This window comes from Cyrtonyx montezumae, unplaced genomic scaffold (assembly GCF_038088225.1).
Source record: "Cyrtonyx montezumae isolate F1298 unplaced genomic scaffold, pur_monq_1.0 scaffold_23, whole genome shotgun sequence".
Taxonomy (NCBI): Eukaryota; Metazoa; Chordata; class Aves; order Galliformes; family Odontophoridae; genus Cyrtonyx; species Cyrtonyx montezumae.
Genome location: NW_027071970.1, coordinates 2971315 through 3252399, shown reverse-complemented (window position 1 = coordinate 3252399; position 281085 = coordinate 2971315). Strand labels below are relative to the sequence as shown.

General features: G+C 47.8%; 11 protein-coding genes and 1 long non-coding RNA gene across 27 annotated transcripts; 3 read left to right on the top strand and 9 right to left on the bottom strand.

The window, feature by feature from the left end:
* Nucleotides 1–7273: 7273 nt before the first annotated feature.
* Nucleotides 7274–49344, bottom strand: CCDC60 (coiled-coil domain containing 60). Its single transcript, XM_065738714.1, has 13 exons — nucleotides 49069–49344; nucleotides 30165–30248; nucleotides 28677–28768; nucleotides 19227–19403; nucleotides 18610–18732; nucleotides 17548–17652; nucleotides 15895–15985; nucleotides 14485–14704; nucleotides 13261–13327; nucleotides 12129–12251; nucleotides 11142–11273; nucleotides 8759–8948; nucleotides 7274–7434 (listed from the first exon to the last, which is right to left on the bottom strand). The coding sequence occupies exons 1-13, from the start codon at nucleotides 49342–49344 to the stop codon at nucleotides 7336–7338; spliced, it is 1779 nt and encodes a 592-aa protein (XP_065594786.1). The 3' UTR covers nucleotides 7274–7335.
* A 2881-nt stretch (nucleotides 49345–52225) lies between these two features.
* HSPB8 (heat shock protein family B (small) member 8) lies at nucleotides 52226–55240 on the bottom strand. Its single transcript, XM_065738825.1, has 3 exons — nucleotides 54428–55240; nucleotides 53620–53683; nucleotides 52226–52931 (listed from the first exon to the last, which is right to left on the bottom strand). Exons 1-3 carry the CDS (start codon nucleotides 54795–54797, stop codon nucleotides 52772–52774), a joined length of 594 nt encoding a protein of 197 aa, XP_065594897.1. The 5' UTR covers nucleotides 54798–55240; the 3' UTR covers nucleotides 52226–52771.
* A 5409-nt stretch (nucleotides 55241–60649) lies between these two features.
* Nucleotides 60650–86361, bottom strand: SRRM4 (serine/arginine repetitive matrix 4). 2 transcript variants are annotated; one of them, XM_065738652.1, is made up of 13 exons: nucleotides 86057–86361; nucleotides 77475–77618; nucleotides 75980–76057; nucleotides 75654–75725; nucleotides 74470–74496; nucleotides 73860–73910; nucleotides 71464–71556; nucleotides 70411–70561; nucleotides 63959–64296; nucleotides 63010–63222; nucleotides 62689–62805; nucleotides 61415–61558; nucleotides 60650–60914 (listed from the first exon to the last, which is right to left on the bottom strand). In XM_065738652.1, exons 1-13 carry the CDS (start codon nucleotides 86185–86187, stop codon nucleotides 60650–60652), a joined length of 1824 nt encoding a protein of 607 aa, XP_065594724.1. In that variant the 5' UTR covers nucleotides 86188–86361. The 2 variants fall into 2 exon arrangements, with proteins under 2 accessions (XP_065594724.1, XP_065594725.1); XM_065738653.1 differs by having other exon boundaries at nucleotides 70411–70555.
* Nucleotides 86362–104032: 17671 nt separating this feature from the next.
* LOC136050036 (uncharacterized) lies at nucleotides 104033–110552 on the bottom strand. Its single transcript, XR_010622368.1, has 3 exons — nucleotides 110426–110552; nucleotides 106989–107169; nucleotides 104033–104184 (listed from the first exon to the last, which is right to left on the bottom strand). It is a non-coding gene; the product is annotated as an uncharacterized LOC136050036 (long non-coding RNA).
* A 13356-nt stretch (nucleotides 110553–123908) lies between these two features.
* Nucleotides 123909–145518, bottom strand: SUDS3 (SDS3 homolog, SIN3A corepressor complex component). 2 transcript variants are annotated; one of them, XM_065738885.1, is made up of 12 exons: nucleotides 145293–145516; nucleotides 143690–143759; nucleotides 142576–142631; nucleotides 142123–142194; nucleotides 140110–140129; nucleotides 139379–139535; nucleotides 135222–135317; nucleotides 133246–133307; nucleotides 132321–132342; nucleotides 131500–131605; nucleotides 127884–127968; nucleotides 123909–125298 (listed from the first exon to the last, which is right to left on the bottom strand). In XM_065738885.1, exons 1-12 carry the CDS (start codon nucleotides 145456–145458, stop codon nucleotides 125200–125202), a joined length of 1011 nt encoding a protein of 336 aa, XP_065594957.1. In that variant the 5' UTR covers nucleotides 145459–145516; the 3' UTR covers nucleotides 123909–125199. The 2 variants fall into 2 exon arrangements, with proteins under 2 accessions (XP_065594957.1, XP_065594956.1); XM_065738884.1 differs by lacking the exon at nucleotides 123909–125298 and adding an exon at nucleotides 127542–127719 and having other exon boundaries at nucleotides 145293–145518.
* Nucleotides 145519–148717: 3199 nt separating this feature from the next.
* Nucleotides 148718–215140, top strand: TAOK3 (TAO kinase 3). Of its 11 annotated transcripts, none has more exons than XM_065738860.1 (21): nucleotides 148718–148802; nucleotides 174087–174186; nucleotides 175258–175468; nucleotides 180530–180601; nucleotides 181354–181455; nucleotides 181924–181969; nucleotides 182849–182945; nucleotides 185104–185217; nucleotides 186269–186360; nucleotides 188286–188379; nucleotides 189773–189854; nucleotides 194475–194642; nucleotides 197245–197451; nucleotides 204072–204206; nucleotides 209452–209688; nucleotides 210272–210400; nucleotides 211293–211496; nucleotides 213027–213266; nucleotides 214087–214299; nucleotides 214384–214566; nucleotides 214710–215140. In XM_065738860.1, the coding sequence occupies exons 3-21, from the start codon at nucleotides 175349–175351 to the stop codon at nucleotides 214869–214871; spliced, it is 2697 nt and encodes an 898-aa protein (XP_065594932.1). In that variant the 5' UTR covers nucleotides 148718–148802; nucleotides 174087–174186; nucleotides 175258–175348; the 3' UTR covers nucleotides 214872–215140. The 11 variants fall into 11 exon arrangements, with proteins under 11 accessions (XP_065594932.1, XP_065594931.1, XP_065594940.1 ...); XM_065738859.1 differs by having other exon boundaries at nucleotides 175201–175468; XM_065738865.1 differs by lacking the exon at nucleotides 148718–148802 and adding an exon at nucleotides 156828–157141 and having other exon boundaries at nucleotides 175201–175468.
* Nucleotides 215141–217048: 1908 nt separating this feature from the next.
* On the bottom strand, nucleotides 217049–219157 carry PEBP1 (phosphatidylethanolamine binding protein 1). The gene is made up of 4 exons (XM_065738890.1): nucleotides 218981–219157; nucleotides 218798–218907; nucleotides 217763–217863; nucleotides 217049–217462 (listed from the first exon to the last, which is right to left on the bottom strand). Exons 1-4 carry the CDS (start codon nucleotides 219113–219115, stop codon nucleotides 217245–217247), a joined length of 564 nt encoding a protein of 187 aa, XP_065594962.1. The 5' UTR covers nucleotides 219116–219157; the 3' UTR covers nucleotides 217049–217244.
* Nucleotides 219158–219678: 521 nt separating this feature from the next.
* Nucleotides 219679–225134, top strand: VSIG10 (V-set and immunoglobulin domain containing 10). The gene is made up of 8 exons (XM_065738824.1): nucleotides 219679–219808; nucleotides 220041–220325; nucleotides 222142–222423; nucleotides 223171–223458; nucleotides 223894–224004; nucleotides 224353–224365; nucleotides 224762–224937; nucleotides 225053–225134. Exons 1-8 carry the CDS (start codon nucleotides 219721–219723, stop codon nucleotides 225121–225123), a joined length of 1314 nt encoding a protein of 437 aa, XP_065594896.1. The 5' UTR covers nucleotides 219679–219720; the 3' UTR covers nucleotides 225124–225134.
* A 1988-nt stretch (nucleotides 225135–227122) lies between these two features.
* DDX54 (DEAD-box helicase 54) lies at nucleotides 227123–232003 on the bottom strand. The gene is made up of 20 exons (XM_065738713.1): nucleotides 231959–232003; nucleotides 231570–231696; nucleotides 231422–231492; nucleotides 231164–231349; nucleotides 231027–231076; nucleotides 230894–230935; nucleotides 230685–230780; nucleotides 230481–230602; nucleotides 230204–230265; nucleotides 229912–230043; nucleotides 229568–229778; nucleotides 229297–229431; nucleotides 228907–229128; nucleotides 228760–228833; nucleotides 228400–228591; nucleotides 228174–228319; nucleotides 227983–228096; nucleotides 227729–227833; nucleotides 227486–227589; nucleotides 227123–227396 (listed from the first exon to the last, which is right to left on the bottom strand). The coding sequence occupies exons 1-20, from the start codon at nucleotides 232001–232003 to the stop codon at nucleotides 227185–227187; spliced, it is 2448 nt and encodes an 815-aa protein (XP_065594785.1). The 3' UTR covers nucleotides 227123–227184.
* Nucleotides 232004–232364: 361 nt separating this feature from the next.
* On the bottom strand, nucleotides 232365–238600 carry MAJIN (membrane anchored junction protein). The gene is made up of 10 exons (XM_065738651.1): nucleotides 238500–238600; nucleotides 237211–237253; nucleotides 236880–236955; nucleotides 236277–236402; nucleotides 236035–236066; nucleotides 235108–235217; nucleotides 234699–234753; nucleotides 233766–233838; nucleotides 233215–233350; nucleotides 232365–232431 (listed from the first exon to the last, which is right to left on the bottom strand). The coding sequence occupies exons 1-10, from the start codon at nucleotides 238598–238600 to the stop codon at nucleotides 232389–232391; spliced, it is 795 nt and encodes a 264-aa protein (XP_065594723.1). The 3' UTR covers nucleotides 232365–232388.
* Nucleotides 238601–240749: 2149 nt separating this feature from the next.
* Nucleotides 240750–241869, top strand: LOC136050034 (apelin receptor A-like). The gene has a single exon (XM_065738650.1). The coding sequence runs from the start codon at nucleotides 240753–240755 to the stop codon at nucleotides 241842–241844; it is 1092 nt and encodes a 363-aa protein (XP_065594722.1). The 5' UTR covers nucleotides 240750–240752; the 3' UTR covers nucleotides 241845–241869.
* A 3847-nt stretch (nucleotides 241870–245716) lies between these two features.
* Nucleotides 245717–279584, bottom strand: MORC2 (MORC family CW-type zinc finger 2). 4 transcript variants are annotated; one of them, XM_065738820.1, is made up of 26 exons: nucleotides 279507–279584; nucleotides 274754–274807; nucleotides 272594–272628; nucleotides 272090–272158; nucleotides 267975–268065; nucleotides 267125–267233; nucleotides 266152–266311; nucleotides 265954–266065; nucleotides 264338–264463; nucleotides 260161–260240; nucleotides 257323–257405; nucleotides 256303–256388; nucleotides 253952–254092; nucleotides 253427–253581; nucleotides 253156–253284; nucleotides 251857–251962; nucleotides 250681–250813; nucleotides 250315–250389; nucleotides 249829–250209; nucleotides 249050–249193; nucleotides 248901–248955; nucleotides 248333–248474; nucleotides 247801–247992; nucleotides 247614–247707; nucleotides 246266–246454; nucleotides 245717–246038 (listed from the first exon to the last, which is right to left on the bottom strand). In XM_065738820.1, the coding sequence occupies exons 1-26, from the start codon at nucleotides 279572–279574 to the stop codon at nucleotides 245970–245972; spliced, it is 3078 nt and encodes a 1025-aa protein (XP_065594892.1). In that variant the 5' UTR covers nucleotides 279575–279584; the 3' UTR covers nucleotides 245717–245969. The 4 variants fall into 4 exon arrangements, with proteins under 4 accessions (XP_065594892.1, XP_065594894.1, XP_065594893.1 ...); XM_065738821.1 differs by lacking the exon at nucleotides 245717–246038 and adding an exon at nucleotides 247107–247213 and having other exon boundaries at nucleotides 246371–246454; XM_065738823.1 differs by lacking the exons at nucleotides 245717–246038; nucleotides 246266–246454; nucleotides 247614–247707 and having other exon boundaries at nucleotides 247883–247992; nucleotides 248380–248474.
* Nucleotides 279585–281085: the final 1501 nt, after the last annotated feature.

Genomic DNA, 281085 nt, shown 5'->3' with positions numbered 1-281085 from the left:
GTCACGGTTTTGAAGCTGGTGAGGAAGGAACAGGCTCCAACTGTGCCACATACCATAAGAAAACAAGCTTTATAATACCCACGTTATAAGAATGATGGATAATAATAATTAATAATAATAATAATGCCCACTTTCTAATGATAATGGAGCAAAATGGAGGGACTTTTGGGGCTGAACTGTGTCTGGCTTTCGCTGAGAGCACTTCATTAATTCAATTATATCTTTCGGAAGCAGTAAGAAATGCCGAAGTTACATCTGCTTGCCAATTCACCCATTAGTGTTCAGGCATGGGCTCTTCGGAGCTGTAAAACCTCTGATCCGATCTCAGGGGACTTTAAACACACACCAGACAAGCTCAGAAGATGCAGTTCATATCACACTGCACAGTTACTTTTAGAATCGATTTCAGTAGGGATGGAGAACACAGACTTTCCCTCTGCAAGATGCACGGAGCCACGGGAGATGTTAGATATTCAGGGGCAATTTGTGATAATGTCAGCTCATTAAGAGCTCTGTGAGATGGGCTCAGTCATAAGGCAGTTACTGCAGCTGAATTTAGTGGTCTGAGAGGATGGGTTGAAATGCAAGAAATATATCATGCTAGGATAATACTGCTCACGTTTTAAATGGCACTGAATTGTAGGTAAAATAAAAAATGGAGATATGTTCAAACAATAGTACGGCTCCGTGTACTGCAGCGAGAGAGGGTGGTTAATTTCCAAGAACATGGGGAAGATTCTTACTTCAGAAGGAAGCACTGCTGTGCTGAGATGGCTCAGCAGAAAGCCATGAAATTATTTAAATGCATTAACTGAGTGTTTTAAGGTATAATTCACGGAGGGGAATCATGAAAACAGCTCTCCAATGAGTCAGAGCACCCAACAGACATGCTTGCAGCCTTGCACTTCAGCCCGAGTCCTGAAAAAGAAACATGATTTTCTGTTTGATCACTCTGCACAGAGCAGAGATCTCAGTGATATGAGTCAAGCAACATGCTGGATAATTTGCTTATCATGATGGTCAAAGCCCAATGTCTTCTTCCCTTGATTTTGGAGGGTGCTATAGATTGACAGCAGAATTTGTAAGGCAGTATATGATCTTTCCACTGTGTTTTGTGTCTGTGCATACAAGGCAAAGTCCACATAAAGATTAAAAAATTGCATTTTGACCTCAAAGTTTGTTTGGGACTGATGTGTATCATAGAATGGCTTGGGTTGGAAGGGACCCCAGGGATCACCGAGTTCCAACCCCCTGCCACAGGGAGGGCCCCCAACCTCCAGAGCTGGTACCAGACCAGGCTGCCCAGGGCTCATCCAACCTGGTCCTGAACACCTCCAGGGACGGGGCACCCACAGCCTCTCTGTGTATGTCCAGACCCTCCTCAGTGATTCCCCAAAGCATTAAGGGAGTAGATTCTTTGCAAATCACCATGAACACTTCTCTCGTGCATTTGACATACAAAATCATGCAGAAGGAGCTGGTGAGATGTTGGATGGGCCTGAGAGGCTGGTCAGATAGGCTAGGCTTCCTTAGCTCAGTGTAAGGTGAGGGAAGCATTTCTAGGAAAGGAAAACAACCTTCTGGAACACTGTGGTAGTGTGTCACCAAACTGGCCTTGCATGGGACTGTGTTTGATCAATTCATAGGTCAGCAGACCTGGTGAGGTCCAAAAGCCTCACTTCAGGTCATGCCTTCTGTGCTCACTATGGCAAAGACGAGTACATCACTCATTTCCAACTGCTCTGAACAAAAAGAGACTGAAAGTTTTTAAGGGAGAGCAGAGAAACAGTAACCTGACAGTAGTGCAAATAGTGTCCTTCTAATCAAACAGTTTGGTATTTCTCAATACCATCACATGGCTGCCCATCATTGCCTCTCCAGCTTTTCTGGACAATCAGGCAGAAAGACAATAGGAATGAATAAAGAAGTGCTTCCTATATTTTTTTCCCAAGAGCATACTCTCTGGCTAGACTGTGGGCTTAAGCCATTCTGAAAAGAGCAGACAAGATGTTCCCAGAAGCCTTTCTCCACTCAAAATGCTCAAAAGTTTGAGGGAAGGAGGTCACAGTAACAGTCAGTGGCCACATAGGGCTCCGTGCCGAGTTCTACTTGTCTGAGGAAAAAGTTCTGAGCATCTTCCAACATTTAGCCATGCTATCCTTCCCAAAGGGATTGTAAAACTGCCTACCTTATAACCCCAAAGGAAAACAGAACTATAAACCCAGGAAAATGGAAATTACGTAGTTCATTTTCTATGTCTAAAATTCCCATACTGTATTCATGACACAGTAGTTTAAAATTCTTCATGTAATCTCATGATAATGAAAAACATCCTCTCTTTTCAAGAGAAACGAGCAGACTTGCAGGGATTGAAGCTGCTCATACACAGCAGGGGTGGTACTTCTGACGTGAGGATGAATGCCCTGACTTTCCACTCTTCAAAGGCAGATCACCTGGAGATGGGGCACATGGAAATGGACTGAAGCCTCCTGTAGTCCAAACAGCTCCTTTTAATAACAGCTTGTACAGTAGTGTCCTTCTATAGGGAAAAACAAATCCCCCCTCTCCCTCCTCCTGCTTTTGATTTTCATTTATTTTTTAGAAATAGACTTTTGTTTCTGGTCACAGAATCACAGAATTGTAGGGGTTGGAAGGGATCTGTAGAGATCATCGAGTCCAAGCCCCTGCTAAGCAGCTCCCTAACCCAGGTAGGCATCCAGGCAGGTCTTAAATGTGTCTAGAGCTGGGAGTCGACAGCCAAACAGCCCAACATCATCATGTTCAACATGATGTTCAACATCAGCAGCTCAGGTAATGTTTGTAGAGTGGAGCTTGCAGACAGAATGGTTTGTACAGACATGCTGAAAGCACAAAACTGACTTAAACATGAAGAGAAACGAGAAGAGAGAGATCTGGGAGGCTGCTTCAGGCCCTTTACTGGTGCCTATGATTTAGCAATTCAAAATAAATATTGGGATCAAACACCCTGTTGACATTACGCAAGGGAAATTGTTGCAATAAGCCACACAGACATTCCTGGCTCTGAAGTAAGTTTCTCTACTGACAAATCACAGAAAGCTCAAACCAGTCAGGCAGTTAGAGTGAGATAATGACCAACTAATAATCCTTTATCTCAGAATCTGAAAGTAACCTCTGAAGGGCCCTTGAATTCCAATTGATTTACTGGGAGTCTAGCAGGGATGTTATTAATTTATGAGATTGAATCAGATAGATACAGTTAATTGGTTTTCATACACATTAAATATTCACACAGTTATACTTTTCCTTAGATAGGGAGCTGCTGTATTATTTAACTGAATCCCGTAGTCAAATGTTACAAGAATAATTTTGATGGTGATTTCTCACCACCACAGCAGTAGGTGGGCTTATAAAGAAGACAGAGACAACTCATTTGAAAATTACCTCTTTTCCATGAGAATTTGAAAGTGCCAATATCTGTACATGGCACAAGGTGCTGAATCAAGAGGTAAATCTGCCCTTTACCTTAAATGAATGAGAACATTCAGAAATCAAAGACCAAAATTCTGTTGGCTTTATTCTTGTCCAGCTCACACATATATGCATTACTCTGTACTTCAACCTGTCCCTGAGACTGTTCATATTATTATCATTAGAGTGATGAGAATTCTTTTTGCTGTTGTATTTTTGTGGGTATAACTGAGTCAGCAGTGTCTGTGGGGCTGATGCATTACTCTACCACTGGGACTGGTTTGTGCTGATACCCCAAGAGCTGTCGGGAGAGAAATGCTTTCCTTACTTTAAACATAACTTTGCTATTTTATCCTTGCAGCCTCATGCTCTTATTTTTCATTCTGGACTGTGGCTTTGCAAATATCACAAGTCCCAAGTGAGCTGTTGCTTTGGTAAATTATTAACAGTAAATTTATGTGTGATCAGGGAAATGTCCAGATAAAGAAGTCTGAGACTTTTTCATTCACCGTTATGCTTCTGCAGTACTGTCATCATTTGAAACCAATAAATAACTGTTGAGTGATCAAATCTGCTAGTGCTTAGACATATGTGAAGATCTCTCTATATGCCATGATCTTATCTTCATTCCATTCCATCTCCTGGCTTCTGACCTGCCTTATCTAGTCACATATCAGTATCAAAGGATCTGTTCCTACAGCTCAGACAGCAATCAGCATCTGCTGAGTGCTGTGGGTGACCTGTTTTGTGCCATGAGAAGCCCTTATTTTATCTCACTGTCCCATTTTCCTAGAAATAGTTTATGTTCTTGGATGTTCTTCTCTCTGGGATTGGCAAGACAATCTGTTGTAGTGGTCCCCTTGAAGCACTGAAGTGGCAGGACTTCTCTTACATCGCCTTCAACATCCCAAAGCAGAGCTACAGAGCTCACCTATGTCTGACCTCTTTTAGAGTTTAGATGGGTTCTGAAAGCCCAGAGTTTGAGTGTTTTAGGATTAAATATAGGGGAGATGAACCACACACAGGAATTTTGCATGTAAGTCACCTGTAAAGCATGTTTTGAATCCATTACTATGCTCAATTTTCTTAGCAGAATTTGAGCAAAGCTGCAACTCTAGTATTTATATTGTTGTTTGTAAATTGCAGTGGTGATTTGCTGTCTAATTCTTACTAGCAAATAACAAGAAAATGATGCTTTGAATAAGTTTCTTACATTCTAATGTTTATGAAAGAGTTGTAGTGTTATTTAATAGTGTTTCATCTCAGCCTTTTAAGTAAGGCATTTTGCAGTTAATTTAATTAGTTCTTGTTCACCACAGAGTGAAACTGGAATTGCTTCACAGACTTCTGTGAATCAGTTCTGGCTTCATACAGGAACAAACGAGAGCAAGACTCGGCTGGAAGTGTTGCTCTGGGGCCAGTAGTGTCATTTACAAATAGAGCAGGGTTTGAAGAAAAAGGCTAAATGCACCCATTAGGGACAGTTTGGATCTGAATCCAGATCCAGGCTTGTGTGATAAACTGAATACTAATTGTTCTATTAATTATTAATATACTTAGCACTTTTCCATTGTGTAGCATCACCATAGGGCAATCTCTCCCCACACACATACACACGTTCTCTCCTTTCATTAAGGATTCCCTAGTATTGTAATTAGAACAGCCATCTAACTTGGATTTGGCTGATCAACACCTCTGCAGGTTTACTTCAATGGAACTGCAGTGGCCCAAATCACACTGGTGAACACAGCTCAGAACTCACTGCACTATTACAGCAGGAGAGCATTTAGCAGGGACAGAAGCAATCGAGACACTGCTTCTGTGCCACGAAACCCACTAAGAAAATAACCTGGATGCACATGTGACAGAACATTATCCTCTTACCTCACCTATACATTACACTGTACATTACTCAGAAAAATGAACTTTTGCCATATACCACTAGTCTGGTGATCTCCCCTTCCCCTTCCTTTCTTCAAGTGTGGATTCTTTCCCTCCCAGTGGAATACATTCTTCTGCTCAACTGCAGAATAACTTAGGATCTGTCACGTACTCCTCAGGTCCAACCTTTGGCATGGAAAGAGCCATTTACCTGGAAGAACAAGAAAGTCAGAGCCAGCTGTGTTGGCTTCCTCAAAACATGGAACTTGGTGGCTGGCTCAGTGAGATGAATTAAAGCACTGGTATCCTACTTTGGGAGCTCAAAGAGCTTATCAGACATTACCTAAACACATTTGGTTTGATGATCTCATCTTACACATGGGCAGACACACAGGTTGCATGCTTAGCTGGTACGAAGTGCTGTTTCCAGCAGCACTGCTAATGTACTCCAGCTGAGGCATTGCCATTTCTTGCGTGTGCCATTTCTTGTCTGCATCTTCCATATAATGAAGAAGGGACAAGGTGAAGGTTTCACCTTGTGTAACCACAGCTTAGCTAGGAGAACCCAACTGTTAAAGGAAGGTTTCCTTCTGTTTGCTTGTAATATCAGCTGTCACCACAGGGTGACACGGCAGCACAGACAATGAAACTTGGCTCAGGTGAAAAGATCCCATATGGACAGTAGAGGTAGGGGAACGGGGATACTCAAAGTCCAGGGAGGCTGCAAGGAAGCTACTCAAAGTGAGTGTGTGAAATTGAGGTCTGATCCTTGTTATCTGATAGAAACAGTGCCATCCATTTCACTGAACACTAGATCAGTCCCTGCAGAGTTTGGAGGTAAGTTTGCCATTTAAATGGAGGGAAAGAAAAACATGGACATCAAAGAATATGGCTTCATTAAATGGAAAAAAATCCTATGTTACCACCGCCACATATAGAATGAGAATAGTGGGACCACAAAAATATAATGTAAATCTCTTATTTATTTATTTTTTTCTGTCAAGCATTAAGTCAAAGCAATCTGTGGATTTTGCTTTTTCTTTGAAAAAAAAGAAAAACAAAAAAAATTTACCTTTTGTCAGGAGAATAAGGAAGGGAGCAAAAGAAGGTCATTAATCACTAACATATTACACACCAGTGGTCACAGAACTCACCTGCAAACTGAAATGGCATTGTTTTCACTCATTGTGGCTGAAAGATTAACTGCTGGGTCCTCTGGAAGCTCTGACAGGCAGATAAGCAGCTTATTAAGATTATCAGCTTAGAAGGTCATTGGATCACTAATTCCATCACCTAGCAATCATGAGCCACCATCAAAGAGACGGTTAAGCCCAAATAGATTCACAAAGCTCATGAAATATGACCATCTCTGAGTTCAGAGGTGTCCTACTTTCTCATCCAGGAGAGCAATGGAAAATATACAGTAATTAGTGGAAAGAATATCTTCAGGTGAAAACTTGGGAAATGCATCTAAGGATTGTTGGCTTTTCAGTATTGCCTTTAATAAGGCAAGAAATTAAACCATAATCACAGAATAGCTACAAAATAAACTTAACTGAAGCAAAACATCCAAATTACAGAGAATTAGAGCAAAAAAGAACTGCCTTAAAGCTTACTACCACCCTCTGTTCGGGTCATTATTTTTAATATATTTTTGTAAATGGGAGGTAAAACAAAGAGCAGTCAGAGTCAATGCTACTTAGATATGGTAATATACAACTGCACTGGGAAGATGCTTGCTGTAACGTCGGCATTGTTGGAGAAATGTTTGAAGAAATGACCTGACCTGCAGCCAGGAATTCAGCCTTCATTCTGAATGGCTGGGTGAGATTGAAGTTTGATGGCGAGTCCAAGACATCATACAGGAAGAAATCATTTAGACTTTATTCTCTGCAGCTGACCACAGTTAGCAGAGTCTTCCATGATGCAATTTTCAACAGGCAGTAGTTTTCTGCTCGAAGCCAGACAGTGGTAGCTGGAAAACCATCTCAGCAGGCCATCTGATTAAAAGGGAGAGGACTGTGCATGGAAGGCGTCTACTCTTGCCTGGAACCACTCACTGAAATCCTCTTCTGGCATCTGTACAATACTTTCACGTACAAACTGAAACAGAAAAAGGTTATTTCCTGAGCATTTGATTCTATGTATAAGAGAGAGACATAATATGTCTCTCAATTTGATCACTGTGACAAATGGAATGAATATACTGACTTCTGCAAACAATGTAGTGCAATTTTCATAGCAGCTGGATTTGCTCTAAAATGAATTAAAATCGAAACTCCACAATCTTTCTTGCAATGTATACCTTCAGTCCTTCAAAGTGAGGTCTTTGAGTATCCAGACATACAGCTGTCTTCTACCTACTATTGCACCACATTCGTTAAAGCAACCTGAAGTTAAATAACTTCATCTTGAATCTGTGCAGGCATCAATCAGTTCACATGTTTACATTCAGTGATCCCCTCCTTTGCCCTGAGACACTATAGTTTTGTTTGTCTGTTCCAGCCCACGGAATACCAAGGCCCTCTTTCCTCTCAGGCTATTTTTAAAAGGTGTAAATAGAAGATCACATCTTTTTCTGTATTACTACCGCACCAACAAGCAACAGAAGCATATATTGAGCTTCAAGGCAAGGTTGCCTGTCTGCTTAGTGACTACATAAATTAGGGCACAAGACAAAACGGCTGTTCTTGAAAGACATCAAGAAAACACAATTTGTCTGGTCTCGACACATTGGATGCTTTGCCCTTGTAAAGTGTCACACACTCAATATATGAAAGATGCACAGACACTGTATCCTGCCGCCTTTCCGGGACTGCTGTTGTCTTGCAAATTAGGAGGAGGAATGGCGATGAGAACAGAAAACAGAAGGTGGCATCATTGCCTTTTTTATCTTGGTTAGATTGCACAGCAGCATACATTCTACCCTTCTGTCTTTACTCTTCTGTAAATCGCTTCTAGAACGTGAATGGAGCCCAGCTCACAACCTTGAGAAGCATATTATTTTTTCACAGGTTGCTGAAGCAAAACAAAGGCATGTGCTGAATTCCTGGATGGGTGGCACAATAGTTAACTTGAATAGCTCTGGGATGTAACAACTGGGAATGACAGGCCTCTTCAGAGCACAGGAAGGGAATGTTTCTCGAGTATCCTAACAATTTATGGCAGATGTCGCTTTCACTGTGGCAGGAAATAAATCAATAATGACATAATAGTCAAATGATACTGATCAATAACCCAGAGCTTGTCATAACGGCTTTCTTCTGAAGGGTTCAATATGTCTTGTAAAAGGTGAATAGTACCATCTGCACTTAATGAGACCGTAAACGATTTCATCTGGTAACTTTCCACTGCCTGAACTTCACCTATGTGTGTCTACTTTCCCCACTCTTATCACTCAGAGAATCAAGAACTGGACCCATCTCACCTCCACGGCAGCAGCAATTTCTGGAGAGCACAGCTCCCACACCTGGAGATCAGTCAGAGCCTTAAGAAAGGTTTCCTGATTAATGTGTAAATCAGGAGCCATCCCAAATTTTTCCAGTTTCTTTAGGATTTTCTTGACGTAGTGGTCATTCTTCACAGGCTCTGGCAGTCTGTCCAGCAACTCAGGCAACCTTTAGCAGAAAGAACAGCAGTCAAAGAGAATCCCTGGGAACAAATGGAAAATTCTGATGGGCAGTTCTAGGGCTGCCCAGCAGTTCTGCCACTTCGTGACCTCTATGCCTTCTAAAAAAAGCCATCCTTTGGAGGATGTAATGCTCAGCGTAACACCCAGTGAATAATGCGAAGGAGCTTTATTTTATAGGAGCCGTGCATCGTCTGCCTTTACAGAGCACTAAAATAGATGCTTCACTCTTCATTTAAATTCTGAATGACAAACGTGGTTATGAAATAACAAAAAGCTAACAAATTTTTCATTTTACAACAAACGTCCTCTTAATCTTTAGCCTCTACAGATTTTCCAGTGCAATCAAGCGTCTGATTTGACACACTTTCTGATGCTCTTTACTATCCCTTTTCTCCATGTTAACACCATTCTCCTCTATGTGCTGACATAAATCTCAGCAACATGACAGTGCTTCACACACAGCCTTTATCATTTAATTCGGACTATAGAGACTCAGAAGAAGAATTACACATTACAATAAAAAGAAAACACTCATGAAAAGACTGACATTTTTTTCCTAATGTTCTGTATAAATTCTACAGTGCTGCTTTGACAGTGCTGGAGGTTGATGCACCAAGACTATCAGGATCATGCATGGCTGAGGTGTGCCAGCTGAAGATTTGGCAGCAGGGAGCTCTGCCTTTCCATCGCTTAGGATACATTTTGCTGGACCAGCAGGAGATGGGTGAGGAATTTCTCCCTTAAACCAGTGAAAAGGGAAGTGTGTAGGTTCTCATCTTCAGTAGAGTCACTTCGATGCTCGGTAGCATACTACAGGAATGGCTGTTTAAGCAACTCGTTACTCTCCCTGGTTAGGTTACCCCAGTTAACTGTCACAGACAGGTTTTGCATAACCCGTCCATGCACTAAGTTATTCTCTGAGAAAGGTCAGCACACTCATGTCCCACTGCTTATATTTTATATTATTTCAGTTTTTGGTTGGTTTTTGTTTCACTTTCTGAGAGAGAAAAAACAACTTGACTAATAAAGTGTTATTAAAGCGTTCCCATTGCAATTCAGCTTTCCTGGCAACACAGTGTTTGCAAGAGTATGGGAACAACACAGCCCTATTGTAAATGAAGTAAGTGTTACAGTGAAAGCTGTTTCTCTGTCATGAATTAGTGCTCCCCTAGAGGCTTGGCCAAATGTCTCAGAGATTTCCTTCCTCTTATCCCTGAGTATGAGTGTGAGTACATAACAGTAAAAACTCATCCACTTCAGCTCTGGGTATATTTACATGGCAGATCTTAAATGTGGGCAACAGCTGGAGCATAAGTTTGGCAATTAAAATCAGTTTTGCTATACAGGCCAAGGCTGGGTTTATTAATTAACTCATGAGTGACAAGTTCCTGGGCCACCTGCAAGTTGGGCCTAAGATAAGAAACTGACTTTTTATTATCTCAACATATGAGAGAGAGGAGGCCCACTAGCAAGGAAAGCCAAAGAGGGCAGGCTGAAATAAAATTTCCACGCAGCTTGTTCTCCCTGCAATTCCAGGGCTGAGGGGTTCCCATGGCAGGGAGCATCTGAGAGTTAGCTGAGGTATTCCTGTAGGCTATTTATAGTGTGGATCTGGAAGCTGATCACTGGATACAATTAATATCTACACTGGCAGGGAAATATATATGTATTTTTTAACATGAATGAACAGCTAGAGTGGAAGTTTCCTCACCAGGAAAGTTTCTTCATCAGTTTTAGCACTAGGAATTTTCAGTTCAATAAGATGTTGTGATTTTAACCCATGTACATTTATAAAATGTCTCTCATCTTCAGGGTACAGTGTGTTTTATGTACTTCCTGATGAAGGAAGTCTCCTATGAAGCTGCATGCTGTAGAGCGTCTACAAACGCATGGACTGAGCACTTTCTGTCCCCACTATCACCAGACAGAAATCTTCCTCATCCCTTTCCTTACCACACCCAATTAACTTGTCTCCTGAGCAGGCTGCTCCTAGGAATACCTGTGTTGGTTTTTTTTTGCTACCAGTCTGTGAAGCCTCCATTTTCAGCAACCAATTCAATGCTTTCTAGTGATACTTTGCTTTGAGTAGGAAAAGAATAGAATTAGAGCTTTTTGTCTGAAAGACAACTCGGGGACCATGACCACCTCATCTGAAACGAGAGTCTCTATGGCTCCTTACCATTTAAGTCCATTTTCATTATGTTCTCTTTCAGCTCTCTTATCCAGCTGTCTTATTCTTTCCATGTCCTTTTTAAAATACTTCAGTCGTTTCAAAGCCTGGTATTTTTGACAGCATCGCTGTTCCTGGCTCCTAACAAGAACAAAAACCCACTTAAGAATTAACATGTACTTTGAACGTTACCGTTCTTCTTCACAGTTAAGTGAGAAGATACTAAGGAAGGCAGAAAACAACAAATTTGAAGAATACATTGCACGGTCAGTCTGTGGATGCAATGATCCGTTCCTTATGCAGTCACAGCAGCTGCTCAGGGAAGAAAGCAAGAAGCTCAAGGGCAAAAAAAAAAATTAACTATAAAATGGAATGAAAGAATAGAAAGAAGAAGGAAGAGAAAGAGGAAGAAAGAAAACAGCCATGTAGGGAAAGATTTCAGGTCTGATGTTTACTGAGAAAAAGAATTTGCACAAATATAACCGAGAAACATTCATCTGTGAAAGGAAAGAGTGTGACAGATTTTGGCTGGTTAACATAGTAGAAATGTCGCTGATGAGGGAAAGGGCCTTGAGAAAGGACACTGTGATAAATAGTCCACGTGATGTTGAAGAACAACACAGTCATCTCTGAAATGAAACTACAAGACAGCCATGCAGACCACGTGTGAACTGAATTTGTTACTCTTTCTTCGAGAGAAAAAGTCTATGATGTTCAAAGCAAGTATATCCCATGTATTTATCACAACTACATCCCACAAAAGTCACTCAGAACTAACCCAAACACTGCCATAAATATTTAACCTATAGTATATTTTCATACGTAGATGGTCAAAGTTTTCCAGACCATTCCTTAACCCTTATTTTATTGTCGCTCCATGTAAATTGGTAGATGCATTTTTAAAACTCTTTGAGGTGAAAGTCCTAAATCTTGTCAGCAGCAAGGTGCATATTTCTATACTCTTTTAGAAGTAGACAGCAAACAGTTTCTTCTTACCTCTCAAGGCTCTCCAGAGCATCGTGTAAACAATGAGCTGCTTCTTCACGTATTGCCATGAACTTGTGCCTTGCTTCAGCACACAGATTAGATTTGCTTTTAATGAAATGGCTGATATGGCAGCTGAAATTAAAACAAGAGAAGGGGACTTACCATCCTGTGGTCACTACTTTATGGGAAGCACCTTTATTGTTTACAACGTACAGCAATGTGAATGCCTTTAAATTTGGAGATCTTTTACTCGCGTTAAGATCCAAATTTAATATCACTTACAACCCTTTTTCATCAGATTTATGACAGAATTTGATATATTAAAACTGTAAATGATATTGAGTTTGGATTATTGCCATCCTGCCAGTCACGTCCTTCCAGGAGAGTCCTTTTGCACTGCAGTGAAACACGCTAAGTGTGCTGCAAGGTTTCACTCGCCTGCTCTGTTGTCCTCAAAACAAAATGCTGCCTGACATTTGCATGCCAAACTTCTTCCACACACTGATCTGTGTTTATACCGCTTATAATGTGCATCAAAAACAGATTTGCACCCTCATCCCTGCCTTCTGGGCCTCATATTCCTTAAAGTTATTCCTTCTTGGTCCTTAATGAATGGCATGTTTACTCTGCAATCCTTCTGAGCCACTGACAGTAAATTTTAAGACAAGATGAGGTTTAAAATTGAGTACAGTGTGCTTCTTCCAGACTGTGAGAGACTGCCTATGAAAACTGCAAAAACACTCTTAACTTGGCAGACTTGCTGGAGTTATCCAGGAACAAAGTGTATCTTTTTTTTTTAATATTACCCATATTTTTTATATTCATATTATTCATATTTTCATCCTATTTCTCTTGACCTCAACTCCAAGGGAAAAAAAAAAAGCTTCAGCACAGCCCAATTATACGAATGATTAGTTGTGTCAGTCTTACAGCTGTAGAAACCATCGCAGAACTGAATAATGAGGGAGCACACCTCATGTAAGTCTATTCTGCCACCTGTGCCAAGAGATATCAGTATCATTTGAATACAGCGAACACTGAATTCAGCTTCTCTGAAACAACACCAACAACAAAATCCTAACTCCCTTAAGTGCTGTCCTGGTGAGCTCCTCGTCCTTCAGAAAGCCATTGGATAACACACCTCTGCTGTCCAGTCTTCTTAAGCATGCCTTCTTGTTCATGTGTTGTGTGGATCTGTTTCTGTGGGGCTGTTGAAAAAGAAAGATATCGGTAAAAACATATTAATGCCAGCCACTTGTCTCCCAACTTCTGCTTGCCTATCTGCATGGGATATTTCTTCATCTCATGGCAAAACAAAGCTCTCAGGTGTTACAGCTCTCAGGGTTATTTTCAAATCTAGTCTCACACAGAAACCAGTTTTTCACCCATATCTGTAGATGAATTGGTTGAACTTTAAACATCGAATTCTCTGCTGTTCTAATTCACTTCCTAGCGAGGCCATCCGTCTGTGCTCAGCATCAGGGACAGCTGCAACTGATGTAGAATATGATGTTTAGTGCAAGGCCTTCCCTCATATGTCTACCCAGCTCCTGGCACTCTGAACCTGAAGGTCTTTCAGACTCGGAAAACGTGACCACTCCTTTACAATAAAGAACAATTAGTTGTCTTCTATTCATCTAATTGTATTTGAAGTTGAACATACTCCCAGCAATATCATATAGCAATGATTTCCTAAGTTTAATCATGCACTGTATGTAAACACTTCCCATTGTTTTAAATTGTCATTATTACATTATCTGGAAGATCCTGTAGGTCTTTTCCAACCCTGGTAATGCTATGATTATGTCAGACTCATAATAATAACATAGATAACAATAAAAAAATAGGTAGCAATCCTAAATGCCAATTTACTTTTCTGGTCTCGACGTAGAGGGAGGGAAAAGACTTAAGACTGCCTGGCTGTATAATGAAATGCACTGCAAACTATTCTGTCAGGTCTATCAAGTGCAGGCAATCACTAATGGATGAGTAGGAAGAGCACAGAATAACAAAGCGCTCTATTAAACAGATGTACGTTCAGTGGATCAGTTGATTGTGCCAAAGAAGAGTTTCACTATTTTTACATGCCATTGGACATTACAGATGTGAGTGACAATCTGATTGTAACAACTGATGTATCTGACTATTAATAAAACTCTTATTATTCACATGGGATTATGCCATCTTTAAACCAATTTGCTAATGGTGAGGGCAGTGACAGACATGTATGAAGTTTCATAAAGCTGAAGAAGATGTACACTGATATGCACTTCTGCACTGGCACCTCTAGCAGTGTCTTTGGAGTAAGCACTCCTTAGTAATGTGGAAAGCAAACTCATTTGATATTGGCAGTTAAGTAACTTACAGGGGGAAAACTGTTGTTCTTTAGCTTGTATTGACACACTCATAAGACTGTCCAAAGCTCCACTCAGGTTGACATTGTCTTCAGAGCAAAGTACAAGAGAATTTACACTGCTGGGGGGGGACTGACCACGAGATGACTGACTGCTAAGCTGAGAACTGGTTGGAGCAGTTGTCTTGATTGTCTTCCTAAAAGGGCTCTGTGGTGCTTTCCGCATGTATTTCTGTGGATATAAGAAGGAAAGAACAAAAGCCATTTTCTGCTGCAGATTTTGTTTTCAATTTCTGTAGCATCTCAGACAATAAAGAATCATTTTTTTTCCTGTACTAATTCCTGCAGTAGGTTTTCTGATCTTCTTGTAACCTCACCCATTTTTCTTCACCGATTTCACCAAGGTAGCCATTACATGGGTAGGGCCTGCTTTTTTGGGCATCTCTCTTCCATATTCCACTGTTACAGCATTAATGACAACAGGTTAAGCTGATCTGTAACCAAGTAACACTGCAGCTATGGAGAGTTGGTAGTAAAGCAAGTTTTTCATGTTTATGGATGAGTAAGTCAAAATAGTTTGATAAATGTTTGGGTCTCCTCCTCACAAACAATATCCTTACAAGTAAGTTTCCTGTGTCCAACATGCAGAACTGAAAGCAAACTGAATTCTTCAGGCTTTATCCTCAGAACAATATGCATTACATAAAGCAAGTACCCATGGTTTCCACCAGAAGTTTTGCATCAAATAGAAAAGCTGTGTTCAAATAATTATTAGCATAAATGGAAAATTAATTCAGGGAGGAAGAAAAATAAAAACCTCAGCAGTGTGAATGCTTTACAGCACATCAGGGCTGACATGCACTTTGTTTTCACCTTCTCATGCTCTTTGGGACCGGACTTTAGAGTAAAGTGATAAGACTACATGGAAAAATCAGAAAGCCACCTACTGAGAAACAGCTCTTAGCTCTGTGACTTTCTGGCTTGCCCTCATTGTTTGCTAATGGCAAAAAGATTAGTTGCATAAAAACACAATCGTTATCTTATGGAAGTTTCACAACTTGCTGCTCATTCCCCAGCAGTCCTCCAGGATGCCAATTTGAAATCCCCAGGGTCTTCGGTTCTTAAGAAAAAGGGGAATGAATGCAAACCAGAGGCTACACAAGTTTTAGCAAGATATATAATCGCTCCTCCATCAGTATTATCACTAAGACCAAGGCACAGCTTCAATCTTCTGAGCAGTTACCTACTGCTCTTCATACTACTGAGAATCAAACTGTTATTCTTCAAAAACATAGAAGAGTAATCTGCAGTTCACAAGATCCAGAATACAAAATTAGGTATCAAGGAGTTCAATTAGCCAACAAAAAGAAATATAAATGCCTGAAAAGCTGGATTCATTCCCGAAGAAGGAATTAACAATACCTTCGTGTTTGTAACAAAGAGCTCCCACATGTACATCGCTAACTTTTCCTCTTCAACTTCCTTCACTGATTTTTTAAAACCACCAGGGTCCCTAAGTGAAAACAATGTAATTAGATTCCTATTTTAAGAGTTCTTCTTATTAAGTTCTTTTAAGAATGCAATAAGCAGAGGGCAAATGGTGGCTGATTATAACAAACGTTGCTTATAAGAAAGACAACACAAGCAGTGTAGGCCATGAGTAAGCCTAGCCACAAGGCAGCACAGTGATTCTTGCAAACTGCCACACACATGCTGGACCAGATGACCCTCTCCACCTTCTCTGTGCAAGATTTAATGCATCAGAATGACAGCAGGTTCATACAAGAGTTTGATTTTTCTGTCTTGTTGGCTGAGTGAGGACTTGACTGGTCCAAAAGTTTAAACGTTACATCATGTCAGGAATAGTAAATATGAAAGATGCAACCTTTGCAGCTGTGGTATAACAACAGGTCACTGCTGAGGCTGTCTCATTTCTCATTCAGTCCCCATCTTATCAGTCAAAAGTTTTACAAAGCAGATTAATGTTCTAAGCTTGCTCCCTTCACTACTTTTAAAAATCTTTTTGTATATATAGATGCTACATGATCTAAATGAAAGCATAATTTTTCATGGTTACTGCAAAATGAAGTATATGTTGGCTTATCAGTTCAGATAATGTTGAGGACGAGGAGTGGTGTGTAGAGACTGCAATAGAAAGCAGAAGGAAGAAGAGATAGCACTACGTTTCTGTCTGGAAATAAATGCAGAGCCTTATACGTTAACACTCTGCTGTCAGCCTCTGTCTATTGGCCAGTTCTCATATGTAAAGGGGTGAAAAATTCATCCACAATACACATTGGACCGATTCTCCTCCAGGCTATTTCTATATAATGGTACTCTGTCACTCCTGTTCTATATAGGCACAGTTTGTCTTGACTGAGAATACACAGAGAAAACAGAACAGCTCTGAAGTGCTCTGCCCTGCAAATCAGAGCATAAATTGTTCAATGTTTTAACAAGCATCTGAGAATTATTTAAATAAATGTTGAGTCAACATTGTTGTATTTATTGACTAAAGATGTTGAAAACTTAAATATTTATTTCTAACAGCATAAAAATTCAGAAGCAATGCATCTTCTGTAAGTACTCATCACTCTCATGCATCATTGATAGAATAAAAACAATAGCTAAATATCACTTAATAGCTGGCTTTGTTCTGTAATTAAAACATATCTGGAATTCCTGTTTACTTAGGGGATGTCCCTCTAAGGAAGGCTCCAGGAACACACATGCATGTATTACTACAAGTTTTTAATTTACATAATTATTAACAAAAGAAGAAAGGAAAGAAAACAACTAAATGTCACTGGGTTAGGACAGTATTTTCTGCTAGTTCAGAAATGTGCAATTATAAAGGACCATTCTGTGCCATTGATTTAACTGTACAATACTCTGCTTACTGCAGGGTAAGTCGATGCAAAATTTATTAATGCTGCATAGCACAGAATTATAAAGACTTCACTTAAATAGTTATTACTTGAAATAAGAGGAAAAAAAACAAACAAACAACAACTTATAAATGACATAAGATTCCCAAACTCTCATTCCAAAGACTATCGTGAATTGCACACATACGTTAGATTCCAGCAGGATAATATAGATTGCATTGAACTGCTGGATTCAAGAGTCAAAGCTTCCAAAAGCCAGTGTATGGCACACAGCTGGCGGAAGAGGCATTCACTGCAAAAAGAAAAGACAGATGTGTTATGTTACAGATAAGGAAACAGTCAAACTGGCATTGTGTTGACTGAAATAGAAATATCTGACTGTAAAAGCAGCTTTTGTCGATAAAAAGCAATTCTGCAGCAGAATACTTCCACTGACCCAGAGAATTCTACACACCCCCCAAGGTTTTTTTTTATGTTGAAAGATATTTTTGAACATGAAACTTTTCTGAGGACTTATCTTTGTGATGTGCTCAGCGCTTTCAGACCCATGAGGATTGCAGCATTTATGGAGTCACAATTTGGGTTCTTATGGTGTTTTGGATTCTGTGGCAGCTTCTACAACTCTGCATTTGTGAGTTCAAAATGCCAAACCAAGTTTTTTTTATGAGCTAAGGCTACCCGTAGGGGAATCAACTTTTACTCAGGTAGATAGTGATACGACAACAGGAAATGGTTTTAAGATAATGGGGGAAGGTTTAGAGGTCAGGGGGAAGTTCTTCACACAGAGAGCAGTGAGGTGCTGGCCAGGGAGGCTGTGGGTGCCCCATCCCTGAAGGTGTTCAGGACCAGGTTGGATGAGCTGTGGGCAGCCTGGTCTGGTACCAGCTCTGGAGGTTGGGGGCCCTCCCTGTGGCAGGGGGTTGGAACTCGGTGATCCCTGGGGTCCCTTCCAACCCAAGCCATTCTACAATTCTATGATTAGCATTTTAGCATAATCCACATGCAAGTGGATATAAAGACACTTTTGGTGAGGAAGAGGTTAATGAACTTAACAAAATAATGTACATTCAATATATACTGTGTGCTACTTCTCTCTTTCTTTGGCCTTTTTTTTTCGATTTTTAAGCTAGGAAAATTAAAATTTAACTTTGACAGCCTTTTCTTAAAACACCACATACAAAGATTTATGCAAATAAGTGAGAACGTGCTGAATGAAGACCTGGAGAGCAAACAATGCCTTTAAATATACCTTTGTGCTTCAGAGGGTCTTGGAATCAGGACATTGGCATAAATGGGAGTGAAAGACTGTAAGGTCATTGTTTTTTTCTTCTTCCCTGATTTTTTTGGGTGGCTGCCTTCTGTGGGAGAGAAACTGTCAGAAAGAATAAAGACTGAAGTTAAAAAAGGAGTATGTACAAGTAGGACTATTTAATGATTAAACAGAGAAAACCAAAGAAGGTTGTAACAGGGCTGAACTAGCCAATAAACCCATTCTGCCAGCCACACCACATATTCTGCATGCAGTTCTTTATTACTCTCAGTGTTGTGGTTGCATTTGGGCAACAAAAGCTTGGCAAACACTCACCAGATCTCCTCCTCAGAGATCCAGTTCTAAGCTGCCAACGAAACCTCCCTCAGTTCACCCTAAACTTCTACCTTCCAAACTTCCCCCTTTTTTTATCAGTTCAACAAGGATTTCTGGCCCATTACTGTTAAGCTCATTTGTGCTTACTGAGATTTTTACACATTTTCTCTTCAAGTTCATAGTAATAGGCAGTGATATTCAGGCACAGTGACAGAAATGGAGATTGTTGCTTTTTAAAACCACTGACTTTGGACTACAAAAAGCCCTTTGAATCAACTTACGTGTTCTTTTCTTCATCTGTCTTCTCTGCATCAGACAAATATTTGCATGGCTGGAAGTCCATTCTCCATCTCCTCACCTGAGACTTTGGTGCTTTCAAAGTGTTCTTCCTCTCCAGTGATTCTTGGTGAAGTATATGAAAATAATCTCCACCTTGCTTCACAATATTGATATGATGCCTGTGAAAAATCATCACAATTTATTGAAAAATCATCTCATTTTATAATGCACACTGAAGACATCAACTTATATTTTAAGAAATCTTCCACTCTTTGCGTTCACATTCTTCTGTAACCAAGAGTTCAACACCAGTATTTCCTTTCGCAATATGATAACAAAGGATAACTCCCCAGTATGAACTGGGAGATTGTTCCTTCATCTCTTTCAGCACTATTGGATGTTGAAGCTTAACAACTCAACTCAGCACCATGGTCTTCACTACTTGATTTAAAAACTCCCTGCCTAATTCTAATTTATAGCAGCCGATTGACCACTGAGCCCCTAGCCATCACGTGCTGTAATAGGCCGTGCCCTCAAGCTAACAGTTAGCTGCTAAATTCCACTTGCTGGCTGCAGGCTGCATTCTTAGTCACTGGGAAGCTGCCAGAGAAACCTGTAAGCAAGCTGAGGGCAACAGGCAGGGTATTACTGCAAGAGCAGGAAATAAAGAGGAAATCATAATGCACAGCAACATAAAGAAAGAGAAGAAAAGGTGAGTCAGGGCAGGGAAAGGCTTAAAACATTAATTAATGATGAAAACGTTACCTCTAATGCAGCAGATAATCCAAGCCTGACAAGGGCATGCTGCTCAGGCATAGGATGCAACCCTTTAAATTAGCATGGTGCTGACTTTTAAATTAGATGCCATCAGGCAGCATTGATTCTTTCTCAATCTAGACTTGAAAGATTGGCCTTGTTCCTTTTACTGGAAAGTAACAACCCTCCTCTAACTACCAGAAATACATTAAAGCACCTGAAGATCACAGAGAGTACAAAGTGTCAGCCACTGAACTCACGAGTTCTCAGTTGGAATGGTTTGCTCCCTCCTTGCTTTCCTCAATGAAAAACTATTTGCACAACATAATGGTTTGAGGTCTTGGTTTTGTCAGCATTATTTTTAAGTCCACCAATCATATACAAAGTCAGAACACCTTTCATGTGCAGGTAGATGATAACCCATCTGCTGGATATTTCCATGCTAACTTCAGAAAAAAACAAAATGTGAAAAAAAAATGTCCCCGATAAAAATTACTGTGTGCTTTAAAAAAAGATGGGGATTTCAGAGCTGTGTGTGACATGAGTTTTTTCTTCCATAAAACTTTAGTATTTTGAGTAACAGACATTAAATGGAATGCTAGAAAATGTTCAATAACTTCAAATCCTTGCTTTATGCTCTTCTCCAGTAGTTCTCGCTTACTCTCAGTTCTCTCAGCCATGAAGATATTTGTATGAAAAAGATTTTTTTTCCCTTTATAGTACTTTTTCTACATTACTGCGTACATTAATATAAATATTCCCTCTTAAAGATCAAAACCATTGCTGTAGCTGCACGTTATAGCCATACAAATAACAAACAGTAAGGTTATCGCATGGATCAAAGACAACCAATAAAAACAGATTGTTATAAACCAGAAAGATGATTTTGGTTTCTTTTAACGTTAATAGCCACAACCAGTTGTATTGGAGAAAGATGTGTAAGGGGCAATCAGTACAATGTAGTGTGATTTATAAAAATGTTATGGAGTGTAACTAACAGAGAAGGATTGAATATATGCAAAACCCAACGATGATTCTCATATACCAATGGGAATAGAACAGCTACACACACTTGTGAACAAATGAGAACACTTGTGAATGAACATTCTGAGGCTGTGATTTCCTTGAAGCCTCAGGTATTACAACAGATAGCTCTGCAGTCTGCAAGATGTGAAATTCAATAAACAGAAGCACCGCATACAGAAAAGCTTCAACAAGAAACAAACAAAAATTCCTCTCATAATTCCATGGAATTATTTCATGAATATTTATGAATTACCCTGAAGGTCCACAGGCTCTGGCCAGAAAAACTGCAGAATAATTCCAAGCTTAGAGTATAGGGGCAGTCTTCATACTGTCTTCATAAGAAAACAGTAGATCTCTGGTAGTTCCACATCTTTTTTGTGTTAGGGGCACCAGACATGGATGCGGTACTCCACATGAGGCATCACAAGGGCAGAGCTGAGGGAAGATCTATCTTCTTGCCTTACCATGCGAAGGTATCTACAGAACAATGACATTTTAATACTAAATACTGGAAAACTCATTCCAAGTGTTAGCTTTGTTCAAACATGCAGTGACAGTGTGTCATTTTGTTTCACGATACATGGGATTAGGCTGTCACGTTCAGATAGTAAAATCTAATAAGCAATGAACTACTTGCACTTACAAGAATTCAAACACAAGTATATTTTTGCTCAAGAAGAAAGGAGATTGAGACACAAATGAACAGTCTGGAAAGGCAGAATTGTTGATGGGAATAGCAGTCTTTCCAGTGATTGATGATAGGGATAATGATTCATACATCCGTACACATAAATGGATGTCTTTGGCCATGACTGCTGTCTAATTAATGTGAGCTATCACTCATGTAAAAGAAAATTTTTGCTTCTGGAAATAAAATGCTACGAACTGCCAGCAGTGACAGTGCTAGAAACATGACAATTAGAGTGATTTCTGCCAACCAGGAAAAGGGCACAGAACACTGGTTTCCAAGCAACTGACATTATGAAGTATTAAGTACATTGGAGACTAATATTGGCAGATAAACATTTCACCTTCTCGGTTTCTGCTGCCTCTTTTTTGCTTCTTAACTCTATGTTACCTCTCCTTCCCACTCTCACACACTCCACTGGATCATCCAGTAAACCTTTTGCACTAAGGAATGCCAACTTAGCAGAATCTCCAGATACCAAAGTCTTTTTCATCTCACTGTATTTACAGGATTGGTATAGATTCACAGGTAAGGATAGCAAAGGTCATAACCCAGACTCCAAAACCAACATGTTTCTTGCCTTTCAACATCTTCCTACAATAGGTATCACGTCAATCACAGAAGTTAAATGGCTTTGTAATAAAAAATATCCAAAGACAGCTAGTTACAAAGCCACTCACAGGAAGACAAGTAACAGAAACAGCTCTTACAGTATGTCAGTCCAACTGATGTTGCAGGCATAAAGAGTGCATTAACAGAGCCCAGAGCTTTCTGCATAGAGACTGATTTCTAGAGATCTGCCTTCAGGAAACTTGAAATGTTGTAAAAAAACATCTAGTTTCTAATTTAAAACCAGCCAATGGAATGCTACTAAACTGCCAGCAGTTTGACTTTTAGCTTTATTCAGCTCGCTCTACTAAAACAGATGCAAGGGAACTAATTTTCTTCAAACTACCAACAATGCAATGCATGACAAGGGCTTAACACATCTGTTTTGCAAATAGAGGCTTGAGTAGCTCACAAACATGGCATGGATTCCTTCCCTTTGCTCAAAGCTGACAATTCCTAGATGACACAGATTGAGGATGATCACAACTTGTCATTGTCACACAGGTACCTGTGCTTAGATGACTGTCACTGCACATAAAGTTCTCATTTTTTATGTTGGCAGAGGTAAGGTCCATTTTCTTCCTTTTCTTCCCCTTGATGCTACATATCACATCTCCAAACTGTCTCATTGGCACAGGTGGATGCCCTAGTAAACACCTGTGTTTTGTGATAATAAAAGTGCTTCAATTTCAGCAAAACAGACACCTTTAATGAAGTAAACAATTTTCCCTCTTCAGTTTTCCTTGCCAAAAGAGGATTAGTGTGTTACTGCAAAGCAGTCACATCACTCCCGCGTAGTTCAGTCAGCCTTGTTTGACTAAATCTAGAAAGTCTCAGCTTTTCAAAAAGTAGCTCTGTTTCAAGATAAGTATTTATTTAAATGCATTTAATTTCCTCTAGAACACAGCATGCATCTTTCTCCCAAATTGAAAGACAACTTCAAGTTCACACAGGATCAGAAAAGTCCTCCAAAGACCTCGTTTCTAACCAATGACAAAAGTAATCCTGAGAGAGTGGGCTTCTAACTCAGGAGCTCAGGTAAATGTCTCATGCTGGGTGTGACAAGACCAAGCCCGTGCACACAGCCAAGCATTTAAAGGCTACGTAAATCAAGCGTAACAATGACCTTCACACAGGCTCTTCTACCACTGTGCACCTCAGTGCGTATCCTCAGCCTCGACAAAGAAAAGACCAAGGATGTGTTAATCAGCTCATACAGTGGAGACGAACGTAGGGACAGCAGTCTGGCAGCTTGCCCTGTTTGTAGAGCTCAGCCAAGGACAGACTTTCTCCTCATTTATCTTGGTATCACCTCTCCTGAGTAGCAGTGAATACAAGTAATGATGGCTAAGCACATCACTACTCAGAACTCAGTCGCAATAGAAACAAGAAAATACATTTGGCTCCTCAAAGGAGACTGAGATGTTTCCAGATCACTTTCATAACACATCCTGTTAGGTTCCGTTTCCAGTTTTTGTCACCTTTCATACCTCCTTTTTACACCCAGATAACATTTTCAGCCAGTCACATTTTAAAAAGCAGGCTTCTTTTTAAGCTCTGTTATTCTGTTTTGGGTATTGTTTTTTGCTGGTGGTGATCTTTTGTGATGTTCAATAAAACGAGTCTTCTAAAACCTGCATGGTCTTGCTGGCTGAGCTAGCCCCCAGAAGTGATTTATAGCAACCTGCTTTTATAACATATTAACTACAAACCTCCAGTGCTTTGGTAATCTTTTTTTTTTTGCTGTGTAAGTGCTTCTACATCTTGCTACGATTTATGGCTTGTTATAAAGACTTCTGCTTTCTTGGTTTTCATTCAACACATCCTCATGCAACTGTGGATTACTTAGCATTATTTCTGGATCACACTTACAGATGTCATTGCAACATAGCAATAAAAAAGGTATCTCCCTCAGAGCTGAATGTCATATCAGAGCTGCTGTGCTTCTCGAGTTTGCTTAGTTGTAGTAAGAAGTAGCAATATGAGGTTTCCTTCTGCAGAAATGAAACAATAATTCTTAGCACAAAGCTAAACATATTTGAATGTGCAAGGATAAATATGTTGTCTTCTCCGCCACACTGTATTCCACCCACTGAATTCAACACTGGGAAACACTTAGTCAGTTCAGACAGGGCTATTTTCAGTCCACATGAGAAACCTCCACTGGAAGAAAGATACACTGACTCCCAAAAACTGGAGTTAGAATTAGCTACAGATTTCTCAGTTTTTTTGTTTTTGTTTTTTAATGCTGCACAAATATAAGCCAATTCCTTCCCATAATTTAATGTAAAATGCTACCTGAGAGCTGGCAGGTGCCTCCCCCAAGTGATTTAGTTAAACTCAGCACTGACAAGGCTTCCTGCTCAGAACTAGTGACTGACAGTGGTGAAAGACGACTAGTCTGAACAACCTCTGCATTCTCTTACATACTGACAGTGCGTTACCGAGAGGAAGCATGAGTTTGTAATTGTAAGTTTTATCTTCTCTTTAATAGCATTATAAGGTGGCATATGAAAGCCCTATGAATACATTTTAAGTCTGTGCCACTAATGACTCTTGAAATATCTTGGAGATAATCTTAACATTTTTACTACTGTGCCACATCACTGTGATCATTATTGCTAAAACCCCCTCACAGTTTGTTCCGTTACGCTCGTTACTACAAACAAGCTGCAAGATCACAGACACTACTTGCCATGAATATGTTTCAATTAACATTCAATTAAGACAACTGCTGGCTGTTCCTTTTCAATCATGAGGATAGGCAGCAAAAACCAAATCCACAAAGGTCATTTGCATTCCCTGACTCTCTGTCGTGTGTATTAGCATGCTGCTCTGCTAGCCCAACTGCTTTCACTGAAATGAAAAGTTGCTGTCCTAATGATTTACAACTCCGGTTTTCTTCTCTTTTTGTGCATTTCCATTCTGCTCCACCTCTTCAATAGCCCCTTTTCTACAGCCTGAATTTGTTACTGAGGAGTACTGCCAACATGCTCCTTGGTCCAAGCATCAGCACAGTAATTCTCACTTGAAATTATATTTTCCTGAAATTTCCCATTACATATTTAGTCAGAAAGTCTGCTGATGCCAGTTCTTACTGTTCTGCAAATGTAGTCTAAATAACACTGTACAAAAACTCAAGATGAATGCCTAGCACATTTTAATTGCTAAAAGTCAAGGAATTTCTAATTTTAGACAACAGAATAATTAAAACCAGCAACAGTTAATGTTCACTTTTGATTTCCAGATACTACGTCTGTTGAATGTTGTTCCGCACACTGGGTCATTTGGCTTTGGCATACTTTAGAAAGCATTAGAGAATGTGAACCCACATTTCAAAAATCAATTTTCCCTGTCTTTTCTCAAGCAAATTTCTCCACAGCCATTATAGTTCATAGAATATTTCACTTAAATAATATAAGATGTGTAGGAAACATGACTTCAATGCCACAGTACATAGAACAAATTATGTTAGATATACTGCAGGATCCCCACTGGGATCACAGTGTAATACCACACTGTCCTTACACAAGGTGAAAGGGAAACTTCAGTGAGCACCTGTTGAGAAAACAGAACTCTTTGCTTTCAGTTTTTCGCTGCTCTACTCTGCTAGTAATAAATAGGTAATAAATTATATTAATCTCCCCATGCTGAATCTCTTTTGCTCACAATGGTAATCATGAACGATCTTCCTGTCTTCATCTCAACCACCAAGCCTTCTTTTGTTATTTTCAGCCCCTGTTCTTTACAGGATCAGGAGTATGAGAGCAAAGCAGTGGAGTTTAGCTAGCCACCAATGCAAAACCACCCCACTATGCAGTCAATGTAGAAAGGAAATATAAATCGACTTGTGCACTAACACAAGATTAGGTCCTCTCTTTGTGTTCCACACGCATTTCAGTGGTCATAGAAAACCAGTGGACAAGAATATTTCCAGTCAGGCATTTTAAATTAAACAAAGCCAGTTGTGAATGCAACTGCAAATTAAGTTTATAGGACTAGAAGAACATGGAGGAATTGAAGATGATTTAACAGGTATGCATTTCTTATTTGTCAGCACAAGAAATTCTGCTTGGGGTATTAAAATGGAGCTGGGTTCTTTCCACCTTCTGCATCAGCAGTAAAAAGCATTCTACAAGCCAAACTATATGTTAAAAAGCAATTGCCCAATATGCCTATCCTCTGTGTGTGTGGTACAAGATCAAGAATTAAAAGGCAGTTTATAAGACAACGTACATAAAGGAACATAATTTTGCTTGTCCTTTTGGCTGCACTGGTTCTTGGAGGTGAGAAAGGATAGAAGACTAAAAGTAGGGGATTTAATCACTCATTAAAGATAGCATTAGAATAAAAAATACATTAAGATCAAATCTATTCACATAATTAAATGTCTGCATTAGCATCATTTTGCAGATTACATTACCATTAAATATCCAGCAAAAGGTAAATCTGCATTTATGATTATATCTTTAGTTAGAAGTAGGTTACACAAAACGCTTCACATGTTATAGGAAACAACTACACTCACTCAAAGCGATGAGCTGGATCTCTCAACAAACTTGGAGCTTCTGGTTAATCAGGACAGATTTGGAAAAAATGAAAAATAAAGAAACAGAGCTATCACTGAAGTCTGGAAGAATAACTCAAGCATTCACTTACCTGAGACATCTGAGTTCCATTTGTAATTGGAAAAGGTTAGACTTCACTAAAATGGTTTATTCAACCTTCAATATATGCAACATTTATTATCTTGTTTATGATTTATTACCTTCTCACCACATTTATCAAGTGAAAATGCACTCAAAGTGAATTAACAAAGTAAGTGAAAAACAAAAATAACCAGAGTTAGGTAAGGATAGAAGGGAAGAACGTGAAATTTAACATTATCACGAGTAACTAGTGCAGAATTTAGGAACTGCTCTGATATAAAAATTGGAGATATTTAAAATCACTACATAGTGACAACTAAAGATGTGATTCCTCAACAGTAGTACATACAAAGAAGCTGCTTTGGCCTAGCTTCATCAACTTCTGTAAATCTGCAGTCTCAGTCAAACAATGCAAGAACCGAATTCATCATCCATATATGGTACGATACCACATGTTCTCTTGATTGGAAAATCCACTTACATTTAACATATGAAATTATTCTTTATATAGATGTTTATCTTCTTGTTGCTTGCTTTAATTCAACTATTTTTATCTAGTGAGGTCTCTTCAAAGGCTTCAGGTCTACAAACCTTGTAAACTCTCATGTAATCTGTACCCTGTTGGGGCTGGCAGCAGTGAATCACCAATTTTATTTGCAGCAGGCTGTAACTAAACCTTGCCAGATGTAAATCCTTTTGTACTATTACTGGCTGCTTCAGCTGTAAGTGATTCTTGCTTCTTAATGCTCACATCAAGGAAGCTAGGTAGTTAAAAAAAATATTCAGAAAACCTAGAGTCGTCTTCTGCAAGGCCTAGTATACAGCTTTGCAATTATTCAAGCTAATTCTGAGCAAATACAACGAGCTGTCTCCATAGGCAAATTTAGAGTGTAATCAGAACGTGTGATTGAGACGGAATGGTGTATAAAAGCCTCAGCCTCATTAATGTAAGTAGTGACTGCAGTAATAAAGCTGATATATGGGCATCAACAAGACCCAAGGACATATAAAAGAAGGAGATGGGAGAACGGTAAAGCCTATGACCAACAGACCTCATTGTATTTTTTTTCCCCTTTCTTTCATTTTGAGACTGTAAGAAATGCTCTGTTATGGCAATGGAAGATACCTTCTAGGAAAAGCAAGCACACCCAGACACCTTCTGTGGTCAATCCCCTGAAATTAATAATGGTTCCAGTCCAACCTCAGCTGGTTGCATGGCGTGTAGAAACCTAAATCTGTCTGATTAAAACATCCCAGTTACCATCAGGAATGGGACACAAAAGTTAATTCCCTCCAAGTCATGATTTTCTCCTGTCTCAAGATGGAATATTCTGTATGAGTCTATGCATGTATTTCTGTTACAGTGGTAGATACTCTCGCTATAGTTTTCTATCCTACAGCAGATGTTGTACATCCTCACCTTTCTCACTGATTACCAGATCTTAGCACAATATCATTTCATGTAACAGACTGCAAAGTGGTAACGAGCACCTTTATAATGAACACTAAAACTACACAGTACTGATTGAGCTAGCAGTCATTCCTCATGCAGCACTGACAACACCTTGAGCACACAAAGATTATCAACAAAAAATGACAAACCATCATTTCTAAGCTATTAGTACAGTTGATGACTTTCCTGATAAACCAGCTGCTGCCATCACAGAACCAACCAAGCCTTTAGCCTCAACTGGCCCATTTCTATGTGCTCTGGATTTTCTTACCTCAAGTGAGCTAGTGTTTTACTGAGAGTCTTGAGATCCTTTCCTGTCTCTCTGAGGGAGGTGAGCCTCTTCACTGATTCCGGCAGATCAGACTGAAAGTGATCAAGTTGAAAATTAACATTAAGCTATTAAGAAGAGCTTAGCACAAAGAAGGTACGTGCAGTCTCACAGTTCAGCTTTAATCGCTGTTTTCTGAGATAACCATCATCTGGAACAGCATTATGATGTGACTCTACATGCTCACGTGTAAGTGTGTGGTCATTGGTTTCGGTCATTGGTTGATTTCAGGTTTGACAGAAGTCTTACATGCAGCTAACGTGTGATTGAAACATGCAGCTAAGAACCTGTGAGGTCTGTGAGAGCAAGACTGGAAGAAGAGATTCTTCAATTACCCAGGCTAAGGAAACAACAGCTGAGACTGCTTATGTATCAAATCACCACAAGAGAGAAATCTTCTACGAGTTCCAGTTCAGAAAAATGTTCAGTTCTCAAAACAAGTTCAAGGAAAAAAAAAAGAAAGGGAAAGGCAAAGAAAGTAAAAGAGCAATAGGAAGAGCCTCTTGTATTTGGAGCACAGAGTGTAATGTATCCATTCTTTTTGCACTTCGTTTTATTTATATATATATTTAGGAGTGTACAAACCAGGTTTGTAATTTCACACAAAAGAATTAAAATAATCTACTTAAGGGCATTGTTCAAAGTGCCTGCAACGTTTCTTTCTCTGAACAGCTATGCATACAGATTTATGGGAGGTGAAAGCTTGCATTTGCTGTGGAACGAGCCCCGGATTAAGTACCCTTGGGACTTCCAGAGAACTGCTGCATCAGTTTCATAGAATTACAATCCCATGCTGTGCACATACAGTGTTTTTTGCATGTGTTAGTTAAGGCAATAAAGCATGCAGCTGAGGCAGAGTTCAGTGTGCAAAAAATGCAGGGCTAAGTTGCCATCCAATTGAGAAGAGTAACGCTGGTGGGCACAGACTTGGATGCAACCTAAGGCATCCCTTGGGGCAAGTCTGTGCATCTCATAAGGTGTCCAGAAAAATAAACTCCCAGTAAAGGAAAGTTCTACATCCCTTTTCAGCCTCAGGCTTTCAAGATATAAGCATGTGCAATATTGGCCTACGTAAACCAAAAATCACAACTGTTTACTTAAAAAGGCATATTGAGTGCATTCACTGCTTCTGTTCTAAACTGTTACATCATCTGAGGTTGGTCTTCTAGAGGTGACGAATGGAGTAACACTGCTAAACTGAATTTCCTGAATGCTCTTCTTACCAAATTACAATATAAACTTGTCTCACTCATCAGCAATAGTTTTATGAGATAAAAATCGATGATATGTTAGCAGAAGGGCTTGTTCTTAGGCATAGCAGGCTTTAAACAGCAACCACCTGTATATATTCAAAGCATGATGCTTGCCTCCTGGCTTCTTTAACTCCATGCTGAATCAAAGCTCACCAGAAATGAAACTGCATAGTCTCACCTTCGGACTGACAGAGCACTTATTTGCAGTAACCTCAGCCACTTCTCTCTGTGGTCTTTCCTGCACGCCTTTTTTCTCTGGTTCCTAAAATGAACAAATATGTATAGCCATATGTATAATGCTCATTAGCCATGGAGTAGCAGATCACCATTTTAAAAAATAAGCAGTGCAGGCAACTTTTCCTATGGAGATGCAAACTAAATAAAAAATAACAGCAAGTTTGATGTAGAAACACGTAGAACATCTCCAACTCTGGCACACAGATAGACTCTCATGTGGAGCACCTGCAGAAAAAACTACCGTGCAAAATGCACCCGTGCTTTCTAAATTACTGTGTTTGAATGTTTAAAAAAACCACCCCTCTTCTCATGGAAGGCTATTATCTGCCGTGTCTAACATAAAAAGAAAATCCAATTTCCAAAACAGGAATGAGAAATTACTTACCTGTAATTGCTCTTCCCTGAAGATACATACTGTGATGGATCACTATTCGTGGGTCTGTGCTTTCCCTCACCGTGAAGGCACAGACTCATGAAAAGCCCTGAAGTCAAACAATCACATTTTTAGTTCTCCTTCAACCAGCATTTTATTCAAGTGGAAGGAAGATATGTTTCCTCCTATTGAAACCATATATATACACACACACACATACATATTTATATGTAGATTAATAAAAGACTTTAGATCGCTCAGCAGCCTATGGTACTCAGGCTAAATGGATGTGAAAATAGTAATTCCTTCCTGCAGTAGTTTCAGATCAAAGAGCTCATTTATTGATCCCAAGCAAAGCAAAGCAGGAGGCCCTGGGAAGCTGCGTCCATATAGCAGGAGCAGAGCTGATGTGCAACAAAGACTGAAAGACACAGCACAGCAAACATAGAGCTGCAGCTGAAATGCTTGCTATTTTATATGGCTTTTGTGCAGCAGAGTAAAGCCTTGAAATATTTGGATGCTGTAAAAATTCTTAAGAGCAAATCATTTTGCTTGTTAGAATCTTGATTTCAGAAGGCACAAAATGCTTTCCAAAGCTATGTGACAGTGTAACATTTCAAGAGGACAACCACTGAAAGCATAAGGAGCAGTGTTCTTCACTCACTCGAAACGCACACCATAGTAGAATGACTAAAGGCAGACTGCAAGCAAATAGCAGAATAAAAAATAAGCAGAAATGATGCTAAGAGCAAAGCAGCTGAATGGAATTAAGATTTTCTGCAGTGCGGACAGATGAAGCTATGAAACATCAAAGATGAGTGAGTGAGGGCTCTGCTATTTCAGGTGGCTGGGGAACACTGGAACAAGATGGGTCAGTGGGAGGGACAGAAGGCAAGCCCATACTGCTGGTGAGTATCACTTGCAGAAGGATGGCAGTGTACTTGAGCTGCCTTGGAGTTTGAAAAAAAGCTCACTCACACTGAATGAGAAAGGAATTACTTTACCTTCTAAGCAGGCTCCCATATCTGATCCATAGGAAATGCAGAACTTTTAGTCTGCTTTGTTCCCAACTGTTTTGTTTGTTTTTCCAGAAACAGCAATACGTTGACCACAGCCAGCTACCATTGCTTTTGCAGCTAGTGATACCTTGGCTGATATGATCCAATCAACTAAGGCCTCTCAGGATAACTTACTACCCAAGGGGAGGAAGAGTGGTAGAACGTAGCCCTAAAGTTCCAATTGCTTCTAAGTACCAGTATACCGACCACAATCATAGGCTGTAAAGCATGAGCAGAAAAACTTTCTCAATACAACTTCTTTCAGAGATTTCCAGGTGTGTTGAAAGAATAAACATGTAACCAAAATTCAGCAAAGGTTCACATCGTCCTGTGTCCTTCCTCTGGTCAGCCACCTCGGCCAGTTCAAGAGGAAAGGCAAAAGAAAAGAGCTGCAAACCCACCTCTCCTTGGCACAGTTGCTCAGGGAAGAAGGGGAGGGAGGTATCACATATGTCACCCCCTCCTCTCAGGTACTGATAATGAGATTCAATCAGCCTTGTCACAGGAAACAGAAGGGAATAGCTTATTTTCCTATGACATTATCTTTCATTACAATGCCGTGTGTTGAAAAGGTGCAATCTGAGCTTAAAACATAACAGTCCATAATGATGGAATGGTATAATTCCTTCTTTTTAATTTGCAGCATAGATATATATTAAAAAAAAAAAAAGAAAACAAACAAAAAAAACAGCAACTGAGAAAAAAAGTTGATAAGTCTAATCTGCTAAACGCCACAATATGTTATCATGGCAATCTGAAGAATCTTTGTGCAGAAGCAATAATGGGCTTGGGATTTTTTATTTTTTATTTTTGTAATTATATTTTTCTCTTACTTATAGTGTTTCTGAATTTAAGTGAACTATGAGAAGTCTCCTCACTTGATTTTAAGCCACCGCAATGCCTGTTTCAGTCATCATTTCCTGCTTTCATTATAGCAAAGTATCAGAATGATGTACAACTCCACATGTAAAAAAAAAACCAATTTAAATTAAAAAAAAATCCACATCACCGTACGACAATATATGAAAAATGGTCCAAAGAAAGACTGAGGAAATGCATCCAAAAATTTCTTTCTTCCAAAAACGATTGAGGTCCTTTTTTCTTGAGCTCACACCCTTAAGTCAACTGCAGTTGTAGTGCAGTAGGTGGAGCTCGATGCCGCATGGTTAGAGGCCAGCCCTTCCATTGCTGTCACCGGTGGCTGGAGGAACACCCAAAGCTCTGCTGCTATTCTTACTGACTCGCTTAGTCAGTGCTTTGCGTGCCCTCTCCATCTTTAAAAAGAAAACTGAAGGCTCAAAGTATTTTTAGATGAACAAGTGCTTTTGAATAGCTTGTTTCAATCACAGACGACCGCCTCCAGACACACTAGGTTTTATCCTAACAGTTCCCAGGTACATATACTTTCTTTTCTAAGTAATTACGAAGAGAAAAAGTTGTTCAGCTCTGACACATCACATTCTTTTATTGAACACACTTATCTTTGAAAATGTCATTCCAAGTTTCCAATTTTTTTTCTTCAAATCCTATAGTGGAAATAGCATGCTGTGTATGTCATCTACAGACAGAGCTGTGGTATGCTAAGCTTGATTTTAGGTTGTATATTTTCAACTTCTGTTTTTGGTCAAGCCAGGGAAAGAACCTATTATCTTAGCAATTCCTGAAGCTTTTTTCATTTTGGACAATTCGTTTGGTTCATACGTTATTGTTAAAAACAGAGATCAAAACACCTATGGAAACACATATTGGAAAGCAATAGACAGAGAGAGGACTGCTCTTCTGCAGGTAGCATTCTAAACACTGATTGTTATAGGCAATGTTCCAGTCAAGAACTCGAGGTATTTTAATTCCCCCCCTCCATTTTTTCTTACACTGCTGAGGCTGAACGCTGACCCTTCTTGCCCTTTCACTGAAACGAGGGAACATGGAACAGATATCGGGACCAAAAGAGAATTGTAAATTAAACACAAGGGACTCGTAGGCAAAGGGCTTCACTAACAATATCCTGCAGAAAACTAAGATTGCTTTAAGAGCAATGTCATTTTAGTGCTCCAGCTTAAAACTATACCACAGTGAGATGCAAATACACATCAGCCTCAAAGACAAGATACCTGATTCGTTAAGGTTATGCTTCACCCTATCAATAATGCAAGGCACTTTGCAGATGAGAATCTCTGCAACCAACAGGAACGTTTGCTAAGAGCTCTGCAGCAGCTTGCTTTTCTGGGTCTTGGTCAGAAATGGTCCTGATCTCTATCGGGAGTGATACTCATTTCACTGTCCTACCATCGGTAGTTTTAATGAGGGAGGGAGCTCCAGTTCTGTCAGCTCTCATGGTGTGCTCTAGTGAACACATTACTGTCAATAAAGACATATCAGGAAAATGGAAGGAGGCAGCTGAGAAGTGAGAGAAAGGTTATCTAGTAGTAAAGGCGTAAGAATGAAATTTGGAATAAGTAGACTCAATTTTACATCTGTCAGAAATTTCTTCTGACATCCTAAATAAAACATTTAAGACCTTATCCCAGCTGGCAGGCAGGGCCCCACCACCACTTCTTTTTGACTACAATGGATTTTGGTACACGAATCTCAACTGACGATGCCTCTACTCCACACATCTGAAATGTGGCAAGTAATACAGCTCATTTGTTAACTTTAAGTATTCAGAAAGGATGCATAAAGACAGACTGTTGTTTGCCTAGCAAAACCAGCTCACATAGCTTGGTATTTATCCCATCACCCTGCCTCAGCTTATCATATTTTCCAGGAAAATCCTCTTGCTATTTTCTTTTCTCCAAAGAATAGTCATAGAAACAGAGAACAGCTATGGTTGGGAGGGACTCCAAGGATCATCATATTTACTGAATTCTGAAAGCGTGATAAGTTTTGAAAAATAATTGGATCTAATTAGTCTCAACTGTAATGCTATTTTGTCAGTGAATTTGTTCCACAGTTACTTTTAACATTACACAACCTACCATCTTTTTACTCTCCGTAAAATCTTTTCACTGCAAGATGATCTGAAAAAAAAAAAAAAAAAAAGGTATGACCTAAGCATTTTGCATTGCATCCCTACAAGTCAAGGCAAGCAAACATGCAAAAAAAATTATTTTTTCTATGACATCTCTCCTTATTGCTCATATTTCTGTCACTTACATGGATTCTGGGCAATGTGCCAGTACATTTGTTTTATGCAGCTCTCCCACAGCCTTCCATTCATGCCTTTGGTGGTGGAGGTGGTGGAGTCTCCTTCTCTGGAGACGTTCAAGACCCACCTGGACGCCTACCTGTGCAACCTGGGCTGGGGAGCTGCTTTGGCAGGGGGGTTGGACTCGATGACCTCTAGAGGTCCCTTCCAGCCCCTACAATTCTGTGATTTTGTGAAACATCTCCAAGGTTTTGTCTGTTCTACTGGAAATAAATGTAATCCATTTTTAACTCTAGCACCATAATAGTGCTTCGTAGAGTGCAACATTTCTTACAGAAGTGCTGAAAAGGTCCATTTAGGCAGAAAGTACACTCAAAAAGTGGAAACATCTACAAAACTAATTCTTTTCAGAAGTGTTTGACCTTCTATTAGTCCAACATGGGGTCTCTGATTGGAACACTATGCTAAAAATCATGGAAGTTCATGAACCAAGGCAGGAGTGTGTAATAAAATTAACAGATCGATATCTTTCATGGCACAGAGTCACTATTCAATCAAAAAACAGCAAACAAAAAAAAAAAGAAAAAAAGAAAGAGGAGAAGACACTTTTCTGATTTATTTCATAGTGAAAACAAAGTTAATTTAAGGAGGAGTTGAGGAAAGATGCAGCTGGAGAGCGGAGTTACCAGCCTCAGGAAATTCAGGGAAATGTAATTGAGAACGAATTATCTCTTTAATTACTTTTGACCAAATCAATAAAAGCTGTGGAATAAAAAGCACAATGACTGCCACCTGGTAGAGGACAAAGAACACAAGAAATTGAAGATTACCACAAAACTGAAATACAGATATGTTAATAACAATCTGAGCACTTCTCCCTTACAAGGAAAAAAGAGAGGGTTAGGGATATTAGTTCAATAAATAAGAAGTGCGTGCAAAAATTAAAGACAGTTTCTGGCCAATGTTCTCTGTTCTCAGCTGTGAGGATTGCTAACAATTCATGATGTCAGTTGAATTTCAATTATTCCAGTTACCACTCCAGGGTTAGGAAAAGTAAAAACACCGTTTCCTTCTGAACTTTCATGCTTGCCCCCATGCTTTCTTTTACTTCCTAAACACCAGTGTAGGAATTAGCTGTTATTTAATTTTGCCAAGGCACAGCACTTATTCCTGTAAGTATGTTAATGAAACAGCCAAATCCTACCTCTCCTTTGGCTTCAGTCTAAAAAGACGAGCAGTTATAATCACACTCAGAGGTTGCAAATACAAAGCTAAGCATGGCTGGCTCTGCACATGATGGATGGGGCATTCTTCTGGCTGGGCAGAGATGGGGCTACAGGGGCTCCCCTGGCATCCAGTAGCTGTGAAGGCTCCAAAGCCTATCTGTAATACCTGCATGGTCCCCATGACTACAACAGTTCAGCAGTTTACCACCTGTAAGATATTAATCCTCACAACATTCTTGTCAGCATGTGGTATTATACTCTGTATTTATGAAGGATGAAGGTACAACAAGACAAGTGACTCACGCCTCCAATTTTTGGGCTTTCTGTGTACGTCATTTGTGACCATGGACATCTCTGCAGCCAAAAGCTCACATCTTAACTTGATCTGGAAGTCACAGTGCTGCATGCTGACTGAACCTTACACCATTTCTCTGTCTGGATATTCTCCATTCTCCTCGAGCAGCTTTCAAATTAGCATTCCACCATTCATCGTCTGGATGCTGAACACCAAAGTTAAATGCATTTCTTGTATACTGCACTTTGCCCTCTTCCCTTTTCTCCGTGCTATCTGCAACTTCTCAGGGACTGAAAGACCTTCAGTTTCAAACAGCACATCTAGGCTCTGTAGCAGGGCCACTCTAGTTCAGCACGAGATGAAATTCTGTTGTTTAGCAGAACCTAAATTTAACAGCACCAAGGAAGTAGGATCAAGGCAGTCTCTAGATAAGCACAACTTTTTGTAGGTCATTTCTCTACTCCTTTCTTGTAGGTGCTTGCAGTCAGGAGTCACTTCAACTGGCAATGGCATAGGACTGCAAAATGCTAAACCAGCATGAGAGACTGAGACAAAGCAAACTACCATATGATGACCTCTACACCATCTTGTGTTAAATGAGTAGCTTAAAAGAGTTTGTTTCACAGATGTACAATTGGAACGAATAAAAACAGAGGCCTTAAAATAATAACAATAATAATAATAATAATAATAATAATAATAATAATAATAATAATAATAATAATAATAATAATAATAATAATAATAATAATAATAAAGTTAAAGGCAGCTTGGAAAGAATGAGATAGTTCAGTAATTTTTAAACTGGAAAATGTCATTCTGAGACATTCTATTTCTTCTTCCTCTCCTGCTCAACTTGCACCCTAAAATCATGGTTAGACCAAGTCCTTCATGCAGAGGATAATACACCATTCCACTTTGCTGGTGTAGATCACATGCAGTCACTTGCTCACTGGTCAGAAGAGGTAGGATAGCGCCGAATGATAAATTCAGCAAATGAAATGCATGAAGATGTGGGCCTTTTCTTCTCAAAAGCCCCATTATAACATTTTTTAAAAGAGATGCAGATTCTTAGCCTCATCAAGAAAGACAATATCCTAATGCACAAATGACTGCTAGAGATTCTCTCCTCTAAGACACAGACAGGTTAATCAGAGCCTCTAAGCAGACCAACAAATACAAATCGTGTTTGATGTTACTCTACATGCAGAGAGATATGATTTCAGAATATAACCTTCCATATGGAGTAGCTAGACAATGAGAATGATATAGTACAAATGTTATGGAGCTCATCCATCACTTTTATTTTGAAAGACAAAACATATTTTGAAAAAAAAAACAACCAACCACAAAACTTCTCTATTTATTTTGCACATGGTCTAATCTTTTGGATATTCCAAATCATATTTTGAAAAACTCAGATGATTGAGTTTGTATAATGAGAAGTTTAATGACCTGTAAAATGAACAGAGTGCATCTGCCAGCCCTAAAAAAGTCATCTTCTCACCACATGCACAACGTGATATGGGACTGACAGTTCCAGTCTTATTTTCTCAAACAGCCACTCCTGTTTCTTCCCTAAAACAAATAAGCATTTTTAGATGCAAGCTGGAGACTAAGATTATTAAAACGCTGATATGTTTTCTCAATATTTTTTCCAATATCACTTCAAGTGGAGTAAATCAAGAAGCACGCTATGGTTGCTATATCCATGGACATTCTACGTGGATAAACTGAAAACTACAAACAAAAATACAAACAAATTCTGAACTACTGTTTAAATTTCCCAAAGCATATTTTTGTCAAAGGGTCCGTTTTCTTGCTGGAATAAAGAACCTGACTGAATTATTGTTTGGCAGTAATACAGTCCATAATGCAATAGGGAATGAGCTTGTTGGCCAGCACCAAAGTCATGCATGACAAACATGAGACAGATGAACTACATCAAGAAGAGAATTTTATTGGTTAATTTTTATGCAGGATCAGACAGAGGACCCTTTGGTTCCAACAAAAAGCCCAAAATACCCTCGACAACCTATGTTAAGGTCCCAGTGAACAGTCCTTCCAACCCAAACCATTATATGATTCTATGTGGTAACACACTTAACAGATATCCCCTCTTTTTATCATCTATGTGAAATTTATACTAAAACTTAAGCACGCATACACACCTCATCAGATAAAGTTGACTAGCAGCTTTTCATTGAACTGACTAGGTTATCTGGAAATAAAGTCCTGTGCTCTCACATCTGTGACTTAAGAGAAGAAGGAGAAATTAATATTTAGGAACTATTCTACAGTTCTGGTAAAATAAAATTCAGCCTAAATTGATGCAAATAAGGGAATAAGCCGCAGCTAAACCACAAAAACTTGACTTTCCAGAGGACAGCTATTTTCAGAAGCATTTTGCAGTGGCCATGCCAGCTGCACACACAGACTGCATTACATCTGTGGCCCATTCTCCTCAAGCATTGTCTTTGTTTTGATTTCCTATTTCGTATTCCATTAGTTTCGAGGCTGTATGTCATGCTGTCATCAAATCACTGTTCTCTAAGTGATAGCATCTTCTAGCTGACCTCAGAGCAAAAAAGTGCAAAGATTTTAGTTCATACAATTTGCCAGTACAACCAAGAGATGCTGGAATATCTTGCTCTCGAACCTGTATCCTACGTAGCTAACTCATTCTGACTTACCTATCACTGCCACACACCTATTCAGACCTCAAACATCTCATGGAGGTAACACAAGTTAACACTGCTTTCATGAGAGCAGTTGACAATGAAAATCCTGAAGCAGAAGAAAAAAAAAATACACAGCATTTTACCAGAAGTAGTTTGTTTAAAAAAGAAGGACTGAAAAGCTTCTGATGAGCAAAATGAAACAGAAAGGTGATTGTTTGGAAAAGGATTCCCCCACCCACACCCCCAATCTGTTTTTTAATCCGTTTTCACTAAAAGATGAAGCAAGATTCCTGACAGCAAGAGTGCTTTCTGGATGCCAGACGGTGGAGTTGAATGAATTCAGTGCTCCCAAGCTCTTATAAAACCAATCAAACAAAACAAACAAACAAACAAAAAATCCCATCAAAACAAACAAATGAAAAAATGCAGAAAAAAATAAAAATCAAGCTGAGGTTTGATGGATCCAGATAAGGATCATTAAGATCCAGCCAGGGGTTTAGTTTCTCATTTTTCATGGATTAACAGCATCGTTCATAGTTCAGGCTGCTGCACAGCAACACGAGCTCTATATAAGGCAACAAGAAGCACCCCTAAACAGTTCCAAAAAACACAGCAGTGCCTTTGATGGGAGCTTCAAGTGCGTTTACATTATGGCAATCCACCTATCAGCTCCACCAGCAAACAAGGACAGCATTTGTCAAGGCTGAGCTCGTGGGTGATGTGCCTGAGAGCCCCCCAGCCACAATACAGCTGTCTGCATGGAAAGCTCAGCTCCCTGAACTGTAACGAGCAATTTGTCTCATAGCTTTGATTCGCTGTCAGTTGTGCTGACAGTGACTCTGAGAATTAATTCCTTACATTTCAAGGTAACTTAATAGGAAAAAAAAATTAGACCAGGACGCGGTGGATACCTGTAGGTAACCCATCACCTGTTGGTGGTGTTAACAGGAAGAAAATAAAGGTGTTTTTGTGGCATGACATTTCCAGAATGCCCAACTAAGTAACCCTAAGATATAATATACCAACAAGGAAAAGCAGCATAAAGGACAGGGTGTTTTAACCGCCCACTTCAAGCTAATCCAGTGCCAACTGAACGTATTTAAGCAACTTCCTTAATGGGAAAGGCTTTCTCTGAGCAGCTGAAAAGATCCTTTATTGGAGCAATCTGGTTAAGAAGTTCAGAACTCCAGGGAGATCAAGTTTTGAAGCCACTGCAAGGTATAGAACTAGAATATGTTTATTTTATTACATTAAAAGATATTCTGACAACTTAACACTTCATGCAGTGCACTTATTAAGTATTTCTAGCTTTGGCATAACCAATTTACACTAAACAGAAGATAGCAACTTCAAAAGAAAAAGCATTGAGAAAGGGAATATGCTCTCCTTAAATTCAACTGTACTGTTATGCTGCTGTTCTGCTGCAGATAGGTCACAACTCATCTATTTGTCAGCAAATGGACACTTGGCTGTGGCTTAGCATCATTGTACCCGAGCACTGCATCTGATGGCAGCCACAGTATCATTTGACAGCAAGGCAACGAACCTGCAAACATTATTACACCTCCCAGAGAGGTACTGACCCCAAAAGCCACCAACGAGCAGGCTTCCAGACCTCTGCTCCTCCCTGCTCCCCTCTGTTCAGGCATCTCTCTGGCTGTTGGTTATGAGACTGATGAGGAACAATGCTGCTGGGCTCTCGTGTGATTTTTAGTGAGGAATGCTTTGTGAGTAGGCCCCCCAAGATGATATCCACTACTTGCAGCCTCGGCAGCCTCTCTGACATACACAGTGCAGCCAGCTGGGAGAACTCAGATCAAGGTGACCAGTGGTACCTGGCAGCTGGGATCAGACAACACTGCAAATGCACAGGGTGCCAGCCTAGTTATGGGGAACTCAAGAACCAGGCACGTGAGTTACTCTAACACCGTGGAGCATGACAAGTTTATCTTCCTCTCATCAGCTCTCCAGCAAAAGTGATGTTACTTTCCTTCATATTTGGGCCACAGTTGTTTAATGAATAAATAGAGTTATCTCACAAATAATTCCCCAAACAACATGGCAAACAATTAGCCATGAGGATCACTTATTATCTAATTAAGTTGTAAGTATTCCTCTACCTGAACAGCAAGCTGATAGATTCAAGGGATACAAGCAATTAAAAAGTGACTTTCTGTGGGACATGTGCATATGTGCACACGTAGAGGGTGGGAGAAGTACACAGAAAGGGGAAAATAAACTGAGACTGAGTAGAGTTCATAGACAAAGGGTTCCTGAAACACTGAGAGAGAAATGCAGACACATCACAGGACCGAGTGATGCCATCCTGGAACTCTGTCCTAAGCAGGACCATCAGTACAGGAGTCAAATAATGCTACAAATGAAGAACAGGGGTCATAAATATTGCAGTATATACTTTCAAGATGAAGCACGGCAAACCGAGGACTGCTCTAGTGCATGAGGAACCATATGATTTTATCCTCTCCAAAGTTCCACAGGCGTGAGTTCAAGGCCAGAGACACAACAGGGCACACTCACAGGAGGAGCCAGAGGTTTCTTTGGGCTCCCTAATTGACCACAACCTCACTTTAATTGTGCAACAGAAAACCAACCAAACAAGAAAACCACCACGTACTACAATTCATATGTTTATAATAAAGAAATTGTTATTTGGAGCCTGATGTAATACAGCTAAAATGAGTTAAAAGTCAAAACTACCCTTAAAAGGTAAGCCTAAACACTGCATCCATTACAAAAATTAAATTTGTCACGACCACTTTATGAAGCACCTTTTGGCCCTTAAATCCAATTGTGTAGGTGGGCCTGAAGTCAAACTGCCATCTAATAGTGTTTTACTTGAGAACTTCTGAATCTGTTTTTCTTATCTAGATTAGGAGAGAGGACACACAGACCTTTCAGCAGAAAGTCACTCATTAATTACACCAAAATCTCCATCTTAATACAGGGGGGAGGGGGAACAGCCCCAGGCTATAATCTCCCCCAGACAATACCACAGTCATGTTTTCAACCAAAGTCACTCTATTTTCCAAAGAAGACAATCCAGAGTAGCATTATAGCTGCTACCTCCATTCCCTGTACGCTGCTTTTGAGCTCTTAATGTAAAGTGTGACAGTTATACAGCTACCCAATTAACTTGACTATTGTCCCCTAAAAATACTCTCTATCTTAGCTCTCTTTTTGTGCAAATAGCATAACGTTAATTTAATGGAAAGGTCACATTATACTACAAAGAATGTAGAGACATTCCATTATGTCCTTCCCCCATTGCTGCTGAGCATTCAACACTTCTTCCATAGACATTTCATGAATAATGAGAAGCAACTCCAGCCACAGAAAATGCTGCTTTTCATTACTTGCAGTTTAAGGTACATCATTCTACAGTCTCAAGGAAAGTGAAATATTACCGATCCGATTTTACACAAAAAGGTTTTCAAGCTTTAAAGACAATGCTTTTCCCCTCACAACTGGGCACCTGTATTCACTTCACCTGCACATGGAAACACTCCAATTTAACAACCAGCTTCAACATTTCTGAGCTGAAATAAATAAATTCACCCCAAATTGTTACTCTCTGCATGAAAAAGATAATCCCTCTTCAGCTCTTCCACTTCCATGCAGTGTAGGGTGGAAGTTAGCAAGCTGTCCTATCTAAACTGCAACCTGCTTCAACTGTTGTTTGCTAGTGGAAGTTCACCTTCCCTTCTACTAGCTACAGTATTCTTCACTGCTTTCTATACCCTAAATTCTCATAGTACTGCTATGTTGTACACTGTTGTACTGTAGTGCTATGCTGTACAGGGAGTAGTCTACTGGCAAAGGTTAACTGCTATGATGTCTATTCTGCAAAGCATCATTTGAAGAAGGGGAATATATATAACATATATAATATTGTGCTTGTTTCTAGGAAGGATGGACAACCCAGCTTCGCTACAAACCTAATACTATGTTTTCTACTTCAGTTCAGATTTTATTTACTTTTATTTTTCTTTACAGGGGAATACAAAAATCTCCACAGTGTTGAAGTACCCTTTCCCCTAATTAAATCTCCTGCTTCTTACTTGTGATAGCATGCACAGAACAGTTTGTAAATGCCACATAGAGAAGAGGTTGGCTTTTGCCATCTAAAACATTTCCTTTTCTCAGTATACATCCATTCAGTTCTGGCATAACTCCACTGAACAGGAGTGTCTGGTAAGATCAGCATTAGCATTCCTTTGTGCTATTAAATATTGAGGAACAGAAATCAGAAACAGCCATGAATTACTGTGTTACAGCATCCACTGCAAGCTCTAAACAGAACAAGTTATATCTGTAAACAGTGACAACAATTCATTTCTTATATATCACTCCTAATCAAATCTCTAAACATTTTTGGAAGCAACTTTTTCCCCATTCTCTCCTGGAGTAACCATTTCACAAAGCATTTCCAGCAAGCAAAAGTCACTCTACTAGCCCCTCTGCAGGGGAGCAACCAATTCTTCAAATACAATGAATATTCTATTCCCTTTGTTGCATACCTTACAGACTATTTGTGTTCACTACGTAGGAGAAGCAGACACTGAGCCTTCCAGAAATCTAATGCTTTGAATATTCACTGGAAAGAGTCACCTTTTTAATGCACTTCTCTCCTGCCCCAGGCATGCTGTTGCAGATCAATTCCCAAACCTAGGTGAGCAATGCAATTTGCTATAATGACGATTCAACTGTAATCACAGCAATGTAATGCACTGTGACTGTTCTAGCAGCCTGACATTTGGCAAGTTTACTAAAACCTTAATAACAATGCATTATTACATTTGATATGCTTCCCTTAATTCATTATCGAAGCAGGCTTCAGGAACAGACACTGAACTTTTGAAATTGATTAGACTGTTTTGAATTGAACAGCATGGAGGCTGAGTGGTTAGCTGCTATTTAGCAATCATAAAGCTCTTATTTTTATAGGGCATGACATTTTCATGTAGTTAGGCTTAGGTTAGGAGTATCACCTAATATATCTGGAAGTAAAGCAATTGCTCTTAACCAAATAAGAAAAACCCAATATTAAAGACCAACAACAACAAAACTGACAAGCAACCCGTTAATTCTGTGAGCCTGTGTCCTGATCTCTGGACCCATTTGCATCACCATTTTGGTGATGAAAGATAAAGCAAGAGCTCAGGATCAGAAATTCTTCACGTTTACTATTTTTTTATACGCTATTACTGAGGACCATTCACTTTGTAAGACACCTCCAAACATCCAAGAGAGGTAATGGTTGTCACTCTCACAAGGCTGAGAAGAAAAACATTTCAACAAAACTACTGACAGGAGTGCTTAAATATTATTACCAGTAATAAAGCTGACTACTTCAGCATTTAGGTGCTTGGGTGTAACTTCGTGTTTGTTATCTTCACTCTCATTTTATTCATCTGCAACATTTAAGGACAAAAAAAAAAAAAGAAACCTGGATCACTTAGAAAGCTTGAAACATGAATCTCAGTGCTACAATCTCTTCTGTACCCTTCCTGATTCTTGCTCAATCCCTTCATCCTGTCCAAAACACCAGCCCTTACGCAAACACTGTAACTCCAGAGCTGACAATCATGACACGTTAAGCCTGGTAAAGTACTACAAGCAGAAGGATTAAACAGTAAAAACTTAAATCAAATATGAATTAATCCTTGCAAACAGAATGCATCTCCAAAGCTTCAATTTGATGCTGCAGATGTGCTGTTTTTAATTGTTAGAGATACTCAAGCATCTATCAACACAGACTTTAAGACCACCTCTGGTAAAACGTGGCCCTTTCTCACTCCTTGCAAGCCAGTGAGCTACCACACTATCACAAGTGATATTTAAAGCTGACCATCTCAGACAATGCCTTGGCACTGCTGGAAGAACGGGCTGAGCAGCATCCAACCCAGAGATAACTCAGCCTTATGAGTTATCTACTTCATATTGCAAATACAACAGACAGCGTTGGTATTTTGTGGCTTTTCACTTTTACAGCCAGCTGAATAGTTGGTAGAAATGTTGCCTGTGGTTATTCCGTTCAAGTTCTATATTGTCTGAATAGGAAGTTTCAAGCTGTTTCTGGAGTTTTTTTTTCCTAAAGCTAATTTAAGTCTATCATAATAGAGCTTTTTTGTTATCTGTTCCTTAATAAAATAAAGACTGCGGCCTACCATTTCTTAGAGGCAGGGCTGAGAGCTGGGTCAACCAAACAACCCTATATGGGATATGCAGTTTGGAAGTCACTATGAACATCACCACAAACACATGATCTGGTCTGACCAGTTTCTCATTCCGGCAATACCAGTAAGGCACCACCACTGATGTCTTCCTGCTCATCCCAGAGCAATGAGGAATTACAGCTAACCTTGACATGAGAGAGCAGACAGGGAAAAGGCTCTTTGCATTCTGCCTTGCAACACATGTTTTCAGTCTTCTGGGAAGCAAGGTATTAGATTGGATACCCTGACAGATCTTTAACTGCAGCAATAACAAATAACATCAGTGTAATTTATCTTGAAAGAAATTGCTCCATTTTCTTCTCCAGTTTCCAGCTTAAAACCTTTCATTGCTGATGTTGCTGTCAATCTTGTCTAGTGATCTATTTACCTAAAGCACAGAATTACAGTACAGGATTTTATGACAAGTACAGAGCAGGCTGTGGCAGTAATAATTTTGTGAACTTAGATTGTTTTTAGGACTCTGTCAGAAAGGCCACCTTTCTTCCATGTAAAAAGTCAACAAGCCACTTCAGAGGCTTTACAAATGAATTTGTCATAGCAATTAAGGAAAAGAAGCTATATAAACATTGATAAAAGACACCAATCACCATGCACTGTCACATGAAGGAATAAGAAAAAGACCTTTAACACATTGCTCCGAATGCTTGGAAAGATCAAAAATACTGTCTGGAATGCAACGTTCTTTGACTTGCCATGAATCAGTGCCACCTGCAATGCATGCCTGACCTTTGAGAAAGGGAGAAAAAAAATCTCAGACTAAACAAAGCAACTTCCAATTATTTGTACTGGAAGCTCAAAGGTTGATAAAATGGCTTGGGTTGGAAGGGACCACAAGGATCACCAAGTTCCGACCCCCTGCCACAAGCAGAACCACCAAAGTCCAGAGCTGGTACCAGACAAAGTTGCCCAGGGCCTCATCCAACCTGGTCCTGAACACCTCCATGGATAAGAGTATCCACAGCCTCTCTGGGCAACCTGCTGCAGCATCTCACCACTCTCTCTATGAAGAACTTCCCCAGTATCCGATCTAAACCTTCCCACCTTGAGCTTAATTCCCCCTTGTCCTATCGCTATCTACCCGAGTAAAAAGTTGATTCCCCTCCTGTTTATGATCCTTTTTTAAATACTGGAAGGCTGCAATGAGGTCCCCCTCTCTGATGATGTCCATGGCCCTCCCTGCACCCTCTCCAACAGCTCCACATCTTTCCTTTACTGGGGGCCCCAGACCTGGACACAGTACTCCAGATGGACCCTCACGAGGGCAGAGAAGAGAGGGACAATCATCTCCCTGAGCCTGCTGGTGACTCCTCTTCTGATGGAGCCCAGGATATCATTGACCTTCTGAGCTCCAAGAGCACATTGCTGGCTCATGTTCAGTTTTTCATCCACCAGGACCCCCTGGTCCTTCTCTGCAGGGCTTGGCTCTTTCATGCTATATGGGTACAGACTCCTACTGACACGACACAGAACCAGGAAGACCCATAGGGAGCCAGTCCCACCCGTAGCAAGTAAAGAACTTAGAAACTATTGGGAATCAGCTTGGTGCAGCTCTGGTCAAAATGTATGGCCCATTCAACTTCTAAGGGTACTCCTGGTAAAGGCAGAGAGCTGGCAGCCCATGGTAGAAAGCCTTTACATATGCAACATATCCAAACAGACTGGGACGTCACTCAGGACAAAAGTGAACATAACTGACAAACCTAAAAACTAAGCAGGCCATTCAGCGATGCCTGGATAACATCGAACTGGATGGGTGAAAGCAGACTCCCTTGTTTGTTTGTCTGGGGGACACTTGCTAAGGTTCCCCTCTCCAGTTCTCCTACTGGTTTGGAAACGGGTTCCTTTCATCTCAGAAGGTTGCAGTGGAAGGAAATTATCACTGCACTGAGCCAGCTTTCCTAACTGTTTTTATTGCAAGACAGATGCCCCTTTCACTGTGTGATCACAGGACAGCAGTTTCTGATGCAGCAGTCAGAACATTCAAATATCAGCTCTAAGGCTTCAGCTACCAGATTTACTTAATAAAGACACAAAAAGCATCAGTGGACCTATATAGCTTTTCTAAACACATTTGTTGCTATCAAGTAGCTATAAAAAGGATCCTAAACATGCAATTACCACATATAATATCCTCTGCCCATATCATTTTGTGTAACCATCCCAGCACACTCATTATGAAAATGTTTTTAGCCGTTAAGGACTTTTTCTTTAATCATATCAGTTTACAAAGTGACATTTGCCAGCAGATATTAGCATACTCAAGTCCCTTGAATTCCCAGGGCTTTTATTATCTCCTTGTTGTTTACAAATTTTACTGTTATTCGACACTGCAAATATCAGTCCTACTGAAGAAAATGCTAACTCAGAAGGCAGAGATGAGTACAAATGCATTAATCAAATGCAAGACATTTCTTAGCACTCTCAGACACCTGGAATTAGATGCATGTGGTATTGATTATCTTCTCAAGGTATTCAGAATACTGCGCAGACTGCTAAGGGGGAGGATAGGATTTGGAACAAATAACACATACGAAGCCAAAATACAGGTCATAAAGTGCTTTTAAATCAGGATGTAGGGATGAGCTTTTGTTTTAAAAAGCTTAAATTGGTTTCTGCAGAGCGCACTGGCAACTTACATAATGAAACCGGGAGGGTGAACAGCTCAAAAGTCTGAGCCTTCCTTAACTTGTGGGGGTGGAGCAAAGCAGAGGGCTGCTCAGATTACCAGGCAAAAGTTTTGTTTTTCCAATGCAGTAACCATTACTTCTTAGGAGAGGAAAAATAAAAACAGCAATGGTGAGCCCTGAAAATCTAGTATCTAGTACTTTCAGCCACAGTCTCCATGAAGAGGAATGATGTGATTATATCCCCTCTGATAGCTTCAGCTTCGTGCAGTGCATCTTAATACTAAGCCACAACCATCCATGTAGTGACCTACCTGCAGTTTATTTTCTGTAGCAAGCATATGCTTTTAACATGTTAACATTGCCAAAACCTGAAGTAGCAGAGTTCAAAACCGGCTTCAGAGCAACCCTGGAGGACCAAATCCTGACTTTTTTCCCCCAACAGCATCATTCTCAGGCTTGTCAGAACATATCCACAGTTGAAAGTCTCTAACTTCTGATTTAGTGTTAAAGAGGAAGCAGCTGGTGATGCACGCTGACAAATTCACTCAAACAAATCTCTGGATGAAGGCAGCCAGCAAGATGCTCTTTTAGGCAACACGTGAAAGAAAACAAATGGCACCCACTGTCTATTTGGACAATAATCTAAACCGATTGAAACCTATAAACTTTGAATGCACCACTCAATCAGAGCAGAAAATTCAGGAGTGGGAGGGCTGAGTCTTTCCTGCTCATCCTGGCTACTGAGCACTCTGCTGCAGCTGCCAGAGAGCATCCACCCACACCTACTACCACCACTGCCCACCCCTGCTTTTTAACCCTTCATCCTCATGCTCTCAGAATGCTTCCTGTCCTCCCATTGTCCAGACCCATCTGGTACCTTTTCCCAAGCGTTCTCCCTTAATTACACTCATTACCCCATGGTTTCCTTCTCATTCATAACGTTCTGTTGCCCCAGCCCCATTCCTACTGCTCTCAGTTACAAAAGCCAGTTCCCAAACCACAACACGGGTCAAAGCATTCGCACTAACACTCTGTACCAGCAGCAGGGCAGACTGTAGCTCTCCACAAAAAGGCAGGAACACTGTTTTAAGCAGAAACAATCACTCTCTTCCCTGCAAGAGGGGACTTCAAAGAGATGCCTTTGTTTCTGATATCGAGAGAAGCAGAAAGCCAGATCTACCTGTGCAAGCTGTCCCGACGAGCGCAGGGTGAGCACCTTCAGGTCGGTGCAGAGCTCACCCAGCACTTGGTAGGGCTTTCCTAGGGGGGTGAAGAGTCCCTGCGTGTGCTGCCTTTTCCTCCTGCAGCACAGCTCCCAGAACACTTGCTCTCGTGGAGGCCCGCTGCTCCTGTAAAAATCCCAGCTCCTGGCCAGCACCTTCCCTTCTCTCTCAGCCGGAGCAGGCAGATCTTGCATGAAGTCACTCGGGTTCAGCACTTTGGTGGCTGCTGGCATCACGGTTCTGCTGTCCTCGGGTGTCTCTGGCAGCACAGCAGCCCCGGGCTGTGTGTTGGCTGCCTCAGGTGCCTCAGCTCCGCTGACATCGGGTACACCTGAAGCCAGCATTGCTCCAGCACAGGGGCTGCGCTGCTTGAGCTCATTATGTTATCACACACTTTACTTTCCCAGCCATAACAACAAGCCCCTGCTGCACAAACCTCGAAGCAAACCTCCTTTTCAACTTCCTACACCCAGCAGCAGCAGTTCATGACTAACCCCAGCTCTCCTTCCGTGGCAACAAACACTTCTCTGCCCGGGAACCTAAAACCCACCCTGTCTCCCTGGGAACAGCAGTACACAGAGACCGAGCACCTCCCTTCAAGGGCTGCTCCAAGCACAAACCTCCTTTACCCCCACATGCTGTGTCAGCACGGCCTGCCCTGCCCTCATCCCCTCCCTGGCACAGGTGAGATCTTGGCACAGCTGCCCAGGGACTGGTGGGGTCAGCATCCCCAGAGATGTTCCACAGTGGTGGGGATGTGGCACTGAGGGATGTGGCCAGAGGGCACAGTGAGGGTGGGCTTGGAACCCAAGCAGCATTACCCCCTCCCTTAACCCCCATGCCGCTTTGATGCTCGTTTGAATCTCAAAATTAGAGAGCAGTAGTGGGAGTGAGAGGTCTCCAGAGGCGCATTGGTGATACACAGTCATGAGAAGTGCATTAGATCCATTAAGCACCATTACCAGTGTCTGGAGCTAATCACTGTGACAGTGAAGCTCATTTGTTCCTCCTGTACTGGAGCAGCATCCCTTCCTGGTGCCAGCCAGCAGTACTCTCTGGCCATGTCCTGTATACCTTTTGCTCCTGGGGCCTTTGGCATTAAGTTCCTTGAGAAGCATGGGGAGATCCTCCCAAAATTCCCTTGCAGAGCCCCAGGGTGCCCCCTTTGGAGTAGGGTGTTTGGGTCAGGAAGAGAAACATTCCCAAGCCAACACAGCGGTGGCCCCATTGCTAATGAGGCACAGAAGTCACTTAGCTCTGGCTGCATGTGTTGGAGTGATGGGAAGCAACAAGGTCCTAGAGCCACAGTGCAAATGAAACAGAAAGAAAGAAACAAAGTGGGTGACATCCAGCTCCTCACCTGCTCCCTACCCTTAGTACAAGCACTGAGCTGACCCCACACGGAATGGGAGTGGCCCTAAGTCCAGCATGGGGCTTTGCATGTCCTTTTGCTCAGTGCCTCGCTTCACCTTCACAGTGGAGATGTTTTAGCTTTATTTATTCCATTGTTTCAGTCGCAATTTATTGTTTTCACGAGCTCTTCTGCAGGCTGAGATTTGCTCTGCAGGTAGAGAAGGGGGATGCAGCAGAGAGAAATCATCAAAGCAAGGAAACAGACAGAGGGTCACAGGGTTGGAGGGGGGAGTGTCACAGAGGGTAACTACAGAGGGGTTGCAGGGGCTCATAGGGGCTGAGCTGCCCAGTGCCAGCTTGGGAATGGGGCAGGAGGGAGCTGAGCAATCTGGGAGCACAGACACCTTTGGCTATGGGGAGAAGAAGGGCCTCTGAGGGTGCCTGATGCATTCGGACCGCCCTGGAGCTGCTCTTGTGCTGTTTACCCAGCCCCTCACGCTGCCAGCCAAAATGAATCAATTCAGCTCCTCGTTTCCATTTTTGGAGAATAAACCCTCAGGGACACGCCGGGAGCTTGCTTCCTCCGAGCGGGGCCACGTCCCTGGCGCACGGGAGGCTCCTGGCTCTCCCTGCTCCCCACTCGGGCTCTGTGCTGCGGCAGGTATTAAGCCATCAAGTCTAATACATTACAGCGCCATAAAACAGCAGGGTAATTGCTGTGAGACCATAAAAATGTAATGTAATTGGCGGAGCGGCCATTGCGGAGTTTTGTTATGGCTCCGACGGTTCGACAGCGTTCTCATCCCCTGAGACAAACAGCCCTGGGGAGCAGCCACAATGCTGAAATGCCACCGCGTTTCCAAAGCTGCTGTGTCACCTGCTGAACCACACGGAGCAAGATTTGGTTTTAAAACGTCCCTCTCACCAGCGCTCAGGCAGTGCTTAAAAAAGCACCCCCTGCCCGGCGAAGGGGCCCAACGCACCCCCTGAGTACCAGGAGGTCTTTATTGCTGATTGCTGACGCCATTAGGAAATGATTGCACTTCTCACCATCCTTTGTAAGGGATTATGAAGGGATTCGCCAGAATGCGGAACCATGTAAAGCAGAGGGAATAAAGAAATAAAGCCTCTTTCCCCCAGCTGCAGAGCTGGAGAGAAAGCTGAGGGCGTAGCCCAGATGGGAGGTCACCAGCCACCAATGTCTGGGCACATTTGTTGAGTTTTCAGAGCTGAGCCACATGTCCTTTCTTTCACCCATGCACAAAACCCACCCAGCAGCTCCAAAGAGCAGAATGAGGGCACCCTCTCCCCCCAGGGCTGGAGTCCTACCCAGGTACCGGGGTGCAGCACATCCTCCCAGCAGCAGTGTAAGCAGGGCTGCCGTGCTCAGGGCCAGGATTTACAGCACACGCTGCGGCTGTTGTTGGTAACTGAGCCCTGGGTGAGCCCAAGCACAACATGTGAGCTGTATTTTTAACTCCAAGGTCCTACTGACATGGAAAACTGAGTGTCTGCTCCCCTTGGCATTGTTGCTTCGCTGTGCCCGGGCATTGGGTTGCAGGGATGGGCTGCAGCCAGGAACGGGTGGGGGGAGATGTGAGTGGGGATGGTGAGAGGACAAACACAGCTTCCCTGGCTCAGAGCGCTGTTTAGTGTCCTGAGACAGGAAAAGGGCACAGAGCCCATCTGGAGGAGGGCAAAGAGTGTCCAGAGCATCCCCAGCCCCCCTACCCTCACCTCCCAGCCAAGACCAGCAGAGGCTAAGAACATCGACTTGCCTTTATTCCTCAAGTCTGACAAGTAAAATCACAAGTTCTTTCTGGAAAAAAGAAAACGAAAACAAAAACGAAAACAAAACATGCAGACAGTTTACACTTCTCAGCAGGTCTGGTGGAGGTTTGTCTGTCTGGGACACGGCTGTGCCATTGGCCCCACTGCCAGCTGCGTGTCTGCGGGCTGGCAAGGGGCCGGCGTGGAGATGGAGTTCAAAACAAAACCAAAAACAGAGAATAAGAAGACACAGAACCACGGGATTCCACTTCAATTTAAGAAGAGAAAAGGGCACTTTTTCACTATTGTTACAAACTTCCCATCTGCTCACCGTACAGCATAAAAAGAACCGTAACGAAGACACCAGTTCTGCTGGGTCTGATGGATGCAAAGCCTCTACCAGAGTGTCAGACCACCATGGGGCAGCTGCTCCCAGGGGGCGGGAGAGGCCGTGCCCCGGGGCCACCCCGCTGGGGCCCGGGGAGCAGGGTTGGGGGGGACTGGGATCGGGGGAGCAGAGCAGGGGCACAGGGGCTCTCAGGCACAGGTGGCCTCTGGGCTCTCCACTGGGATCTCGCCACTGCAGGTGCCCTCACCATACTGCTGGTAGGGGGGGATTTGGGGCGCCTCGATGATCAGCAGCCCCTCCGGCGACAAGGAGGCGAAGACAGTGATGGGGTCCACCTCGTAAGGCAGCCTGGAGTGGGGACAGAGAGAGGTGTGGGGTTAGGAGATGGCACAGCCATGCAGCTCACAACCTTCCCGCTGAGACTGCCCTGCAGGAGCCCTGGCCAGGCTCACTGCTCCCACTCGTGTTACTACTGCAGTAGTAACGAATATATAGGGATATTTCAAGTGGCCCCTGGGCTGCCTGGCGCTCTGTTTAATCTCCATGGCAGATGTGTTTGATGGGACGTCACTGCTGCCGGTGCTCGCCCGGCTGCTGCGTCGTGCCCATGCCTTGCCCATAAAAGGAGCCTGGCTGCTGGTTCCCACCCGCTGCGCACGCGGTTTTGCTGGGAGGTTTTGGTGAAGCGAAGCTGCACAGCCACTGCTGCACCACTGTGGTTTGCCCTAGGTGCCAGGCTCACCTTCCCTCCTTGCTGTTTTTGTTGCCGGGGTGAGTCAGCGCGATAGCAATCAGACTGACATCACTCGGATGTGGGTGCACGTGTAGCCGCACACCGGGGACGGGTGTATTTTGGGGCTGGTGATGGGATCAAAATAGGAGCATGGTGTGTTGCACCCCTTCCTGCTTTCATATCTAGGCTGGAGGAGCCCACGGGGCAGGTTTTGGGATGGAAACAGCGGGGCTGTGGCCATCACACGTCATGAGGATGGGGCTGTGCTCATGGGAGGATGCCCCGGGGCAGGGTGATACCTACTGGATTTTCTTGGTGAAGTTCTTGGAGACGATGCCTCCTTCTACCTGCTGCTCCTCGTGTTTGCCTGCGGGAAGGACAAAGGCGAGTCACCACCACACCAGGCTCACGGCTTAACCCAACAAGTAATACAAACAAACCCCAGGAACAATTCCAAAGGAGATGTTTTCCCTTCCCTCTGTGGGTGTCTCCCACGTGGGGAAGAAGACACTAGCCAGTAGAGAACTGAAGCAAGCACCTGGCCTGTAAGGCTGCACTGGTTGGAGGAAGAGGAGGAGGAAGAAGAGCGGCCTTCCCCGCCTGACACCTTCACTTCCCATGGAGCCTGAGCCCTGCTTGCTGCCAAGAGCTAAGGCTTAAGAAGGAGCCATCAGACATGATCAAATCTTTGGATCTTATCCCCATCCCCTGCTGCGCTGTCAGGAGGGTCTCAAGCTCTGAGGCCTCCTGGATCCCCCCAGCCCACAGTGTCCCCCCAAATCTTCCCCTGGAACAAGTGCACTGGCCTGGCACGGCACAGCATGGCACTGGCAGCCCCAGGAGGTGCGGGGCTCTGGCCTGGGCAAAGCACTGCAGTTCTGGGAGGTGCTTCAGGCTGCCTCGCTCTCGGCCCCTTTAAAGGGAATCTCCCTCAGCTCTGTCCTTGCTGGCTATAATTAACCCAGCCAGGCTGGGGCCCCTCTGAGCAGCTCGCAGCGGAGTGCCAGCTGGAACACAAATCCCACAGATTCACCCCAAAGGAGGCTCGACCTTCCCAGTGTGCCACCACAACTCCTCAGCCCCATCCCATTCCCCGCGCCCCAGCCCTCACCTGACACCTCGACGTATCCATCCTTGGTTTTGACCGTCAGCTCCTCGGGCTTGAAGCTGTGCACGTTGACACACACCTTCCAGGGCTCACGGGACGCGGGCACGGGGCTGCGGCTCTCCGGGTACCCCCCAAAACGGGTGCTGTATCCGGGGGCCATGGCGGAGGCGCGGGCACGCAGCGTACCCGGCCAGGTGGGGGTGAGCCGGGGTCGAGCCCAGTCAGGCCAGTCTGCCGTCAGGTCCCCAGGGAAGGGCGAGAGGCCGAAATCATCGTCCAGGAGGCGTGAGGTCAAACCGGGCTCTCGGAATGGGTCGCGGAGGCTCCGCCGGCCGGGATAATGGCAGGAGAAGGGCAGCTGGCTGTCGGCCATGGCTCTGCGCTCCAGCGGCTGTGGGCTCCTCGTGGAGCCTCAAAGGCTGTGGAATACCCTGGGGAGCCTGACCCAGGGCAGGCGCATCCACGCACGGGGGATTGAATGGGAGCCCGGCACCGGGCAGAGCGCGATGGGAGGAAGAGATTCAGCGGAGCTGAGGCATCCGGCGCTTGGAAAGCAAAGTGCGGGGAGGACGGAGATTTGTGGGCTGCAAGAAAACGCTTCCTGCTTGGCTTCAGTCCCAGGGATCGGGCGGAGGAAAATAAAACTTCTTGTCCAGAGAGTGGGGGGGAGGAAAAAAAATAATAAAGCGAATATCCCAAGATTAAAAGCTTATCTCTCTCCTCTCACTCCCAAAATCACTGCGCTGTGTCCCCACCGCTCCCGGGTGAGAGCCGCAATAAATGCCTGAGCTCGGAGCCGAGAAACTTCTGCAACCTTCCACCGCCGGGCGAGCGCTATTTATACGCTCCGGGAGGGGGAGGCTGTGTTTTGCAATTCCTGCCCTGTCAGCCGAGTATTTTGGAGAGGATGAAACAGCCGTGGAGAATCCAGGCTGTGCAGCTGACCTCTTGCGCCGGCCTGAGGATCCCGGCAGGCGCGGGGTTTTCGGCACCTGCCTAAAAATAACCGGGGAGCTCAGGGTGGGCTGCTCACACCCCAATGTCACCCATTAAAAATACCCCCAGGTGGGGCCGGGCCCTGCACTGTACACCCAGAGATGAGTCACTGGGGAAAAGTGGTTGGGATCGTGGGCTGATGCCTGGGGCTGGGCCTGGAGCAACGCTCCAAAACCATTGGGGTGGGAGTGGGACCCCATGTAGCTCACTCTTTGCCCTCCTCCTCCTCCTCCCCCTCATCGCGTGCCTGGCTGTGCCGCAGCAGGGCGAGGCGTAATCACAGCCGCGCGGGGCTAATTAAAGGGCTGCAGGGGATGGGGTGTGGCAGGGTACCTGGCTCTGGTGGCAGTGGGGCTCCTGCGGAGGGGGTCCTGGCACACCGATGAGTGTCACCAATGATGCACCAGATGATGCGCTGCTTCCTCACTCCCTCCCGTCTCTACCTCGCTCTCCTTCTCTCCAGCAGCTGCAATCTTTCTAATGGACTTGCTGGAACAAATTGCAGCAGGAAGGCCATGATGCGCCGTGGGCCACGCTGTGATTTGGCTGCTGGTCACTCAGGGGGTGTTAATCACAGAGGGGCAAAAAGGCACTGCTGGGAAGGGAGCTGCCTTTGTCTGCATGGGGAGCAGCTGTTTTCCATGCTCATCCCTCAGCTCCTTCACTGGTGTGTGTGGAGGGACACAGCCAGGCACCGCAGGGTCTATCTGGGGAGTAGGGTACGCCTGGAGATGCAGGGAGGAGCAGAGAAGCAGCCAGCAGCAGAGGCTGAAGTGTCCTCCTCTATCCTTTGCACTGCCTGGGTGAGTGCTCCCACCAGCTGGAGTGACACCAGCTGTTCCAGGGGTGACACCAGCACATGATTTGGGGCAGCCCCGTGGCCACTTCCATCCCTGCCACATTTCTTCCCAAGATCTCCAGTCCCATGTTTCCCGAATAGCTCCAGGCTATCCTCCCTCCCAGGCCAGGAATCCATCTTGTCGCCATGCTTATCCCCATTAGTCACACGTCCCTCTCCAGGGATCCCAATTTAGCTCCTGTTGTCACTCCAAATCTCCCAGTCACCTCCCACAGCTGCCAGCACCACCACGTCAGCTCTGGGGAGCGCAGAGCCCTCCCATCTGCCAAGTGACCTGGGGACACTGCCCCATGTCTGTCTGTGCCGTGGTCAGACCCTTCCCAGGCCCACATCTCAGCTGCCATCAGGACTTGGTGACTGGTCCCCAGGCATGTCTCCATTCAAGGGGCATTATCTGGAGAGGCAGAGCACCCCCACTTCCCCCCAACTGGGGCGAGCTGAGGATGACCCAAATTGCACAGCAAAGGGCAGCGAAAGCCTGACCCAGCTGGCAGGAATCTGAGCTCACAACAGTTCAGCTTCAGCCCGTGCCCCAAGGACCCTGTCCCCAGCAGCTGATAGTGCAAGCACATGCCCTGCTGCGCCCAGCAGCTGAAACAACCCAAAATATCCCACCGCACCAAGCTGCATCCAAAAGGAACATGAGAAACCAGGCTGCGATGTGAACCAGATATCATCTGAACTTTTATTGGAACCCTTTTCTAAACAGGCTAACAACTCAAATACCCCAGGAAGACTAAAGAATACAGTATGCAATTCCATGGAGAGCCAAGGTAGTTTTACAATGAAGTCAAACGAACAGATGTGCCAGTGTGATTTGGTAAGGAATCGACCAACAGGCAAGAAAACAGGGACAGGTTCCCTGGCAGCTTTTCTCCTGCCTGGGCTTTTGTTCTAAATCTCTCCATTCCCTGGGTGGGGCGCAAGGTGCTGTTCTCTACAACAGCCCAAAATTTGGGCTGCTTTACCATAGAGCTGCTGATCCACAGCAGTGGATGTTCCAGTGCTTCAGAGACCCTCCTGGTCATGCACAGACATCCAAGTAGCAGTGAAAGTCACAGGAGTTGTTCATCTGCTAGCACACAGGTAACTCAACCCCACTGGACACTGAAGGCTTCAGTCTGGCATCTGAACATGCCCCTTTCTCAAATACCCCATGGACCCAACGGTGAGACCCGAACGGCTTTCCTAAGTAACGCTCAATAAATAGGAGAAATAAATATTAAATAAGAGGCTAAGTCCTCTCAGCCTCCTCGATCTATGTACAATGCATAGCAAAATAACATCGATTGGCTGCTGCAAATAGGTTTGGTACAACTTCCGTCGCCCATAACAACAAAAACATTGAGAAAAGTTACACCAACGTAAAGCAGAGCACAGCTGAGTGCTGCGACCCATGACAAAATTGAATGACACAACAGTGCATTGAAATATCCTTCCTCTGAGCTTTTCAGCAAAACTTCTGGGACTGGGCTGGGTTTGCTGGAGCCTGACCTGGTGTGTGAGGTGGGAGAGGAGGAACCCTGGGGGTCCAGGGAGCGAGGAGCATCCCAGTGGGACACTGCGTCCTGTGCTCTGTTGAGGAAAGGCAATCAGGGCGCTCAGGATAGAAACAGCATCGCAGGATGTTGGAAAGAGCCTTTGGGTGAGGAAAGAAAACCCTCTGAGAGGCAGCTGAGACAATCCCCCAAAGCCATTGGCTCTTGGTGAGGCCCTGGGCAGCCCCAGTGCCAATGAGCAGCGATTAGTGTGCACCCAAATGGCCGAGCTGCCCCAGGGTGGAAGCTGCTCCTTGCAAACAACAGCGACCTGAGACACTGGACATGGAGCAGAAACCCCATAAAAGCAACGAGTGAGCAAACACACAACAGAAGAAGCACTGGCAAAAGGCACAGAGACAGAAAAGCTCACAGGCTTCTTGCAAACAGACAGAAAACCCAATGACAGGAAGGGCGATGGTCTGCATTGTACTGAAAACCATTAATAAGTTAAAAAAAATAAAGAGATAAATACCACTGAGAAAACATACGCACATACAAACGCGCACACACACACATCCACACACAGATGCGGTCAGGTCCTGTCCCCGGGCTGGATTTGCAGGCACCTCCCGCGCTCTCACGGCCCAACCTCAGATTTTCCATGGGTGGATCACAGCACAAACAACGCAGGGAAGTCCTTCCTCCCGCCGGGATGCCGCGCTGAGCTGGGCCAGCACTGGGAGCCTCAGTGCAGTGGGGGGTTGGGAGGTGTGTGGGGGGGACGTGGGTACACCCAAACCAGCGCACAGAGCCCCGCTCCTCCCCTTCACCCTCCGAAATAAATAAATAAATAAATAAACAAACCCCGCTGACGCCGACCGCTCCCGTCCGTCCCCGACGTGGAGACTGAAAACGGGACGCGATGGGTACGAAATAAGCGCGTCGATAAATAAGCAAATAAATAAATGAAGAGGTTTTGCTCCGACGCTCGAGAACCTTCAGCTGCCCTCTGACTGTGCAGGCAGATGGGTGCTGGAGCTGCGTGCCACCTCCCATCCCGCAGCTGGCACGTGCTGCTGCCCATGGCACCGTGGTTGCTCTGTCCTACGAAGTGCTCAGCTCCTTGCAGTCATGCTGTTTGTGCTGCTTGCACGAGGCTCTCCTTTGCTTTCCCAGCTGTTGCCCATCTGGCTCGCTGCTGCCTTGCTGCAGGTGCTCGTGTGTATTTGGGGGCATGAAGCGACTGATAGATTGGGGATTTGGCATCCGGTGGCTGAGATCAGGACTTTCATGGAGCACTGCAGAGCAACTGAAGGCCAAACTGGGAGGGACTCTCTAAGGAAGAAGCATGAGGTTCTCAGCCCTTTACAAGAAGGGTGCTCCCCACCAGAGGAGCCAGGGGCTGCTGCAGGGCTGGGGCAGGGGGATGGCAGCAGCACCCGCTGCAGGAACACCTCATCTGTAATCCTCAACCACAGCCCGAGGGGTTTGCAGTGAGAAGGAGACAGGGGAAAAAGGGCCCCTGTTATCAAATTTCCCCTTGCCCCAGCCTCGTAGAAGTGTAACCTACTTCCTGCTGCGTTTTCCAACTGATAACATATTTTTATACTTGATAAGGCAATCATCCAGGTTGTGTTTGACCTTCCTCTGCTCACTGCTTTACCTGCTGCCAGTAGGAGAGGGGATCAGGAGTAACTCCCTGGCTGTGCCTTCACCTTTCCTTCTACCCCTCTCCCCCTCGGGCAGATGCTGGCTCCCCTTAGCCCTTTCCTGTGACACTTAAATGACACACCTCCTTGACTCATTAAGCCCGAACTTGTAAATGATCAGGCAGGATGGAAGGGGAGGGGAATGGAAAAAGGGAGGGAGGGAAGTCTTAGAGCTAAATTAGCGTCTCTAAGCACCCAGGTGTTGTAAGAGAAAGAAAATCCTCAGCACCGTGCTAGGAGAAGCCTTTGTTGCTCTGCAAAACACAGTAATTGCGCAGGCAGCTGGGCTGGCAAGCCTGGCAGGGAGACAAAACCGCAGGGCCGCCCAAGCAGGCAGGCTCTCCCGGCTCCTGGGAAAAAAAAACAGGCAATGGGGGGGGGGCAGGGGTGAGCCATGCAGCCCAGCTCCCACTGTGGCACTGATTCCCCACTCCTATGTGTGCTGTAGCACCAGCGTTCACGCTGCTGGAGGGGAATAAAACAGCCAGGTGAAAGGTGAATGTGTAACACCTTGTTAGGAAAGGGTGGGAGAAAAAGACAGAATAGCCTTTTTTCTCCCCAGAAATTAATGTCAGGAGGGATTTCTAGCCTTCTATTTATAGCAGAGTTGGGTGTATGGCAATAAATAAATACACTCAAGGCAGAGACCTGCTGCAGAGTGGGCAGAAACTCTGGAGGAGAGATCCAATATCACGGACCTGATATTTGCCTTGGGGAGGACAGGTCACGTCCACTCATCACCAAAGTTTCCCAGCAAATGCCTTCCTTAAATATGTCTCTTCCTCCGGAGGCAATTAATTCACTGGCTCCTGCTTTGATAAGAGAAGAGCAAAGGGACAAACTTCTTCCTTTGGAGCAGCTGGCAGCTGCTGGAGAGTGGCAGCAATGGGGAGATGGGGATATCGGGAGGATGGACCCTGTAGGGTCTGGAGAGCCTCTGTAGGGCGCTGGCCCCTCTTTCAGCCCCAGCTCTGGCTGGGGGAGCCGGCACGGACCCACCGTCCCCACAAGGCAGCGAAGGGGCTGTTCCAGGAGCACGAGGGCTCTTACTCCATCTGCAATGAGAAAAGGGGACCCGGTGCTGCTGTCGCATCAGTATCGGGGATGATTGCGATCGATGGCCAAGTAGGTGGGAAGGATGCGGAGAACGCAAGGAATTCGGTGATGCCGGCGGCACTCCCTAGCGACGCAGGCTGTCGGAGCTGCCTCCTGAGTCATAGCTCCTGCTCCGGCTGCGGCTGCTCCTGGGGCCTGAGCTCCTGCTGCGGCTCCTGCCCTCTGCACTGCTGCTGCTCCAGCTGCGGCTGCGGCTCGTCCGGTGGCTGGAGTAGCTCCGGCTCCGGCTCGGGGAGCGGCTGAGGCTGCTGTACCAGGAGGAATAGCTGCTGGCGCTGCTGGATGAGGATGGGCTGGGTCGGTAGTAGGGGATGGGGCGTTTGCGGGCGCTGTGTGGACAGATACGCGGGATTACCAAGTATAGATCTATTGCCAAGATGTTTGAAATACGTTGTTTATTCTGCGCGATGCCTCTCTGATTTGTCTGGTTTTATTTAAAAGGAAGACAGCAGGTAGCTAGCAGGCATTGGGATTCCAGCCAACCACCCCCATGGTCGCCAGACACCAAGTCTGAGGCTCTGGCTGATGTTTTCCCCAAAAGCTTGAGAATTAGAGTCAAATTTGACTGTCTATAGCATGGGAGAGGGTGATGCAATACTGCTGCACCTTGTCCTTGACGGGGGGTGGGGGGTGAGTCCCTGCTCTGATTTATCTGCCTTTTTTCTTCCGTGGTTGTAACCCCGCATCCTCCTTCTGCCACTAGCTGCAGATCCCCAGGCTGGAGGGGAGGCAGAGTTAGGCTCAGGGAAACCACTGTACTCCTGAAGCAGCAGGGAGGCCTGGGGACAGGGGGCAGCCCGGGTGCCCCAGGTGTGATGTGTGTCCGTACCTGGTGATGCGCCGGGCCTCCAGGTGGCTGGGGGAGTCCCTCCTGCGCTTCCTCAGGGGTGAGTAGGAGCGCCGGCGCTGCCGGTCCCGCTGCCGGTGCGACTCCTTCTCACTGGAGCTGTGCTTGTGCTCTCGCTCACGGTCCCTAGGGAAGGGCCAGATCAGAAAATCATCACTGCTGGGCTTTTGCAGGTGCAGAATTTGACAGGGTGGGGTTTGAGCCTGAAGGCAATGAGCCAGATGAGTGCTCAGCATCTTGGTGGCATCGGTCTTGCCCTTCGCTGGACAGTGGGATGCTCACCTGACCTGACAGGTGGACACCTAGAAACTGTGGGCTGCTTGGAGGTTTCAGCAGCATCTCCCAGCAGCCCTGCATTGCACAGCTAAATGTTTTCCCCATCCCTCTGTGGATGCATTTGGTATTTCCACAGCGCTGCTAAAGCTGCTGTTGCTGGCTGTGCTACAAGAGCAGGCGAGCACCGCCCTGCCAGCAGGCCCCACATGTGCAGAGGGCCCCAGGTAGCTCTGCAGGGCTGTGCACTGCTCACCAGAAGGAGTGCTGGGGTTGCTATGGTTCTCTCTTTTGTTAAATCCCTGTGCACGTCAGCACAGGCCCTGCTGTGGAGGGTAGATGACTTCATACACCCCGTTCCCTGCTCAGTGCCATCTGCAAAGCAGTACGTTATACGGGTCAAGGACCTGATCCTTGCGTGCAGGAAGTGTTCTCCAGCACCAGAGCAGGGTCTGTCACAGCTTGCAGAATCAGGCCCTGCGAATATAACATTTTAAGGGTGCCAAATGTTCACAGTGTACTCAGCAGAAGAGATGTTACCAGAAAATACTGCCCAAAGGCATTTGTAGGGCTGAGCTGTGAGATGCGTGTTTTCTACAGGGGGTGGAGCACCTGGGCTGTGTTTCCCATGCGTGGCTGTGTGAGTGCCAGCATGAGGGTACCTGGCACCTTCCCATGCAGCAGGGACACATCTCAGGGCCTGTTCTTCAGCAGAGCTGCAGCTTGGAAGAGCAGAGCACCTTTCCCTGCTGCACTGATTGCGCTGAGGCAATAAACGGGAAGATATTTCTGCTGGACTGTAGGTCAGTGTAACACATGGACATATGCCTTGCTCCATGTTTCCCTGCTCCCTCCAACTCCAGAAGCTGGGGGGGCAGTTTGGAGCTGGCAGAAGGAACCAGAAAGCAGGCTGGAGTACAAGCAAGTGATGGAGGCAATGGAAAAGCATGAGGCAGCAAATACCAATGTAGAGACAGTCATACCTCGTAGGGCTGTAGTGGGAGTAACTGGGGCTCCGACGAGACTTTGAGCTCCTGCTTCCAGGGCTTTTCTTGCAGGATTTGGAGGAATAGCTGGGGGACCGTGAAGAAGACCTGGGGCTAGGGAAGAAACATAAGAGTTAAAGATGCTGGGGGGTAAGGTTATACAAGACTTCCCCTCAGCTAGGCTCACTGTGGGAAGAGATGCTCCATATTTCAAGGGCATCCACACAAACTCTCACTCCCCTCCCTGAGGAGTCTGCCAGCCTGCAAGAGCCAGAGGTTGCCCAGAGTGACAGAGAGAGCCATTTGTGCTGGCCTTACCTCTTCCCTGAAGAGCAGGACCTGCTGCTGGAATACCTGGGGGAGGCCCTGCGGGGTGAGGAGCGGGAGCGGCTGGAGCCTGGGGAGGACCGGCCCGTGCTGCTGCACGACTCGCTGCGGGAGCACGGCCTGATGGGCGAGCTGCGGGCTGGTGATGGGGGGACACTGCGCTTCTTCTCCTCCGAGCAGCTGAGACATGAGGACAGGCATCCTCTGCAAATGTATATTTGGGCGGTTAGCAGCTCTCCCCCATGCCCTGCAGGCTCTGGGGTTGGGGGTGAGGAGCAAGGAAAGCGTGGCAGGGCTCTGCTCCTGGAGCAGAGCGAGCAGGTATGTCCTATTGCCTTTGGGCTGGGCTGTGGGAGCCTCTCCGCTTCCAGAAGAGCCATAGCTGTGAGCTGCAGTCAGCTTCCCAACAGCGAGGACCAGCTGCAATCCCAGCTCCACCCATGTGAAGGCAGAGTTATCCCACTGGACTCACAACATGAGAAGTACATTCAGCCTCAACATGTTACCCTTGAACTGAAAATTCAGGACTTGTTCTTCCTAATACCAGCTCCCCTGGCTCTAACTTCTGGCATTTAAGACCTGGGTTGGATTTACTCCCAAGCATCACTGCCCTGGCACAGCCTTGGATACCAGCTGCCATGCTTCTGCTCCTTCATCCCCACCACCACTTGGCACATCCCCAGGAAAGGGAGGTGGAGATGGAGCTGGCACCTACTCCTTTCTCCAGATGATGACCTGTGGCTGGGTTTTCATCTTCTTCCTCAGGCTCACTATGGGCTTTGCTCACTGTGGGCTTTGGACTCCGGACAGGCAAGGTCTGATTGAGATCTAACTGCCTCCAGACCACAAAAACCTCCCTGCCATCTCACCAGTGCATTGGGCATGCAGGCAGGAGGTACAGAGCAACAAATACCAGAAGCAGCTATTGATAATCACTGACCTTTGGTCTTGTCCCTGGGCATCTGGAGACAGATTCTCCGAAGCAGTTGCCTTGGTCTGGGAAAAGCAACTGGTGAAGGAATTTCCTGAATCAGAGCTGTTATCACCATTGGCCACTTTGGGCTTCCCAGATGAGAAGGCATGGCCAAAGCCATCGTGGGCTACACTTCGTTTCTCCTGGCTGTCCTTTGACCTGGATGAGCTTGTTTGAGTGGAAGGAGGGGAAGAAGTGTCGTTTCCTGAGTCATATTCATGACACTCTCCGTTCTGGCTGTCTAGGTGGCCACGCGGGCTGTCTGTTTTGGTAAAGAGGTCAGCAGAAGACCCTGACTGAGAGATCTGAAAGCAAAAAAGCCATTTGGCATTGTTTGAACGTTTTATTGAGGAGGGTTGCTCTTGGTTTTACTTTGCTTTTATTTTATGTTTTAAATAAACCCAGAAATTTTACCATCATGATGCACTGAAACAAAAGGAAAGGAAAGAAACAAAGTAAGAAAGAAAGAAAGAAAAAGAAGAAAGAGAAGAAAACAAAAGCACATATCCCTGAAAGAAATCCACAGTAAGAAGAAACTTCTTTTCCCCCTGCTATGATAACGGGAAGGTCTAGAGATCATGCAAAGAGTATCAGCATGCGATCCATGTTAAACAAAAGAGTTCAACAAAGTAAACGGGCAACCAAAGAATCAAAGTAACTGGCTAACTAAATAAAAAAGGGGAAACAGAGGAAAAAGCCCTTATTTAACCTAAAATGGGGACGTGAAAAAAAAAAAGAAAAAAGGAAACGGGAATATGTATATATATATTAAAAAACAACAACTGTATAATCCTTGGAAAGAAAACAAAACCAAAACAGATTCTTAAATAAGTGAATTTTTGAATGAATGTCACAAAAGTAAGTAAAGAAAAACCAAACCAAATCAAACGAAGGGTTTCTGTCCAGAGTACAAACTGGCAAATAAACAAGCTTAGCACTTTGAAAATAAAAACTGAAAAGGGAAAAAAAGAAAAGAAAAAAGAAAAAAAAAAAAAGGAGAAGGGGAAAAAAGAAAAAACCCTCTGGAAATAAAAGGTATACAGACACTTCTCTGTGTGCTTTTTTCCCCCTGAAGAAGGTATAGCTAATGCGCTCAAGTGACCTCTAATAAATTCCCTGGTGTCTTGCGGATAGCATCCACTTACCCATCAAGAACTCCTCCTTTAGTAGGTAAGGTGTAAGAAAAAAGGAAGAGCGGGCAACATAAGTCCATCATTAGAGTCTCAAATTACATGAAAAAAACATAAACCCTCTCTTCAATCCACACTGCCAACTGTTCACTTGACTCTGCTATGTAAATGTCACAACTGCTTTTTGTCTGCTCGCTTCTCTCACTTATTATTCCTTATTTTTGTTTCCTTCTGCTTTACATTAGGCTGCCCAGCCAGCTCCTGGGGGCTGATGGCTTGTGCTGGAAAATCGTGGCTTGCGCTCAATGCCCTTGGCTTTCACAGTAGCCCACGGGTACATGGAAGTGGCAAAAGGAACTCGAGCGAAGAAGTCAAAAATAAAGTCAAGGGGAAAACAACATTTCCCCACTTTGGCTGTACTGGAGACCTACGGGAAGGGGATGATCATTCTGGTGGGCTGCTGAAGTTGATGGGTCAGCAAGGACCCTATGGCCATGCTGGTTGCCTTGGTTGGAGCTGTCAGCTGGGACCCTGTGCACCACCAGAGGATTTACATCATCTGAACATCCTATATCTTTAATTTTATCTCTACTGGCATCTACTAGAGCCAGTCCAACACTGGTCAGCGAAGTTACACAAGTGCTAGTACCTGCCCTTGCAATGGGGAGCATTAGAGACAAACATGGCACATCTGCACCCTCTGTGGGCTCCTCCAGGCCCCAGGGCTTGCAGCACAGACGCATGTATATGCTCACAGGCAGTGCTCTTTTCCACTTCTCTGCCAGCTCTTTATTCCAGCCAAAATTTACTCCAGAGATGTCAATGGAGTGTATGAGAGCCAGGGGTCCAACTGTTTTGCACCCAAAGACATGAGGGATGTGGCCTGCTCCATCAGAACCACTGCTCTCTCCCCAAACACCTCCCATAAAATACAAGGCTGTGCTTTCAAACATGGCATCGGGTTTCTTCTAAAGATCATGGCTTGCATAATACCTGAACCTTAACCAAGAGGCTGCCAGCCTTTGGCAACATTTCTTTTACGGGCATAAAAACACCACGTGAAGTACTCCCTGGCTACAGAGGTGGGAGGCTGGGGCTGGGTATGTGCATTTCCCTCACCTCTGCTCCTTCCCAGTCCAAATCAAACAGCCTTTAGCTCTTCCCAGCCAAGAAATCCACTCATTTCTTGTCACTTCTACCCCTGGAACCTAGGATGCTCTTGCTTTGCTTGCACTGAAGTATCAACTGCTGTCAGTTCATCCCAAAATCTACCCAATGATCCCCCAGTGCCACTCTGCAGCTCCACCGCTGTGGTAGCAGCACTCTGGGAAGAGGTAACACGTGGATGGAAGTGGAATACGTCCTTAGGAGGGCTGGAAGGCCTGGCCTGGGGTTTCTGTCCCGTGGTAGGAGGCAGGACAAGCACTGAGGCATTGGGCCGAGGCGAATTCCCCCATGTGATGGCCTTGGCTTTCCTCTGGTTCCACTTTCCTGCCACACAAAATGGGAACCACAATCTGCATGCGAAGACGCTGCAGAGTTCAGCTGAATTCTAATGGCTTTTTATTTTTCTAGGGTGTCTTAAAAGAGTCTGGTCTTTTGTGAATCTAATTGTCTCCGTGTGAACATTTGGCATTTCCCCCCCCCCCCTCCCCCTCTAATAAGTAATTAAATAATCTCAATGAACTGTGCTCCCTCCAGCTTTCAGTGTGAGACATACTGCCACTCTCAAGAGAACCCAAGATATATATTTATTGTTTGGGTGTCTTTTTCGTTTGTTTCAAATCATCATTTAAGCAAGATGAAGGGACGAGCAGAAACGAGGCCCTCATGCTCCAGAATGTAATGCTGAGTGTGTTCCTAGATCAAGAGGCAGTGCAGCCTAATGGCTTACAACAATACAATCACTACTCGTCTTCCAATTAAACTGAACGAGTTCATTTACTGTGCTTCAAACAGCCTCGAGGAGAGACAGGACTATAAATCTTCTCAGCCATAAGGGGACCGAGGCCCATCAATGAGCAGCGTGGCACAGCCTCACTCATCGCCAGAGGGTTTTTTCTTGGGTCTTTTTCTCTGCTTTGAAATGAGTTGCAAAACAAGAGTTAATTTCTTTTTCAGAAGCGCATAATGTCTCCCTCCCTCTGTCTGTCTGCGCATTGTACCGATGAAAGGCACACAAAGCTTGCGGCAGCGACCCCTGCTCCCCGCGAGGCCGGCGGACAGCTGCCACCACAGCACCTGCTGCCTTGTAGGGAGTGGGGCCCAGGGGGCTGCCCTTGGCCAGGGAGATGGGCTCAGCTCTGCTAACCCTCTGCCTGAGCTGACACTGGTGCAAAACTCCTTTCAGCCCACCGGAGTGAGCTCATCCGGCTCAGTCTGGGCTGGTCCGGCACAGCTCTGGGGTAAGGGTTTGCCTCATGTTGCCTCCTTTGGGTACCTGGGGCACTGCTTTGTCCCCCCATGACTGCATGCTCTCCTGCCTCTGCTTGAGCACAGCTGCAAATTTATCAGGCGATAAGCAGGGGTAAGACCAGTCCTCTGGCTGAGAGGAACACCAAAAGAGAGAGGCTTTCATGTCTGGGGAAGGCTTTGCCTTTCAGCTCTTTAAGGGCCCTGTTTGTCATCAGAAACACGGCAGGCGTGCAGCAGTTAAAAGAGCAGCTTTTCCTACAGAAACCTCAACCCAGGCTGGAAAACAAAGGGCAAGAGCAATGCAGTTTGCAGGCGTGCTATCAGCCTCCCCCAGCCCCCCTGCACACACTGTCCCCATCCCTGCACCGTGTTGTCCCACCCATACCTTTCTGCAGGCACACCAGCACAAGCAATGCTGCTGTGAATAACCAGACCCCACTGAGCCTCCCTGAAAATCTGGGTCAAGCCCGTGTTAATTTTGACTCTGTAAATGAGTTGCAGTGAAAGCGAAGGAGCTGGCAGGGAAGGTAGATGCGGTGCGCAGTTATCTTCATCAGGTACAACAAAAGGCAATTAAGCTCACACCCTGCAGGTATTTATATTGCTCTGCTCAACCAGAAGCACAAGGGCATGGATTACATCTGTACCAGTGTGGAATGGTGTCTGCAGCAGGACAGGGGGCTGCTGTTAATGTACAGATCCAGCAGCAGCATATTACCAGTTCCTCTGCATGCTGAGGCACAGCCTTACAGTCCTCTTTCTCAACAGGTGCCTAATGTGACTGCGTGTGATTAAAGGAAAAAAAACAAGTGTGTGAAGCTTGGAAATTCGTTGCTCAAAAGTAGCAGGGAGCTGTGGGGGTGTTTTTGCATGTGTGCATGCTCATGCAAGCACTAACTTGCTCATAAAGGCGAGAGGGGAGGAAGCAGTAAGGTGGATGCATGGACAGGGTGCTCTGTTTTGTGCTTCATCCCTCAAATTGCAGCTAAACCAAGTGGGATGCTGTCATTCCGTTAGAAAAGAAGGGACAGAATGCATGGAGGCAAATTTTACCACGGAATGCTACTATTTTTCAGAAGAAAATAGAGCAAGATCTGGCTTAAAAATAAATAATTGAAGAAAAAAAAAAAGATTTGGAAATGCTGTAGCATTACCTCGAGGAAGTTAGTGTATTGTCTGCCTGGGTCTCTTCTGTGTGTCGGAGCCCACCCCGGACCATCACTTTCCTTTGGAGATATCATGGTGAATCTCCCCAGGTCGGGAGGGTTTGGGGTGGAAGCCCAGGCCAGGGGGGAGGGCAGTAGGTGTGACAGAGGACATAAAGGCATTAGCAGACGAGACTGAAAGTTCCCATTCCAGTTTTCCCTGCTGGTTCTGAGCACATGATATTTAAAGACCTTATTCAGCACTTCGCCAGGGGCTTCAATTTAAACAAGTGCGTAAATGGGTTCTTGAACGATGTCCCAAGAGAGTGTACTTCTTTCTGGGAAGAGAGAGGATGCCAGAGGTCTACGGAGTAAAGGTCTCTTTGTCATTGGTTTCCCTGTGTTATTAACTCACCCCGACCTTGCACAGCTGATGCAGGGTAACACCCTGGGCCAGTGGCAATGAAAGCTTTGCAGTTTGTTGTTCTTTCTTTGCATGTGCGAAGGGTAAGCACAGAGTGCAGGTTCTACTACTCAAGCACTGCCTTGTATGGCTTTACAAGCAATGACTCACTTGTGCACTACACACTCAGTAGGTGTACACGACAGGAGTAAATACGCACGTCTGTGACTCTGGGAGACAGCTTGTGCCTGACTGGATCCATCTATGATCTCAGGGTATTGTGACTGAAATGACAGCTGTGCAGGTGAGCAAAGAAAGTGCCTCCTCTTGCAGTACTATCTCCCCTACCCGAGGTATGGCTGAGCTATGTCCAGTTGAGGGCTGGGTGTAAGAGGAGAAAGTCAGTTCCCCAGTGTGTACTACTTCAGGGCTCGGAGGTTGCCACTGGTAGCATTCCATGTCCACACATGAGCACCAGATTCTGTACAACCTTGAGTCCTTATGTAGCACTGCCCCTCTCCAGAATACCCATCAGATACTGACACTGATCAAAGAGCATCACACCTCTGCTTGGCAGCTACTGGAAACAAGGGGGAAATGTGCCATGGAAAACAAAGATTTTGTATCAGTCGTTATCTAATATTTCTCTCCATTTTTGCTCCCTCTGTTCTAAGGCATGTATTGTATCATCTCTTTCCATGTATATGGAAAAACATCCCAAGGCACTGAGACTGACTTTACCCTCGGCTGCACATGCAGTTCCCATTAGCATCAGTGAGAGCTGCTCACAAGCTCTCGAGTTGGCCCCTGGGCTTGTCAGTCCAGAGCAACAGCGATCTTAGAAGGATCCCAATAGAAAACATCCCCTGCCAATAACCACCAACTCATTAAATGTAAATATTTCTTTCATATATGTCTGATTCCCCTTTTTACCCCTGGAGGACTAAACTTTCGGACATGGAGACTGATGAATTAAGTTCACATTCAGCTGAGCAAAGACTGCATAACAAACACATCTCTGTGAAATATCAGTGCTGAAGGCCACTTTTTTCTTTTCTTTTTTACATTAAGTGTCCTCAATTCATTATTCAGAGGCTAGAGACTCGGCAAATCTTTCCCCACTCCAACACCACTCTTGAAGAGAAAGTGCTGAAGGAAGGAATGTCTTTAAATACATCTGGAGAGCAGCACCATTAATAAATAACACCGTTTTAACCAATTTGTGTCTAACATCGCTATAATTGAGTTATAAAAATTTCATGTCGGACTTCTCGCCCATATTCCTATGGTTACTTCAAGCAAAGAAGCACAGTGCGTAATACTTACGACTTCCTTAGGAGACAGGAAGCTGTGCAGGGGGAGGGTTTGGCTGGCCTGAACCTCTGCAGAGGAGCTTCTCTTTGCTGTGACTTTTGAATGGTGCCGGGAGCGTCTCCGCCGTGCTTTACGCCCTTCCTCCCGAGACCTGGCTCTGTGCCTCCAGGAAACATGGAGAAACAAATCGTTATCCTCAGTATTGCAGCAGTGCCCACCAGCAGCCGCACGCAAGCCTTTGTCTTCTCTGCAGAGTCAGGGCAGAGAGAACGGGAATATTTTGCTTCCCTGCTTTAAAAACATTTTGGTTTGCACCCGGGAGATGTGTGGTGGGGTTTTGGGTCTTAAACCTCAGGTTTCAGCTCCAATTTGTGATTTCATGGTGGCTCACAGCGAATTGTCCTTCCACAAAGCCTTGAATGTCCCTATGGCAAGAAGACACTCTGCTCTTGCATGAACTTCCCACCTATTACTGGTTGTGTTCCACCCTGCACTGATCACCAGGTTCCCGTGAGAAGATTCTCACTCGTTAGAAGGAGTGGAGTGGGAGAGAGGGGGTGGTCTGTTCATACATGGTGTAACAAACTCACGATGTGCACAGTTATGCAATTTGCTATTGCAGTGATGCGGGTCTAGCACCAGCATCCACTCAGCTGGCCTCGGGATGCATCTGTCATCTACAGGAAAGAGTTTTTAATCAGGTCAAAGACAGTGGCTATAGGATGCCATTGGCAAACACATTTCCATTGCTAAGAATGAGCTTGAAGCTTTCCTGGGACATCAGCAGTACAGAGCCCTGGGCTGGGGAAGGCAGACTGGGCTGAAATCAGCTGTCATTGGCTGATCATCAGCCACGGGGATTAGAAGTGACTGCTGGGCTGAGAAGATGCACCCACTGCTTCTTGAGCCCAAACCCTCTGCTTTATGGCACGACCACAACAAGCTCAACACCCAACTGCCAAAGTGGGACGTGGCTCTTCCCAGAGAGGCACACAAGCTGTTGCAGTCACCCCCCTGAGCCACAGGCAGTGCTGCAGGACAGCCAGCCCAGCGAGGTGACATTACCTGCTCCGGCAGCTCGGTGAGTAGGAGTCGGAGCTCTCTGAGCGAGAGTGGCAGCGGCGGTGGCGGTGAGCTTTCCGAGCACGCCCACGAGAGCTTTGGGAAGCAGAGAAGAAACCATGGTTAGGCAGCAGACTGGGGGCTGTGGGAGCCAGCAGCTGGGAGGCCGAAGTCAACGGTACTTGTATCAGAAACAAGATCTGCATTTTAAACCAAAGAACTTGGTGCGTGAAGCACTGCGAAGGACACAAAGGCATGAAAAACTCTCCATCCCTTCACAGCTCCCTGACATCAAGGCATGTCATCTTACTGAGATCTATGCCAGCATTTACAAGCTGTTAGGTTGCCTCTGTGGCCTGCTGGAAGAAGATCTATGAACTAGTGCACAGGAGCGCAGCAGGCAGCACTGATCCTTTCTGCTTTCAAGATCCTAAAGAGCTATGTCACCCACTCCCCCTTCATCCTGCAGCCCACCCTGACAACCCATGCTAAGCCTTATTTGGGCAGCATCGTCTGTCTGGGCAGGCAGCCTGTTGCCAAGCTCAAGCCTTCCCAGGCTCTCCATCATACAGGACAGGGACCAGCAAACTGCACACAGACACAGGTTCATTGTCCTGCTGCTCTTCCCCTTGCTCCATTCAGGTTGTTACTGATGGATTACCAGGTCCTGTTACTGAAGGGCTGGGCTTGTCCTTGCCAAAAGCCCGAATCCTGCACACAGGGAGCAGGGCTATGTGAGTGGCAGGCTCTGAAGCCTTCCGTGCTTATTCCTTCTTGTCATGCCCAGTGCCCACCACAGCAGCTATTTTGGGTCTGGTGTGTAACCATCTGCTCAGGCTGGCATTGCTGTGCCAGCACACAAAGCTGATGATGGGTTAGCTGACGGGAACAATCTGGTTTCACAGCCACACTGTACCAGTCACTGACACCACTAACATACCTTCCTGGACAGCATTTAGCAATTTGGCACCATAAGAAATCAGTGAACCAATTGCTTGAGAACTGCATCTCCTCTAAAACAACAAGGGCAACAACTAGGGCAATTGTTTGAACTCCACTTGGCTGTTTTCTCTGATGCTTTTTATACACTATGACTGTACTTCCAGCATTTCACATTTGGGGAGGTTCCCCCCTTGCGTACAGCTGAAGTCAGCAACACTGACTGTTTCAACTTGCCCCCCCATGCTTTCTCTTCACCTTCTGCATCAGACCCTCCAGTTTTAACCTGTGTTCAGGAAGAACAAGCTGGTCCCATGTGGTTTAGATAACAAGCTGTTCAACCCAAGGATCAGAGAAATCCTCATTCAGGTTGGTTCATGGGATCTCTCTGATCCACACCTGGGAGCAATGGGGAGGCTTGCAGAAACCAGAAGTGACTCAGTTCTGATATCTGAGTTGAAAGATGAGGACTAAGTAGCCCTGGGTGGTTTATCCCCAAAGAGCAATCCCAGAAGCTCTCATTCCCCTTGGTTAGTGCACTTCTGCATCCAATTTTTGCTCTAACCACACTGCTAGGCTGACTCAGATTGGCCAACACTGTTGTGTTTGGAAGATGCCTTTTTCTACAGATAATGAAGAAAGCTCCAGCTTTACCAATGATCTATAAGATTTCTGGTCACACAACAGCTCAGTTTGAGGGAAGAAAATGGTGAGTGCAGAGAGGTGGCCATGGAGGCAGCACAGCACATTCTGCACCTCATGGATTCATACTGTCCCAATGGGCAGCAAGGTGACACTAGCAGTGCTAGGGGTTCTTGTCCTTCTCTCCTCTTCCTAAGAGTAAAGGTTGTGTTGGGAAGAATTACAGGGCAGGTCCCACTAACACCAGACAGCAAATCCGTGTCTGCTAGCTCATCCTCTTCTCTAACAGGGTATGCTGAGTCCCAGCAGAGCTGGCCAGGGGTTTGGTGCCCAGGCTTCAGCCCCAGAGCTCCTTCTGTGCTCTGAAAGCAGGTGAGAAGCCACTAGCTGCAACTCCCAGGAGAAAATTGAGAGGTAAGTGAAAAAATGGAAGTCCTACAGGCTCTCCTCTTGGCCCCAAAGAATCATGTTTTGTACCATGCTCCTGCCTTCCCCGTAAGATAAATATTGTGCTTGTCTTATGCACCACCAGAGCAGATGGGGACCTCTGCTCCAGATTAAAACAGTCTCCATCATCTCTAAACCTTCTTTTCCTCAGCCCCCATTGCTTTCTACTCCCATTTGGATCTTTGGTTTTATCATATATCACGAGTAGTTCCTATGTAACCTCAGAAAGCAGCAAACAAGAGCTAAAGCCCCTCCCAACGAGGGCATGCCATTGTGTTCTGCAGAGCTGGGTCTCACACTGCCTTCATCAGAAGAGCTGGACTGTCTGCTCACAGCTGGCAGGGCAGGGAATATTGAGAATCACTACTTACTGTTTTTTGTGTTTTCTTTCTTCCTTTCTCTTACTTTTGGGACTCGAGGAACTAAATAAGAAATGGCTAATTAATTTGGAGATTTCTGTTATGATTAAAACAAAAAACAAAAACACACAATCACACATCACTGTTAGAGCTACACTGCCCAGAAGCATGCAGTAAGAAAATTAAAGGGATGAATATTTCTGCCTCCACACAGGGGGTCTCAGTTCCTGCTGAGAAACCTGGTTCATGGGCTTAGACACAGTCCCCATGGCATCAGCCAACCTGCTGGCTTCATGCTTTCCCATAGAGGTGGATGCATGCAGTGGGATCAGGAGAGTCCTCTCAGTATGCACTTGGAAAGGCACTGAATTGGAATGTTTCCCCGCTACTGGGGGATGCATGCTGTTTGCAGGTGAAACCATAAGAGAAATGAAGGCTCAAGATGCGGAAAGTATCCAACATGGATGAGGTTTCGAGACCCACAGGGGATGGGGGAATCCAGGGGAATCCAGGAAGAGGCACAGAAGAAAAGTGACTTCAGCCTCCGCACGGTGAACATCAGCCTTGTGAGATCCTGAGGAGACCATTTCTAGGGGATCACCCACACTTGCTCAACTCTTACCTGTGTCTTCTCTTCTTTGAAGATAACCTGCAAGACACAAAGGTGCACGCTGAGTACAGCATCTTTCAGAACTGGAAGCTTGAATTAGAAACTATCTGGTAAGGCCCATCTCTAGGCTGAGCACTGGGAAGGACACGGTGCACCAGCTGGACAGCCCTGGCTCCCCCTCAGCCAGATGGGAATGGGGCAGCTGGTGCTGGTGGGAGTCACTGACACACTGCAAATGACTGTGCGTGTCATTCTCTGTAGAATCAAACACCTCCTCTGTCCCTGGTGGATCGCTTTCCTCTACTACTGCTGCATCACACTGAGTTTGAAGAGGTTGAGGAGAGTCTAGACCCTGATCTTCTGGACAAAAGATTAAGCAGCAGTCAAAGGAGGAATCCTTTCTGCAAAACTCCAGAGCAGGCTCACAGCCAAACCAGCTTCATGTCTTCCCTCCTGGGACATGCCTGGGATGCTGTAGGAGCCACCATGATGGTGACCCTTGGAAAACCTGGCAGCATGGAGGAGGATACTTCCTTCCACTGAGGCCTGGCCCCCGCACGCTGCCTGAAGTCCCATTTGAGCTCCTAGCACAACAGTCTGCAGAAGACATGGCCTGAAGTCCTGCCTAGAAGAGCCATGAGATGGCCTGAGGCAAGGCCAGCTGGGATCTGCAGTTGAGTGGTATCTGGAAATGACATCCATTGGTCACTAATGCTCAGTGCTTGATCACGCTGCCTTTTGGGATGAACTATAAGCTACAGTTCAGCTTGCAGGGGCACAGAGCGCTACAATATGTGTAAAACTGACAAGCATCTGACCCAGGACAAATGTCAGGTGGTGCCATCCATAATATAGCATAAGAATCCCTTCTTGGAAAGGAAATATTTTAAAGGCATTTCTATCTCCTTCTCTCCTCCTCCCTCCCTTCCACCTTTTCTTGTAAGAAACAAGCGCTGCTTTTCGCCCTGTTCTCCACTTTCGGTAGCTTCTTGCTTTCGTTCAATAAATTATAAATACATGAACTTTCCAAGGGAGATGGCATCCACTGTTCTCTGCAAATATTGGTTTAACAGCTGTGAGAAAACAGCGAAATATTTGCAATTCCAAAATTTCATCACTCTCTTGAAATTAAAAACCGCCTTTCAGAACCCAACACGCCTCCACAGCAGGCCGCAACCGTTCCCAAGGAGAAATACCTGTTTCTTTTTCGTTTCTTGGAGCTCTTCTTTTTCTTCTTCTTCACAGGTGAGGGGCTGTAGGAGGGAGACCTGGGGGAGCAGAGAGGCATCAGGACCAGCACAGCCACTCATCCCCAGGTCTGCCCACTAGCACCAGGCCATGGGGCTTGGGCAGACATGGGGCTGAGCTCTATCTGGGCATAAGGGGAAGGCAGGAGGATGGCCAACAGAGTCCCAACCCCACACATTTCTATTTTATACCCATTTTGTTCCTTCAAGCCCCAAAGGCTTCAAGAATACGCTTCCCCATAAGGCATGACCCAGGCCACCATGGCCGCCCTCACCTCCGTCTCTTCTTGCGGCTGGATTTCTTCTTCTTCTTCTTCCCCCGGGCCAGCAGTGGTTCCCTATCACATGAGGGGCTGAGGAAGGGGGTTAAAAAAAAATAATAAAGAGTTTAAGATGAATTAATAAAAGCACCACTGGAACAATTTCACGTGGGGTTGCTCACCTCCGCATGCCACCATCCCTACCTGAGGGGCAACAGATCAGGGCACCTGATTACCCTCTAATTACCCTCACTTGAAATTAAGTGCCTCCTCCATGTGTTAAATGGAGATATAATGAGACAGCCACTGTACATGGCTGCGATGCCAGCTGGTTATTTGAAATGTGCTTGCTGAGGTTAACAACTCCGTGACAGATTTATGGGTTTTGCTGCTTTGTAAATATGTTTTAAATAATTAATTGGCATTTAATTTGCATACAATAATTATTGCAACCAGATGCATTTAACAGTAAGACATAAGACATGGCAAGTGTTAAATAGCAATTGATTAGAAAAATATATATTTATTGAAGTGCTATGGTGATTTAGTTAGATAAGCATCTCTTACACAGTTGTTAAACTTCGAAAAAAAAATCTGTCAATTAATTTCTTTTTAAACTGTGTCATGTTTCAGCAAAAAGCAAACGCTGCAGTTAATTAATCTGGAGCACTGGACTGGAAATATGAAATGCATGGAGGCTGATGACCCTAAGGAAAGGACAGTGAACGATGGAAACTAGAGCACAGGGTCTGTGCCTCTCTTCCCCACTGCTCGTCCCACTGGCTGAAGGAGCCACCACTGGGGCCTCATGGTTGGGCAGCCATCCTCATAGTGATGTGGGATGTAGGCTTCAGCAAGCAGGAGCACATCTTGGCCTCCTCCTCATCTCAGGTCATCATCAGACCATGCCACGTCTGTGCCAGGGCATGGAGAATCTCCAGGCTGTGTGCTCAGCCTCAGGCAGCCTGTGTGGAGCCCTCCTCCTGCTCCCAAGATGAAGCCTTTTGTCTTTGAAGAGGAAGCCTCCTCCCTGAGCTGATCTAACTTTAATTGTTCCTCTGTGATTGTAATCAGATTCTAATTAAAAATACACTTTTGATTATTGTTCCGGTTAGCCTGACATCTGAAGATAGGAAATGTGCTTTCTGTCTCTTTCTTTCCAGCATCTTCAAACAGAAGGGCATTAATCCCAGATCAGCAGCAAAGGCTGAGACCCCAGCTGCCTTGCTTAGCAAGTTTCATTCGTTTTTACCTTCGCAAGTTGTCAGGGGATAACAACAAACCGATAACAAAGCAATATACTAGCTAGGGCAATGCTGCTGCTCTGATCTATGCATGGCACAAGGGAACCACTGAGGGTGATCCACAGATGGGGGGACCCCTACGTGCCCCATAGCACACGGGATGCTGGCAGTTCACATGGTGAACCCATTCTCAGATCTCATAGACCCAGCAGGGATGAGGATGTTTCTTCCACTGAACCCTCACGCTGGGGTTGCCCTGTCCCTACCTGCGTGACTTGTGGTGAGCATGGTCACGTCTTGCCTTCCCTCTTGCCCAGCCATTAGTGGTGGAGGTCTCCTTGGACACACAGCTGCTCAGCTTCTCAGGACGTCGATCCTCGGCAGAGTATGGCAGGCAGCCGAGTGTCCCACTGCATGGCAAGAGGACAGAAAGAGCAATAAGAGAGCTAGAAAAAAAGGGAAACCACCTGAGCAGTGCAGGTGCCTGCAGAACCCCAGAGAGCACGTGTGGGTAGAGCCCTGCAGAGATCTGTTTCAAAGAATGGAAAGCCATAAACCAGAGTCAGTGGGGCACTGAGAACATCTGATTTTTGGTGTTGTGCAGGGTATTATACAAATAAATAAAGGAAGTGTCAGCAAGGCCAAGCCCAGACAGGCATTTGGGCTTTAGAGACCATCACAGCCATCGCATAGGGGCTGCAGGGCTGGGGCCAGGAGTGCTGCACATCTTGGGGTGGTGCCAAGAGGGAGTTTGAAGTGCAGTTCCATGGAGAAGCAGCATGTCAGCCCCAGCTAGTCATGGACAGAGGCTTGCAGCCCCTGGGAACATCTTTCTGCCTGCCCCAGACATAAGAATCACAATGCTGGGGGCTGGAGCCGGTGTGGGAGCATCCGTTGAAGAGAGTTCATTCCTATTTCCACCTGTGCTACTAGAAAAATCCCACCTTTTTCAACAGCCATTTCTTGGAGCACAGTCTGTGAAGAGAATATTTAGGGGTGAACGTTAGGCAAACACAAGTGTTGGGGGTCAGTGGGGTGAAGCTGGAGGAAGTATTTCCAGTCCAGGACATCAAGAGGTGATGCTGGCAGATCCAATGGTCCCTCCAGCTTTAACATCTATTACTCCACTTGTAAAAAATCCCCCAGTATTTTCCCATCATCTATGTTATTTTTTAACCATCCAGGAAGCTACATGGTTAATTGCTTTCCTTGTGTGAGCTAATTAGCACGTGGCGTTTCCCAAACCCCTTTTAAGAACAGCCTTCTGAGGCTCAGTCATTAGGATCCATTAAAAATGTCCCCAAATTAATGACCTGTGCAAAGCTGGAGCAGCTCCAGTGGTGCGGATGGGGGCTCTCCCTGGGCACAGTGGGTGATGTCCCCACTAATGGCATTTCAGGTCCCGGCATGAAAACACATTAGCCTGAAGGCAACCAAGGGCTGCTGTCCTGCAACACACTGGGGACCATTTCTTCTGGGCTTGGAAGTAATTATTGATGAAAATAATTATTCTCCAATCCCATCAAAGGCTGGCTTCAATTCAACCCAATACTCTCCCCCGCTGAAAGCTGAGAGTCACTAACGCTCTAAACGGGCTGGTAATCCCTTTGCGTTAAGCTCCATAGACATTGATTGAATAGATAGACATAAACATACATTTTTTTTGCCATCTTTCATGGGCTGGGCCATGACAGCTGGGAGAGGCATGGAGGACAGGGCAAAGGCACAGGGTGTTCACCGCCTCAGGAGCAAACAGTGGCCACGTCCCCATCACGGTGCTCAGCACCACGGGCACATGCCATGCCATCAGACCACGAGATGCAACGTTGGGTGACATAGCCCCCTCCCCTGTCCTCAGGCTCCCACGTCTCCAAGCCATCTCCTGCCACAAAGCTCTCATCGGGCGGTCTTTCTCCTGCAGCTCCTTATCGCTAGAGGAGTGAGAAGCAGGAAAACTGCCTTCCTGCTGACCTTTGGGTTGGGTGCTGGGTCACAGAATTATGAAACCATTAAGGTTGGAAAAGACTTCCCAAGGCCAACCTGAGCCCACCCCACCATGCCCATAACTGTGTCCCTCACCCACAGTTCTGGGACACCTCCATGTTGGGTGACCCCACCACTCCCTGGGCAGCTGTGCCAGTGCATCCCCGCTCTGTCTGAGCAGAAATTCTTCCTAATATCCAACCTGAACTACCCTGGCCACCACTTGAGGTCATTACGTCTCATCCTAGCTGCCTCTCGTTAGCTCAATGGGTGAGTGATGCCACCAGGAGCCAAGCAAGTGAGACAGAGGGCAGCACAGAAACCAACCCCAGGAGATGGCATCCACCATGGCTGTGCCACACTCCTCCCAAAATGCACCACTCTGGGCAGAGGAGGCTTTTTGCAATGGCAAAATCACCCTTTTCTTTCTCCCTTCCTTTCTGCCTCTTCTCAACTGACTGAAAAAGAAAATGGTTGAACCGCTCCTTTGGCCCAGCAGAGGGAGGGGGGAAAGGAGAAGGTTGTAAAGAGATTTCCACGCCAAAACTCATGCAGATGTGTTTACGTAAATCCCTTTGCAATAGGCACTAAAAATACCTCTTCAAAATTAGGAGGTGGGGGAGGTTGTGAAGTGCTTTCCACAAACGCAGACACAAAACCACCCCACGGCAGGTTCCTTCCCCACCCCGTTCAGACCACTGTTATTAGTGCAGCAGGAGCCCTGCCGTTTGTTACTGAAAATTATAATAGCAAATCACCGCGATATTTTCCCTGATTGCACGGATCCTGAGCCAGTTGGATTTTAATCTTCTCTCCGCTATTTTCTTGTGCATCAGCAGAGGCACCAGCTGCAGAAAAGCGCGTGGCTTTCTTGAAGCAGCTTAGGCACGGAAAAGAAATACAATTCCGTAATAGGCGTTTTTTGTCCAATTTTTGCCCCTGTGGTTCACCCCCCTCCCATAGCCCTGCATTCTGCTGCGAGCCCAAACCCTGTGGCAGCAGCTCCCTTTTTGCTTCTTGGCCTCCAGAAGTGTTTCACAACCTCTCTTATCATACCCTAGGCCAAAAAAGCAGCTTGGCTCCTTGTTTTTCCAGCAGCTGATTTGCTATGCATGGCTGTGTAAGAACAGAGGCACATCCCTGCTGGTGGCAGGGTTGGTGCCAGGTGCTCTGGGGACACTGCACGGTCACAGCCCGAGGATGGGGATGGGATTGGATTGGGGATGCGGGTTGGGGATGGGGAGGAGTCAGGGATAGGGATGGGATGGAAACAAGGATGAGAAAGGAATGAGGATGAGAATGGGATGGGAGTGGGGACGGAGACAGTGATGGGGATGAGGTAAGAATGGGGATGAGGATGGGAATGGGATGGGAATGGTTGAAGGGATGAGAATGGGGAGGGAGTTGGGGATGGGATGAGGATAGGATTGGGAACAGGGATGATAGTGGGCACAGAGATAGGAATGGCTCCATCTCCATCCCAAGCTCCTGCTGGGCACTGCTGCTGGCAGCACTGGAGCAGGTGTCCCCGCCATAGCTTAGAGCTCCAGTCCTCACTAGGTCCTTGCCTTTGGGTGTCCTCCTCCCCAAGAGGTTGCTCTCAAGGAACAGCCCCGTGCCTTTCCTGTTCTCAAATCTCCCTCCCTGGCAAACACCCTGCAGGTTCCCACACCTGGAAAGGCAACAACGATGTCAGCCAGGTCCCATCCCTGCACCAGGATGAGTCGAGCAGGGCAAATGGCAGCAAGATAAATAGTTTATTTGCCAATAACATAGCTCGTTAACTTCTAATCGAATAGCGGATTGCGAGCACACCGTTGTCGGGAGCAATGGGAGATGGCTGTGAGCATGGATCTTAGCAGGGCTCGTTGGGCAGGAGGGGAGCACAGGGAGGTCTGGCAGGAGGTCCTCCATCCAGAGTAGGAATGCTCCCTTTGGTGCTCAGACAAAGCTTCTTCCCACTCTGTTTGCAATAAGGAACTCAGCAACAAATCTCTCCCACCAGAGAGACTCCCAGCCCAGGCAGGGAAGTGGCGAGAGGTTCCCGAGGGGAAGCTCTGGCCTTGGGCTCCCGGCCCTGAGGCTGCAGAGTGTCATTCCCCTGCTCAGCACATCCATCTTTAATTGGGTGTAATAATAATTTTATTGCTTGCTGGGATTTGTCAGGCTGAACTAATATTTGCAAAACGCTTTGCTATCCTCTGCTGAAAGGCAACCTGGAGCGGCAAAGCCCCTGTGCCATTCACGTCGGGATAATCCAGAATTATTCATAAACAAAATCAAGATTATGCAAATATATTCATTAGTTCTCAGCATACCTCCAGGAAAATAGAGGAATTAGTCTTGTTAACAATTGTATATTATGTAAGCGCGTGGCTAAGCACACAGACACGCTTCCCGTCCACCTGGGGCTCATCCCAGGCTCTTGGAGCACTGCAGAAAGAGGTGAATTTGGGCTTGGGGTGGTCCCGATGTGCTGCTGTCCCCTCGCTGTCCCTTGGCACGGTGTGGACACTGCCCATCCACGAGCCCAGGACGTGGCGGGATCAGCAGATCAAGGTGCACTGGAAACACCGCGCTGTTTAATTAATGCCACATGCCTTTCACTCCATAGGTTGTGTGGGTTGTTAATTATTTTTTATAAAGAAAATAATTAGTCCCAATCAAGGCAGAAGCTCTCCAGAATTACAGCTCATTAACTGCTCTCACATTTTTCTGTTCTATAAAAAGTCGCGTGGTGCTGATGAAAATTATAGACCCTTGGAATCAGCATTAAATACAAATTCAGACAGTGTTACCATCCCATTACCATCAACTGCATCGACTTGGCTTCGGTAATTGCAGCTGGAGATGAAGTGCAGGGATTTCTGCTCTGTGCAATCTCTGCAAACAGGCGCTCTGCCCATCAGCGTGCCGGAACCGAGGAGGGGACAGCCACCAAGGAGACTGGGAAAGGCTTTTGTGGGTGGATGATGGGATGCTGGGGTCTGGGGCAAAGGCAGTAGACTGGGACTGTTGGGCTTGTGTTGTGTGACATGGGACACACAAAGAATCATTAAGGTTGGAAAGACCACTGAGGTCAACCAATGCTCATGATCGCTCCAGAGCACATTGCTCAGTGTGACATCTGCCCTTTCCTTGAACACCTCCAGGGACAGTGACCACCATCACTCCCTGGGCAGCCTGTGCCACTGCAACACCAACAGATGCTCCAGGGGGGGGTGCAGGAGTGCTCCGAGCACCTCCAGTTGGGTCATCCCAGGGCTGGATCTATTGAGCGGTGCAGAGGCCTCATTCAAAGCCTGATTGAAAGAAATCAGAGCATGGTAAAGCGAGGTCAGGGCAAATCGATAGCGGAGCGATGGGGAGGGTGAGCAGGGGGCTGGCTCTGCTGCTTCTGTGCCATGAGCAGCAGAGTGAGACCCGTCCTCTGCTCTGCAATGGACAAAACTGAGTGCCAAAATGGGGCTTTGGAGAAGGAATGGGAAGTGGGAACGGAGGCAGTGAGCAGAGTGACCCCAGCGAAGCAGCACTGAGCCCCGTGCCCATGGTCCTGCTGACCAGCCTGGAGCCAGGCCAGCTGCTCATTTCATTAATGGAAAGACATCAATTAAACATGGAGTGTCGAACAGGGTTGTCAGCAGAGCAATTAGCCCCAACCTCAGGCTGGGGACTCAGACTGCTTCAGCCCCAAGATGCCCTGCACAAGCCCTTCTGCCCCAAAAGAGTCCAATTTCAGCATAATCTTGCTCCAAAAGAGACCATTTTCAGCCCAACTCTGCCCCAAAATAGGCCAAATTCAGCACAATCCAGCCCCAAAAGAGACCAATTTCAGCCCGGTCCCATTGTTCCTAGAAAAGGGGCAAGAACAGTGCAGGGTCCCCAGCATATTCCCCAGCACCTTTCACTCTTTTAACAGAATTTGTTCCCACTTCCAGCTTGTGAAGCCCTCCCCGCAGTCCCTGCTGCACTAGCACGGAAGGCACTTGTGAAAAAAAAAGAAAAAAAAATGCTATTTTTACACTGGCAGTGTTTGTCAGCACTTTCAGCTCACCCGTGTAGGGGAGCTGGTGGCACCAGGACCGCATCGCGCCGTGCACCATCACTACTCCTATGCCATCCAGCCCCATTCCTTCTGCCTGCTGAGCACCAATGGGTTACAAACTGGGGTGTCCCTTCGGGGCACCCAACTGCCCCTCAGTTGCTGTATGGTCACACAAAGTGCCATCCCCAGTGCCCAGACCCGGTGCCAACCCCAAGCACAGGTGGGATTTAATGCCCCGCTCCGGGCTTTGCAATGACTGAGAGGTTTCAGTGGCCATGGGAAGAAAAGGTAGGGGAAAAAAGAGGAGAAAAAGGAAGTGCAGTCATGCACGAAATGATTTCATTTCACTGAGGAAGAGGTTGCCTTTGGAAAGTTCATATTTTGGAAAAACATGCATGAAGGTCCGGCTGCAGGGAGGGGGGCAGGGAGGGGGGCAGGGAGGGGGAGAGGAGGACTCAGCTCCAGCCCTGGCCCTATGTATGGGTAAACCCCACCCAGGACTGACATCCCCGAGTCTCACAGCCCCAGATATTTGTTAGTTAGACCTTGAGGGAGGGGTGCAGTGTTAAGAGCTCTCCCCAAACAGGGTCTTGCCATGCCAAGCTGGGCTAAGTCATTTTTTTTGGACATACCTCCCATTACTGAGTCGGAGTCAGGAACGGGGTCGGGGGGATTTGCCCCATGTGGTTTCCTGCAGCCCCTCACCCCAATGAGGTCCTGAAGCCCCACAGCCCCTCACTTTGTCCCAGGTTCATCCTCCACAAGACCCTGTGCCGCTGCACTGTGCCCTGGGATGCAGACAGTGCCTTTGGGGACCAATGAACTTTTACTATTGGGAATTGCTCCAGCATCAAGCCAGAGATGGGGCTGAGGGAAGAGGAACAGGATGAGGAGGAGGAAGGCTCCATGGGTCCTGTGGTCATCCCCGGTTCTGCCCTCACCCCCAGCAGCCCTCGGGCTGCCTAATGAGCGCAGCCGCCGTGCAGCTGGAGCCGGAGGGCAGGGGCTGACAAAGCTGCCCTATTGACGGCGCCCCGAGCACGGGGGCTTTGCTTCTCCCCCCTCCACTTCCCTCCTCCAGGCCCGCTCCCCCCGCTGGGCCGCAGCCATGGGCTCATTAGCGCTGCGGCTCGTTGGGCGCGGGAAGGAGCAGATGGCAGCCAGGCCCCGCCGAGCAGATGCCCGATGGACAAGGGGGGGATTAGTGGAGCCGGGGGCCCTCCGGCAGCACAGCCCGGTGCTGACACGCGGGGGCTGAGTGGGGCAATGGGGATGAAGGAGCCACTGTGATGTGCCGGGCGAGCTGTGGGTTGGGGTGGCAGAGCTGAGCCCCATCCCAGCCCCGAAATCACTGCCGATTGCAAATTGGGCAGTGAAACCACGTGTAGGACAGCACATCCTGGGGGATTAGGGGTTAAAATAAATCCCCGGGCTGGCCCGGGGTGACCCATTTCAGCCATCTGGCAGCAGGGATGTGGCTGGTACCAGGGGTGTCAGGGGGTGACAGTGGGCAGTGGCAGCCCTGGGCCCCCCATGGAAGGAGAAGCAGCATCCCATGGCTGCTCTGTGGGGCTGTGCGTGGGTAATGATGATAATGAACAACCACCCACTGCCTTAAAATAAAGGACTTGGTGAGAAGAAAGTGGAGATGGAAAAGGAGGGAGTTCAGCTCTTCCCTCTGTGCCACAGCGTTCAGTATCCCCTTTGCTCTATGGAGTCAAGGGCAGACCCCCAAGCACAGCCCCTGGCCGGGCACGGGTGGGATTAATGTATTCTTTTGTTCTGGATGAAATGTGGTTCTGTGGAGCTTTAACCCTGCAAACCTCCCAGAGCTCTTGTTGGGAATTAGGATGGAAGAGGCTTTATCTGCAGGGCCGGGGTACCCTGGGGAAGCACTGCACTCTGACCTGGGGCTGTGCATGGACCTGAAAGGCATGAGCCCCACAGACCCCTGCAGAAGGAGGAAAATCCCCTTCTGCAGTGGGAACCCCATGCTGCCCACAGCTTCTGAGCTGGGAGGAAACAGGGACACAGATGGTCACCATAGTGTTGTGCTGGGCTTCCTGCTCCCTGCTGGCACCGAAGGGTTTGCTCTTAGATCAGTTCTGCAGTGAAGCCTTTGGGATCGCAGTCCAGGTGTGGAAATGCTGTAGGAGCCACTGCTGCCCATGGTGCCCCAAGCTGAGCTTCCCCAGTCTCCAAGTCTGACTGATCACTAATGGAGATGTGGAAGCATTCGGTGACCTCCGTGGGGGTCCCCATGGGCTCTTGGATGTTTGGTGCTGGCTGATCCCCCAGCCCTCCCCTGCACTGATCCACGGCCCTTGCCAAACTCTGGTGACATGGAGCAATGGAAAGGAGCTTTGCCCCCTTTGAAAAACAGTGCAAAGATGCTCTTAACTGATATTGTGACAGCCAACAGAATAAAGATGCTCTAAATTTGAGGATGTGTTGTTGTGATGAAGTCGCAAAAATCCCTGCGCACCCCAGCAGAGCTCAGTGGGTACTGGCAGCCCCCTGCTCCCAGTCTGTGGGTCTGACCCTGCTGGCCTGGGCTTTGTCTCCTGAGGAAGGAGGGGGACAGAGAACCAGAGGGACATGTGCTGGGGGCTGAGCCCCCACCCCAAAACCATACTCCAGCCCCTGACCCTATTCCAGGCTCTGAACAGCCAAAGTTTCCCAAGCATCACTTGGGGACGGGCAAACAGAAAGTTCAGATCCCTCAGCCCCAGGCACGAGGGACCCCTGTGTCCCCCAGCCCCTAAGTGAGTCCTTTGCAGAAGGGAGCACCCCCAAGCAGAGGGTTCCCCACGCCCTTACCTGGGCAGCGGTTTGCGGGCGGTGATGCTGGCCACGATGATGCTCTCGGGTCGCGGCGTGGCCACGGCTTTGAAGGTCCCTCGCCAGAACTTCTCGAAGAGCTGCTTCTCGCCCTGCTGCACGCTGGCCATGGCCCCGGCACGGCTCGGCACGGCCGCTCTCCGCGGTGCTGATCGCTACATCCCTCCCGAGCGCGCACGGCTCGGTTCGGTGCCGGCTTGGGTTCAATCCAAGGTTTAATGGGGGATATCCCGGTTCAGTAGGGCTGGAGGGGAGCGTGTGAAGCCGAGCCAGCTCCCGGCTCCCGTTTTGTGTCGGCGAGGCGGGGAATAGGGCCGGGCCCGCTCTTGTCCCCTCCCCGGTGCCGCCTCCCGCAGCTGCTCTGCTGGGAGCATCCCTGGACCAAGAGCATCCTTGGCTGAGAGCACCAGGATGATTCTCGTGGGGCCCATTTTGTCCCCGCAGGGACCGTCCCGGAGCTCCCGGCCCTTGGAGGGGATTTGTCTCTTGCAGCACAAGGGACAGTGACCTCGGATGGATGAGATGCTCCCTGTGTCTCAGAGAGCCACGTGCTGATTTATGTAAGCGACCAGGGAATAATGGAGTCAGGAACAATAGCCAGGAACAATAGAGAAAGAAAACAAAACGACAGAGGACTTGAGCACTTCCTTTTATGATAAATACACAAGCAGCAGGGCCAGCTCCATCCCATTGCTGACAGCTTGGTGCCAAATGCCCAACTGTGCACCAGTGCCTGCCCTGAGGTTTGCAGGACGCAGCCACATCCAAGGTTCCCATGCACCATGCAACGTTTCCACTGTTCCCCTCTTTAACCCCCCAGCCACCCACACCAGCTCAGACTCTGTCCCTGAGGCTGGAGCCTGGAGCTGCTCGAAACACTCCCAGATTTGCTGCTGAACACCAGGGATAATAAATGTTTGCACTATTAAATTAGCAGCACGAGTGGCGTGTGTGCAGGGGGAAGGCAGCGATTGTTACAAGCACAAACCTCTCCTGGCATACCTCATGGAGACATCAGCGAGCTAATTAAACAATTGGCTCTGTTAACAGAGGCTCCCAGGAATACGCTTCCCTGCTATAGAATAACTGCGCTGTAATAAATTGCCTCATAAATAAACAGCCCGAAAAAAGCAACACAAGATGCCCAGAAAAAGCTCTGTGCAATAAGCAGAGGCGACGCCGGGTGCTACCGGCACTACCAGCACAGTCCCAGCACCACACCCTGCAGGGAGCAGTCCCGTGGGGATGCTCCATCCCCTTTTTCTCCCCCCACCCTAAGGGTCCATCCCCCCTCACCCACCCCGGACCCAGAATTTGATCTGGGAGATGAAGGTTTCTTGGGGCATTCGGCTGCTGCCATGGATGAGCACAGGGAGCACAGTGGGACGGATCCACGCCTGCCGAGAGGTACCCAGGGGGAGGAAAGCAGAAAATGTATTTACCCAGGATTACATTTTAATCTCTTCTCCCTCCCAGTGTGAATAAAGCTGGGTTTGTCCTGGAGCTGGACAAATATTTTTCTATAAATGTCGCATTTTTTCCTTGGTTTCGGATTGCTTGCCTTGTGCTTTACACATCGCAGAACCCGGTGGATGCTGAGTGCATGCTGCAGCTGCTGTTCCGTGCCCACTGGTTCTTGTGGTCCCCAAATACCCAATGAAGCAGAGCCCCATGGCCAGGACAGTGGCACTGCACCATCCTCTGACTTCGAGAGCATCTCCATCCATACCTCTGCACCCCCATGGGTGCAGGCTCTTCAGCAGCCTGGTTTTGCACAAAACCTCCCCATATCCATCTCTGTGCAACTCCCAGTCAAGCAGATTTCCTGCAAATTCAGAAAATCAATGATTACCTCTGGAAGTATTCATTAGAACTCAAGAGTCAATAAACAAAGGCTGTGAGTGCCCTCTATTCATTACACTCAGCAGCACCTACCAATTATTCCCTCTGCTAAGCCAGCCCCAGCCAGCGGTGGGGGGATTTGGGCTGCACACTGAGGACACAGAATTCCTTGGGTCCATCCCTCCCATGCTAGCATTCATCTCTCCCTTTGGAAACATCCGTTTCATGGAAAGGTTTTCCCACTGAGAAGCTCCCAAGAACAACCCAGCACCATTCCTTCACTGGGGTCACTTCACTGTGCTCGGTGCTGGGACACCCAAGGATGAGGCTTTGGAGGTGACTTTGGAGGGGAGAGAGGAAAAGGAAAGGAGAAAAAGCCCTTTCTTCCTTGAAGCAGAAGTAGGGAGATGCACTGCCCTACAGATGTGGGGAGGTGGACATTTTGGAAGCTGGCAGCATCCAGCCATTGTCACCAGGTTGACATCACCTACATGGTGACAGGACATTCCCATCCCAACCCATCCTATGCCACCCAGTCCCTCCTTCCATGGGGCTGCCCCATCCCACCCCAACTCAACCCATCCCTCCCTTCCACGTAGACCTCAGCCAAGCTTTGGAGCAGGCTTTTTCCAAGTGTCCATTCTGTACACTTTCATGGCCTTGTGCACTGCGCAGGGGGACAGGCACCCGTCTTGCTTATGTAGCAATTAGACGTGTTCAGATTAATCAGATAATTAAGCAGAAAGGCACTAATTGAATAAACAGGAGAACTGAATGCCAATGTCATGGGGAGAAAGGAGGCTGGGGGACAGCGCTGCCGTGCCAGCTCTCAGAGCTGCGTGGAAAAAGGGGAGGATTTGGGGAGCAGACACTCCCTGCTGAGACACAGTAATGGAACACGGAAATGTTTTACTGCGCTGCGATTTTATATATTTTTGAATGCAGCTGCAGCTCCATTCCATTCCGAGCTAATTTAAGCACCAGTTAAACCAGACTAAATTACAGCCCCGGGAACCGATGTGACAGGGAAGGCGTCCAGGAGCCCCAAATCTGCTGACCTTGCTGTCTCCTTCCAACTGGACTAAGAGCCCCTGGCAAAACGTCACCGTATGTCACTGAGGGACTGCAAGCAACCCTCGGTGCCCTCTGGTCCCCAGCTGAGCAGGGCAGGATCCCGTTGTGCCAGGGAGCAGCAGGACCAGCCCCAGAAACAGGGGGCAAGCAAGACCCAAGGGAAGGGATGTGGAAGGGATGTGCCACCCAACTTGTGGAACCCACAGCCCCTTTAGTTGCTCCTGCAGAGCAAGAGGTCGCCTGAGACAACAAAGCAGCAAAGGTCAGGGGAGCAGAAACTGTCCGCCCTCAGATTTATTTATTTTTTAATACAATAAAGGGAGATTATTGGATACAATTAATTGTTCACACTGTACAGAAGATGAAAGTGTGGGGAGTAAGCAGATGCCAGTCACGATTCGGCGCTCATTAAGGCAAGAGCGGGATTCATCTCGTACACATGATTAACTCCTGGCCGCTGATGATTTACATGGCAGATGATCAAAAGAGAATTAATTACCCCACAAATAGGGCTGCCTCCAGCCCGACCTCAGCAATGCTGCCAACGGTAGAACCCTCGGTCCCCAAAACCATATCCACAGCCACTGCACTGCTCAGACAAACTGCACCACAGCCATTCCCTGCGAGCAGCCACGGAGCAGAAGATCCAGGCACCTCCCTCCACCACCAGGACTGCTCTGCCCACTGGGTTTCTGCATCCAACATGGACATGGCATACTCAAACCTACAGAGCCCAGCCCAGCCCAAGCTAGGACATCTGCTGCTCGGATAATGAACCTGTGCTGATTGTCACCTTCATTTTTAAGATATCAACTCCTGCAGGAGTCACCTTCAGCACCAGGAGGTGGCCCCTCCCAGGGTAGTGGGAGATGAGCTGATTGCCTGCAGCTGATTAGCAATTAGCCCAGCATGCTCTAGCTGTAAATACTGACACCAGGGCTGGGCAGGAGGCACGCTGTGGGGGGAGGGGGTCCCGAGTGCTGATACTGATAAGGAGAGGGCCACGCAGCCCCTGCATGGAGGAGCAGACTCAAAAATATCCAAAATCCCAAGGATTTTGGCTGCCTGCAGCACTCGAGTCCCAGAGAGCACTGCATCCTTCTGTCTGCCCAACGGCATAAGAATTGTGTCTTTAATCCAGGGCTGGGATATTGGCCTGTAAATAACGTAACAGATTTACAGATCGGCCACCACTAGTGCTACGAGCCAGGGGATCCTGAGGGACAGCTCCTGTTCCAGCCCCAAGGGGCACAGAGTCCCCAGGAGGCATGGGGCTGGGATGATGACAGGTTTCCAGCCCCGTGAGTCTGAACTGAGCCCAGCTCACCCAGTGCCATTGCCACCAGGGCCGTGAGGTTGGCACGCACCCGTCACAGGTTTTACATCTCTCTGCCCATGGCTTTTAGAGGCACTCAGCTGCAGATTGTCCCTGTGACACAAGTCCCCATTCCCAGGGGCTTTAAAAGCCTCAGTGTAAAAGAAATTAATAACAAAGTGAATTGTACTTGAGCTCAAGAGCTGTGGCAGTGCGGGTGAGCGAGACGCGCTCCATGGCCCCGCAGTGCTGGCAGTGATGGATGAGGCCACTTCCAGAGCAGAATGAACCAGGGTGGCATGAAACCAAAGTATGCCAAGGGCCAGTGGCCAAGACACTGTATGCAGAAGTCTGATGGCACCATAGCAGTTGGTGGGAGGCCGGGCTCTGCCAGCCCTGCTGCTGCAGACTGGGAGGGATGGGTTCTCCCTTTGCTGTCCCACGAGATTTGAATGGATGTTCAACCCTTGAGTCACTGCTCTCCATTTTCACGCTGCTGCTGGCCCATGGTGTTTGCTTCAAGATGACCAGAACTTGGAGAATCTCAAGCCAAAATCTCTACAACTGCGGTTGGAGGCTACGAGGGGTTCATCCTCAGCCTTTCCCTGGTCAGCAATGCAGAAATCACCAGCTCTCTGCAGAGTGGAGGTATCGGTTGCCCAGGGAGGGCAACTCATTTCACAGCTGGGATCCCCCATCGTCTGACAAGGCCAGAAATCACCTGCTCTGTCTTCGAGCAGCAGTTCAAAGCCTTTACAACACTCTCAAGATTAATTAGCAGCTGAAAAATAATCCAGGATAAGTCATATCAAGGCATAAGGACCATGACACAGCTGAGGAGCCAATGCAGCACAAGGGTCCACGTTCCTGGTTAAATCCAACCCCTTCCAGGAAAACACATCCTCTTCCCATACAAAACAGGAGCTAATTCCCACTGGAGAGACATGGCAAGCAACCCAACCTTAGGCTGAGGCAGAACTCTGAAGGCTCCTGCTCATGTTGGTCCCATTCCTGCAGAGCCCTGCCCCTCACAGGTGCACACAGAGCCCAGAAGACCTCCAACATGCCCCAAAACATTGGGCTCACACTCTGGACTCTCCTCATGGCACTGATATCTCTGCTCCAATGACTGTGGCTGTCCCCCTGCCATTGCTGCAGGACACACAGAGCTCCCCCTGTCCCATAGCTCCCTCTGCATGGAGCCATCACCGCTTTATTTCCAAAACCCCTCTCCCCAGGCACCTCCTCAAAGCATTCACAAGTCAGAAATAAATAATCAGCGACAGCAAACTGGCTGCACCAGAACATTTATTTCATATAATGCACCATTTATTTTCAATTATCCCGGTGCTTTCCCCTCTCCCTCCCCATGCACTTGGCAGGTCGCTGGTGGAAAGTTTGCAGAGTTGCAGACATATGAGATGCACCAGGGAACGGGGAGGGACGGCAGCAGGGTGGGAAGGACGGACAGCTCAGGGACGTGGGAGCTCTTGGGTTGGGTTGTGGTTTCCAAGCTGGTGACAAAACCACCAATCCCACCCCACGTGGCCAAGGGACCTTCACACATCCCCATGCCGTTGGGTGGGGATGGGGCTGTGCTGCTGCACTGCCTTACACCCGTGCTCCCACCAGCTCTGTTATTCCCACCTCTGTCTCAGCCAAAGCCATTTAAAGCTCTCTGCCATTTCATGAAGGATTTTCCAGCAGGGTTCAGAGTCTAACATTTGTATCGAGAAGCCCCAATTTATTGGATTAATGCTGCAGACCAAAACCACGGCTGCTTAACGATTGGAGGATCTCTATTTTAGAGCAACGTAACTAATAAGGCCATTAATACAAACCGGGCTCGCTCCTGACATTTATATCACCGTAAATCTCTCTCAGCACTGGAATTATTTATGCCATCCCAGGCACTCGAGCAGTGCTGTCGTCTTTTATCAGGCTGAAAGATTTAAGCCAAGAGACAACGATGCTAACTGTAATGAAAGGGAGCACGAGCAAAGCGAGGACAGCAAGGCCACGACCTGACCAGAGCGTGCCAGGTGCAAATGCAAACCCTGCCCTTGGGCTTTGGGGGGGCAGCTCCCCATTTCCAACAGCTATAAGGTCAGGGCATCTGCAGCCCCAGTGCTTAAAGTCAAGTCCTTTAGGATGCATCTGTGCCTCAGGTCTGTCCTGAGCAAAGAAAACTTGGAGAGAAAAGCAAATCAATCTGCACAGAGCAAGGCGGCTCAAAAACCCAAAAAGCAGCCCCAAGCAGCACAGGAAACTGTAAACAGGGAGAGGAGAGGGTGTGGGTGGTGGGAGCAGAGAGCAGCCTGCCAGCCCTCTGTGTGCACTAATTATTTCTGGCATTATCTGCACCGCCAGATAAGGTTTTCATTAATAAACTCAAAGAGGAGCAGGGGGTGTGGGGGAGAAGGGAGAAGCAGCAGCAGCTGAGAGCTGCAAATTGGCCACAACCAGCAGCAAAATGCAGTCAGGTGCAGGGAGCAGTGAGGGGCCCGGCAGCAGCAGTGGCAGCACTGGGGACACAGGGGACAGTAATTAGCCACAGCCCTTCCCCTGCTCACCGCTGCTTCTCAGGCTGCCTCCTAATTCTATGCATGTTGGAAAACAAAACAGTAATCTTTCATAAGCAGAGCCTTATTAAGCCCACTATCTGCAGTTATTTAATTGCACGAGATAAAGCCAGGGCAGCCCGGGACGCAGGGTCAGGGAGCTGCATGCAGGCAGGTGTGCACACTCAGGGTGATGGGCTGCAGGGATGCTCGAGCCACGGATTTTAACTTATCTCGTGCAGGTTGTGCAAAAAAAGGGGAGAAAGGGGAACCCCAGATCTTGCTCACAGCACTGGGTGGCAAGGGGCAGGATGAGGCACGGTGGGGCCAGCGTTGTGCATTCGGATGGACTTAGAGGAGGCAGCAGGGTGGATGGATGGGGTCATGAAGCCACAGCAATTAGCAGGAGCAGGTTGGTCCCCTCTTGGCCTCGGTTTCCATGGCAACGGGGTGGTTCAGCACGTTTCTCCATGCACAACCTCACCGCAAAGGTCAGGGCAGCGTGGCAGAGGAAGACGCCTGGTCCTGCTGAAACAGAATATCGTGGCCAATCATTAAAACCTGGACAAAAGAGCATAACCTTCCCAAAAAGCTCAACCCTGACATGGCCTCCACCCCGAACAGCCACCTCAGGGTGCACACACCAGGGTCAGCAGGAGTCCTTTGCTCTATTTCCATTGCTCACACCCAGTGTGAGTGGTATTTCCAGCAGCCTCGCTGCTCCCCTGGGCCCAGGTCACTGCCCTCTCTGAGTGCTGCTGGGAGGACACAGCATCCCAAATGCACAGGTGTACAGCTCTCCTTCGAGCCCTTTGCTCTCCAAGACACAGAGCCCCGCGGTCTCTGGCAAACTGCATCTGTAGGGGGAACAGAGTGAGATTGGGAAGGGGGGGGAGAGGATTGCTGTCTGCTCTGTTGCTCTCCTTAAGCCACAGGCTTTGCAAAAGAAGAGAGAGCTGCACAGAGGCGAAAGGACAGTGTTTCCTGCAGCAGAGCAAGTTGCTTTCCTGGTAAATACTTCATTAGGGGTCAAACTGCTAGCCCAGGGAGTTCTACCTGCAGAGATCCAGAGATTTATCATGTTTGAAAAGGCAGCATCTTATCAGAAAGGATTTCCTTCTGCCTGAAACCAGGAGTGAGTCTGCATTCATGCCCAGCTGTTTAAAACCAGCACAAGCTGATGGATGCCCTCGTGCTGCTCCAAGCAGAGCAAGCTCAGGGACTGGGGAAGACTGGGGCCCTTGTTCTGCTTTTGTTCAGTGAGCAGAAGGTGCAGGGACCACAGGTGCTCTCCCAGCCTTACAGGAGTCTTCCAGCTGCCAAGTGTCATAAGAACTCCCTTTTCCAGATGCTGGTAATGGCAGTGACCTATCCTGCTTGGCCATAATTAGCTACAAAATCACTACAAACCCATGTGACCGAAGAACACTTAAATCCCCCCAAAACGGAGCTGAGCTGCAAGTAAGCAAGCAGAATCCATCCTGGCTAATTATTTGCTCTTAATTGTCAAAAAATAGATGGATTGATGAAAGGAGTCAGTAAGCAGAACGACAGCACGAGTGTACTTGAAGGCAAGCGCTGTAACAGGATCCGAGAGCAAGGCTTGTCATAATCCACGGGCTGTTAATTATCTAAACACTGGTCCCTCGGAGCTGCATGAGTGAGGATTAATTAGTTTTTGAAATAATAGCTAAATTGATACTGTGAAGGAGTTTGGGTTCCAAAATAATGGCTGAAAATTAGCCAGCTTGCTTCTCCACTTCTCTTCGCCACGCTCAGAAGGACATTTGTCTCTGTTGTTTTTCCAGAAAAGGGCCATTAATCACAGCAGCAGATGGCCCTTCCCAGACCTGTCGTGCTGCAGAGAGACAAAAGGAAGGCGGAGGAGAAGGAGGAAGCAATCACCTACAAGTGTTGGGAGAAAGAAATCCTCAGGACCAGCGATGAGCAATAATGGAGAGCATCCCCCAGGAGAGCAGGGTCTGCCCAGAGTAACTCCTGGAGGCAGAGGACGTCTCCTGCAACATGCAGGCGCCTACAGGAAAGGGTCTGACCGTCTCTAAACCAAATTTCCTTCATCCCCAACCCACCCCACCCACATCCCTCAGTGCCACATTCCCACAGCTCTGGAACACCTGCAGGGCAGGGACCCCACCTCTCCCCAGGCACAAGTGTCAGTGCATCACTGCTCTTTTGGAGAAGAAACTTCTCCTCGTGTGCTCTGCCCATCCTCCTGCCAATGGGAGGCACAGAGCCTTTCCTTCCCCTCTGTCCCCCATTGCTCGTTTTTGGGGCAGCCTGGGAAATCAGCTCGGTGTTGCAGCAGGGAGGGAGCAGCCAGCTGAAGGCTGCAGCATTAATCACAGCAGCCTCCCTGCACGGAGCTCGTTGTCTTGAAAGAGTGTCTGCTCCATCAGGTACGCACAGCTAACACGTGTGAAACCCTTCACAGTGTTTATTGATGTACATTGCCTTGGCTTTTACAGCATTATAAATAACAGGGGAGAGACAGGCGTCCGTCCCCTTATCAGCTATGACAGCGCTCTGCACAGAGGTCCTCAGCTCTTGGGCAGAGAGGAGGGGATAAATGTTTGGCTGGGGGAAATCTCCCTCCTCCAGCACCTTCCAGAGCCACAGGGAAAACACAGACCCCCTCTGTGAGTGTGTCCTCTGCAATAGGGATCTCACTGACCCAAAGGAGGGCAGCTGACTGCCAGGACTGCTCTCTCTCTGCACCGCTTCTCTGTAAGATCAAAACTCAGCGGCTTGGTATGCTACACAGGAGGCTTAAGCAGAGCTCAGAGGAAAGATCCTATTAGATAAGAGTGAGCCCAGCAGCCCCGAAGCAGAGGGAAGCTGCTCCATCTCTGGGAGGCTTGGTTTATCAGCACAGGGCTCAGGCACACCGAGAACCCACCGCAGAGTCAGACAGCGAGCAGCAAACATCTCATTAGTTACAGTGGGGCTCCTGCTGCTCTGCCAGCCAGCACAGGGCCTGCTCAGAATGGGGAGCAGAGTTCCCCCTGGAAGAAGATGAAAGACAGCACAGAGGGGGGGAGCACACCTTGCAGCTGCCGGTGCAGCACCGTCCTCCTGCTCCTGGTCTCACTCCACTGCGATGCCTCAGCCAGATTAATCACCACACCACGGGCAAGACAAGTCAAGTGGATGCCGTCTCCTTGGCCATTACTCTGATTTTTCATCCTTCACTTGCCGTGAATAAAGAAATGAGAATGAGAGCAACAGCCCACAGCCCAGCCCAGGCTGCTGTGCACAGTCAGCTGCACAGCATCCATCCTCAGCAGCCACAGCGTGGCAAGGAGCTCTGCTGCTTGCTTTGCCCTTCATCGTCCAGCAAACACTGATTTATTTCCAGGTGCCGAGAAGCAGCGTGGCTTGGGAGCATCCCTTCAGCAAAACAGAGCCTGGTGGTGTCCCCTTCTCCTGCAAAGGACCAGGAGCAATTCCTGCCTTTGGGTGCCTCCACCAGAAACTGAAGTGAGTGTGGCAGCAGTGTTCTCAGCGTGGGCTCTTCCACCCTCCCAGTTCTCCCAGTCCAACCCCAGGTTTTCTGGGCTTCCCAGCACAGTGAGTGCTGTGGGGAGAGCACTTCTCTGGATTCCCCTGTAGCTTTTTTTCCTAGCCCTGGGGAGAAAGGTGACTTTTCATTCCTTTTTAAAAGGTGATTAAATGCTGCATTTGTAAAAACACTTCATTCTGGGAAACAAATTATGTAAAATACACTCAGTGGGATCTAATACGAACTGATACTATCAGCTAGCAACAGGGGCTCTGCTGCCAGGATTTGCTTTCCAGGGGCAATGCTGAGCTGCCTGGACAACCCACTGATCCACTCCAGACCAGGGTCTCGCAGTCTCCTGGTGACCCTGAAGCATGCATGGGAGGAGCCAGCTGCCTGCAGGCACCTACCTGCCAGGCCACGTCTCTGCTGGGCGCCCCTTGGCCAGCAGGGCAGCGAGGGACAGGCCAGCCTGAACAAGGCAGGGCCGCCATGCTTAGGTCTGTTAGTCTGGCTCTCTTGATGCTGCTCATATTTGCCCATCGTGCTTGTTTGTCCTGAGCCCTTTTGTTGCTATTCGCTGAGCTGAGGCACTCCTGGATGCAGAGAAGAGCAGCTGGATGGAGTTTCTTTACCCATCATTGGGTTTCAAGGCAGCTCCAGGGGATGCATGAGCTGCCACCGGCCTCGACCAGTGTGCACCCAGCAAGAGACAAAGCTGACTGGACACAGCTTCCCATGCCCTGCATCACTAACGATAGGAAACGATGCTGCTTCCCTGAGGATAGGCCACTTGTCAGGGCAGGTGGCTGCAGAAGAGAGGAAAGGAGCTCTTACTTTTTCTGGACAGGCTCGAGGATGCTTCAGGGGAAAGCACTGCGGGCAGGCAGCGTGCTGGATTGAGACAGAAACCAGTCTGGAGCCCGTCTCGGGTACATCACTGATGAAAAAGGAAGAAAAGAGAAATCAAGATTTCCTGCCCCCAATTTGCTGACTCAGTAATGACTCAAGGGACTAAATTTAGCTACTGAAGTGCTCAGCAGCAGGGTGAGCGGCTGTTGGCCTCTCCTTAACCTTTTTACAAGACCTTTCAAGCAAACATTTCCCCAGCTCAGAAGGGATTCTGCTCACGCTCCAAGGGGATCGTATGCCACCTTTGAAAGCTAGAAGAAAGCAGGTGTACGTACATAGGTACACACACAGCTCCCCACAAGACCTGGGAGTGGAGCGAAGCACTTGAGAGCATCCTGCTTGTTGAGTCTCCATGGCAACGGGGAGTTTTGAAAAGCAATTAGGTGTGGGTTCATCTGTGCTGCTCAGAAGGATTGCAGTGTGCTGCCTCTCCTCCCTGCAGCTCCTGCACACGGGGCTCCTGTGCCACAGACAGACACGATGGCTCCGGCTGTAGGCATACCCAGAGCAGCTCTGCGAGCCAGGCAGGTGCTGGCACACAGCTCAGCCTGGCCCAGGGAAAGATGCAGCTGTGAGCCAGGCCTGTTTCTCTAGCCAGGACACAACGAGGTGGAGTCGAATGCTTCCCAACTACACACAAGTATAAATTCCTAACAGCAATGATAGCATCTCCTGCACCGCAGCTTGAGTCGCCCGCAAGCTAAGCCGACTCCGTGCTTTAATAAGACCCATTTCTGCAAGGTCAATCATTACATAACCCCACACCAAACCTCCATCAACCATCCTCCCAGAGCACAGAGCTGGTGGGCAGCTCAGCTGCACTGCCTCAGGACCTGAGCACCGGCAGTGGGAGTGACCCAGAGCTCCTGAGCTGCCCACCCTGCAGGAATGGAAGCAGAGCTGTGCCCGTGCACATCACATGGGAATGGCATCAGCCCCATCCAGGTTACAACAACACGCACTCCACTCTCCCAATTCCTATAGCTAAAAGCTTTTTCCATCTCTTCCCCCCCTCTCAGCATGCTAAAATTCAGTTCCTCCTCCTCACTGCTAGAAATTCCTGCGCAGTTTCTCATCACATCTTTTCACTTCCCTTCAAAATTCCTGTGTTTTCAAGGCTCTGTATTGGATAAACTGCTGTTGAGCTGCTGGTTTCCAGCTCCCCAGCCCTCCCCCCCCTTTCCCATTTTCCACTTATTTTTCTGCACTGCCAGCTCACAGTGGCTGTTCTGCCACCAACAGCTTTTTGGCCATTCGATGGACCAATCCTCACTCCTACACCTGAGCGCTTGCCCAGGGCTGACCCAGCCCACCCTGGCTGAGGACGTTTCCCTGTGCATCAAAGAGCTTCCAGGAGATCCAAGAGCTGCAGAAGCACGGGGTGTTTGGTGACCATGCCTTGTTTCAGCATCAATCTCCCCTGTTTACGAATCACATGGGATTTAGCATTTACCCAAAGCACACAGCTTGGGATCGCGTGCATTTGAAGCAGGAACAGATTCCACTTTGCTCTGGCAACCAGGTACACCCCACGCTCATTCTCCAACTGGGACATGCTGCAATTCTCATGTGATGGAAGGAGAGCTGCAGCTGGGAAGGCTGGGACAAGGCACAGCCCTGCTACCCCTGCACGTGGTGATCTCAGGTCCACCTCAGGGAGTGCTGAACTGCAAAGACACAGAGAAAATGGGTACCACCAGGAGCTGGGGGGGAACCAGTGTGTGGGGCTCCCACCATAGCAGCAGTGTGAGTCAGCTGTGACGCAGCCATCCCAGCCACCCCATTGCAGCACAGAGCTGTGAGCAGAAGGAAGGGAACCTTGTGCAGCAAAAGCACACGGGCAGCGGGGTGGGAGCCTCACTCACTGCTTTCTGCCCCACAACTTGCCTGCAGGGCTGCAGAGGCCGAGTTTCTGCGGTTTCTTCCCAGTCTGGCTCGCTTTTAGGGTGAGAGAGGTGGGTGATGTACATCTGCAGAGGGGAGATAAGGTAATTGGGCACCTCGATTGCCTGGGATCACATTAAAGCAAGGCTGGCTGGTGAGATCCTATCGCTGCACAGAAATATCTACAAGTTTATCCTCAGCTGGAACATGAACCAAAACAAATCAGGCGACCAGCAGAGTGGGTTTGGGCTTGCTGGCACAGCAGGGTGGGCAGGGAGGAAGGGAGGCACAGCCTTGGCAGAGCCAGCACAGCTGAGACAGCAACAAGGGAGGATGCTGCCGCAGCGACAGGGAATGAGGGTGTCAATGCAGGAAGGAGGGACACCTTGTGAAGGGCAGGACAAGAATCTGCATCCAGGCTCGCATGCCCAAGGACACTGGGAAGGGTGCACAGCCCAGAGAGCACCTGATAAATGAGCTGGTTTGCACCTGGCTCACGGGAGAGCCTCCAGGAGGGACCTCGTGTGACACCGCGACCCCTGGGCAGTGCTGGCAGATAACCCTGCAGTAGCAATCTGATTGCTAACACAGGCAGCAGAACCCACCCCTAACATCTCCCACCCTGGGCTGACCCCTGGGGACAGGCACAGCTGCTCAGCCCCCACCTCTCTGCTCCGGCTGCGGCAGAGGGAACCAAAGAGCACGTGTGAGCTGGCTGCCAGCCTGCTCCGTGGCAGCGGATGAAAGGCTCCTTTTCTTCTCCACCTGGAGAGCACAGCCAGCCTGGTTCACATGCATCTGCAGGAGCCAAGGATGCTGGGAGCAGGCTCACTCAGTACAGCTGGGCTGTGGCTGATAGTGGGACCTCTGACCGTGCTCCAGTGTTTGCAGGTAACTGCGTGCAGCTCCCCTCCTTGCTCTCCTGCAGAGCTGTTCACCCAAGCTGGCAAGATGGGAGGCAAACATAAAAAGCTTCCTGCTCTCAGGAGGCATGAATCTACCTCTGCTGGCTGTCACGGCCTCAAAAAACAGTGGTTGTTCTTCAAGGAGGAGGGAACTCATGCTGTGCCCAGTAAACCAGTCACAGCAGCTGCACGGAGCCAGGGCTCATCCCTGCCGAAGCCAGGAACAACGTGCATGCAAACAAAGCTCAGGTTTCCAGTTCCTTTAGTTCTGCCTAAGACACATGCCCTGACCTATCTCCAAAACCATCGTGTGAATCTGGTTCCCCCTGGGACAGCACAAGGTAAGCAGGAGCAATGAGAGCCATGCCTGCCAACAAACACCATCCAGGGCAGCAGTGGCTGAGTGGAGAGGATCCAGTCCTGCAGGTTTCTTTCTGCCAGAGCAGAGCTTGCTTTGGCTCCTGCAGCGGGAGCGTTTGGGAAGGAGGCTTTGCAGGCTAAAAAAGCACAGCAGACCAAGTACCAGAGCAGGGAGCAGTCAGCAGCGTCAGCACAAGGACCATCCCAACCACAGCAGGGAGCTCAGAACTGCACACCACCTCAGGAACAGATTGACAGCTGCTAAGAGTTCACTGAGAGCAGCTATATTTGGAGAAATGAGCAACTATGGGGAGACAAGGCATCGGCATAGCAAAGCTACGGCTGCAAGAAAGCTTGTCATCTCCTCTCCACCCTCTAAACATCACACTCAGCTGCTCACAATGCTGGAGGGATCGCAGCCCAGCCCTAGCAGGGCAAGCAAGCCTCCAACACAGTGCAAATACAGATGGTGGAAAACATAATGCATCAAAGCAGCCAGCAAAACGTGCTATCAGCTGGCACTTAGCAGTGATTGCTATCTCTGGTCCCCCACTGGGGATGATGGCCCACACACTGCCAGGGCAGCTCCTAGACATCAAATTCACGTTGGCCAACACACCTTGGGAAGAAGCCTGAGATAGTACGTTGTGCTTCTCAAGATGGGATGATTACCCAGGGCAAGGGCCTCATTTAGAGCAGATCTGCTGTTTCTGGACTCCCCGCCTCCTTGCTCAGAGTTGATTCAGACTCTGTATCCTGCTGCAGTGGGGATGAGGATGCCCCTTCAGTGAAAGAGAGACCGAAAAACCCTCGGATAACACACAGAGAGGATGTTACTGCCTATTACCTGCAGCTGAAGATATTCTACCTGACTTATCCAGGGCAAATAAGGCTTGTCAAGAGCAACACATTCATTGAACTGCTGTATTGGTCAGTCTGCATTGACAGTGTTACGTTGTGAGAGGTAATCAAAATGCTGCTGGAGAACTAAGATGTAACAGCTCCACTCAAGCTGATGGGAAAAGGAGGCCAAGCACTGACAAGACACCCTCATCTACAGCAAGCCAGAGCAGGGACTGACATACAGCTTAAACAACATATTAATTAACACAACGAAGGAATGAAAAAATGTTCAAGGCATGAAGGAAAAAGGCTGTTTCCCTTATAATTCATGAACATCCAGAACGTGATGCTCTCGGCCTTGATATCACCAGATATGTGGCATGGCAAAGGGGGGTGCACCATATGCATCAGGGCATTAGCTGGCCTGCACTGATTTTGACAAATGGGAGAAAGCTGAAATTTGATAAAATCACGGAAGGAAGCACACCAAAGGGCCAGGACTACCCCACCATGGGCCAGGACAGGCTCTCAGCACAGGGCTGAGCAGGACTGTGAGCTGCAGGTATCGCTCAGCCCCAGGCAGCTCTGGGATTCCCTGGACAGATCCCAGGGCAAGCTCCAGTGGCCCAGCTAATGACTTGTATGGGATTACTCTGCAAGTGCTGGCTTGCAATAAATGACAGTGCTTTGTGGAAACCTTTCTGAACCAGCTGTATCGTGCTCATGTCTGCGGGAATAAAAGTGCTTAGCAAGATCAGCATGAACCTGGCACTAGAGGCTGCTTGTGAAAACAAGGCCCTAGCTGGTAGGGGACCTTATGAGGAAGAGGAGGCTCCAGGAAGGAGCAGCACAGGGCCATCATCCCATTTTGAGACTCTCCAGCAGCTCAAAGAAGGGTGTGTGGCTGAGCCACATGTCTCATCTCCCTCTGGTCAACGGGAAAGCAACCTGCAGGAAATTCCTATTTCAGTGAACTCTGAGAAAGAAGATCTCTTGTCCTCCATGCCTGACTGCCTTCCTGTAGCAGTGTTTTCTGGGTTAGCAAATATCACAAACCCCAACCTCTGCAGGCAGATGGCTTTTTGCCTTAGAGCAGCCCGCTAATAGGAAAGCAGTGGGGGACAGATGCTCCTGCCTTCCCACGTTAAGCAAGAGCAGCAGCTCCGAGTGGCACTCACACACATTGGTGCTGAAAGCCACCGAAGGCAGCAGGAGGTGCAGGGTGAGCACCAACATCCAGCCACCATGCTCACAGCCATCTGGAGCCTGCTCAGAAGTGATGCTCCCAGGACCCTCCGTGCCCCTCCAGCAACCCAAGGCCTTCCAAGCACCAGCTGCACCTCATGCCCACTGCTTCTGTGCTTCAGCTAGCAGAATAAATACAGACCAGCAAGCAGCAGCAAACTTCTTCCTCTTGATAGCTGCTGAGGGAAAACACTCTTCATTTCAGCCCCTCTGCGAGTTAAGCTGGCAGCTGTCCTTGCTGGGCAGAAAGGAGCAGCGAGCACTCTTAACAGAGCTGCTGACTGGTGGAGGAAGTGCAGATCTATTTAAAGGAGTCAGTGCCTTTTTCATCTGCCTTCTTCGAAAGGGAAAATAACCCACGTGAATATACCTAACCAGAGCTAGAGCTTTTAACCCCTACAGAGCTCTGTTCACCTCCTTCAGCCAATTGCCCAGCATGACAAGAGCTGTTTCTCTGGAAATAGCAATGCTGGTTCATTGCTGTTTGAAGCCTTTCCTCCCACAGACAGCAAAGCCTCTCTGACCCCAGATATCCCCAAAGGGCAAGCGTGCAGCATGACTGCAGCTCACAGCACTCAGCAGTGCCTGCAGGACCCCTCCTCCTCCCCAAAGAGGAAAGGGCCCCGTCCCCACTTCTCACAGCAGCATGCCAGCTGGTAAATAGCTGCTCAGCCCTAACTTGGTCCCAGGGTAAGCCAAACTTCAAACAGCAGTGTTTCCCTGCAGAAACAGTCCTGGGGTGGGGGTGATGGGAAAACTGCTACAGAAAGAAATGGGGACCAACAGCTCCGGGGAAGCTAAGGGGGTGATGTCCTCCAGTGGAGAGGAAAGCTTGCAGCTGTCCTTGCAGTGAGACGGCATGAATACAAATAGAAGTGCTTTAAAGTTGGGCAGCACTACGGCTGCGTATTTTTGCCCAAGCAGATGAGAAAAGCAGGTTGTCCGAAGACAGAGCAGTGTGACAGTTATTTGGCAGGCCTTCTCCTGTTGTTGTTTCTGTTGTTTTGGGTTTTTTTTTTTTTTTTGAGGTAATTGCTACACCTCTGAAAAACAACTGCCTCATCGTGAGCCACGGTGATTTTTGCCTCCAGAAATCCTTGATGCTCACTGTTCCCACTGAGCTCTGCAGAGAGCCCTTCTTGCTTTGCACAGAGACAAGCTGGGGAGGAACGTGGCACGGCACTGCCCTCTTTGGGTAAAACCACCCGCAGATCTCCACCACATACGGTTCAGGGATCGTGCAGGGATCCTTTCCTTGTGTCCTGCAGGACATGGGCAGCCCTGCAGCCCACTTGCAGCAAGGGTGGCTAGGAGATGCTCTCCTCCTCCAAACCTAATCCCAAACCCGCTGCCATCCAAGTCACTGCTCCCCAGTGGGATGCCTGGTAAATTGCAGAGCTGCCTCCATTTCTCCTCTTCATATAAAGAAAATCACTTAGTAAAGTGTCTGCAAAAATATAGGGTAGGAAGAACATCTTGGAGCAGCGTGGAAACCACGGGCAGAGGATGGAAGGAAGAACAGCAAATGACGTGGCTGCTGCAGATCTCACCTTCACACGACCACGCAGACAAGGATGCATTAACAGTGGTAGGCAAGTGTAAATCCAGCACATCCTTATCTGGAAACACAGGATTTCTTTAGACACCTGTGAAAGAGAAAAATGAGACAGGAAAAGTTCACTGAAAGAATCCCCTCAGGAACTGAAGAAAACACCCAGGGAAGAAGAAATCCACGCAGCTCCCACACACCAGCACATGGAGGATGCACTGCTGCAGCTGCTGTAGAGTCTGGCTCTGCCACACCATTTCCAAACCACCCAGGGAACCAGCAGCAACAACTGGGTTGGTAAGAGCAGCTGCTCAGCAGCATATCCACCATCCTCTCCCAACTGGGAGCTCACGGGTGTGATTCAGGATCTCTTTTGCAGCACTTTGTGTGCGCACGGTGTGAGCGCGTGCATACACATAGGACACAGAACAATGCCTCTGCAATTTCAGTCCAACTTCCAGGCAGATAATAATAGTTCAGCCGTGTTCAGTTCTGGCCCCACTCAGCAGCAGGTCTCGCCAGGCTTTACAAAGGGTGAGCCACGTGGCTTCGAGCTGTGCTCGGATAGAGCCTATTTTGGGGCTCTTTGTTGGCACACAACCCTGCTGTAAGCCATCACCTCTGAGGTTAATTAGACAAAATGCTTCAGCAAGGTCTCTGGAGGAGCAGGATTTCCTTTTCTCCACGCTAAGCCCTTTTACCAGCACTTCAATAGGCAGTGACATCGTGGTGCCCCAACCTCACTACCCATCGCATCGCTGACGATAACAGCAGCTCCATTGCTGGGGATTAGGGGCAAGCAAACAGCACAGAAAGCAATACAGGCAGAACAAGTTTGTTGGCTACAGCAGCAACCCTGGAAGACACAACTGTGCTTGTCCCTGCTGCATTCAACCCAGCACAGCGCTCGCAGCACTGTGAGTTGTGCAGGGGATGGCTGGGAGCTCCAGGAGCACGGCGAGGGAAGGACAGAGCTCTCACTTTAACACAACACGACCAGCCGCTCGCAAAAACAGCTTGGCTTCTCCATCCCTGAACCTTGCAGGTGTTTGTTTAACAGCCTGCATAAATTGAGGCTAATCGCAGCTCCACCAGCTGCCGAGGAGCCCAGCAGCCGGGAGGACACGGCCCCGTTATCTCCGTGCAAGCTGAGCGAGCTGCTCCCGAGGGGACAGCTAATCTGCTCGGCCCTAACGATGCAGCCGGCCTCTCACGCCCGCAGCCTCAGCGGGGGGAAGCGGAGGATGGAGGCTGAATGGGATTAGTGCCGAGATGGAGAGGATGAGGAGGATGAGAAGCTGCTCGCTGCTGCTGCTGCCAGGGACAAATCTCCGCTGCCCCCTTTGCGCTAAGGGCTGGGCTGGAGGCCACAGCTGGTCTCCCTGGGTCTGCTATGTACATAAAGGCATGAATAATAGATCTAACAAGCCAACAAAAGCACTTTATCTAAAGCATGCTTCTGTCAGAAAGCCAGGCTTCTCCAGCACGTGGGATGGTTTCCAGACAGTGCTTTTTCCTAAGAGCACGGGGGGTTTCCTGGCTTTGCTGCATCCTCCCTGACTTCATTCACAGCTTGCAGGGCAGGGGGGTGGCCACTGCAGACCCTCTGAATGCCTTCAGCTCATCTCAGCGACCTGGAAGGATGGGGCAGCATCCCCTGAGCCAGCTCAACGTGCCACCTGCAGCCCCAACAGAACCCACACTCGGAGAGCACAACCATGGGGAAGAGATGGTTGACTTCCCTTCCTGTTAAACAAGGAGCAAGGACACTTCCTTCTATCCTGAAGAAGGGATCGTCTGTATCAGTGAAATCTGCTTCCCCATCCGCCCATATGTCCAGCAGCAGAAAAGCTGGAGCAAGGGACTTGTGCTCCTGTGCAGTCCCCAGCAGCCAGGCAGTGCTCCTGCTGCGGATCAGCCTGCATTCCCCGAGGACCACCAGGGTTAGCATGCTGTGCAGTGGCTGCAGTGACTCCCCAGACCTTGGGCTGTCCCCTCCCTGTTTGCTTTATGGAAATGCATAATAAGATCTTGACACGAGCAAAGGAAATTGCATTCCTTTATCTTGGCAGCGCACAGCCCAGGCTAAGGCAGGAAGGAGAACACAAGCAACATCCAGAATACAATTCTCCTCTCGACAGAGGAGGTCAGCATTGAAAAAGCCAGCAGCTCCTTTGCCCCTCAGCTCTCTGTTTCATTTGCATTTCAATTTCTGGAGCACCGAGCTCAACTGCTGATCATCAGCCCTGCAAAGGCCAGGCGATGCTCTCGGGCTGGATTCCTGTCCCACAGGGCAGCCACAGAGAGAAGTCATTCCTCACAGTCCATGGTCACCACATCACGAGGCACCACCAGACACACCAGGAGGAGCTCCGGCTCAGGGAAGGAAGGCAGGAGCCCTTGGGGACTATTCTGGCACGCTGAGCCCAGGCATAAGCAAGGTCACATTTCTGGTCCAGTACCTGGACCGCAGCAATGCCTCCTCTCTCCCATTCAAGAGGAACCAACGGGCAGACAACGGTCCAAATTCAGTTTTTAGGCTCCCACCCACACAGCTCCCTCCTCAGCTGCCCGTGAGCTCCCAGAAATCATCCTGTATCTCCCTACAGTACATCCTACATCCATACAGTACTCCCTGCAGTCCTACCACCCTGTATCATCAGAGGCCCTTCCAGCAAGGGTAACAAATGGCCCAGCAGCGTGCCAGATGGCAAATAAATCCAGCCTGAACACCCGCCCGCTCCTGGGAGCACTGAACACTGCCTGTGCCTACAGACAGGCACGACAGATCAAGCTCAACTGGATGTGATCGCAAAATCCATTGTTCAGAACAACTGTTGCAGCAGCTCCTCCAGAGCCTGACCAAGGCAAGGATCTCCTCTCCTGTGCACACTCACTCACCCTGAGCCCTGTGCAAGAGGAACAAGAGCAGATCCACTGTGCCCTTTCCAAGCCATCGTTGGGAAGCATAAGGTGCAGCTAAAGCTTTGATAGTGGATGAGAGGCCCTTTGGCCACTGATCAGTCTCCGGTTTCTCTCCCTAAAGAGCCATCTGGGAGCTCCTCCTGAAGATGCAGCTGGTCTGGAAGGCAAGAGACAGTCTGTCAGTACTGCAGGAAACAGGAAAGCAGGCAGGCTGACAGAGAAAAGGGTGCTTTGCCTTCCACAAATGCAGGAAGCTGCTCTCCTCCCCTCGCCACTTCCCAGCCTCAGCAGACATGGGCTGTCAGAAATGAGATAAAATAGGACAGGGGATCGTGGCAGTTGAAATCTCTCCTGTCTTTGTCTGGATACCCTCCAAGAACTCATCCAAGATGCTGACAGCTGAGGATTTCAGTGTGAGCAGGGACAGCTCTGCTGCACAGCCCACCTCACCCTGGAGGAGCTGCTGTCTCAAAGGTAAATGGAATAGCGTGCTTTGGAAGAACTGGACACAGGGCTCAGCATGTGAAAGCTTCAGTACAGCAGCTCTGCAGCTCAGAGCAACAGCTCGTGCCAGAGAAAAAAAAAAGAAATAGCCATGAGCCATCCCACTGCAAAGATGCCATCCCCTCTGCTGGCAGCTCGAAGGACAAGCACGTACTGCCTCATTTTCTCCTGGCCCCATTGATTTTCTGCAGCTCCGTCTCCAGGTGCACACACACAGGCAGTTTGTTCAGCCTTGCAGGGATGCTGGGGCAGGATGAGGATGCCTACAGATCATGCTGGGGGCAGAGACAGCAAAAGGCATCACAGGACAGCTGGGTTAGTACAGAAGAGGGAACAGGCACAGCCAGGCTCACTCCCAAACCCCAGGACAAGGACTGCTTGTGCAAAAGCAAAGGTGGTCAGAGTCAGCTCCCAGGTGAGCTCCTCATGTTCCCACCTCAGAGCCAGCACTGGCAGCCACCTTCATGGGCTCTCAGCTGTACCAAATCCAAGGCTGGAGAGCAAACCGTGGCAATTATCAGCGCTCATTGCTGTGAATGGGAATGTTCTGTAAGCAAATTACATCTTGGAAATTAATACACGTTGCCTCAATTGAGGTTTAGCATCTTAAATTTGCCAAGAAATAAGAACTCTTACAAGTTAACAAAAAGAAAAGGGAGGGATGGCAATGAGGTGGCTGCAGAGCTAGCAGCAGGCACAGCACCCGAGGAGGCTCAGCCTTCCTGTCTCAGGTTGCTCTGCTCCAAAACAGGATTTGTACATCTCAGGGTCAGACTAATTTCTCCTGCCAGCACAGCAGCAGTATTGCAAAATGGCTTTTAAATATCAAACCCACACTTGAGTGCGTCTAAGTCAAAGCACAACACGCATCAGGGATGATAAAAAAAAAGTAAATCAGATAGTGTTAGTGGAGCCCAGGCCTCAGCACATCAGCCAGAGATGACTTTGGCATTCAGCATTTGCAGGGGATGAAGCTCAGCGTTCCTCACCTCCTCATAGCTGCCAGCTCTCCAGACTGCCTTGCTACCCCAGTGAGAAGCAGCTCCAAGCTGATCCCCTGGGATCCTGCAGAGCCTGTGGTGTGCCACTGTGAGAGCTCACCCTGCAGCTGAAGTCCTGCAGCACACTGCAGATCACACGTTCCCAGCAGACTCTTCTGCCACTGCTCTGCCAGCTTTGTCCCAGCTCTAGGCTCTCTCCTGCCAAGCCTGTACTCCATCCAGCCCCCAGACAATCTGTCCCCATGGAGGGAGCAATGTGCTGTCCAGAGCTTTTTCTTGCCTGGAACAAGCATAGACTCATGCCCAATAAGAAACAAGTATGGACACATACTGCTGCACGGTGGTGATATTTCCATCTCTCCCAGGTCACTCTGAGACATGCTGGGTACCCAAGTGACTCCACCTCCCAACCTGTTAGCAGGGGACTGGGAACAAGAGCACCTTCCACACCTCCAGCCTGCTGCAGCTTGCATCCCCAGTCCTCACCCATCACCACACAGCACAGACAGATGGACCTGCACCCCAGCTTGCTGACAGTGGCTCACAGACAGCACTGCTGTGGAGTCCCAGCTCCACACACATCTTGAGGGTTTAATCGATAATCCTCTCTTCCTCTACCCACATCATTAACACATCCAGGTAAGCAGGAAGACACAGCCCCCTGACACAAGCATTGTTTTTTCTCTTCGCTAACTCCTGGGGGGACTGGTGTGTAGAAACCTTTAATGAATTTGACATAACTCCTAGCACAGAACAGCTCTACTATTTGATACAAGGTTTAATTTGATTTCTCACTTGAATAGCTGAGACATCCTCAATACGCTTCCTTCAGCCTCCCCCCAGACAGCTCTGCTGCACACAATCAGCACCAGGAGTCACCTGCATTTCAGCATCCCTCCTCCTCTGCTGCACACTGCTCCTACTGCTAACATCCTCCCCTCCCATCCAGGTGAGCATCTCCATCTCTCAGCTCTTTGGGAAGGGTTTTCCACGTCACTCCTTCAAGCGATGGGAAAAGCGAGGTTTGATCAGTGGCAGCAGTTGGACCTCAGATGATGTGGCATGCAGAGGGCAGCAGGAGAGCAACCACGGGAGGCAGGAATCCTTTCTACCTTCAGCTGCTGCATTCCTCCCGCAGAAGCAGCTTCCTTTCAGCAAGGCCTGCATCATCCACACCACACTTTGAGAACAGCAAAGCCACAGCACTCTGAAAACAGGGAACAAACACAACTGCTATGGAAATATGAGAAATGCTGATGGAAATTTCGTGGAGGTTCATTTATTTTAATGTCTTCAGGTTTTCCTGGTGTCTGTTCATAGGTCAGGCTGCAACTTCAGCCTTCGGACCACAGACCTGCTGACTCAGGTTTGTCACTGGGACAAGAGGACCCACAGCTTTTTCCATGAGCCAGCAAAGCAATGGAGCCCCACACCGTGGCCAGACACAGGTCTCTCCTGAGACCTGAGTGACCCTGTGACCCATGCTTCTGCCCAGCTCAGCCTCCCCTGCGAGCCAGCACAAATAATACTGGCTTGATTGAACCTGCTCACTTCCCAAATCTCTGAAGCACAACAGTCAATTTCAGAATCTTAAAGCAAACCGTTAGGGAGCGAAAGATGTATTTGCAGGCATTAAAGCCACAGACTGAGGAGCAAACAGACACCTTTGATTGAGAAATCAATGCCTGGGTTTTACAGCATTTCACACTAAGCAGCAGCAGAGGAGAGTCCTGCAGACATCTCATCCCTCCAGGGCAAGGCAGGAGAAGCTAGCACAAGTGAGAATCTGATGCTTCCAGAAGTCTTAGCAAAGCCAGAACACCCTCGTGGACCCCGAGTCTATGGGGCAAGGCATGCTTTCAAGAGATTCCTCAGATCAAACTGTTGGGAAAAGAGTCCGTTTCATACCTCTTTCAGAGGGGTGCTCACCCAGGGGTCCTCCTGCCCTGGGTACAGCTCCAACACAGCAGGCTGAGGTCAGCAGGGGCAATCCCCACCCAACACAGCACAGCACCTGTCTGCCGAGCAACCCGAGATGCAAAAGATTGGCCTGGAAAGGAAAAAAGAAGCCCAGGCTCGATTGATCGAGATGCCAGAGGGAAGGAGCAAGGCACGAAGGAAAGATGAGGAACAATCCCTGCACCCAACAGTGGCGTTACGAGCGAGAGAGACATGCTGACAAATTGAAACAGACCACTGGCACCCCTGGTATTTCTAAAAGCTTTCTTCCTCTTGGCTTTCTTCTCCTTTGTACGCTGAAAACCCATCTTCAAAAGCAATCGCAATGCCTCCAGAGGGAAAAATACCCCTGCACAAGGCAGACTTCCCTTTAGGCAATGTGAATCTGCGTTACCTGAGTAAAAAGGCTTTTATCTCAAAACCATCCATTTCCAGAGCACTTGACCCAAAAGGAAGTCTCCTTTATTTCTATAAAAGTCACTTTCTCCCCCAAAGTCTCGTGGTCACAAAAGGGAGCTGATCTGCAGCTTTCTGCTCCCACCACTGCAGAAGGCAGAGAGCAGCCCCCTCCCCAGGAGCTGCTGGGCCCCTGCCAGCCCCCTTCTGCCTGGAGATGGAGGCAGAGGTGAGAGCCTTTTGCCAACGGGAACAGCCACATCCTGCTGTGTCCTTTAGCAAGAGCTAACGCAGCCGTTGCAGTTGTTAACAATCAGCCAGCTTCGCCTCATAAGCTTTAAGTAAAAAGCAAGCTCTTTCCCAGAAGGAAGCCACGGGCAAGGCTGTAGCTACAGCAGCTGGGTGATTTTGAACAGCTCAGCATTGCCACCAGATAGAAATTAGCTTGTGCAGGCAACAGAGGCAGAGCTCGAGGAGACAGGTTCTGCTCGGAGGGCCGGGGCAGTCTGTCACAGCTCCGCATGCTGCACGCTGTGATCTGCACCAGGAGCGTGCGTGGCTGCCGAGATGTCCCCTCATGGCATTCGTGCCTGAAATGGAGGGGAAAAACTGGTACTAGGACCACGGATCAGAAAGGCAACGTTGCACTCAGTCAGATCCTAACCCATCAAGTTGCTGTTTCAGTGCTGACGTTTGCGTCGCTTGGTGGCAGACAAAATTAAAAGCACAAAATTAAAACCATATTTCTACTCCTCCAAAATCGGGATGACTTGAGCCCCACACCCCAAAGCTCTGAAAACAACATGTACTCCAATACTGCTTGCATGGCATCTCTTAATTCCGTGGCTTTTAAGCAGCCACGGGTGTTCTGAGTGCCTCGTAGTGGTGTCTCTGCTGCACACAAGCTCTGCATGGGTGCTGAGGGATGTGGCTTGCACCCTGGGCTCGGCCATCCTCATTTACCAGGCAGGACTGGCAGCAGAGACAACTGCAACAGTGATGCTTCCTTAAGGCTGAACTGCTCACCATGCACTGAAAGGTGACGGTCAGCATAAGCTACCTAAAAAATTGTATAGAACAAACACAGTGTGCTTCAGGTTTTACAGACTCTGTGCAGAAGCATTAAAACCTACCAGCAGGGTAGTAACAGAGGAAACAGGAGGAGCCAGGATAACTGAACTGCCTTCCCAGCCAGGATGCAGTCTGCTGGAGGCACCCTAGCACATCTCCCAATAGATAGAGCAGCTTTAGCACCACGAGGTGATGCTGCTAGTTGTGTAGGCTCTGCAGCCCAGGACAAGCTTAGAGCAAGTCACTGCCTGCAGTGCCACGGTGCAGGGGAGGGCAGCTCACAGACCCAGGTTCACAGTGCTCGGTGATGCAAACCAGGTTTATCCTTTCCTGCTGGCACAGCTGTGCAGAAACACAGCTCACACTCCCCTTCATGCCACTTTCCACTCGCAGACAACTTTCCACCAGTTCATCAGAATCCCATTCCCATCAGCAGGAGGTAAGAGCTGAGTCACTTCCAGGCAGGAGCCCATCTGAGACTGCAGGGTTTGCACCTGCCTCTGAAATTGCCCCGCCTCTGAAAAGCAGGTGTAAGTGTTTTATCTGCTCAACACATGCCATTTTCAATTCTTTGACAGCAGCACTGAGAATCAAAACGCTCAAAGGCAGAGGTGATTGGGTAATCTGTTTGGGTGGCTGCTAGCTATTTCAAGTTGAGCTGATTTCTGCTCGACCTTAGCAGCATTTTCAGGGGCTTTTTTGTTGTCCCAGGCTCTCTATTTCCCCCAGATGACCATCTCTCCAGCCTCTCTTTTTTGTATACCCCGAGGAAAAGGTGATAAAAATCTCTAAAAAAAGACTTCCAAAGCTCTGAGATTAAAAGGTCCTATTCAACCACTTCTTAGGACAGCAGTGGAGGCAGGGAGAGGAGAGTTTAAGACAGACAAGCTGTAGTGGAAAAACTGATCTATTAAAGCAGTGGATGCTATCAGGGAAGTGACCGATTTCCTACAGACCCACACAGCCAGATGCATTTCTTCTAAAGCAGATTTGTCTTGGCTTCTCCTCAGCACGGCAGCTCTCCCCTCTACCTGCCTGCACCGCAGCAGCCCGGCTCGACAGCTCTAATGGGGCAAATCAGTTTATTGACCTATTAGCTGCCACCTGCTTGGGACACAGCCACGGCAGATTTGCCATTGTGTAGGCAGCAGCCAGCATAAAACCCTAAATAAATTTTCAGAGGCCGTGAGCAGTGTAATTAATCACACTGTCTACCAAAAGGCAACAGCAGCAGGGTGGCAGGCAGGGGAACACAGAAGGGAAGGCTGCACAAGGGGGCATTGGGGCCCCCTCCTGCTGTCTGCCCTTACCCTGTACTGCCAGACAAGGCACAAGCCAAGAAGTAAGGCCAGGCTGAAGCTGGAGTCTAGGTCAAACCCCGTTTCACTGCTCACCCTTCTGCTTGAACCTGAGCAAATAGCCATCTGCCATGACATGCTCCATTTCTGCACACACTTGATGAGGAATTAAGCAGCATTCACAGCCAGCATTTGCAAAGTTTTTCAGTTAGGAGCGCTTCAATCTGTTTCCTACCATGCTGAACTCCTGTCCTCTCTTCTCCTCAGGACCTCTGAATCTGGCACAGACCAGCTAGCAGAGCGAGAGCAGAACAGAGATGTCAAAGAAACAGAAGGAAGAGATTTAAACACCCCGAACTCGGTTCCTTCCAGCTCACTTGGCAAACACACAGAGCCTGAATCCTCCTCACTGCGATCTCTCCTTCCCTGCTTCCCTGCCAATGCACCCATTTGGGATGCTGGTTCTGCCGCCTACCCAGTGACCAAATTGCTCTGCTCAGGCACAGAAAGAAGTCAGGTGATTGCTTAGGGGGGAAAATATATATATATATATATATACACACACACATACATAAATGTATGTATATGTAAGAGGCTCAGATTTTAAGGAGTTCAGGACATGGCACACCTCTGCTTCAAGATGGAGTGCTGTGCTGCCTGGCAGCAAGGCCCTTTCTAGGCAGCCTTCCCCCATGTTCATCAGCAGAAGCAAACAGAAAGGCTTGACCCTGAGAGAAAACCTTCATGAACTCCAGCTTAAAAAGCCATCAGGGACTCCTGGAAATGCTTTGCCTCACCAGGACCTCACAGCAGAAGCAATTCAGGGGCCAGCAGGCCCTTTCTGAAGGGAGCTACAGACAGACAGATATCATGGCTGGACCCTCTGCTTCTCTCATTTTGCATCTCCTCCAACCAAGCAGGGTGGTCAACACGAAGGCATCCTTGTGCTGCAGGCAGAGGTTCACAGCCCTGACCTGAAAAAAGACAGAGACAAGAAAACGTTTTCTTTTCCTGCCACTGAACTGGAGCCAAACGAGACTACAGCACACTTCTGAGGGCTGTGGTGCATCCGAAGTGCTCAGCCAAGTCCTGAGCTCACAGCACAGCCCATCCCAGGGCCGTGCTTCCCCTTCCGCTCGCTGCCAGCTCCCTGTGCGTGGCTGGCATCCCTCCTGCTCCAAGCAGATGCCACTTCTCTGAGCGACATCGATGCAGTGCTGAGCTAAAACCCTCCTCGAAGGGAGGGGAAAAAAAACCCCATCCATTCCAGCCTTTGAGCCATGCTATTAATATTTCATCTTTCTTTTTCTGCCAGAAGAAAGTAAGTTCCTCCTGCCAGCTGGGCTGCCATCTCACCACCATGTATGTGTGCCTCAGCCCTGGCTGCCAGCCCCTCCACACAGATGGCAAATGCAAGGCTCATATCCCCTCCACACAGCCCCTTCCGCATCCCTCAGCGGCAGCACCAGCAGCACGCTGGGGCGAGGCACTGAGAAGCAGGCAGGGCTGGGCTGAGCACCTGCAGAACAAAACTCAACAGCAGATCCGAGGGCTGCACACAAGTCCTGCATTGCATCCACCCAAGTGGACCGCCAGCTCACACTGCCTGTCCCTGTCTGCTGCAGCTGGAAGACATCTGTCACTTGCTACCATCACAAAGTGAGCCACCCCCACGTAAGCTGTCCATCAGGCATCGTGTCAAGCTAGTTGTTTGGGGTTTTTTAGCTTAAACTTAATGTCTGTAAAGTATTTTGCCTTTAAATTATTCTGCAGACTCAGTCAGTTAAACAGTGCTTCCCAGTCTAGACAGAACAATCTTGTTGTCAGTGAAACAGATTCACCCTGACATCCCCATGGCGCGTGGTGATGCAGTTGCTATTTTGGAAGAAAAAAGGAAGACAGCTAAAAGCTCTCTCTTACGGCTCTGAAACATGATTCCTGTCCACTCTGCTTCAAACAAACACCTCCATAAACCAACACTCTCCTGACAGAGAGCCATCAAACCAAATGCACGGGATCATTTAATGATCCCGTGCATTTGGTTTGATGGCTCTCTGTCAGGCACCCGCATGGATGGAGAAATGGGAATGGCTCTGCCTGCTCCCAAACACGGAGCTGCCTGATTCCCCTCGGCCACAGGGCGAGCTTCGGGTGACTGGCATTGAGGTACAGCTTGAGAGAGACATGAAACCATACCACAATCCATTCTGCAGCACAGCTTTGGCCCCGTGTCTCCATCAGCACAGGGGGGACTGCAAACACTTCCGTTCCTTTATAATTAAAAGCCTCTCCTCCCCCTTGTGAAAAATCTGCACAAAGGAAAAGGTGAAGCAGACAAAGCATCTGACAGCACTTCATGTCTAGTCAGGCTGGAGCCCGCAGAGCTGTAAGAGTGAAGCAGCCTGATCAAACTAGAAATCATATTTTCCCCTTTCGCTCTGTCAGTGACAGATCCTTGATGTCTGCAGTCAGAAGCAACAAATACCATTTGGAGATCTTTTCATCTCCTCTTGCAGTAACACAGCGACCTGCCCACCCCGGCGCAGCGCTGGGCTTTTTCCAGCCCAGCCTCTAAGTCTGCAAATGCTCTGCTCCAGCTGGGAACACAGCCTGCAGGGGAGCCAGGAAGGTGCTGCAAGGGGAGAAGAACCTGAGAGCACCAAAGGGCCCCTCCACAGGGTGGCAAAGGGCCACAACCTGACACCTTCAGCTGACTCGAGAGCATCACAGAGACATCCACCTCTGAACCTGACGCTGCTCTGCACCTTTCAAGGAACCCAGCTGTGACCTCTGTGCTGGCTCCTTCTCCTACTTTTGATGACCCTTAGAAACAAGAGCCCCAGCAGCCTGATCTAGCTGAGCAATCCCAAGTTCAGCCACCCAGCTATCAGCTCCCCCAGGAATCGCTGCAGAGCAGTACTCCTTCCACTTGTGCTGTAACAGCCCGGCCCCATGCCCAGACACACAATAAATGCACACACAGGGGCAGCATAATCCTCCTGGGATGGAGAGCATTAATGCATGGGCAGAACCAGGGCTGGGGAAGGTAAGTACTGAAAAATGGGATGTACACAGCACCTCAAGATCACACATTCATAAAAGCCCAGAAACTGCTCAGAGGGCCTCATCGTCCTCGATTCCCTTATGTGATCAGCTCAGGTCTCCTTCAGTGCACACACCCCTGCTCAGTCCTGCCATGGAGAACAGTGTTCAGGATCCAGGCTGCAACTGAAGAGCATTTGCTATCCCACAGCCCCGGACCAAAAACTCCTGATGGAACCAACGAGCTGGGAGAGCAACTTGAGAGCAGGGAGGTTCGTTTCTCATGACTCTTGTGCTGAAAGAGTTTGATGACTCCCAAGAAATGCCAAGATGAGAAGCTTTTAAAACTACTGAACGGCCTTTTTAAGATGCACGTAGCTAATCCAGACTTAAAACTAATGATTTAATTTACCTTAGGAGAAGCACGCCAGCATAAATGAGCATCTCCCAGTGGTACAGCAGAAGCATGTTTTATCTGGAGATTATGTTGATTAAATCATCAAGTGCCATAATCTTCTCTTTTCCCATTTCAAATAAGGAAGGGGGAGTGGGGAGGAGGGGGGAAGCCCTAAAAATATAGATATAGCTTTCTGAGGCACAGCAGGGAGCTGCACAGCCATCTCCAAGCACTCTCCTCACTCAGCAGAGCACACAGGCAGGGCTCCCCATGCTGGAGGAGCTGCTCTAGCTGGTATCAAGTAAGAAATTAATTCACTTGTTTGGGACTGGACTGATGCCAGGAGATGCAGGCTGGAGGAGCTTAGAGGTAGCACGGTTACGTGAGACACAAAGAGCTGCTGTCTGAAGCCACCGTGTCATCTGTCACAGGAGGAGGGGATGGGTTTTCAGGCCACAGATCCACAAGGATTCACAAGGTATTTAAACCTCCAGAGCTGCTTCAGGACATCTCTGATCAGCTCTGCATCCCCCCTTCCCTGCTCCTCGAGCAGCCACTCTCCTTCCTCCCCTCCTCCTTGGGACCAGACCCACAGGACACAGCACACTGTAGGTTGTCCTTCCACGCAGGGCAGCATGGCTCGCTGGGAGAGGCTGATGTTCTCAGCTCAGCTGGACAGCTCCCTCCACCTGCCCTACAAATCTGCCCTCCTGACCAGGCTTTCACTCTGCAAACATAACCGAAGAAGTCAGACTGAAGTTCTCGAGGCTATAAATCTCCTCACAGGATACGAGTCACGCAAGCTGCAAATTCAAGTGGCTTAGATACAGGGAGACAATGCCTCAGCAGAGGGGAAAAAGCCAGAAGCCTGCTTTGAACTCCTTCCTCCCAGCTCTCATCTCCTCTTTTCTGCTTGTTCCTCCCTCTCACTCAACGGAGTAGGGAATAAACCACCCATTCTGACAAATCAACAAGGCCCACCTTGACACACAGCCATCACCTGCTGACGGTGGGTTTTCAGACAAAGCCTTCCTCCTTTGGGACTCGATTGCAAACACTTTCCTGTGGCTCTCTGCCACGTCACCATGCTTCTGCACTTCACCTGCGATGGCTTTGTCTGCTGGATGTTTGGATCACACGCACAGTGCTCTAGAGCCCTTGGGCAGGGCACTTCAGAAGCAGAACACCTTTTATTTCAAGGCAACTCAAACCCACAGCGGTGAGTTTGAAAGCTTCCCCGGAGAATGACAAAGGATCTCATTAAGCTCACGGCAGCAGGGAAGGGGTCCAAGGCCAAAACAAGAAAAAGGACAGACAGCTCCCTCTGAAAAAGCAGACTCCAAACATTGCTTATTTATGCTGACCCCTGGCACAAACAACAGGCCTGCAGCAGGCTACCTGTATTTACAAGGCCAAACCTCAGCGTGAGCAATATTGACTCACCCTTCCAGCCAGCTGTTACACAAGTCAGTGGCAGGGTTAATGAAATCAGTGGATTTCTGTGAAGGAAGAGTGCTTCACAGATGTAGATTGGATTGCTTCTTTGAAAGCTGAGGCAAACAACAAGCTTCAGCCAGCAGTTCTGGATGTGGGCTGCAGCAGCCACAGTTATCCACCCTTCAGTGTCAGACACCACTCTGTCAGAGTGCCCCTCTGCTGCCATCTGTCACACGGCAGCAAAACGGAACAGGATACTGGTGGGAAGGTTCAGCCTCCACTGCCATACCACCAACATCCACCTCTGGTGGTGTGGGCTGACAGTACAAAATAGGAGGCATTACTTTCAGAGCAGCCCTCGTATCACTGGACCTCCATAAAACAATTCAAGTGGAAAACTGTAATTTCAGAACAATTACTCACATCCTTCTGGCGTCCTTTTAAAGCAGAAATAACCTATCCTGACTCTCTCTCTGCATGCATTCCTGCCTTCCCAGGTGCAAGCAGCACCTCCCTTCCAGGCTTTGCATCTCTTCAAGTTACATGGCTCCCGAAAGACTGAGCGCCTTGGTATTTCAAATGCAACATCTCTGAACGCACTAATGTCACTTGTCTCCTGCAGGACCCTTGTTCCAGACAGACCTGACACTTTGACAGCAGCAGCACGTTCATTTTCCCTGAGCAAACACACCATTTACACCAAGTTTAATTTTTGGAACGGGCAGGAAATGTCTTCCTCTGAGTAAACATCGGATAAACATCGATACGCTGCATGGAATTACACGTCAAGCCACTCGATAAAACCAACTTATCTGCCAGGAACAAGTTTGACAAATCTTCAATGCCTTCCCCCCCTCCTTTAAATTGTACACAGAGTCCTCAGAACCCAGAGGAAGGGAGGGGTTTCCAACTCACTGATCATCCTCCTTATCCTGCCAGCACCACATGCACTTGTGCTTAACCCCCACTGCTGAGACAGCTGCCTTTAGAAACAAGGATTTCGAGAATACATGGAGAGAAAAGCATTGCAAGAAGACAGGGAGCCTGCTTTCCCTCCACCCTCGCTCCCAGAGCTTGTTGCAGCAGGAGGAACAGGAGCTGGCTGCAAACAACATCACTTCCACGTCTTCTTCTCTTAAAATAGCAGCCAGCCCTGCGGGCAGGACAGCCCTGGGAGCACTCTTGCTGCCTTGGTGACACAGGCCACCGAAGTCATGTCACTCTGCTGCTGCTCACTCTCTCCTAAGGAGGAAAGTCGGTCAGGGGACATGCTCCTCACTTCGACACTCTCGACAGATCAGACTTGTAAGGCTCCTCATTTTTTTTTTCTAATATATTCCCCTTCTCCCCAGGCTGGAGGCAGAAAAGCTTCCCAGCAATCAGGGCGCCCAGACGTCAGGGAGCTTTTCTTTCCCTTTATCTCCATGATGCCACAGCAAGCCACAGGCAGGAGGTAGAAAGCTGTCGGCCCTCAGCGAGATGGATTTAATTGTGTCTACCTTGTTAGTTCCAGACTGGAGGGAGAGATCCTCCTTTCAGCATCACCTTGCAGTGAGCTCACGCTCTGGTCCTCTCTGAGCTATGCCTCACTGAGTCCTCTTCTTGCTTTACTGACAGCCTTGTTACATACTCAACACCCTGTAGTACAAACAGTTAATTATCCCCTGTGAGTTACCATCTGTCAGCTGATCACATTAACAGCCCATTCTCATTTCCCCCACCCACTGCAAAGAAAAACTCCTTTCTCACAGTTCAAGCCATTTTACTAAGGGCAGACAACCAGCAGCTTATAGCCCACTATAAAGGCCAGCTGATGAGTGGTAACTAATTGCACAGAAACCATCTGGTCACCTGTTCCTGAGCCTCAGCCTTTCCTGCTGGACAGAGAAGAGGGAAAGCCTAGAGATGGCACGCTGAGGTGTGGATGAAATTCTGATGTAGCTGCCCTGACACCCCATGGAAGCTCAGCTGAGGGAGCTGAAGGGGACTGCTCTCATCCCCAGCTCGTCACTGCACTCCTGTGCCTCAGCTTCCCCAGCTGAGCGAGCACGTACGTCCTCATTTACTTCTCTCTGGAGAGGCCTTTGAGATTTGCCTATCAGAAATACGGCGTGGGTAAAACCACTGCCAAGACAGTCAGCAGCGGGCTCTGGGTGCCACGTGGGAAGCAGGATGCTGTGGCACTGACACAAGCTTCTGCCACCCTTTTTGCTCAGTAGCAATCAAAATTGCCACAGCAACAGGAGACGGAAATATTTCACTGGAGTGTATTTGGTTGTTTTCTAGTGGACTGACATAAGAATTCGTTTATAAATACGTCAAGAGCATGTCGGTGTGAAATTGAAAATGAGAGTGGATGGCAGCACGGCGAGCGAAGTGCGTGGGGTGAGGAGATGAAACACCCAGGTTAACCAGAACAACTTGCAGATTGAATTCTGTGGGGAAGCACGGGATCTCAGCTCTAATCAACTCAATTGATTAAGCAATGGAAGCCTTTCTCGCTAATGCAAACAGCACTGTGATTGCGTGCCTTGGTGCTGTCACAGTCCCACTGAGCCCCTGCCTCTGCCTCCCCCTGGCACGCTGAGGCTGCAGCCGTCTGCTTTCCCCTTGGGAAGGGAGAGCACATGGTGCTGTGCCTGCTTCCAGCATCACTGCTGTCAGCCAAGCCACCGAGCAGCGGTAAGCAAAGAGCGACAGTACGGGCGCGCTGGGGACTGAGGTCTTCCCCTGAACGATTTAAGAGGTCCATAACGTCAAACAATGGCACAAGAGCAGATCTGACACCAATAAACCACAGCACTTCCAGTGCCCTCTGCAGCAGCTGCCCCAAAGGCCACAGCGTTTATGGCATCACAGAATCCTTAAGGTTGGAAAAGACCTCTAAGATCCCCAAGTCTAACCCCAACCAACTCCACCATGTCTACTGACCACACACATCACTGTGCCACATCTCCACGGTTCTGGAGCACCTCCAGGGACAGGGACTCCACCATTCCCTGGGCAGCTGTGCCAATGCAGCACCACTCGGAGTAGAAATTCTTCCTAACATCCAACCTGAACCACTCAGGCACCACTCGAGGCCACTGCCTCCCATGGTAGCTGCCTCTCGTTAGCTCAACGGGCAAGTGGTGCCTCCAGGGGCCAACCAAGGAGGCAGAACAGAAACCAACCCCATGGAAAGCAAGAGGCTCTCCCCAGGCACTGGTGATACTGGTAGGCCTGGGCAGCAAGCAGGCAGGCAAAGCTCACCCTTACCACCCTTCACAGCCCTAGGCTCCTAAGAGAAAACTGCTCAGTGGAGAACCCAAGGGAATAGGTGACAGCTAAGCAGACACTATCAGAGAAACAACAGCTGTATGTTTGTGATCATCCTGACAGCCTCTTGGAAGCACACTCAGCCCAGTGGAGTGAGCAGTGCAGCAAGACAGCAACAAACACGGTCACAGGAGCAGACCACATCCTTGCTCACCAAGCACTTACCAAAGGCATCACACCCAGCCAGCTGCACAGGACCTGCTGGGCAACACTCCTCCAACATCCACCTTCACCTGAGGCATCACTTAATTCAGCAAGGTGTTTGGCAACAACAACTGAATTCAATATATGCTAATTTCAATATATGTCAATTAGAATTGGACAAACTGAAGCAAGGAACAGCAAACCATAAATATCTGGATGTTCTTAATCACTTTGTGTTCACTCTGTTGGCTTCTGCAGAACAAGAATCCCAAAGGTGGCTCAAGCTATCTCTTTATCCCCAGAGAGGAAGAATCACATTCATTCACAAAGGTCACAACCATTTCTTGCTCTTTTGGATTTCATTTTTGTAAGTGCTTCAGTAACACGAGGAATTGCAAGCGACCAGGGCTTCCACTGCTGCATCACTCTGTATATCCCCACAAAGTGCAGGAGCTGAATAAGACAATTCTGTGGATCAGCATTCATCCGTGTGAAAAGACTTCTGAGACTTTCCAGTGAGCACGATGTCAAAAAGTCACTGGAGGTTGATTCGCTGCCTTCCTTTGTATTTGAGCATCTAATGGCTGATCAAGTACTAAATAATGTGGGTTTTTTTCCCCCAGCAGACACACAGCATGTAATGAAAACAGTGCCAAACAGGAGCTGACAGCCAGCTACACGTTAACTCTCAGTAAATCTGCTACTGGCAGAAAGTTCCCTTTTAAAAAACAATATAGCCACCAGTTAAACCCATCTCTTGAATTTACTTTAAACACCATTAATAATGAAGATGAAATATTTTCATACCTGCAAAGCCATTTCTGATCACTGAGGATGTTAGCTCTTCCTAAGACTAATGTTAAACAAATAGACAGAAAACAATTTTCTCTTAGATGTTAGGAAAGACTGTGCCCACCTCCTTGAGTAACTTGTCTTTTTCCAGCCAGCAGGAGACCCTCGTTTCTGCTGTCCATGTCTCACCTCTGGTCACCACAGTGCACCTGGAGCATCCCTTGAGGAATAAAGAAATGTTCTGCCCTACTGAGAGCACAATAAGGCACTGCATTTTTGGCCTTTCCAGCCTGTAATGGCACAGGTCATTACCTAGCAGCCTGCTTGAAAGAACAGGATACAATATTCATTCACTTTGACAGAGGAGATGGACAGACTTTTCAGTGATCAGCAATAGTAAGACAGACACTGAAACAAATTATGAAGCTGCCTTAAAACTAAATATCCTCAGTGCAGCAGTTTAATATGAGCAAAAAGAGGGCTACAGGCCCATGCTCTGCACTGTCAGAAGCAGAAATTAAATTTCAAAGGCAATTCAGGAGCAGTGGGGAAATAGGCAACGGACAAGGAATAGAAGAAGGGTTATTACAACCTTCAGACAGCCTTTCTGAACACTCAAGATCACCATGAAAACCAACAAAGAATTTGACTGCAAAGTGTTTGCAAACCAGATCCATGCTGAAGTACTGCCCTGAGTCAACACCAGGTTACAGAAGGAAACGGCGCAACAGCCCCACAGGGGTTTGCTGGGAATGAGCTCAAGACATCATCCCACCCACAGCAAACCCTGCAACCTTATAGCAATGGAAAAGCAGGTTTGGGATGGTGAGTGCAGCTGTTGTTTCCTCCCTCTTTTCCCTAGGGATAGGGAAGGTGAGCTGATGTTGATTCAGACTGAGCTGCTTTAGAACTGAGCTCATATGATGTGCACTGATACCACACTGGTTCTCTGCTGCATTTCCAGGCTTCCACCAATACCTTTAAAGATAACATTACAGAAGAGAGATCGTCAGCTGTTAGCAGGTTGGCAAGACACCATCCCAAATCTCCACCAAGTTTTCAACTATTTCCCCCAGTATGTGTGCTCATAACATGACGAAGGTAGGAAAAAAATCCTGCTATTTACTTAATGCTTTTTATTATAAGAACTATGATGATCACTTTAAGGCTTAGTGACAAATCCTGTTCAGTACATGATCACCTTATATAAAAACCTGTCACACACACAGAGAATGTTAAGTTATATGAAGTATGCTGCTAACTTGACAGAATACAGCCTGCTGCGTTCCACCTGACTAACTCTGCAGCAAAGATGGCACATTTTTAAGGGTGGGAAACAGCAACACCCTCCTTTCCCCACCAGAAGTCCAGATCTAGCTGAAATTCTAAGCACAGCAAATACATGTGAGGTGCTTCAGCCAAAAATGCAACGTGCCAGCTCAGCCATAGCACTCGACTCCAGACCCACGTACATACATCAGTTACTGGGGTGTGACTGCCACCCAACTGCAGCGAGTAAAAGAAACTGGAACAGTCATTTAAAATACTCTATTTATCCAGATATGAAACAGGCTAGACTGATGCTGAACAAGAAGGCAGCTGAAAAGCAAAAACAATAGATACCTCACAAAGTAACAGATAGGGAAAGGCAGAAATTACAGCTTTTTGACCAGTAATCAAAAGGAGCACAAAGCTGATGTGCACAGAAGCTGAAGATCTGACAAGTGATGCCAATGGGCTGTGCAGTTCCTGCCAATGAAGTCACACAGTACTGGTGGTTTCAGCCATCAGAAAGACTGAGAAGAAGGAATGCCAGTAGATCCTTCAACACCTCAGGAAGGGTGTTAATATGATTACTATCATCTCTTGAACATTTTACCTCTTGTGGTTTTGGAGGTTAAGTGTAGAAATCCAGCATTACCTTCCAGTAATTAAAGCAGCCTTCAAAGGGAGACCTATGTATGATGCTTTGGGGAAAGACAGATTTAGGTGTATGCTAAAAGCATGTTAAGGCAGCTTTCCACTCTGTACCACACCTGTAGTCTTTGTATGTGCAAAGTCCAGTTAACCAATGCTTTGGTTTATCCTCATCTGCCTATTCCAGGAAATCTAGGTATAAGACATACTCTTTGCTCATTCACTGAAAGGTTTTTTAATGTGAAGGGAAATGAATGCTTCAGATTTAGCCATGTGTGACTGTTTCACTATATTAAAATCAACTCGATTTTCAGCACTTGCTGAACTAATCAAACTTTCCCAAAAAAGCCTCAGCATTCAAGTCCTTAAGCAGTTCATCCAGTGAAGCTGATGCTGCATACCAGATATTACAGACGCATTCCTCAGCTGCAGATTAAAGCTGGCAGGATTCACTTCCTTTTGCCTGACATCCTGAGCCTTCCATGAAAACAAAAACCACCACCAACCTCAGGTCTTGACGAGAAAAGTTTCTTCCACTGGCCTGACTCAAAACACAAATGTTAGGCTGTTTTCAACAGACAAGTCCAATCTGTGCACCATGAAATAACGATGAAGAAAAGTATGATGCAAATCTTCTTAAATAGTCATCCAAAATATAAAAAAAAAAAGCATACAGCAGCCTGATGCAAAGTCCAGAAATAGTCCAGGGCAGTGTTTGAGTGTCACCAAGATTTCAGGACTATTGGGGATAATGTGGCCAGCCACAAACTGTCTCGTAAGAGGTTATGACAGTGTTTTCTGCCTCTGAGATGAGAGTGAACAGACTGCCATTCCCCATTAGAGGTTTCTCTATTGGTTTTAATTAAAAAAAAAAAAAGGAAAAAGAAAAAGGACCAAGGAAGAGCATCCAGTCATGCAGCTGATCGCCGACGAATGACAAAAACACCTCGCTGCAGCTGTCCCAGATAGATTCTCATCTTTGTGCTGTCACTGGTTTTCCTCACCCAGATCTGCATGAGAGAGAGAGATGGGTGGGGGGGAAAAAAGGGAAAAATCCCACTGTAAGTAACACGCAGCCCAATATTGCAGGTTTTCTTACTGACAGATCTGAACGTCTCTGATATTCAGGGCACATGATGTTTTGATTTAATTCCCTTTCCCTTCCCACATTAGTTTTCTGCTAAACACTTCTGACTTCACCACTTCAACTTTCCACTCAAAACAGTCATCAAGAATAATTACTCTTCCCAAGCTTCATCAAGAAAGCAAAGTTTCCTTCTGCTACAGCTCTCACCACAACTCTGACACTAAGCCTTACCTAATCAAAAATAAGGCCCTCTAGATCCACAGATCATAAAAATAACCCATCCTGGGATTTGCTCAGACAAGTAACTATTAGTCAAGTGAAAAGCTTACTCAGATTCTGTTCAGTGAAGCATTTCTCACAATTTATTAAACAATTGTATCTGAAGATAAAAGGGCCTCTTTTTAAAATACCTGCATGGAAGGATTCGTGTGGATTGCAGGTGTACAGTATGTTTCAAAGGACAAATTACTTTCCACGGAAGCAGTCACTCAGAATTTTTGTAAATGAAAATCATTTTAATAAGACCCAAATCACTGTATTTCAATAATCAAATCTGAACAAAATTCCTCTGCCTTTTATTATTTTAATGCATTTAAAATGCTTAAATATATACAGGGAAAGCACAAGTTTTCCAGCTCTGAGTAATAGATTATTTTAGGAAAGAAGCCCAGTATTTTGCACTGCAGGGGGTTGCAAAGTCACTGTCAGAAAGTAATTTATCTCAAACTGTTTTTTCTAGATACCATTAGCTACAGGCCTAACATGGTACACTGATTTAACTATTATTTTAATTATAATCTGACCTTACAATCCTTTCTTCAACTTCCAATAAACTGAGATGGCTGAATAAATCCCTTCCTGCACCTACTGAGAGGTTCCTGTTGACAAAATGCAGAAGTTGAACCAGTTCTGTGAGTCTGGACAATGACTTCCACCAATGCAGAAATGCAGAAATTTTTATTTATTTTTAAGTAGGATCATGATAGCTGTGAGTGTTGGAGAGGCCTAGAGCCCATTCCACAGTTCAAAACCACTTTCAAAAAACTGATTTTGATCTTCATGTGAAGGAGGAAGCTTCTGATACACTGTTAACTAATTCCTTCCTTTCTCCAGCCGTGTGGAAGCCATTTTATGATCCTTAGTTAAGGCTTCTTACTCTGAACTTTAAGAGACATGCTGATGGGAGACAATCCATGCAAGTACCTTCAGTAAAGCTCCTTCTAACTGACTTGACTTGCATTAGAAGTGCTATCCAATTATGACCATGGTCTACCACTGGAGATCTCAAATTGAGGACTCTGAGAGAGCCCACTTTGGTAACTCCACCTGAACAGCAAAGAAATCCAAAGTGCACTGTGCACTCCTAAGGACACATTCTCATTTCAGCATTCTGGTTTCATCTCCCTTGCTTTTGTTCTGCTGCGATGGCTCACCACAAGAAAACTAACTGCCATGCCTTCTCCCAGCCCTCTTCAGAAGAAAAAACAAAACCTGCTGTGTCATTTTAAGGTGAAATACAGGCAATACACAGCAGATTGCACCTTCCTTGGGTTTCAGGTAAGCCGCTCACAAAAGAATAAGAGTTTTATTGTTCCAAGTTGGCAGTAATAACTTTAATCAAATTAGCAGCACTATGTTTGTAACACGTTTGTTAGTGCACTATTACTTCACTACAAAAAGTAAACAGCCACTGAGCATAACTGCTATAGCAAGAACAGTGCTGATACAAAGCATATCCCATATGCAACTCATTTTGTTGAAAATGAAGCAGCTTCCCTTAACTGCCAAAACAAATTAAAGCTACTTTATTGCCTGATTGAAGAGAATTGCATCCAAGTCTATTGTTTCTCTCCTCAGAGCACTAGGAATCTGCACTCAAGAAACAAACTGCTCTCTCTGCCCATAACGGACTGCTCAAACAGTGAGCTTACTCTGCAACGAGATTCACATCAATCTTCAGCACACATCTCTCTCTTCACCTGCTTCTCTAAGTGTTTATCATTAGCCAACAGGAAATTGCCTCTGACAAATGACTCACTGCCTCTATGTCCCACGAAGGTGATGAATGAGCATACTTCACAGAATACATACTCAGGTTAGCAGGAAGAATTTTCTCCCTTCATAAGACCTAAACTTGGTGACATTTGTCCTTATCCCCTCTCAGCATCCCAATGGGATTTCTTTTTATTTTGCACTAATGGGAGCTGCATGTTCTTGAAGTAATGCAAACAGAACTTACCAATGCAGCATCAAGGAGATGCAACACGACAGCTCTCCTCACTTTTCCTGCCTGCCAAACTACTGCTTGAAAAATGCAGTATCGTTCTTCAGAGACACAGGAAGCCTCAAGAAGAGATGTCAATTCAGTGTCATCCTATATTCAGCTTCTTTGTACACTAAACAATTACATCTTTTCCAAAAGCAGTATATTCTCTAGCAAACAGCTCTCTCCCTGCCTAAAGCAACCCCCCGTTTTCCCCATTCTGTGAGCAAGGAGAAGCCCACTACCTCGTTGGCGCCCACAGAACTGATGACACAGCTGATCTTAGTGTTCTCTTTAGACTCCAGGTAAATGGCCTGGCTCTTGTGGTACCTGCAAAAATTAAAGAAAGATAGCACGTGAAACCTTTGGCCAGTAAACAATAGTAAGACTGATAAAGTCAGGATTCTGTAAGTATTTGGATAGAAAAAATACAAAGTCTTTTTTTTTTTCTTTCCATACCACTTTCCCCATCTTCACAACACAGTTGTGATCTGATCCTCCACATGCACTTGGCATTTAAATACAGCTTCAAAATGCATGAAGCTCTCCCAATTCAAATTCAATTTTCCTAGCAGATTACTTAAAACAGATTTCATATCTGAAAGAGGCAGGGGCAGGGCACCAAGACACAAGATAAGACACAGATTCACAATAAGCCCATGCTTCAATAGCTAGCCAAACTAGCCTTTCAGACTTCAGACACGAGATGGATTTCAGACACCAATTCTGTATTATGCCTGATGAAATCTTACATAGCAAATTAGATACTGAAGCATTATTCACATTCTGCACCCCCTCAAAAAAAAAAAAAAGAAAATCAGTTGAACACTGGCACAACAGATCTGAAGTGTACTCATCCAGCTGTGTAATCCATTGTTTTAACACATCTTACATTTCTAACATTGTCTTATTTTGTGAAAATACCAAAAATATCAAAGTCATATGTAACTGCCTCTGAGAAGCGATATGTATCTGCAGTAAGTAGGAAGTGTCTGAGCACATTTTTCACTTTTAGATCATATTTTAGTCATGCTGCATATTTTTTGAGGGCTTCTGTATGAAACTGAGTAAAAAAGCCTTCAAATTTCCAAACTGGAATGCTTAGTTTCATGGTGTTGCCTTCTTCACCCTCACCACGCTCCTGGTAAGTACTGCACAGTGTGAGAGACAGAGCTCCCAGCTGCTGCTCGCTTTGCTTAGGGGAGTTCTGTAGGCAGCACCAGTCATACTGAAACCAATTGGCAAGTAAAGAATCAAGAAAGCACCACAATGTTCCACAGACATAAAAGCATAACTGTATTTCCACCTTCGCCCTAATCAAGATGTGCTTTATATTTGACAGGGAACTCCAAGTTGCAGAATCAGCACAGATTCCTTCAGTAACTACTCAGTATGCAAATCCCTGCAGTCTGATTGGCTGCCAGCCATTTGCCAAAATGCATGCATTTGCATAAGCTTTACAGTTATCTCTACAACAATCATACTGTAAATATGGAAGTCGTCCAATAGCTTATTCCACAATCTCTCCCTTCTGGCTCATGTACTCAGAGCTCTCACATTTCTTGCCAGTAACAAAAACGATCGCATCAGATCTCGGTGCTCCAAAAGTCCTAATCACCAAAGGGCTGGGCGAGGTAATCACAAACCCGAACTGCTACCTTTCCACACTTGTGCCCAACCGTTGTTCTCTCTCTCATTTTAACAGGAAGGATATGAGCAGGTTGCAGGGCAGTGCAAGAGCAGCAGTGATACAAGCCAAGAAGGCAGTTTATGGAGCCCACATGACTGTTAATTGATGTAAAGGAAACTGTATAAGCTGTTCCAAGCCAGAGCTCGCTGTGATAAGACAGAAATACCAGTCCAGCAGCATCCTGCCTTGACACAATGTGAGTGCTTAAGCAAGGAGAACTGATCATCTAGGTACAATCAGAGAGCTGAAGACACTGTGTAAATGAACACTCTCGAGTGCAATCAGTGCAGGCACAGATATCAAAATAATTTCTCACTTGAAGCTTTCAATTATCAGTGAACTCCAAAGACAATGACACACACAAGCTGCTGTCCCTCAGTAGATTTATGTTAACTACACACAGAAAAGGTAAGGTAGAAAGTGCTGAACTGTCTCATGCTCCATGCATGCAGACACAGGCCAATAGAAGCAACCTGGTGAGCCTCAGTAACCTCAGCCTTTTGCTGAGTTTATGTACCTGCAGGGGAACAGAAGGAACACAATTCAACAGGAAAATAGCAGAGAAAAAGTGCAATGGAATTTGAGTTGGCTTTCAAGAGAGAAAGTGCCAGACACCTCTTGCTTTTGCAATAACTAAAACGTCCCACTATGACAAGTGAGACAAGCAGAAATAATGTCACTTACTGCACCAAAACGGTCTGCTGAAAGGCTGAGATTTTCAACAGAAGACTGAAAGAAATCATTCTGCACTCCTGTGTGCAGTCAAAGCTAAAAGCAAAATAAGATGGTTCCTTTATTGTGAGCCATAGTTTAGGATCTGGTGGAGAGGATGGAATAAACACAAGGATAGAAAACCTGAAAAGTCTAATTCCACACCCTGAAATTCCTTTCACAAAGTCTCTGCTTTGGAGAGAGGCTTTTTTTAATGCCCCTGCGTGACCTTGGAGGGCCATTACCAGCCTTAACCATTCACTGCTTTGAGATAATGGTCTTCTCATGGCTGCTGTCAGGAAACAGCAAGTAGCCACTCCTGAGCTCTCACATTGATTTCTGGTGCACGGATACCAGTTTCTGTTTTTCTTGTTATGCAACACTACAGAAATCTGCATGGTTAAAGATTCTAAGGAGCTGTTTATTCACCTAAATGTATAGTAGAGGATAGTAGCTCTACACAAAAAACAAAATTCTGAGAGCATCTGTGAAGTGACAAGTAGCCTGTTCATGTCTGGTTTACGCTTCACAGAAGTTTAAGCTCCAGGCAGCAGCTTTTATCAGAGCTGCATACACTGAATCCTCAATGAAACTTCACTACCAGAAAACAACCAAAAAAACCATGGCCAACTGCACAGGATAGCTGCTGCTTAGAGAACAAATTCAAAACTTATTTTTAGTGAGAAAATTACAAGCTCGTCTTGTTATTTTGAGCCAATAGAGTAGGCTACAAATAAGCATGCTACTTGGAAATTGCTTTTTCTGCTTAAGAAGTACTAGACTGCCTCCTTGATTATCTCGTTTTGCATGTCTCCGATTAAGACCTACTAATAAGTTTTGCACAGAAATCTTATTTTCTTCCCATTTTGTGACACTTCCACAGCTAAATGCCCATAAAACTTAGAGCTACATCCAATCAGCAATTCTGAAGCTGCCTCTCCTGTGTGGACCTGATCTTTTAAGGTTATTTCTAATAACAAATGCTAATATTTTTCTTCGTGCTTATCTGGTGCACAGCATTTCTTCTGCCACCTCGTGGAACGAAGAGCTAGTGCACTACAAAGCAGAGCACACAGACTGTGAACACTGCTGGCAACAGCTGCACCTGCAGTCAGTGAAGTCCTGCACTGACCAGCTTCAGTGCTCCATCAAACTGCCACCAACGGTGGCTCTCTCACATGAGATTAGAGTTGACCGAACTATTTCCCAAGTGTTACAGTGCACAATTTCTTATCTATGGAGTCAGTTTTAAGCTTCCAAGTGAGCACTTACTGCAGAAAGTCTACGAGGTCTGAACTCTCCATTACCATTTATTTATGAAAGTCAGAACGATTAATTCTTGGAGGACAGAGCTAATGACTGCTCCGGACTCTTTAAACAGAGCAGTTCCTCTTTGCAGTCAATGCCTCTTCACAAAGCAAAGTTCAGAATGATTAAAACAGAAGTTTACCAGGACTTACCATCTTTTATCATAGTAGAGTTTTCCATCTTCTATCCGGGCTTCAAACCGCTGCGCTGGAGACTCTGCTGGTGTGGCTGGGAGGTGTTCAGGGGAGGAGGGAGAAGCTGAGTAGAGAGGAGAAAGCAGTTAAAGCCTAGTGAACATCCACCACGCAGCAGCACATCTGACTGCAGAGTCATTTAATAAGACCACATTAAGCAGAATTAAGCACAGAAAGCTACAAACTCAAATTTCCTTCAGAAAAATCCTCTGTCAGGATGACTAATACAACCTTGGCCTTGCTTACATAAATGGGAACATTCACTGAAATAGATCAAACAACTGAATTATGTATAGGTATGTGATAAACACTACGTCCTTGATTTTGTTTTACCTCTAATTCATAACGTACTAATAAAACAGGGTGAGGATTACTTCAGCACATTAGTACCACTACCTGGAAGTGAAGTGTACAGACACACCTAGAGAGCTAAACCCACAGAACTGGGAGTCCTGAGTCCTCTATCTACCTTACAAACAGGTCATCTGTCCAGACACATGCAAACACAGGGAAAAAACCTTGCTACACAGCTAGGCCTCCTCATGTTGTCACACAGTGCACAAGTGCTTCACACACCTAAAGATACACACTGTTCTCTTCCCATCCCCAAACTTCAGAAGAGATTATGAGACTCCACGGGGCATCCATTAGCCATAGTAACTACACAAAGAACAGCAGTTTCACAGTCAAAACAATTACACAGCCAAATTGCACAGACATAAAGTCTACAATATAACTCTCTGCTCAAAACAGCAATTCCAGTGCCACTGTCAACTCACCTGGTCTCTTGGGTGATTTAAGCTGCATGGAAAGAGAACACACAAGCGTTAGGGATCTGACAATGGCCAAGGAAGGCTACAGGAATAACTTTGGAGGTGGTCTTTCTTCTCATGCCCTTAATGGTTTGTGTTTTACTTTTTTTTAAATGTACAGTTAAGTGCCATAACAAAACCAGAACACTATGCCATAAACAGCTGAAGGTGCAGATAGTCTCATAATATACCTAAAGGTCCAGAAAAGGAACTTTTTCAGAGCATTTCAACTGTCCACCAAACCAAATCCATCTGACATGCTCCATTCTCTGAGTATGATCCAGCTGTTCTCAGGGTATGCCAAACACAGAATGTAGGTCATCTAGAGACTTCTACAGCTGCCACAAAAGGCATGCCCCATTAACATCATCAAAAGCCTTAATGAGCAGCCTCTAATATAGGAAATCACATAAGCCTTAAAGCAGTTAGCAAGAAAGCAGTAAGATAATCACATCTAGAAAGAATGGAACAATAAATACACACACCGTAGCCAACCCTGTTTGCTGACATACTGCGAGACTGGGGAGAAAAAAGCCCCCACAGGCTTGAAACAGAGGCTAGGATCTCAAAGGAAACAGTGCTAACATCTGTTCAGCCATGCAGGGGAAGACAGAAACACAGTGAGATAGCTTATCACTTGGTTGCAACAAAAGGTAACGCTGTTAGACGGCAATCATTTTAATTAGGTTAATTAAACCTACTAAAACAGAAGGGAGGAGATACCTTCTTGCTCAAACTCATATTGTCTGTGATTCTGTGTTACTACAGAAAGCCTACTGGGATGAAACAGTCCCACATCTCAGAAAGGAACACAAAACACAGTTCTGCTCTTTGGAGGGGAAAACATCAGCTTCTTAAAATAAAGAAACATACCTCAAGCCATAATTCCCACCTTATTTAGGGTTCTCAGGTCCTCCATTATTTGCTCATCCGTCAACAAGTAATTTAGCTGAGGTATCTAGAATTAAGGTTCTCTAAAGCTCCTGACAAGGCTAAAAATTAAAGGTCAATGATATTTCCCTTCACTGAACATATGCCAGAAGGTTTCTATGAAGTTGCATCAGATTTTAATAAGGGCACTATACTTCAGCTTTTTTTATCATACAAATTAATGCAATCCAACCCCCACAAAGTCTCATATTTAGCAGCAAACACTACAACATCATTTTAACTTATTCATTTAAAACCATCCCCAAACAGCCTTTAGCACACTGACATTTATTTCAGTACAGGCATCAAACAAGGAGCATTTTCAATGTTCTTCAGCTTGCATTGCTGCAGAGAACAACCTGCGAGATGAAACTGTACAACAGACTCCCTTGATTTTCTGGAAAGTTAAGGTGAATGCCACCCAGAGCTAGGACAAAAGAAGTCAGCACTTCACAACTCCATTGGAAGGAACAGAGGGTTGTCTTTTCTCACTGGTGACAATGACAGGACGAGGGGAAATGGCCTTAAGTGCACCAGGGTAAGTTTAGGTTGGATATCAGGAAACACTTATTCACAGAAAGGGTTATTAAGCGCTGGTATGGCTCCCCAGAGAGGTGGTGGAGTCACCATCTAAAAACCGTTTGGATGTGGTGCTCAGGGTCATGATTTAGTGGAGGGTTGGTAGAGTTAGGGCACAATGGTTAGGTCATGGTTGGACTCAACGATCTTTAAGGTCTTTTCCAACCTGAGTGATTCTATGATCTTCCTGTTTTTCTTTCTTACTGCTCCTCTTCCTATGTCTATCCCACACAAGAAGTCAAACAGCATACAAAGGAAACAGTACTCAAAGCACTGCACCCTCTTTCCAATTTTAATCAATTTCTGCATTTCTTCAAAACAGCTGTTAAGTCAAAAATATTCAACTATTAAAATGTAGTTAGCACAATTAGCAGGCTGCACTGGAAGGATTTTAATTCTGATGGACTGTGAGCTGCTCACACTCAATCACTGGGTCACGTTTGCAATGAAACTAACTTCAGATAAAATATGAACACTAATACATTTTAGGAACAGTGAACAATCTCCAACTAAGAAGAGGTTAACTAGAACTGGAGATGCTCGTGACCATCCTGCACGAACCGTAGAAGTTCAAGGTTTGATACTGCTTTCACAAAGCATCAGTCACTCAGGAGCTGCAAGATGAGTTTGTTAATCTCATCTAAGCAAAACATGCTTGGAATCTAATAATAAAACTTCTGCAAAGCAAAGCTCATTGCCTTCCTTTCCAGGTGAATTTAATATATGAAGTATCCATCATTGCATCTTTCCAGAAGCCAGGGAACGTTTTAATTACAAAAAACATGCAATGAGGCAGGAGAGAAGGATTACCTTTATGCGTGTTTCTGTTTCCTGTGTTACATAAGACTCAAAAAGAAAAATGTAATTCAGAGAAAAAATCTAGTTCCTTTCTTTTGCTATGCATCTTTCCCTATTAGATATCTGAAGCCTTTATCAGAAATGGAAAACATAGTCTGATGTGACAAATATGATCTTTCTGGCAAATATTTTGTCACATCTTGAAATGAGAAAAGCTGTGACTCATGGAAAAAGTCATTTCTTATCTATGGAATCAATCTCCTCAACATTTATGTTGAATGTCCTTTTGAGAAAAAAGTGCCAGAGGAATTCAAACTAGTCTCCATGACCAAAAAAATTACCTATGTTATATTATTATCTCCATAAATTGGCTGTACACTATTTGTTGATCACATAATATAAATAACAAATTGTGCTTTGGCATTTTCCACATTAAATCCTGATTCCAGCACCTCCTATTACTTTTTTTCCCCGTGTGCAACAACACTGATGCACTCTGCATTGCAGGCAGCACGCCGACTTCAAATACAAAAGCCCTCCAATGATTCTGTAAAAGGATATCAGGGGCAGGTTTCCTCCTCTTGTCTGGGATGGGAACTGGATCATTTGGTCGCCTCCTCAGTTTCCTTGTCATGATAGGCTTCACTTCCATAGAATCTGCAGAGAAATAAAGTTGGAGAGCTGATAGGACCACTGGGAGAAGAGTAAGGATCAGAAACTTTCTACAGAGGGCACAAGGAAAATGACTGTTTCTTTCACAGAGAAAATGGGATTTTCTCATGACAGCTTCTAGCATCCAAGTTGGAACTGCTGGCAGTGAACATGAGCTCTCACTGCTGAACAACAGTATTGTGATGCCATGGTTACAGCTTTCACTGTCTGCAAGTGGCACAGCTGTTTGGAGGGCACTCAACAGCTCTTTCAGGTACAGATAACTGCAGCACAGCAGTGCTATGATGGCTCAACACGAACTTCTCTCACGCTAACACCACGTATCTGCTTCTAAAACAGATCACTCAAAAGGCAGGATTCATGGATTTATTTGCTGATACAACTTGAATAGGTCGCAGCACACAAAACAGCCACAAATCAGCTGTTCTTTCTCGTGTCTTCAGGGTGGAATGCTAGGTTTGTCTAAGCAATACAGTCACTGCATTCAAGGTGGAGACCGATACACATCTGACGGAGCAATTTTAAACACAAACAAGATATAAAGCCAGAAGACCTGAAAAGAAGTTTCAAACCATGTTCTAAAAAGTGAACTTGATTATAAACCTCACCACAGCAGTTGCCAGGAAATAAGTTGTAGCTTACACACTGGGGAAGACAGTAAAAAAACAAAATCGAGACATCAGTCAGTCAGTGTCCACATTACAGTTTGTCCAGTGCCTACAGGCGGTCTGAACTGAGCTGCTCAACTCAACTCTCAAACTCTCACAGATAATTCATTAATTTATGAAGATAGCTTTAACTGCCAAGCAAGAGAACACAACTAAAATGCTAAACCCAATACCTCGCTGCTCCTTCTATGTGCTGAAAACTACTTATTCATTTTGAGTACGTGCAAATCACATCCTAGTTAGAATCATAGAATTGGAAAAGGCCTTCAAGATCATCAAGCCCAACTGCAACCTAACCATACTACCCTAAGGCAGAACTGTACAGTCACAGAATCAATAGCCTCAGTTGAAAAGGACCTCAAAGATCATCTCATTTCAAGCCCAATGCTGTGGACATGGTCGCTAACCACTAGAGCAGGCTGCCCAGAGCCACATCCAGCCTTGCCTTGAGTGGAGCATCCACAACCTCTCTGGGCAACCTGCTCCAGAGTGTCACCACCCTCCAAGTGAAATATCTACCCTAAATCTCCCGTCTTAGTTTAAAAGCATTCCCCATTGTCCTATCACTATGAACCCATGTAAACAGTGTTTATAGGCTCCCTTCAAGTACTGGAAGGAGTAGCACTGATGTATATGAAGCTTCTGTGGTTCCTTTTAGACACTACATGCTTGAGTGGCTCTGCATGTTCAAGACACAAAATCACTTTTCTCCCTACAAAGGGTATAATAGGAAGACCATTCTGCACGTTAATGGAACAACTGTTATGAGAAAAGATTTTAAAAAGTGAAAATAAGTAAAAAATGAAGTGCCACCTGCAAACAGTATGCCAAAGGAAACTTGGAAATTCAAAGCTCTCTGAAATACTCCGCACATTAATAGCTCTGTAGGCACTAAAAACAGAAGCTACTGCATTAATGGAAGCCCAATCCTGCCATTTGTGAAGGCTGATTTACAAGACCCTCAGAAAGAAGGGCTCAAAGCACTTCAGCTGACATGCAGCCACACTGAGGCTATCCCACCTTTTAAAAAAAGTTCCTTGAAATGAGCTGTCACAAAGTTGTTTAAAATTTGAATGAGGATAACAATTTATCTCAGCAACATATATATAAAATTACAAGTCAGCTGAAAGTTAGTACCACAAGTTTCCAGAGAAAAGCACACTGAAAGTCTTCCACTCGCTGTGAAACGTGAGGATCTTTGAGATTCTTGAGATTTGTGATAACTTGAAGAAATTTTCCAAGAGCTGCTGAAGTACCAACAGATCTCACCTGAAACACAAGCTTACACAAGGCTTAACAGGTGAGAATAGCACAAGGCAGGGCTCCAGGAGGCAGCAGCTGCAACCTAAAGCAACTGCAAGCAACTCACAAACCAGCCTGCTGCTCGTCAGGTCACCAACTTGCATTCTTGCACACACTGAGCTACTCTATAAGCTTTAAAAATCACTGAATGCACACAGGTTCCATTGTGCTTCTCTCTGAGCCTCCAGTATGCATTCAAGATGAATTCTGCTACTTCTAAAGGAATCAAATTGCATTTCTGCTGGTCTGGAAGGAGGGAGATAAGAGTGGCCTAGCACTCACGCACACAGAATGAATTGCTTCTTCACAGCTATTTATGTGCCTTTTACCAGAGCTGTGCCTGATGAAATAGCTCATCTCTTCAGGGTATATAACGGTGGGGGAAGATATTTCCCAGAGGAGAATTAATCTGGTCCCAAAATCAGACACATTACCCCTGAATACCTCGTTTTACGCCTCCTCAGTCTCCCTTCCACTCTGCAATCCCAACCCTGATGTTAACAGCTGTCCTGTCTGCTGATGGAGACACTGGATTCCTTCTTAGAACACTGGTATGCAGATTTACAAAGGCAAGATCTAGTCAGATTCTGATCCCCTTAAGTAGAGGGGGAAGAACTTAGCACTGTATGCCAACTTAGCAGTGAGGAAACGCAGACTCAGACTAACAATAAGAAAGTCCAGGCTAAGGCACTGAGTGTTTGTAAGAGCAGACAAACCTATTAAAATAAGTAAAAACAAAAAAAACAACCAGTACAAGGCACTTTCCAGGTCAGATCAGCCATAATTATTTGTACAATACCAACAGCACTCCCTCACCCATGCCCAAACAGGTTTTATTTCTCATTTCTGAACATCAATTAAATAATTCCCTTACGTAACACTTGTAGATGCTAACAGAGATATAAAAGGTCTAATTCAAGGACAGACCTCAGCAACACAGCCAGCATCATCTGTCCATAACACACGGGAGCTGCTCACAGTAAGGAAATCAGATCAGACCTTTGGTTCAGTTTCAGAGCAGCACAACCTGTGAAGGAGGCCAATTAGCCCTAAGCACTCCACTGAGTCCACTAATAACAAGAGCACTGATGAGGCACCAAGGGTACCAGGTGCTCTCATAAAAGAATTCTGTCCATTTAATGCTCATTTTCCTGGACACAAACACAGCTAACTGAAATCAATCTATTTTACAAGCTACAAGTTGAAAATTTTAGCCTTTGTTGTTTACCTTCCTTCAGCTTCTTAACCATCTGTACCATTTAAAACCTGGTACCAGTGGTCAGTTAATACTGTGGTACTTCTCAGCAGTTTTAATGCTACACTGCAGCAATTTAAAGAAGAGCTTTTTGCCTGCATATAGAGTAGGACATCATGAGAATACAATTCATACAGCCTAATGAAAGAGCGCAAGCATATGGTAAGCATTCTCTAGAATTCAGTAACAAAAATAATTAAAATGCATTTGTGCCAACTGCCATCCCAATTTAAGGAAATTATCACAGAATGGTAGAATCTTTTGAGTTGGAAGGGACCTTTAAAGGTCATCCAGTCCAAATCCCCTGCAACGAACAGGGACATCTACAGCTTGATCAGGTGCTCAAAGCCCAGTCCAACCTGACCTTGAATGTCTCCATGGAAGGGGCTTCCATTTCTGAAGAGAGCCACAGTACATAGAGTGAGAAATACTGTTCTACAACAGCAACTCAATCTGTCTTAAAAAAAAAAAAAAAAAAAAAAACTATTAATCTAAACACACAAATTGAACTTTAGGAGCCAGTCCAACCCAGTGTCTAGAAATCAAAAGAACAAAGTATCTGTTCTTCTGAAAGGAAAATAAGGGAATAAGAAAGCTTGTCCACTCTGTTCCTTTGTTGACACTACTTTGATTTACATCACTGAATTTTATTATGAACTACATTCTCCATTAAAAGACTACCAATTTGTGTTCTACATCAGTTGACATTTGGGAAGTTTTAAAGTCGAGATGTCTGTATAAACCAGCATGGGTTTTTTTTTTAACTCTTTTTCTAAGCAGTAGCAAAGTGGGGAAGAAAAATGACAGATCTTAATTTTTACCTCCTGTTAATTCCATGGTTAACTTCTCATTCTCAATCATTTTCTTTTTCTCTTCCAATTCCGCAATCAAATTCTCCTTCAGCTCAATTTTCTTATCTTCAAACTCCTTTGCTGCTGCCTTCTTTTCCTTGACATAATTTTTTTCCACCTGATCTGTCTAATGCAAATCAAAAGATAAAAGAGTTAGCTAAAGAACCAATATCCCAAGTCAATGATTTGCCAGCACCTTTCAACTGCTGTGCTTTCATTAGCTTTTCTGTTCAAAACTATAGCCACTTCTGCAGGTTATCAGTATTTACATAATACAACAGAAAACCATCTGAAATGGCCAAGGAAGCAGAACTGTTATCAGCAAAAGAATTAATTCTTTTTAAACACACTTTAATGGTGCATACTCTATCAAGTCTCTAACGGAGAGCTCCTCAGGTTTATCACGTATCACCCCAAGCAAGTTTAAACGAGCTTTTTAAATAATCAAACACACACACACACACAGCAGTCCAAGAAAATATGTATTTTTAATTTTCTTTTTAACGACAGCCTGGAAGCTACTGGAGGCAACATGACAGTACTGAGCTGTAATAACACCAAAAAGGGAAACATGACAGTACTGAGCTGTAATAACACCAAAAGGGAAACAAAAACTGAAAAAAAAGCGTTGGCTGATGAAGCTGCAAGCTTATCCCCTTCCACCTACTTAATAAGTATTCTGATAAATTAAGAGTACTCACTTCCAGCTGGAGGAACAGTTCTGAAAGACAAGAAAGACTCAAGTCAATAACTTAATTGAAGTTTTTGACAGCTACACAATCACATTTGCAAACCTTCTGCACCATTCTTTAAAGCTCAACTACTGCTTCCATCAATACCAAGTATATAGCCCATCCTTCTTCCAGTCATTAAAATAAATCAATTCTAGATGCAAATCTTCCAGATAAAAGCTTGAAACACATAGCAGGATGTACAGTCAGCAATTATTGACAGTTCTGACCAATTCTATGAATTTCAGCAATGACTCATTCAGAAATAATACTGCAGTAGTTAGATCCATCTACTTAAAACAAGCACTTGATTTCAGGCTGCTTATGCCTGAGAAAACAGGCAAGAAAGCAGCTATATATCACCAAAGGCTAAGTTCTAACATATGGCACTGCCTCAGTTCAAGTCAGACAGGATAAGGCCAATGGATTCCTGGGCGTGAAACAGTCCTGCAGAGTTAGTGCCATTCCTAAAAACTTGAAATTAAGCAAGTTTGCATGCTTCTTGTGTTTCCTGGAGGACACTGCACAGAAAATCTTTGCCCAAGATATTGCCAAAAAAAAAAAAAAAAAAACCAAACTGAGGCACCTGGTGGGTCCTCAAGCACTAGATTTTGCCAGCATTTTAACCTATGGAAATATATACAGTAGTAAAAACTTCTCTGAAAAATACTGAAGCCTGTTATCTGTACAGAAAACTGTAAAGACACTGGGACACTTCTAATCTATTACAAAAAGCAAGATAGATGCCAAAAATAAAAATTAAACCTTTTGTTTGCAAAGGCCCCTAACTTCCCAGCAAGGAAGGAATATTTCCATTACGGAGGTAATCACATGCAGGCAAATCTAAACTGCTGCTTTAATACCTGAATTCTCAACAAAAAAAAAAAAAAAAAAAGGAGAATGGAAAACGACACTCAACGTGGGAGAATGAATACCGAAGGACGGCCTTCCTGAAACACCACACAGCCACGGCTTTATCCTAACTCAAAACTTAGCACAATGTGCCCTCTTCTGGAAGAAACGTGATGCTGCAACGCCCCTGCCGGCCGGCCAGGGATACCAGTTTGGGATTGGTCTTAATTGTACAACACCCCATTATTACCAGAATGCTGCTCTAACACACAGTAATTTCACCTCAGAAGATAGATTTCTGTTCATGAGAAGCAGCTCGACTTATTTAAATCCCTTTACTATTCCAGTCTCTTTCAGGAGGTAGCTTGCACTATGAAGAGGCTGCTGCATATTCTGACATCATACAATTGCCCTGACTTATTTCACAGTATAATGGTGCAGGCATTATGGGATGCAGCTGACTTTTCTATAAAAGATCCTTGCTTCAGCATCCAAGATTAGAAACCACCAGAAAGAGAACAGGAAGGAAAGCAAGCAAACAGACCTGATTTCCAAGCCATTCCTCTGCAATAACACAAGGGCTGCTCAGAAGGGCTGGGAGCTAAGCACTTCACAAATTAATTTGGGCCCCCGTTACTGAGACAGAACCAGAAGAGCAAGCACAGGCAGCCCATTCAGTGTCATGGCTGTACAGAGTAACATTTTCAGCAGCCAATCCTCTACTCTTGTTGTTCTCAAGCACAAAAAAAGACTTTTGAGAGCATGAAGTCCTAAGGTTTCAGGCAAGTTGCACAAAAGAACAAGCCAGCGTGGAAGACTGCAGGCATAACAGCAGATACAAATAAAACATTTTCATCTGTGCTATTTCACACAAATGAAGGCTAAACATTTTATTGGTGTTGAGAAAACACCGCAAACAACACTGATGAAGGGGTGAGTGATATCAAGAAAGATTCCACCATGCTTCAGAAACTCAGAAAAAAAATATACCCCACCCTCAGAGCACAGAACCCTTTGCTCCAGCAAGTTCCTACCTACAGCAGATAGAGCTGCCTTTGTTTCTACAGTTTCTTTCTGTAACACCAAAAATGTAAAGGGCTCTGCAGCACCTTTGAAAGATAAAAAGCTTACCAGCATTTCGTATCCTTTCCTTGTACTGCTGGTCCAACTTTTTCATTCTTTTCTGATATTCCTGAAGAGTACCTAAAAACAAATTGTCGACTGCAATGGCCGTTTTAATTTCACTTTGTATTCTGTCCTCTCAAAGGGCCACGTGCTTCTTGAAACACAAACAGCGGCATGTGAAATCAGGAAACTACAGTTCTAGTTTACTTTGATTTTCTGTTTTCTCACAAAATACAACACAAAAAAAACCCTACTTTTAAAAACGTTTACACAAATGTGCAGTGTGAAGAAGGATGGAAAATAGCTGACACGTCTCCTGAAGCAGTGCATCAGTCTGTGATGAATCTTTCAAAACCCCTCCTCTTTCTACGACCTCTGTAAATTGCTCCCCAACCAAATCTCAGTTTGAAAGAGTGCTGAAAGCTATTTAAAGAAAAGCTACCCCCCTTCAAAACTTACCTTCCTGCAACTGCTGCAACTGCCTCTTAAGAGATGCCAGTTTGTCCTGATACATCCTGCAAAGACAGAGAACTTTATATTGAAAAATGAGCAAATGTGGTTTGTTTCACCAGCTGCCTTGGTTACAGTGTGCTTACACTGAAAAACATTTCAGAAGAACTTCAGGAGACAAAGAAGTAAAAGGGCATTTACCCTATTTATCATTCTGTCTAAAGAAACTACCAACTCGTCAGTTTCACAATGCATTCAAGTCAATGACTTCCCTAAGAGCTCAGGGAAAGCAAGACTGATCTTATTTATTTTAAATGTGGAAGCCTATAATGACATTTAGATCTACAGACACTAGAAACTGTGCAACAGAATCATTCTGCCACTTTATCAAGTCTTGATAATTGTGTACTACTTACTTTCCTACTGATAAAACAGAAGGGATTTCCTTACACAGACCTTAACATTCTATATTTATATATACATATATGTATTTATTTTACATATACATATAAAACTTTCCTCAGCGCACACACCAAAAGAAAAAAAAACAAACCCAAAACAAAAACCCAAGTCTATTCCCAGTGCTGTCGTAGACATGCATTTCCTTTCTCATGTATCTGTGGTTTAACATAGGCCAACTCTTCCTGACCTGTGTGAAAAACAACACTGCTTCTGGTAAATGAATATAAAATGCTGCAAATACATCTTAATGTGAAAATAAACCACCTCGAGTCTCCAAAAAGTTAACTTTCCCTGGACAAGACTGGCATTCAGTTGCTTAAGAGATTTTCATAGACATGTTGCTTTTTGCTTGGCTCGTATGAAATAGATTCCTTGTTTTCTTTAAAGGATCTGCCTGTGGAAAGATGCATTTGCAGCAAAACTGAGCTGCTGTATATTTCTTTGTTCAAAACACTGCTTTCCTTCGTGAACTGAGAAAGTAACTAAAAAGAAATATGATTACCTGTGCTCATTGGGTATTACACTGAGCTACAGTGTTTTAACCCAAACCTTGGTCCAAAACATTGCAAAGCTTTATACAAAATCAAGACATGACCCCCCAGCCTCCCCTAAAAGCACAGCAAAAACATTACCTCACTTATTATGAGAATGGGCTACTTACTGTTCTTTCATTTCTACGAAGTCTTCCTCCTCATGTTTTGCCAGATCAGTTTCACTAGCATCCTCAGTATCTACAAGAGGTAAAGAATGACTTGTTAAAACTGAGCAGGATTGAAATAACATAGTAAATCACTAAAAAACCCACACTCAGGCTATTTACCCTCAAATACACAACTAGACAGGCAACTGGAGAAATGAACTCAGAACTGACTTGAAACATCTCTTCCCTGGCACTGCCAGTAGTTTCCCTGTAAACCCACCAGCAGTTTCAGTGTAGCTTCAATCAAGTTTAAACAGCACTGACTTAAGATGCTCCACTAACTTCTTTCCACTAAGCTCATAATTCTAAACTAACACAATCTTAGGGCCCTGAAGAACATTTCCCAGGCTTCTTTTTATAGCTTCACCCAGGAAACAGTGACCGAAGGAGCTCTAATTTAGGATGCTTCTCCACCTTAACCTGAAACACTGCTAACAGAGAGCACTATGGCTAAATGCTGTAATGGTTTACCACAGAGGATGCACTTAAGATAACAAATAAAGATTTTGCTATAACCTGAAGTTGGCTCCTCAGCTACACAGTGAAGTACTCTGTCATTCCCACAAAGACAAGTGCTAATACATAGCTCCTCCTTTCCTGCTTTCTTTTCTCGAGTAGCCACAGGTGAATTCCCTTTCCTCTCCAAAGAGGGATCAGCTTCTCCAGGCTGGAGTTACGGTGGACATCCTGAACTACTGCTACATACCCCACACACGGACAAAGGCATCAGTCTCTCAATAAAAATCTGTGAAAGGCTACAAACAAACATCTTAAACTTGGTTGTTTTTACATATTAAGATAAAATTCAACACAGAGATACAGCTTAAGCTTTGACTAAAAAAGCCCTCCATACCTAGTTTATTTCTGCACTGCCACTGGCATCATGTACTCTGTTACCACTCATGGGAATCTGCAGCCATGGCTTTGGCTCCTTGTTTAGAAGCACACAGACAGAATGTGACAGCAGAGTGGGGCTGACTCCAGTCCAGTCCAACACTGCATAACTGTCAGAGGGTCGTTCCTCATCTCTCCTGTGTGTCATTTTATGCATCCTACATGCCATGATAGTCTGGATTTTGCTTTAGCATCCTCTTCTCCCCTGTTCTCATGGTCCCACCACAAAGCCCACTCTCTTCTAACACCTTCTCGACCTAAGCTTTACAGATTCTTTCCTCCACCTGCCCTCCCCCCTACCCCTTCACACCACAGAAATACAAGCCTCACACAACAGACCTCTCCAGCACTTTTTATCCCACTGCCCCACGTACAACCTCAGACACCCCGAATCCCACCTCCTCGGCGCTCTCCTTCCCACTCTTTCACCATTCAAGAACTCTGTTCCAATTCCACTCCTCCAAACTTCGCTTTTTTCTTCTTCCACAGGAAGCTCCAGCCATCGGACGAACGAGCAGCTGTTTCCGCAGCACGTTCCCGCTGCTCAGAGCCCTCTCCGCCCCGCTTCTGCCCGAAGCAGCCCCAGGCACCCACTCCCCCCCCCGTGAGCGCAGTCCTGGCCCGTAGCTCCCCTCCCCGCCTCCCCCAGCCCCGCTCCGGCGCTACCCACCCTCGTCGGAGTCTCGGGCCCGAGCGCTCCGTTCGCCATCCTCTTCCTCGGCGCTCTCCAGCTCCTCCTCCTCGTAGTACTCGGGGCCGGGGGGCATGGCGGGGGCGGGTGCCCCGGGCGGGGCGGGGGCGGGCGGCGTAGCGGACACCAGCCCGGCCGCGCTCATCGCGGCGGGACGGGACGCGGCTCCGCCGGGAGCTCCGGCAACAGAGCCAGGACCCGCGCGCCACTTCCGCTTCCGGCCGCCCGAGCCGCCGCCGGATGAACGCGCGGCGCTGCAGGCGAACGGGCGGGCACCTAACAGGGGGCCTCGTAGGGTGGGGGACGCTGGGCGCGGTGGGTTGCCGAGGGGTCACGGGTTCGAGGCCCGGGCACGGCGTCACGCCTCGGGCCGAGGGTTCGAGCCCCGCGCACGGCAGCGCCTGCTCCGTGGAGGATGGAGAACTCGGGGCTGTCATGTTCTGCTACCAGCTGCTATCACTGACACTCAGAACTCGCAGCAGGCAGCTGTCCCTACCCCAGAGGGAATGGGCTGGCCCCGTGCTTGCACAGCCTTCCAGGTGCTTTCCTCCATGCAGAAAAGTCTTCCTTGTTCCTCCGCGCTTTCATCGACTACAGTTACGCCAATCAATTGCAGCTTTCCTAACACAAGCGTCCAAACCCACTGCAAATTCCTCACGGCAGTCACAGACAGGTTATCCTCCAGCAGGACACTGCTATGATCTGAAGGACCAGGGCGTGGATCCTGCAGTGAGATTCAGATGTGGAGACCACGTTAAATACTTGACCACGAGTGCAAGAAAGCCTCACACTGCTATTTCAGGCCCAAGCATTTGCCTGTCCCCTTTCCAGCAGCTTCATGTCACCTGGGAGGCACTGAGCCATCACGGCCGTGCCTCCTGCAGAGCTGTGCACAACGCTCACCTGGACATTGCACAAACACATGGCTGGTTGACTCACTGAGACATAAACAGCTAACCAAGGAAAGGGAAATAAAGCAGAATTGGTTTTATCTAAGGAAGGACTATACTCAAGAAGACAGCAGTGCTGTTTTGAAGTAGCCCACCCAGACCACCACATCCCAGGGGCAGCAGCTCGTAACTCTGTCCTGAAAGGAACCGCAGCAGCACTTTGCTTTTCATCCCGAATATCTGTTTGCACTGACTGGCAATTTTTAACTTGGAACACCCATGCAAAGCACGCATCAAACCTTTTTACATAAGTAAATATTGCCTCTTGCAGGAGATGAGGCTGAGACACAGTTAAAAGTCAGCGCTGCTGCAAGCAGCTCCCAGATCCCGGCGTCCCGCTGGGGGGCACGCAACTCGGCACAAGCGTTGAAGCCACTCACCGCCCCTTGCTGCCAATCACAACGGTACCATTGCTGTCTGCATCTGGACAAGCAATCCTTCCGCAGGGCTCTGCGTGGTGCAGAAGAGCTGACGGGGCTGCGTGTGGCCGCAGGGTGAACAGGAAAGGGTGCGGTGACTGCTGCTGCATCCCAGGAGCTGCACCGCTGGGGCCGCTCAGATCGCTTCCCCATCTTCACGCAGCTGCGGAATTAGAAACAGCACGCTGGCTAAACCCCCCAAGTTATTTCCCATTTCCTTCCTTTATCTCTTCCACGTGTCCCGCACCGCCCGTCAGCTCCCTGCTCAGCCCTGCTCATGCTGCTGTGGACAGAGATTGAGTAAATTCGGCATGGCTGAGCTGGGGCTGCCCCTTCCAAGGTTAATTCAACTCACATTGCACTGCCTCAGCACTTTCTGTTTGTCTGAAGCAAATTTACCCTTTAGGAGAAGCTTGCACACAAAGGGCAGGTGCATGCACTAATGTGAGGGCACAGAGGAATCCTTTGAACAGGAGGAGCTGCGTACAGCAAATGAGTAAGGAACTGGATAGAGTTGCTGATGCAAAATGTTTTTTTAGCTCATTCTGTGGTCAAAACTGGAATCTCACTTGCTGCTTGCTCCCTCCACACCAATTCCTCGTGTTTAATATTAGCCTTCTGGAGACACCCCATAGTGTCATCTCTCAGGCATCCAGTGGGAACCCAAGGGAGGAGGTTCAGCTTTAAGGAATGCCATGTTTCCCTTACAGATGCAGAAACTTAACTGTCTACACCCCAAAGAGCTATCAGGGAAAGCTGAAACTTCTTTGTCAAGCCATTGTTCCTGGCTCGTGTTCTCATACTGTTTTTCTCATCACAACTCACTGTCTGACATATATCCACTCGGTCTGAAGAAAGGTTTCTGCATGCTGCTTTGTCAGCATCAGCTATTTGCGAAGCAGCTGACACAGAGGTCCTGGCCTTTGTGGGTTTTTTTTTTTTCCATTTGTAAGAAACAGGGGAAAAAAAAGCTGTGAAGCTCAGCCTTTGTAATAGAGAGCACAGCAACATGTTTCTTGTATGAAATAGATAACCAGAAAACCTGTAATGTTGGCCTTTGAAGAACAGAATGCATACCAGCTGCCATAGCCTGGGATGCGTTGCTTTCAAACTTCCACACCTCCAGTTTGAAATGGCTGCACCATAACCAGCAGGGACACTGAGGCACGAGCAGAAGGCAAAGCTCTGGACCTCCAGCTTTGCGTGGCAGCAACATGCTCACAGATCGACAGACAAAAACCACTGCACACCACTGTAATTATAAACAAAACTGCAAAGCGTGCCAGGAACGGCACTGCATCACCTCACCTCGTCCCTCTGCTCTGCTCTCTCCCTATCCCAGACCCTTCAGCCACTGTTCAAACTTCCTCTCCTCAGAGGCCTTTCCCCTCCTAACCCATGCCATCCTCACCGAGGCTTCGCCACACGACTGCCGGACCCACAGCCACCCTGAGCAGGGCCCTGAGAGAGCCTTGTGCACACCTGAGCCTGGGGTAGGCGTGAAGCCACCTCCACACACTCACACAGTCCTACAGGCCTGAAGCACACACCTATACCCCCACATGCTGCCCTTCCTCACGCACCCCTGAACCTATAAGCCTGCCCCCCCCCCCCAAACACACCCCTGACCCCCCTCCCAGGCTGCCTTTACACACACACAGCCCCCCACGCGCACCCCTAACCACAGGCTACCTATCCCCCACACACTACACCCGCTCCCTTTTGCAGCCCCCACCTCACACCTGCCCCTATAGGCTCAAAGCCCCTCACCCCCCCCAACGGGGCCGGGTTGCGCAGGACAACAAATCGAGCTCCGAGAAACCCTTCCCCCTCCCCCCCCCCCCTTCCAACCAACCGTCCCCAACGGCGGAGGCGCCCTGAGCTCGTGCCGGGCGCCGATGCCACTCCCCATCGTTTCCCGCCCGCGGCGGCAGGGCACCGAGCCGAGCGCCGAGCGATTGGCCGCGCCTGGCAGCACGGAGCCGCGCCCCGGGCGGCGGCGGGGCCGTGGCAGGAAGCGGCGGGGCCGGGCCGGCCCTCCCCCCCCTCACCCCCCCCCCTCCCCCCGCCCGCCGCCTGCTGCCCGCACCGCGCGGACGTGGCCCGCCGGCCGGCACCAGGTGAGAGGCGGAGCGGAGGGGGCCGCGGGGCGACGGGAAGTGTGTCGGGGCACTGCCGGTGGTCGCGGGGTTGCGTGCGTGCAACCGAGCAGCACGTGGGTGTGTGTGCGGTGGGACGGCGGGGAGGGCTGCCCTGCTGTGCTGTACTGTGCTGTGCTGTGCTGTGCTCTGCTGCCTTCAGAGCCGCGCTGCTCCCGCTCGCAAACTTTGTTTCCAAACGTGAACGCTCCGTGCCCCCGCCGCCGGCTGCGAGCCGTCCTGCCCCGCGTGGCCCCGTGCTTCCTGCGGGTGCTGTCAGCTCCGGGTTCCCCTCTTCGCCCCGCGGTGAGCTGTGGTTCAGCGCGCAGCGCGGCGGATTGCGGGCGAACGCGGGCTGCTCCGCTCCCCCCTCCCCTCCCCCTGCATATGGGGCTCGTCCTCTTGTGGATGTGCTTTTACACGGCACGGGTGGGGTGGGGGAAGAGGAGGAGGAGGGGGGGAGCAGCCGAAGAGGTGTCACACTTATTATTTCCAGGCTACTTCCTTATTTGAAGGCCGTCGATTCGAGCAGGGTGGTTTGATTGCCTTTGGCTGAGTTGCGTTGCGCCTGCCTGCGCCGTGCTGCTTCCCAGGGCACCTCGCTGCCTTCTGCGGTCGCTGTGGTGGCTTTTCCCCTATGGATGTCATCCCATGCGAGACCCCTCTGACTGTTTTGCAGACCTCGGGGCTTCTCATTTCCATCTGCTGTGGCCGCAGCATGGTGCACAGAAGTTGACTGTAGTGGCACACACCACCTAAAATCGTCATCAGGGCTGCGTGTCCGCAGCTGTAATCCGTGTGAACCTCAGCTCCTAATTAATGAGGAGGAAAGCTGAAATAGAGTAAATTAATGGGGTGTGGTCTTCCATCTCCGGATCTATTGCAGGATGTTGGAGATCTCAGTGCCCTCCTCCTTAGTTGTGATGCCGTGGGAGCTCTGGTTGAATCTTCATCGAGCCCCAGTTCACAGCATCAAAGGATCACACTTCCAACGCGACCTGCAATACTATTTTCTTGAGCTCTCCAACCCATCCTTCATCTTTTGGAAGTGTGGAAGGTGCATGTCTTCAGGGATCTGTAGCTTTTGCTCTCAGATTGCGAAAACCTGGAGTACTGCTGGTACTAACAGATACACAATGAAATCAGAGAGCTCTTGGAAGAGATTTTGTCTAAATGTCCTGGGTAGGTTTGTCATACCGAGGCTGGCGAAAGAATGCGTTGGATTTGGGCACTTTGGAAGTTTTCATGTTTCTATACTCCTCCTGGCATTTGCGTTGCCTTGCTGGACTTTCCCTTTGTGTAAGGAATTGTTAGTTTAATTTGTAGGGACAGGGAAACTTCACATTCGGTTTAGGGAGCTTACAAAACGAGTTTGTCCGAGTTGTTAATGAAGCAAGCACTTATTCCCTTGAACAGGTAATAGCTTGATGTTGATGTAATTAGGATTTTTCCCCCACCCTGAATATTAGGTCAAAATGGACTCTGGTTTATTTCAGATGTAATGAAACCAATAGCTGTGTGGGAACACGCAGTTGCATGCCTTTACTGCTTAACTACCGGAGGCTTTTAAATCAGGGCATTCTCACAGTTGGTTCAGCATATTAATTTCAATCTGTCCTTCTGAGCATTGGTAATTAGGCACAGCTGGAGCGTGGGGTTAATTGGGCAAAGTTAGGGCACCTAACTCACTCATATGAACTGATCTTCATCGGTAGCTCGGTATGAGCAGTGAACTCCCCCTGAGTTGTGCCACATTCTGCTGTCATTTCCTAATGGTGATACTGAATGACCTGCGAGCCTGAATGAGTGCAGCTCCCATGCAGTGTGTGTGTTTCCACACGCATTAAGCAGTATAGGATGAAAGGTTTTATGACTTCCAGATACTATCGCTGTTTGATGACCAGGATGTCCTCACTGGAGTGGAACTGATGAACGCGTGCCAAATATTTGTGCATAGTGACTCCAGTTCTGGAGGGCTGCACATGCTGTCCTCAGCTTCTCCATGAAATTTCAATTTCTTTGCTTCGAGTAAGTGATTTGAGAGTACCTTGTGCAGAATCTGGCGTGAAATTGAGCAGATTGACTTGGGGCTGCTCTTGGCCGCTGCGTTTAAGCCAGGTTTACAAGAACACGGTCACTGATGATTCATGTTGAGATGATGTTTTCCTTCTTCGTAACGGAGCATATGGCGCTGCCGAAAAACGTTAGACTCCGAGTGCTCGTTTGATGTCTTACGCAGCAAAAAAGTTTGGATTTTCAGCCTAACCCTGAGCAGAACGCTTTGCAAACAGCTCAGGCTGCTGGGGTTTGTTGGATGCACTGTGTTGTGCTGAACTCTGAAATAGTTCCTTTAAATGAAAACAGTGCTCTTACAAACCCAGTGCTGGCTGCTGTTGTGCTGAGGCATAATGAATTGGCTGGATGCTTCAGCGAGGGATGTGGTTGGTTCGTGCATCTCACACAGCTCTGAACGTATTGCCTCAGCAGTTCCCACAGCCTGTCAGCCATTGGGGGGGGTGTGTTATGGATCACTCCTGTCCTCTGGGATGACAACTTAAAAAACTGAAATCTTTTGTGTCTTCTGTGGGTATTAAGAATGTATGAGTCTATGGTTTTCTTCCTGCTTCATTAGGCAGAATGTCTTCCTTCTGTTTCGTCTTTGCATGACATAGGGAGGTTTGTGTGGTTTTTTTGCTGTGGGTGGACAGAGTAAATGCTCACCTTGGCTCTTCCAGTGCACAAGGGAAAGTGTACAGAACTGCACATGGAGACCATAACTTCCAGCCCTGGGTATCTTAACTATTCATCTTTTGGGTGATTGTGGTATCTGCAGCCCTGTGGCCATGGCTTTGTAGCCCTCACTGCAGCATACCAGAGCTCACAGGTGCTGCAGTAAGCCCTTGGTTGCAGGAACTTTCTCAAAATGATTTGATTAATGAACAGACTTCATGGCTGCTGTTCGTTCTGCATTTACTTATTATTCTGACTGAAATTTCAGTGTGCTGTAACCTTAAGGGGGAGGGGATAAATTGACATCACTACGAACAGATGTTATTTAATAGAAGGAAGTGTTATCTATAGTTGAGGGAATCAACTAATGGCGTCTTCTTACCATCACCTTCAGGATCTCAGATCCTCCCGTTGCTTGCCTCATTCTTAGTCACAGATTGGAAAAGGAAGACAGGCTTTTTTTCCCCTCCCAGCTCTTAATTTCTCAACTTCAGATGAACTGATCAGTGACCTGAACAATGGGAATAGGCTGAAATTGGGAAGATATCCCCTCTTCACTCGCAGAACATACTGCCTCTATTAAAACTCACAGAGCCTATCAGCTAGCTCTGGGTTTCAGCTTTTAACCTGGGTAGAGAATACGTTTTTAAACTATTAAACCAAAATTTATTTCGGGCTATAACGTTTTCGATGTCGGCAATGGCTGGGGTTTCAATTCGAACTTTAAGCTTCTTTCAAAAGAGCAGGGAAAACACAGGTCTTATCTGGAAAGTCTGTGAGTGGCGGAGCAGATAAGATAATTGAGACCTAAATGTGAGCTGGGATGGAAACAGCCTCTGTTAAGAGTCAGGTCTCATCCGCTCCGCGCAGCCAGGCGGTGCTTCAGTGCATACTAATGCTGTCAGTTCCCTCATCCTGGAGAGGATGCGATGAATTTCGACTCTTCTGCATTAAGAGCTGAGCCTTCAGCGGAAGTACGAGAGGCATGCGTCCTTCGTACTGGAGATGTTGGGTTCGTTGTGAAGCAGACAACCTAATAAAGGAGGGTTTTGTGCCTCTCCTAAAGCGAGGAATAGAAACAAAAAGCGTTCCAGCATGCTCTTCCACTTGGATGGTTGTTTCTCATAATTGTCTGCATGAGTTCATCTGCTGCTTCCTCTGTGTCGTGGTCCCCGGAGGAGGACAACCTTCCAACTTTTGGCTCTTCCCATAGAGGGAGAGCTCCTGTTCTGGATGTGGAGGTGCTGTGGTTGGGGCATGGGGGTGGGTGGGAGGTAGTAATGCAGATGCCTACAGCTGGAACAAGTGGATAACTATGGGAATGATTTTTTGCGTACTTGATTCTGAATCAGGTCAGGCTTCTCCAGAGGCAGAGCACAGGGGCTTCCTTGAGCCCAGCAGTGGTTCTGTGATAACATTGTGCTGTGAGAAATGTGGTCCAGGAACCGGGCCTGCAGCACTGGTAGCAGCTGTACCCCAGCACAGTGCCCCATGTGAATCTGTCACAAATCAGAGCTGCAGAAATGCCTGATATCCAACAGGAGTGGTTCAAATCATGAAAGCTGACCAACTATCACCTGAGACGAGGGCAAATCTCAGGTGTGCCTCAACACAGCCATCACCTCGGAGTAAAGCAGGACAAAAACTGCAGGCTGAATCTTGTGTATTGTCCTCTTTTCCTGGGCACAGGGTGATTTTAGAAGGGCAGTTTATTTTTCTCATCAGTTGTCCTTCTTGGCCTACTGGGTCCACCTCAGGGCTGCAGACCCAGAGATGGGGAGCATGGGACCCAGGTGCTCTGCTGTGTGCAAGGTCAGCTGCTCATGGTTACCTCAGCAAGACTTGTATTCAAATGCTGTTTATAAGAGCAAGCTAATTTCTTTCTTGGTAATGATGGCCTCTTGGCTGATGACGGGGCTGGAATCTGGAAGATCTGGATTCTGCGTGGCACCGCTCAGCTGTGTATCAGCGGGGCGGTCGTTTGCTAGCTTTCTGCCTCCATGTTTTTTATCTGTATTTAAATGGAGGAAAAGAAAAATGCTGACTGGTCGCTGCCTCAGAAGGCCGTGAGAGCACAGCCAGCAGCCTCATGCTGTGAGATCTGCAGAAAACACTGCAGGAATGTTCAAGGGGCTTATTACGGCTGAAGCCCTCACAAGGGGAGGGCTGGTTCCACCTGGGTTGTTGTTAACAATGTTCATTACGGAGCCTTAATAGCTGAAGAGATGACAGTGGCTGCTCCTGCTTCACCCTCAATTACCCAGGGTAGGTGCAGTACCGGACCGCTGCGGACCTGAGGAGCAGGACCCAAGCAGATGCACTGAGGTTTGCGTCCGCCTGGAGCTCTTCGGTTCTGTTTCACGACTGGATTTGCATGCAGGTCAGGCCATAGCCTCAGTGAATTTTGGCAGCCTGACATAGCAAGATGGCTTATTGTGCCACTAGCAAGCCCTCAGCGCCTTCTTGCCAAAAGCAGTGCTATATATTCCACTGAAATTTTCCTTTGTATCTGCCAAACTGTTTATCTGCCATATTTTCACTTAGGAATTTCTCTGTTTTGTTCAGCTCTCAACTGGGCAACAGAAATTCTGGCAGCTGATATTAAGAGGTGTAAAGCAAATGTAAAACCCCCCTATGATTTGGCAGCCTTCAGGGTGGGCTCTCTGCTGCCAACCTGTGACACTTCTGTGTGGATGCTCCCATTGTGGTTTTTCATTTATTTCATAGTGTGTTTATAAACTCTGTGCCAGAATTGTACCCCTTCAGTCAGTGTTGTACCAAGTAACTATGCAAGAAAAGGAGAAAGCTTTTTCTAGGGAAGACCAGATGTTATTTAACTTTAATAGCTTTCTTAATATTCAATAGCACTATGTTCTTGTACTTGAACTCAAGAAAGAACTTTGAAATGTGAGGCCTAAATCTAACCTTAGTTTTATTTGCCTTCGGGGCTTCGTCTCCTTGTGATTGTATATGTAAACTGTTTTCTGCAAGTTGGCATAATGTATTGATTAAAATAGAAAGGCAGATTCCCGCTTAGCACTCATGGTTCAGGAGCGAGGGGTTCCGCATTCTGGGAGCATGAAACTGACCTGTAACCCATGAGGCTGGAAGTTAGTGTGAATTCAAGCCGGCACAAGTGTTGATGAAAAGCCATCTGTTGCAGCCTCTCTTGTCTCGCTGAGCTGTGCAGGCACAGGTTGGTGTTAGCAGCAAGCCAGTCCAGCTGCAGAATATCTACAATATGCAGCCAACCTGCTGGTCTTGGGATGTGAAAGTTCAGATGCCCAAAGAGGACAGGGCTGGGAGGCTGCCATACTGCTGTTACAGCAGGAGCAGCCTGTAAAAGCAACCAGAAAAGGCCCCATACCATTGCTCAGTTTGACTTGCTCAGTTAGTTGGGTGGTTTTGCTTTCCATTTCTTCTGCGTGAGCTGGCTCTGGCAGCATCTGTACTGTCAGGGGCTGCAAGCTGCGTTGGAAGACTTGGATGAGAAGTCCCCTTCTCGTTCATGCTTTACCTCATCTTCTGAAGGTTTTTTTTCTATAGGGGACCCATGTTTGGAGCTTTGCATGCAGTATTTGCACCTGGGTTTTTTAGGAAGGGAATTTATGTTGTAACTTCATAACATAAACAAGGAAGGGGTTTTCTGAAAGGCTGACATGCTTCATTGCACGTTCATAGTTTGGGTGGAAAAATGTCACTGCCATAAAAAGTAGGAAAAATGAAAGCAAAATGTAAGCACTGCCAGTGTTGACCGGATGATAAGGAAGCAAACAGATACTGACAAATGCAGGTTTATTTCATGCTTTAGGTATGTGATGGCTTTAAAATGGCTGGGGCTTGGTGCTGGGACACAGGTGAAACATTTCTACTCAGTCTTGTGTGTTCCTGAAAGGTGAGGATTACTTGGAGCCTTTAAGAATTGGCCTACAATTAGAAAAGGAAGCACTGATACATATTAATACTCTTCAAATTGTATTATGGATACAAGAAGGGACAGCTCGTTAGCTCTTTTCTTCAGCAAACAGTGCAGTGCAGCAGAAACCTTCCCATTGCCAAGCACACCTGGCTTCCAAAGCCATCTGGGGCCTTTGAGGCTGGCGTGTGAAGGAGAAAAGGATGGTGGAAGGATGCTCGGCTGCTGGTGGCAGGGCAGGGCCTCCCCATCCACACGGCGCCTGCGGCTGTTGTCAGTGCAGTTGTGGGTTTGTCTCAAGAGTGCGGAGAGAGGAAGTCAAAGAACTTTCTCATTTGTGATCTGTCTTCCCGCTTGCTTTGAACACAAAGGGCAGCTTCGTTTGTGTCGCCTTTCTTAAGTTAAGGACTCGTCCTGCTCGGCTGAAGGACGAGCATGTGGATGAAGCTTCCCCTGTAATCTTATGGTTTTGTGTTCCTGCAGCTTGAAGGCTCTGTAGGAGCCAGTGATGGACCGTGGACGTGCAGTTATTGCTCTCATCTTGGCAGCCTGGTGTGAGGAACTTCCTAGTGCTGGCTGCCAACGCCGCACAGCCACAAGGGTTTGCTGGTACTGTTAGTGGAAGGGGGTTGTAGGGCACAATCTGCCTCCTCTGGTGGAGGATTGATTTAAGGAAGCTGTTGCAAAGCTCACAATGAGCTGGTTTTTAAGAACATAGTAATAAGTAAATTAAAATGGGTGTTTAAAGCCAGGCTTTTGTCCTTGGTGGTTACTTAGAGGCCAAGGAGCAGTATTTTCTTGCAGTAGTGAAAGCTGGGCTCCTGTGCAGCTGGTGCATGACAAGTGGCATCCCTCTGAAGGAGTGATGGAGCTTCATTGCCCAGAGCCATCTCCTGGGCTGAGTGAGGTTTGAGTTGTGTTTTCCAGCGTCAAGGCACAAATGGCTGTTACCACTCTTTCTGTCTTCATCTCAGGGGACAAGCTGGGCAAGGTGGAGGGATTTTTCTGTTCCTTAGTGCATGCTGCCTCTGTGAGCAAGCAGGGCAGAGAGGAACACATTGCTGGCTAACATGGAGGCCCTTGGCTTCTTTTGTTACATATCCTGTGATACGTGGGACCACCTTTTAAGAGCAGCATGTCTCCTGCACAGTTGGATTTTACTTTGCTATCAGCCTAGATTTACTTTTTTTCTCTCCCCCACCCACTACTGCTGCCTTCCCCTTTTATGTTTCTGGAAAAAAAAAAAAAAAGTGAAGGCTAAATATATCTAAAAGTTGCAGGTTCACGGGGGTTGGGTCTCTGTATGACAGAGCAGTTAGCTACGGGAGCTTACATTCTGCAGTGAGATGGGTTACTTCATGTTTTGTTGTTTTCTTAATGAGACATCAGAGCAGAGGGAGCAGCCTCGAATGAAAACTACTGTTCTGTTTTGTGAGCAGTTGTAATATTTTTGGAATTAAAATATTAACTGAAGTTGAGTAAATGGATTTTATTTATTTTTTGGGGTATGAAGACCTTGCTTTGTGTAACTACTGGGGCGTGACTTTAAATTCTGGGCAGGACTTTGTGGCTTGTTAGCATCAAGTTCAGCTTCTGATGTTGCAACGGAGAAGGAAGTGAACATGTGTGTGCTTGGGGAGGGGGAGGATGGAGCACTTCTGCCTGGCAGTGTAAGGTGGGAATTGCAGCTGGCTGGTTATTTTTAGCTTCTAACTCGTTCTGAATGTGAATCTTCTGATCTTCTCTTTCTTTTTTCTAATTAGAATGTTTGGTAATTGAGGCTGTCAGTGTGTTTTAAAGACAATTCATTACATTTTGGGGCTCTTATAAGCCTCCAAGGCTGCAGAAGTGGGCGCGATGGATTTTTGGGAGCGTTTCTGTCTGCTGTTCATTGTGCAGGTGTACTTCCATAGCTGTGGATACAAGCGTAGTAGGGACTGCAAGGAAAGGTGAGACCTCACAGATCAGCCTCTGTAGTCAGAAAAGCACAGCTTTGCAGAAGGAAAAAAGTCAGAACAGTGGATCTGAATCTGACTTTGCTCCCTCCTTGCAAAAACATGCAACAATGCAAAATGATAAGGACTTTTGATGGTTAGGAAGGAGAGGTGGAAGATACCATCAGTTTCCACCAGTGTGTTTTCCAGTCACTCACTGTGATAGTGAATCTTTTGTTGTTTTTTTTGTGTGTGTGTGCTCATGCTGACCTGAAAAGAGCTGTATAGGATGTTTCCATTTTCAGCTCTTCAGCATAATGGGTGAATAAACTCACCCTTCCTATGCTGGTTTGTCACAGTAGGTGAGCTTTCCTTCCTGGGATCAGCCTGTTTTACTGTACTGGCCTCACATATCCACCCTCTGAAAACTCTTCCTGCTCTATCAGAACGCGGATGGAAGGAAGTGTTCTAACCATTTTGCTTCAGGGCTTCAGTGTCTTAAAATGCTCTGTTAAAAATATCACTTTGTTTGGTGTTTTGATTTTCTTTTTAACGCTTTCCTGGCTCCATGCCTCTCCCCCTGTATGTGCCATTAATGCCTAGGAAAACTCAGCAGCCCCGAGTCCTGCCCACTTGGGCTGAGCCTCATGCTGACTCAGATTGGTTGTGGAAGTCTGAAGGCTTCTAATCAGAGCATGGTTTCCTCTGTCGTCATGACAGGTGTATCTCAGGTATGAGTTTTTCCACTCAGTTGCTAACACATCTCCTTTCATGTTGATCTTGAATGATCTGCTGCTCTCGCTGCTGTTTTCCTCTCCTTCAAGACCATTCACTGAGCTTTTTCTGAGAGAAGTGCGGGGGGTAAATGACATTTCTGGGCAAGTAAAGGCGAGGTGTGTACAACAGCAGCTCAATTCTTGTAGCTTTTCCAGAACCTTTGTACAGTAATCAGGGCATATTCCTCTGTTGCCAGGAGCAGTTCAATATTTCATCCTCATTCCTAAATTATATGTGAAGTAATGGATTTACTGAGTTGAATCAGGAAGCCTCTGGTGGTTCACACGGATGTGCTGAGCACCAAATTTTATCCGCTGTTGTGTATGTACTATGGCAGCTAATTGAGAAGCTCTACTGGCTGTGTTGGGGCTGCCTTAAACCCACATCTCAAACCCCCAGAACTTTCAAGGACAGCTGCATATCAGAAAACAGGTACGATTTTGCAGTGGGATGCGTTTGAATAGCTTCTGGGCACTGGAACGTTGCTGGTTTGCAGTTCATTTTAGTTGTGTTCTGTTTTGCTTGCAGTCAGAAATGTGTTTGGGCTGAGCGTGGTGCAGTTGGCTTTCTGAGCTGGTCATCTCGTTCCTTGTCCTTTAAGCGCACCCGCTCTGTCTGTGCCTGCTTTGGGAGATAGCACAGCCCTATGAAGGACACTGCTTTCTGCAGCCTTTAATGTATATCAGGTTTGTTTCGCAGTTGACTTGGATCACGCTTTGAGATTCACAGAGCATTTGGTGATGTTTTGACTGTTAGTTTATCTCTCCCTCTCAGTAAGGCCGTGCTCTTCTGGCTGGTGCTGATAGCAGCTTGTTGGGATGCGTTCGCTGTGAGTATTTGGGGTGCTGACCTGGGGTGAGCATTTGGGTGTTTTTGCCCTTAGTTTTTGGGTTGGATGCATGATTGAAAAGGCTGCAGGTGGATGTTTGCCCATATTTAATGGCAGAATGCTCTCATAGTTCTTTGTATGATCGCCTCATGTGCTAATTTTTAATGGTGGTCCTGACACCCGAGTTACAGGCTATTTCACAGTGCTGATGGCAGCTTCACTGATCATATGTACTGCATAGCAGTTGGTTAGAGGATATCCACATGGCAGGCTGTGAGATAACTGCCTGCTCTCTTACTCTTCATGTGCTATGGAAGTGGTCTGGTCTTGTTGAGTAGGGCTCGGATAGCAATAATGGACATGAAAAATCAGAGCTCACTGTCACTTGTTGACCAGAGGTATGAATGATGCCCACTGCTGAGAGGTGGTGGTCTTTAAAGTGAAGGACTTAGAAAATTACTTCAGGTTTGTTTCTTGTTTTTTAAGAAGTACTTTGGTGCTTTATGTGCTCTGGAAAAGGGGGAGAGGAGCGGCCCAAGAGAGCATTCTCTGTGGAGAGTGCTGCTCTCCATAGGACAGTGAAGCTCCTCACAAGGCTGCAGTTTTATCCTTTATAGAGAGGGAAATAGGGCAGTTTTGTAGGCAGGCTTGGTATGATATACATAATTGTGCTTCAGTTATGCACACTTCTTGTAAAAGCAGAATTTTAATACACGGGTGCCCCTTTACAGGGGAAACACAGGTGAGCATGACTGCCTTCTTGCTGACCGTGTTTCATCTAACAGCTACCTGCTAGCTTTCCTTCACACTCCCAAAAATCTGATTGTCAAATCTGTTGGGTTTTATTTTCAGTTTTCCAGTAGTGTTTCCTGTATCATGGCTTAAAATATGCCAGGGCAGATTTGCCTCTGTTCAGCTAAGCTGCTGCCCCCTCCCCATCTACTGCACCCTCCTGTTGCTTCAGATAATTTGGATTTGGGTTTCAGGAGGGTCCTGGGGTTTGAATGGATTTACATGGGTTGAAATGTTGGTTTTGAACTTTGCATCTTTGTCTCATCTCTGCAGTAGACTGCAGCTAGGAACGAGACATTGGGTATATTAATGGGGTTGTGCTGTCGCCTTTTGATTCTGCTTTGGGATTGAATCAATGCTGCTTTGCAAATAGAGGCCACCGTTCTTCAGGAAGGGAAATACTGATGTATTTTTACCTCTGTCAGAACTGAGAGCAGCTATATATGGCTGTGACGTGTGCCTGTGCCTTCGTTGCTTCCAGTTGCACAACCCCCAAATTCACTGTGAGCATTTGCATAGCATTCCTGCTCCTACTTCATGTGGAAGAATGGCTGAAGATCCCCTATGGGAGATCTGTTAAGGTGAATACAACGTCTATAAAATCACAGTCTGGTAGTGCTGAGGGGTTTCCGTGAGCACTGGTGCAATGCATGTGTGTGTTGTAGCAGGTGATGAAGCTGACTGCAGCACTCATGCCTGTAGCATTGATTTCAGACAGAATAAGCAACTTCTGTCATGGAGTGAAAGTTTCCAGTTACTCTTTTGAACTTGCTCTTATACTTCTGGTTGCCGTGCTAATTAGATGCTTGTGCTAATACCTAATGCTCAGCTGTTGACTTCTGGCCTAATTGAGGTACTACTGCTCATTTGTTATGGCAGCATTAAAAGCCATCCAGCTGTGGTGCTGCGTGGAGCTGGGCTATGTAGAAATGTGTGTTTTGGTTCATGCTCCATCCTGACCTGGGAGAGCTACTGACTTGTCCGTGGTTGCACAGGGAGCCTGGACCAGGCTGAAGTCATTCAAGGTAAGCCCTGATTTACTCTTACAGACTATTAGGTGAGCGTTGTTTTTTATACTCAGAACCTGAGGTTTGAACGCCTTTTGCAGTCACTGATGAAAAAAATAGGGAATCTTTTTGTGCCTGGACTTCTATGAGCAGCTGTCCCTCCTCGTGGCTCAGCCTCGGGGTTAGGGCAGTAACGTTTTGTTCTCCGTGCCCGTGGATTTTGAAGTTCACTCACTGATAGGTGAGGATGTAACTTGCAGATGTTGGAAAGCAAGATGGAATTTCTCTTGTCCTGCTGGATTTTTATCAGTCCTAGTAACTCAAGAAGGCCATTTCGTACTCTGTGACAGAGAGCCCACAGCTGCTCAGTAATTCTAGGAGCACGCGGGCTGATCTGGAAGTGTTATTAGTTTGAGACTAGCACAGAAGTGTTGGAGCTCTTGTTAACAGATTGGAAGACAAAACCAAAAACGTATCTTAGTGCTCCAAGGGCATATGAACCTTCATGTAACTGCTATCTTCCTATTTCCTTTGTCGCTTCCACTTGTGGTAAATGAGGCAGTGCTTTGGAGTGGGGAGGAACTGGAAGGTCAAAGGGAGCTGGATCCCTCGTGGCTGTAAGGTTGAGGCTGGGGCTGTTGAGCTGAGATTGGTTAAAGTTTGGGGAAGAGACAGGAGGAGGTGATGCAGTTACTGAAGATACAGGTGTGTGCTGTCAGAGTTCTGCTGGGCATTTACATTTTTTTCCCTCAAAATGTCCTCAGATTCATTGAATTGGTTTGTTTATCCCAGCCTCTTCTGTCCTCAGTGTGTCTTAATGAAATTTATGCTGCCTTCAAATGAATCTAGCTGATGTCTTCCCATTCCCAAGATAATTTTTTCAAATTGCAATCTCTTCTACTTGAAATCTGCCGTCAGTATGTCTTAATACAGTGTGTGTTTATGGAAAAGGGGGATTTCTGCTGATCTGTGTGGGTGTTTGCACATCATTCCTGCAGCCATTGGCTGCCTAGCTGGTTCCTAGAAAATAGAGGGGAATGTGGTGCCATGACTCATCCCCCAAGCAGCAGATGCTACCTGCTCCCAGCACTTGGGTGGCAGCTCCTGCAGTCTCCTTCAATATAACTCCATGTTCGGGGCTCAAAAGTATCTTCGGGGGTCATCTTAATGATTGCAGATGAATCCCTTATAGGGAGCGGATCAGCGTGTCTGCGCTGCCGTGGAGTTTCTGGGTAGCTGCAAGTGTTGTCTATAGGAGGAGCTGGTGGGAGTGGTGTCCCTTGGCCATGGGCTCGCTGCTGCATGCCTGTGCAGGGCTGGAGGAAGGCTGCAGTGGTGGCTCTGAACAGTGGCACAGTGATGAGGGTGGGGCTGGGGATGTGGCAGGACTGTGCCTTGCTGGGATGGCTGCGGGGTGGGAGGGGATGGCGGCTCCATCTGCCTCATTGCTTCTGAGCAGGATAGCAATGGGAGCGGCTGTCCCGCCAGCTGGGCTTGGGAGATAGGAGGCTGTTCCTGGCAGTCTGTGGTACCTGCACTGTCCTAAGGAAATCAGAGTGATGCTTCAGAGCTGCGTGCTCCTATCAGCTCGAAGGTCTGGGATTCCTGTGCAGGCAGAGGTCTCACAGATGGCTCCAGAAAATCCCAGAACGTCTCTGGACTGCTGGTGGATCCAGACCCGCATGTGGTGGGGTTGGCATGCTGAGAGGAGGGCACAAAGCCTGGGGAAGCTCCATGGGGCAGCTGAGCTCTGGGCTTCCCTGTGGGACCCCAAAGGTACATGGCTGTGTGCTTGCAGAGAGCTCCCTGGATAGCTACCCTTGGTTTCCCAGTTGGGTTTGGGGTGTTCTGCTCTCGTGGTGCTGTCTGTGCACAAATAGCAGCCATGCTTTCTAGTAGTTGCAGTCCCAAAGTGATGATTCCTTAGTGCTGTAGTGGTGGGAAGCGAAGCTGGGTGCTTCTTTGATACTGAACAGCCCATCCTAACAGTTCAGCACAGCTTCTGCACTGGGTTTCTGCCCTTCCAAATAGCAGAAACTGCGTGTAAAATTCAGGGGCTCTTTGTGGATCCCCATGAGGCCTTTGTGTTACTTTTAGTTACACATTCTTACCTATATATTGACCAGGATGACCCAGAAAGGATATTTTTCTGCTGTGCTCTGGAGCTCTGAGCTCCTCCAACCTCTGGGACTGATGTGGCCATATGGTAAAATATTGAATCAGGAATTGCTTGGTTTGTGCTAGAATTTTCCTTCCGTCAGTTTGCAGTGCTATGTCCCCGTCTGTGGGAGAGCTGCTTTCATTCACTGAGGTTCTCAGAGTGATGTGCTTACGATGAACTAGTACAAAATAATGGGTCTTCCGAGCTCACTGCTACTGAGAAGCTGTCACACAATAAAAACATTGTGCACTGCAGTGACGACGTGACAGGGGACTGTAGAATCATCTCAGCGTTTTGGGCAGCCTGGAGTTTCTTCCCAGGTGGATATAAAACATTGCCAGAAGAAGGTTAATCTTCTGGCGGAAGCACGGCATTGGATTTCTGCTAGTATTCCCAGGGGTTCATCCCACGTTGGATAGCAGATCCACAAAGCAGGGCTGTTAGTATGTATGGGAGGCACCAAGAGCTACGACAGCACCGGAGACGTTGGAAGACCGATAATTCTTTCATTTATTCATAGAGTAGGCTGCGTAGCTCTTAAAAATTTGATCAGATGCCAGTTCCTTCGGTGGCCGCTCCGTTCCGAAACCTTTTTATAGCTGTGCTAACATCTCTGAAGGCTGCTGGGCTTAATTAATGTTTAAGGCTCTTGAACAGGAGACGGCGTAAAAAGGGAAAACCAAATAGTGCCTTCTCTTCTCTCAAGGCTGAGCTGTGGGGGCCTGTTTCCAGGAAAATGAACGTTTTTCTCGTGCGTAAACCTGTTATGCTGCCTCAAGTGAACGTTCTGCTTGGAGCATCGCAGATTCTGACCGACGCCTGTGGTAGGAAAAGGACTTTGGTGCATCTTAATAGGAAGCAGAACTGGAACAAAGTGACATCACTGAATGACTTCTGCTTGAAGTCCAGCAACACGGCCTGCAGGGGAAGATACTCTTGGCAAGGAAGATCCTGGTGATGAAAGCTTTACTGGAGCAGTTAAGCTTTAGATAAAAACCTCATGTATTATTTAATCTCCATTTAGGCTTTTTTTTTCGCCTGGTTGAAAAGGTAACAAGTAGGGCATGGAGATCCTATCGCTGAATGAGCTTCAGATGCTGTATTCAGCAAAAAAAACCCATCTTGGCTTCTGATAGAAGAGCTTAATGCCTTAATAGCGTGAGATTTAAGATTATCCTATGATACTGAAATTACACAGCCAGGCACCTCGATACCTTTCACTTCTGTTCTCCAGTCCACCTCCTCTCAGAGGGGAGGAGAGAGGGCAGCCTTGCTTTATGGCTTTTCCTATTTTGTTTCATGCATCATTACCTCTGATGCTCTGATGCTCATCCTGTGTGTAGGCTGCCTTTATTTTTGGCATACCTTCACATCGCTGCCTTCCCCCTACATCTGATACTTTTAATTCTCCTCTGCTTTACTCCTGCTGCCTTTTTCTTGCAGCTGATGTGGGATGCTGTACTTGGGCCATGTGATGTCTCCAAGCCGTGGTTCTGCTGTGACTTCTGGCATGGCTGCAGTTGAATTTGAGCATCCCCGTGCTCTGAGTGCCTTCCTGCCTGCCTCTGTGCACTGAGCAGATGTTCTCGCAGCGCTCTGCAGCAAGCCCCAGGTCTTTTTCATGTGTGGTTACAATTAATTTAAAATTCAGCAGCGTGTGTGAGGAGCTGAACATATTACTGTATGCTACCCTGCTTTTCATAACACGCATTTCATCGGTCGCTGTTCTGCTTTGGAGTTCATGTAAGCCTGAACTGCTTGAGGTGGACATCCATGGCTGTGTTTTTGACTTCATCTCCTCAGCCATGGGCGAGTGCTATCTGTGAAGTGTCTGCAACCCATCCAGTGTTGTTAAGTTTCAGAGACTTGTATTTATGACATTGCTCAAGATGCCTTCCCTAAAACACTCGCCAACGAAATGGTTATTTTGGTGACGATTCATAATAGCAAGATATAATTAGAGCAAAAATATCACTCAGTCCTGTTTTACAGCAGTTTCTAAGCTGGCTCTTCTTCCTATCTGGTAAACCTGGTCTTTGTGGCTGCTTACGTGTTCCTACATAAGCTGCCTATTCCTTGGGTGCCAAAGTGAAGTGTGGGTATTTCTGAGTTATGCTTCGGAGTGCAATTCCTCTTTCGTTCTTTTTTATCCTTCATGTTACATGTTCTTGTTTAGTTCAGTCTCTGTTCCCTCCTGCCCCAAATGTCACATCGCTGCTGTCCCCAGGACACCCTTACCCAGGGCTCCTTTCCCCTGCAGCCTCCTGCCCCCGTGCTGTCACTGCTTGTTTCTGGGCAACTGTGCCATAATGTGATGTGATTGAGGCACTCCCCATGCAGTCTGTGCGAGAATTTGGTGACTCCCGGCCCTCCCTTCGCCATGGCTTTCTTTCATCACCTCCGCAGGTTTTCAGATGTTTAAGCCCAGCAACAAGAGAATGTAATTTAGGCTTTGAGAGTAAGTTCTGCTATCGAGATCCTTGGTGTCTACTGGGACACCATTTCATTGGTACTGGAAATCACAGCAAACAGAAATGCACTCATGCTCTTGCTAAAAGCCTTTTGTGGCCGGAGGGATGGTTCCCCGACTTCACTGCTGGGGCCATTGCTCCTGGCAGAGCATCTCCTAAGTGTGCTGTTGCCATAGGGATCTGCCTTCCCTCATCATAAAAGGACTGCTGGCTCCTGGAGCAGGGTCATCTTCCCTGCTAGGAGCCCGTCCTTCATTTTATCCTCACTCCTCATTGCCTAGAGGACACCGAGACGGTTTTTACGGATGATTTCTTCTCCCCTGGTTTAACATTCAAGAATGTACTTCGAATCTCTGCTTGGAAGATGCCTGTATGGGAGGAGGTGGTACATAAATGAGAATTGCAAGTGGAAGAGCGGAGTTTTGTCACCCTGTGGTTGGAGCCAAACCCACATTGGAGTGACAGGGCTGTGAGCTGTCCTGTGGTGTGTCCTTAAATGTCGGCTGTTGCTGCCTGCTGAGCCCACTGCCTTTCCTCTCTGCTTCTCCTTTAGAACTGTATTTTTTCATTTAGAGCTGCTGCTTTGACCTGACAAGTCCCATGAAAATAATGCTGAAATCATAGATGTGGAGCTGTCCGTTCTCCTGTTGTGGAAATGCACATCTTTGGGTGCTGTGTGTCCCCGAGTGATGGGAATGGTGGCACAGTGGGATATGATACAACTTCAGTCTTATCTCAGAGCTTCTGTTTGCTAAAGTGAAATAGTTGTCTCCGTTCAGCAGTCTTTTATCTTTTTATTAACTTCAGCTTTTTTCAGTTTTATTCCCAAACTTGTCATTAATAGGGTTGACAATGTATTATTATCTTTTGCCTTTCTTTCCCTGGTGCTTACAGTGTCCGTTACGCTCTCCTGCTCTGATCATCCCAGACCCCACTGTGGGCCACAAACTGGTGTTACCCCATGGCTTTGCTTTCCCAGGTCTGCTCTTTGAGTTTGGCAGTCTGGGATTTCTGATGGCAGCAACTGGACCCTCGTGCATGATTTTTGTTTACTGGTTAAGTACACTGAATTAGCAAAAGGTGGTAACTGTGTACTAATTATAGGAAAATATACTAATGGCAGGTGGTATCAGCTCTGAGTGTCCGATAGCCACCCCAGAACCTCCTCATGGAGAGAAAATGGCGTCTTGGCTTTGGAGAGAGGTATTTGATTCCTTGTGTTGAAATAAGCAAGCTGCCTAAAATTGCTTTTCTTAGCACAGGAACAGAGGCTGGAGCTTCCAGTAGAGATGCTCATGTAGAGACTTTTGGGAGCAGTTCCTGCTTCTGTTTGCAGGGGTGGATGTGGAGCGGGGCTGGGGAATGACCGTGCCCAGAAAGCTCTGTGCTCTGCCTGGGTTATTGCATGCCTCAGCATGGAGCAGCACGAAATGCCCGCTGACATAATTCACTTATGGTGGTACAGCCAAGTGCTGTCACGTCTCTCAGTGGCCATTTCCTCAGCCTAGAGAGGGCTTTGGTTAGCAGCGAGGCCCATGAGCACGGATTTCATACTCAGTTTCTGTGTTCTTTGGGCAGCCTTGGGCGGGCTTTGTTTCTCGTGTTAACAGCCTCAGTGTTTTGTCGAGCTGGGTGCCCACTGTGGCAAAGCTTCACGTTAGAGGTTCAGCTCTCCCTCCCTGCCTGTATGCAGTGGTTACGGGGTGGTGACGTTTTGGACATGAGACATCCATATTTTGCTCCTGTGCTTATCTTCTTATTGCTAGCACATAAAAAATGCATGCGCTAGAAAAGAATAAACTTAGAAAGCTGGTGGGTAAGTCATGTAATATTAACGACCGATTCTGTCTTGGCTGATAGATGCTGGAGTAAATTTGTCACCTTTTAGTGCTAGGCTTCTCAGGTGTAATTGAATTTTTATGGGATTTTTTTTCCCTAAAGAAACTTCCTCCTGTTCAGTTCCACTTGTGAAGCAGACACCGAGCACCTGGGTGAGACAGACACAGCCGGCCTGGAAAAGAAGTCCTTTTCTATATGTTAATTGTGCCTTAAATAGGTCAGGTAGAGTGGTGTGCTGGAGTAGAGCAGAGGCACCGAGGGCGGACCGCGCTGAGATGACGGGCTGAGGGTGTCGGGCTGTTTCCTAAAGCGTTATCACTAGCTGGCACAGAGGGAACAGGAAGGAAAGGGCTGCAAAAGGAGAAGTGTGGCAGGGAGGGATCCGTGGGCCTGGGAGCCCCATGGAAACGGGCTGAGGGCTGGGGCTGCTCGTGGGACCTCCCGCACCCTTCTCCAGGCAGCACGGTGTCACTGTTCTGTGGCATAACTGAACATGAACCTCAGCGAGCTGAACCAAACTGCTCTGTGCAGGTCACAACGTGCCTCCGAGGGATGGGTCGCAGCCATGCCCCCTAAGCCGGCGTGGTGATGAGCAGTGTTAGAGCAGGTGCTTAGAATGACAGCAGCCACGTGCCAGGCTGCAGGGAGATAGAGCAGGCAGCAGGATGCCTGTGATGCTGGGAGCAGTCGGGTGATCGCACTGGGTGGGGACGGATCTACCCAGCTCTGCCTTCTCTGATGATGCAGCGGCCAGAATATAAACTTTAAAACACCTAAAATAGCTGTGAGCCACAAAATGGATGCAGTTCTGGAAGCTGTGACATTAATAGGTAGGAAACTCTGAGTGTGCTTTCATAAACAAATGCGATGACTTATTTGTGCCTCTCGCAGCGTAGCAGTCATGAATTTGTGACTGTCTGGAGCTGACTGACTCGTCAGCGGTGCAATAAAGAGGTTGATAAAGTGCTGCAGGAAGGCTGATGAAAATAAGGAAGCAGCTTCTTTTTTTTCATGATCCACACGTGATGAAGTTTAGATGTTTCTTAGTACATAAATGCTAGTAATAGAGATGTTACAAATGGAGCTAGGTTTCGTTTAACCAGAGGAAAAAAAGGCTTCAGTGAAGGTATATATTTACAGTGGGACTTGCAGTTTACTCGTTTAATTTCATATCCCAGGGCCACAGCACACAGTGAGTACCGTTGTCAGTAAAGCACTGAATCATTTTTTATTAGTATGAGTAATCTCTGTTAGCGTGAGTTAACATGGAATGATCCAGTGTACATGTCAGCACTGGAGGATGCCGAATCCACGTCTGGATGTGCCAAGGTGCCGCTCAAAGTGGATTGCAGAGCTTGGCAGAGGGGACCTCAACCTTTTGGGAAGAGGAGCAGTGTTTGAGGGACTGCTGCTGACCACAGCTGGGGATTGCTGATGTAGCAGTTCTGGTCCCATTGCCCACTGTCGTTACACACAGCGTAGAATCACTTGCAGGCTGCACACAGGAGAGGGTTGGCTGCTTCACTCCAGCAAAACCTTTTCTGACAAGCATGGAATCAGTGATTAATTTAAGCAAACAAAGGCTGTAGTACAGCTGCTTTTTGTGTACACTGAGAGAAAACTTATAACCAACCTGCATACCAGATCGGTGTCGTAGTGTTTTACACATTAAAATAAGGGTAATACTAATAAGCTAGAATGAACGCGTGTTGCTTTCGTTCGCGTAATAGCGGCTGTAAAAGTGAAGTGTTCTTAGCAATCAAAGGCATGACGTTGAAAAGCTTAAAGTGCAGCTTTCAATGGGTGTTGCTTTGTTTTTTTTTCTTAGAATTATCAGGCTTGAAATAACTCAGGACTTCACTAACGTGAAGGTGGTGTGGCTCTGCCAGTGCGCGCAGTGTGCCTGAATCAGCTCCTCTACGCAGATCCAGAGAGCCTTTTCCTTTTATAGCACGAGGACAGCTGGGGCTCCTTATCAAAGCTAATGCGTCAGGATCTGGGTAGGTGAGTTGTTTCACATTCCTGAGCCATAAAGAAGCCTTGATGCCTCTCTTCCTTCCTTTAGGAGTGCTTTTGAGAAGGAAAACTTCAAGGGGAGGGCTTCAGCTGGAGCCGTGCCATCGCCTTAAAACCGGGAAGCCTCCGTTAGTCCATCCCCTGCTCCCCTTCAGTCCGTGGGCATGACTGTAGTTCTGCTGGAGGTGTCTGCTCTGGATCCCCACTGCCGTGGGCAAACCCTGCAGCATCAAGGGCTCTCTATCTGCTGTAGTCTGTGCATGAGGGAATTAATGAAGAAAATAGGTTTAACACGTTGCAGAGGAGTTGGGTGAGGTGTTTGGGCACGGCTGTGCTGGCTGTAAATAGCAGTTAAAGGAAGAAATGGCTCGTACTTCAAAAAAATATGTATTTTTGGGGTGTGTATGTGTGAGTGCTGCAATGGAACTTGAGTGTGTGCCTGCTCTGAGGCAGGTTTCTGGTTTGGGACAGCATTCCCTTCTTAGTGCCATCCTCCCATCCTCCAGGTTTTTGGAGAGGCAGCACTGAAGGAAGGGAGCTGTGTGTGTTTGCTGTTGTGGTGTAAAATGATCCCCTCCCAAAAACACTGATCTGAAACCAAACACATGAGTGCTGCTCCTCCTGCTGCCCTTCCTCCTGCCTGGAGCTTGTTTTTCTGCTCACTGCAGAAAACTCTGCCCTTGTTTTGGGAAGTGCCACGGTGCAGTTGGGCACCAGCATGAGTTCTGTGTATTTGTGTGCGTGCGTGAAAGCAACCTGTCGTGGTGTGAGGCACGACTTGGGCTGGGTATTACAAGCCCTGCTCTGCTGTTGTGTGCATAGGGCAGGGGAGGTGTTGGGGTGCTGGCCCTGCTGTTCTTGTAGCTCTGTGTGATATTAAATGCAGTTGTGAGCTGAGAACACTGGGCAGGCCGCAGGTTGGTCAAGGGACTCCAGTAATTTTGATAAAGAAGTGTCCTCACAGAGTGTGGTGGTGGTTATGGAATACAAGCACACGAATATAACAGTTGTGCTCTTAGAAACACCTGTACACGTTTGTGTTTTGTTGCTTTATTTACCTTATGGCCAAGGACCTCTCTGTTATTATTTTAGCACTTGGAGAACGTAACTGGGAGTGGGATGAGAATCTGTGCAAATCTGCATGAAAACCAAAAGCATCCATTTGTAGTGGGAGGGCTACCTGTGCTTGAGGACACCACTGGAAAAAAAGGAGTGTGTTCCAGTAGTGATTTGGGGGGGGGGGTTTGCTTTGGTTTAGCTGGTGCACTGCTGAGGGTGAATTGGAGGGGTGGGGAGGGAGCAGCACAGTAAAAGGCTCCAGGCTGAGCTGCTGAAGTGGTCATGGGACAATCACAGAATCGTTAAGGTTGGAAAAGACCTTTAGGATCATCAAGTCAAATTGTCAACCCATCGCTACCATGATCAGTGAATCACATCCTGCAGTGCCACACTGGGGCGGGACATCAGAGAGGCACTGGGGACATTCAGGGAGACACAAGGCTGTCCTGAGGGCCACTAGATGTCCCAGGACACTGGAACATCTGAGAGGCTGCCAGGACATTCCGTTAGATAGGGGAACACGGGGATGTCCAAGGAGATGCAAGGACATAAGGACATGTAGGCAGGTCTGCGGGGCTCTGAGAGCACCCAAGTGTTTGCAGGGACATCTAAAGGCCACCAGGGATGTCCAGAGAGACACGGGACCAATCTGAGAGCCTCCACGTGCCCACTTACTTCACTGCTTTAATTATGAATGGTGTCCAGTGTTTTGCTTCGTGCTGGTTGACTGGGGCATCTCCCATGAAGGAGATGTTAAAGCAGCTGGTAAACTTTGCCTTGCCCCAAGCAGAGGCAGCCAGACATGCTCAGCATGCAGAGGTTTCCCCCTGTAGTAAACCCAGCTGTCAGCAGAGCCTGGTCCCTGGGCTGTGCCCACTACCCCTGCCAGCAGCTGGCTTGTTCAGGGCTTCTGCCTCTGCTGTGGGCCCTGGGCAGGCTCTGTGTAGGGCTTGCCTGTTCTGATACAAGAGTGGTTTCAGGCCTTTAAAAATCAGCTTGCTTTGTAGAACAGCTTTCTGATAGGAAACAACAGCAATAAAATGCAACTTATAAACCTCTTGCTGCTGCAGCTGGTCCTTTCCCTGTTACCTGCCTGAGTGCTGCTTCCCTGTTACCCTGCCAGGAAACTCAGAGAGGCACTTTGTGTTAAATGTTTTTCCCTGGGTGTTGCACTGGCTGTTCTAATGGACAGGAAGACTGGTTTTCTCCCAGGGAGCCATTGCCATGTGCCCAGCCTCTGGGGATGCTCAGAGCACTGCTTCACTTGAGTTTGCCTTTAAGCATTTCATATCTGTAAAAAATCTGAAGCAATCACAGTACTGGTGTGTACAAAAGTGTGCCAGAAGTTTACAAGTTATCCTGTGTCACTAGATAGTAAAATACTATGTTATTCTTGGATGCTGTTTACATCCTTAAGAGCTCCAGGACCTTGATGCTAGTTCTCTTTGTTCTGTGCTGATTTGACCAGGCTCAGGAAGCTGCTCAGGTTTGGGGCAGTAATGAGTGTTACTCTGCCCAACCTCCACATCATGGGACCATTGGGAGTATTGGTGTGGTTGGCTGAGGTTCAAAACAGATCACTGCTCTAAAGCTGAGTGCCTGAATGTCACAGAAGCATTGTCCAAGTGGCACACTGTGTGATGTAGGGTGCAATTTCCTGATTTTTTTTCCCAGTAAAGAATTTAACCCAGTTGCCATCGGTAAAGTATATATCATGAGACTATCTTTTCTTAGGGGATCTTCACATATCTTTCTTAGAGCAACTCTCCAATTCCTCCTGCTTCTCTAGCCCTGTACAGCATTCCAGAAGCAGAGTGTGAGCAGCATGTCCCCAAGGGCTGAGCATCCCACCAGCAGCCGGTGGCTGAGAGCTGCAGTTTGGAGGTAGGCAGTTGGAGGCATTGCCAGGCGGCCTCATCCAACCCCAGTGCTGTTCACACGCTCTCAGAAGCCTTGAGTCACCCATCACGTCCATAAGTCATCACCCATATGACTGTTTTCATGTGAGGGCTTTGGAACATGCAGTCTTTCAAAGGCAGATTCCCGTGTGTGTTTTGAAGGGTGAGGAGCAAGGATCAGGCTTACCAGAGGAATTGTTTCTTGGTGCATTAACTAAGCAGCCGAAACAACATGCTTAAATGGACGAAACCTCGAATAATTTCTGCTGATGGCATTCAACTGCCTGAAGAATTAAGTCAGGCACCATTTAAACCGTCTTTCCTTTAATCTTTCCATGCCTAGAAGGGTGTTTTAATATGAAGGATTTGCAGCTTTGCCAGCTTACCAGCGAGCCATCGATTTTCATCTTTCCTGACCCATGGTTTGTGCCATGGTGTGCTGCCATGCCATTCCCATTGCTCTGCTCCTGAAGCACTTCCCATCCCAGGCTTTGATGGTGGTCGTGTCTGGAAAGTCACCGTGCTGCTAAGGTTTGCACATCACGCAGCCTCACCGTGCACATCTGTCACAGTCAGAATGGCATTCTGACCTAGCTTAGCTTTAGGTGTAGGCGTGTGGGGATGGAGGGGAGGGGTTGGGGTTGGACTTGGTGGTCCTAGAGGCCTTTCCCATCCTCAGTGATTCTTTTGAGATATTTTAAATCCTAAATTACTCTTGACTATTAGAGCTGCACTGATGTTGTTCATAGCACTGTTCCTTTGACTAGAGATGGATAAATGCTTTTCTTGCTCGGTTTGTTTTTTGTTGTTCTAAAAGCAAATGGATTTTTCACCTGGCTGAAAAGTGCCAGACCTGAAATACTGCATTCTTTGCCCCTGTGTTTAGGTATGTGGTAAATATAGCACCTTTGAGTGAGGCCAGTCAGCTGGGGATGAATAATCATTTCATTCATCTGCCTGCTGTCATTAGTTTATTCCTGGTAGATATCAGGAATTCAAAGGAGAATATCACTGACTGACTAAAATGTTAGAGATCTTTTTTTCCTGGAGCTCCTCAGATAACTTTTAAACAGCTCAGTAGCAGTGTGCTGTCACGGAGAACTGTAGGTAGGCAGGAATGGTGGGTTTGGCATGTAATGACAAGCAGGAGGTCTCCTGCACAGATGTTCTAAGAAATGAGGAGGTGCATTAGTTTCTTATCACTAATTCAGGTCAGTATTACTTCACATATTGCAATAAGGCTGTAGATATCTGAGGACAGGATGGTTTCAAGCTGTCTGTGTTTGACCTGACCCTGAGGATGGTTGTGTGCTCTTGCACTTGGCTGTGTCCAGCGGTCTGGGCCTGATGAGAGGTGTTGGGTCGCACTGGTTGCCCTGTTTTTTGGCTTTACTCATTCTCTTGCTGGTGGAATCCAGTGGTGTTTGACATACTGATGTGTAGGACTTCAAGGTTCTGTGTGATGTCAGGTGTAGCACACTGAGCTCAACGCCAGCTTCAGCTTTGTGAGCTTTGTCCCTTTTTGAAGGCCATCTGAAAAGCGTGCTGTAAGAACAGACCTCCAAACAAGCTTGAGAGCCTTTATAAAAAACAAATAATTTGGCATTTACTCTCATTTTCTGTGTCCTGACCATTGATATACAAATATAGCAACACAGCTTCTTCACCTGAAGAGGGACGATCATTGTTTGTGGGTGGTGGTATCTCCCTTTGCTGCACTTGCAAACAGTCCCTTCGTAGTTGATGAACTTCTCTAGATGCAGTGTTTCACATATTAGGATGAGGTACTGCATTTAAATATTACATTTTAAATACTGATATTTGCTTTCCTTTCCAGAATATTGGGAGTGCACGGGATCTGTGGAGACGGGAGCACACAACAATGCTGCTGAAAGGAGTCTGAGCCACAGAGCATGCTTTGTGCCACAGTTACCCAGGTATGCTTCAGTGGAGTGCTCTGAGCACCTCTAACGAGCTGCAGTTGGTTGTGCTTGTTGCTCCATTACTTGTCATCCTGAGCCAAGGGGAATGTCTCAGCCTCAGACCAAAGTTATGCTCTCCTTTAATCCTTGCTCTGTCTGGGTGGTGGTTGCAGTTTGAAATCTTTCAGAGCCTTTAACATACATTTTAGTTGAATTTGGTTGCTGTATTTCAGCCAGTCTTTCTTCAGATATTATTCTGATGCAAAGTAGGCAGAACACTTCAGTGTTTATTTTCATTAGCATTTTTGTTGATGCACTGAGAAGATGTGGTATCAATAAGCCATGTACTGAACTACATATGGGGAAGTAGGGTCTGTGATTTGCTCCAGACTGCTGTTAGAAACTGCTCCAGTTGACTCAGCTGCAGATAACCTGCTGGGCTTCATGAGGCCAAAGCTGAGCAGAGGCATCAGTCATTGCTGGTGCTGAAGAAGGTGTTGAAGGAGTAAATACCTGCCTCGCAGGATGGAGCCTAGGAATTTCAAAAGCAGATCTGTGGTGGAAGTTTTGGCTCTCAAAGAGCTACAGAAACCAATAGTAAGACAGATCTTAGGGCACTAAAAACTTAATATATATTTAAAACAAAACCCCACACTCACATGATTGTGAGGTGTTTCTGTGGAATAGAAGCTAACTGTTCTTTTAGCACCAGCTGGCAAGTGGGAGTAGAGAAACAAAGCAAACCACCAGCAGAGAAAAGCAGGAGGAGCAATAGTGAGAGTCTGAAAATTGACACGTTAGGAGAGCAGTGTGGTGAATGTGTCACAGGATGTTTTGCGTAGCAGCAGGACTTTTGCCTTCAGGTGGACTTCAGTGTAGCTGTAGCACTTGCTTCCTGCACGACATAGAGCTGTTGTACTCTGAATGCCTCTATCTGAACTGGGCTAATAATTAAAAAGAATTTGCTGAAGGAAGTGATGGTGAAGTCTGCTGCTCCTGAAAGCGCTTCCTCTTGTTTTGCTGTCGTAGGAGCGAGGACAGAAACGCGTGTAAAGGAAAGAGACTGAAGAGGAACTTTTTCACCAGGTGCTGAATGCTGTCTACAAACTGCTTTGTCGATGAAGGAAGGCGCTGATCGGGGACTGAAGGCGCCAGTTAGTTGGTAATCCTGTTCAACATGCGCAAAGGGGTGCCAAAGGACCCAGAAATAGCTGACCTGTTCCACAAGGATGATCCCGAGGAAATATTTGTGGGTTTGCATGAAATTGGACATGGAAGCTTTGGAGCAGTTTACTTTGTGAGTATGATTCTTTACTCCTTTTTTGGAAGATGGAGAGGTGCTGAGGTGAAGGGGAGCGTCCGTTCAGCTCTTAGTGCTTTGTGTGCATGAGCTTCATCATTACACCTCTTAAAAATAAACGTCTCCAGTGTGCTCCCGAGCTCTTCACTTTTGCAGCTGTATTTATAGTAGCAGCTCAGTACAGACAGAGCACATCCAACCATACAGGCTGAGTGTATCTGGTGCTGTCAGATGCTGCAGGTTGAATCAAGGCAGTTGGAAATAAATTGGTCGAACTGGAATTTCAAGACACACTACTTGGTGCTCGTCTGCTTGTAAATCACTGCAAATAAATACATCAGGCGAATTAATGATATTCTGAATGCTTTTGGAGTTAAAAGCTACTTCTGTTAATGAATTGGTTTGGTTGCTGTTTGTGTAAGGATTCTGTGGAAATAGCATCACGTTATTTTTCAGGCTTCTTGAGTGATTTCTCTGCTGTTCTGATAATTTAGGAGTTAGAGATGCTTTGAAATACCATCTTGCTTTGTTGTCCTCTTTTTCCTTCTGTTTATTGGGTACCATGGTATCCTCCAGTGCTTTCAGTGGCAAAAGCAAAGGGAAAATCTTATGAGAAGTGGGAATTCAAGAGGGAAGCAGGTACTGTTTTGATTGATAGTCAAAAAAGAATTTGGAAGGTGAGAAGAATAGTGCTTTTACAATCAGAATTAAAGAAAACCAAACCCAAAATACTGGGCTTGGAAATAATTACAATTCAGCCCTTATCAGTGCAAATGAAATAGAATTCAGTATCAAAAAAATAGGTCAGAGACAAATTACAGTTGCTGAGTAGCATGTCCTGCCACTCCAGAAGATCAAGTGCACCACAACTGAGACTTCTGAATATCAGACAGTAATGTATTTAGATAAGTGCCTGCAAGGCTGGACGCTGTCACGCCGTGCACTGGTGGCAGGTTTGTACAGAGTGGAGGTGTTGGTGGAAGCAAAGGGGTTTTCTGCTATGGGGATCATGGGTGGTGGGACAGATGCCTGTAGTTGTTGAGCGAAGTGGTGGGTAGGTGGATGTGTGCACTGCATGGATAAGAGGTTGTAAAATGTACACGGCGTGTCAGTCCACTCTGTAAGAGGAGGAAGTGCTTTTCAGATGGGAGCAGGGAGATGTTACTGTATTCCACACATGAGGAGCAGGATGCACAGTGTGCTTTGTGGCAGTGGTGAAGTAGTGAAGCTGCCTTCTTTGTCATTCAGCTCCTCGTGCTTCCAGGCAAAGAGAGTGAGGTCTAGCAGGGATCTGAGCTAAGCTGATTCACAAGAGAAATCTCGCTATGGTTGGGTAGAGGACTTCTGTGGTTCCACAGAACTTCTCTTCCTCCACCTCCTCTATACTTTACCAGCTCTGTGTTCAGAGAGTTTAGCTCAGCTGCAGCTTCTCACAGTCACCCAGTAACAGCTGTGTCCTCCAAGCCTGATGTGTTGGAAGGTATGAAGCAATATTACTGAAGTATCAGAGTGAACAGAAGCAGGCACATCACCACTTTCCCGTGACACTTCTGCATTTCTTGGACTGTGGTTGAAATTCAGGCTGTCATTGCTGTTGCATGAAGCACTGAGTGGACAGTAAGTAATTCTTGGGAGTCTTTTCCTCATCCAAGTGTTGGCAGCTCCCAGGCAGACATCCCTCAGCTTGCCCAGGGAGGCCCTCTGCTTCATCCTCGAGCTTCCCCCTACCATGCAGGGACTGCTGTGCAGCTTCTTAGTTTTTTCCTTCCTGAAAACTTCATGTTAGCCTTGTAATGAAGCTGTGGCTGGGAATAAGATCTTGTGTCAGCATGGCAAGATTTCCATGTGTGCTTGGGATCAGAAAAGGAGAATAGGTTGAAAACCCTTTGAAGGAAAAAGACCACCAAAATCATCTAAAAGAATGGGGAAAAGCCTTTAAAATACACAAAAAATGTTAGGTTCCTCCCTGGTTGATCATCATGTTTCTGAAGGTTGTGGGGTGTTCATGCAGTTCAGTGCTGCTTCTCTGACAGAACTAAATATCATGGACCTGTTGGGTTAGGAAGAATTTGGCACAGACTTTTCAAGCCTGCTTGAGTTTCTTGAAAAAGCTGATAAGGTGCATTTTTCCTTCTAAAAAAAATGGGGCAAGAGGAATATTCCTGTCAGGCCTAATAAAAAAAAAAAGGAAGAAAGGAGTGGTGCTCGAATGTGTTGTGTCTCAGGCTCACATTTTGCCATTCAGAAAGAGGCAAATAGTCAAATAAAGCTAATGAAGGACTTGGGGGTTGTAACTCTGGTGGCAAGTAAGTGATTTTGATTGTCCAGTGTGTTACTGCCAAGGAGTGGTGAGTTAACTTGACGTTGCTTTTGTTGCTAGAAAGAAATGCTCTTTATAGCACCAGCTCCATCCACAACTGAGAGAACGTGGCTGCAGCTTGACGGGGCTGCTATACCCTTCAGATTGTGGCTGACATGAGAGAGTGTACGCTCACCTGGAGAGATCTGGAGTTGGTGGCAGACAGGAACATTTGGGAGTTTGCTTAGGACATCAGTGTGAGCTCATCTGTTGGAGTGGAAGGCTCTTGAGATCCTTTGTGTGCTGAATCAGGGCAGTGAGTGGTTCTTGAACTTCTTAGCCAGAAGTTAGTTGCTTCCAGCTTTCTCTGGCTCGTTTGATGAGGAGCGTGTGCTGGAGCAGAGCCATGTAAGTGTGGCAGCTCCCTTTAGTTATTGCTGGGATTTCACTAATTCTTTTAAGGCTGAAAATGTTTGGTCCTTAACACACAGAAATGAAGGCAGTGCCATGTCAGGCAAGCAGAGCTCCTTCTAAAACTGAGTTCTCAGCCTCTGGTCAGCGTGCCTGTGTCATACAGCTACAGACAAGTGTGAATTTTCTGCCTGAGTGATATTTATTGTACAACTGGTGGCTGTGCTATTAAAATACTAAACATTTAGCTAATCTGTAACACGAATCTATCAGTGTCTCATATCTTCCTCTGACGTTTTTTCCTTCAAGTTAAAACAATCAGATGCCAGGTTTCAGTCAGATTCCATTCAATCAGACTCCAACTCCAATTCCAGTGAGCGTTTCCCTGAGCTTTCCCAGTGCTGCCCTGATAAGAGATGGCAGTGACGAAGATGACCCGCAGTTCAGGGACACTTCTTGTAACTGCTGCCCCTCATCTACTGCCTGACTTAACTGCTGGCAAGGTTTAGCTTAGCTTTGAGGTGAAAGTTACCCACTGAAGATGGAAGGAGGAATTGGAGTCTTGCTGGGTCTGTGAAGACTTGTATGAGATGTCACTGCAATTGGGATCGTTTGCCCTGGAGGAAAGCTTGGAATAGCAGTGCTTTCCATTCAGGAATCAAATGAGCACGCTGCTGGCATAGACAGCAGCTTTGGTTTTTTTCTTGTTTGCTTTAGGCTGACAGCAAATCCTTCTGCCTGTTTGAGTGCTGAGTTGCGTTATCAGCTCTCTGACACACTTGTTTGAAGATTTGTGTTTTTGTTTTAAAACCCATGATGTTTGGGTCTGGCAGTTTTTGTTGGAAATATAAATGTCCTGAGTTTTTTCTGTCTAAATTGGTTCCACGATGGCTGTTTGGATGAGGTTTGTATTGCTATCCAGGATTTGACATCTGCTCAACCACCAACTGCAAAGGGCACAACTGTGCAGATTGCCTGTGTTAGGTGATGCAGTTTCATAAGTGATGTGAATGATGCATTCCTTTAGTTGCTATAAAGCCATTGCTGAGAACTTTATCTTGTGGCAACAGCCCAAGAACACCAGAATAATTGGCTTTATAACAACCATGGCAGTAATATCTGCGAGGAGGACTGCTCTCCAACACAGGTTTTCTTCAGCTGCTGGAATATCCCCAAAGCCAGCTTGCTGTAATGGTGTAGAAGTACATAAATAGATTGTTTGAAGAACAGAGGTTTGGAAAAAGCCAAATATTGGAGGAAACTGAACAAAAGTGACCTTAGACTCAGTGATCTTTTCTGTCTGATTTTTGGAACCAAAACTAGATGGTCTTTTTTTTTTTTTTTCCCCTAGAATCATGTACACTTTGTCCAAAGATAATACAGTTAAAACTGTGATACAGACTTTACCGTAACACTTTAAATAATTAGACCAAGAGGAGTGAACTGGTGGAGCTGCTAAGTAGAGGAGCAAACCAAGTAATGCTCAGGAGTTCTGCTTTTGCTTTTTTGGCAGCGAGTTTGGGGGGAAAGGAGGAGTGCTCAGTGGGGCAGAGATCCACCATTCTGCAGCCCTTACACGTATGGGTGGTTAGCTACTGCTTTTAAGTACCTGAGGGCATAACCCTCCTGTAGTGCTTTGAAAGATTAGATTTCTAGTATTACAGGTGTGATGAAACGTCCCAAGTAATGGACTGAGGTGAGGACTTAATTCAGCTTTTCCTGCCTCGGAGATGTTGCCCAAATGACATGGTAGTTTTGTTTTTTTTCCCAGCAGTTGTTGGGTTTTTTTCCCACTTTAACCTTCACACCAAATCCAGAAAAGTGGAAACAATTTGCAGTGAAAGGAAGATTGTTTTTTTTTTTTTTTTAATTAAGTATCAGGATGAAGCAGCTTGAAACTGAAAGCTGTAATACCTGTTTGACAGTGTCACTGTTTGCTCGGTTGGCTTTGGGTGAAGTTTTTTTCTATCTTTTCAATTGTTTCTTTAGGAAATCTGGTTTTCCACAGCTTTACCTTTTGCAGCAGCTCCAGTCAGACTGTGTTTTGCACGCTTGCAGTATGTGTGATACTGAACCTTGGTCTGCGTATCACTGGAGAGGTAGCAAGTGTTGTGAGGGCTGAGGGAGGGACAGTGATTACAGAGAGATTAAAAAGTGCCAGAAAAGAGTAATAAAACAGTTGTCTCATAAATCTTATCATGACACAGGTGTCTCTGAAGTGCAGGAGCATGCCAGGGTGCGATACAGGGGAAGAAGGTCTCTGTTTGCTGAAGGTGCAGCTCTCTCTGTACGAGGAGGGGAAAAAATGTTGGGTTTTTTTTCCACTTAATTTCTTTTTCCTCCCACAGGCTACAAATTCCCACACTAATGAGGTGGTGGCAGTCAAGAAGATGTCTTACAGCGGGAAGCAAACGAACGAGGTGAGGTGGTGAAGCCCGTTCTGATACAGCTGCACTGCAAAGCTGGTCAGTGGAATTAGCAGAGCAGCCTTCCAGTGCTGCAGCTGTTGCTCACTTCTGTAGGAAGCATGGAGATTTGGAGAGGGAAAATGAATTTATGCAAATCTTGACAAATAGCTCAGTTTCAGAAAGCAAACAGAATGCTTGTAGGGTGGTTATTTCTGTAATAAGCACATTAATAACAGCTGGGCTGCAGGAGCCACAACCACAACTCACCGAGGCGTCAGGTGAAATGCAGAGCTGACCTGAAACACTGCTCTGGATTTATAATGTAAAATTGCCTAGACATAGCTTTTGGAGTATCAGCCTTGCTTCAGTTATTGCTTGTTAGTTGCTCCTCTTATTTGCTGGTGTTAGCTAGCAGCCAGCTGCTCCTGCCTGCAGCATGTGCTGGGGCTGCTGTTTGCTTTGGGGCATCTGAGCACTTCGTGGTGCTTAGTAGTTGCAGTGCTTTGAATAAAACGTTCTGCAAATGAATGAGGGGAAAAATATCTTTTTTATTGTTCTCCAGCTCCTAGGGCAGTCGTAGTGCAACAGGGATGCAAACAGCTTCAGTACAGTTGTGCTTCTGCAACTACAACTCCTGCCATTTTTGCATCATAAAACTACCTTGTAGTTGCTTTTCAGCCTGTTCTGCCATGCATAGCACATGAGAGCACATAGGGGATGAAGTGGGGAAATGTACCCATATCTCTCTGTTTTGTTTTCATTAGAAATGGCAGGATATCATCAAAGAAGTCAAGTTTCTACAACAGCTGAAGCACCCAAACACCATAGAATATAAGGGCTGTTACCTGAAGGAGCATACAGCATGGGTGAGTGGGGTGGCATCTGGGGGCTCGGTGTGCAGACAACTTAGGGCATGGCAACCAGGCACGTGGTGCACGCAGTGTCTGCATGCAGCACTTCATCCTCTGCTGCCTGTTATGTCCTTCATCTAAAGAAGCTTCTAGGAAATTTAAAAGTAATGGATATTTAGGATACTAGAAGAGATCCTTGTTTCTCTGTAGCAGGTCTCTGTATTCGAGGTAAGAAAACTAGTATGGAACATCTACAGTGTCTGCTCGTGAACTTCCCAATGCCCAAACCCTCTTTGCAGCAATGTAGGATGTCTGTCATTGCTGGATTTTGCTTGGAGCATTTTATTTTGTTCACTGCTCACTGCAGTATCCTAAAACTTCACTTTTTACTTGCTTCTGCAATTCCTCAGCCATGCAAATAGCAGCAGCTTGTGAAGGAGCGTTCATCCTGTTACTTAAATGCATGCCTTTTTTTCCTTGCAGTTGGTTATGGAGTACTGTTTAGGATCAGCTTCTGATTTGCTAGAAGGTAAGTTGTATCAAGTCTTTAGTTTTCTTTCTTCTAGTGCCCCCTCACACCATGAAGTGGTGTTTTACAGATGGTGGAGGCAGTCTGTACTACAGAGTTCTGTAATCAGAATGCCTGTAATCAGAATTACTGTTTGCAGTACTGTGGGTGAGCTGAGATTTCTCCCAGAAGGCCAATGCTGCGTATAGTTGGCATGCACGTTCACAAGTTGTAAAATGGAGATATGAGAGTTTATCGCTGGGTTGCTGTAATTTGCACCTTCTCGGTGACTGATGCAGACTGCCTGTTACCTGAATGTCCATAATAAAAGCTCCACCTTTCAGTTTGTAGGAACAACTACAGGTGACTGTAAATCAGAAGATGGGTATGACCTCAGAGCTAAGACCACAGCACATGCAGAGGAACAGCTGTCTGAGCTGTAGCTTGTTAAAACCCTTTGTGAGCCTTCTGTTTTGTGTCTAAGATGCAGTCAGTCAAAGGCACGTGCTGGTCAGGTTTAGGGATCTATGGGAGATGCTTTTGGGCATCTCTGTAGTCAATATTTCTCAGTTTTGTGTGTTTTTGCTAAGGAGTTGGAAAGGGAAGTTTTCTTTTTAAGGACTGAAGTTGTATTTCAAATACATTTGACAAGCTGTGGTCAGACACATCACCTGGTGCTAGCAGTAACTGTTCCCCCTTGAAGAACAAGTGAAGTGTGGTTTCACATGTGAAATACACACAAATGCTGTGTGCAGGCTCGAGGCTGCTGCAGGAGATAAGTGTGATGAAGGTGGTGCCCACCTCACAGCTTGCAAAATGGGAGGAGTTCCTCTTTAGAAGCGTTCCCAGGAAAGGATCACACTGCACATTCTTACATTTTCTCTTGAATTTTTTCCTTAGTTCATAAGAAACCACTTCAGGAAGTGGAGATTGCTGCCATCACCCATGGTGCCTTGCAGGGGCTGGCCTACCTGCACTCTCATTGTAAGATACACAGGTAAGGCTGCTGCTGGATGTCCTTCCTTACTCTACCCGAATCTGAAAATCATTTTGCTCTGTCTGAGCAACTTAAGTAAAGGTTCCCCTGCCAGAATTTCCTCCAGTGGGCCTTCCAGTACACCCAGTGCCAGGGTAGATTCATAAATAAAAGCTGTTGGATGGTAAGGAATACATTCCTTCTTAAGTAATTCCATGTGGTTGTAGTCCAGTGCTAATTCTCTTCTGTGTCAGCAGTTTTCTCAGCAGACCTTGATAACAAAGGGTTGACCTCAGTGCTGGCAGTGAGCATGGACAGGAAAATACACACTGTAAATCCACCAACTAAAGTAGCATGGTAGAACTAGGCTACTTCTAAGGCTAGACATTTTATTAATTTTTTACATATGAGTAGGTAAAACTTCATGCTTCCAGAAATCAGCTGATGAAAGCTAAAACTGCCTTAGGAGAAATAAAAGCATGCACAGGAGGATTCATCACTGGTCGTTGATGCCAGCTCCCAGATCTATCTTGTATAATTTTCCAGGAGTTTTCAGTTTTCTACGCCCATCTGTCAAACACTGTTGCATGATCTCATACAGTGTTTTTGTCCTCACTGTGAGTACTGCTGCTATTTTGTTATCGGGGAATTGCTGTGGAAGGGATGAGAACTGCATTAGTGAGCGAAGAGTCAGCAGGATGAAGCAGCTCAAGACCATTTTATGGGGTTAAAAGCCTCTCTGTAGTCTGCTGGCAAGCTTTAGGCAGAACATTTACATATTTGAGGCTGAGGCAATGAGAAATTTAGAATAATTATTTGTCATGTACATGAGGTTATTAAATCAGGCTTAGGGAAAATGTTAAGCGAGATGTGAATGCTGGTTCGTGAAATTAAATTAAGACAATTCCTGATTAACCCTGTGTATATATGCACTTCCTTGTGCATAAGAATACCCGTTCTGAAAGCCTTTACATGTGCTCAAAATGTATTAAGTTCTTCTTTGTAGTAAATGACAGCCTGCATGGGCACTCTGATAATTATTTCTTCGTGGTAGTCATTAGGACTTCTTAAGATGGCATAACGAGTGTGCTGTAAAGTCAGCAGAGAGCAAAGAGAGCAGGTGATGGGTGAGCTGGGACCAACCCTGGCAGTTGGTGCCTCTCTTTCCCTGCCCCGCAGCCAGCAATGCAAAACCTGACCTGGTCTGGAGGGACACCTGGTGGAGATGCAGGAAAAGACAAGTCCCTGTCCTGCTTCCTGAGTACTTCTTAGGTCTGTTCTTGCAAATACAAGATGCTTTTTCATACTTGTGCTGCAGAAGTGATGGATGCATAGGCCCAAAACGTGAAGATGTGTCAGGACTTGTCTGTGTAGCCTGCATGGTCCCCCAGCATTGCTGTCCTGCGTGTTGCTGAGGGACACTCAGTTTGTGTTTGATGCACAGGTTGCTGTGCTTCAGCTGTTGCAGAATAATTCAGCGTACACTCCTGCTCTGCAGCAAATGCAAGGTAGCTGTGCTGCCCCTCCTGTTTGCCTAAGCAGTTTGCTAGGACAGCCAGACTGGTACGTGCTGCCTGGCTGAGGAGCCCTTGCATTGTGCCATTTACATTGAGGGTCTGTTTTTGCTCTGAGGTGTGCTGCTGTGGGAAGGCTGCTGTGGTATAGCTAGTGTACAGCTTCCTCATTGAAATCCTGTACCAGGCTCTGAATGACTTCTGTATGCTGATTGTTCTTTTTTAATAGCTCATGGGTGCAAGAATAAGTATTTCAGGTACAACAGGCCAGAAATCCCAGGGATTATGAATAAATGGTACTTAAGGGACCTGAGGTCATTTAAACAGTGAAAACAGCACACCTTGTATCTGTCACATCTGTGTTCTAGGGTGAGTCTCTTTGGTCTCTGATTCAAACCTCAACTTTGCAACCGTGGACCACCTCTTCATCGTTCATCCCGTCCCATATCACACTTCTTGGGTGCAGTCAGGTTTCTGTGCCAAGTAAAGTCAGCTATGTGATCTCTCTAGCTTTCTGTAAGACCAGACTTGTAGATATTTTCAGGGATTTTTGTTGATGATTGTTTAATTGAGGTCAGGTTAGCAGCCTGCTGTGTTTGTGAGTGTTGGAAGTCGTTCTGCTGTAACCAGGGGTGTACTTCTTGTTTCTTTTTACTTTCTTTAAGGGACATTAAAGCTGGAAATATTCTTCTAACAGAACCAGGTCAAGTAAAGCTAGCTGATTTTGGGTCTGCATCTATAGTCTCCCCTGCCAACTCCTTCGTAGGAACACCTTACTGGTGAGTAAAGCATGGGGTACTTCACTCTTATATGTCTGTTCTCTTATGTTTCCAGCACTTCACAATCTCTAAGTACTATTTGGCACAAAATCTTATTAATCAAATAGTGTTTTCTGTTTACAGTTCCCACATCCAGGAAATGGGTTTTTTCTCAGTACTCATGAGTACAGACTGCAGCACTTTGAAATGGCACCAGTTTGTGTTCTGACCATTGTAATACCTTTGGCTTAATAGCAGTTAACGTTTGCCATAGGTGGTGGAACAAGGGAAGCCACACAGAGTAAAAGGGAGTTCTGTTAATCCACGTGTGCAGACTGGAAGTCACACAGCTGCATGGATGCTGTGTTTGCTTAAGGATCTTGCTTAAGGGTCTGTGTCTTTCTTAAGGGTCACCTGAGCTGCTTTGCATTCTTAACTTACATAGGGAACCAGCATAGCTTTACACTGTGCTTATTTTGTGGAGGACCCCAGGCCTTGATGGGAAGTTGTGTATCACTCAACCTCTGAGCAAGTCTGTTTGGCAAGAAGGCTGCTTCATCTTTGAAGAACAAAACCTACAGGGCTGAATTCCTTCAGGCTGTGCCTGCTGCTTCTTTCCCCTATATTCACCTCTATCCTGGACATCTGGATTTCCCTGTTCCTTCCATAGCTACACTCACAGGCTGCATCAGCCTGCTGGAAAATTCTCCTCGTGTGCCAAGGAAGACCTGCCATCTCTGGTATGGTTACAAGTGATGGCTTTAGGACTCTCTGAGCCCCTGCAGGTACAAGGCCTTTGGAGTTGGTTCCCTATGAGCCAGAATGTTGTGCTGGTAGTGAGATGGTCAGCTTGTCCTCCCATTTATTTTCTTTTCTAAAACTGTCCCTTGGATGAGTTGCTCATGCAGGCAAGCACTGGTTTGTTTCAGCATGGTTTAACTCAGCTCCCTGCTGACTCTTCAAGTTCCAGTTTGCTGTGCTGCTGAAGGTGATGAAGCCATCTCATTTTCAAGCTGTGTGCTGGGAGTCACTGTCAACTTCTGACCTGTGTGTTCTGCACTGTGCTTGGCAGGATGGCACCAGAGGTGATCCTTGCTATGGACGAAGGGCAGTATGATGGCAAGGTGGATGTCTGGTCTCTTGGGATCACGTGTATTGAGTTAGGTGAGTAAAAGCTTTGCAACTTAAATGAATAATCACCACAACCATTACAGCTGTAGTCTTGTATTTTGCTTTAGATAACATTTTGTTCTAGGCAGTGCATTGTTGACTTGTAGAACATCATGCACAAAAGTTAGCAGATAATGCATTTTGATTTGTTTGGATAAGAAATTCAAGGGAGATGGAGACAACATTTTACTGGGCTGTTTTGTGAGTATCCCAGGCTCTGTTCAACTATCTTTCTGTTTCCAAACCAATGCTCATTGTAAGGGTACTTATGCCAGGCTTCATTCAGTGACAACCAGGATTTTTGTGCTCATGGAGACTGGGCTCCATATGTGACAAATATTTTCTTCCATGGAGACTCTGTAGAACTGAACTCTTCCTGTGCCCATGTAAGTGCTCAGGTTGATGCTTGAATCTGGCACAGGTATGTCCTGAGAGTTTCCTCAAAGAAGAGCTGGTCTTAGGGACTGTGGGTGTTTGCCAAGCACACTCCACAGCTCATTTCCCTGTGCTCATGCTGTGTATTAGGAAAAGCTTCAAGCTGAAAATAGCAACTGTGTTCATGAGTAATACCATACTCGTGAACTCAAGGCATCGCTAAGAGCAGTGGGAGCAGTGTTCTGTGTTCAAATTGCTGCATCTTAAGACAGTTTATAGACAGGAGTTCTAAATGCTTAGATTTATAGACTGATTAAGTGCTGATGTGGGAAGATATGTAGTGGCCTAGTGGCCACAATCCACAGAGACTGTACAGGCACTGCAAAAGATGCTCACGGGTACTGCTTGAAGGAGAGATAGATGGGGTAGCAAATGTATAGAGCAGATCCATGCACTTAAGTTTGAACGTTGACATTGCATGTGCTGAGTAGATTGTATTGGAAGGTAGCCTTCGTATGGCTTGTACTTGCTTTAACATTATCCCATCAGTCACGTACTGTGTGAGCACTTCAATGGAAATGTCATCTATAGCTGTTTTGTGGCTGAGGTATAGGTGGGATAGCAAAGAAGGGCCGTGCAGAGTGGGAAGAAATGTTGACACCAGTGTGGAGGCAGTTATGATTTGGGTGGCTTGTCAGCTCCAGCATGGTATCTCCTGTGCCTGATGCCTTGCTGACACAGTCTGTGTTTTGGTACAAAGAAGTTACAGAAGAGCTGTGTGCCCACTGCTAATTTTGAGAAGAATTTAAGCAAGCAGTGGCCTCTGAAGGAGGAGATCTCAGATACCGTGCTCCGTGTGCAGGCATTCAGACTTCGTAATGGAATTTGTGTGCAACTTTTCAGTCAGAGTTATTAAACTGAGAGCTTTGCAGGATTGCATGTGTGAGCATGGGGTCGGTCTGAAGGGGCAGAGGTCTCTTGATGAGCACCACTTGGTTTTCTGTGAGTGCTGATGTCTTCATTTCTTGCATAGCTAAAAGTAGTGCTTAAAGACAAGAAAATGCAGTGGTTCGCATGCTTGCTGCATGCCAGGGACAAGCAACTGCTCCCATCTGACCTGAGATGAGCTTTAAAAATCCTGGTGTTGCTGGGTGACTGGCACAACTCACACAGCAGGGCACACTCTTCCCAGTTTCGGGCTGAAATCTGCTGTGCTGTTAGGGAGCTGTTGGGCTGGGGCAGCTCCTGCTCATCTTACCATAGCAGTTCAGGTGTGGAGTGTTGCAGTTAATGTAAAATGTACTGGAAACTTCCACTTGCTGTTTTATATCCCTTCTTTTGATTTCATTATCCCATCTACAAGTGAACAACAGTTTTCCTCGAGTGGTTGTCCTGGGCTAACCTAGAAGATGAAAATAATTGGCCTAGATGTGATGACAGCAATAATGAGCTATTGATTTAGCAGTAACACTCTGCTCATACTTCCATATCTTTCTCCTTTTCTTTCCAGACTGCCTTATCACACCTTTCTCTTCTCTTTCTAGCTGAAAGGAAGCCTCCACTTTTCAACATGAATGCAATGAGTGCCTTATATCACATAGCCCAGAACGATTCCCCTACGTTACAGTCAAATGAATGGTAAGAGAGCAATTGCCAGGTGTGGATGGGTTTTTTTTTGCTTTGTTTCCCTGAAAATGCTCTGTGACACTCTGTGTGTGGCTGAAGTCTGACAAGAAAAGCGTTTGTTGCAGCGGAGTGCTTTGTGTTCCTGAGCAGTGCTCCTGTGTAGGCAGGCTCAGTTTTGACCTTCTGTCACTTTGGCTGTGCTACAATCTAAACGTGTGGAGGTGATAATTATGGGGCTGTAGATGCTGCAGGAATTAAAATATTCTTGGATGCATTAAGCCAGCCTTAGCTCAGCATTAGCAGCGTTTCCAGCTGCAAAAGAGCTCTGACAGAAGAATTGTTAGCATTATGGTGCAGCAGAAATGTGGAGGAAGGAAGGGAAGATGCTACAGAGGTAATTGAATATCTGTTTTTTTGGTGAGTAATTTCAGAAGTCTGCAGAGCTCTGTGCCCAGTAACTGCTCCCCGTGCTACAGCCTTGTGTTCCAGAATGTGAGCTTTAATACAGCGCGGTTCTGTTAATGGTCTGAGAGTAAAGGCATTACTCCATGTCCTGCTCTGTTTACTCAGGAGTGGAATGATGCTTGGCAGGCTCTGCAGATGGCTGGGAGCAGTAGCTCCTGGAGAGGTGTGAAATCCCCCCTGTTACTGTTAGGCATTTCAGCAGCATAATTATTTCATCGTTTTATCGGAACTGCTCCACATCAGTTTCCATATCTCATCACTTCACTCTTGTCCGTTTTTCAAGATCCAGCACAATTGGTCTCATATCTCCATGCCCATACTCAGATCCTTCCGTGCAGAATTTGCAATGCACAGTAGAAACAACCCATGAATACAGTGTGAGAATCAGTGTTCTCAATTGCAGACTGCTTATAGTCACCTGTTTGCTCTCTGTGCCGTGGAGAGCACAAGGACCAAGCAAGGTGTCCTTGTGTTCAGTGGGCACCTAGAAGGTTGGCTTTCCTCTTGCAGGTTGTAATATAAAGTCCCACACAGCCTGAAGTTTCGCTGAGCCTGAAGTTTTGTTGAGCTAAGCATGCCACCAGGATGCTTTCCTGAGTCAGTGTTGCAAGTGGAGGGGAGCATCTACAAAGCAGGGTCGTTCCGTCAGCAACCTTAGTGTTTCTAGAGTTGCTGCAAACTTCAGCATCATCTCATATTAAGTAGCTGAAGGAACACTGAAAACACAGCCTGGTACACAGAGCTCTTAATTGCTTTTTATTTTGTGGTTGGGGTTAATTGTCACAGTATTTGATTGCTGAATGAATGGTGGGATCAGATAGATCTTGGAGAAGCCCAGTGACTGTGCCCTAGAGCTCAAAAACAAAGCAGTCAGGATGTGTGATTTCAGATCTGAAGCTTGTTTTTTCATTTAGAACTTTGTTTTAATTTTCATTTGCAGGTCAGACTCCTTTAGGGGATTTGTCGATTACTGCTTACAGAAAATACCTCAGGAAAGGCCATCATCAACAGATCTGTTACGGGTAAATCTTCAGATCTCTTTCAGAAATTTGGGAGAGCAAATTGTTTGTTTAACCCCAAATCGATTCTGGTGACGGTGCACAAATATTTACCCTTTCTAAAACACAGTTGCTTTTGCTCTTGTCTGTGTTAGTAGTGTTCTGGGGTTTCGTTTGAAGTGCCTTTGAAATGCTGAAGGGTACGTGTGCTTCCTGGCCACCACAGTCCTGCTTGCCATGGGTTGGGTCTGGAATTCTCTTTATACCTGCTGGAATAAGGCTGCAGTGTACGCAGTCTAATGGACCAGATGCCTTTAACCTTTGTGAAGTGAAAGATTTGCAGGAGCCTCGTGCTTGGTGGTGCTACGAGGCTGGGTTTCTTCTCGTCCCTAAAGGTTGGGAGCTGTTTGCCTTTCCCCTGCATTCACCTCCCTAAAATTCAATATCTCACTAAGAAAAGTGCTGTTTTTCTGTTGTGCAGTGGGCGGCAATGCTTGCTACCAAGCTAGGTGCAGTTTCAGTGGAGGTTTAAGGCTTGCAGTTTGCTTCCTCTGTGGAAGCGAGGAAACCTGAAAAGCCATTTTAATTGCCACTCGAAGCCCAGACTTCAGCTGCCTCCCTGAGCTGCACAGGCACATATCAGAAGTACTCTGAAAATGATTTCCCATGTGATCAGAGAATTAAGCCCTTAATTAAGTTTTGCAGGTAGTGGCTGGTTATTTAAAGAAACGTGGGTGTTAAAGAAGTGGGATGGCCAGAGCTTGACTGATGTGTGGGGTGCCCTGGAGTGGCCCATCTCATCCTTTACCAGTGTGATGCAGGAAAGGTTACCTCAACTTTTTTTCCTCTGGTAATGATAATTTCAGCATGATTGATTCTTTATCTGCCCATACCTTTCCAATCTGCTCGTAGCTTTTCTGCCCGATGGCAGTTCAGCTCTTTCTTTTTGCTCTGGTCGTGTAGGTCATTCCTTTGGGCTTCTCTGATCTTGTGTGGGGGTTGTTTTTGTCCTGACTGGACAGGCATTTCCGACACTGACATATGGATGATGGCATGCTGCCCCAGGTGTGGTTACAGAGCTCTGTGCCAGTGGGGTCTGGGCTGCTTTCAGTTTTGGCTGCTGCCTCATTCAGAGATCTCAGCACTTTTACTGGTTAGTGCCACCTGTCCATCTCATTTTGTTACTTAACCAGCACACTCTGCATCTTCTTCTATGGTGTATTTCCAGCCATTACAATTCTCAACTTCTCTGGTCGTGCGGTGTTGTATTTCTGTATTCTGATTTCCATTTTCCAGTCATTTCTTCGTCCCAGATGGACCTTGAGCAGTTGCTCTTGATTGTTTAGCATCTTGCAATGTTCCTTTCCTCCATCTGAGCATTGTGCTTAAAAGTTAGGGTGAAATGAGCACTTGCAGGTCAACTTCCCTCCTCTTGTCAACAACCGAAGGCTGCTTATATCCCTCCCACAGTCCCCGTGCTGAACCCAAACAATTAGGACTTTGGCTTTGGGAAGTGTCTTGTGCAGGTTTGTCATTGCTGTGAGCGTGTGGAGCGGGACCCATGCTGGGGACTGTTGTGCCCTGAGTTTTATCATGGTTCTAGCAGGGAACCATGTGCCTGTCTCTGTTTCTGAAGCCATCAGCTTTTGCTTTTCCTAAAACCATTTGTCATTCCCAGGGCTTTGTCTTTGGAATATTTAAGAGCAACCTTCCTTTCGAAGTCCTGTCCAGCCCCTTCTCCATCAAGCTGCTTCTTTTTCTTTTCTTTTAAGCATTTACTTTCTCTAATGTTGATGAGTGGCCCTGCTATTCCTCTGGTTGCTGTGCATTGCTGCTGGTGAGAACTGCATGGCATGCTGCTGTTCCACGCCAGGTAAACAGGACTCAGTTTTTCCTTAAATATTTGAGCAGAGGAATTGTTAGCTCCGTGGGGTGTTTTGCTTAATTTCCACAGGAGGTTGGATTGCTGCTCTGTGTCTACCTGACAGCCTTTTCATGCTGACTTTTGTTCTCAGGCTACCATTCAGCCTTTGTTTTATGGCTTCTCTTGTTGCTTTTTCAGCTCAGTAAAATGCGTTCTCATGGATATTTCTGAATCTCTTGGTTCTCCAAGTGAGAAATCGAAATCACGCAGTCGTTGCTGAATAGCTGGCTTTGCACTTGCTTCTGTCTTTGCCTTAAGCCTGGACCATATAGATATTTAACCCTCATGCTTTCACTTTCCAGGTACAAGCTGACAGACGAGCTTGTTTTTGCTCTCGTCAGCTCCCTGTGTGTTTCCCTGTGATCTGCCTGTGCTGTGCCACTCACCCGGCGTTTTGTTCTCCAGTTCTGCTTGCAGCACCCCGACAATCCTTTGCCCAGCTAATAGGTTTATGTTGTGGGTTTCCGAGTGATTCATTCCTGTGGATTGGCAGTCTTTCTGCTCTCTAGGAATAGCACAAGTTCATTGAAGGATATGATTTTGTGAGCACCGTACGTCGGAGTCTGTACGGACAATTGGAGCTGAGCTGTCATTCTTCAATTATGTATATTCAGTCTTTTTCTTTGGTTTGGGACTTTCGGAGCGGTCCCACAGAAGCATGTCCTCCCTAAAGCCTCTCAGATTATAGATCCAAATTCTTGTTTTCAGTGTTTGTTTGGTTTTTTGCTTGCACAGTAGCAAACTGGAATAGAGGAAAACATTTGCGGCCACATTTTCTTAAAGGGATCTGAATGGTCAGAGGTGCCCGAGAATGTATTCTGTTTACCATCCTGGGTGGAAAAAAAAGAAAAAAGAATAAAACCATTAAAGAATTGAAATTAAATTAAAAGCTTTTAACTAACCTGTTTTATACACTTGTGTTCTCTCTCTCAGCATGCATGACGTGCCCAGGAGCCTTGGTTCTGTTGCCTGCTCTTCCAGCCAACGTACTGCTCACCTTTGCATTAACCTCTTCCTCTTCTGGAGTCCATTGGCTTTGTTTTTTTCCTTATAATTTGAAGAAGGTGTAGGTCCTTTCAGCCATCATTTCTTATCAGGCTGTGCAGTGCCCAGCCGAGCGGTGACTGCACCTTGTACGCGTCATTTAGACGGCTCTTTCATGCAACTCAGCACTCAGGGTTGTGTGATGCAAGGTTGGTTTTGTTCCTCTGCATCTGCCACAGAGTTTCTATGGGGCTCTGTTCTCAATATTTGAGTAGCTTAACTATGGAGCACATAGCTTCCCATTCAGGGAAGAGGAAGTGTTTGCAGCATTGAAGAACAAGGACACAGTGGATGGATAGAAAGCACTGTAGTTTGGGATTGTTGTTCCACGCACATTACTGCCTCCTAAAATTTACCTGCAGTGAGATACAAATACACCTTTTTCTAATCATAAATAAGCTGTAGATTGTCTCTTCTTTTGGAGAAATAAATGCTGTGGATCAGAGGACAGAGAAGCAGAAATGAATCGTTTTCTTCTGTCTGGAATAGCAAGTGGAATTTCTAGTTGTAAGGAACGGATACTGAAGGGACTAGCTTTCTCCATTAACAAAACTCAGATGTGCTCCAGTTTGATTTCAATTAAAAACAAGAAATAAGCCTGTGGCACGATTCTTTCTTTGCTTATTTACAACTCATTAAAAGAAGATCTTCACATCCTTTCAACTCCTTTGTATTCAAGACTTCTGCCTTAAGGAGGGCCGGGGCTTTGCGTGCCCATTGCTAGGCTCCAGTTGGGCATACTGGTCTTCCAGTCCGAGGGGTGCCAGCGGCTGTGGCAGGGATGCACCTCCTGGAGTTGGGTGGCTGTGGCCCAGGAGCTGGGGCTGGGCAGCCAGGTGTGGTCCTGCTGGGCTCTGTGTGTTGGGTGGGAGCCAGCAGCTGAGCTCTCTGACAGAAACCCACCGTGGTGTGTGCTGTGCAGGGTAGGAAACTTCTTTCCTGTTCCCCTCTCATTGGTATTCCTAGAAGTGATGTCAGTACTTCAGAGCTATCTCTGGTATTAAGCTGCATAACTGATCCCACGTAGAACGTGCTGAGGCTGTGTGCCTCACTCCGAGGTTGGATCAGGAAGCTGCCAGGCTTTCATACCCCATTGCCAGCTGTACAGTGCAGGAGAACATGGCTGATAAGTCAGAGAAGAGCCTTTAATCACAGACTTAAAATTCCATTAAACTGTATTCAGCCTGCACTTAAAACCTGTGCTTCTGGTACATCCTTTGCAGGAGATTGGCAAGAACTTGTTTTTTTTTTTTTGTCTTTAACGTTCTTCCAATGCTTTGAGCCCAAAAATACCTGACCCTGGTCCAGAAGGTGAATCCAAAGGGTCTCAGGCCTCCCCATCCACCACCCTGCATCTCCTGCCATTGATGCATGTGTGCACGTGAGTTTCCAGTAGCAAAGTGACTTTTGCCTGATTTCTCCATGCTCTGTATTTGATGGTGTTCTGTGCTGAAGCAGTTCCTCTGACTGTGGAACAAAGTATTTTGCAGCCTGTGCTTCAAACCTGGCAGGGGCAGCCTGATCCCTTGGGCTGTGTGCTACAGTGTAATTGTAACAGCTATTGCTCATTCCTGAATGTGAACTGTTGTTTCAGGTGACCGACAGTAGTGTCTGTTTTCAGATGGAGCACCCTGGTGTCCTGTCTGAAACCACGTGTTTTGTTTCCTTGAATTTAGCACGATTTTGTTCGCCGAGATCGACCACCAAGAGTACTCATAGACCTCATACAAAGGACAAAAGATGCAGTGCGAGAGCTGGATAACCTTCAGTACCGGAAGATGAAGAAAATCCTCTTCCAGGAGACACGGAACGGCCCGCTGAACGAGTCCCAGGAGGAGGAGGAGGTACTTCGATTTCATTACCCTACCTGCACCATCCTAATCGATTTCGGGGCTGGTGAGAGATGTTCCCATCTTTAAGGGGCAGAATGAGAGCATCCCCGGCATGAGTGCAATCCATCTGGTTGGGATATCAGCTGAATATCAACAGAATCAGCAGAGCCAGGGGAGGGCGGTGAGAATTACTGCCACTGCTCAGTGTCAGATGTGCAAAGCAACAACTTTGGATTTTTCAGTCGGTTGCCTTTCTTCTGAAAACTTGGAGAAGGAGACTCATTTGGAGGGAGGTGCTCTGTGGTGAACAAACAGCTTGCAGGTTGCGCAGAGGAGAGCCTGATGATGGTCCGAGCTTTTCATTCTCATGAACAAAACCAAGACTGCTTGATGAATGCTAATTCATTTTTTTTTCCAATTACCGTCGGCTCATTACTTGACAGTAAATTTATCATGAGCTGAAAAGCAAATCGCCAAATCAGTGAGACTTATTTTTATAAATTCCTTAATATTAAAGGAAGAGAGATTAAAGATAAAATTCAGCTGCAGTTTAAATCTTGTAATAAACCACCCACTTCATCAGTGTGTGATAATTGACAGCAACTGTGGCTTACGGAGGGAGACCAGTCATTTTTCAATTGGTGAGATTAGATGGGGATTAATACCATTTGGTGTAGGCACTTGGCTAAATAAATCCATGCCTGATTCTCAACCACAAAAATCATAGGGAAATTGATATATATTCCTTTTTCTTGCATTACACCAAGATCATGTGCCAAAGATGCCAAAGTCTAGCACATATCTGGGGACAGCTTTGGGGCTTGCATATGTCAAATACTCTTTTAAAGCTTTGCATTAAGCAGTGGGCAAGCCTGGGCATCAGGTAGGAGAGTGTACAGGAAGAAGAGGCTGATGCTTATATTGACCTTCACTTTGGGGAAGCTCCACAGCTGAGGTGTGCTAGTAGCTGGTTGAGATGCATCTTCCTCTGTTCTTCCTGTCCCCATTCCTAAAAAAGGGTAGAGAAGTGTGTCTCCGGGATTTAACACTTCTAATGAAGCTCACACTCTGCACGTGCACAGCATGCTCTGCACTGAGTTTTACCACTGAGCTTGCCCCAAAGAAGGTTGTGTTGCACACGCTGCGAACACAGCGATTACAGTAAAACACAGCACTTGCTTCAGTTTCTAAAGCAGTTAACAGAAGCTGGGAATGCCTCAAGTCGCTTCCTCTTTCTGCCCTCTGTGCAAGGCATCTTACAAATCCCTTTTGCTAACACTCACAATAATACTCATGCTTTCCTCAGACCTTTTGCAAGAAAGTTGAGATTACTTGGAAAGTATTCAGTTCAGGATTAAGGTTGCATACGCAATCTCATGTCTGCCCTTGTGTGTTGATTAGTTAGTCACATTCCCATCTCAGGTGCTATTTCTGCAGCAACTTGGTGTAAGCATCCTGGAAATGTTTTTGTTCTCCTGTGTACACGTTCTCTGTGTAATGGTATTTTGGCTGTTGAGTGCTTTTACACAGGCTCTCAATGATCTGCTGATTGCTTAAACGGAATCACACAATCAAACACAAATCTGTCCAACTTCTTTCTTTCAGTTTCCAACAAAAATGAGTACCCTGTCAATTGATTTGAACCTAATTCTCCCCAGGCTCACTTTGGAGGCGAGAAGAAGCAGGGTGCAGTAGGCAGCTGCTCCCTTGGGTGAATCAGAGCTATTTCAGAGCAGGAGCTGAAGGCTCTTCAGAGCTCTCAGTCCTGACTGTGAACTCCTTGCAAGCATCTTCAGCCTCATCAGTTTATTACAAGGGGCTCTGATTCTCTGAGTCAGCCCAGATTAAGCTCATGCTCTGGGATTACTGAGTTTATATGAGTGTAAAGCCAAGAGAAGATGATGCTACCTTCTGATGTTCCGTTGTAGGAGAAAAAACATGTCCCATGTGAGGAATAATTATTTAAGTATGTCTAAGCAGATTACAATACCTTTAATCACTGCAATAATTCAGATCCTTGAGTCAGGTGTTGAAAGGTGAATGAAGATTACGTAAGAAGTTCTCCTGGCTGAAGACACAGGATGGGAGGCTTTTTTTTAGCTGGAGAGAATATAATTGCTGACTGCCAGGGACACGGAGGTTAAAAGCACCAACTTGAAGCACCGTGAGCTGGTTACCTAATCATAACAAGTCATCCTACATCTCCTCTGATTCACCAGATAGCATACATTTGTAGTACACATCTGTAGCATACCCAAAGTTGGAACGTTGTTTTAATACAAACTTAGAAGTTTGTTCCTTCCTCAGCTATAGGACTCCTTTCACTGCCAGTGCACTATTCCTGAGTGTGCCCTGTTCAAACCAGAGCCATGCCCTGAGCTGATGAGGTGTGGAAAAAACCTGACCTGGCCTCTGGGGATTGCAGAAGAGGCAAGAGCTAACGGCTCTCTATGCATTATTTCATGACCCGGGCAGCTCTGAGAAAGGAAGGTGCATACTGAGCAAAAAGCCTTAAACTGCAGAGTGGCCCTTAAAACCAACTCTGGGCACTGTGGTCACCTGCTGGGCAGGTGATCATCTGCAGTGTTTGTAACCGATGCCCCTTGTTTTGTAGGACAGTGAGCATGGATCAAACCTGAGTAGGAAGATGGACAGTCTGGGCAGCAACCATTCCATCCCAAGCATGTCTGTGAGCACAGGCAGTCAGAGCAGCAGTGTGAGCAGCATGCAGGAGGTCCTGGATGAGAGCAGCCCTGAACTGGTCATGATGCATAGTGACGAGAGCACAATTAATTCCACTTCCTCCGTTGTTCAGAAGAAGGTATGTCCTCCAGTGCTCTCCATAGCTTCCTGCCATCCCTGCTATCGCTCACATTGGCTCACCTGCATAGAGCCCCATGAGCAGTGTGCTGTGGTCTCGTGCTGGGCCATCTGCTGAGAGCAGGAGCTGGTGCTGGGCTTGCCGGAGTCAAGTTCTGTGTTTGTTCTGCAACGGCTGAGCTGTACGTAGAGGAGCTGCAAATAAAAGGACTGCTAACGAAGGGTAGTGCTGTCAGTGGCTAGGCAGGGCTCCTGCACACCTCCTGCATGCCTCCTCACCCAGCCCTGCATGCGCACCCCTTCATCTCTGCTTTGTAAAATCAGTCCTCGTGTCCCCGTGTATGGTTGTACTGTGTTGTTCGGTGCGGTGACGAGCGGTCACAGCAGCTGAGCTAACCATTTACCAGTCACAGTGTGTGGTTAAAATCCGCTTGCACTTGGATTTCCCTCATGAGAAGTGGAAGTGTGCAGAACATTGGACCCTTCCCACGAGGTATGTTATGAGTCAAATTCCACTCGATGCTTTTCTGCTCTTTTGCTGCATGTCGTGATCTGTTGCCTTTTTGTTTTCTTAGTGCCAGATATCAGACTGAAGTTCTCTAGCCCTAACTCAGCATCAAATCTGAGATTAGCTAAGATAATTTCAGCTCGGCCATAGCAGCGTCGTTTACCAGTGGGCAGTGAGGTGTAGGTTTTGTGTGATCCCTTTTGCAAAGGGTTTCCAGTGCACTTGTATGCTTTTTTGCCAAAAGGGCAACGAAGGTATGAATTTCTCCTTTGTAGGGTTACGACAAAGCCCAGATTTAACTGAGTGTTTTGTGAGCAAGTTTCCTCCTCCTGAAATGCAATATTTGTGTGATTGGACGCTGAAGCGTTTGTAAAAGGAAGCTCCTGAGTAATTTGGTCTCCAACAAAAGGTTGCCTTATGCATTTAGAGATACTGGAAGATAAGTTGCATTTGTTTCAGAGGGTTACATTTGCAATGGCACCTTTGGAGAAAGAGGCCTTTCTGAAAAAGACAGCGTTGGGTACAAAATGCCACTCCAGGGCACCTTGAATGAAGAGTGGCATAATTGGTTTTCTGTTCTGGGGGATTCTAGTTGAAGCTTTTCTTCGTTTGGTGTACATTGCAGGAATGTGAGTTTTGATTTCACGTTGCTAAGTGCTTGTATTTATGTATGTGTTAAAACAGAAGTTGGAGAGATCAATTTACACAGTAACACACCAATATTACTGATGGATCAGTGTCATTACAGCTGATGAAAACAAAATGTGAGCACCTTCTATCAGGTCTAAACTGCGTGTGTTAAAGAAGCGGAGTGCTGCGTGCTCCAATAGTATTATTTTGGTTTGCACTGGTTGTATGGCTTCTGAAGTACAGACCCAGGGAGGTTTCTGAGGTTGTGAATTCAGTCCTCTAAGACTTCGATACCCCCCTATTCTGTAAGGTGAAGGCATTTGGTTGTGAACAGCCCACGGTTCATTTAGGCTCCTTTTAAAGACTCAATGCACTCATGGTTTACGTACAGTGTCACATCTTAGTTGTCCATGCCCACTTTAGGGATGCTTGTGGGCACACTCAGTCCCAGCTGCACACTGTACATAGGACAGCATTTGTACTGTGAGCAAACACAACTACAGTCCCACCCTGGTGTTTTGTTACCCGGTACGGAAGCACAGCATCGCTTCCATGCCTTTCAAGGAAGGAGTACAAAAGAGCTCACCTGTAGGTCACCTGTAGCTGCTGTTTTAGGGTCATTTTGGAAGCAGCAGATGTCAAAGCTTTGCTGATGGTCTTTCTGAAGCAGCTCACCTCGGGCTCCTCGCACCGGTGCAGTTGGCAGATGTTACCTTCTGCTGTAGGCATGCGTGGAGTGCACGTGGAATACGTGTGGCAGGAGGTTACCACCCTGGAAATACAGCTTTAATTTAATGCATATCCTTTAAAAGTGCTCTCGCTTTGAGGAATGCCATTTTAAATGAAGAACTAATTGGTCTACGTATTATGTGTATAGTCATACCTGTGTAAAGACTATAACTGCAACAGGGCATTTGCTGGGGCTTACATAGGCACCTCCCATTCTGTTTTCAAGGTAAAATTCCCTATTTGGGGAAAAAAAACCAAACCCTTCAGTATGTACTTGCTCTAACTAGTCCTGTAACCTGGTTAAGCTGATGCACACAACTCGTGTTTTGTTCTGCCAGGTGAGAAGCAGGGTGTGCTGAGTTCAGTCACGCTCCCAAAGCCCAGTCGCAGACGAAACCAAGAGAACCTGGGGGTTTGAGTTTAAGTTAAGCTTTTGTTTTGCATTTAATCAGCCTTTAAAGTCTAAAAAAGAAAATTCAGATGAACGTAATTAGCCAGCTGTCTGGCTTATGTGGGCATAGGATCATATCCTGCATTGTTTTGACATGGGTCAAATCAGAGTGCTTCGTAAAATTATGGTATTCCACAAATGTGTTAATTAACAGCCTCCAGATGTAGCAGGCTGTGTGCAAATGACCACGATGGCTGTATTGCCTAAACTGATAGCGTGGCTCGGAGCTCACGGTGTTGGAGGCCTTTGGATTTTGTTGCACTGCAGCCCCAGCATGTTTAGTTGAGACCCATTTACGTTACGCTAGTTCTTGATAGCTGAGATGGCAATCTGCACCCAGCAATTCCCAAATGTTTGTGATGGATCCTCGATGAGAAGAGGAGACATCCTCACTCCTTCTGCAAGGCAGAAGGTTTGGTGCAGGGCTTAGGTCTCCATGTTTCTGAGCTTCTGCTTGGAATGAAGGTCTCTCCTACATGTCAGCAGAGTAAAACCCGTAGATTGGAAGAAAAATGTCTGGAAAGGAAGAAAATAATGATAGTCATCATTATACCATAAGCTGGGGTAAAAACCAACCCTGTTAATGTCTGCTACTCAGGCTGCAAGTCCTGTGTCCTCCATTCTTGGGATCTCAGGCCTTCCTTGAAACCCAAAGCTTTCCTCAGTAGGAAAATTTTGGTCATTTCTACTTTGGTCTGCTCTGGTGTGATCAGTTTCATGTTGGGGAGGTTATTTCTGGATCAGTTGTGAAGACAGTGGGACTCCTTTCTCTGCATTTTGTACTTAGGTTGGATGCTTTGGCAGCGCAAGAGCTTCCACACGGTTGTATACTGAAAAGCATGTAAACACCAAATGCTACTTATAGATCTGCCTCCTCGGTTTTGTTGTGATTAAAATCTGTGTCAAAATTCTCATTGATTCATCAGTGGGGAAAAAATCAACTCCTCTGTAGCTCCTGTAGCAGGTGTTCTGTTCGCAGAGGAGGCTTCATTACAGAAGTGCTTCTGTTTTCATTGAATCACTGAATCATGGAACTGTTTGAGTTGGAAAGTGCCCTTGAAGGCCATCTCATCCAACTCTCTTGCAGTGAGCTAGGACACCTAGAGCTGATCAGGAGCTCAGAGTCCCATCCAACTGACTTTAGGTGTCTCCAAGGCACCCTAGTGTTATTGAAACAATCTACACCTTGAAGGAAACACACATTATCTGATCAGTATCGTTATCTGGAAGGTGCCTGCTCAGAACATCCACAACACAACTTGAAAGCACTGCTGACAAGCTGCTGTTAGTGTAGTTGTTCAGAAGCCGTGGCTGGTGAGTTAGGTAGGTGTTCCTGAGATGTTCTGGGGTTGGACGGAGAGCGAGGAAGATGAAAAGATGTCTTGTGGTGGTGGAACCAGTGTGGGGCTCTGGAGAGAAAGTGGAGGTTCTCAGTCTGAAGACTGAACCAAGCCATCTGGGTTTGAGCAGATCTGCTCCTTTCTTGGTTGAAAGTTGGCATGCTCATGTAACGGAGAGAAGGGGGATGGCTGAGCACAGCATATTGCTGTGGAAGACCTTCAGAACCTTGTTCTTCCACATGTTGCTGCAGAGCATGGGTGTATTACATTGGTTAAGATTTGGCCTGCTGCTGTCTTAATTCAATAGCTCCAATAGAGGTCTAGTAGCTCTTGTGTTCTTAGAGTCGTAGAATTATTAAGGTTGGAAGAGACCACTAAGATCTCATCCAACCTTCTGTGTCTCTGCAGCAATTAAGATGTCTAAGTGTTGCACAAATCTTTACGACAGGGTTTTTATTTAGCTTTATTTAGCATACAGGTAACTGCGGTGTCAGTTTGCAGTTGCTGGCTCTGTTCCTGTTGCCCTGACCTGCTTCAGACCCACGTGTTCACATGAAGCAATGCTTGCAGGAGCCCCAAGAGCCCTGGGTCAGCCGGGTCCATCCCTGCAGGGCTGCTGGGGCTGCAGGCTCCCAGCATGGCAGCAGGGGTATCAAACCAAGAGGTGATGTTAGCAGCCAGTCGGTCTCAAATACAGCCCTGGAATGGCCTTTCAGTCCTTACACTTTGATAGACAAAGTTGTGACAGAGCTGTAGGAGATGTGGCATTGGTACCCTTCCAGTGAACCCATGAGTCTCAGCTGAGTGATGCTGTTGAAGTATAAATGTTTAATCGCTGTTTTTTTGGTGTGACTATAACAGTCTCAGTCTTAGCTTCCCCGTCGCAGCACGGAAGCCTGGGAGCACCCTCTCTGTCACTTGAACTTGAACAAATTGAAAATCTAAGATCAGCGCCGTTGCCAGAAATGGACCTTCTGTAATGCTGTCTTCTCCTGCTGAGGATGTGCAAGAAAAAGCCCCATGTAAGGGTAACAGCAGGTGCTTATTAGCCACTGCATAGACTCACTACTGCTATGGAAAGAGCCTCCCTATAGCTGGAGGAGCTGCCGTAGCTGTGGTGCACTGATGGCCTTGGCCATTGCTCTCCAAGGTGAGGGAAGGGTGTGTGGGGCTCAAAGTGAAGGGCTGGAGAAAAAGTGTCTGTTTTAAAGACTTCGAATCGCTGTGTGGTTCAGTTCATTACGTCAGTGGTTCTCTACCTGTTGGCTTTTTGCTGGAAGTTGTATTGAAGCGTGTCCATAGAAGGGCAACAAAGCTGCGTAGGGTCTGGAGCACAGGTCTCGTGGGGAGCTGGGAGGGCTTCGTCTGGAGAAGAGCAGCTCAGGGGACACCTCACTGCTCCCTACAACTGCCTGGAAGGAGGTGGAGGCGAGGTGGGGGTCGGCCTCTGCTCCCAGGTTACAGTGGTAGGATGAGAGGTGATGGCCTCAAGTTGCACCAGGGGAGGTTCAGGTTGGGGATTAGGAATAGTTTCTCATCAGAGAGCGCTGATGCAGTGGCAGAGGCTGCCAGGGCGTGGGGAGCTCGCCATCCCTGGAGGTGTTCAAGGAAAGGACGGATGTCGCACTGAGTGATGTGGCCTAGGGCGGTCACAGGCGTGGGTTGGGCTTGGGCTGAGTGATCTCAGTGATCTTTCCAACATGGTTCTGCGATTCTATGAAAGGGGTTGAATTTGTGCACGTCCAATCCAGGAGCGGCGGAGCAGTGGAGCTGGCAGCAGGGGAAAGAAGCCTGTGATGTGGGGGAGAGGCAGCAGCATGGCGTCGGTGCCATGGTGGAAGTGCCAGCGTGCGTGGGCCGCTTGGTGACGGTACGGCAGGGCAGGCAGCTGTGCTCACCCACAGACACCTGCACAACCCACGGGTCCATAGAGGGGCTGCATGCCTCTGCCATAGGGCTGCAGAAGTAAGCAACACCTCTGCACCCACAGCAGCTGGAAACCTGACGTCGTTCAGGACTTTGGTCACAGCCGCCCATCCCAATGGGACGCAGCGGTGCTGTGGGCATGGGGGCTGCTGGCAGAAGTCTGTCCGTGATGCTCCTGGCAGTGTTTGTGGTTGTGCCCTCACCTCACCGTGCTGCACACGCTGCCCCACGCCTTGCCGAGGCGAGGCCAGCAAGCGAACAGGAAAACCGTGCGCGCTAAATCCTGTGAGCTGTCGCTTTAAAAGGGGGGAAAAAAAAAAAAAAAAAAAAAAAAAAAAAAACCTTTGTGGGCTGTGGAGAGAGAAAGTGCTAGAAGCGTGCGGGATCATGACTGGAAAGCAGGATCCCTGAGTGGCGGCGGAGCCGGCGGGGCGGCCGGGATGCGGCGCAGGCAGCGGCCGCGGGACACAGCCCGGCACTGCCAGGGGGATGAGTGAGGCGCCGGCGTGCTGCGTGCCGTGCAGATGGGAGTCACGTTTCTCGAGGGATCGCTCGGCTGCGCTGCTGCTTTCGGCCAAGCTTTTCTGAGGAGCCCCCACTCGCTCACTCTGCATTGCCTTTTTTATTGTTATTAATTTTTTTTTCTAATCTTTTGAATTTTTTTTTTTTTTAATCGCACATAACGTGATGCTGGAGGTTTAAAACAAAAGAAAAAAAAATCGAAAACAAACAAAAAAAGAAAAAAGAAAAAAAAAAACACCCCCCTACCACCCAAAAAAAAAAAAAAAAGAGGAAAAAAAAAAAAAAAACCTGCCAGGGATTCAGGAGGCATCCCGCTAGCGATCAGCTGACACGCCGAGCCGGAGCTGCAATGTGTTGCTTATTCATTTCGTACCGTGGGAGCTGCAGGGGCTAGCAGAGAGCTAAACTATGCATTTCAAACAGCCGTGCTTGTGCAGAGAGAGGGCTGAGAGAGAGGCAGCCGCCGAGGAAAGAGCACAGCTGGACTTTCTCCTTGTTTTTATCCATTTCTGCAGGATCATGTATTTATAAGGGATGAGGTGGGCCACAGGGATCGCAGGCCTGAGGTGCGGCCTACCCAGTCGGTGCAGAATCAGGCCCTCCACTACCGGAACCGAGAGCGCTTTGCCACAATCAAATCAGCGTCTTTGGTAAGCAGCCCCTGCCCTGCTCCCCCCATCTCTCTCTGGGAAGGGGTCAGGGATCCTTTTTCTTCTTCTTTTTTTATTTCCCTCTCGTAATTTATTTTTTTTTTTCCTTTCTGTTGGCATAGCAACTCGGTGCTGCACCGAGCGCTGTTTGTGCTGTGTGTGTGTGTGTGAATTGGGGGAATATGGGATGTACGGAACGGCTGTGCTTTCGCGCTGCATATATTTCCAGTGGATGTGGAATAAGCCACGTCTGTGGGCGAAGCTAATATCCTCTCAGGTTATTTTCCCCTTTTTCCCACCCCGTTCCCTTTGTTAGAGCCGTTCCTATTACCGAACGTGCTGATTTGCATGGGCATAAACGGCGCCGCGTGTGCTCGCGTGGAAAACGGTTTCGGTGCTGTGGAAATGCAGATGGGGTCTGGAACAATGAGATCGCCGTTTGCGGGACGAGCTGCCGGCAATTGCATTTCTTTATTTATTTGTTCGTCGCCGTTCATTCATTCATTCATCCGTCTCCAGCAGCAGCACGGTGACTGCATCCCGCCGGCAGCATCGCTGGGCTGCGGGAGCTTACAAAGAGCAGGGGATTGGGGGGGGGATGGGGCCAACCCAGCCACATTTGTACTATTGCAAATGGGATTTCTGCGGACGCCTTTGTAGTAGCGAGAGGGGTGTGTGCTGGGAGAGTTACAGCCGCACCTCCCCGTACGGCCGCGGGCTCCGGAGGGTGGGAGGGGGGGCAGGGAGTGGGCTGCGAGGCACGGGGACACGGAGTGGGACGTGTTCCAGCCCCACGGCGTTGGAGGTCACATGGATGGAGCGCTGGGAAGTGCCGCTGCTCGGCCTGGCACTTGCTCGGTGTTATGACATCATCCTGGACCAACCCCGAAATTACAACAGCGAGCCCTCCCCTCCTCGCTTCACCCTGGCTGAATGGGTTTTTTTCTTCCTTCAGCACCACCATTTCTTGTTCCCCCCTGCACAGCTCACGATCCGCGGCCAACAGAAACAGCAGCCACATTTTTTCCCTGTGTGGAGCTTGCTGCCACCGTCCCAACCTGCAGCGACGCTGTGGCCGTCGGAGCTGCCACCAGATGCTGAGATTTAGGGCAGGGCATCCGAGTTCCAGCTTCTGCAGGGGCACTCCTGTAACAGAGCCCAGTGCTCCCCCCCTGCTCTCCTCCTCCCACTGAAGGAGTGACCTAGAAATGTGAGCCACGGAGGGCTTCACGCTGCACACCTGCCACGCGCGGCAGCTCTGCTCTCCTGCACACCCTCTGCCTCACACATTTTTATTTCATGTGTGCACGCAGCACACGGCCAACGCCGTTGCCTGTAGGATCCGGTTCTGTTGGCTGGAAGGAAGAAGCGATGCGTGTCTCGAGCATCATCATCCAGACAGATATAGGGTTGGATAGACAGATGGGTGTGTATGTTGAACACGTGTGTGATCTCTTGCTGCACATGGGAAGCTGCGCTGTCCTGCGTTCAGCAGAGTCCATAACTCCTCCTCATCCCTGGACTACCTGGGTGGCTCCTGTGGTGGGCTCTGCTGGGTGCTGTGGGACACAAGAATACGCCCTGTGAGGTCTTCCCAGTCCTCAGAGCTCTGGGGAAGGCAGTGGTGCCCCAGGGTCACTCCACAGTCCCAGAGCAGCCTCCTGTGGGGCTGCAGCTGTGTGTGCCTTACCTGGTCACTTGGCTGCCCTAAATCTCTCTGCTTCACTTATAAATGACTGTAAGGATGGAATGAATGCTGGGTAAGAAAGGTGCTGGGCTTTTTGCGGAGCTTTTCTTCCTCTAGTTTTCTGTGGGACGTGCTCAGTGTGGCTTGCAGTGCTGCACTGAGGTGAACTCCATGTGTAGCATCCTTTGGGACACGGGGCAGCCCCGCTGTCAGCTCACTGTTAGCAGCAGGCTGATGGAGCAGCAAGTGGCACTGTGTGACATGGGAAGCTTTCTTGTCCCCGTCACATGCATATGTGTCCCCTTCCTGGCACTGAGAGAGCTTCCCCAAATCGTCACTGGGTATTACAGGCGTTGTTACCGTGTCCTTAGGTTGCATGGTGAGGGAGTGACTTCATTATGCTTACAGCAGAAATATTTTACCTGATTTCAGTGCATTTAGAGCCAGGCTTTCCCTCTTTGCCTCCGTGTGCTCCGAAATGGAAACCTGGAAGAAATTCCAAGTTGAAACCAGTTCCCCAGCACATGAAGAGTGCCAGTACAGGTGCTGGGTTTCGAGGTGCTGCTGTGGCTGCCAGCACAGCACTCTCTTCTCTTCATCCCCGTGTGTTACCTCTGGATGGATGGGGCCAGCGGGTGGCCCAGTGCCAGTATTGCTTTGGCCAAGGGAAAACTGTCACACCTGCCCTCTTGTCCCCTTGTTCAGTATCTGTGAGGAAGATCTGATCTTAAAAACCCAAGGGACCCAGCATGCTTTGTTAGTTCCTGCATTGCTACTGACCATCCTCAGCAGCTTAACACTGCTTTTTGGGCACTGAGAGGCATGTAGCCTCCATTGCAGAGAATGGGGAGCATCAGAAAACAGGAGTTCTCAGCCCAAAGTCTCTGTAGTGGGGTGATATTTGGGCGTAAAAAGATGGCTGTGGGCTCTGCCAAGCTGCACCCCAAGCAGAAAGAGGAGGGCAGAGCTGCAGTGAGCCCAGGGCTGCTGGCTGTGCCTGTGGGGCAGACCCAGGCTCCCATAGCACCCATAGGTCAAGCTGTGAATGTGCCTTCCATACCTTTCCAGTCTTTCATGGATGCTTTGATATTACTTACATATAACATATACATATAAAAATTACTTGTAATTTAAAAGGCTGAATAAGTAAAGAGGACAAACGGAGTTGAGAAAGCTGAAGTGTAGTGCTCTTGCCTTCTGAAGCAAACCCTTACCTTTGTGCTTACCTAATGCAAGCAGCAGTTGTAATGGTCAGTCTTTCCTGGACTGCTTTCCTCTTTGGTCAGTGCCTACGCCGACCTAAGTGTTGAAGCTGGGATGTGCTGGAAAAGAAGGCTGGGTGTTCTGCATGCTGATAAGAGCTCACATCAACGTTTTCCAGTGAAAGGTGTATCTTTAAGTACGTGCAGCGAGGCGCCGATTTGCATTTCTGGGTCATGCTTGACCCTTTCTATCACTTCTTGCATTTCCTCGATAGCTGCAGTTGCAGTTCTCAAATGAATCAAATGAAATGATGTAAGAGTACAGGGACTGTGTGGAAGGCCTTGGCATTCTCATCGAAATGCCAGCAGAAGCATTCTGTGATCTCATGCTGAGTCTGCGAAGCCAAACGTAGGGGGAACGTGGGAGCAGCCTCTGGCCGTGGCCATCCAAGTGCACCGACTCCTGGACACGGTGTTTCAGAGGTAAAAATGCCTCCGTTCAGGAGAAGACTCAGTGTCTTTTGTGAGCAGCGTAATGAGATGAAGAAGGAACTCCAGAGAAGTGCCACTTTGGAGCAGTTGTGAGCCCAACTTCCTTACGTAAAGCAAAGAGCCTCGGAGAGTGAAAAGGAAGAAGTTTGGGTTTTATGTGAGGACTGAACGGCGTGTGGTTGGAGAAGGCATCTGCCCATCTCAGTTCTGTGTACGCCACGGATGCTGAGAGATAAGGGACTGAGAAAATGTCACACCTTAACGGGAGCTGCCGTGCTTTATGCGGAGTTTTGGTTCTGCTGATGACCGGACTGATTACGCCACGCTCCGAGTGGGGCTTCAGGAAACCACACTTCTCTGCTTTAAAGGATGCTGACATTTTCTGGCTACGCAGAGAACAAACTTTGTGATAAGCATTTCCTTTGTCATCTTTTTTTTTTTCCCATCGTAACCTATGGAACTACGTGTCTGAAATGCTTTATAACTGATTTTCTGATCGGACTCTTGCTGCCTGCTTCAGCACTGAGTGTTCTGATGGGCTGAGCCCATCCAGGCACATCTCTGGATGCTGCGTGGGGTCACCACGTGGGCCCTGACCTCCCCACACTCCTCCCGGGCGTTGGTGACACAGTGGTGGTGCTGCTGAACTCGCTGCTTCACACTGGAGCTCAGTGACTGCTGTTACAGTCCTGCAGGACTGCTCAGTTGGCTCTCAGGAAAGCAGCTGCTCTCCTGTTGGCTTCAGCCTTCTCAGACCTGCATGTACCTCCCACCCCAGGTCTGAACTTACAGATCTCCAGGAAATGTCCTTTGGATGTCAGCAGTGCTGTGGTAGGTGCCAGTTCTTCCCCTTGGCTGCCTCATTGGGAAGGCTGTGCTCCTGCAGACTGCAGGAAGGGCTCATGGTTCACAAGGCTCCAGTCATCCCCTTCAAAGAGCAGAGCTGTGCTCATTGTGTAGGAGACGTCCCCTCTTACAGACTGCAGCTCTACCTGTGCTAAGGGCTCCAGCTTTTGGCTCCCAGGCTGTCCTATAAAAGACGAGCAGACCATTTACACGTGAAGTTCTTGAGACTGTATTCTCAATTAAATGTATATATATATATATATATATATCCATCTTGGACACTTTTCATCTTTTAAAATGGAAGCATTACCATCCGTGTTTTCTTCTGAAAAATTTTGGCTCAACTTACAGGGTTGTTTTTTTTTTTCTGCCTTTCACAGGGATGCACTTAGGCATGGAAATGAGTGTGGAACTTGTGAGTTTGTTTCAGCTGAGCGGGGTTTAAAATCTGCTCAGACCATCTGATCGATCTTGTCAAGAGCACGCAGTTCCAGAACAGCGTTCCCTTGTTAGAAAACTTTCATTTCTGGTAGGGAATGAGCTCTGTCTGCTATCTGCTTGAATTTGAAGGAGAAAGATTGAAGGAGGCAGCTCATAGCAGGCAATGGGTGTTGAGAGACTTGAGCTTGGGAAGCTTCCAAGAATGGGGGCGAGCTCCTTGAAGCGGTGCCATCTTGTAAGTCCGTGTAACCTTTGGGGTTTGGTGCCTGTCTCCAAGGAAGGTTATGCAGCGGGAGCTCCTCCAGGATTTCCCATAGTGATCAACAACTTGTTTTCTTCGTTGGGCACGTGACGTTTTGTGCTGTGGTAGTGGAGATGCACATGAAGTGCTTGGGAAGATGGGGGAGGAATGGGGAGGGAGAAACCTTTTGGCCTGGTTCGTGATAACCTGGAACAGCGTTCCTGCAAGTTGACGGCTAAGAGTGCAGCAGAGCGTGGCGTGCTTTGCAGGTAAGCACTTAACAAGGGGCAATGCAGAAGGCCACGTAGCAGCTCTTTTCCCTTTTCCTGACATCAGGTTACAAGGCAGATCCATGAGCATGAGCAGGAGAACGAGTTGCGGGAACAGATGTCAGGATATAAGCGGATGCGGCGCCAGCACCAGAAGCAGCTGATCGCCCTGGAAAACAAGTTGAAGGCCGAGATGGACGAGCACCGCCTCAAGCTGCAGAAGGAGGTGGAGACACATGCCAACAACTCGTCCATTGAGCTGGAGAAGCTGGCCAAGAAGCAAGTGGCTGTGATGGAGAAGGAGGTGAGTACAGATGTGGGCTCCCCAGGGCTATGGGATGAACGAGAGGAGTGTACCAGCTCTGAGGGGAAAGGCAGCGGAAGCAGTGCTTGAAACCCGTGTTCCTGAGCACGTGGTGGGGTTGCTGTCTGAGCTGCCTTGGCCAGTTTGGTGGAACAGCCACACATTGACACCGTTGGCATCAAGCAGTGCTGCAGCTGCTGACCGTGGGCTGAGGGACTCGTGGGCACCTGGCAGGGGGCTCTGCTGTGGCTGAGCTGGGCTGGTGTGGTCGTGACGAGTTGCAGCCTGCTGTCACTCAGTCTGTAGAAAGCCAACCCACCATCCCACGTCATTAGTGGGCTTTTACCCTCAGAGGTGGAGAGAGAGGAGAAGAAAGCCCTTAAACGTGTGTGGGCATTCTGTCGTTTTCTTATTTTTGTGTGAGCAGGTTTCATTTGGCCAAATACTGCTAGCTTTGTCTGACATAGGATGGGAAAATGATGGACTGAAAATGCACAAGAGAAACCTGATTTATGCTGGATTCCAGATTTGATGCTTGCACCTTCACCCCTTTTTTTTTTTTCTCTTCCTCTATGCCTTGCAGGCAAAGACAGCTGCAGCAGATGAGAAGAAATTCCAGCAACAGATTTTGGCTCAGCAAAAGAAAGACCTGGCGACCTTTTTAGAAAGTCAGAAGAAACAATACAAGCTTTGCAAGGAAAAGATTAAAGAGGCAAGCAGCTGTCATTTTGAGGGCTGAAGGGGTGTGGAATGAGCACGAACTAGACTTTCCTTTTGATTAACCCAGGCCAGCCCGGGGGTTTAAGGGATGCCATCATACGTGGAAGCAAATTTAGATTCCTGGCAAGTAAACCGTCAGGAGCTGGGGTCACCTAGCAGCATTTCTGGAATGATCTAGAAATGGAGGAGCCTGCACAGTGTGGTGTGGAGTGGAATCTCTGAAGCTGAGGGTGATGAGGGGAAACATCAGTTCATGGAGAATTCTTCTTCCCCCTTTTCCTCATCTGCTTTCCTTGCAGGCATTGAGCAGTCAGAGCAGTGATGTAGGTATCACTTGAATAAAAGCCCCTGGGATTACCTATATGAAGTGGAAAAATAGAAGTAGTGTTCAGCCCGTGTCTGTCCCAAACTGTGTCCCCACCAGACAGCAAAGTCATTTGCTGTTAAGAAAGCAGGGTGGACAGAAGGGATAGCAAAGAGCCACGCTGGGTTTCTGATTCAATAGATTTGAGTGTGAGTCTCATTGAAATAAAGGAAACTTAATCCCAGGCTGCACCCCTTTATAAAGCAGTTACAAGGGGCCAAGGATTTAGATCCATTCTCTTTCCTGGGCTGGCAGACCCTCCCCTGCAGTGGTGTTTTCTGTATTCTCATTGCTGCACTGTTCAGACCTGGTGGTGTTTGTGCTTACTGGGTGCTTTTCCCTGCTCCTCCTGGGGTCGTAATGCAGCAGGGCTGGGCACGGCTGGGTGACAGACCTGGTTCTGTGTCTGGTGCCCTTTCATGGACTGAATGGTGGAGGAGCAGCCAATGATGGATGGTTCTCCAGGTTCCGTGTCGCAGTGATGCTAAGATGAGTCTTGGTTCTGACCCTGTGCATGCAGGAAATGAACGAGGACCACAGCACACCGAAGAAAGAGAAGCAGGAAAGAATATCCAAACACAAAGAGAACCTGCAGCACACACAGGCTGAAGAGGAGGCCCATCTTCTCAGCCAGCAGAGACTCTACTACGACAAAAACTGCCGTTTCTTCAAGAGAAAAACGATGATCAAGAGGCACGAGCTGGAGCAGCAGAACATTCGGGAAGTATGGCACTCTTCAGTTGCTTTCCCAGCTAGTTCTTTCACTCACACCTTCATGTCTGGGGATCAGTTTGGTGACTGCATAGCCTTAGACCTTAGCGTTTTCAGTTGCCAAACAGAACTGAAAGAAGTGCATGAAATGAGTTTTGGGGACGTGTTTTCCATCCAGAAATGTAGTTGCTTTGGTTTATTAATGGAAGAGGGTGGAGTGGCTTGCAGAGATGTGTGGGCTGCCTGCTGTGGGCCGGGGGGGTCGACCTGAGCTCTGTGTAAGAAGGATGCACCTTAACCAGGAAATGCTCCTCCTCACTTCTCCCATTGAAGCTGTTGATGTTTTCAGTAACCGAGAGCTTTTTTTTGTGCAAGTGGGAACGCGTGAGGCCTGGAGTGCTTTCATTTGTTCACGCTGAGCTGCAGCCAGGTGTGAGGTGTGAGGTGGGCACACGCAGCTGGCTGGCCTGCCTTGAGGCCACGGCACGCACGTCCCAGCTGAACGCACGGGCTGCTGAGCACTACAGATGGAGCACATCTCAGCAGAGCAGTACATCCCCTGTCTTTATTTTGGCTGCCAAGGTGCAGGGTTTGCTTAAATGTGAACATGTGCAGTGTCTCTGCCGTTAGAGCAAAGTTGGAGTGGGGATTTGCAGGTGCCGATGCTGAGAAGCGCAGTGCGATTACAACATGAGAGCAGCAGCTCAGAATAATTAATTATTCTTGCTTCTGCTGCAGGAATCTGTTAGACTGAGCCAACACCGAGCCCTCCGTGTGCTGGGCGCCGTGTGCATGCGTAGTGCCAGGCAGCCCCTGCTGTGCCTTAGTCCAGCATGAGGTGTAGTGATGAGGTGGTGAGCTGAGAGCTGCAGCGGACAAGCAGCAGCAGAGCACCAGGAAAGGTGGAGCTGGAACTGCTGCTCACCTGAGCTGGATTCAGCCCGGGGCTCTACAGGTTGTTGGCAATACTTTGAGACACAGATTCAGCAGCAGTTATCTTCCTTTCTGTTGGTTTTCAGCTGGGGAAGGTTTCCTTAGGCTTGCAGGGCACTGTGTGCAGGAACAACTGTGTGCACTGCAAAGAGACCTGGAATATATCATTTTATCAAAGGCACATGGGGACAAAAAGTCACCTGTATATGATGGTAGATGCGGTTGTTTTTCTTAACTCGTGTTTTTTGGAGCTGATTACTCCTTTGGCCATTAGTGATTAAGGTACAAGAAGCCTCATCTCCCATCGTGTGGCAGAAAGGCCCCCAGCTGTGGGCATGGCTGTCAGTCCCCCCCAGCCCTGAGCACCCCAGGATGACTTAGAAACTTCTGGGACCTGCAGCAGCTGCAGGGGACTGCCGTGTGGCCCCAGTGCCACCTGCTGGACAGTCACTGGGAGCTGCCTTGGGGCGGGTGACAGGGCCGTGCTCCCACAGTGCTGTGCACTTGTCTGTGGCACCTGGAAGAGCTTGAATGCCACCCAGGGGAGTGACCGGGGCACCCGGCCTTGCAAATTCACCTTTTCTTCGTGTTCTGCTGTGCTCTTGTGCAGGAGTTGAACAAGAAGCGGACCCAGAAAGAAATGGAGCACGCCATGCTGATCCGGCACGACGAGTCGACGCGCGAGCTGGAGTACAGGCAGCTGCACACGCTGCAGAAGCTGCGAATGGACCTGATCCGGCTGCAGCACCAGACTGAGCTTGAGAATCAGCTGGAGTACAACAAGCGACGAGAGCGGGAGCTGCACAGGAAGCATTTCATGGAGCTCCGGCAGCAACCAAAGAACCTGAAGGTGCTGGAAGCTTTCCTTCCCTCCCAACCCGTGTCCTGCCGTGCTTGATGCAGAAGCAGCGTTCTCCACCGGCGCTCTGTGCTCTCCCTTGCATCCCTTTCCTTTGCTCAGAGCTGCAGTGGTATGAGGAAGTTGCAAGCTATTGTAGCAGAGAGCTCACCGAGGATTTCTGTTAAGTGCTGTGTTAATTGAGACTGCCCATAAAAATAGGCCGCTCCTTAACGAGGTATGACAGGATTTGCTCCTGGTGGTCCTTGCAGTCTTCGGGCCCTCGCTCATGTTAGCCTGCAGACCTCGGTACGGAAAGGGGTTGGCTGATGCTTCCTTGCTTTAAAAATCAACCGAGGGCGTGCTGAGCCCTGCGCCCTGTCTGGGTTCAGCTGCAGGCTGAGTCGGGAGCTCAGAGCTGCCCTGGGAGATGGCGCTCTCCCTCAGAATGCCTGAAAAAGCGTAGTGCTTTTGTTCACCTCGGCACGCTCCCACGGGTTCTCGGGTCAGCTGTCTCTGTCTGGTCGCAATGAGAGAGGCAGCTCGTGCAGGCGAGTGAAATAAGAGGCCTCAGAGGCAAGGCCACCGCACGGTGTGGGAGGCAGGGGGCAGCAGCGGAAGGCAGTGATGTCCCGGGCCAAGGAGGTTTGTTGATCCTCTTCCACGGGCCCAGGCCCGTGCTCAGTGGCACCTCAGCACGCACTGGTGCTGCGTGCACAGGGTGGGAGAAGCGCAGAGCGCAGAGGGAGCTGTGGTTGTGCCCTTCGGGCACACTCTGACCTCTGCATTCCCAAAGCTCTCTGTGCTCTTCACATCGTTCCTTCCTTGGCAGGCTATGGAAATGCAGATCAAAAAGCAGTTCCAGGACACGTGCAAAGTGCAAACTAAGCAGTACAAAGCACTGAAGAATCACCAGCTGGAAGTAACTCCAAAGAGTGAGCACAAGACAATTTTGAAGAGTCTGAAGGACGAGCAGACGAGGAAGCTCGCCATCCTGGCAGAGCAGTATGAGCAGAGCATCAACGAGATGATGGCCTCGCAAGCGGTAGGTGCAGCGGGGGCTGGGGCCTGCAGGGCGGGGGCTGCAGTCGGGCCACCCGTCCGTGCAGCACGCCGCGTTCCCTTGCAGCTGCGGCTGGACGAGGCCCAAGAAGCGGAATGCCAAGCCCTGAGACTGCAACTCCAGCAGGAGATGGAGCTCCTCAACGCGTACCAGAGCAAAATTAAGATGCAGACAGAAGCACAGCACGAAAGAGAACTCCAGAAGCTGGAGCAGAGGGTGTCACTGCGCAGGGCACATCTGGAACAAAAGGTGGGTGTGGGGCGGGCTGCTGCATGTGGGCACACAGCCGTCCCAGCTGGAGCGTGGGGCCGCCATCCGTGCTCGGGGGGGGACCCGTGTGTGCTGTGAGGGCGCTGCTGAGGGGCTGTGCCCCCCCCCTGTGCTTCTTGCAGATTGAAGAGGAGCTCGCCGCCCTCCAGAAGGAACGCAGCGAGAGGATCAAGTTTCTGTTGGAAAGGCAGGAGCGAGAGATCGAAACGTTTGACGTGGAGAGCTTGAGAATGGGCTTCGGGAATTTGGTCACGTTAGATTACCCCAAGGAGGACTATAGATGAGACGAAATTTCTTTGCCATTTAACAAAACAAAAAGCAAACAGAATTAAGTACAAAACTTGCAAAACCAACATTCCCCCACGTTAACGGGCGTGCTCTCTCTCTTTCTGTCTCTCTTGCTGACATCGTGTCGGACCAGTGCCTGTATCTCCTTACTCCACCAGGGGCCCAACCCCCGCGCCGGTCCCGGTGCAGGACAGCTCCTGGCGGCCTTTCTCCATAGTATGTCACAGTATCGATGTCTCTGTGCAATGATTAAAAAGAAAAGAAATGTTTCAGTGAAAAACTTTTTTTTTTTTTTTGGAGACGATTTTAATGGAGAAAAAAACAAACAAAAAAAAAACCAAACCCCAAACCAAACCCAGAAAAACAAACCCCAAATGGATGTCCGTTGCTCCCGAGCAATCACTCCTTTCTCCAGCAACCTCTGAAAGGACAAGCAAAAAAAATAACAAAAAATGAAGGGGTGAAGTGATCGATCCAAACGCAGGGGGAGAGAGACGAGATCCGCAGCCTTACCTTGAACTAGCTGCTGCATAATGTTATTTTATTGTTCTTTTTTGGGTATTTATTCATCAGGAATAATTAAATAAGGTAAAAAAAAAAAAAAGTTTTATTAAAAGATCGAAAAACAAAAAAAAAAAAATTTGATACATTTTACAGAGAAGAAAATACATTAAAAAAAAAAAACATAAAAAAAAAACCAACCTCTGAATGGTGATGTACATATCCGTGGTGACATGAGAGTACTTCGTGGGGGGTCCCGGTGGGTCTCAGACCCATCTGGGGCGGGGGGTCGGACATCGCCCCTCGGCGTATGCTTTGATTGTATCATAAATCATTTTCTGCTGTCGCAGAGAATGGGAATACACTTAAACGAGCCCGCAGGATCCCGGTAGCACAAATTGGGCTTTGTCAAATCGTGTATTTTGTGTATAGAAGGAATTTAAGGAGAGCTTTTACTTATTTTCATATTGTATTTTAACTGTTTCTCTGATCAGAAATTTTTTTACTCCCCCCCCCTCCCCCTCTCCCCCCTCAGCTTCACCCCTCGGAGCTCTGTCCCCATCCCCGCTCCTTTCTGTTCTCTTTTGTTGATGTTTCCTTTGCTTTGCTCTGCTTTTCCACGTCTCCGGTCCCGCCCCTCCCCCCCCCCCCCCCCCCCCCCCCGGCGTTTCGCTCATAGATAACCGCATTGCTCACACTTTCAAACCGTGTATTTTCTTACAATAAAAACTGAAAAAAAAAAAAGAAAAAAAAATATTAAAAACGGAAAGAAAAAATGAGAAAAACGAAACAAAAAAAAAGGCTTTACTTCCTTTTGCATGCACTTTAAATATAAAAAAATAAAAAAAAGGGAAAAAAAAGCAACAAAGGAAAACAAAAAGAGCAAAAAACGTTTTTTTTTCAGGTTCAAAGGAAGAGCATGAGTAACTGTCAGAGCTTTTAATTATATTTGTAAATAAAAGTGTTCATCACAGTGCCTCGCTGTGTCATTGCGGGGCTGCCCCGCTGCTGGGGGGGTCACACCTCGCTGCTGCCCACCACCTCCTCCCTTTACACCCTCCTTCCAACCGGGGGGGGCTCTGAATCCACCAGCTCTCGGGACGCACAGCACTTGGCATCGCCTTCAGGGCCCCGCAGCGCGCCCTGCTGGAGCTCCGGAGGTGGGATGGGTTGGGAAACCACCCCGGGGTGGGCAGCGACGACGGCGGAGCACAGAGGCACAGCTCCAGCAGAGGCTCCTGCCTCCCCCCCACACCAGGACAGGAACCCTGCTACGCTGCTCCCCCTCTTCCCCCCCCCCCCCCCCAAGGACACAACCACGCCGTCCGCCTTGCAAAGTGTTTAATTGCACTGTGAGCAAACACGGGGTCATGAACACAACAAGGCCTCAGCTCTGAGCGGCGGCACGGATCAGAGAGAAGTGCTGTGAACCTCGTTCTGCTGATCAGTGCTTCACTTCAGTGGAGGCACCGGCCCAATGCTCGCAGGGGAGGAAAAAAGCAGCTTCCCTTACAGCTTGCTGCCTTCTCCCCTCCTGGAAAGAGAAGGCTCTGCAGCCAGAAGTGGTTCTGTACCCACACCGCTGCTCCACAACACCATCTTAATGCAGTGGAGACAGTGAAGTGGCACTGAGTCACAACCTCCCCGGAGCAGGTCAGCCCAGGGGCTGCAGCACCAGGGGGAGGCTGAAGCACAGCACACGACCTGACACCAAAGCAGATTCACCTCACAGACAGCGATGGGGTTATGGTTACAGCTCAAGTTGTCAGTGCAGGAGCAGCTGGGTTCTCAACTCACTAAACAGAACTACGAGAGCGGTCTCCAGGGGAACGGAGATGCAGCACAGTGCTTGCTCAGCTCCCTTCTCCCTACTTCCCAGACAGCTGCTCATAGAGCTTCGGCACATAGTCATCCCATTCTGCCTGGTAGCAAGTGCCAGCCACCGGCACGCCCAGCTCATACTTGCTGCGGAAAGCTGCCACCTTGAACTTCCCTCGCTTGTCCCCGGAGCGGTTGGACAGGACGGGCTCGTTGCAGCTCAGCCTCTTGGGCTGCTCGTACACCAGCCACACGTAGCGGTGCAGCCCTGCAGGGACAGAACAGCATTACAGGTGCACCTCGCTTGGGAGTTCTGGGGCTGAAGAAGTGAGGCCAGCTCAGGGAACAAGCCTGCGTCCACCCGAGGGCACTGCTGGTCCCTGGGACGAGCACAGCCGAGCTACGTGAGCTGAAAGGAGACGTGCTTGAGATGCCTGACTGGCTCGTGTCACAGCCCATGACCAGGTTTGGATTTAGGTGCAGGTGAACCCCTCCCCGAGCCCACATTCACCCACCCACAGCCCCTCCAGGGCCCGAGGCACCGGGACTGCTGCGGGCAGGCACCCACCTGTTCCTTTGGGGGGCCCCGAGCCCACGTAGTCTGACAGCACGGTCCCGCTCCCCACATCGTTACCTTTCATGTTGGTCACAAGAAAGTGATGCCATTCCCTGAAAAGAGGGTTAAAAAAATTAAAAGTAAATCAGACTGCATGACAACACACGGGTTATGACCTCCCACTGCTCTGAGCAGCTGTTCTCCCATGGGCTGTCAGTGGAGGATAACTGAAGCTGAGCACTGCTGTTTCCTGGGGTGCATTAAGAAGAGCGTGGCCAGCAGGTCAAGGGAGGTGATCCTCCCCCTCTACTCTGCCCTGGTGAGGCCTCACCTGGAGTATGGTGCCCAGTTCTGGGCTCCCTGGTACAAAACAGACAGGGATCTGAATGAAAGAGTGCAGCAGAGATGATAAAGGGCTCCTGCGTGAGGAAAGGCTGAGAGACCTGGGGCTGTTCAGCCTTGAGAAAAGAAGACTCAGAGGGGATTTGATCCATGTCTATAAAATCTAAGGAGCGGGAGGCAAAGGGATGAGGTCGGACTCTTCTCAGCAGTGTGTGGTGATAGGATGAGGGGAAATGGCCACAAACTGAAGCATAGGAAGTTCTGCACCAACGTGTGTGGGAACTTCTGCACGGTGCAGTGATGGAGCATTGGAGCTGCACAGAGAGGTGGTGGAGTCTCTCTCCTGCCTGGACACCTACCTGTGCAACCTGGGTTGGGGGCTGCTTTGGCAGGGGGGTTGGACTCAGTGATCTCTGGAGATCCCTTCCAAGCCCTACAGCTCTGTGACTCTGGGTAACCGCAAGATCAGCAGGCACACAGCAGGCAGTGCTGCAGGACTCAGAGCCCAGCAGGCAGCTCCAGCACCCACCTCCCACCCCAGAAACGAGCACTGCGTGTGCTCCTGAGCCCGAGCTGAGTAGAGCAAGCTGCACCGGGTCAGAACCGCGCTGCAGCGCCCCAATTCAACCCCGCACACCGCACAACGAGCGGCGATCCGCTCAGAGCACAGCACAGCTCACACAGAAAACGACCCACCGCCCCTACCTGAACTTCGGATCCTTCCTACTGGGCGCATCGGGGTCGGTGAGCACCAGCGTGTAGAGCTTCTGTGGGTCGCAGCCGTCCCACTCGATGCTGGTAGGCCGCTGCTGCACCTGCGGGGCCGGCGGCGTCAGCGCGCGGCTCTCCCCGCCTCCATCCTCGCCACGAGGGCCGCGCCCCGCTTACCTGCGTGGGGGTGAGCACCTTGCCCAGCTCGTCTATCTCCACGGAGCCGTACTTGACGCGCAGCGGGTGCGCGGGTCTCTGCTCCACCTCGCTGAGGCACAGCGGCCCGTCCCACAGCCCCAGCTCCGCCGCCATGGTCGCTCCGCGCACCGATCCCCACCGACTGCCGCCCCGCTGCTCGGCCCGCCCCCAAGCCGCGTTCCCATTGGCTGCTGCGGCGCCACGCCGCACTCCCATTGGCTGTCGGCCCCGCCGCGCTCCAGCCTGGAGTGCGCCCCCTAGCGGCGGCCCTGTGCTCTGCGCTGTCCTTAGGGGCAAAAAGCCCCTCGCGCAAAGGCGAAGCCGCCTTCCTCCCCAGAGGTGTCACAGGGGGATGCTCCGGGCGGTCCCGCTTCCCGGGTGCCACTCTCTCGGCCTGGAAGCCGCCCATCGCTACGGGGAGAAGCGGAGAGGAACGCAGCGCTGTGCTGAGGGGCGCCCAACGTGGCGGCAGCGGCCCGGGGCACTCAAAATGGCGGCGGGGGGCGGCCAAGATGGCGACGGGGGGCACTCAAAATGGCGGCGGGGGCGCTCAAAATGGCGGCGGTGGGGTCGCCAAGATGGCGACGGGCGGCCCCCGAGGGGACCCGCTCAGCGGGCGGCGTGCGGCGGCCCCGGGAGGAGGTGTGGGCGGAGGGCTGGTCGTACCGCCTCAGGGCGGGTCCGGCCCCAGCGGGAGGTGCTGGCGGAGGCGGACGGCGATGCGGTTCCCCGGCGGGACGGCTGTGGCCCGGCTGCTGCTGGCTGTGTGTGTGTGGAGGCAGGTGCCGCAGTGCCGCAGTGCCGCAGGTACGGGCTGAGAGGCGGCCCGCGGTGCCTCCCGGCTGCGCTGCGGCGGGCTTGCCTTCCGAAATGGCCTTTCCCTTCTGAATTCCCATTCGCTTTCAGCAGGGTTGCTGCCCTCGGGATGAAATAGGCTCTCTCTGTGCTTGGTCCGGATCGGCAGAGGACGTGGGGAGCTTGGAGAGAGGGGCTCGGCGTGTTAAATTGGTCCCTAACGCTCTCCCTTCTCTGTTTGCAGGAACAGCAGAAGTGGTCTTTGGGAAGGTGGGAGGAAGCATCCTCCTCCTGTGCCGCAATGTCTCCAAAGAAGCCACCGAGGTGCTGTGGTTCCAGGGGGATCCGCACTCCTTTCCTCCGCTCTTCTCCTCGAGGGTTGCCTTCCCCCCGGACGTCCGCTTCTCCCTGGTGGACAACAGCTCTCTGCGCATCACCGAGCTGCGTCTGCAGGACGAGGGCAACTACACGTGTAGAGAAGTGCTGAACAAGACAGACCACGAGCACAGAGTCCAGCTGCTGGTAGCCAGTAAGTTGTCCCATGACTGAATTTCCACTCGCAGGTCGCACAAGTCTCATCTCCATTCCTTATTCATTCTCTTAGAAACCTTCATAGACCTTCAGACCTGGTCTGCGAGCTGCTGTCCTCCACACCAGTCACAGGGTTTGGAAGAGGACGAGGCTGCTGTCTGTTCTGTTTCATTGCCAAGCTGTGCTTTACGAGCTCTTTCCTTTCCTGCTAATCTGTCAACATTTGCAGAGCGATGCTCGTTTTCTGTTTGCATTCAGGGTGTTGCTTCTTTGTCAGTGTTTGTTGACAGGTATGTGTTGTAAAAGTTGTGCCCGTTCTGTACAGATTAAATCTCTGAACGTTCACACAGGTGAAAATTCCCTTCCTGGGGCAAGGTGCCTGCAGACAGGGTTGGAGGGGACTGAACTGTAGGAATCAGGTCTTAGAGAATTTGTAGGTGTGGAGCTTAGAATAGGGAGCCCCAAATCTAGAGCAGTGAAGCAAAATGCTTGTGAGCAGCAGTGCTGCTGCCACTTACTGTTTCTGAGAGCCGCTCAAAATCAAAGTTGTTTCCACACTGATAGCATGCAAATCTTAGTCATTAAGACTGGAAGGACCACTGGGGTCATCTCGTCCAACCATCAGCCCATCACTAGCGTACCACCAAACCGTGTCACTCATGCAGCATGTAACCCTGGGAGTTACCAGCTGACCCACCTCGTGCTGGGTGTACCAGAAAGTCTTCTTCCTGTGTCTGCCTTTCAGCACGGGGCTGTTCCTCATGTCTCAGGCTGACGGGTTGCTCTTGTTAACCACGGCCAGTATTGATGATCAGTTATGAGACCACCCCAGAGCTGGAACAGGGGAAGTGCCATAGACAAATCTCTTGCCTTATCTTGCTGTTTTCAGAGATCATAAAAGGTACTGTTCCTGGAAAGCCGAGCCCTGAGAGGGTATTGTTGGAGCTCATGTGGGTTTTTGCCATTATTTTTCTTTTTTCCTTTTACTCTACACTATGTGCTTTGCAAAATAAGCATCAAACATCCTTCTGACACCTCTTCTTTGGGGCTTTGTTTGGCAGCATCTCTCAGTGGGGTCTTGTTGAGGGTTGTAGCAGGCAAGCTGGCCGCAGGCGCCCTGTGTTATTTCTGCCTGGATCAGAGTCCAGAATCCCTCTGGCTGTTAAGTGAACACGTGTGTGTCTGTGTATGGGTGTGTATGTGCTACAGTTTCTCTACCAAAATCATACTCTTGGGCGACCTCAGGAATGCAAAGAAACCAGATGATGGGAGAGAGGCAGGAACTCAAGCTGCACGAAATGTGAGCTCTGCTGTGCCTGAGGGGACTGCTCTTGGTTTTCTATTGGTTTCTGCCCCATCCTGTCCTTAGTCGTTTCTGTGTTTGAATAGCAAACACGCTCTTGGTTACCCAGATTGGCCCTGGCATGAAGCCAGCAGTGCCTTACCCCACCTCTCTTCTCTTGGAGTTTGTCCCCACTGCTGCGGTGTGATGGGGACTGGGTGAGGGGGTGTTGACCCCACGCGGCAGTGACAGCTGTCTCCATCAGACAGCGCTGTGGCAAAGATGTGTCCTTCCCCTGCGTTTTAGTGGTTGCTGTGATACCTTCTGCAGAGCAGCCTCTGCTTGGTCTCTGTTGGCTGTCGTTCAGTTACACTCCCCTGAGGCAGTGGTGCACAGGTCAGGGAGTAACACGGGGAAACCATGGACATTTTCAAGCAGAATGATTGCAAAACCAGGCTTTTGCTGGGGTTCCTGCCCTGGGACACCAGGTGTCTTGAATGTGTTTCTAACTGCGTGCCCTTCTCCGTGACAGATCCACCACGGTCCACCCCAAAGTGCTGGGCTGAGACCTCCTCCTCGGGGCTGATGCTGCAGCTGTTCTGCAGTTGGCCCGGCGGGTATCCCCACCCCACCCTGCACTGGAGAGAAGAGGGGCACGATCTGGAGAACTCCAGCTGGCTCATCAGCTCCACGAGCTCCTCAGACACTCACGTGGAAACACTGAACAGCTCCCACCTCTCCCACCGCAAGGTGTTCAAGTGTGTTGGGAGCCACATCATCGAGCAGGAGGAGTCAGCGTGCTCTGTGGAGATAAGTAAGTTGGTTTCCTCACCGTACTAATTATTAATGGTGGGGCAGACAGGTACCCTGATCATTCTCTGCCCTCTGGAGCCAGGCTTGCTGGTTCTTGCTGCAGGGGAGGGATGCAAACGAGGCAGCCTGGCAGGATTTGGCCGTGCAGAGGTGACTGCACGAGGCACTGAAGTCCTGCAGGTGAGGTGTAGCATGGCAGAGATGTTGAGTCATGCTTTGGGATGACAGATTCCTGTGCACTGACCTTTTCACCTGTGCAAACACTCATACTTTTGGCCAAAACAGAGAAGGTGAGCCAGTGGCTTTAGTGCCTTGCTTGGCTTGAGTTTAAGTTTCCTGGGCCTGGATTTATATCAGAATGGCTGTGCGTGTCCCCAGCCCCTCTCAAGCCTCTAAAGAGAGCTGACTAAAGCACCTTTGAAAACGTGAGTTGTATTTGTCCTCCAAGGGTTGTCAGGGCTCTGTAATTCTGATCCTGCAGGCAGTCCCTGGGTTGCCTTCCTCCTCTGCCATGTTCCTGCTGGCTGCCCTCCAAGCGTTGTCCTCCGTCAATACAAACACAGGTGTCAAAAACAGGAAAGTGAAAGTTGCTCATATCGTGTCGTATTGCCCCATGGAAGGCTGCTGAAGTCTCAGCCTGAACGTTTCCTTCTGTTAATGATTACTGATCAGTCAGATGGCTGATAGCTTGTTATGTTAAACTCCTCCATCCCCTCCTTGACTCTTTCTCTCCTTTTGGGCTGTTCAGAAGTCCCCTCGCTGGAGTCGGAGCCCCCCAAGACCTGTTTTGTGGGTGACAACGTGACCCTGACGTGCCGTGTGACCGAGAGCATGCCTGCAGCAAGGCTCACGTGGCTGCGGGGCATCACCCAGCCAGAGATTGAACCCGGGGGGAGGTTCTTCATTGCCCAGGAGGGCAACGTGTCCCGCCTCACCATCCAGAACTGCTCCCAGGGCACTGATGGGGGCTGCTACGTCTGCAAGGCACAGAACCCCGTGGGACTGAGGGAGGTGTTCGTCTGCCTGACAGTGAAGGGTGAGTAGGGCTGCCTGCGGCTGGCAAGGATTGAGAGGAGAGCAGGGATACAGCTCGTGGCAGCTGCTGGAGAGCCCCCGAGGGCTGCATTTACCAGTGATCATCCACTGGCACTTTCCGTCTCGCAGCAGGGTCTTTTCATCCCAGAGTTGAAAGATCCCATTTCTCTCACTTGGCATAGTGGGCCTGAGGGAGGAGCACAGCTGCTCCTTGGCCCTTCCCATTGGTTTGGGGGGCAGAGGAGCACTCAAGCAGCAACAGGCAAGAGCTGGTTTGTTTTCACAAAAACAGGGGCCCTGCGGTGCTGTGGTCCGTGTCAGCAAAGCACGGCTGTTACACCAAACCTGTGCACAGTGGGACTTGTGTTATTTGAACTGAGGGCATCCGTGCGTGTCCCGGTGACGAGCTGGCCTCTTGTGTCTCCCCTTTCTGCAGAACCAACGAACGTGGTTGGAGTGGTGGGTGCAGTGGTGGTCCTGTCCCTGGTGGCTGTTCTCACCGTCTCTGGGGTCGTCTTGTACTACAATCCTCTCTTGTGCCTCAGAGGTAGGAGCTCTCCTCCGTGCAAGCCAGGGGCGTGGGGGGAAAGTTATCCCTAACCTACCTGCCCCTCCTGATGTGCTGCAGTCTGCTGCTGACTGCCCCCAGCTCTCGGGTCTCATCCTGCTCTGTGTTAGAAGCCCATGAGCCCTGGAGGAGCTGGGCTGGAACTCAAGGCCCTTCCCTAGCTGGGTGCTTCAGGCACCTTGCCCTGAGCTTCTGCAGGAGCTGTGCAGAGCCATTTCTGTCCTCCCCTTTCTGAAGCACAGCTGGTAGGGGCTGTACAGCAAAAACAGCGGTGTGCTGCTCTGGGAGTGGTTTCTAACACCCCCTTCTCCCTTCTCTCCCGTTTAGGTGCTGCATTCAGGTGAGTTGACTTTTCCTGCACACCTTCCTTAGTCCACCTTCCTGGCAGCTGTGATCTCCAGTGGGGCAGAGCAGAACTGTTCTTAGGTGGGAGCAGAAGGGCTGAGCAGGGCTGGGTGAGGCTCAGTGTGGGTGAGGGAGCAGGGGAGTGAGGGGAGCACTTGTCGTTGCCCCTGGACACGCAGGGGTGGTCCTGTCAGATGAATGGGAAGCAGTGCAGAGTGCTGCTGGTGGCCCTGCTGCCAGCAGGGTGTGAACACAGCTGTTCGTGCAGGGTTGGAAGAGTCCATCCAGGTCGGCGTGTAGAGCTGTCAAAGCCAGGGGAGATGCAGGGGATTGGGGTCAGGAGGAGCTGTCCTCAGCCTCAGCCCACCTCCTCTTCCTCTGCTGTTGACAGGAGCCAGGGCTCGGATGATGTCTTAGTGCTGGTAGACTCGGAAGATGATGACGATGATGATGATGATGAGGGGAACAGGGAAGAGGACACGATGGGCAGCTCCACCAAGCACGAGGTGATGGCGCTGGTCAATGGGGGCAGCATCCAGGCTGCTCGTCCCAGCTGCCCTCCAGGAGGTGAGCCCTGGATCCTCATGCTGGCGGTGCCTTGGGGCTGGAGCTGCCAAGGGAGGGAAGGACTGTTCCCTGGCTTGTTGGCTCTCGCTGAGCTGCTGCTCTGTGCCCTGTGTAGGTGATGAGGGCGAGCAGCACGGCGGGGTGGCTCTTCAGAAGACGAGTGGAGAAGACACACAGGGCACATAACATCCATTCCTTATGTCAACAGAGCTCCATCTGCAAGCCCAGCACCCTGCATCCTCATCACCACCACCTGGCAGCGTCCTGCCCTCCCAGCTCCCACCCCACCCTTCCAGCCTCCTTTCTCCCCTTCTTCTCCCTCCTTTCCCCATTCTGTCTCAGATACCCTTCTTAACGAGGTGGCACGCAGCACAGGAGATGGTGGCCTGCTCAGCTCAGTGCCTCGAGTACGGTCTGGGGTCGTGGCTGTCACCACCAGCAGTGCTGGGGCTGCAGGCAGCACGAGGGGGAGCACTGCCTTGGGGCCACCGAGCAGCTGTGCCCCGGGATGGTGGAAGAAACCGCTGGTGTGTGGGGCAGGATGGGGGGGGATGCTGACTCTCCAAGGAGGCTTAATTGTTTTTATTGTAAATAATTTTTTTTAACCAACTCCTTCTGAAATGTTCTGTATCAAAGGGGGAGGAGGTAATCCCTGCAGCGTGGCCATAAAGAAAGTGGGGGGTGAGGGGGGGGGGGAATGAGGAGGGTGTTGTATGGGACCCAGAGATGGTGGCAGGGGTGGGGAGTGTACAGGAGGGGGTTGAGGGATGGGGCTGAGCTCTGCAGGGGTGAACGGAGCACACCTACGGAATGGAGGGGATCTGAGTGCATGACAGAGGGGGGGACAGGAGCACAGGGAGAGGAGCAGTGTATGTACACTGAGGGAGGGAGCTGGGGGGGGCAGAGGGTGGAGAGCACGGAGGGGAGGGGATGTGTCCCGGGGAGCCTGATCCCCAGGGCTGCTCCCACCCTCGTGGGTGACGCTCAGGGCTGCGGGGAGGAAAGCTTTCCCCGGTGCTGCCCCTGGCAACAGCACTGTGTGCCTCCCCCATCGCGGCTGCCCTGCCACGGCTGCTCCGCTCCCCCCGGTGCAGCACGGGCTCCGGATATGGCCCCTGAGGTGGCCCTGGGTCTGGAGCAGCACTTGAGCAGGGCCTTCCAGGACAAGCTGCGGCTCCACTGAGTGCCCCCGCCGTCCCACTGCGGGCTGCAATAGTGCTGTGGTTTCCCTAAGAGCAGGGGTTGTTCGTGGGGTTCGACCTGGATGCTTTTCTGTGTGACCTGACTGCAGGGAGGGGTTGGGATGGGACATCTCCAGAGACCCCTCCCCCACTCCCACGATTCTGTGTCCCCGTCCCCTGGGCTGTGGGCACCCCACGGCCACTCAGGACTTCGGGTGCCAGATGGAGCACCTGGCACAGTGCCGGCAGCAGTGCTGTGAGGAGGCTGACAGTGAGCTCACGAGTGGGAATGAGCTGCTCCAGCTCCGTGAGCTCCTGGAGGCTGCCTGCTGTGCACGCTGAACGGGGTGAGGGCTGCAGGACCCCCAGGGCACGGGGCTGCGGGATGGGACTGCCTGCAGCCCTGTGCGATTTGCTGTCTCTAGGAGTCGATCTGGGCCCGGCAGTGAGATGCTGCTGCTGCTGGGGCAGATCAGGATGGCAGTGCTCAGCCTCTTCCAGCTCACTGCCACGAGGCTGCAGGTCCCCAAGGATGTGGCCCTGGAGGACACAGAGGCACAGCTGGATGTGGTAAGCGTGGTCCTGCAGCCAGGGGGTGATGTGGTTGGCCCTGTGATAACAGAGGGCCCCAGGTGCTGCTCTGCATGCAGGACCTGGCTGCCATCCATCTGTGCCGAGCTGGGACCGTGCCCTCATGTGCCTGCTACCACTGCCACACGCCCACAGCATCGCAGGGCTGTCCCCATGCCTCCCATCCAGGAATAGGTGGATGTTGGATACAGGGGAGCACGGAAATCATTCCTCAGCAAGTCCAGGGAAGGATGAGGGATAACGCCTCGGGACAGAGCCTGGGCCTGCACTCCTGCAAGGCACCCGGATGGACAGACGTAGAGCAGCTGCTGCTGAGTGCTGGTACCTAGAAAGCCTTTTCCCACCAAAATATAACCCACGTCCCCGCACTACCGCGTTCTTTTAGGAGTTACCCCAGGCACGAGATGCGAGAAAGCAAGGCAGCATCCAAAACCCAACCAGTAGCTATTTACTGCGTCCTCGGCCAGGCCACCCCCTACACCTTCTTGCGGAGCTGTCCCTTCTTGGTGGCCCCGCGGCCGAAAGCCATCTGCTGCAGCTCGCGCACGCGCTGCCGGTTGCGCGCCTTCAGGCGCCTGAGGCCGCCGCGCTGCAGGAAGCGCTGCTTGGCCGCCGCCTTGCGCTGCTTCAGGATCTGCTGCTTGTTCTTCAGCTCCGAGCGCACCTTGCCCCGGGGCTGCCGAGGGGCTGCGGGACACGCACGGTCACGGGTGGGTGTCAGACCACGCCTGGAGGTCTCCGAGGTAACGGGGAGCGGAGCTGGCTGCGCTACTCACCGTGCCCACGTCTGTGCTTCCCTCTGACCTGCTCCCGCCCTCCCTGCTTGTCCTCATCATCGTCTCGCTCGTCAACCTTGTGTTTCTGCTTCCACTTCTCGTAGCTGCGGCGGGTTAAGGGGAAGGCACAGCACTTCCTATCGCTCAGCCCCCCGCCCCATCTCCCTCTAACACCAGGCGGAGCGCCCTGCTCTGTCCCCAAAGCTGCAGGCCCTCCCCCAGCACAGTGAATGAGCAGGATACAGGTTGGTCTTGTAGGAGCTACTGACGTAGCGCCCGCTCTCCGTCCGCACTTTCTTCTTCTCCTCCTGCCCCGTCTGCCCCACAAAACGCTTCTTCTTGCGGTCCCTGGGAAAGAGGGAACAAGGGTGAATCACAGACCACCTCCCTCCTCCTCACACTGGGCATCCCAGTCCCACCCGACGCTGCCCAACGCGCAGCAAGTCACTGGCTCTGAGGGGAGAGCAACATCCCTGCTGCGTCCACACCCCACTCACCACTTCAGCAGCTGCTTGCTCCTGTTCAGGCTGTGGCTTTCATCGCCCATGAGATCCAGCACAGCCCCAGCTGCCTGCTGCTCGAAGGCACTGCCCTCACCGCCCACACTCAGCCTGGACAGAGGACACGGGGGGGCAATGAGAGCGGCCCGGGCTGCGATAGGAGGGTGGGGGGAGCGCTCCCCACTCACCCCCGCTCGCTCTCAAAGTCCTTGGGCCGATATGGGATGTAGAAGTCCTCGTCCCTCTGTGCTGCTGGCTGCGGCTTTTTCTTGGCACCATCTTCTGCAGCCCGGCTCCGTTTGCGCTTTCGTCCCACCACGGTGGAGAACACCTCCTGGAGGGGGGGACACAGAGGGGCTGGGGGCCCGGTTCCCACCCCTAAGCCAACACACAGCCCTCTCCCAGCCCCGTTACCTGGAGGTTTTCCTCCTCTCCTTCCTCCTCCTCAGGCCTGGCTGGACGCAGCCCCTGTTCCCTGAGAGCTGCTGCCCGCTTCTCCTCCTGCCCACGCTGGAACTTCTCGATGAGCACGCGGTCGTGCCGCCGCTTGGAGCGCATGATGCTGCTGGCCAACGTGCGTGCTGTGGCGTTGATCTCAAAGATGGTCTGTGCCCAGAGAGAGCAAGCCCCAGGAGGGCGTGGTTTAGTGGGAACAGTGAGGAGCAGGTGATGACTTGGGGGGCTTTAGAGGTCCTTTGCAACCCCTGTGATTCTATGGGAACTTCCCTCTTTTCCCATCCCTCCCATTCCTCTGCTTTCCAGCCCCCAGCTCACCGCCTTGGACTTGTAGGCTTTAATGCTGTCCACCAACTTCAGCCTCTCCAGCTCGGTGTCTTCAAAGTGAGCACCTGGGGAGCACAGAGGGATCAGCTCATGCACAGGGGAGAGGGGTCCCCTCCCACGGTGCCCCCGGGCACGCACTGAAGAGCGGGTGGATGCCCAGCTGAGCCGTGTCCATCTCCTTCACCCTCTTGATGGACTCAGGGGAGGGGAGGGGCCGGGAGCGCAGGTACTGCTTCTGGGCATTGTCGGCCACGCGGCGCAGGCTCTGCAGCTCCAGTGAGCCCTGGTGGTCCGTCAGCAGCAGGCACTCCTCATCATCCACCAAGCTCTGCGGGACACGACCCAGGACCCCGTCTGCATCTGCAGCACCAGGGACAACGCGTCAGCTCTCTGCCACCCACCCTGGGAGCAAGAGGGCATCACCCCTCTAAGAGGGTGCGAGAGCCTTCTGCTGGGCACGAGATCACAGAATCCGAGGAAAAACCCCAAAGGATGCGCAGCCACCTCGATATCTGGGTCCCTGCTCACCTGCAGGCATCTCCTGGGCACCGGCGAAGATGAGCGGGCGCCCCAGGAAGAGGTGGAGGTCAAAGATGTAGGGCATCTCGTCAGGAGCCACCAGCGAGTAGGCAGTGCCACTGCGGCCAGCCCGGGCCACGCGACCTAGCATGAGCAGTGGGGTGGGAAACCAGAGCCAGCCCCTGACCCGGGACCTGCTGGTACTCCAGGACCCCAAGGGTCAGCCTACTCACGCCTTCCCTGTCCCCATCACCCTGAGGAACCCCCAGGTGGCACCCACCGACACGGTGCAGGAACAGCTTGGACTTGGCAGGGAAGCTGTAGTTGATGACGTTGTCCAGCATGGGGATGTCGAGCCCGCGGGCAGCCACGTCTGTCACCAGCAGCACCGGGCACTTGCCATGGGCAAACTTGGCAATGTTGATCTTGCGGGCAGTCTGGTCCAGAGAGCTGTAGATGTGGGTGCAGCAGATGCCCTGGGAAGTGAGGAGCTGCAGACAGGAGAAGAGAGCTCAGATCCCACTTGGAAATGTCCCTCCATCCCAGGGAAAGGGTCCCCAAGGTGCTGAGCCCCCAGAGTGCCCACCCAGACCCCGAACACCGGGTGCTCCAGGTGCTGCTTACCTCCTTGAGATACTCTGTGTGGTGCTTCGTGGCCACAAAGACAACTGTCTGATCCTGGGGCTTCACCACACTGCGGAGCAGGTGGAGCAGCACAGCTGGTTTGTCATCTCCACGCACATGGAAGAAAGCCAGCTGCAAAGGGAGGGCAGGGCTCAGCCCTTCTGGGCCCCCGGGGACACCTTGCAGTGCCCACTCCCCTCCGGGCTGGTCACTCCTCAGGAGTCTCCAATCACCACGGGGTGACTTTAGGCATGGGGGCACCTGATGCTGCAGGGAGAGGCACAGAGCTCACCTTGAGTTGCTCACTGAGCTTTGACTCCACATCCAGACGTATCAGAATTGGTTCAGTGAGACCTGTGGGACATGGTGGCAAGAAGGACACAGTGCTGGGACCAGCTCTAGCTCTTAGCCTGGGGATACCTACTCAGCCTAATCCAGCTCTGTTCCTCCTGTGATTAGCACAGCTGTGGGACTGGGGGAAGTGCCCCCAACAGATCACTGCCACCAGTATAGGATCACCAAGCCCTGGAATCTGTCCCAACCCAACCCGTCTGCCCCACGCTTCTCACCAGCACGAGCAAACTCAACGAGCAGCTTGGGCAGTGTGGCTGAGAAGAGGACGGTCTGGTGGCTGCCCGGCAGCCGAGCGAGGATCTCCTGGAGCTGCTCTGCAAAGCCCATCTCAAAGAGCCTGCGGGGAGAGCACGCAGGACACAGGATATGGCAGCCAAGGTCCCCCTGCTCCCACCCTCACCTGCTCCAAGCACACTGACCTGTCAGCCTCGTCAAACACCACGTACTCCACACTCTGCAGCTTCAGGTTCATCTCCACTGCCACATGCATCAGGCGCCCAGGGGTGGCGATGATTCTGTGAGGCACACAGATAGTGACACTGAGCTGCTTTTGGTCTCCCCACACCATCCCAAACCCGACCTTGGTGGCCATGTCCCCATCAAGTCCCTGCCCTGCACCCACACTCACATGTCGGGGTTCTCGTGCAGCGCAGCAAACTGATCCTCCATCCTGTGAGAGGGCAGGGGACAGCTCAGCCCACCTCCCACCGAGGTTGGGCAGACCTGGGGCTGCTTTAAGGACGTGGGGGCAGAGCACTTACTTATCTCCTCCGAGCACAAGAGCGGTCTTCAAGCCTGTGAACTTGCCCAGCTGCAGTGCAGGAAGGGAAACGGGGACGTTAAAGTGAGGTTCAACATTGGGATTCCAAGCCCGAGCGGTGCCCGCCCGCCCCGGTACCTCTCTGGTGAACTTGAGGGTCTGCAGGGCCAGTTCACGCGTGGGAGAGAGGATGAGGGCGCGTGCTCCTGATGGGCTGGGTGCCTTCAGCCGCTCGAACATGGGCAGGAGGAAGCAGGCCGTCTTCCCACTGCCCGTCCTCGCCATCGCCACCACGTCACGGCCACGCAGGATCACCGGGATGGCCTGGGGGACACAGCCCCCCTGTCAGCACCCAATGGGGGCACACGGCACAGCCCCCACTCCCCGGGGCCTCACCTTCCTCTGGATGGGCGTGGGCACTTTGTAGCCCTTCTTCATCACGCCCTTGAAGACGGGGTAGCTCAGGCCTGTGGGGACACGAACAGTGCGGGGATGCGGGCGGTGAGGGGCTCTGCAGGAGGGGGGGACCCCACCCCACACGTACCCATGGACTGGAAGCCTCCGGATTTCTTCTTCTTGTTCTGCGCCCGCACCATGGCCTGCGTGTCCTCGGCGGCGGCATCGTCCTCGTCCTCGGCAGTGGGGAAGGCGGGCAGCGCGGGCACGGGGGGCTGGGGACAGCGACGGTGCGGGGACGCGGTGTCACGGGGACGCCAGGGCACAGCGGGGCTGCCGTGACAGCGGGCACCGACAGCCCGGGCCCGGGGACACCAGCAGCACGCGGGGACCGGGGGCGTTCGGGACGCGCACACGTGGGGACACGGGGACAGCGCACGCCGGTTCCGAGCCCCGGGCACAGAGGGGCCGGGACAAAACGGGAAGGGGCCCACGGGATGGGGTCGCCCCCCCACGCCCCTCCCCGCGTTCCCTTACCGGCGCTCCCCGGCGCCGCTCCCCACGTCCCTTCGGCGGCGCCATGGCGGAAACCGGGAGCGCCCCCGAGCGGAAGGGGCGGGACTTCCGGGGGCAGAGGGGGCGGGGGCTGCCGCGCCACGTGCGCGCGGTGCCGCCCTGAGCCCCCTCCTCCAAACGCGGCCCCTGCCCCACATCAACACCCTGTGCATAAAGGGTCCTTTATTAGGAGCTCAAAGAACGGGTTTCAAAACGGACAGCCGAAAAACTCGAGGCTGCGAAGGGGACGTTCTGCTTCTGAGGCAGCACGTTCAGCATGCAACACGTGAACACATAAACCTGAACACGGAGCGTTTAACAGCCGAGGCAAACGATGAGAAAAGCTGAAGCACAGGAGAAACAGCACGACCTGATGCTCGCGGTAGAAGTGGACCTCTCCACGACGATGGGTTCAGTGCTTCCCACCGAAAAGGTGCTGCAGTGGAGAAAGTATCCTGAGGAAACAAACAACGTTATGCAAGGGATGCTCCTCTGAGAAGTGTGGGTTTACAGGGTGGCACAGCTCCCAGCACTGCGTGGTCGGAGGGAGGTGGAAAAGTGGAGAGGAAACACAAAGGATAACTCGCAGCATCCTGGTCCAGTTGTTAATGGGACTGCCCTGCGTTGTGATGGATGGGGATTTTAAGGGACCCCTTAATGGGACTGAAGATCTGTCCCAGGGAGGGGCATTAAAGACTTCAAGCAGTCCAGGTGTAGGTGGAGCTCTTTGTCTGAGATAAGGTAGTGATTGAGGTCAGTACCTCTCTGCTGGGATTGTTTTCCCAGACACATCTACAAAAACCACTGGGAACACACACCTTCCCACAATAAGAAACCACAAGGGAATGTTTCTTTCCCGTGGAGGACCTTGGCTTAACCACCACAGGAAGGATGTGTGGTACTCTTCAAGGCAGTGCAGAACCACCTGAACTGCCAGAATCAGTCTCAGACACAGAAGGGACACAGAGCAGCACAGGAGGCTGATGTGAAAGAATTAACTCACGTGGCATTTAATCCCTGCTACCCATACTCTCCCACCCAGGCCAGCTCATGCAATATTTGCTGGAGTATCCCCTCTCTGCTCTGCCATGTTTTATGTGAACAACCTGTACCCACCACTAGAAGAAATAGTTCTTAAAAATTCAGGAAATAAGAGGACAGGTGGTCCTAGTGGAAAACAAATGCTGCACTCGGAGGCAGCTTTAAGTGGGCACTGCTTGCAGCTGCACTGTCAGTACCTTCTCCAGAACTCTGAGAGACCTCCTCGTTTTGGCTCCACAGTTCCTCTGGCTGTGATTTGGCCTGCTTGCTGCATTTCAGCTTCATGCTGACTTCTTTCTGCTCTTTGTTCCATGTCATATTCCACACGTTTCCCTGTAAGAAACAGGAGCAAGGACAGGAATACGAACTCGCTGTCTCCATGCTCCCTGTCCAAGTGGCAGGCCCTGAAAGTGATAAGTGCAAGCACGGACTGACGTGGCACCTGGCGAGTTGAAAGCAATTGCAGTAGATACACACAATGAAATGAGTTCCCATCTCACAGCCCAGTCCTGAAAGAGCTACAAAGCCTGTCTGTGTGGCTGGGAATTTGTCACGCTGGATGAGAATCTCAGCCAAAATCATTTGTGGCCTACTGCTTTACAGTGGTCCTAATTCCTAATCTCACACGCTGGAAAACAACACACACAATTTTTAATGGAAAATCAAGGAAAATGTAAACTTTGTAGTTCTTAATTGGATACAGCTGAGCTGAATGCCCCGTGTATGAAATAAGGGATTCCTTACTCACACAAACTCTCCTGGTTACAGCGCACGGTGAGGGATGCTGGACTATGCTCACTCTGAATTTCTTTGGAATAATTCTGAAAGAAAAAGCAACTCAAACACTGTGTTAAACACTGTGGAATTATATCCTGCAGAAGAGTTTTGTTTTACTTTTAAGGAAGCAAACTTTCTTGCTCTGTGTTTGTTTGGACTTTCTTCAGTAAGATATTCCTACTTTCCCTCCCCAGAACGTTCACAGATATAAAGTAAAGCTGTGATTCACTGACTTTAATTTATTATCTAATAGAAGTATAATAGATGGGATGGTATAGACAAAGATTTTAAATAACATAAACAGACAATGTGGGAAATAGGCAGTGACAGTACAGCCCTCTGCTAAACCATAGTAGGAAATAGAGGAGCAGGTCAAGGACAGAAGTGAGAAGTGTCAGAGCAGGACTGAGCCAGGATGTCAGAAACACAAAGGACCACAGACAGCAAAATCTGCACACATGCTTATTTAAAAGAGAAAAGAAGAACTCTGACATAGAGAGAAGATAATATCAGAATGGATGTACTCCTCAGGCGTGCATCTCTTGTACTGAGCTCAGGTTTGTGAAAATATTCAGTGTAGATGGCCTGAGATCTTTACAGTTCAGCCTCAGAGGATTGTCAGGTAGGAAAGTTACTTCAGTGACACACTGATCAGCTGTCAGTTCTCTCTTTTGTTTTCTACCAGTGCCCTTGGTAAGAGGAAGATGTGCAGGCTGGACTGCAGCCATTCTGATCTGACAGCTGGCTGACTCATTTTGATGAGCAGCGATCAAAAATGTCTCTATCAATCACAGATGCAAATGAAAAGGGAAAAAACCTACCCAAAGGCATTTTATGCTTGCCACCTTGAGAGCGTAGGACAAAATAAATACTGCCCTGTCCTTCTGAATATTCCGTAGCTTACCTTTTTAAATCCACCCTCCACTTTAATCATACGGTGAACGCTCTCGGCTCCAGGTCTAAAAATAAGTGAAATAAATAAGAATTGAGTTTACAGAAAAAAATTACAGAAGGGAAGCAACCATGTCTATGGCTACTATATGCATTTTATTTTATTTCAGGCTTTTAGTACCTCTAGCCAACAAAATATGTACCCTAAATATCTATTTGCACTCACATTTCTAATTTTCATTAAAGCAGAAAGAAAATATGCACACATTTCCAAAAACAAATCCAAAATTAGGAAAAGCTCAGTGGAAGCAAAGGAAGAACAATAGAGAAAAGGATTTCACAGTCATGGTGAATGTGGAAGGTCAGTGGCATATGAACAATATTTCTGTATGGCCTAGGAGAATATTTTGTGGTCGACTGACCTGTCAGTACATAACTTTGGGTATGAGGTCTCTGCTCGACCTTCAACTCTTCTCCTCTTCACTGTTTCCTCCATTTCAGTACTTCCTGGTATCTCACTTTTTCTCTTGACCTTCAAAACATTGCAAACTTTGCATTGGTAACGTTCGATTACGACTCTTCCATTCTGTGGCAGAAATCAGAATGAATATATACTTACATTTAGTACAGTTGTTCACATTTACACCATGAAAACAAACAAAAAAAAAAGATTTGTGAATAAAATGCTAACTTCTTTATTCAAAGAGACAGTAACCCATCCAGTGAAACATGCTCAACAGTGTTAAGCAAAAAATGGTGCTTTCCAAGACGTTGTAACTGCCCTGTCCTTAGAGGAGTGCCTTAATCTGAGCAGGAGTGTATTGCTAACAGAGGTTGTAGGACTTCTTTTTGAGAATTTGGACAGGACATCACTGACTAACTACATCTCCAGGCCCATACCCATGTTGAAAACAAACCTAATTTCTCATTAAACAGAAACTTTCCAAACAAGATTAACTTTGCTGCCTGTGACATATACAGTACTCAGAAAACAACTTAATTAATCCGTGATATTGATTTCATACAGATTCTTGCATTGAGCACATCTGACAGGTCAGTTCTGACTTGTAGAAAGCACACACAACTGGAAGCAGCAGGACTCCCAGGCCCTGGGGTGGGACTTGATTCAAAGCCCATTGGAATGAACAGAAAGATTTCATTTGTCTTGAATGGTTTGAGGTGAGAATCCAATTGAAATAACCTGACTGATAACTGGAAACTGTAGAACTTCAGCATTGCCTATCTTGAGCTATTTTTGGCTGTAGTCTGGAAGGTCTCTGTGTGTTATGCTTCTTCACTGTTTGGACTGTAGCTCAGAACACACACACACACACACACACACAACTTACAGGCTCAGAAGTGCTGCTCCTCACTTCTCTACCTGTAATAGAAGTACAACAGAATGTGGTGACTATTCACACTGGAGTTTCTTCAACCAACTTAAAAGTACATTTTTGCTTTGCACCCTATTTCCTCAGAACAGGACAGAATTTGGATATGATGCACTGGAACTGAAAAAAAAAACAACCACAAAAACCTATGAACACTTCCTTGTTCTGGAAATTTCCCCAGCATGACCATACAGACTTACCCAGAGACAAACCTTGCTGAAATGAGTTCAGCTCGAGATACATGGTGCAGATGTAGGGATAAGGCACGAGATGAACATTATTGTGTTTGAATCTCATTCTGGATACTCTCTCCCATTTACTCAAATCTGAGAATGGTGTTAAGGCTTAGGAACACAGCACTGCTTTTGAAAGCTGTTGTAGTCTTCCCTGCCAGTGGGACAAAGTTGCTGAGTCCATAAGGAACATTTCTCATTTCATTCCCTTTTTAAAACAATGTACGAGCCATGCTTGCCATTGTGGGCTTACTGTGACTTAGGATATGTGCTTTCATTTTTGGAAGCAGATGGTCTGTAAGGTCCCTTCTGACCTCAGCCATTCTGTGATTTTCTTTGTCTAAATCTGACTTGAAGCAGAGGGTTATTGATGTAAAAACACTGCAGAACACTCTTTTCAAATCAACTCTTTGCTGAAGGCACCAGCTGAGGTGGGTCCTCAGTTCATGTAGAATTGTGAAGCTGAAAGTAGCTAAAGAACTACAAAGCACTGAATATGAATGCTGAATTAAGCAATGCCCAACATACACAATTCATGGAATCTTTTCTTTCATGAGCAGGAAAGGATACATGGAAAGATGGTGAAGTGGTCTGTAGAAAATGGATGTAAATTATCAAGATTTCCAAGGATGACTCGAATTGCTTCCTGGAAAGACCAAAAAAGAAAAAAAAAAAAAAAGAGGAAACGAGGAGATAATATTAACAATATATCCACAATCCTACTGTGGAGCTCAGTACTCAGGCATTGAAAAAAAATCAAAATCACTTCACAGTGCATGAACTGTGGAAAAGGATGTTCTAGATATATACATCCAGCTTTGCTTATCCTTCTCCCCACTCCTTCCATATCACCTGAACTGCACCACAGAAAGATACTGACAGAAACTGCTTCACATCCTACCTCTAACTCCTTGACAGCACATTCAGCGTTGAGTTCAGGAGCACTGAGAAAACAGACACAGAGTTAGTCCCACTGGGAAAGGAAGGGGGAATGGGAAGGATTACATTCTTTGACAGTGTTTAAACGACAACAGAACATCACAGACAAGGAACGCTCTCTCGCTGCGGTGAGAAAATAATTAGCAAGCAGATTAAACCTTGAAATGTTGTTCTTAAAAATATCTGGGATTGATTATTTTGAATTTTCTGCCCATTTGCAGTGTGTGTGGGGATACAAGAGATAAGAGATCAGAAATGCTCCAAATTTAAAGCAAGGAACAGCTGTAAATGGGTTCTGCTTTTGAAGACAAGAGGAAGATCACGGCACAGTGCTTCTGAGGGCACTGCCCTCGGACTGCTGCCCACTGATGCTCACAGCCTTGAAGGGTGTCATGCCTGAAGGGAGACAGATGATGCTAACAGCTAGAAAGCCTCTGGCTATGCCTATTTTTTATTAATATTTAAGAACACCAACATTCCATCAGAAGTTGATAGCAGCAAAGTATAAAGCTTCAGACCAAGTTTGAGATCTACAGAACATATCCTTTGCAGAACCCCATCTAAAACCACCCAGTTTTGACAGCTATTCTTAAAGCAGAGCGGGGTTTTGTTTTGTTTTGTTTTGTTTGGGCTTTCTTTTTTGCCAGAACGCCTCAAACTGCTGTGGCTGTGGTAGCCCACAGCCTCCAGGATTCTGAATCCTCTCTCAAACTAAAAGCTCCAAAATTCCTTGAGTGAGTTGGTGCAGGTTCTGGACAAGCAGATCCCTCCAAGGCAATGCCCTCAGGGGAGTAATGTTTTCACCTTGTAATGCTCATCATCCTTGTTTCACACCTTCCCCATCTGACCAGTCTGACCAGCACCCTTTGTCTCAGTTGCTTTTCCAGTTACTATCGCCTCACCACACAGTCACGACTCCCACAACTCTCCAAATGGAGCTCCTCTGTACACCCAAGGGCTGTTTTCCTTTCTGTTCCCTGGACATCAGCACTACAGTCCCCTTCCCTCTCATTTCTCAGGCTTGCTGCTCCCATGCCTTCTTACACAAACAGAGAGGCTGTTTATCAAAGAAGTGCTCCCCGTGTATTTCCCCACAGGAGACACACGCTGCTGGTCCAAAACAGCAGGTTTCTCCCAAGGGTTTGACACAAAGCAGCAGTGGGAAGGGAGCCTTGAGAGGGAGATACCCCAACAGCATAAGGAACACCCCCCGCCATGAACCCTTGGCACGTGTCCCTTCAGCGTCCTTACCCCTGCAAGTTGCCGTAGCAGATTTTAAACTTATACACAACTCTGCCTGCGTGGAGAAACCTGGTTTCAGGCAGTGGGTAGGCGAACGGCTTCAGTGACATCTTTCCTCTCACTTTCTCCTCGCTCTCAGCCCGAGGCCGGCTCCCGGCCCGGCTGTGGACGGCACGGCCTGGGCCCTGCAGGACGGCACTGGCTGTAGGCCGCAGCTGTGAGGGAGGCCCAGGGCTCTGCACCCCCATCCCCCCCCAGGACACGTCCTGAGCTGCACAGAGGGCATCGCAGCCCATCCCAGCACCTGACCGCTGTTTCAGGGAAGAAATTTTCCCTGCTGTCCCACCCGAACCTCCCCTGGCACAGCGTGAGCCCATTCCCCTCAGCCTTACTGGGTTCCTACACCACTACATACTGCTTTAAGCTTTGTTCACACAAAGCTTCCTGGATATTTTCTGTTCCTCGAGCAACAATCAAAGGCAACGCTGAAATGAATGGCTGCAAAGGAACCTATTCAGGATCAACACCCGTAGCTCCACGCTTTCCTGTCGTTAAATATGCCACAATAATCACAGTGCCCTCTTTGCTGCAGCTCCGTGCCTCTAGAGAGCGCTGAAACCATGAGAACCCACGGCACATCGGCATCCTGGTGGGATCCCCATCACTGTGCTGCTCCATCTGCCCCCTGCCCCCATCCCTGACCCTGGGAGAAACCCCACCTGCTTGGGGTCAAAACGGAGAGCTGGCCCCGTCAAATCCCCTCAAACCATTGGGCAATACCACCCCACTTATAGTAGGAAGGTAAGGTAACACTCAGTGCCTTTCTTTCCTCCCCAAAACCCTGGGGATGCGGGAGACTCTCAGTGCTGCCCTTCCTCTGCGTGGTGCCTTTCACCTGCAGGCAATAGCTGGCTTACAAACCAAGAACAACATTAACAGCGTTTTCCTTTTGCTCTCACGATCTGCAAACCGCCCTCATTATCTTCACGGGGAAACGCCCTCGGGTTTTAACTGCCCTCCTGCACATTTGCTTACGGAGCTGACAAACCTGCCCCTAACTGCTGCACCTGCCCTGGGAAAGGAGCGGGTTTCCTCTGCTTTGCCCACCAGCAACAGGGCCGACCGCTCCCCCTGGCACTGCCCTGCCTGGATCTGCAGGGCTCCTTCTCCCCGTTCCCAACGGGATTGCTCTCCCTGGCGAAGTGGGAGGTAAATCCTCGATGCCCCCCAGGGCCGGGAGTGCGTGAGATACCACTTGATAAGCATTTGAGGCTGCGTGCATCTGACTCCTGGAGAAACGGAGCAGCTGCGAATTCAGGGATACGAGAAATGGGAGAAAAGCCTCCTCGTTCATCTTCTGTCTATTGTAGGGCAGCGGTCTCGGGGAAAAGGAAGGACTGAAGAGCCTCTATGGAAAGTTGGGTGGAGGTGCAGCTGCTGCTGGAAAAAAAAAGCAGCCACAGATGAAATGTGTGGAGGGGCGGATGGGAAGTGGCACCTCCTGTGAATGCTTCTGCAAGTGCCAGGGACACAGCCCGCCCCGCTGCACCAGCTGCAGCCTCGGTGCCTCACAAACGGGCCGAGAAAACGGAGAATGCTTTCGGAAGAGAAACAGAGAATGCAGGCAAATAGGGTCCTGCAGAAAGGACAAGGCTGCTCTTGTCTGAGAGAGGGGAAAAAACAAAACGGGCCCTGATGAAACAGAGAGTGAGCTGTAGGAAATGAGCTCAGGTGACAGAGAATTTGCATCCGGACACCTCGGCCACAATGCTATGGGGGTTGTTTCGCTTTCTTCCCTGACACCTGCAGGTCCCACTCACCTCTGGCATGGCTGCACAACGGGACTGCTTGGTGCAAGGTGGGGTGGGGTGTCACTGTGCCCAGAGTGCTGCTCAGACAGCTCTGCTGTCCCGCTGTGCTCAGCACAAAGCTTTTGCACTGCTGCATCTCTGCCTGCATCCCTACAGTATCCCTGCAGCAGCATCCCTGCTCCGTTCCTGCCTACATCCCTACTGCATCCCTGCCGCACCCCTGCTACTTCCCTGCCTTCATCCTTACTGCATCCCTACAGCATCCCCGCATCCCCCTCTCTCCCTCCGCTCCCGCATCCCGTGCACATCCGCCCCATCCGTCGGGGCCGCACTTTCGGGTACCCACCCCACCCTTTTCCCCCCCGGAGCCGCCCCCATCGCTCTCCGCCCCCTCGGGGCGGCGCGGACCCCTTAATAGCGGCGCCGCGGAGCGCGGGGTCCGCGCGGGGCGATGGAGTACGCGGAGGCGGATTACTACTACGGGGACGCGGAGGAGGAGGAGGAGGAGGGCGGCAACGGGACGGCGTGCGCCTGGCAGGCGGACTGGGAAGCGTCGTTCTCGCTGCTGCCGGCGCTCTACGCTCTGGTCTTCGTGCTGGGGCTGGCGGGCAACGCCCTGGTGCTGCTAACGGTGTGGCGCGGCCCCAAAGCCAAGCGGCGCTCCGCAGACGCCTACATCGGCAACCTGGCTCTGGCCGACCTCGCCTTCGTGGCCACGCTGCCTCTGTGGGCCGCCTACACCGCGCTGCGCTTCCACTGGCCGTTCGGCGCGGCCCTCTGCAAGCTCAGCAGCTACGTGGTGCTGCTCAACATGTTCGCGTCCGCCTTCTGCCTGGGGGGGCTGAGCGCCGAGCGCTACCGCGCCGTGCTCCGCTCCGCCCCTCCGCCGCCCCGCGCCGCGGCCACGCGCGTCCGCCGCCCCACGCTCGGCGCTCCGCTCGCGGCTCTTTGGGCGGCGGCGGCCGCGGCCGCTCTGCCCGCGCTGCTGCTCCGCGAGGCGCGGAGGGACGCGCGGAACCGCACGCTGTGCGATCTGCGCCTGGGAGGGGCGGAGCGGGCGGCGGCGGCGCTCAGCCTGGGCAGCACCGCGCTGGGCTTCGCCGCTCCGCTGCTGCTCATGGCCGTGTGCTACTGCTGCGTGGGGAGAGCCGTCCGCCGCCACCTGCGGCCGCGGGGAGCGGAAGCGGCGGCGAGGAGGAGGCTGCTGCGGCTGATCGCGGCGCTGGTCGGGGTGTTCGCCGGCTGCTGGCTGCCTTTCCACCTGCTCAAGAGCCTCTTCGTGCTGGCCGCCGTCGGCTTGCTGGAGCTGCCGTGCGCGCTGCTCGGCCTCATCTCCCGCCTGCACCCCTACGCCACGTGCCTCGCCTACCTCAACAGCTGCCTCAACCCGCTGCTCTACGCCTTCCTCGACGGCCGCTTCCGCGCGCAGTGCCGCGCGCTGCTGGGGCTGCGCGGATCCCGACCCCCCCCCGCCGCCTCCTCCACGCCGAGCGCGCCGACGCAGCGCTCCGAGCTGCCGTCCTCGGGGGGCACCAAGGTGTAGCGGCCCCCACCCCTCCCAATAAACGGCCTCGCCGCCCTTCGGAGCCCGCTCCCTTCTTCGTCCGGGGGTCCCGAGGGGAGAGGGGCGGCCGGAACCGGGGGTACCGCGGCCCCGACGGCTGCTGCCGTCCCCGCTCCTCGAGACGTCCGCTCGGGGAGGGGCGAGGACGTGGGCACGGTGCTCTTCCCCCCCCTCTCTCGGGGCAGTGCTGCCCGAGGTGCGGTCTGACGCTGTGACCCGGGCTGAGAACCCCGTCCGGATCGGAGGGATCCGCGCTGAGCTGAGCCAGGCAGCACCGGGCTTCGGAGAGCGTGCGCCCGGCAGGAGTTACCCTGCTCAGATATAAGCGTGGGGCTGCTGTGAGCCCGGTGGCACAGGGCAGCCCTGTCCTGGGGCCGGATGGTTGCTGGTGGTCCGAGGGCTGTGCTTCTGCTTTCATAAATGGACGGGTGAGCCCTACTCCGAGCCTGGCTCTGCAAATCCAATGGGGTCCTTGTTCTGTCCCAGCACCCGCAGCCATGGCTGCGGCCACAGCGTGCCAAGCCCAGCCCTGCGCGGTCACCTGGAGCCCTCCTGCAGCTCCTCCTTGCCTTAACCGTAGCAGGTCACATCTCCAGATCTGTCCCGCTCTCCTGCCACCCAGCCAGCCGCGGTGTGGGGCTGCTGTGCCCTGGGATGTGAGCTCCAACCAGACCCAGAGCCACATCCCTGCAGCTGTGGGCATGAGGGGCGAGCTGCCAGCCCCCCGGCAGAGGGGGTGATGATGGAGCTGGCCCTGCTCCCATGTGCACTGGGGTGGAGGGCTGGGGGAGAGAGAGGGAAGGCATCCCTGCGTGGAAAGCACTTGGCAGCTGCCAGCCCCAAGGCCATGTCCTGCATAGGCATGGGTGACCCTGCAGGCTCTGCCCTCACCCTAGCTGTGCTCCGAGCTGAGAGGTCCCTTCCCTGCTGCCCCACGGTGCCAACCTCTGTGTTGGGAGAAGGAGCTGGGACAGCTTGGGGTCCTCCCAGGATTCCTGCTCCGCTACTTCACACCTGGGCACTGCCTCCAGCTTCCAAATCTGCTCCCATTGCTCAGGCTCGGACAGATGTGGAGCTTTGGGATGGCTTTGGCAGTGGCATACTGACCCTGCCTGTGCTGTTGGGCCCCACGCTGCTTGTCCCCTGGCTCAGCTATGGTGGGGCAGTGGCTCGCACAAGGCCGGCAGAGCTGGGGAGAGGGTCAGGGGGCAACGCAGCCCTCCAGAATGAGGGCATACAGAACCCCAAGGACAGCCAGGGGTGCACTGGGATGAGCAGCTGTGGCACGACAGCTCCCGCAGCCAGGCCAAGCACCGTGCTGCTGTGGGGCTGAGGATGCTGCTGCTGCTGCCAGGAGCCCGTGGCAGCGGTGGGAAGCTGCCAGCTGCTCCCAGCACAGGGACAAGGGCCCACTGTGCCCCTCACGGTGCCTTGGCACAGGGCTCAGTGGGTCCCTTCTCTCGACCAGCAGAGCCTTTCACGGTGATGCAGCCGCTTCCAGGCAGCTGGCAGGAAAAGGAAGGCCTCCAAACAGACAGCGCCGAGCCAACAAAGCCAGGGTCAGGCTGTGGCTGCCCTGCAGCGCTGGGCATTCCTCCCCTGCCCCAAGGTGTTGCCCTGGAGACACGGCAGCACGAGGCCGGCACCTCTGCACGTGCCTGCATTCCCAGGTGCCCGCAGCCCCCACGCACACAATGCAGCACTTCACGAGCCCCCACGGCAGCTGGGCTGCAGCTTCACTCAGCCCCACAGCACAGCCCGGGGGGGCTGAGCAGCCCAGGCCTGGACAGAGCTGCTGCCCCAGCTGTAGCCAGAGCATGCTGCTCCAATAGCGGCACAGCAGATACACAGGAGCAATGCGCAGCCCTCCAAAGCCACAGGGGAGCTGTGGGCGCAGGACCACGTCCCTCACTCACAGAGGGCCCCATTGCCACGAGCTCTGGCCTCGTTCCACACTACACAACACACCAAGTGAAAAGCAGGAAAGTTATCCAGGAACAATAACCACAGCAAGACCCAAACGTTTAAGCATTTATTTTTTTTTGCTTCATTATTAAATTACATGTATTTGCCACTTTGTGGATGGCCCGTTCCCGCAGACACCCACTGGGATGGGGCTCTGAGCTCTGCGTGTCCCCGTTCAGTGCAGCACAGTTGGATCAGATGGCTTTAGTGGTCCCTTCCAACTCAACCCATCCCTTCCAACTCAACCCATCCCATGGTTGTTAAGAGTTTTCACTGTGATGCGATGGCTGCGGGAACGATGTCCCAAGGAGATGGCAAATTATGGGTATGACGTTGGTCTGATTAAAGGGAGGTGGTTCTAGGTGTTTCTGTATGAGAAACTCAGCTGGGAGCAACTGAGGAAGCAGTGCCCAGCTGTGGTAACATGAGCAGCTGCCTGAGGTGACCTCCAGACGTCACCCCGTTCCTATTTTTTAAAGGCATTAGCAAAAACCTAATGCTGTACGTGGGTCCAGTAAGCGTGGTCATAGAAAACCCTAAGACTGGAACTGCTGCAAACCCTGAGATTGAAATGAAGGCAAAGAAGTAGCAGGAAGGGGTTGAGAAGGGTTTCAGTAGCACCTGAGAGTTCTTGGCTTCCTTTTCCTTAGAGCTGGAGGTGATGGGGACAGCTGCACAGATGAACAGAACTCCAGGGGACAGAGATTTCTTCTCACTTTGACACGGAGGGAACATCTTCACCTGAGCACCAGTGTGTGATCCCCATTACCACCTCCAACACACGGGAGGAGCTCGAGGAGCTGGTGGAGCCTGCTCCTGCTTTTAAGGCACGCTGCCCCTCCGCCCCAGTGTCCAGGGCTGGAAGGATTCTCCTTACCCTCATTTCTTCCACTGAAGGAAAGCAGTCAGCCTCAGACTGCGCGCTGCCACAAGGACCTGGAATGCAGGTAAATGAACCAACCTTCCCTCTCTCTTCTGCTTTTTATTTTATTGATATGCAGAACGTAGAGTGGTCTAGTCACAGATGTATACTCTGAACTGTTCCCCCCCCCCCCTTGCAACATCTATCACACATTCAGCCTACAAAGGAAAGGAGCATTCATTTGGTGTTGCTGGAGGTGGGCACGTCTCGGTCACGCTGCCACTCACTAAGCAGTCAGCTTAGAGGTTTCTGAGCACGGAGTTCGTGCTCACCTTGTCCCAGAAGAGGCCAATGAACTCAAACCACATCAAGGAGTGGTCTGCAAGGAGCTGCAGAGCAGCCTCCAGCTTAGAGCACCAGGGAAACTCCTTGTTGCTGAGCCAGGGGCCAGACTACAGTGAGCAGTTTGGGGCTCCACATTCCAGTGCTTCAATCAGAATTACCTGGAACAGCAAGTGCATCACAGCAACACAAAGCTGAGGGAGTGACAACAACACGGGATCGCTTTATTTTCAGCTGGTTAAGGGGCTCTGCTGCTGTTGCAATGATGTCTCCAAGAAACAGCAGCAATAACGTGCTGTGGCTGCTAGGAAAGAACAAGAACTCCAGCTTTCTTCCTCTGGTCATTACAACTCACACGAGCAGCCAGCCTCTCCTAAAAGAAGGAGCCTCGTCCTCCGTACTGTCAGTACCATGAGACCCCACGTTTAGCAACAGCACAGCCAAACCTGCTCCCTGCCCCCACACTCAGCTCTGAGAGCCCTCAAGCTGCCACCCCCTCCACTCGTGCTCACACAGACTGCTCGGATCTCTCCTCCTCTCCCACTGTTTAAGACCTGGTTTTAACTTCCTGCCAGATTCTTATGAGACAACTTGCCAGGCATGACGTTCTGGTCTTCCAGGTTGAACATACACCTCAGGTGCAAAAAGGGGACCCACCCTTTTACTTCTCTATAACCTCCCATCACACCAGGCACAGTTCCCATTTATTTAAAAAATAAATATTTATAAACAAAAGGAAGAAAGAAATCCAAAGAATGATAACGTTAAAAACTCTCCTGCCAAAAGCACAGATGCCTTTTGGTCACAACAATCCGTACACCAAAATGATGGCAGCTCTGCCTACAGACTCCCTTCTCTCATCCACTGCAGGAATCCACACCTCCATCGAAGCAGCCAGCTCTCCTGTGCTTCCTGAGGGTGTGTAACAGGGCCATTCAGTCTCCTTTTGTGATCAAGTCCTCGATGTACGCATCCAGCTCATCGTCTGTATTAATGTCAATGTCCTGAAACGAAAAGAGCAAGAAATATCAGTGCAAAAGTGAACCCTGAAGAGAAGGGCAAGAATGGAAAGAACGGAAGCCCTCCTTCGTCCAGCAGCACACACCCTGCCTGAAGGTGGGCAGTGACAGCAGCACACTGCTGCTCTGGACCCAAGTGGCACCACACTGAGAAAGAGCCAAACAACTCAATTCTGGACTAACCCCTGCAGTGCCCAGCCTGGTTCACACACCTCCTGCACTTTCTGCAGCAAAGCCACAATGTTCGTCCTCAGCTTCTGCAGTTTCTCCTCTGTTTCCTTCAGCTTTCTCTCAGTGCTGCGGAGGTTTTCTTCGCAGGCTTTGGCCCGGGCATCAGCACGTGTCTGATATGAATTGCACAGGTTCTGCAGACCCATCTCATACTGTTTGAAATAATCTTTCTGTGGAAGATAAGAACAACAACGGATGGCACATCAGAAGAAGCACTAAGAGTGAAGGAGACCCCAGCTACCAGCAGGACCCACCAACTCCCCAGCTGCATTCCTTGCCACGCTCACATTTACAAACCTTATTTGCCTACAGGGTGAAGCACAGAAAATCCCACAGGTTTTCACCTTCCCAAAGACCAGAAATGCAACAAAAGCAAACTGAATTCAGATTAAGGATGCTGTGGTTTGGCAGTGTGTGAGAGAAGAGACGAGCCACAGAACCCCCATTTTCCAGTACCAGCACACAGACAGAGGTGCAGCCTCAGCCACCAAAGGAAGGACAGACTGTTCAAGCAGAGAAGGCTTCATCCCTGTTGGTTTAGTCCCACCACTTCTGATACTGTTCAGAGAACACATGCCTCCAGGTTAGGGAAGGAAACCCACAGTGCTGTTCTGTGGGGGCCTCCTTCCAGTCATTCAAACTCCGGTGGAATAAAAAGCCCTCAAAGCCTATCAAGTATTTCCTGAACACAGTGCTGCAGCTCACAGAAGCACTGACTCATGACAAACACGTTTCAGCTGTCCTGCTGGTTAAGGACTTGGAGAGAGTTTCAGCATGTGTTCTCAGCTTTAGTACATACATGAAGGAAATCTGGATACTGACCCCTATGCAGAATCCCATATGTTCCTTGCTCAACCAAGAGCCTTAAGGTGAATCACTGGTGGGCTGTGAATCTTGAAATTCTGCTCCATCTCTGTGAGCCTGGTCATCTGGAGAAGTACAAGGGGGTTGGCTTCCACGCTCCCTCTTACTTTTCAGATTGTCTCTTTGTAAGCAGGACTTAAAGGTCGGGGGGAAATGAACAGATGCACCTATGATCCACTTCTACACATCTCTGACCTGGCCTCTCTTGTTAAAAACTTAATATCAATGGACAAGAACTTCAGGCAGTAGCAGCCAACAGCTTTCCCACACAGATGTATGGTAACAGAAGACCTGAGGCACCATTCACGAGCTCTCATTCTTTTCCCCTCAGCTACACTAGTCTGCTCAGGACACAAGTCAGCTTTTCAGGTGCACAATCCTGCAACCAGCAGATGCAGGCTTGCCATAAGAACAGGGGAAATCCCAATAAACACATTTTTATTTTTCTAGATGTATTCAACTCACCAGGGGAAATGCCAGCAACCCTTCTGAACTCATGGAACTCAACTCCTTCTTGGAAACAGGAAAATTTGGAGGCAAGAAGTATCGCAAACAATTCCTATGCAGGAAAGAAAAACCAAAGCCAGAGTTGGAGTTTGAAAAACTAAAGCCATCCTGCTGCAGCAGCTCACAAGGAGAAGGGTGAACTCACCGAAGGATTTGGACTAGTAAATCTACTGTTTCTTGGCCACTGCTTGGACCTGTAGTGTCTGGTTCAATTCTGACACATTCTGAGGTAGAAGGTTCAGCCACAACAACCTCCTCTTCCTGCTGTGTGTCTGGGATCTGGCACTCTGGAGAGGGAGGCTTCATCAATCTCACATCCTCACTACCCTTCTCTACCCTGAGATGGGGAAAATAAAATAAAAGGAAAATCAGATATATTTGTCTACATTAGCAATACCTGAAACACTTAACAGCTCCAAGAGAATCTGTCTGTATGCACTGAGACCTCTAGATTACACAACAGCTGCCTCCACAGGAGCATCACATTCTAGTGATGAGCAGACTGTACTGAGTTTGTTGTGTCACTCTTTGCAAAGCAGCTGGACAGTCCTGAGTGCACACATGCTCCCTGACAGGGCAGCAACATATTTCTCTCTTCAGTATCTATGTAAATAAACCAGAGTCTTCCTCTTGAAAGCACAACAAGCCTCCAAAATCCAGTAGCTGAAGATAGTTACCAGCGATCTCTTGGTGTGGTGTCTGTAGGAACATAATCAAATTTCACCTTCCAGCGTACAGCATGCTTGCCCATTTCCACAGCTGTGACACGGCCTGTGAACCACTCCTTGTTCACACGGACTTCCACGTGCAGCCCTTTATCTGAAAGGAAGGAGGCAGTAAAGATGTTGGCAAATATTCAGATGCTGGAGAGCACGTTCTGCTTCATCTTTAGAGAAGACAGTCACAGGGAGCCAACCTAAAACCATGCTACTTCAAACGGTATGTGAACCATAAAAACATCCCTGCCACAGAGCAAGGAAATGACTGCTGCACTCTGGGCTGTTGTTCAGGCTCATATTAGACTAGGACTACTTCCTATGGGTTCCCACTGGGTCACTTTCCATTCAGTGCCTTGGGAAAAGATGCAGAAATTAACTGGTCTGGCAGAAGTTGCAACAGCACCTTTGCTAGAGGTCTCTCAGCCCCTCTTCTTTAGAAAGCTCATTAATGAAATGACACACCTGACCAGCGAATCTAACTCTGTAAAACAGCTCTTTCTCACTATATCACAAGTTCATTTCTCACCTTTCTGAGCTTTCTTCAGTTCTGCTGCATCTTCTTCCCCTGCACTGTCTGTGAGCTACAAGCAAAGCGAGGTCAGATTAGGTGTCTGCCGACAGAAGTGCAAACACTTTGACAAACACCCTCTGCTGCAGAGTCCCGTGCACTCTCACCTCTACCACCACCTCATTGGGATCCTTCTTCTCCTCTTTCACTCCTACAAATTTCCCTCGTTTTGCCCTCTCCTTCTTGCACTCCACTTCCTCCTCAGATATCTCCTCGGTAGTGTGTACTGTCCTCTTCCGGGGGGTGGAGGCCTGAAGGAAGCAAACAGGCTCCAGCTGTAACTCAGGTAATGCCATCAGACAAAATCTATTCACCAAGTATGTAAAAATTAAGAACAAGAAAAATTAAGAACAAGAAAAATTAAAATAAAGAAGAAAAGAGCCCCACCAGCTCAGCAACTTCACTATTCAAGGTTTTAGAGGGTGCCATCTGATAACAGAGCCCTCAACCCTCTTGCTGTGTTATTTTTTTGTGGTGTGACACAGCAACACAGGCTGTGCAGAGCAGCAGGTAAAGAGCTGATGGTTTCCATCTGTACAGGAACTGCTGAATCAGGGCCTGAACCACTGATTGATCACCTGAGGTGAGCACTGAGTCAGGAGCACAGGTGAAGGCAGTGACAGAAGGGGTGGCGCCTGGCTCCATCTCTCCTACACCTCATTTAAGGGCTGACTGCCACTAGAGAAGGATCTCTTTCTGGAGATCACTCCCTATGGAGTTTTTTCACTGCAAGCTTGGGACACAGCTGATCATTCCCTCTATTTTCAACTATTCCCTTCCACCATGACTATCTTTCTCCTTATACATCCTGACCACCATACTACCTGAACTGCTTATTCTGTTAACTATTCGTCTGTTAACTGTACACCATCCCATTGAGTCTCACCTGTGGTGATTTGACAGCAGCAGATTTCTTTGATGTTGACACCTTGGCAGTTTTGGAGTTGGGTGTCTCATGTAGGCTTTTGGGGCTCTGTGGGACAGCAGAGGATGGTTTTGTTGGTGTGGTTGGTTTGGCAGGAGTTCTTGAAGTGCAGTTAGACTTTCCAGCTGTCACAGCATCGTGGCGTGTCTTGGAAGTGCTGGCCTCTTCCTTGGAGAGAATGGTTGCCAATCTAGGAGTGCTAATACTTGTCCAAGTTGAAGAACTCTTTTTCACCTGACTGATGGACTTGGAGGAGGGTGTAAGTGATGGTGGTCTGCTGGGAGCATTCTTGATGACATCAGGTAAGGGAGGAGATCGCGGGCGCTGAGTTCGAGTCACTGACTGTGTGTTCCAGAACAAATCAAGGTATATAGAGAGAACAGACAGAAAAGTCATGCTGAGCTAAGGGCAGCACAGCAGAGCATCCTGCAGTGGTACCCCAATTACCTCCCCTGTAGGCCGTGTGGTCACTTCCAGAGGCAGCTTCTTTAAGTCAGCTTGAGACCGAACAGGCACGGTTTTCTATTAGAAAAAGAAAACCCAGGGATTTTTCCTTTAAAAGCAACACGAACTCAGCCTAGCAATCAGCTTTGCAGTTTCAAGGATGAGTAATTGTAAAGGTGGCATTTTCTGCTGTCCCTGAAGATCAGGACACCAGCAGTCAACTCCCATCTCCCTAGCAGGAAGTTGAAACCATCCCACCCACTGAATGCCATGCAGCACACACAGTATCAGGGGCCATTACTCAGCACCATCTGCTTACACCAGGTCCCTCAAAACCTGCTGTGATTAGTGGGGGACCTCCAGGTTTACCTGCAGTGCTTCTAGTTTTTCTTGCTGCTGGCGGATTTTCTCTGACAGCTGTTTCTGTTTCTCCTCCTGTGATTTTGAGTCCTTCTTCAGGGTTCCCAGTGGTAATTTCTGCTTCTGCTCTGGAGCTTCACACCTAGCACCAAAGGAATGTAATACAGCTTCAGTAGCAGCAGAACCTACACCTCTCACTCTCAGCACTGTTCCCATGTCCCATCCCTAGTGCAGCAGTAAGAGCCCTTTTTCTCTCTGCAGTGGCCACAATCTCAGAGGTGGATGTTTTCTCCCTGGGAACTGCATGATTTTAAGATCAAAAGCATTGCCAATAAAAACCACATCATTTACACTAGAAATTACCAGTTCAGAGCCCTGGAGCCATATTAAACAAAGTTTGGGAACAGACAGGTGAATACAAAGGTGGGTAAGAATTTGACTGCGTGAACTATGGCTACAATCCTATTTCCATTGACAGTGCAGAGAAACCACAAAGGAATTTCATTTCACAGAAGTGCAGGATGGTTGAGGTTGGAGTGCACCTTCTGGAGGCCATCTGGTCCAACCCTTCTACTCAAGCAGATATGCCTGGATAAGGATGCCCAGAACCATGTCCAGATGGCTTCCAAATATCCACAAGTAGGAATACCCCAGTCTGCCTGGGCAGCCTGTGGCAGCTCATGGTCACTCTCATGACCTAAGTGTTTCCTGATATCCAATGAGGATCCTCCTTTGTGTCCACTGCTGGTCACCTGTGCACACTGCCAGCTCATGTTCAAACTGGTGCCCACCAGGACCCCCAGGTCTTTCCTTTCAGCTGGGCTCTCCCATCATGCCCTGGTGCTTCAGGCTGTTCTTCCCCAGGTGCAGGACTGGGGAGGAACAAATTCTTGCTGAATTCGTGAGGTTGCTATCAGTCCACTCCACCAGCATGCCCAGGTCCCTCTGGAGGGCAGCACAACCCTTTGGCAAAAGAGCCACTCGTCCAGTTTTGCATCCAGCAAACCTGCTCAGGGCACACACTAATTTGTCACGTCCACCTGTATGTCAGCTCCTATTAGGTATGTCATCACTACTCGGTTAGTAAAGCACAGCCTACAGGTGTGCCATACAGATACAGAACTGCCTCTCCAAGAACTGACTGCAAATATGCAAATTATATTATTTATATCAACTGATTCTTACCTATTTTGTTCCGGATCAGGGTTCATAGAGCACTCCCAACTATCAGGGTAATTCTTCTCCACTGAACTCAGCTGGAATGGGAGAGTCCTCCATTTCAGGCATACATCTGTTCAAGTAAACACTTTGCAAGTCAGAAATACACAGCCTAAGGCGCACAGTCAGTTCCCTTTCCATAGCACTTCTCAAGCTTATTTAATGCCCAAGGATCACATCTATTTCCGAAACACATCCAATGACAATTAAGACTAGTGGCAAAATACAGATGCACACAACATATACCTGAACTCTGAGGAAGACCTCAAATCTGGTCAACAAAGCAACCGAAACAATAATCTGATGAAGCCTGGCATCAGCTGATACTGGATCCCTTCACATTCACTGCTGCAATGACAGCACTTCCAAACTGAGCAGTACACCCTGCAACCACTGCTCATCTCAGGGGGCAGGCTGCCCCTGAATGGCACCAACAGTCAAGAACTCAGAGACTCAACCACTAAAATCAGATAATAATGTAACAGACTGTAGATGAGTCAGATGCACTGGGCTTGGCTTTTAGGGCACTGCTGGACTACCAGGAAACCAACATCTTAAAACGTTAATAAAAGGCAACTATTTTTAAATCAGGCTTTGGAGGATTTCACGAGCCACAGCAAATATCAACAGTAATGATGATGAAGAATAACAGGAAAGCTCCTCCTACGTGTGAGGAGCCTGGAAGTTGCTGAGAAAACCATCTAGGGAGGAGAGCCTGACAAAATGATTCCAAAAGATTGGCATTACGTTCCTTGCTACATCCTCATTCCCCGTTCCCGTGGGAAAATGGTCATGGGAGTTTGGTGTCCCTCTATGAAATGAGAAAGTGCTTATGTTGAGATCTCCCTCCTCCTGGCTGGAGCAAGGGCTCAGCCACAGCCGTTCACCAGTGCACAGAAGAGAAGCTAAGAAGATGACTGTAAACGGTTCCTTTCAGTGCTGATACCTAGAGCTGCTCTGCAGCCTGGTGCATCAGAACACAAGTCACTTCGTTCTCAACTCTGCTGCTGAGTACACTCTGTAAGGGTGCATGAAGAACACCACGATCAGCACACAGTGAACAAAGCCTTATTTTAAGACATTTCAGTGCACCAGCAGATGCTGGGTAAAAGGCAAAGGGAACTCAGAAAAGGAGACAAGCTTTAGCAAGGAACCGTGATAGAAGAGCTCATCTCTAACCTCCTCCCATTCATCTGTGCCCAGATTGCAGCCAGGAGTTCCCTCCCACAGAGGAGCAGCCTCCAAACTGCACCCGCTCAGACGCACCGCACTGAATGGTGGTAGGAATCTCCATGGCCCTCCGGCGTTTGTAGCGCAGCTCAGCGGATGGAGGCTGGTTCCAGTTTGCTGACAGATAACCGAATTCATCCCAGAACTTGATGATACCCCTCTGGGCTGGAAAACAAAACGAGCTTCCATTCAGTACGGAGTTATAATCACAAAAAACACCGTGTTTGCTCTTGGCTGTCCTCTCCCTTAGTTCCCTTCCAGCCAAAGTCTCCCCCTCCTGCCCTTGCAAACTGTAAGGCTTTATTACCTATAGCTACATCCTTCCAGTACTGAGCTAAATGCTCTCCCATGGCCTTCAGCAGGTGTCGGTATTCTTTGGCATCAGCGAAGTCTTGTTTATTATGAGTTGGCTCCAGAACCAGATAGGGCACATCCACAACACCTACTACTCCACCACATGCCCTGTAAGAGGAGCACACAGTTCAGAGCAGCATTAAACTGCTAGGTTCAGACAAACACCACAGAGAACAGCAGGTGATGCACACACCAACACATACACACAAACACACACATGTGTTCTTGCAGCAGTACTGTTCTTCAGTTTATCACCTTTCTAATTCAGACTTGAGCTGGGATGGAGAGAACTTAACTGGGAAGCACACCAGGAAATGTTAACACATGTTTTATTGGTCAGAATGCACACTAAAGGTTGATACGATGAAAAACTCTCACGCTCATGAAGAATGATTCACACAGAATAAAGGCTTAAGTTATGTGTAAGAACATGTCAGACTTGAGCAGAAATATTGCTGAAAAATCTCCAAAAACTCACATGCCACCCTCCAGCTGTGGGCCCACCTTCTCATACATCTTGATCAGCCGACTGCAGTTATAAATGAACATGCCATCCAGTTCACGCTGCTCAATGTTCACACCAAAGATAAAATTCAGCTCTTTGGGTTCCTTCAGTGCTCTGGAAAGGAAGGAAAGAAAACTCTGAGAAGTTGGAAGGTTTTGTCCTTACTTCTAAAAACCAGGAATTTTGTTGAACGTACGTTACATCTGAAGATGAGGAAAACACAAAGGCTTTGCAACGCAGACATCCATTTAGGCTGAATGTTATCTGTTGAGGCAATTTGAATATTCATTTGGATGTGATTTCTCCTATGGGAATGTGTTTCTGGCTTCTATTTCAGATCTACTCTTTGAAGTACTCCAGTAAAGCACGGCTTTACGAGCACATCGTTAGCCACACAGCAGTCCTCTCCTATGCAGTTTTGGTTTGTCTCTTCCAGATGCAGCTCCCTATGCTAAATAAAACATTACACTCATACCCTGGTACAAAATCCCAGAAGCAGATCCATTGCATGTCTGTTTTCAGCTCTCCTGAGGCCACGCTTGTCTTCGCAGAGATGTGTATATATATACTCTTTCTTGGAAACAGAAGCTCCACAAGGCCTCGAATGGGACACAAGAGACCAATACGCCTCAGCTGCTGGCAGCATCCTCTCCTACTCCATCTTTGGCTTCTGAGATCCCCCTCAACACAAAGCCATCAGCAATGCCTGCAAATCTTCAGATTACATGTGAAGGAGACAGATGTGTAGGCAGCCAAGCCTACACAGGAGTCAGGAGAAAAGGCCATTTTCCCTGCTGTCTAATGGCTGTCACGTACACCTGTTTTCCTCATCACCACACATTTGAAATCCAACTGTAACTCACTCACACTTGAGCAGAAAGAGCTGCTCAAGGTTTGGAATTTCTCACTTCCAATCAGTCAACAAAGGCCATACTGAAGCTAACTTCTTTATTTTATGGCCAGTGTTTGTTGTTGTTCAGCTCTCCTAAAGGAAAAAGCTGCAAGGAAGGCTGGCCCACTCACAACGTTTTACATCATACATTATCAATGCTGTCAAAACCAAGAATTCAAAGACAAACTTTACATGGACAATTTAGATGGAAGCTGAAGATCACAGCTCTACCACTTCTGAATTAAAATTATTTAAGCTATTAAAATGCATTAAGTTCATCTCTGGCAACAAGTGTGGGATAGTCCTGACCTATGCAGGCATGTAAATTAGCATGCAAAGCAAACAGCAAGGAACAGAGACATGGGAAATATAAACTGCTAACTTCACAATCGGCCTCTATTTAATCAGCCTTTAAAAGTTCATCAGCCTTTGCTTTGAGAGATTAAGTTTTCTGTTATGATTTGTGAAATGCATACGAAAAAGCTGCAGAAAACTTGTATGGAAAGAGTTAATTATTCCTCAGTAGCAAAGTTAATTGCAGCCAGAGCTAAGTTACAACACTATCTTAGGAATTCATGGCAAGGAGCGTAACAGAATTCAACAGGCTGTGAGGAAACACCTCTACAATTCCAGAAGTCATTTCACTGTTAGCTGATAACGTTTGCTTGTTTCCCTGAATCTTAACTGCAAATGGAAAGCAGATAAGCAAGAGCTTATGTTAAAAAAAGAAAAAAAAAGCTATTTTCTACTACTTTTTCCAGGAACTAAGAGGAGAACAGCAGAAGCAATCTGAAAAGCCAACCCCCTCTGCTCTGCCCTGGTGAGGCCTCACCTGGAGTATTGTGTTCAGTTCTGGGCTCCCCGGTACAAAACAGACAGGGATCTGCTGGAATGAGCCAGCAGAGGGCACAGAGATGATACAGGGCGTGGAACAGCTCCTGCGTGAGGAAAGGCTGAGAGACCTGGGGCTGTTCAGCCTTGAGGAATAAAGACTCAGAGGGGATCTGATCCATGTCTATAAATATCTGAGGAGCGGGAGGCAAAGGGATGAGGCCGGACTCTTCTCAGCAGTGTGTGGTGATAGGACGAGGGGAAATGGCCATGAACTGAAGCATAAGAAGTTCTACACCAATGTGTGTGGGAACTTCTGCACAGTGCAGTGATGGAGCACTGGAGCTGCACAGAGAGGTGGTGGGGTCTCCTTCCTGCCTGGAAACCTACCTGTGCAACCTGGGCTGGGGGCTGCTTTGGGAGGAGGGTTGGACTCAGTGATCTCTGGAGACCCCTACAGCTCTGTGATTCCATCCCTATGGCCACACGCACGATGCCCACACATATTTAAGCTCTGAACTGTTCACTCTTATCACACGAAGCAGGAGAAACACTGGATCACGTGGAGTGAGCGGGCTGAGAACATGAGAGCTGTACTCACCGCTGCTTCGCGTCCTTAATCCTCTTCTTGACGTCGGCCTCCCGGCGCATGGTGATGGCAGAGTTCTGCACCTGGCGGAGCGTCACCTGCCGAACGTATGGCACAGTGAAACTGCTGCTGGGAGATCCACAAACACTGAACTCCTGCACTTTTTTTTCCCCCTCCTCTTCAAAAAGGACCCACGAATCTCAGAAATGTGAAGAATCCACCAGCTGTGCTGGGCAATAATTAGCACTCCCAAACACACAGGGCTGCGCCAGTTGCTGGGTTGCTTAAGCAGCTACAGAGCTTAAAAGGAAATGTCTAAATGTAACTGAGAGCGCTACCAAAGCCACAGGGTGAAGGGCAGGACACAATGGGGAAATAGATGGGATACTCAAATGCTGCATTTTTTGTTAGCTGTCACTAAGGAGTAATTTTAAGCTCGGGCCACTTGCTGACCCATCCAGCAGCTCCTTCCCAGCTCAGCCTTCTCACCTCTCCAAGGCCACAGCCTCAGCACAGGGAGGCAGCTTCACGAGGCACCATCAGAAGGAAACAAAAAGAACTTTCTAACACTGGCTCAAGAAAACTGAGAAACTGCAAGAGCAGCTAGAGAGAAGAGCTAGCAAAAAAAAAAAAAAAAAGGAAAGAAAATCCCCACTATTTTATTTTTGTTTGTATACTTTGCCTCAAAAGAGCACCGACCAAAGCACCTTCACAGTAAAACTCATATATTAGCAGGGACTGCCTGCCAATATTGATGTATATTCAAAGATGTGTGCACTGGAATGTCAGCATGCTTCCTTCTCTGTGGGGCTGGAAAAACAGACACGCTTAAGCACGTCCTGCAGTGATGACACCGCTGATGACTGAACACCGCTGACAACTTATCTCCAACAGAAGCCACCAGCTGCTCCCCTTCCATGCCCAAGTGCTAACAGCAGGTGCTAAGCAGCCAGCTCCCCGATCCAAAGCCGCAGTTCTGAACCTCTCCCTCAGTGCCTGACACCTGACTTGGTGGGAAAGCAGAAGTCTCACCCGGGACTCGCGCGTGAGGTCCCCCCCGAGGCGCAGCTCGAACGCACGGGCTTTGCTCTCTGCCTCCCGAGCCTTCTCCTCAGCTGAAACAGAGAGAAGGAACAAGATTGACCAACACCAACAACATGAGCCACTCAATGCAGACAGCACACAGCACGATATTCAGCTGAGGTTAACAGATTTCCAGAGGCAGCCTTTGCTGGGTTGATGGGACAACATAACACAAAAAGGTGCCAAAAATGCTATGGATGAGGTGACAGCGTTAACAAACCACCTTAAATTTGGTCAGAGGTGCAGGGCTGAAGTCTGTGAAAGCACATCTAAAGGAAGGACATCTCAGAAAGGTGTGCATTTGTGATATTCGCTAGGATTTTCCTGGAATAAAATATAAATTTGTGCAATACACAAAACAGGACACAGAAAACCTACTACTGCATCCAACACACTCTGCATACACAAATTTTACCACTAAAAAGAACTTCCTCTTCCCACCTCTTTTACATATTACCAACAAGACTGTGTGCCAGCTGGCACACATCACCCCATACGCCCACCCACTTTATATTCATTCAACAAATCTCATTTTCAGCAGAGAAATTCCTTCCTAAAATGGAGACACAAACAGCTTTAGCAAGTTAGCAACACATACCTTGCATCTGCATGCTCTCACATCCAAAAGCACATTGGCCATGATCCTCTAACACTCCCTTTCATGTCAGAAGGCTGCTGTGCTTACAGCTGTACTGACAAAGAGCTAAGTGTGTGGAGCATGCCTTTCTTCTCCATCCCACACACTAAGAGGTCCCATGGTAAATGCAGGCTGGCAAGCCATGCCCTGCTAGGGCAGGGGAAGCCTCCAGCTGCAGCTGCCACCTGCACCTTACCTCTCACAGAGGTATTTTGGCTGCCGGAGCAGAACTGAGGTTACTGCAACACGGTGTGAGCTTACGGGAGCAGAAATTGCAGAGAGTGACTGTAGAGATTTCTAACAGAAACAGACTGACACATTAAAAATCACTAGCAGAAAGGATGAGATATGCAACACGAAGCAAAACATCACACGACAGTATCACACAAGAGGTTCCTGGAGACAAGCAGCACCTCTCCAAAAAACACTGCTCTCCTTCCAACCAGAAGAAATCCAGACACTGCAGGGATTGTCTGTAAGAAGTCACCACTATGCTCAGGATTACATGTAGAAATGCACATCTGTAGTGTGTCCAGTGACAATGCAAAGACACAGTCAACCTGCTCAGACTGTGGAAGGTCACCTTTCCTTTCTTCTCAAGTGTTCTGTTGGAGTTCTGCTACTCTAGCTCCCACAAAAGCACACTCTGAGGTTCACAGTAACTTTATCCAGCAAGAAACAGCTTAATTGCAATGCGTGACAGAGTTGTCACCCAATCTCCTCACCCACAGCTTGGCTAAATGTGAAAACACGAATCTGTAAACAGCTTAAAAACACATCCACTTATGTATTCCATTTGTATCTGAGCTTAGACCGTAGCAGCTGGCAAACTAAACACAGCCAGGTCGGGAGGGAAGAAGAGAGCGATGCCTGGCCACAAGGGCACAGGTGACTCCTGCTCTATTAAAGCGCTGGAAGCTTAGGAGGAATGTTTGACAGGGAACAATTCGGTTCCAGGTCTCAGATTGGAGGTCCTAACAGATAAAACCATGTGCCCTAAGCAGGACACCAAGCACACTGAAGTTAGAGTCAGCACTCACTGAACCAGAGATTAATACTACAAGATTGTTCTAGCCCTGAAGACTTAATGCAGTCGACTCCTGCAGAAAAAGCTCTGATGTTCACCTTGAGTTTTCAGCATGTTCAAAGCTCTTTGTTTAGCACTCATTTCACTACTAGAGAAAGTGAACTGCTTTGGTGTGAAGGTGAGTTTATATGTCAGTGTCCATGTCCATTTCAGTGCCAGTATCTGTTCTTGGCACTGGGACACTGAATGGCAGCATTCCTCACTGCCAATTTTAACCCCTTAAACATCAGGAATGCCTCATGTACTGCTGCAAGGAAGAAACCTTTCCAAATCATGGTATTTGTGGCCTTCTTGAGCAGAATGCAAATTTGCTGAACACCAGCTCTGGCTATAGGCCTCAAGCTTAAAAAAACATCATCTATAGGCACAGAGCAGCTCTGGTACATCACTCTGCAACATCAGGTTTATTAATGAAACCAGAAGACATAGGTTAATAAGTCTTCCAACTTCAAGGTACCTCCAGCACTACAGGCTTTCCCCATCAGGGAAGGATTTGTTAAATTCCATAAATTTAGCATAATTAAAGCTATACTTGCAGCTTCTGTGTTTTCTATATGTCGAGTACCCAATACTATCAAGTATGGATTCTCCTATGGACAAAACTAATAGCAAGGGTAAGCTAGATGGACAGAAGGCAGTCTTGGAGCAAGAAGGACACAAATGAAACACCAGGATCTCCTTGTACACCCAGATCACTTTATGTCTAATAGGACAAAAAAAAAAAAAAAGCCTGTCACTGAACAACTTCTTCAGCAGAGATTGAATCCAAGGAGAACAGAACTGTGGGATAACAAATACCCAGGGCTTCAGCTGGAGCAAGGGGAGAGCTGTGCACATCAAGAGTTATTCTGATACATGTATTCCCTAGAGGAAATGGCCTTCAGCAATAATATCAATTCCCTCCATTGCACAGAAGCAAGTCTCAGTCATCCATAGTAATCAATTTCTTGAGCAACCATGGCCATCACAGAAACAAACAGCTTCAGGTGATATCCAGTGAGACAGTCTTGCCCGTCCTTTCGCTACAGCAAAATCAGGATGCAGGAATACCCCCAGGACTCACCTATCCTCGCCATGTGCTCTGCTTTCTTCACCTCTTGCTCTGCACGAGTCTTGAAACGATTTGAAGTATATTTGTACATCCTGTGATGATCAAAACTTCATCAGCAATCTCAGCAGTAAGGTCAAACCAAGATCTCAGCACTGTTTTAGAAAAGAATGTCTCCACATGCTACTCATTTCCCCCAGCAGATAGAATAAGTGGAGGAGGTTTATGAATCTGTAACTGGGCATTCTGAATTACTCAGGCCACAACTTTAAGTCATAGACACTTTAGCAATAACTATAGCTACAACATTCCCTTCTCCATTACACAGGGGAGGTGTAACCAGTTCCATATTCTTGAAAAAAATCCAAGATTAAGGAGAACAACTTCTTCTGAACATACACATAAAAAATAATCCTTCCTTTATCCTGCCAACAGCTGTCCACACGTGCAGTTTCACAGCGTGCCCCTCCAGGCAGGGCTAGCTCAAAGCCTGTAAAGTGGCAGAGGAAATGTCTGAACACAGCTTCAAAAATTTCAGGACACTTCCATATGCTACACATCAGATTTACAGCCTTGTAAAGCATTCCTCAGTTGCAGTGCCATGCTTCACCTTCCATACACACTGTAACATGTCAAATAACCATGTTAGGAGAGGCAGACAGGTTTTGGGTTGTGCAATCTCCCCAAACCTACTTGAGGATGACCTAAGCTACCTGGAGCCAAGAACCAGAACACATTCTGAAAAACACAACTGCTTTCAACATGTTGGCATAATTAAATTACGTCACCCACGTTCTGCCTTACATTCCTGGGTGAGAGGGAACAGAGAGAAGCTGAATTATCTCAACAAAGGACTCCTGAGGAAGAGGGTTATGATCAACAGCTCTGTGTCCAGGTGGTGACAAGTGGTGTCCCCCTGGGGTCTTTCCTGCAATAGGTGCTCTTCAACATCTTTATCAGTGACACAGGCTGTGGCATCAAGTGTTCCTCAGTAAGACTGCTGAAGGCACCAAGCTAAGCAGGGCAGTTGATATGACAGAAGGAAGGGATATGCTATCCACAGGGGCCTGGACAAGCTGGATGTGAGCCAGCAGCGTGCCCCTGCAGCCCTGCCTCTGCAACTGCTCTCAGTCAGGCTGCATGGGGCTCTGTGCAGCCTGGTCTAGTGGAAAATGTCCGTGCCAACAGCAGGGAGTTACAATAGATGATCTTTAAGGTTGCTTCTAACCCAAACCATTCTATGATTCTAAGCAAGGTATACCACCTCCTTTCCAAACCAGAGAGGCAGACCAAGCTGTCACTCCAGCCCCACTCCCACTTTCCCAGTCTTCCTCACCAGCTTCAGTTACTTGGAGGAACATTCAAGAGCTCAAAAATCACAAGACTTGGGTCCAGATAAACTGTCCCAGAGACTGAACACTTCCAGAAAGAAGAAACCATCCTGCCATTACGTTTCACTTTATTTGCAATGCTAAATGACTTTGGCTACAGCCAGAAAGCTCATACTCAACTAGTGTGGAACAGACATGCATTAAGAAGTCTGACAGACAAGAAATCCACACTCTTCTGTCTTCAAGATGGTCATTACAGCTGTCCTAGAGTGTCCTCATGAAGGAAACTCTCTTGCACATGATACAACAGGGTTCAGAGTCAGCCAAGGCGAACAAAGCAGCATGCAGCACTGCTGCAGCCACTAGCACCTGATGCTTGCTGAGATCTGCTTGCTCAAATAGCATGCATACAGGCTGATGTGCAGGATGGCCTGCCTCCTTCCAGCTGCACGTACTATGCTGCAAAACAAGTTGAAACAGTGACTGTGGGAAGCAACAGATGAAGTAACCCTTCAAGGGATGAAAGCAGTTTCCAGGGAGGGTGCTGCTGTGGCATCACACCTATAAATGCTGCTGAAAGATCTACACAAAGCCAGCCTACTCCTGACTCCTGGACATCATAGGCTCCAGGAAGGTTTTATGAGGCCTCACTGATCTCTAGCCAAGTGCAGAACATAACCAGAACCCCTTTGTGAGGAATAACTGCTTCCTCAGTGGCTTTGGATCTCTACTTCTCCCTCTTGAATGGGAGGGCCACGCTGGTAGCTGACTATACAACCCACAGAAAGAGTGTTCAGGAAGGCCCAGTGACAAAGGACAACAGATGTCCTGCTCAGGACACAGGCTGTTATTTCTGAAGGAGAGCAATACAAGGGCTGCAAAGCCTAGACTTGCACAGTAAGGGCGTTTAATCACCCAAAAGACCATTACAATTTTCCATTCTTCGTTCTCTGACATAAAAAAATCAACTTGCAGATGAGACACTGCTGAATGACCTTCCCACAGAGATGAAGGCAAATAGAGTTACTGCTCTACAAACAGGAGAGAATTCACTACCTCCAGGAGGCAAAACAATCACTTCAAGCAGAAAGACACCTGAACAAAAGCTCACCAGGAAGGATGAAAAAAGCTTGCAGTCAGGATAATTTCTTAGCTCACCATCAAGTAATGATCTGCTCTTAGCATGGCAAGATAGTTTATAAGAGACTTTCTTAAAAATCCAGCAGCATAAATGGACAGGTGTGTCTCTGTACTGATGGATGAATGCCACTCCACTGCAGCAGTTAAGCAGCCTTTAATCAGGAAAATATGAATAAAATTAACACTCGGGCATCATGACTCTTCCCCAGAGATAGCAAATAGCCCTCATGTAGAACACTCAGCACACCACCTGTTAGAGTGGTGAGCCAGGAGAACCATCACTGCCTGCTGCATGTTTGGTTGCTGGCTAGGAAAGCTCAACAGAAATCTGGCCTAGACTACAGCAGCTCTGCCACAAACAACTATGCTCAAGTGCAGAGCTGTGCTACAGCATTAACTGTCCCCCAAAGGAATGTCTTAACATCAGTATGGTTCCTCTCTATGCCCCTGTATGAATCAGAGTCATTCTGCAAGTCCAGGGCAGTAGTAATAAAGTGTAGAGCACCCAAGACTCAGTAGCTAAGTGGATCAGAAGGATATAGTCTAGACACTCTAAAGAAAGACTCTCTTTTGCTTTCTTTCTGTACTACTCTTCTGGACTGTGGCACAGGATGAAGCAGCACATGGCAATCATAAACAAGTAAAACAGAAATTCACAATGTAAGATACTAGCAACCAAGCAAGTCAGGATTTACAGCAAGCCATTCTGACTGCCTTTGACAGTGAAAAGGCTGACAAGGAGAGAGCAGTGGATGTAATCTCACTTGACTTTTCTCAAGTTTCTGACACCACTTCCCAAATTCTAATTAAAGAAGCTGAGTAAGTATGAGCTTGACAGGCAGACTTATGTAAGCTGAAAATTGGCCAGGTTCAAAGGGCAGTAATCAGCAGCTTGACAACTAACTGCAACTAGAAGAAGTACCCAGGAAGCTGATGGTGGGTCATACTGTTCAAACTCTACTGCAGTACAAAATGGTACTATGTTATTAAGGCATAGGCTACCATAGAATGCAGCCCATGTGTGCTACCATGGACAGAAGAACACTATTGTCTCAGGCAGACCCAAATACACATTCCCTCCCTACATCCCCCCATCCTTAGAACCTTTTATATTCTCTCTTAAGAAAACTGACAGCATATTATCTCACTTTCAAATTTACCTTGTTTAAGGGAATTTAAAAGGAAACAGGGATCGGTCCTTCCCAGCCTCTATTCAAACCCAAAAGTTAATTTTCAAACTAACTATTTCCAAGTGTTCAGCATGGTTTCTTTTCTGTAATAATTCTAGGGTGTACCACAGGTTATCTCCCTGTCCTATTAAAAAAAGGAAGACCAGGGGAACTAGAGGCCAGTCAGTCTCACCTCCGTGCCTGGCAAGACACGTGGAGCACATCCTCTCAGAAACTGTGCTAAAGCCCATGGAAAACAAAGAGGGGACTGGTGACAGCCAGCATGGCTTCATTAAGGGCAAACTGTGTCTGCCAAATTTGGTGGCCTTCTGATGAAGTTACAGCCTAGGTAAATAAGAGGCAACTAACATCATCTGCCAGACCCATGCAAAGCATCTGATGCTGTCCTGCATGACATCCTTGTCTCCTACAATCTGTTTCTGTGGCTTTAACGTGGAGTTATCTATGACACATCCAGACAGCAAAGTGCTAGACCTCTATTTTGTAAGAAAGGTCCTGCACGTGTGAGCAGACTTCGGCTCTAACACTTACCTTGGCTTGTACAAGCAGCAGGAAAGTCGCTTGGTTTGTACCTTGTGCCCATTTATAAAGATTCTCATTCTGGGATCAATGTAAAGCACAGCAGCATAGGCACGGAAGGAGCGGCGCTCAGGCTTTCTGTAAGAGATGTTTACAGAAACTAAGCAGTTTGTTCTGCATTTCCCTGTAGGACTACTGAGAAACATTCCCCCTATTACGACCACATAGTTCAAAGATGACTCATTCAATTAATCCCCAGAGTAATCAACAACTCCTTAATCAGAGTGCTCATCTTTGTCTTTCCTCTTTCCTTCACAATTTTCCCCTCTGCTCTTAATTCTTCTCCAGTTAATAACAGCCCTAACATACTACTGTCATACAGCCTCCACCTCTATGCAAACAAAATGAACAAGTTTTTCCACTGAAAAAAAACTCGTAAGATTCTTGTTTCCCAACAAATTGCTACCTAGGCTCCAAATGACCAACAGAATCACCCCCTCAGACTGCTTTTCAGTGCCCTGTGACTGATCTTAGGTACGAACAGCAGGATTAATACCTCATCCAGTTGTGTTACCATATCAGGCACCTACTCCAGACCACTGCAGACATACAACTTTGAATAAGAGAGGGAGGTAGAAGAAGAGATTTTCTATTTTAACTACCTTTCAGGTGTTTTTTTTTTTTTCCAACCTGTCTTCTATACAGATTTTTCTACCAAGTTGTCTATTTCAAATGTTGTTACAAAACATTCATGTACATATTACTGTAGCTTGAAAGGAATGTTCTGAATAAGGCTGGAGAATTAAGGTCACATCTATGATCTGAACCAAGATCTAGTGTTCCACTTGTTAGTACACTTTCTTAACCTTTAGTTCATCAGGAGTATGTTCCAGCTCTGATCAAACAGAAAGCACATGGTAGGAGCAGCTCCTTCCTGTGATCACTGGTAATCATGAAAGCTCACCATCATGCATTAAGGAAACTGAGGAGCATATTAGGTCCTTAAGGGTCCCCAAGGGCTTTGCTGCACCTGCACATTCAACATCAAGCTAATATATTCCACCACCACAATAGTTTAGTCAGTTTTTCCTTCTCAGGCTACAAAGCTTCCAGAGGGCTCATTTCACAGCTCCTTCCTGACACATGGAACAACCACCACCACCCTCTGCTTCTCTAGCTGCCTTCTGTGCATGTTCTTTCTTCACCTGAAGATCTGCCAGGATCAGCTGCTCAATGAGGTTGACCTGCACAGTAATTCACATTTTCTTGGTGTTCATTTAATCACAAACTAAATGTCTGCTTGCGACAGACAGCATCACTCTGACAAAAACTTGATACCTACAGAAAATCACACTCATAGCTGAGGGCATCCTCCCTTTATGATATTCAAGGACACTGAATTTGCTGCATTGACTGAGACAAATCAGTGCAGAAATTCATACCAAACAAAAGCATAATGCCTGTGAGCTATCTGTACGCATGAACTCCAAACTGCTAAGAACTAAAGCATTTCTAAATTCTCCTACCCACCACAGAAAAAGAAGCTTTTAAAAACCATAAACACACAGGATGTAGTCAAACTCTAAACAAACTAGAACCCGAGGGCTTGTGATGTGAGTCATACTTACGTTCCCTCTGGGGGCGTTTCTGCCATCTGAATGTCTCGAGGGTCAGAAGTCACATCCAGCTCTGGCTCCCCATTGTCCATCAGCTTGAGGTTAAAGATAATCACCAGGGTGCCTAAGCAATTAACAAGGTGATTAGACAAATCCAACCCAAACTCCAAACTACCCTGCGAATGACCAGTACCACACATATATACACACCTTTCTCACCACGGATCTTATTAAACTGCTCCATCACTTGTTGTTCTGATTTGAATGGGGAATACTTGTAAATTAGCTCTGTCTCAATAGCAAACTTGTCCATGTTGTCACTCACAGGCTCCCGGCTCCACACGTTCCAGGTGGGCAGTGGAACAATGACCTGCAAGTAGCACTGTATCAGGAGCAACCCACACTTACCCCCTCTGCCACTGATGTGGATCGAGGCTGAGTGAACTCAGCCCTTTCTATGTGCCCCTGGTTAGTGCAGGAGCTCTTCCTAACTTTTCAGTGGTTTGCAGAATTGTCAAATGCTCTTTCTTTCTCTCTTTGAGTTTCCAAATCAACATCTAGTCTTAGACCAAACAGCTCCAAAGCAACTCGTGAAGTTTTGGTTGCTCAATGCCAAAACAACCCATGTCTTTTTCTCCTCTTGCAGTAATTTATATCTAACACTAAAAAATACGTGCTTTCATTCATTAAAAGAAAAACAAAAACCATCAATCTCTGTGCTTAACTCTTCTCTTGAGCTGAAATATCCTTCATTTATCCATATTTTCCTTTTTGTATTATTTTTTGTATGATTTTAGCAAGATTATTGTTTTTTTGTTGTTTAGAACAAAAGCACAGACAGAATTACAGACTGCAGATGCATACCAAGCACAGAGAGTCCCTTCCTTGCTTTAGAATGATACTCAAGGCAAAACCTGTGGCTCCAGTGGCACTATGGGAATTGCACACACCACTGCTGGCTGCCCTCAGGTGTCACATAGGAAAGTACTCCTTGAGATATCATCACAGTGCAAAATAAAACCTTTTCATTACTGGCCACACTTGAGCACAGAAATACTTCCCTGTTAAGAGATCAGATTAAGAACAACTATCTGATCTATTAAAGGGATACAAACTTTCAGCAGGTTGAACCGTGCTGATTTCAGCACTCATCATGTCACTTCATCACATTTTATGCACAGACCTCATCGATGCCTTCTTCCTCGTGAAACGTCCGGGACAAGAGGAGGCAAGTCATGGTGTTACTTTTCTTTGTGAACAGGATAAAGTCTTTCCCAATCCGCATGGAACCCCTGGAGAAAGATTTCAGACAGCACGTTATGCTTGATGACCACCACTTTTTGGCAAACTAGCAGAATTTATGCAAATGCTTCAATAAAGAGGACCAAGTTACCAGTCTGTTTCCATTCTGCTCTATTATGAGACTCCAAAAGCAGAGAAGATGGGGAAAATTGCTTAAAAACAGCATCCACCCTCTCTTTCTAAACATGTCATTCCTCCCCCAAAAGCATCTACACTTAGACATCTTCACAAGAAATCGAGCTCTCTAAACTCTTTCCCCTCAGACTAATCACAATTTAAAGGTGAAGAAGTATAATGGAGCTTTCCAAACTCGTACTATGCAGTTCAAGTCCACCAGACATGCACCAGACAAATTTCCTAGTTAGAGGCCGCAGTGTTATTCTGCTTCCATTTCACTACTTGTCTGACACGGTCATATTAAGGTTTTTTTCCCCTGCTTTTCACTATTTTTTCCAGCTCTGACCCATACCCCCTGTGCCACTTAAACACCATGACAACACAGTGCTATCAGCTTGGAATGGACCTCTCTGCTCCAGTGTATATCCAAACAGTTCCTGCACACCAAAACATGGTATCTTTATTTAGATTTCACCTGCACGTGTTTTCCTGACAGAAGAAACACCTCTAAGCAAAAAAACCCCAAAAAACAAAACCAGACCCAAACCAACAAAACACTGACTATGTCAGCCCTAATCTCCACAAGCTCAGGAGAGTGGCTTTTTAATACCTACGATTTCAAGCCGTTCCCATACTGCCCAATTTGAGTGGACTCCGGCGATCTCTTGGCTGATTTACCAAACTGAATTACACTGGCAGCATCACCTGGAATGACAGACAGGGAGCAAATCCAAGGTCTGCTTCAATACAGACTCGTGTGCACATTTTATATGTGAATATGTTTATTTAAGTAGCACAGAGAGATTGCCATACAGAAGAAGCCTGAAGCCCAAGCCAAGGTCTTACTCTGAAGCTCTGCTATGCAGCCCCAGTTAGTGGCACTGCCAGCATCACAAGTGATGTACAGATGTACTTATGCTGATTAAAGGAGTTCTAAGTTTCAGATTAGTTCACTGCCCCATCTGAACTGCACTAAGATGTTTTCTTTTAACTAAAAATTGTCAACAAGATCATCTGTTGTGTCGAACACAACTATCAGCATGCTCATAAACCAAAACTTGACCCTGGGACACTGCAGCACTGAGGCTACTGCCAGCACCACAGACTCAATTCCCCTTGTACTGGAGCATAGGTTACTATACAAAAAGAACTTGAATTCAGAATAAGTGAATTTTTCTTTATGGATTTGAACAGAATATTATCATCAATTAACACACTGCTAAGCCAAAAGTGAATTTCTGCAACTACTGCATAAAGTCAGAGTACTTTAATGGCACGAGACAAAACAAATACATATGACAGCTTTACAGCTCAGAGGAGCTGTCGTTTTTAGTTCAAGCCTTTCCATTGTTCAAGGTACAAAGCCTTTTAATATCATCCATAGGACAGAACAATTGTCCTCCCTTTCCCAAAAGATAGCAATCATTTCACCATACAACCTACTGGGAGAAACAAAAGGCAATTCCAGATACACGATACAAGGGAACATGAAGTGCCTCAACAGGAACAATAGTTCAAACAGGAAAACTAACAGCAGTTACATCCTCAGCGCATACACAAGCTATGAGGGAGCATGGGACATCCCTGCCTATACCCCAGTGCTACAAAGAGTTTGAGGTCAGGATGGATTTGAACGCAGCCAGGTTCACTAGCGGTGGCAGCGAGGCTCGATGAGAAAGGACCAAGCTGCACGTCAGAATGCTGTCATCCACACAAATGGCATTCAGATTCAAAGCCACAAACAATAAGGCAAAAGTACAAGGGAACAACTTCGCAAGAACCTTGCTACCCTCATTCACAACAAAGGTCTATGGCGTGTTTCAAATCCACATTCTGAAAGGATTACAAGACAGTGTTCCTTTTCCCAGCCGACGATGCCAATGAAAGCAAACGTTAGAAGGTTATCTCATATCTGGAGGCCTGGACTTTATTTTTGATTGTGTTAGTTTTAAAACCTAGTCAGATTGGGGTATATGGGGTATCCTAAGCAGAGCACATTACGAGCCCCCTTCTGCAGTGCAATAAAGCTTTATCAACAACTGTTTTTAAGAAATGTTTTAGAAGCCTAAAAAGGGAAACGAGTAATTATCTGAGGCATTTCCTTGCTCAGAAAAGGTGAACATATGGTTTATCATTCAGCACTGGAGATTCAGAACCACTCTGAAAATACAATTCCTCTTGGGCAGAGGAATGGAAATGATGCCCTGAAGAGGGGAGTCCTGAAGGGCGAAGACATTTCTCTCTCTGCTCCAGACCATCACTGGGAGATATTCAGTCTTAACCCTCCTCCCAACAAACAAGGTACAGATGAAAATTCTTCCACACTTTGAGTTAAGGCTCTAGAGGGAGTTTCACTTACAGCTATTTTAGTCATGCTGTTTTTGTTTCGTCGTGTCTCAGATTTAAAAAACAAACTCCCTGGCAACAAAAAGAGCACCGATGCAAACTATGCCAAACAAAAAAGACAAAAAAAACCCCACAAAAACAATTTGAAAGAATTCCCTGAGGATGGCAGATCGATCTTTAATACTCCAGAAATGGGCACCAAAGAAGAAAAATTCCTAATACGAAATCTCTACTGCTCATCAGATTAGGTGCCAGAAAGAAATTCCACACTATGAGGGTGCTGAGGCACTAACACAGGTTGCCCAGAGGAGCTGTGGATGCTCCATCCCTTGGAGGCACTCAAGGTCAGGCTGGATGGGGCCCTGAGCACCCTGGTAGGGTGAGAGGTGTCCCTGCCCACAGCAGGAATTGGAACTGCATGGTTTCAGGGTCCCTTCCAACCTAAATCATGGTTTATTGGGCAACACTGGAGGCAGGAAGACAGTAGCATGGATGATCTTAGAGCTCTTTTCCAACTGTAAAGATTTTATTATTCTGTAAGTACACATAAGTCTGCTGAACACCTCTAAGTACTGAGAATGTGAATAACAGCCAACTGCAAACATGCTGAACTGGGGAACAACCTAGTGGGGTTTCTAAGTTTCCCAGGGAAACATTCAGTATAATCAAGTGTGTGACTCTCATCCAACAGTTGTCCCAATGGGAGGAAAGAAAAGTTCAGCTTGCCAACGGGTCCCAGAAGTCAGTGACATCCTCCTAGCTCATCCATGATAGCATCTTCCCAAAATTCCTCCTCTCCTAAGCCATTTTTATACAATTCCCTTACTTGCAGGTGGAGCTGGGGTGACTGCATACACACCCTTTGCTGCATTTGGTGCAACTGAAAACAAAATACTGCTGACTCAAGGTGACAGCTACACAGTTCATCAGTTCCACAGTACCACCCAGTTCCCACCCTGGTGGTGTTATCACAGACCCTGGCCATGGTGTTCGTAACCCGCTCCACCCTCAGTTGTATCTCTTAAAAGTCAGCACACCAAGCCCCCTTGGTGTTCACAACACTGAAGGCTGCTTAGGGAACTACCATGGGACAGCATCCTTGTATATTCACCACCGTGAAGGATTCCTCAGTGCTGTGCCTTCCCTTAAGAGGTGGACATCTCAATAAGCCACCTCCACCATAACCCACCCTGTGACTACACTCAAGCTTCACCGCATTTAGATGAACTGGAGAGGTCACAATCAATCCTGTCATAAGGACTGCAGCTCGAGGGGCTCCACAGCTGCTCACTACTTACACGTAAGATGACTGACTCATGGTATTTAGCACATGCTCAAATGGCCCTCAGCTACTTAACCAGATGTCTGCTATCAGTTCTTTCAGTCCCTCACTTTGAGGCAGACCCCTGGTTGTTATCTTTCCTACAAAGACAGTGTTATCAATCCTCAGCAAGGCCTTAGGCGTCTCCTTGTCTGCCTGAGCAAAGCCTTGAGCATAGAGGCCAGGTGAAGGAGGAATCCGAGGGCACCATCACAAATCCCACTGTTCTTCACCACAGTAAGCCTCAGATATGTAACAATTAAAGAAATCAAGATCTAAGCAATCAAGTATTTAGTTCTTCAGTGCACCTTGTCAAATGAAAACACTTGCGAGCTTCCAGTCTTCAAAATACAGTTTAAGGAACAAGAAGTGGGATGAAAAGCAAGTTAATTAATGATTGAAGCAAAGAGTTCTTTAAGAATACAATTATAACTAATCTGAGAAGTTATCTCTAAGTACAAACATCGTCAAGCAGAGCTCCTCAAAGCAGGATCTGCCCATCTTCAGAATGCCAATACAGCAGTGTAGTTTGGCAGCACTGTTTGCAGAAGCTAAAGCAAAGCAAGAAGGCTTTACTCCTGCTAAACCCAACGCTGACTTGCACTAGTTCTCACAATGAGGCAGACTTTGCTACATTCTTCTCATCCTAAGATTTTATACTCATCTCTGTCACAATGACAAGGATAAAACAATGGCACAATGCACACTTTCATACTGGAGATGAGAAACGAATCGCTTGGCAGCCCCTGGTGGGAAATAAGCCTCTGCTCGTCACCTTTTCCTTTCCCTGGCCGTACTATTCTCCTTCAATTCCCAAGGCCAACTTTTGTGTGCTGGAAAAGCAAAGGCAAAGCTGACTCATTTCTATATGAGAACTGTTGTGTTGCATTATGTTTTCTGCAAACTGCAGCAGTGAAAAGTTTGATACAGTGAGAAAGATCCAGTGCAGAGGCAGGAACACGAATCCAAGCATGGAAATACCTTCAAAAAGGCCAAGCTGTTAACTCAGCTTAAGCCATAACATGAAATCTCAGCTTGAAAACGTAAATCCCTATCACTTACTTGAATCCATTCCTGTTCCATCATCCAAAAAACACAGCATGAATCCACCTCGCAGGTCTTCTCGTCGCTCTACAAAATAGTTATTTAACACTCCCATGTACACATTTGAAAGTTGCATGACATAGAAAATCTGCTCAAGCTGAAACAGCGTTCATGAAAGAAGCAACACAACAAACATGACCTTCATAATCCTGTTATAGTAGCACTCTGAAAAAGGGCACCACGTTTTTGTTATGGAGTGACTGACTTCTGTGCTTCAACTTGCATGTAAATATATGCTACAACAGTGCACTGTAAAAGCACATTTCTTAAACACTCAGTACCAACAGCTCACTTTGGTGAGTTCAGCCATCAGCTGAAACCTGATTTAATCGAGCACAGGACAAGCAGAAGTGGGCACAGACACCTTCACTCATACTCTACCACGTACAACACACATTCGTAGCCAAAACCCAAGTTCCAACCATTGACTTGACATGCAAGGAAGAAGTAGGAGTGACTTACCAGTGTAAATATCTATTCTTGTGGCATCTGCATCTCTGTGAAGCACGAAAAACACAGTTAACATCCAAATGTGAAATGGAAAGGAAGCTAAAGCCAGGCACAGGCAGTAATTTCAAGCGAACTGACTGCACAGATTGAAGTGCACTAAGGCCCAGCACCCAGTACTGACCATTTAAAAAACACATTGCTCTGCCTGTTGTCTATTTCAATCCAGGCTCAGGCACAAAACATAGTAACCACACACAATTAAACCTAGCTGTATTATCACTGGCTTTCCAATAGAAGTGATAAGTAAGGAAGAGAATAAGAAAAGCAAGCGTGCACTTCTGAGCTCCCTCTTCCACACCACTTACATTTTGCTTGTCAAGCTGCCTATGAAAAGTTTATTACTTTCTGCATAAAACTCAACATAAATACAAGAAGAAAATGAAAAAGAAATGAAGAAGAAAAGAAAGAAATGCCTCCTGTTTCATGATGCCAGCCCAGGGTGTCAGAGGTGGATGTTGGTGGTATGGCAGTAGAGGTTGAACCTTCCCACTACTATCCTGATATGCGCTGTTGCCATGAGGGGCAGTCTTGACAGATGGCACGTGACATGGAAGTATGTATGGAGGAAAGGTGTGGAACTGAATTCCTCCATGCAGAAGAAATGGCACCCAGTGACATTCATCAGCACTTGCTGGATGGTTATGAAGATCAAACAATAGCTGTGAGCACAGTGAGGTCATGGGTAGCACATTTCAGCAGTGGTGACAGCAGTGTAAAGGACAATCCATGTTCCAGACGGCCCCACGGACTTTTTATAAGCATGGCATGCAGGCTCTTGTTCATCACTGGCAAAAAAACGCAGAGCTAACAGCAGTGACTATGTGGAAAAAGTGTTTTGTACCTGAGAATTTTCTCTATCAAACAGCACTATTTGCTCTATGTGTCAAAGTTTCCACAGAAATAAATGGGAGGCATTACTTTCAGAGCAACCTACATCAATTCAAGTTTGTCATAGTAAACTGTTTATATGAGATCATCTCAGCCTTCATATACCCTCACCCTCTTCTATGCTTGCATATATGCTACACATCATATACTGCTGTCTACTTCTCAAACCAATCCATCTTTGGTTTTGGTAGACGTGCTGCAGACCACCACATACTATTTGCTGATCAAAAGAGTGCAGTTCTACTGTACAAATAAAACCCCCCTACCCAGATGCCGAAGTCACTTTGCATTGTCTTTGTATCTCCGAGTAAAACTACCTTCCCCAGAAGGTTAACAACGCATAGAGTCTATATTCTGCAAGAGGAGGAACCCAGAGTTGGAAAAGAAAAAAGCCCATCAGTCTGGAAGAGCTACACTCAAGTATGTTGTAGCAAAAGCAACAGCTGCTGACCTGCGAGTTGAAATGCATTAACACATAAGCACAGAGTCCTGGGTAGTTTCCTACGCGCAATTTTTCCAACACAGGAATATTTCAGTTCCAGCTCCTTCCATTGCTAACAGCAAGGTGTGACAATTCACACTCAACAGAAAATAATCTCCAAATATTTCCACCATGCCATATCATATTTGGTGAAGCCGAAAGGATACATACCCAATGCTTGGGATATAACTATGGACTGCAACATGGGAAACGTGCCCTAAGATCTGCTATTTCCAAATGCCAGGTCTCTCAAGAATCACAGCTGCTCTACTTGTTCTTGCTCTATTTTTCCACCACCCCAATTCTGATTTCATTTTCATTCTATCACTACTCTGGACACTGGGAGCCAGAGGTTATCCAAGCACCAAACAGTCCCAACTCCACTAATACTTCATCAAATTCTTTAAACAAAAACAGACAACTTATTTTTTCAATAAATGCCTTTCCTTTAAAAGAAAAATAAGAACATCTTCTAACTATTTCCTTTCTGAATGGAATTACTCTGTGATTCATTGAAATTTGTCTTGTTAGGAGTAACACTTTGTTGCTTTTTTTTCTCCCAGGGAAGATATGTCAGGATAAAAGAACCAACTGAAACACTCATACTAAGCTGTAATGAGGTCTATTCTTATTTTCCTTTAAGCCTGCTAGAAGTGAATATAGCTTAATATCCCCTAGACAGTCAAGCTAATTAAATTCTTCACCGAATTTACCATGAGAATTAGGCAGTCTCAGATACGCACCTGGCATTATCTACAAGTTCAGCAAGGGCACCAAACAAGAATTCATGGGTAGTTCTGCAATAAAGCACAGAATCAGCAGGGTTACACTGACACTGACAGAGGGATCTTTATTTAAACACAAATCTCAGAATATTTTAAACAAATCAAGTCACAGGTCTACAGTACCAATGCTGGCTATGGACACAAGACTAGAAGTGTGCTTTACTATCTGCTGGAGCACAAAGGCTGCTCAGTAGAGGGCCTGATTGAGGAGACCTGCTGCTTTCTACAGTCTGAAAAACACTGCATGGTAAAAATGAGTCTCATGGACATAACAAAGAATTATTGACTTGAAGTCCATGAACTACCCAATGATTTGTGTAAATCCTCAATTATTCACCACACCACCAAGACTCTTCATGGCAGTGAAACCCTGTCTATGTGTAAAACACAGGCAGATGAATATTACACATACAGTTTGTCTTCACCGCGAACATACTGATGTTGTATAAGTTATTTCTGACATGAAGAAGTTTCCAGATCATGGGAGACTCCCAACAGATGAAGCTGCTCATAGGCCAGAAAATCTTCCTCTTCCACTGTTGTGCACCACTTTCCAGAATCAGTGTTGAAGTCACAAAGCCAGACATCGTTAGCACAGCTGCAAAAAGCCATCTTCAGTTTCCAGCCTTCCAACTGCGACATGCTGTATGCAGCACCTCCTTGAAAGGTAGAAGTTAAGTGGATGAACTTTGACAGATGACATATCCTGAGGACACTTCAAAAGAGCCAACAGAACCATTCCGATGGATTGTTCCCAGCATTAACCCAATAGCTCCACTGGAGGCCCAACTTCTTGCTCTATCTTCAAAATCCAGTCGTCATTTCAAAAGCAGATGAGCAGAGAAAGACTAAAGTCACACTTAGTTCAGACTTTGAGTTTTAGAACAGTTGCAATGGTACTTCCTGCACAAAAAATACATAACCAACCAGAATGCCTATAATTACAGAACCATCTTTCATATTTATCTTCAGTGTCATGAACTGCAGCTCATCAGCGTAGCCACGGTTAAAAACAGCAGTTTTCCAAGTTATCACTAGAAGGAGAATAGAGCTTTCCACGTCTGTAAGCTCTCAAGGAAACAAGAGAGAATGGACACAGTGTTCTGAAGACCTCCTGAATGACCAGAAGGCCTTATCAGAAGCTCAGATACGGTTCCCTTTTCTTTGAGCGCCATTTCCTGTGCACACATTTCAAGTGCTCCCATCGTTTAGGGATCTAGTCAACTTTATAAATCAACATTAACCCATATTAAAAATAAACAAACAAAACAACACCAACAACAGCAAAACACAAAAAAATTGATATTTCAGAACTATAACTATGCTTTAGCAGCAGCTTTCACTCTACAATTTCAAGAGCAATTTAAATTATGATGCAGATGGAGATTCCCAAGACAAGCTTTGGAACAAGATAGTCGAAAAGGTGTCTGCAGTTAAGAAAGGTAAGAGAAAATACTATTTCTCTATATCCTGACACCAAATGTAATTTGCACACCTACCTGAAACTGAACCTCCTGTATGGACATGGGCAAAATGATACCTCGCTACAAGCAAGTGAAATCAATTTCAGCTGGTTATCACTAACAAAAAAATTATATACGCTATAAATATCTAGTATTAAGTACATTAATCTCAACGCTAAGACTTCCAAAATGTCCCAGATGATCTTGTCAGTATCTAATTAAGTCACATGAAGCACTCAACCTAAAAAAAACCCCCGTGATCTCGTCTTACAATCAAAGGTGCCTGCAGTACTTAACACCCATCACTATCAGCTGGTGACAACTCTCTCCTCTCTCCATGCAAAAAAAATGTAGGATTACATAACTTGTAATGTAACTTTCAAAAACAAGCCAATCTGCTGGCAAAATAGTCTACCAGAGGTCATACATAACCTGGGAACACTCAAGTATTGGCTAGAATGTCATTATCAGAGGCAACATTAACCTCAGTCAAAGCACTAGACATACAACCACTACTGATATGGAGCACTAGGAATATACGTTAGTAAAATGAAACATAGGAAGTCAGGGAGAAAGCATTACTAAAGTCTGCAGTCTCAGTGACAACTCATTGCAAGATTGACCTGGAACCCTCCTGCAACTTCTGCCATCCATTTAGGACAGCTCGGTGCCGGAAGCCAAACTTGGTGTGAATGCAAGAACCTAACGACTAATGGAAGCCGTAAGACTCAGTTTGTTCTGAAGGAGGTCACATCTGGGAAAACACTTAAGCTGGAAGTCTGGCATCTGTGTCAGAAACATGAGCTATCCTCTCATTACTGCTCTGCTTCGGGCCAGAACAGAAAATATCTGCAAGAAATGGGAGGTTGTGAGGTATGAAGAGATGCTTATCTATGACTTGTACTCCTCAAATCCACTGGTCAGTTATTTTGAAGTCTTCCCATCTGAGTGAACTTCTTCCACTTGAGCGGTATTCAAAGGGGCAGTTTGGTTACAGGAAAAAAACCCATGTTCAGTCACAAGTTAACTCCAACTACGCAGCACTGCTCAAAGACATTCTCTGCTAGTCAGGTTTTAACAAACACCTTTAGTTATGCTGATCAAATGTTCAAACTACACCTAATAAGTTGGTTAGGCTGAGGAGCACATTGTCTTCGTCTCAGCGAATGCTTTAGAAGCACCTTAAAGTAGCAGCATCTACTTTGCAAGGGAAAAAATAATTCCAGTCCTGAAGGCAGGCAGGTGGCTTTGGGAAGTCACCATAAGGGCAGTAAGTTATATGTTTCCATGTGCTTATGCACTGAAGCTTTTGTTACCAGATTGACAAAGACTTTCCCATAGCTCAGTTGTTCAAGCTTCAGAAAAGCACTCAGGAAGTTATCAGTAGTAGTTGGCAAAAGATATACACACTTGGCAACTGAAGTGTGGCACCAGGCAAGGCAGCACGATCAAACCATCAGCTCCAAGTCCTCAAGTCCAGTGACCAAATTAACTGGCTCCTGAAAGCGCTTCAAAATGTACTGTTGGGTATATTACCTCTCTGAAGCAGAGAAAAGTTGTAAAAAAACAAACAAAAAAACCCCACAGCAGCAGAATTTCACTGTGATAGCATGGCTTCTCTCAGACAGCAAAAACAGCCTTAAAGACAAAAGCCTCCATTACCAGAAAGCCTCTTCAGTTCTTCACTTGTTCACTTTGCTGTCACTGGTGGTTGTTGATTTTTCTGTAATCTTTATTATCAGGCAGAGGAAGAAGTTGCTTATTTGTTGTATGGGGCTTTGCTTTCCCATTGCTGCTTTTAGGAAACCATCAAGCTTACACACTGACCCCTGTAAACTCAGAAGGCTCTCTGCTCACGGTGGACGAAAAGCCCTGGCTTTGGCTTATTCACATGCATTACCTTCCAACTCCTCATGATGCAGCTCTGCAGCACACAAGTGGATCAGCAGCATAAGCAGAACAGAAACTACTGTGGCAGTACGGAATAACTTGGATACTTCAGGGCAGAAGCACCATCATTGATCTTCTGCAGCAGACTTTGTCTTCTTACAAACACAGCCAGAATCCATGGGAAATATGAGCCACTGACAGACCTCCACTATTTAACAGCGTTGCACAGCAGGAGTTAACTTGCAAATGAACTTGGGTTTTCTAATACATAAGAACTTTTGTTTTCCACAACTGGATGTGAGTTCTTCCAAGTCCAGGAACAGGACCTGGTACTGTCTACTGTCATCAAGCACCAGACTTCACAGTGACTGTTACAGGCCAAACAAAGAGCAAAGCCACTGGACATGGACCCCAGGGCATCACTGCACTGCTCCTGTCCTTCTTTCGTGTGGAACAAACTCTTTTCTGATAGCAAAAAGAAACCGATAATGCTCTTGGCACATGTAGCAATGAGATCTGTCTGAGTATCTGCTCCTGGAACCATACGTTATATTATCAACAAAAACCCCATCGGATTTGCTTCAAGTTGAATGCAGCACGAAGTCTTCAGCCAGCTGCAGACCACTGAGGCCCCTCCCTCTGAGCCTGCCTTCACACACTGAAAGCTGGGAGCAAAAAGACGCTTGATTTCTTCAACAGTAAATCAGCTCTTCCACAGAACAGTGGCTGGAAAGATGATCACGAAGCGATGCTGAATGTTGCCTGTGTTGTCCCTCCAGGGCAGCCCAACCAGAGCAAGCTCCCCTGCACGTGGCGGGGCAGTGTCTGTTTCCCACGGGGCAGGGCTGCGGTGGGTGTGTCCACACCAGCACTTACCATGTTGTAGGCATGCACGCTGAATGAACCGTTTTTAAAGTCGGTGAAACTCTGCTTTTTTTTTTTTTGTTCCTCGGGAATCGATGGATTCCAGGGTTTGGAAATAAATAAATAAATAAACGAAAATAACAATAATAAAAAGAAATCGATCCAAAGAATCTCACGCTCCTGCTCGAAACGCAGAGGCACGGAGCATCCGGGCACGGATGAAACGAGATGGAGGCGGAGGAGGAGGAGGAGGAGGAGGGGGGGGGGAGGGACGGCAGCCGGGTGAGACGCGGGTCTGCACACTCAGAGCCGCCCCGCGGCTGCGCGCTGCCCCTCCCCCACCGCCGCCGCGCCCGGCACCGCCCCGCACCGCCCCGCACTGCGGCGCCGCTCCTCGTGAGGGCGGGCGGACGCGGGGGCGCGCTCGGCCGGGCCGCGGCCCTACTTACCTTCCCGAGGCTTCAGCCCCCCCCACCCCGCAGCCCGCTACTCACGAGTTGGTGTGCAGGTACTCGAAGGTGAGCTGCGCCCGGTTCAAGCTGCTGTAATTAGCGCAGGACATGGCGGCGGCGGCGGCGGCCGGGCCGCGCTCCGCGTGCCCCCCTCGAGGCTTTTCCCCGCCCACCCCTCTCGCTCCCCGCACCGATCACCGCCCGGCCCGGATGGACGGCGCCATGCGCGACGCCGGGCCGCCCCACCCAGCCCGGCGGTCCCGCTTTGTCCCCGCCGCGGTCGCGCCTCGCCGCCGCCCGCAGCCTCCGCTCCCCCCTCAGGGCGGGGCCGCGCCGGTGGCCGCCGGTTGGGCCGCCGCGTCACGTGACGAGGGAGCCATCGCGCGCGCCGCCTCCGCCGCTTCTCCTGGGCCGCGTGACGCGCGCGCTCGGCGGGCGCGTTCACGCGGCGCCGCGCGGCCGCGCCGGAGCGGTTGGCGATCGTCCCGCTGGGGCCGCGCGCCGCGCTGTCCGGTTTGCTTGCTGTCCCCGCTGCTGAAGGTCCCGGGAGAGCGCTAAGGAACGGCTCGGCGTCTTAGAGCGTGCTGCCGGGTACGTAGCGCCGTGAGCGGGCGTCTGCCGGTGCTTCGCGTGGAAGGGCCGCGCCCCGTGCGTGCTGTGTGTGTGCTCCCCTCTGAACCGCAGGCAGAGCCCGGAGGCGCGGAGTGCGGAGTGCGTGCTGCTGGATATCGGCGGAAAAAACCACGGCGGTATCTCCTGGAACGGACCTTGAGAGAGGATGGCTGCGTAGCCTGGAAGCGGGGTGGTCCGAAACGTGAAGGGGGACGTGCAGAAAGTGAGGTGTTGGTGCTGGGAAGATAGATGTGTCCACGTGGAACTGAAATCCAGGTGTTGCTCTAGAACGACTCGTCTGATGCCTTCGAGGCAGCGCGTCCTGCTGCTGCTGCGTGCCTGCAGTGTTCTGTGTGCGCGGTGTCTGCCCGCTAAGTTCTGTGTGCACGTGTGTGCAGGGATTGGTTTTAGGCTTTCTCTCTGAAAAACTGCCTGAAAACATCAGGAAAGAGCGCTGACAGCAGCAGTATTTGGTGGCCTTACGTCTGCGGTGGTATCTGTCTGAGCCTTTTAAATATAGTAGCATGATGTATCATGCTCAGCTTTTATTTCTTGGTGAGCTTAAGAAGCAGATAGGTAAAAGCTGTATAAATCCCATCGGTATGAAGGCAAAGTAGTGATCCAAGTACGTGCCTCCAAGGAGCTTGGACCTAACCTTGCATGTCTTGTCCTCCTCTTTGGGACTCGGGGTATTCCCTCTTTCCTTAAGGGTAACTTTGTGGCAGTCCCATTGCTTTACCTTCAGGAAGCAAGAGCTCCTTTCCTTGCACTCAAGGGATTAACAGCTTCAGCACAGTATTGTGTCAGAACAGTGCTGCTGCGGCATCCCAGGGCTGCGCTGGATGCCAGTCCTTTCCTCCTGGCACCCTGGAGAAAACCAGCACGTTGCAGTTCTCTTTCATTTGCTCAGTCCGTGGCAGGAAAGTACACTTTTCCATCACACCATTCAGTGGTGCTGACTTCCAGATCTTTTTCACTTTCTCTGCCAACAGAAGTTAAAATTTCATTT

Excerpts from the sequence above, each read along its gene's own strand:
- CCDC60 (XM_065738714.1), bottom strand. The coding sequence starts at position 49,344 with ATGCCAGCAGCCACCAAAGTGCTGAACCCGAGTGACTTCATGCAAGAT. Across the intron at positions 18,733-19,226 it reads ACAGATGAAGAAAAGAACAC|TTTCTCTCCCACAGAAGGCA; the intron begins GTAAGTTGATTC and ends TCTTTCTGACAG. Across the intron at positions 7,435-8,758 it reads AAATTGCTGCTGCCGTGGAG|TTTGTACGTGAAAGTATTGT; the intron begins GTGAGATGGGTC and ends TTTCTGTTTCAG.
- HSPB8 (XM_065738825.1), bottom strand. The coding sequence starts at position 54,797 with ATGGCCGACAGCCAGCTGCCCTTCTCCTGCCATTATCCCGGCCGGCGG. Across the intron at positions 53,684-54,427 it reads TGGATACGTCGAGGTGTCAG|GCAAACACGAGGAGCAGCAG; the intron begins GTGAGGGCTGGG and ends TCCTTCCCGCAG. Across the intron at positions 52,932-53,619 it reads AACTTCACCAAGAAAATCCA|GCTGCCTTACGAGGTGGACC; the intron begins GTAGGTATCACC and ends TCCCCACTCCAG.
- SRRM4 (XM_065738652.1), bottom strand. The coding sequence starts at position 86,187 with ATGGCCAGCGTGCAGCAGGGCGAGAAGCAGCTCTTCGAGAAGTTCTGG. Across the intron at positions 76,058-77,474 it reads GCTCACCACAAGTCACGCAG|CCCCTCATGTGATAGGGAAC; the intron begins GTAGGGACAGGG and ends CCCCTTCCTCAG. Across the intron at positions 74,497-75,653 it reads AAGAAACGAAAAAGAAACAG|GTTATCTTCAAAGAAGAGAA; the intron begins GTATTTCTCCTT and ends TGTGTCTTGCAG.
- SUDS3 (XM_065738884.1), bottom strand. The coding sequence starts at position 145,458 with ATGAGCGCGGCCGGGCTGGTGTCCGCTACGCCGCCCGCCCCCGCCCCG. Across the intron at positions 132,343-133,245 it reads ACCTGAGAACCCTAAATAAG|CTTAAATCACCCAAGAGACC; the intron begins GTGGGAATTATG and ends CTTTCCATGCAG. Across the intron at positions 131,606-132,320 it reads TAAATCACCCAAGAGACCAG|CTTCTCCCTCCTCCCCTGAA; the intron begins GTGAGTTGACAG and ends CTCTCTACTCAG.
- TAOK3 (XM_065738860.1), top strand. The coding sequence starts at position 175,349 with ATGCGCAAAGGGGTGCCAAAGGACCCAGAAATAGCTGACCTGTTCCAC. Across the intron at positions 188,380-189,772 it reads ACGTTACAGTCAAATGAATG|GTCAGACTCCTTTAGGGGAT; the intron begins GTAAGAGAGCAA and ends TTTCATTTGCAG. Across the intron at positions 213,267-214,086 it reads AGCAACCAAAGAACCTGAAG|GCTATGGAAATGCAGATCAA; the intron begins GTGCTGGAAGCT and ends CTTCCTTGGCAG.
- PEBP1 (XM_065738890.1), bottom strand. The coding sequence starts at position 219,115 with ATGGCGGCGGAGCTGGGGCTGTGGGACGGGCCGCTGTGCCTCAGCGAG. Across the intron at positions 218,908-218,980 it reads AGGTGCTCACCCCCACGCAG|GTGCAGCAGCGGCCTACCAG; the intron begins GTAAGCGGGGCG and ends CCGGCCCCGCAG. Across the intron at positions 217,864-218,797 it reads AGGAAGGATCCGAAGTTCAG|GGAATGGCATCACTTTCTTG; the intron begins GTAGGGGCGGTG and ends CCCTCTTTTCAG.
- VSIG10 (XM_065738824.1), top strand. The coding sequence starts at position 219,721 with ATGCGGTTCCCCGGCGGGACGGCTGTGGCCCGGCTGCTGCTGGCTGTG. Across the intron at positions 219,809-220,040 it reads GCAGTGCCGCAGTGCCGCAG|GAACAGCAGAAGTGGTCTTT; the intron begins GTACGGGCTGAG and ends CTCTGTTTGCAG. Across the intron at positions 223,459-223,893 it reads CGTCTGCCTGACAGTGAAGG|AACCAACGAACGTGGTTGGA; the intron begins GTGAGTAGGGCT and ends CCCTTTCTGCAG.
- DDX54 (XM_065738713.1), bottom strand. The coding sequence starts at position 232,003 with ATGGCGCCGCCGAAGGGACGTGGGGAGCGGCGCCGGGGAGCGCCG. Across the intron at positions 231,493-231,569 it reads CGGAGGCTTCCAGTCCATGG|GCCTGAGCTACCCCGTCTTC; the intron begins GTACGTGTGGGG and ends GTGTCCCCACAG. Across the intron at positions 230,781-230,893 it reads CTGCACGAGAACCCCGACAT|AATCATCGCCACCCCTGGGC; the intron begins GTGAGTGTGGGT and ends TGTGCCTCACAG.
- MAJIN (XM_065738651.1), bottom strand. The coding sequence starts at position 238,600 with ATGTCACTGAAGCCGTTCGCCTACCCACTGCCTGAAACCAGGTTTCTC. Across the intron at positions 237,254-238,499 it reads TGCTACGGCAACTTGCAGGG|TGCTCCTGAACTCAACGCTG; the intron begins GTAAGGACGCTG and ends CTGTTTTCTCAG. Across the intron at positions 236,403-236,879 it reads CCACTTCACCATCTTTCCAT|ATTTGAGTAAATGGGAGAGA; the intron begins GTATCCTTTCCT and ends CACCATTCTCAG.
- LOC136050034 (XM_065738650.1), top strand. The coding sequence starts at position 240,753 with ATGGAGTACGCGGAGGCGGATTACTACTACGGGGACGCGGAGGAGGAG.
- MORC2 (XM_065738820.1), bottom strand. The coding sequence starts at position 279,574 with ATGTCCTGCGCTAATTACAGCAGCTTGAACCGGGCGCAGCTCACCTTC. Across the intron at positions 256,389-257,322 it reads ACCTCACGCGCGAGTCCCGG|GTGACGCTCCGCCAGGTGCA; the intron begins GTGAGACTTCTG and ends TACGTTCGGCAG. Across the intron at positions 248,475-248,900 it reads ACTGAAGAAAGCTCAGAAAG|ATAAAGGGCTGCACGTGGAA; the intron begins GTGAGAAATGAA and ends CCTTCCTTTCAG.